We start from the raw sequence: 288,358 nt of genomic DNA on the forward strand, positions 1-288,358 counted from the left end.
TATGTATATATGTTTATCAATAATGGATCATTTTAAGGAAACCTAAGGGAATGTTTCTCAGAGACTGAAGTTACATGTATCCAATATGTGACTCATGGGGCAGAAATTGATTTGAACAGAAGAGAATGCCCTCCAAATTGTTCTTCTGTTGCACCAGATAAGTGGAAATCACCTTGATCAAGACCTTTGTGGGAGAGTTTTGAGGGTTATAGAATACCCTGATACTTCATTCTGCCTTAGTTATGAGTAAGAAACAACAATCTGGAGGACCAGAGTGGTGGACCAGTGAGGGATAAGGAGCTATGGAGAAGATGATGAGTGGCAATGCTTCTGTTCCACTCAGAGACCCAACAGTGAGATTTTCAGGGTTGGGGAAAGCACCAGCCACTTCCAGAAGGTCCAGCCCCAAATATTTATATTCTGTTCATTTATTATACAAATAATTCATCGAGTATCTTTTTAAGTAGGCATTGGGCTCGGTGCTGGGGGTTTAATGGAAAATAAGACAGTCCTTGTCTTTGGGAAGCTCCTGGACAAAATGACAAAGGCAGCTATGCATGCAGACAACTTTACTTGGTTCCGTTTATTGGGTTATTTCAGTCATATATTCTAGGTGTGCTAATGGTGAGCATGGGGCTTGTGTGGAAGAGGGGTTATCAGGAAGTGTCCACATTGATAGGTGTCAGGGTTTCAGTTAATGAAGGAGGAAGAGGGCATAAGCCCATACTGAGTCATGAAATAGTAATAAATTCCACCATCGACACTGTATTCCATGTGTTATATATATCCTTACAGTCTTTACAAGAGCCAGGCGAGGAGGATCATGTTTCACATCCTTTCCTACATTTTATAGTTGAGTTCTCTGAGGCGTGGGAAGGTGAAGTGCCCTGTCCAAAGTTGCACAGTAAGTGGCAGAGTTGGCATGTCAGGCTTGGGGTGGGGGGGAAGTGTATATTCTTTTTGGCCAATTATACTGCCTTCCTATTGCCCCCAGAAACACCCAGCTCTGAGAATCAGGGGTCAAGAAGGTGACATGGGAGACACATTGTCAGGTTGCATAGAGAAGTGCTATATCTCACTGCTTGGTATTTCTTACAACGTAAGCTTTCTGCAGAGTGATATTGCAAGCTGGTAGCCCTCACATTCCTCATTGGGGAGGGCACCCCAAGAGCTTCACTTGAAAGGAAGGGTTGGAGAAAGAATATAGACCCTGAAAATCTTACATGAAGAGTCCAGAGAAACCCCCTTTAGCCTAGCATTTTGTCTAGCATTTATATTTGATCATGGTATGAATCAATTCAGAATCCTGTGTATTGTGATACTCTTTGTATTAGAACACTGGCTTGTCTCACTGATATTCCACTGCATACCTCTATTTTTTTTTTTTTCATTTTTGTATCACTCAGTTTCTGTATTTAGCAAATAAGTTTTTTGATTCAGGCCTTTATTTTATTTATTTTAGATTTTTTAAATGTGTATTTAATTTTGAGAGAGAGAGAGCAGAGAGAGACAGAGGGTGAGCAGGGGAGGGGCAAAGAGAGAGGGAGACACAGAATCTGAAGCAGGCTCCAAGCTCTGGGCTGTCAGCACAGAGCCTGATATGGGGCTTGAACTCATGAGCTGCAAGATCATGACCCAAGCTGAAGTCCGTCGCTTAACTGACTGAGCCACCCAGGCGCCTCTCGATTCAGTAAATTCCTGGTGCCACAACTTGCTGATTTTGGAATTGCTAATTTGGAATCCTGTCTATGTTAAACTCTCAAAGCCTCAATTTTTATTATTGGTTAAAGGGTTCTACAGATAGCATGTTCTCAGGGTTATTCATGGAGTCTAATGAGCTAACATTTGTAATGTGTTTGGCACAGCCATCTACCTTTCTTCCTTCTTTATACCTTTAAGCCACTTGCAAATTTTCAGCCAGGGAAGCTTGACATTTCTGAGTCTGTTGGTTTGGCCAGGGCATTAGGCTGCAACCCAAGCTACATATTAGAATTATCTGGGGAAATTTAAAAAATACTAGTGCCCAGGACTCACTGTGGACTAGTTAAATAAGAATTTTTGGGCCACATTAGTGCTTTTTTTTTTTTTAATGTGCGTAAAGTTTTTATTTTTTTAAAGTTTTTTTATATTAAATATAATTTATTGTCAAATTGGTTTCCACACAACACCCAGTGCTCATACCAACAGGTGCCCTCCTCAATGCCCATCACCCACCATTAGTGCTTTTATAATTTCTTTTTTAACCTTTATTTATTGTTGAGAGACAGAGACAGGCAGAGCATAAGCAGGGGAGGAACAGAGAGAGAGGGAGGCACAGAATCCGAAGCAGGCTCCAGGCTCTGAGCTGTCAGCACAGAGCCCAACGTGGGGCTTAAACCCACAAAGTGTGAGATCCTGACCTCAGCCGAAGTTGGACACTCAACCGACTAAGCCACCCAGGTGCCTCTCATTAGTGCTTTTATAATACTTTCCCAGGTGCCTCTAACATGCAGTCTGGACTGATACCAACCAAACTATAGATAATGCTTCTCGAACTTTAATGAACATACAGATCTCCTGGGTTCTAGATTTTGATTCAGGAGGTCTGGGGTGAAGCCTGAGATTGCATTTCTAACAAGTTTCCAGGTGATGCTGATACTGCTGGCCCATGGACTGCACTTTGAGTAGCAGGAGGAGCTAGGTAACAAGATTACCCTGCAGACAGGAATCCTGTTTGCAGTCAAACAGGGGCCGCTAATGTCCCAAGCTCATGGGCCACCTCTTTTCTGGAATAAACATTTAGGCAAGTGGACTGCATTCAAATGGCCCATGTATTTTGCCTCCTCTGTTTCTTCATATCACAGAGCCATAGCAGTGAGAAGCCTCAGAGAGAGAATTTAGAATTGCAAGCATGGAAGATCCTCGAGACTGTTGGATGAACTGAGATTCTTGCTGGAGGACTAATGTGAACCTCCTGAGGTGCTGCTGTAGGCTCAGGAAGCAGAGGATGTTGAGGCTTATATCTGGAGGATACCTTCAACCTTTAGTGGGGCTCAATACAGAGGGACCACTTAAGTTTCTAAAGACAATGCATCTCTTACTTAACATGCATGGATTAGGAGTAGGGGTGGGTGGTTGTTCAGATTCCTACTCCTCACTTTTCTGATCGATGGATTTGAGTGGGGTCCTGAAAATTTGCATCCTAACCTGCCCCCAGGTGATGCTGCTGGTTTTGACCACACTTTCGGAAGAACTTTTTTAAAAGCCAGCAAGGGAACATTTGACTGGGAACGTCTCCATAGATTGCATAGATTCCTTCACAACAAAAATTCTTATAGATCATTTCTCTGGGCCAGAAACAATCTTCTGGGAAAAAGTGCAAGGATGGAACAGTCATAGGGAGGAGGGCGTCATTTCTTCCCCATTCAGCCCCTAGAGATGAAATGAAGAGCCAGAATTCAGGGTGATGCTACAGGTATTGGGGTGCAGGTGTGAGTCCAGAGAAGGGCTTTCTGAACATCTTCTGCCATGTGAAGGATGGAGGGTTTCTAAGCTGCAAGGCTATTCCCTGTTCATATCAGTACTGCCTCATACCCCCTTGCTGGAGGGCTGATTAGACTACCCTGATGGCACAGTTACCAACACTGAGCATTCTTGCCTCAAAAGGGGATGCCTTTACTAGAAAGTAGAGATATGAAAAAACAGCAATTTCTAAGGAGGAAATCTTGGAGGCTCTTGAAGCTGTTGTGATCTGTGATGTGGACACATAGGACAGATATGCAGGAGCACTAATCCTGATTTTATCCTGAGCTAGGTTCAGAGGATACACATCTAGAATGAGAGGAAGGGATCTAGTACATGCTATTTTAGTCATCACTGCCTTTTCTAGGGGACTGCCTCCACCTCCATGTCACATCAACTCTGGCTACTGGATGTGCTCTGCTATCCACTGCTCCTGTCTGTGGTCCTGGGCCATGGCTTCCAGTTGGAATGTCTACCTTCTTTGCTGGTTGGGGTTCCAGTTCATTCTCTCAGAGCTTTCTGGATCTCCCTGTGCTGTGGGTAGGGAGAGTGGAGGTAGGTCCACTCTCATGGTCTTTTTGCCTAAACAGGGCCTGCCTGCCACCCACGAGGCTGCCCTACAAACTGTGGGGTCTCCTGGGAGATTCTCCTCCCAGAGTTCCAAAAGGGAACCCAGGCACCTCTCTTCTGCTGACAGATTCCCTCTGGGTCCTCCCAACTAGCTCCAGCCCAGGAAGGCTTATTTCAGCTTTTGTGGTTCAGGAAATGCCCTAAGTCACACCCTGTCCTGAATCCTCCCTCCTTTTTGGCTTTTGGTTAGCAAAACAAACAAAAGTAAAAATACTCCTTTTTCTCCTTTGAACCCTCCAGATTTGTTTTTTCTTTTCTTTTTCTTTTTCTTTTTTTTTTTTTAAGTTTATTTATTTTTGAGAGACAGAGAGAGACCGAGCATGAGCAGGGGCCGGACAGAGAGAGACGGAGACACATAATCTGAAGCAGGCTGCAGGCTCTGAACAAGCTGCCAGCACAGAGCCTGATGTAAGGCTTGAACCCACAAAACGTAAGATCATGACCTGAGCCGAAGTCGGATGCTCAACCAACTGAGCCAACCAGGTGCCCCCCCTTTTTTTTTCTTTTACGTTTCTCCTTTTGCAATGGAAGCTTTGGATTGAACACTTACTCCTTTCTCTCCCTGAAATGGGCTTCCAGAGGCAAATTTGGAATTAAGATCCAGCTCTGAATGTTTTCTTCTCACCAAGCTCCACCCCCAAGCATCGGATGCCTCAGCTTGAGTGGGAGGGAGGTGGGTGGGAAGGGCAGTGAGAATCACCAGGAATGAAAACATATTGGGTAATATTTCAGACTGTCACACCACTGTGCTCTCAGGGGCTAAGAAGCTTCGAACTAGCCCCTACACAGGCCTCCTTTGCTCTCTTCCTCCAGTTATTCGCCTTTTTTCTCCCCTCTTTCTCCTCTTCTTCCTTACCTTCCTCTGTTTTCGGTTCCCTGAGGTATTACAGGTCAGACTGCAGGGGCAATGGGATTGAGCAAGATAAATAAAGTCAAAGATATTTCACCTTTTCTTGCCTGAATTCAAAGAAATTGCCTTCTCAGAGAATCCATATGCCTTTTATTCTCAATAGCATTAAAAAGTTTCTCTTCTTTTCCTTTTAATTTTTTTTTTTGTAAGCTACAGCAAAAGTAAAATGTAAGAGAGTTTGCATTTCCTGCAAAATATTTCTCTTATACATGGTTTGAATGTCAAGCTTGGGAGAATATTATTGTGACTTTAATGGAGTCTTTTTATGTTTAAAGCTACTGTGTGATAGTAAGGAAGGTGTACATACATTGAGAACCATTCTCTGGAACTCAGCATATAGGTATGTTTAAAAGATAATGATGCGACCAGAAAGGAAGCTCTATTTCAGTGAACTGGATGCCATTTCCAAATGCACGCAGGCCTGTCTGCATTGAAAATCCTTTTACCACCAGCCAGGGGAAAGTGCTGCAAATCTGAGAAGCAAACTGTAAAAATGAAAGCAGCACAGTAAGGCTCAGGACAGGGACCTCCTGAAGCCAACAGTGGTAGTGGGCTTATAAAGAAATGAGTTTTATTTTGAAGTAGATAGCATTTGGATTTCTTCTCGGTGGCTGAGTTAGTGTGGACATAATAGTTTCCTAAAAATTAGCTTTGTGGAATGTTTTAATGTTGAGATTATTTATCTCGATCCATATTTTTATTTTTCCCATCCAGAAGGCTTTTTATTCAATTGGCTTCTTTTTTTCTAATTTAGTTCTTATTGTTGTTTTAATTAGAAGCAAAACCTCTATGTTAACAGTTTCCTGTATGTACTTATCTGGTAATACTCTCTAAGTGTATAAAAGAAAACATAATGATCTGAGACTCAGGTGGTAAAGTTCTAGTCCTTGATTTGGATGCTGATTGCACAGGTTACCATCCAACCTGGAATTTTAATTTGTCATTTTTCTATTTGAATATCTTTTTTTTTTCAATAAAGAGCTTATCTTGGAAATTCAGAAAAATAGAGACACATCTACAAAATCCCTTTTATATAGTTCGCACATAAAAGTTCATTTTATAATTAATTTAAGGATAGGAAAGTCTCAGGGCAATTGATAAAGGTATATGGTGTATAAAATATTTAAGATAAAAGGGATTTAAGAATATTATAACTCATCCCCTCCATTTTACCAGTGGAGAGGAAAACCAGAGTCAAGTGACTTAATAAATGCTAGCTATGGAACGCCTGGGTGGCTCAGTCGGTTGAGCTTCCATCTTTTGATTTTGGCTCAGGTCATGATCCAGAGTCGTGGGATGGAGCCCAGCATCAGGCTCCATGCTGAGTGTGGAGCCTGCTTAAGATTCTCTCTCTCTCTTTCTCTCTCTCTCTCTCTCTCTCTGCTCCTCTCCCATTCTCATGCTCACTCTCTCTCTCTCTCTCTCAAAGAAAAGGAAAAAAAATGCTAGCTAATAAGCAGTAAAGGCAGAATTTGAATCTGGGGCTGTATTTTCCACTATGTGTCTGTATAGCAACATATGGAACCTGTACTAGATAGTAACAAGGGTTTCTTGTTCATTGAAAACTAAACACTATGTATACATCATCTCGTTTAAACCATAAAACACCTCTGTTGGGAGATAGGATCTCAACTCTCATTTTTTAGATCAGGAGACTGAGGCTTCTCAAGATAAGTGACTTAGTCAAAGTCACATAGCGAGTGTCAGAGTTGGGATTGGAACCCAGGTCTCTCTGACTCCTGACCTCAACTTCCTAACAGCCTGCTTTTGTCATTTTCCACACCTAAATTTTTTTGCTTTGATTTTGATCATTTCTGGACCTTTTGAAAATTTCTGGACATGTTACCTTTTCTTTTTGGTGTGGAACATTGAATAGGGTAGGATAAAGGACAAGGTTCTGTGGCAAAGAAAGTAATGGCCAAAGTTTGTCTACTAGTATGTATAAATTTTTGTATACATTAAACACATATAGTTCAACTATTTATTTCCCTAGGTATTAGAGCCAGCATTCTATCTACTTAAATGAGAATGTTGCCAACCTTGATGTGTTTGACTATGATATTAAGCCAGTGAGGGCAGAGGCTGCTAGAAAGAATCTATTCACTGAACAAAGACCACTTCAGCCCTTGAAATGGAACTGCAAGTTTCTGTGGTGAAACAAAAATAAACTGGGGGTGGCTTCTTACCCCAAGGATATGTCCTTTATCCACATCAGTTGAGGGAAGCAGATAGTCTGCCCGAGGATGCCAGCCCCTGCATTGCATATAAGCCAGACACCTTCACTCGAGAATTATGAGCCCAGCTCAGTGCTCTGTGAAAATAGGTACTTTTCTGGATGATTTTGTGATTGCTTTGATGATGGGGTAACACTAAATGCTGTCATTACTGAGCTATAATGGCCGGAAGTAATTTTCTCCCAGCATCAGGGACCATAGAGAACTTGTTCTGTGCTTGTTATTAGTCTACGTTGGAGAGAAATTCATTTGCTGGAGGAAAGTTATTAAAACACTCTAATTCAATATTTGTGTGAGAAATAATAAAATTGATAAATTACAGGTGAGCAAGAACAGTGAGCTACGTTGTTTCTTTCTTCTGGGACCCACTGCAAATTTCTGATGTTTCCTGTGTTGTAGCTTCTTAGACAAATGATTTGTCTTTTTGAGCATGAGATTAAAGACACATGTTCTTGCTTTAAGAGCCAAATGCAGCGAAAAGACCTGCCACTCTGCTAGAATATTGTCATCCATAGTTCTACCATTATCCAGAGGAGACCAAAGCCCTATTTTGTATAGAACAGTCTTGGTTTGTCCATGATGAATAGATTATTCTTGGAGCCACTGACACTAACTTTTACCTTATCCCTAACAGGTCCCATCACTCAGAGTTTAACAATTTGTCAGGGAGCCTAAAATGAGTGCACAAGTAATTTTATTTTACCTTGATTTTCACATTAAAATGCATCATAGTTTTTCTCACGCTCCTTTGAGAGTCCCTCTATGGTGGATGTTTTGTTTTGTTTTCCCTGCTTTTCAGCTCCTTCAGCTCCTCACTTCTTTTCTTTGAGGTGTATACTTTCTCCTTCCCTCATCTCATCTACTCTCTATCCCAGTGCTTCTCAAGTTTGGGGCACATAGAATCATCTGGAGAGTTTGCTAAAATACAGAAGACTGTCAGCCCCATTTCAGAGATCCTGACTAAAAAGGGCTAGGGTGGAGCTCAACATGGTGCATTTCTAATCTTTTCCCAGATGATGCTACTGTTATCTAGGTCATATCTGAAGTGGCACTGCTCTGGAAGTCAGATGATTGTATCTAATAGATGACACTGTGTTCTAGGTCTTTCTTAAGAACTTGAAACTGATTTTTCAAACTTCCTGCTGGAGGGCTTTCCTGGCTCATATGTAGACTGCCCTCAGCATTACCACACCATCTTCTTACCTTCCTGTGTGTACTAACGATGTCTCCTGTTGAAGCACTGTACTGTACACATGAAACTAATATAACATCGTATGCTAACTATACTGGAATTAAAATAAAATTAAATAAAATTAACAACAACCACCCGTCTCTTCTTTACTCCAGGTGGCCAAGCTTGAGGGCTCAAAGTGCATTTGTTCAACTTTCTCATCTTTTTAACTTTTGTTCCATTGGGTACCAAGTGCAGCATTTAATCAATGATCCTCCTGGTTACTCCAGGCCACACACCCTTCTGTATCTCTGGAAGTCTTTCCCACAGTGACCCCACTTATGCCTCTGATTCAGCTATAGCCATACCAAGCACTTAAATGCTTTTCTGTCTTTAACAGCACTGAGTCCTCAGCCTATAATAACTGTTTCCTTCTATTTCACTTACAACCTGGCTTCAACTCATGGGCCATGAGTGGATGAAGAACAGGTTTACCTTACTTTAAAGACTTGGACAATTTAGATTCACAAGGGAGACCTGAAATAATCCAGTTCAATCTAGATAGGAGATTCTTGGGATAAAGTGGAGTAAGGATGTATTTCTTCCTCTGTTTTGTTGTTGTTGTTGTTGTTGTTGTTGTTGTTTTGTTTTGTTTTTGGCTCTACCCAACTGCCTTTGAGATCTGTGTGTCATCCACATAGACGGAGTGAAAATGGAACCACATCCTACTTGATGATCTCAGTCTATCTTATGTGCACCCCTTGCTCTCCTCCCCACCTCCCTTGAGTAATAAGCTAGTCATAATAATTATGGTCACCCTATCTTCCAAGTAAAAATATTAAGGTCTAATCGGAAGTCTGGGACGTTTGAGGAACATTCCTTTAGTTTATGAGGACCTGGGTCAGAGTACCTGAAGTGGAAACAGACCCATGGAATCAAGGCAATTAAGCATCCATGAATATTGTAGGTTTTCAAAGCTTTTTCCTTTTAAAACATGACCAATTTAAAAGAGGTTAGAGTGGGAGAGAGCCAAAGCATAAGAGACTCTTAAAAACTAAGAACAAACTGAGGGTTGATGGGGGGTGGGAGGGAGGGGAGGGTGGGTGATGGGTATTGAGGAGGGCACCTTTTGGGATGAGCACTGGGTGTTGTATGGAAACCAATTTGACTATAAATTTCATATATTGAAAAAAATAAAAAATAAAAAAAATAAAACATGACCAATTTTTGGAATGTTTGCCGGAAGTCTTTCAGAAACACATTACACATTTCTCTGCCTTATTGAACAAAGATTCACAACCAGACTTGTCTTTTCTTGGTTCACAATAGTCATAGCAAATGCCACTTTTTGTGTCATGCAGTGTTTTCTGTCTTTTCTCCAGTTTCAAGTTGTGGCTTCATAGGTGGCTAGCTGACCTCCTGCAGTTCTCCTGCCATAACAAAATGCTGATTTTAATCTGCTGGAGCTGGCAAGTTAGGTAACCAAGTATGCAACAAGTATTTGCAAAGTACCTCAAAAGGCTCAGGAGCTGAACTGAGGGCCTATTTGTTAAACCATGACCCTCAGCTTTTGTGCTTTATCACAGCCATTTCAACAAACCAGACTGACTCTTTCTCTCCTTCCTCTGTTCCCTCCCTTTTTCCATCCTTGCCTCCCTCTTTCCTTTCTTTTCTCCCTACCTTCCCTCCCTCCCTCCCTCCCTCCTTCCTTCTTTCCTTCCTTCCTTTCCTCTTTCCTTCCTTCCTCCCTCCCTCCCTCTCTCTCTCCTTCTCTCTCTTTCTTTCTTCCTGCCATTCCTTTCTTTCCTTTCTCTTTCTCCTCTTTCTTCCTTTCTTTTATTTCCATCCTCTCTTTCATTCTTTTCTCCATCCCTTCCTTTCTTCCTTCTTTTCTTTTTCTTTCTTTCTGCTCTTTTCTCTTTCTCTCTTTCTCCCCCCTTTCTTCCTTCCTTCTTTCCTTCTCTCTCCTTCTCCCTTCTTCCTCCTCCTCTCTCTCTCTTTTTGGCAAACTGACTTTGGATTGCTCAGCTCTGTCTGCTGTTTTCTTGAGTAGGGTTTCCTAGTAGAAGACTGCCCTTCAGATAAGTACAACTCAGTTACACTTTACTCTGTCGCTAGTGTAACATGTCTTCATTTCTGAGAAATACATTTAAGTCCAAGGTAAGGATGCTTATTGGAAGTTAATCTTCATAATTTAAAATTTGTGGCATGAAAATTCTGGGAGAGAATTTAAAGCCTCCTTTATATACATTGACTACATCTGTATATTTTGTGTCTTGCAACATATAAGTTGAAATTGTAGATCATCTTGCATAATGTGCCCTTAGAGAAATGGTTTTTATGGTAGTGGTATAAATTGTGCTAATTACAAAAGATTTTTTAATTTAATTGGAAAAGAGAAAGGAGAGGTATTATAATATAGGAATAAAACTGTACTATTAATTACCAATCTCTATTGCTGTTTACATGCTGTATTGACACACTTAACTTGCTGAGGGCTAAAAATTGATCTGTCCAGACTCATTTCCATTATAGTTAAAGTCATTATGTGAAACAACAGTAGCATTTGCAAAGGGGAAACAATGTATCTATCTTCACAATTAACTAGGAAACTTGTCAACTGGGCATTTCAGTCTATTGGGTCCTTCTTGTATGGAATATAATTGTTAAAGATGTGATATTCTGAGCTGGCAAGTCCCAAGCACTTAGTTACCTGTGTGCTCTGACAGTAAGGTTAGATCTTGTGTACCCCTGCACTATGAGACCTAAGTGTAACTCTAGCCTTTTTCTTTTTAGCTCAGCAGATAGTATGTATCTTAGAACCAGGCACTAAATTATAAGAAAGGTACAGTCCCTAATGAGGACCTACTATTTTGTTAGAGAGACAAGACAAATGAGTAAAACACGTAGTGAAGGCAAGTGTGGTGCATAAAGACAACACATAGGGATTTCTTTCAGGGCTAAATTGCATGGGTAGATGCTAAGTGAAGAAGGAGGTTAAAGAGATCAGTGTGGGTTGGAGTTGGGGGAGGCAGTAAGGCTGGATTGTGACCTTGAGTACTTTCTTAAAAGGAGTGGAGCCAGAGGCAGGGACAGTTCCTTGGAGCCCTGGCCGAGATGGAGGCCATGCGGGATACATGAAGTCAGAGTGAAGGTTGGTAGAAAAAGACCTGGAAGGATGCAAAGGGTACTGGTGGAGCAGCAACAATACCCGTGATCGGAGAAGATGGCAAAGAGTGAGCATCTGTGGGTAACATCTCACGGGAAGAGGGACGGCTCTTCCTCAGAGCCAGCCGAAGGGAGGAAGGGACAGACAGAGATGTTGACAGGACTTGAGCTAGAGACCTTCAGGAAAGCAGATATTCTTAGGCTGGGTTCCCTGGAAGCAGAGCCTGAGATAGGGATTCTGGTGCAGCTGATTTATGGAGGGAGAACTCTTTGGAAAAGGAGGGAGGGAAGCAGGAGAGGGCAAGGGAAGAAGTCATCAAAAACAGGCTTTCTGCTAAAGTTGAGGCTCAGCTTTATCCTATGGGGAGTTCTAGAGTGTCAGAGGCACCAGAGGGCTGTTCTGCCTGAAGAAAAGAGCCCAGGGTTTCCTACTGTGTGCCCATCGGTCATCAGCCAGTGGCAAGTTGCCTCCAGGTCAGGTGTGGGAGGGCACAACCTCCCAGGGATTTCCAGGCAGGTAGCTTCTGTCTGCTACAGACCATTTTCTGGCAAAGGGACCAGGTAGTGGGCCATTGGCAGGCGACATCTATACACCTGGGAAAGAGTTACACCTGCCCAGGAAAGAGGATTTGGACAGGGCACCAAGGAATCTACCACAAAGATCTTCTTACTGTCCAATAAAAGTTCTTTTTCAAGTTTCTCCTCCCAGTGGATCACTTACTCTCACAAACCCACCCTCTGACAGATAATTAGAATATAAAAGCAGTGTAACCCCCTGTGAAAATCCCTCCCCCAATCCCCACTCCCTACTGCTGTCTGATCCCTTTTGTGTCTGGTTGTGCCCGATTCCTAGCCTAAATTAAATATTAAATTGCAAAGGGGTTTAGGTCTGTTATAGCCAGCATCCACAGGGATGGAGGTGCCTTTGGGACCCTGAATATTTACTTTTGGGACAGAAATCACTTCTTATTGCCTGGACAAACTGGTGGACATTTAGAGGATCACTTTGCATGTAGGAAAATAGATTCATGTGCATCTTCTCAGTGATGCAAGTGCAAAAGCAAACACATTTTAGTGTTATCCAGACCTAAAACAACAAATGCCTCACCCACCTAGAATTTTAATATTTGGAGAGATGGGGGCAAGGAGGTAGGAGATTTTTCTAGTCAGGAAGTTTTAACACTGGTTACACATTAGAAATCTGGGGAACTTAAAAAAAATACAACAGTATCTTTGTGGATTAAACAAAATCTTGGTGTGGGGAGAAAATTGGTAGGCATTGCTATATTTTACAATTCCCAAGAGACTATAATGTACAGCCAGGATCTGTTCTCTGTCAGATAGCTGTTATTATTCAACAATCTGCCCAAAGCTCAGTGGATTAAAATAACAAGCATTTGTCCTTATTCTTGAGTCTGAGGGCCAGCTGACAGTATTTCTGGTCTAGGCTGGGCATACTCATGCATCTGGGGTCAGCTGTGTCTGGGATAGATGGTTCTGCCAATCTTGGTCAGGGTCTCACATTGTTGGGGATCATCTGGCTGGTAACTGGTTTAAGGTGGCCATAACTGGGACAACTGGGTTCTGCTCCCTGTGGTCTCTCATCCTGCAGGGTAGCCCAGCATGTTCAGATGGTGGCCTGGCTGGACTCCAAGATTTAGAGCAGAAACACAGAGAATTTCTTATGTTCTAGGCTCAGAGATGGTATGTCTTCCCTCTATTCCATCTTGTTGGCCAGAGCAAGTCCCAAGGCTGGCTCAGAGTCAGAGCAGGAAGGGATTCCAAAGTTAGAGGGCATGTGTATGGACAGAGGCAGGTCAATAGCTGAGGCCAACAATATGTTGAATCTACCACCTAGACCTAAATCCCTAACTTTACAGTGGTACAACTGACTTCTCAGAGCAGTTAATTTAAGGCTTAGTTCGGTATTTCATTCACACATCTGTTCATTGTCTCTACCTTCATCCCTCCCCATTCACACCGCTTCATTATGGGCAATATTTGAACTTTGACCTATAGCTATGGCATTGACATTTTGGCATACAATATGCACCTATTCTCTACTTGTAAAAGCCTAATTTGCTTTAATTCTATTTGTGCTCTGGACTCCATTTACAGAGAGTAGATCCACAGATAGACGGACAAGTGAAAGCACATAGTTAAAATTCATCTTCTAAAGTATTAACTATGGAGCATTCATTGTAAAGTATTAACAACTGGAGTGTAAGCTAAGAAAGTAATCATGGAATTTAATCTCTCACATTTTGACAGTTCATAGCCTTGTGGGTTTCCTTACCTGAAGAACTATTGTTTTGAAGGGAGCGGAAGGTTCATGGAAGAATGAGTCTTGAGGTATACCTTCACTCTGGTCAGAAACATGTCGAAATAGATTATACACCTGCAGATGATCTGTCATTCACTTTCCAGCCATTGTTCAAAGTGAATATTAAATATATTGTTTTATCTTTGGGTTTTTCCATAATTGGTGCCTTTGCCATCTGGTCCTACCTTTCCTACTTAAACTCACACCCTTGGGCCTAAAATCTGACTGGACTGAAATAATTCCTGGCCCCTTATTCATGCTCATGTTGTTTCTCCCACTTACTCCACCTCCCTGGGATGCTATCCTCCTTCTCTCCTCCCTGCTCTTTCAAATCTTACCATATTCTCAAGAAGCTACTCACACTGTCTTTGGGGGTTTCTGGAGACTATTTTGGCCACACCGATCCTTTAATCCATTGACTAGCCATGTAACTTATTACCTGAAACTACTGACACCATTCTGTCTTGAATAGCTTTGTGACTGGTTTAATATGTAATCACATCTCATCTGATTGGCCTGCCAGCCCTGGTCAAGCCAGGTCAACTTCTTTTTTTTTTTTTTTTTTATTTATTTTTGGGACAGAGAGAGACAGAGCATGAACGGGGGAGGGGCAGAGAGAGAGGGAGACACAGAATCGGAAACAGGCTCCAGGCTCCGAGCCATCAGCCCAGAGCCTGACGCGGGGCTCGAACTCACGGACCGCGAGATCGTGACCTGGCTGAAGTCGGACGCTTAACCGACTGCGCCACCCAGGCGCCCCCAGGTCAACTTCTTTGACTGCTTAGTGATAGCTGGGCAGTCATAGGAATGTCAGCTCCATGAGACCAGATCTGTCCATCTGCTGTGCTCATTACTATATCCATGGCATTTAGCACATAGAAGATACTCAATCACATCTATTGAATGAGTGAAGAAGAAGAAGAGGCTTAATATATTGGTATTTAAGCAACAAGAAACAACAAAAATGTTAACATTTTGAGTGTGTGTGGTATCCAGCATTTGTCCATTTATCTATTGAAAATGAGCCCCTCTTATGAGAGGCAATTTGCTAGATCCTGAGGGTGGAGGGGTCAGGCATAAACAAGACCCACCCGTGAAAGATCTTACAGGCTTGTAGGGGGAGGCCATCATTATTAAGTGATTTTTTTTAAGTTTATTTATTTTTAGGGCAGTGGGGAGAGCAAGTGGGGGAGGGGCAGAGAGAGAGAGCAGGAGAGAGAGAATCCCAAGCAGGCTCAGCACTGTCAGAGCAGAGCCTGATGTGGGGCTTGAACTCACAAACTGTGAGATCATGACCTGAGCTGAAATCAAGAGTTGGACGCTTAACCAACCAAGCCATCCAGGCGCCCCAATTGAGTGACTTTTGTATATGCCAGGTGCTAATGCTGGTGATGTTGGAATGACTGACTTATGTATCGGCCACTGAAGTAAATAGTGTTAAGGGTCCTAAACTCTAGGATGTATGATTATTGGTCCTCAAACAGCTAAGAACTTTGCAAAAGAATCTTAACTGTTCTGGGCCTTAGGGTTCTCATCTTTGAGATGAGAAGAACATCTTGAAGAAACCCTTTAGTTCTCACTTTCTTTGACCAAATTCTCTTAAGAAATGCTTAACATCCCTCTGATGGAATGACATGATTTTAAATCTATGTGAACAAATTAAAAATCAAAAAGTGTGCCATGAGGGCACCTGGGTGGCTCAGTCGGTTTAGCATCTGACTTCGGCTCAGGTCATGATCTTGCAGTTTGTGAGTTTGAGCCCCACATTAGACTCATTGCTGTCAGTGTGGAGCCTGCTTCTGATCCTCTGTCTCCCTTTCTCTGCCCCTCCCCCACTGGCGCTCTCACAAAAGTAAATAAGCACTTAAAAAAAAAACTGTGCCGGTGTTCTTCTATTTGCTTGGTCTACCCCTCATTGCAAGTACCACCCTCCTCTATCTCTCCATGAGAACATTAAGGTTCTCAAAGCAGCCGTGGAAGACATTTACCCGAACATTATTCAGCATAGCGCCATCCTATCTATGATCCTGTTTGTTAACGCAAAACAAAACAGCAAGAACAGAAGTGTTTATTTCTTCCTGACTGGGTGTAATCTAATGGGTATTTTGCTGGATCCTATTGCTCATCCACCTACCCAAATGTTCCCTTTGAATCTGCCCAGGAACATAATGTAACATTTAGAAATTTGTCACTGTTACTAGTTCCCTCAAACTGAGCGAATGACTAATAGAATGTTTGCTCCCTCTAGTCCTAGACCTCAGTCCAGAATCCTTGTCCCCAGAGGCAGTCAGACATGACCCTAATCCATTTGTGACTCAGGAGCAGTGACCTGTTTCCCTCCAGACTCATCTTAGGTGCCATTATCCTGGGGCTTCACCTCACCCCATTTTTCGTCTAGCTTTACAAATGCCCAGATTGAGGAAATTTTATAAATATGGCCCCAAATGGGGACAGATACTGCACGTCATCACATTGGTGCATTAGCCTGTTTAAAACCTTAGCAAGGACGGATTATTTTAATGCTTGTCTTCCTGAGCCTCCCTTGAAAAACACTTTGTTTCCAGGATTGCGTTTGCCTGTCCTCCCACACGACCAAGCAAATGTCTCCATGACAGACGGGCCACACTGCAGCCCTCAAAGTCAGCAAACTAGAGGCTTATTAAGCCAGAGGGAAAACAAAGTCTAGAAGCCTCTGTGGAAAGTACCCTTTTCTTACCCCATTTGGGCATTTGTGGGTCTAAGTTGGCTGAAACCTATATAAGCATGGATATTGAAGTCTCCCTGTAACTGGAGGCAGTGGCTGGGCCAACATTCCTTGGGGCTTCCTTGGGGGATATTCTCTTGGCAAATATTAAAATTTTGGTGTCAGGAAACAGGCTGGTCAGATTAGCCTGTGTGAGTTTGTCATCATAAATGTAAAACTGTGGGAAGTAGAAGGAGATCTCCCTCTCTTGGAAAAAGATCTCTGCTCAAGGGGGGTTAAGGAGATGTGTGCCTGTTAGAAGCTGTCTTCTTGATGACACCCAGGACCCAGAGAGGGACCAGCATTTACTTGTTAGTTCAGTAGCTTGCTGAATGGAGTGAAAGGCAAAGGATATGCAATAATCTGTAAACCTTGGAGGGTCTGGCTTGCCTCCTCTCCTCCAACTGCCTCCTAATCCAACTGCAATGCCATCCTCACTTGCTTTGGTTACCTGGCCCTCTTCCTTCTCCAAAATAGAGTGGTTAGAAACAACAGAAACAATTTATTTTGCTCACAACTCTGCACTTTGACCAGGGATCAGCGGAGAAGGCTCATTGCTGCTGCACATAGTATCAGCTGACAGAGGACAACAAGGGGCTGGAGAAACTGCTTCCAAGACCAGTCATTCATGTGGCTGCTGGCCATCATTGGAAGCTCAGCTTTAGTCCCTCATAATGTGGGCTTCTGTATGGCCTGTGCTTCTTCACAACGTGGTGGTTGAGTTCCCAGGGTAAGCATCCCAAGAAATAGAGCCAAGCAGAAGCTGTACTCCCTTTCATGAACTTGCCTGGAAGTTACCCTGTGTCATTTCTATCATACTTGACAGACTCTACAAGTCAGGGCAGTCACAAAGCCCTGTCAAGTTTCAGGGGGAGGAGGTATAGACTCCACCTCTTGACAGAGAGCAGGATGGCAAGGCTCTGGAAGGTCATATGGGATGGGAAATATTGTGGTGGCCATGTTTGGGGAATATAAAATCAGGAACCATCCCTTCATTACACCAGGCATGCTCTCTTTCAGGGCTTGGCCTTTGCTTTCTCTTTGTTTAGAAAGCTCTTCTCTTAAATATGCATGTGGCTCACTTCCTTGATAACTTTGGTTGTTTACCGAAACATTTTCTTCTCTTCAAAGTTTTCCCTGGGTGGCCTGTGCAAAATGAAAACCCACCCCACTTCCTAATTCCCTCCCTGCTTGCTTTTTCTCCATAGAACTTGGCACAATCTCCATACTGTATATTTTACTTACTTATTCTGCTTTTTTTAATTTTACAATTCCCTTCATTAAATTGTAAGCTTCCATTAAGGAAAGGGATTTTAGTGTTTTATTCATTGCTGTTTCCCCAGAGCTAGAAGAGTGCCTGGCACATAGTTGTGGACTCAATAAATATTTGTTTGAGTAAATTAATGAACATCTGCCATCATAGGACACAAGAAATGGCAGTGACCATTTGTTCTCATTTACTTTGATCTGTAGGTCCCGAGTGCAGTGCCAGGCCTATAGACACTCTCTGATGATTTCATTAATGAACTAGTTAAATAAATATAGTGGTTTTAAACTGTTTCTCAGTTTGAAAAAATATCAACGATAAACCATCAGCTTCCCATCTACAGTCATGTCTTCACGATGCATACCCCCTTCTCATCTGCAAAGTCATGGCACCAGCAAATGTGGATATTAAATTCTGCTCTAACAGTGCCACTCCAGCTTCCAGTTAGAGCCAGGAAGTTATAAGAATGGCAAGAGAGAAAATCACAGGGGATGACCAGAAGAATAGACACAGCTCTGGCAGTGAACCTCTAGGTGTCTGCTTGATATTGCCTCCATTGTCTGTTATCTAAGGGGTTGACCTGTAAGTCAGTCAGAAGGTGGCTTTCCCCCAATCTGGTCCAATGTCCACAGTTTAGATGTCCTAGAAAATGGGACATCTAAATTTGAAGTCATTGTTCAAATGTTATCACAGTTGTCATCACACAGTTTGCCATCCTTGAGGAATGGCCTCTCTTGTTTCTGCGTGGCTCTTTAAACAGTTATTCCCTGCTTGTGCTTATTAGCATGTTCTCCGGATGTGTTTGGAGTAAAGGAATGACATTTCAAAATGGATTAATAAAGAATCCTTTAAATTACATGTGCTCTTGAGTTTCTCTTAAGTAGTAGTCAGTAAAGTTGGAATCAGACTGGAATGCCCTGGACCCACTGTCAGGTATATTTTCCAGAAGTTGAAAAAGACTCTGTTATGAGATAGGCTTACAATGACGTTTCAGTGTATGTAGCATTGGACAATTGTTCCCCTTGCCAAAGTAGAAAGAAACAAGAGTCATGGGCCCAGACATCTTCAATATGGTGGACAGGACCGTAATGGTGACCTAAGTGTGCCACCTGAGTCAGCTCAGCAGCATACAGGGTCTCCATTACTCCCTGTTGCATCAAGACCCTGAATCTGGGAGTGTCTAGAAGAGAGGCAAATGGTAGCCTGTTCTCCATGTCTTGTGGGTGGTGTGGGGCAAGGGGGTTCCCAGGGCTCTTCTAGGGCTTCTTCCTCCTCAAGCAGAGGTTACAAGAAAGAAGGAACAGACATGCTTTGAGTTCTTTCTGAGACTAGGTAAGGAGAATATAAACTATTAATGTAATTTATGGACAGAAGCATTTTGAATATAAATGAAGCAACCAATGGTCCTTTTGATTGGCATTTATATCTCCTTTTATAGAGATCACATAGAGTAGTGTTATAATTCTTGACAGTTTTGATTGTAAAATATATAGGACTTTAAGCTCTCTGGAAGAAAGCAAAGATGATTAATATTAATAATGGACAACTAAATACATAACAGACATGAGTAATATGTTTTCTAGTTATAGAGATATTGTTTTAACTCATTGGAAAACACTGTATGCTTTATTGTCAGGAATGCAGTAATAATAAGACACTATATTATTTAGGTCACATAAAAGAAGACATTCAAGCTAATCCCTAAATCCTTTTAATTTCCTTACTCACGTTACAGAAAAAAACAATAGCCATTTGACTCTACTACTATTCAAACTAATGCATTCAAGGCAAGGTGCCTGATTAAAGATGTAGATCAAAATTCAAATAAGTTTCTTCGAATGCAGTCAGTCTCAGAGTCATTTGGAAGTGTCAAGGAAGACTGTGGATCTCTAAAAAAAATAAATAAGAGAGACTGGGCAAATCAAAGTATATTAATATCACAGTGATGAGCATGTTTTGTGTTTGCTTTTTTTTTTTTCTTTCCTTCTTCTACTACATGCAGAATGCTGAATGAAGTAACTTGGCTTTGTCAGCAAAAATACGGTTCTAATAAGAGTGTGTATTGTTATGGGGGAAACTATTTCAATAGAAAATGCACATCTCTTAGATTATATCTAGCACTGGGTAAATTGCAAAATGTTTTACCACTTTTATTTCCCACTTCCTCCTCCCTTCCCATGACTCTGGGTGGCCATGTGGAAAAAGGTAGAAGGTGATAACAAGGAAGAATGGACATTGTGACTTGCCTATAGGTCAAAATAGAACAAATGAACAAGTGAATGTTGCATATATCATATATTCATTCAAAAACTATTTAGAATGCTATCAGGACAAATATAATAGGTAAAAGGTGAAAAAGCAGTAGAATAGAAGTAAAAATTTGTATATTATGTGGAAAATGTGATCCCCCAATAAATAAATGACCAGTACATGCATTGCATCTGAAAAATCCTAGTCACATGTTAGAGGCAGGATGTAAATATGGATCTGAATTAAAAAAAAAAAATTTAATGTTTATTTTGGAGAGAGAGAGAGAGAGAGAGAGAGCGAGCAGGGGAGGGGCAGAGAGAGAGGGAGACAGAATCTGAAGTAAGATCCAGGCTCTTAGCTATCAGCACAGAGGCCGATGCAGGGCTCGAACTCAGGAACTGTGAGAGCATGACCTGAGCCAAAGTTGGACTCTAAACCAACTGAGCCACCCAGATGCCCCTGAATTTGTTTAAACCAAAGAAGACAACATGGACAATTACATAATTTATGTACATATAACTACTCTTCTTAGACAAATACACCCGTTTTTTTTTCCCCTAAGATTTGAAAGAAGCTATTATTTGGATTTTATCTTATATTGTTTTTTGTTGTTTATTTTGTCTTCTCTCCTATATAGGCTTTAAAATAAGATCCTGATAATAGAGACAGAAATAAATTCTCCCATCCTATTCCCTTTGCAATTAGCTGTGGTGTAGAAAGCCCATCTTATACAAGGTATTGTTATGACTCCCCACTGCACTATTTTCCTCTGACATTGGGTACCTTCTTTTTAGTGATGCACCCATTAGCCTTTGCTGCATAGACAAGCTATCCCAAAATTTTGTGGCTTGCACTAACATTTATTTGCTCACCATTATGTAAGTTGGCAATTTGGACTGGGATAGGGGGGCCAGTCCTTAGCTGGTTTTGCCTAAGCTCACTCTTGTAACAGCTGCATCTGACAACTCAGCTGGAACTAGATAGGAGAGGATGACCTCGTTTACATGTTTGGTGGTTGGACAGCTGGAGTGCTTTATCTTTCCTCCACGTGGCCTTTCCAGTAGGCTAGCTTGGGCTCCTTCAAATTACTACTTCAGAGTTCCAAGTACAGCAGAAAAAGAGCAAGCCTTAATTGAGTGCAAGCACGGTTCAACCCCCTCTTGGCATTACATTTGCTGATGTCCTATTGGCCAAAGCAAGTCACATGGTCAAGCCCAGATTCAGTGAGTGGAGAAATAGATTTCACTCTTAAAGGCAAGACCTGCAATGAATTTAAATTTTGAATTTTAAATTTGTGGACTTTTTTTTTCTTTTCTTTTCTCTTCTTTTCTTTTCTTTCTATTTTTTTTTTTTTTTTTTTTTTGGTGCATATTCTACTGCAAGTTCAATTTTGCTGCTGCCACTTGAGGGAAGGGACCACCTTTCCCCTTGCTTACACTGTAGCTTAAAGAAAAGAACTATAGCTTCTACTCCTTGTTTAAAATCCTGTGTTCCATAGGGAGGTCAATTGTGGGGCCTCTGAGATGCTCTTTCAGAAAGAGGAATTCACCTCGGCCATTGATACAGCAGGAAATGAGAAACCACATGATGTCAGAGTTGTGGGGAGAGCAAAGATAGAAATGAGTAGAAAAAATGCAGGTGAAAATTGTGTGTGTGAATGTGTGGGCATGCATACATGGGAGGTGAGGGATGAATGAACTTGTATTTCAACATTAACCAGCTTTATTCTTTTGAGGGCAAAGGAGAATCATTGAACAATTTTAGACTTTTGTAAATCATTTCCCAAGTGCATACCAGGTTGTGGGGTAAGATAGAGTCAAAAACATTATCACAAAGCATTCTTTCTTTGGCAGGACCTTTCAAGGTGCCTTCTTTTATATCTGGAAGTCCCCAGAGGCATCTCAAATGTTCTCACAAATATAATCTTCTTAGCTGCCATGTGGTGTCTACCATTTTTCTCTGCTTCAGTCCCCTGTAGGGATGTCAGCTGCTAAGGCCGCTGATGCTGGCAAATGCCCTTTGAAGATTCTGGGGATACTTAGGTGCTGATGCAGGCTTTGTCTCCCACCAGGGATGAAAGTGCTAGCATCAGCATTGTTGGGTCTGCAGGTGCCCCATTGTATTCTTATAGCCTTATAAAGGTTGTCCTACAATGGCCACCTATGGATTTTACTGGTTGTTATAGTTGGGTTTTTGAATCAGTTGGATGAATTCTCTTGGAGTAGTGTTTTAGTTCCTCATGCAAATAGAGCTATGATGGGTCTGCTTCACAGGTCCTTCATATAACCCTTGCATCAGTTACCTGTGGCCATGAGATGCAGTGTAGCAAACAACCAGAAAGCCTCAGAAGTCTATGGGTCATCTAAGTGGCCATGGCTTGCGCATCAAACTGTGGTCAGCTGTGGGTAGTCAGGAGGTTTTGTTGATCTTGACCATGCTCTCTGACCTATCTGGGAGGGCATTTAGCTTAGGAGATGAGGCTCCATGCCACATCATCTCTCATCTCCCAGCAGGCTAACCCAAGTTTGTTCTCATGGCAGAGGCAAGCTTCTAAGAAAGAGAGGAAGCACTCAAAATCTCTTGAGGATTAGGTTCAGAATCTCCACAATGTGACTTCTACTCAGAGCAAGTAACTCACTAGACCAGATTGAAGGGGTAGAGAAATAGACTTTATCTCTTGGTGGGAGGAGCTGCAAAATTACATTACAAGGTACATTGACATGGGAAAGGGCAGAGAATTGGAGCTATCTTTGCTACCAATCTGCCACACACCCAAATCACCTCTGAGTCCTGAGGTGAGCACAGGTTGGCAACCCAGACAATGTTAAATGCATTTGAGAAAGATTAATTTGGTAATCCTTCTAAAAAGGTAGAAGATAAATTGATTTAGGTAGTGGTAGGGGAGGTTGGTGTAACCAGCAAAATGGCTTTTGCCTTAATAAAAGTGATAAATCAGGAGTGTCTAGAACAGGGATAGCAAATAGGTTGCATGCTGTGTGATTGATTTATAGTAAATGCCTGGAGTGGGGTGTTGAGGAGAATTATGTGGGCACTTTCCTGGGTGAGCTGAACACAGAGCCTTGATGAATTGGCTATGTTTGCCATGGTCATTGATGGGACGAATGACAGCACAGTACCAGGTACTTGCCATTTTTGTTCTACCAAGAGCAGTGAAGTGAGGTTAAAGAGTCTTTTGAAATTAATTAGGAGGCAGAATTAAAAAGTGTTGCCGATCTACTGCCAATGAAGGAAAACTATCTTTCTAGGATAATCCTAGATTTTGGATTTGGGTACTAGATAAATGATAATGTCATTTCTTGAAGTGGGTCATATTATGCAAGGTGTATATTTGAGTCTGTATTATATAAGCCAATCTTATATCATATTGCATAAGGAGTATTTTTTTTTTCTCTCTCTCATGTCTCAGTACATAACCAACCCAAAGCTTACAAGTTGTGATGGTTAGTTTTATATGTCAACTTGACTGGTTAGGTCAATATTAAGTCAAACATTATTCCAGGTGTTTCTGTGAGGGTATTTTGGATGAGATTAACATCTTTGCTGATAGTCTGAGTTAAGAAGATTGCCCTCCCTAATGTGAATGAGACTCATCCCATCCCATCAACTGAAAGCCTTAAAGGAACAAACAGGCTGACTCTCCTTGAGTCAGAGAGAATTCCTTCTGCCTGACAGCCTTTGAACTGAGATGTCAGCTTTTTATTGGCTTCATACTCAAACTGAAGCATCAGCTGTTTCTGGGTCTTGCGTTTTCTCATTTTAGACTAGAACTACATCATCTGTTTTGTTGGTTCTCAGGCCTTTGGACATAGACTAGAACTACACCATTGGCCTTCCTGGGTCTCCAACTTGCCAGCTTACCTTGCAGATCTTGGGATGTGTAGGTGTCTATAATCACATAAGCCAATTCCTTACAGCAAGCAAACAAACATATACATATAAATACACACACACATACACATCTGACTGCTTCTGTTTCTCTGGAGAACCTTGCCTAATGGAGAAGCTTAAACAACAATTATTTTAAATCTCAGAATCTGTAGGTCAGACATTTGACAGGATGGAGTGGGGATGCTCTGTGATATTTGGGGCCTCAATGCTCCTACCCTTGGCCTCTCCTTCTCAATGTGGTCTCATCACAAAGAAATCAAGTCTGAGCTACTTTAGAGTTTGGCTGATGTCCCCTGGAGCAAGCATTCCAAATAGACAAGCACTTCTTAAGCCTCTGCTTCCATTAGGTTTGATATTGTCCCATTGGCCAAAGCAAGAGTCAGTGTGACAAGGGACTACACAAGGGCATGAATGCCTGGAGATGTAGTTCATTGGAGCTATCAAAGTTAGTCTGTCACTCTGGGAGGTTTGATGTTCCATCTTAGGCATATTGATTCTGATGTGTCTATGTGATACCTAAGTGGGAAAAGTCAGGTGCAATATGGGTCTGAGGCTAGGAAAAGGTGATTTAGCTGGACAGATTCATATGGAAATCATGGATACATAGGGGTAATATGAAAATTTTCCATACTCAGTATAACATGGATGCTAACCAGTCAGAACAGTTACTGGCTGTAGCCTTGAAGCAGGATTCAGAGAGTCCTTGGTTATGCCGGGCATTTTCCCTTTTTGGATCACTGGGAGGTTGCAGGAGTCCCAGGAAAAGAGGTAGGATAGACAGGGTCATGAGATGGCACTGGTCAGAGGAGGGCACTGGTTGCAACCATTTACCAACTGGTGGGAAATATTACAATATTTTGACAACTGAGTATCAGTTACTGTATACAGGTGATGGCTGAAGCCATGGGTAGTGTGGTCCACAGTGTACTGAGATAGGGCATTAGATTAAACAGGATGATGTGACCAATATTTAACCACTTTTGGCCTGCAGAAAGCACAATTTCATATGCTTCAACCTAAGCCACAATGAGACAAAAATAATTCTAAAATGGATACCAAAATTTAACAGGCAGATGAACAAGAGGAGCCCCCGAAGGAAAGTGAAAGGGAAGATTCCATGGAAGGAAAGGAGGAGCACATGAAGAAACGGAGCCAACGGAGGTCTTGAAAACCACATAGCACAGTTCAGGTAAGATGAGGACTGCCTATCTTTTGTATTTGGCCTCTGAGAGCAGACTTTGGTGAGTTCCATTTCAGGGAAATGATCAGGGCAGAACTCATGTTTCAGAAGCTTATGAAGTACATGGAAAGTGAGAAGTTAATCAAGACGAGTTTGGAGTATCTCCCTTTGCCTGATAGTGAGGGGAGAAAAGGTAATTGATTGAAAGTAGAGTTAGGGGAAGGTTATATTTTTTAAGATGACAAAGGCCTGCCCAAGTTTACATGAGAAATGGAAAGATAATATTTAAAGATCCTTCAGTGTGATGTTGTAAGATGATCTGTTGAAAAGGTAAGGTGGTAAGTGGAAAGAACAAAGTCTACAGTTAGAAGCATGGGGTTCCTGTCCAGGCTTTTCTGGTCTTGAGGGCCAGGCTGGCCACTTTGTAGCAAATCTGTCTCAGTAAACAGGGGTTCTCATCTTGATTGTATAGCAGGATGACCTGGAGGAACTTACAATTTTCCATGCTCAGGTCTCACCTCAGACTCATGACATCAGAATCTCTGGGGTATGCCCAGGCTGCAGTGTCTTTTTAAAGCTCCTAATTTATTCCATATGCACTTCGGATTGAGCAAAAACTGCTTTAGAATATTAGTTATTTATCTCCCCTTGCCTCAGTTTTGGTGCTTAGTGACCAAAACATTCACTACTCTCAGTACCAGTGGCTTCCCATGACAATGTGGCTGTTGTAGACCTTCTCCCAGGGAAGAGCTGTTCAGCCTCAGCTGTGTATTATAACCTCCTGGGGGCAGTTACAAAATGCTGATGTCTGGGCCTCACTGAAGAGATTCTGATGTAATTGGTCTGGGATGTTGTTATGAGTTGAACTGTGCCCCTCCCTGCCCCCATCCCCGCCCCTGTCCCCTGCAAAGATTTGTAGAAGTCACAACCCCCAGTACCTCAGAATGTGACCTTATTTGTTTTTTTTTTTTATTTTTTTTATTTGTTTTTTTTTTTTAATATATGAAATTTATTGTCAAATTGGTTTCCATACAACACCCAGTGCTCATCCCAAAAGGTGCCCTCCTCAATACCCATCACCCACCCTCCCCTCCCTCCCACCCCCCATCAACCCTCAGTTTGTTCTCAGTTTTTAACAGTCTCTTATGCTTTGGCTCTCTCCCACTCTAACCTCTTTTTTTTTTTTTTTTTTCCTTCCCCTCCCCCATGGGTTTCTGTTAAGTTTCTCAGGATCCACATAAGAGTGAAACCATATGGTATCTGTCTTTCTCTGTATGGTTTATTTCACTTAGCATCCCACTCTCCAGTTCCATCCACGTTGCTACAAAAGGCCATATTTCATTCTTTCTCATTGCCACGTAGTATTCCATTGTGTATATAAACCACAATTTCTTTATCCATTCATCAGTTGATGGACATTTAGGCTCTTTCCATAATTTGGCTATTGTTGAGAGTGCTGCTATAAACATTGGGGTACAAGTGCCCCTATGCATCAGTACTCCTGTATCCCTTGGATAAATTCCTAGCAGTGCTATTGCTGGGTCATAGGGTAGGTCTATTTTTAATTTTCTGAGGAACCTCCACACTGCTTTCCAGAGCGGCTGCACCAATTTGCATTCCCAGCAACAGTGCAAGAGGGTTCCTGTTTCTCCACATCCTCTCCAGCATCTATAGTCTCCTGATTTGTTCATTTTGGCCAGAATGTGACCTTATTTGGAAGTAGGATCTGTAAAGAGGTGATCAAGTTAAATTAAAGCCATTATCATGAATCCCAATCTAATCGACTAGTGTTCTTATAAAAAGGGGAAATTCAAATACAAAGAATCGCACAGAGAGATGACGTGGGGAGAAATAAAGGAAACGCCATGGTAAGATTAGATTAAAGTTATGCTGCCTTAAGATGAGCTCCAGGCGACCAGCAGCTGGAGGAGGCATGGAGGGATCCTTTTATCCAGGTTTCGGGGGGAGCATGGCTGATCCCCAGATTTTGGACTTCTAGTTTCTGGAACTGTGAGACAATACATTTCTGTTGTGATAAGCCATCCAGGCTGTGGTACTTTGTTACAGCACCTCTAGGAGATTAACATAGATGGTCTTGGATAGCAGTTTTAAAAGTGGCCCAGATGATTCTAATGTGCCAGGATTGGTATTCATAACTATTAAGGGAAATAAATGTATCGCAGGTATAACCTGAGTAGAAAATGTCAAAACCAGTTTAGAAGCCATGCAAACATAAGTATCACAAGTATAATATTTAAAATATAGTAATCTGAAGAGTAATTTTAATGCTTAGTTATATATTTCTTCCTAACTTGGGGCTTTGCATTATAAAAGAGACATTTGCTGCCTTGCTCCTCCGCAATTTCTTGCCTGGATGCTCATTTTTAGTATATCTCACCTTGAGTGATGAGATTCTGGATTTCCACTTCATGTGTGCTTTACAGGTCTCCTCATGGCACATCTTTTATTTTTCATGCCTAAGGGCACTGACTTGTACCTATCCCTACTGGACTTTATTCTGTTCATTTATAATGTAGCATTTCTTCAATTTGTCACAGTTACTTAGAATTCTGATCCTGCAGTCCAACATTCTAATTTCTATTACTCAAGGAGAGTCCCCAGGACAATTGAATTAAGAATTATATGAACAGTAGGAGGAATCAATTTCGAGAAGATCAGATAATGGAAGGTTTATTATATTATGTACTGCATTAAAGCGTAAAGATGTATGAAAGATAAATGGTCAATGCACGAATTATACAAAGAGTTTCTTAAACGAGCCTGTGAGATCAGTCCCTGTCCAGGCATAGTGTGAGATGTAGAATCTTGTCACTGTCATTCAAAATGTACACAGACCAGCAGCATCAGCATCATGTGGAGCTGGTTAGCAATGCAGCACTCTCAGACTCCATCCCAGAACTACTGAATTTGAATCTGCATTTTTACCTGGTCTCCAGGTGAAGCACATGCATATTAAACTTTCAGTCACACTGGCATAGACATGTTTCCTGTCTTAAAGAACTCCCACCAACTAGGCTGGTTGAGGAGCTAAGATACAAACATGGTAGATCAGTGCTTCCCAAAGCTTGGTCTGGAGGATCATCTGTATCTGAGTGACCTTTGATGCTTGCTAAAAGGAAAGATACATTTGGCCCTTTCATAGACCCACTCAGTATTCAAGCCTTTGGAGGTGGGACTCAGGAATTTGAAATTTTGTAAGCTCCCTAGATGAATTGGATGCACATTAAAGTTGCAGAGAAACTGTCTGAGAACAATAGAAATTAATTTGGCTTCAACACATCTGAGGAATAGGGCACCTTTCCATTAATAACAGCTGTGCATAATGGCAGGGTCACAGAGATGGCAGCTGTTCTTTCCTAGAGCAGTGTTTTCAAAGGATGGTCCACAGATCAATAGCACAGATATCCCATGGGAGCTTGTTAGAAATGCAGAATTTCAGACTTAACCCTGTATCTACTATTATGGGCTGAATTGTGTTTCCCCCAAATTCATATTTGAAGTGCTAATCCCCAGTGCCTCAGGAATGTAACCATATTTGAAAATAAGGAATTTAAAGAGGTAATGAAGTTAAAATGAGATTTTTAGGGCGGGCCCTAATCCAACATGACTGGCGTCCTTATGGGAAGAGGAAATTTGGACACATGTGTGTGTGCATAGAGGAAAGGCCATGTGAAAATGGAGGGATATGACATCCATAAGCCAAGGAGAGAGGCCTCATACACCTTGATCTTGGACTTTTAGCTTCTGTAACAGTGAGAAAATAAATTTCTGTTGTCTGAGTCGTTCAGTCTGTGGTACTTTGTATGACAGTCCTAGCAGACTAACAGGCCAATTAAATGAGAATCTGATTTTTTTTTTAAAAAAGATTTTATTTTTTAGGGGCACCTGGGTGGCTCAGTCGGTTGAGCATCCGACTTCAGCTCAGGTCATGGTCTTGTAGTTCGTGAGTTCAAGCCCCGTGTCGGGCTCTGTGCTAACAAACAGCTCAGAGCCTGGAGCCTGCTTCAGATTCTGTATCTCTCTCTCTCCCCCTCCCCTGCTCATGCTCTGCCTCTCTCTGTCTCTCAAATAAATGTTAAAAAAAAAATTACTATAAGATTTTATTTTTTTTATTAAAAAAATTTTTTAAATGTTTATTTATTTTTGAGACAGAGACAGAGCATGAATGGGGGAGGGTCAGAGAGAGAGAGAGACACAGAATCCGAAGCTGGCTCCAGGCTCTGAGCTGTCAGCACAGAGCCCGACGCGGGGCTCAAACTCATGAACTGTGAGATCATGACCTGAGCCGAAGTTGGAGTCTCAACCAACTGAGCCACCCAGGTGCCTCAAAAAGATTTTTATTTTTTAAGTAATCTCTATACCTAATGTGGAGCTCAAACTCATGACCTTGAGATCAAGAGTGTCATGCTCTACTAAGCCAGCCAAGTGTCCCTAGAATCTGAATTTTTAACAAGTGTATAAGGAGATTTGAGAAAGTACTAGTCTAGGAGAGGGGTTCTCAAACTTTACGGTGCATCAGAGTTACCTTGAGAGCTTGTTAAAATACAGATTGCTGTGACCTATTATAGAGACTGATCTGGTTGTCCTGGGGTGGGGCCAGAACAGTCTGCTTCTCTAAAAAGCTCACAGGTGATGCCAAGGCTATTGGTTTGCTGGCTACACTTGAGTGGTACCATTGGGACCAGCAGGATCAGCTTCACCTCGTAATTATTAGGAAAGCAAATTTGGAGGCCCCACCCAAGACTCAAATTAGAGATTTGAGGGCTGGGACCAGCAGGGTGACTTTAAAGCTTAGGTTTGAGAATTGGTGGTTGAGAGCTCAACAAAATCTGGACAAAAGGGCCATGGGTAGTTTGAAACACTTCTTACCTCCAGGTGATTATTTTGATGTTTTTCTAGAAGGCATGCTTTCATTCTTCCAATTAAGAATCATTGCCAGGAAATGATTCTCTCAATAGCCAAGGCAGTGGTTCTTGAACTTGAAAGTGCATCAAATCACCTCATTATTGGGCCCAACCTCCAATTTATGATTCACTTGGTTTAGGGTAGTGTCCCAGAACTTGTGTTTCTTAACAAATGCCCCCTTGATGCTTATGCTGCTTATTCAGGGACCACATTTTGACAAACATTAAACTAAGGGCTTGCAAAATACTGTGATGTGGGTCAGATCTTGGTATCACTCATATGGTAGACACTATTGTTTGGCCAACCAAATACTCATTCAGGACCCATTTTTCCCATGGCTTTATTCAATACAGAATCTAAGAAAAGGTAAGTTCACTTTGTCAGACTAGTCTACGGCTAGGAGTGAGCATGTGATATTCTGACAAAATTCTAGCCATTGGGACCTAAGCAGAAGTCTGCAAGGGGTGTGGGACAATTCTGGAAGAGTTACTGCTCTACTCTAATGGCACTGCATTTTCCCTTGTCTGGCTTGGAACACAGATAGGATGCCTGGAAATGAAGAAGCCTTGTTGAGACCACAAGCATACATACAAAAAGGCCATGGGCTGACAAAATAAAGATGGCAAAGTAGCCAGTTAGAAACACAGAACCAGTGCTAAAAACCTCTACCTTCAAAGGCTGCATTATGTGGGACAATAGTCGATTGTTTAAGCCACAGAGAATTGAATTTTCTGTTACTTATAGCCAAAACCACTTCTAATTGATAAGAAACCATCTGTGTAATTAAAAAAAATTAACAAGTGGCCTAAGCTTTTCAGACTTTATTCTCTTAAGAACATAAAAACAAAACAAAAGAAAACAAAAAAGCCCCAGGAACATAAGAAAACTACAAAACTGCCATTTAACACCATCATCATGGTGAATAATAAAGGGCATTTTAACCTACCCAAAAAAGGTAGAAAAATTTAATTGACTAAATCTAGCTTTTGAAAACATCGTTATTCTTCATTTTGATGAAGATAAGTGAAAAGTTGCCAGCGATCTCCAGACATCTCCAGACCAACATTTGGTAGCTGCTAGCAGATACCTTAGTTGTCTCCTTGATGAACTATAGTCCAAGCAACTGAAGATACTCATTTGTTGAATAGTCTCTGTTTAGCTTATATCAGTAATCATTAACAAATGAAGCTCATTTAGCATTTCATGAGTATGTTTGAACTTGACTATCTTTCTGGCTCACACAAGGACTCTCAGTCAACACCTTCCTATAGAAGTTCCTTTGATCTGTTCATAAATTGCTCTCACCTGCTGCATCCTGATACATGTGTCTGTATAGAAGCACACATATGCACATTTAACCATCAGCAATAAAAAATTAAACAAAGGTAGAGTCAACCGAAAGACTCAAAAATGGCATGTGTATCTTACAATAATCCTTTACAGATGTGCTCATTGCTGAGAAACTGCTTTGCTCAAACCTAAATACAGCCTGTTTTTGTTGTTGTTGTTGTTGTTGTTGTTGTTGTTGTTTTAACAAAATAATTAGTCTCTGAGTCAGCTTTTAATCTTATGTTAATGAGACCCCCTACAGTCTTGGCTCATACCTTCAAATTAGAGATTGATCTATAATTAATAAGGTTTATAATGCCAGTACCTGAGACGGAAGAGATCTCTGGGCGGCTGGGAAGAGAGAGCAGAGAAGCGTATAAGGGCATTTATGGTTGTGTTCCTACCGCATACCAACTTGGCTCCCGGTGACAGAAAGAAGCAGGTGTCTCTGGGTAAGAAGTCTGATGGCTCAAGCTCCTCCCACAAGAGAAGCAGCTAACTTGCCCCTAGGTGGGACCATAGGTGGGAGGACTATGGGTGCTGCATCTAGTTTCCATCCTTAGCAAGAGCATTCCTGCTCAAGTGCCCCGGTCCACCCCCCATGGGGTTTCCACCCTTGTTTGAGAAACATGCTTTGGACTATCTACAACTTCTGAGAAAAGCACCAGGGCAAGGACCCATTTGTTTTTTCCAGCTATTTTTGGAGCCATGTGACTTCTCTACACTGTAGCTTGCAGCCTCAAAAGTCCCAGTGATTGGAGGAGAGGAACACTTGCTGATTAATTAAAATCTAATTTTCTATTCTATCATAATTGCAGCAGCAGAGAAAAAAAAAAGTAAGACTTATTATTCCAAAAATGAAAATGATCCCTGGATAGTTTGGGCTTATTATGAGCTCCATGTTACAATTTGTTTTAAATTGAATCAATAGAATAAACATGGAAATGAGCTCTGTGAAATCATTTATTTTTAAAGGATTTAAATGAAAGCTTGCATCATTTTAGTTAAAATTTTTTGGACTCCACTGGGATAGACTTCTTGATAAAGACAAAGGAAAGAAGAGGGCTTTAGGTTTTGTGGTAGATCTGGGACAACCCTCTGAGACTGGCTGTACATGGTTTTATGACCATGATTTCTAACCGTGTTTAAGACACTACAGTGGATCCCTTGTTAACTCCAGAGATGATGTGAAATTGTCCCCTGACACACAGAAATCTCAAAAACCAATTGATTTCAGTTCACTTCTAATTTTTAGACTCCATGTAACACTGGAGAGTTGAGGCAGCTGCCTGAAACGTACAGAAAAGTGTGAGAGAGGCTGGCTGGGTGGCTCTGTCCCCTGACTTGGTTCTGTCATGTGGGCTGGGGTGTGAAGGGCATCAATGCGAGAGGTGGTGACCTGGTGCCTGGGGATTAGAGCTGGCTCTCCCAATGTAATTACCTGGTTCACTGGTTCTAATGGGAAGGAGGAGCTGATTTTTACCTCTTCACTTTCTGCTGAGTCTTCACGTAATCTGCAAAGTTGTATTGCTTCTAGCTTGGGGTGGGGGCTGGAAAGGGGAGTGATTAGTGGACACTTGGAGAATTTAAAATTTGCACCCCATAAATGTCCTGTATATCTGGGTGAAGTACAATATAGTGCCAAATGTAAAAAAGTAGGTGACACAATTGTGTATATATGCTTATATTTATATAAAATTTGGTTATACTTATATTATATATTTATATATTCTGTGTATTTATATCTTAATAGTATATATTTGTACTTGTATGTATATATTCATATTTTTTATATAAAATATCATTTATCTATAATATAAACATACTTTTATGTATGTGTAATATGTGCATATATGTACATTTGTGTTCTGAAAGGTTTTAAAAATATATGTATATGGGCAGTCAGTTAAGAGTCCAACTTCAGCTCGGGTCATGAGCTCACAGTTCGTGAGTTCAAGTCCCATGTCAGCCTCTGTGCTGACAGCTCAGAGCCTGGAGCCTGCATCAGATTCTGTGTCTCCCTCTCTCTCTGCCCCTCCCCTGCTCGCTCTCTCTCTCTCTCTCTCTCAAAAATAAATAAACATTAAATATATATATGTATACATTGCATATATGCATGTCATATATGGTATCAGTATATATGCATCTGTAATATATATGATAAATGTCTATGCATATTTATATTTTATATAAGCATGTATAAATATGGGTATATATGTATATTGATATTTATAAAAGATGTGTCACAAACACAGCAGTGTGTGTATGTCCCTATCTAGACAGGATACAGAATATACACCAAAATATCAAATGGATAAAATGGCATATCCAGTAAGTAGGATTGTGGGTAACTTTTATTTTCTTTGTGTCTGTCTATACTTTCTAAATACTCTATGACTATAAAGTATTGCTTTTGGAATCACAGGAAAGTCAATAAAAGGAGAGAGAGAGAGAAGCTTTCCTGCATGTTGTATAAATCCTCAAGATAAGTATTTACTGCTGTGATGAGTGAAGGTTCCTGGTTCCCCTAATCATGGGTCCCTTTGTTTATCTCAGATTGTTCTCTGTGTCCTCTGGGACCAAGGAGCATAGTCTTGGGTTTGGATGGCTCTAGGTTTTGGCCCTCTCCTCCTTCCCTTCCCCCTGGCATGCATAAGCTCACTCATCTGATATGATCACAGAGAATTTCCGGGGTCCCTCAAACATTCCTGTTCTTTGTGTTCACTGATGCTAGAATGATTTATCATATACATGTCTTTCTTCCCTCCATCTTTCATGGCAGGCAAGGGGGAAATGAAGCTGTACCAAGTGTACACATGCTAGCACAAGCTTTAGACCAGTATTCTCATGAGTATGAGAGCTAGGAGGGCTTGTTAAAACACTGTATTCTGATTCAGTAGGTCTTGGGTCTGAGGGACTGCATTTCTAGCAAACCCCTATCAATGCCCAGGCTGCTGGGCCCAGGTCCAGTCCCTGGACCACACCTCAAGGTGTAGACCCCACACCAGCAGCATCAGCAGCACCAGTGAATTTGTTAGAATCACAGGCTTTCAGAATCCATCCCAGAGGTGTTGAGTCAAGATTTGCGTTTTTTTTTAATGTTTTTATTTATTTCTGGGAGACAGAGAGACAGAGCATGAGTTGGGGAGGGGCAGAGAGAGAGGGAGACACAGAATCTGAAGCAGGCTCCAGGCTCTGAGCTGTCAGTACAGAGCCCAATGCAGGGCTTGAACTCACAAACCGCAAATTAATGGCCTGAGCCAAAGTAGGATGCTTAACTGACTGAGCCACCCAGGTGCTCCAGGATTTGCATTTTTAAAAAGGTTCCTGGGTTATTCAAGTGTTCATGAGAGGGAGACACCAGGATAGACACCAACAAGAAAGACAGGTGCTTTTGAAGGCAATTAAGAGGCACATTGAGCTGAGAGGGCCTGGCTATTGTCCTCTCCAGGGTACCTGGCCAAAGTTACCATGTCCTAAGCACCAGAGGGAAAGGATGCATTTCTCAGGAGTGCAGAAGCAAGTTGCTAGGTCTGAGGCATAAAATCAGAAAAATAAAAAATGGTGAGAGATGTGGCACAGGGACACCTCCCTAAGATGGCAGGTGACATGGGAAATCCAGTCAGATTCAGCAGATGCACAGGTGAGCAAAAGCCAGGCCCAGTAATTAGGGACAAGGTTCTGGGGTTCAAGGGCTCCAGTAATGATGACCTTTGGCATGCAGGGAAAGTTCCAGGGCATCCTCTTTCCTGCTGTTTGCCAGAATAGGAACAGGCATGTCTTTGCTCTCTGACTCTGTTATTCTTATTTCCGGGACTGAATAAACCCACTTCCAATCAAAACATTCTTTAGACAGGTGGATACTTCAGTTAGGTCACCCATTATGCCTTTTTAAAAATGACTTTATATATTTCTGCTCTGACTCCTTGTTTGTTTCAATATTGAACTATTACTGGACAATCCTATTTCCTTTAATCCAAAGTTCCTTGGATTTACCACAGGGCAGGCTTTGTGTGATCCTCACAGATTGCTCAGTGATGTTTGATGCGATTCAGGTTGTTTTTTTCCCCTCACTGAAAACAAACCTATAAAATATAAATTATTATCCCCACTTTTCAAAAAAAATTGAAGCCAGAGGAGTCGTTGTGGGATGAATTGTGTCCCCTAAAATGATATTTTGACATTGACATTCTAAACCTCGAGTACTTGTGCATGTGACCTTATTTGGGACTCGGGTCTTTGCAGATATAAGAAAGTTATAATGAGGTCACTAGAGTGGGCCCTTACTTCAATATGACTGCTGTCCTCATAAACAGGAAAATGCCAGGTGAAGACAGAGACATATAGGGAGGAGCCCATGTGAGGACAGTGGCAGAGACTGGGGTGGTACTGTAAGCCAAAGGATGTCAAGGATTGAAGTCCACACCAAAAGTTAAGATGTGTCAGGGAAGGATTCTACCCAGAGGCATAGAGGGAGCATGGCCCTGCTGACACTTGGATTTTCGTGACACATTGATGACTCCAGAACTGTGAGAGAGTTTGTTTTTGTAAAAGCCATCTGGTGTGTGGTATTTTGTTAGGTCAGCTATAGGAAAATAATACAGAGGATTTTTTTTTTTTTTTGTATTGTACTCAAAGTTATCCAAGTTGGTGGTACAGGCAGACACTGGCAGGACCCCTGCCAGATCCCCTCAGTCGTTGCCATTTTAGCATGCACTGTTCACAGGTCATGTCAGTCAGCAGACACCTGCACCGCTCCACCTAAGCGCCTTCTCTGGCCCATGAAGCAGGCAGGTTGGATATGCTAAGAAGTTAACACCTCCAGAAGCTGCCTTTGGCCAACAGTGGAGGGGAACTGGAAGATCAATGCACAGCTTCTCCCCTAGGCAGGGCTACCGTGAGGTATTCTACACTCTGTCCCAGAGGTCCCCAGTGGAGCTGAGCCCCTGTTACCCACAGTGGTGACCTGCTTATCCACTCACTCTGCTTCAGTCCCCTCCCCTTGCTATTCTCACCCTCCCTTCCTTAAAAGTGCTTCCCAGGCTCACCTGCAAATACCTGTACCTTCCATCAAGGAAGCCTCTGGTGAAGGCCAACCTCAAGCAGATTTAGACTGAATCCTTCCTGTCTGTGTTCCTTAGAGTCCAGCACTTTTAAGAAACAGGCAATGATATTTTTCTTCTTTGGTTTTCCCCAAACACTGAGCATAAAATTGGCAAAATACTTAAGATATTTTAAAATGCATTAGTCCGTGCTCTCTTAGATTTTGTCATAATACCCTCCAGGAGCTGGGAGAGGCATGGGTAATGCTGTGAATCACAGGGTGAAGTTACACGGATGGTGTCTGATACCTGTCAGGCCCATGCTGAGTGCCTTACACACATTATGTTGTGAAATTTCTACTTTGGCTTTGTGTGAGATTTATTCTTGCACAGGTTGGCCTTTGACATGCAGCCAAAGCTCTTTGAGGTCAAGCACCATGTCTAACAAACTAAAAAGACTGAGGAAATTCCCACCCACAGGATATTCTTCAGGGAAGAAGCAAGGGGCAGGAGGATGGCAGTGCCTTCAAGATGCTGTCTGCTTTCCTTAAACGCTCATGATGCTTTGTGCTTCCTAAGTGCTCAAAGAATGTGTGATAGAAGGACTGAGTGATTGGCAAATAGGAAAAAGTCAATCTTGTGAGGCCTAAATGTAATAAATGTGGAGGATCCTTGTTATTGCAGTAAAATATACATAAGATAAAATTTACTATTTTAGCCATTTAAATGTACAATTCATTGGCATTGAAAACATTCACAATACTGAGTAACCATGGCTACCTGTGATGGTTCATTTTCTGTGTCAGCTAGATTGGGCTAAGGGATGCCCAGACAGGTGGTACAGCATTATTTCTAGGTGTGTCTGTGAGAGTGTTTCTGGAAGAGATTAGCCTTTGATTTGGTAGACTGAGATCTGCTGTCACCAATGTGGGTGGGCGTTATCCAATTCTTTTGGGTCTGAATGGAACAAAAAGGCAAAGGAAGGGGAAATTCTTTCTTATTGAGCTGGGACATCCATCTTCTGCTGCCTTCAGACATCAGAGCTCCTGGTTGTTGAGCCTTCAGACTCTGGACTTCCACCAGTGGCTGCCTGGCTCTTGGGCCCCTTCGGACTTGAACTAATTATACCACCAGCTTTCCTGGTTCTCCAGCTTGTAGACAGCAGATTGTGGGACTTGGCCTTCATGACTGTGTGAGCCAATTCCTATAATAAATCTTCTCTTATATATATCTATATATATCCTATTGGTTCTGTTTCTCTGGAGAACTTTATACACTATCTATTTCCAGAAATTTTTCATCACACCAGACATTCCTTTTAAAGTTAAGAATTTCAAAAATTTTACCTTTACATATTTTACAAGTAAAACATTCTGCTACCTTCAGTATATGGTGATGTCTGCCCTCTTGTTCACAAGATGGCGACATCAGCATCTATCGTGTGAGCATATTGCCAAGCCTTCTTTCTCAGAACCTTTGCAGTGAGGAGTCTTGGAGCTTAAGGTTCATTAGCTTCATGATAAACCCATCTCTGTGTTTACATCTAAAAACAGCTACTTTTTTTATTTGCTGAAAATTGCTGAAGTTTTGATCTTACAAATAAAGTTAAAGAAATGGAAGTTATTTTTGGTATTCCTGGGACAAACATATTGGTTGGGTCTTTGCATTTCAGCCCATCCTCCTGTCATGTTTGGGTTAACATCATCTATTAATAGACTTAAACCCAGTCAGGAGGGGCCCTTGCTCTAAGCCCTGTACTTTGGAAGGGCCCATGCCTGCTGTGATCCAGAGAGTAACCAACCAAGCCTTTTTGTCTAGATTACTCTTCAGGTACCTAGAGCCCTAAAATTTCTTTCCAAAGGGCCATGAAAATTTGCTTTCAGGGCTCCCATGTGCCTCTTCCTGAGGTCCACCTTTCCAAAAGTGCACATACTGTCAGGCCCAAGGTATGGCCAAGATGGCTGTTTGAAGTGTGGGAGAATGTGGATGAAAATTAAACTTGCAAGCAAGTGTCCAAAGATGTTCTCTCAAGACACCTTACAGGTAGGATAGGGCTAGAGAAAGAGAAAGGAAGAGGGCTGACCCATGGGTCTGGGACTGGAGTTGGCTCTCTTTGCACCACTATGTCCCAAGATGATGCTCCAAAAGGAGTCTAAATACTCAAAATTACAATTTGGCTTTTCATATTATTATGGTGTAATATTTTCCAAGGTATAAGGACAGAACATACTTTATGTAGTAGCAGTTTGTAGCTTAACTTACTATTTTTAAGTACTTGGACATATGGGCCATTGTTACTATCCTGCCCTAGTCTCATAAGTGATAGGAATGGTCCTGCTCTTTTCTCAGTTTGCTAAACACCGACTCATTAGGCTAAATACCTGGATAAATATGAATTAAACTCATGAAGAGACTATTGCTTACTTAATAAGAATCTTGTTGTCAGGCAGTCTCAGGGTTGGTTGAGCAACTTGGACAGCATCAAAGACTCAGGCCATTTCCTTCCTCAGAACAGAGATGTCTGTCCTCATATTCACAGGATGGCTGCCTCAGCTCTAAATATCACATTGTCCCATGACAGTGCCCTGAGTGAGAAGCAAGGAGGCATCAAGCAGGTTTTCTTCTCCTAATATCTCCTATTCAGTATGAAAAGTCTTACCCACATGCCCCAGCAGAATGCTCCATCTGTCATATTGACTAAAACTTGTTACATCATCTACTTCTAGACAAATTATAGATGAAGCAGAATGGGTTCTTTGATTGGCTTAGACCAAATCAGATTTGTCCTCTGGGGGTTTGGCACATTACTACCTGAAAACAAAAATTCAGGTTACTCTCAGCAAAAAGGAAGACAGAACTTGCTTTAGGCTGGTAAACCATAACAACGGATAGAGAGAATAGTTACTTTTCACAGAATTAGAAAGGGAGATTAGTGACTCGGAAGTCAAGAAGGAAAGGAGATTTGTCCCAGGATAGAAAAGGCAGCCACAGTTGAGCTTGTAATAAGCAGATTGGGAGAAGAGAATGTTCAGATGAAGTTCTGTGGGCCTTCCTTATAAATGGTGAATGATTAATGACATTGAATTTCCTTAAATTTATGGCTTGTATTTGTTACATAACACATTGCTAATAAATAACATCTGATGGATTAATATTGCTGTTCTCCATCAATATTTTCATGATGTTGTTTTACCAGAATTAACTGTTGCCAGGAGAAAAATCAACTCTAAACCCTTCATTGCTCACGAAATAAAATGACTTAATCAGCTCCTCCTAGAATAAATGAAAAAGAATCTCGAGTCACCATTTAAAATCCTGATGAAGCATTCAACCGCTGACATTCCAAGAAGAAGAGGCATCTGGCTTTGACTTCCCTTTGTCTTATCTGGGGGCCAAAGCACAGATGTATGTAGGGAAAGTGTATAGAAGCCAATGAAGTGCCATATATTCAAAGGCTGGTCAAGTGCTTGTCTGACCCCAAGTTATGTCTTATGTTGACCTGTCACTTGTCTGCCATTTAAAGTTTACATCCCAGTGGTGGCAGTCTTATGGTGTCCTTTTCCTATGCAAAGAATAAGGCATGTATATGGATCATAAATATTTTGACTTATAGATACCACATATATAGCAAATGGCCTGGGAGGTTAGAATTACATCTCAGTAGCTACATTTCTACACTGTCATGCTAAGTGGCATTTTGGGTTAGAAAGGGGCTATAGATCAATGATAGACGTCATCTCTGGTTTTGGAAGTGATATGTGGCAGGAGACTGCAATGTGGGGCTGACCTCTATGTGGTAGAACATTCACTGTGTGCTGATTAGGCTTTTTCACAGAATGGTGGCCCAGTTCCAAGAGTAAGCATGCCCCCTCAGACACAGAAGTAGAAGCTGCCAGTTCCTTAAGACCAGGGCTGGGGAATTGGCATCGTGTTCCCTCTGCTTTATTCTGTTTGTCCAGCAGAGAGCCTGGATTCAAGGGAAAGGGATAGGGACATGGAAGGACTCCACTTCTCAATGGAAGGAGTACCAAGAATTAGGGGGACACATTTTAAAATGACCACATCATCTTGAATGTCATCTCCTCCAAGAGGTCCTTCCTGGGCCTCCTCTCCCCAGAATCACTGTTTGTCACAACACCTCTCGGATTTTTTTCATAGGACAATTATCTAGACTTTCTCTGTGAATGCATGAATTTAATTGCATAATTAGTCACTCCCTGCCAAATATGCACTTTCCAGGAGAGCAAGAATATTAGGCATGGTGTTCACAGCTACATTCCCCCTACATAGCATAGTAGGTGCTCCATAAACAGAGTTGGTACACAATAAGTATTTGTTGAGTATATGAAATTTTTATCACCTGATTCTGCCAACAGGTCAGAACAGGCATCTATATAACACCTGCCATTAATACTTGTCCCCTGGCTTTCTTTTAGAATCTGGGGCTCTTATGAATATGGCCACTCCCAGATCTGAGGATCCAGCTAATCATCACAGACTTAACCTGTGAAGCTGTAACTGGAAGCTGCCGAGAATCAGCATGAGTGTGGCTAATTGTAGCCTTATGGAAATGCACTAGAAACCCTGTCACACAAATTCCCAGCTCTGACATGAAAAAATTGGATTAGAAAATAGCTAAAGAAGAGATATTCATGAAGGGGTAGCTTTCTGAGGTGCAGACAAGAAAATGTCTCTGCATATTTGTTACTGTCCGTGATTATAGTTACTGGGAAGCAAACAGTAACGGCACAGCCATAATTCTCAGAAAATGGGCTGAGTGACTTATTGCCTGTTGGTTCAGAGCCTGCAATTCTGTTTTCCAAAGTGCAGGCAGGATAAAGCTACAGAATAACATGTAGCTTTTTACCTTCTCCCAGGGCCTTTATTCCGTTATTGCCTGTTGGTTCAGAGCCTGCAATTCTGTTTTCCAAAGTGCAGGCAGGATAAAGCTACAGAATAACATGTAGCTTTTTACCTTCTCCCAGGGCCTTTATTCCGTCCCGGGAGGAGGAAGCTGAGTGGGGAGGGGAGTAAGAGAAGCTCACGCACCAGATTCTGTGTATTGCAGGCTCCGGGAGCTGAAAGATGGATATTCACCAGCCTTCAGTTTTAATCTTAAATTAGTGGTGCATCTCCATTAATGAGGGCAGACCTCACATGATTGTGCATCTCTGTTTCTTTTTGGAAGAAAATAAAGTCAATTAAAATCATTGCCTTTCGAGGGGAAGCAATTCACACAGTCTTTTATTAGTAGCACAATGCTGTTGTTTTCCTTTGTTACCAAGACAGCAATTAACAGGTTTCTAATGGCACAAAGGTGAGTGACAAGTAAAACAGGCTATTAGGAAGGTGGCTGCTTTCAGACCTCAAAAACAGAGTGAAGGGCTTGAAGGATTTAAAAATAAAATAAAATAGATGCTCTATGCGTTGGTTCTCTTCACATGAATTTGTAGACCTGCTTCCAGTCACAGGCCTTCTGTTGTTTGGTTGAGTGGTATTTTCCTGGTGCATCTCAAGTATTAAAATAATATGAAGTAAACCTTTTAAGTCATTTCTGGAAAGTAAGGAATGGTTTTAGAAGATTTGATAGCTGTAGGATTCCAAGTGGGAGTTTTGGTGGTGATGTTTATACATTGTATGTTTTAATTCTTATTGTTTTTATTTTTGATTCTATGCATGTATTATAATTTTGTTTTGTTTTGTTTATAAAGTAGCAAGTTTGGCTTCAGGAGAAAATTAAAAGAAATACCCTGTTGGAAGTTGGTGACATTTTCCTCAAGAAGTCCCCTTGAGACTAAAGAAAGTAGAAATCAAAGAGGTGACATAGCATGTGACCAAGATCAGTGAGAAAAATGGAAAAGGATCCCAGGTCTTCTGATATATATGCAACATAGCAGGGAGAAAAGTCAGGACAGACACCTAATATGATCAACACAGAACTCATCTTTCTTTTCACCCTAAAATTGCTTTTCTTTCAACTCCCTCCAGCCTGCTCCCAAAATGTCACCATTCTTCTGGTTTACCAGGCTGGAATATTCTACTTTTGATTCTTTCTATTTCTTTGTATTTTATCTTCTCATCCTTCCCTAAGATGAGACCTCCAGATGTGCAATTTCTTTCTTTCTTGTTTTCCTCATATTCATTCTTTTCTGTTGTTGCTTTAAATGTTTGCATTTCCAGTTTGGAGGGAATGTTTGATTTAGTTGTGGATATACTGAGCTTGTATATAACATCCTGAATGGAATTCAAAGTATGGGGTTGGAATTCAGGAGAAATCTCAGAGAAATCCAAATTTGAAACCCACTATGAAAAAACATAGTGGTGAGTTTCAAGACACTGAACTGGATGGAGATAGAGACAGATTAGGTTCAAGAGCCTGTTCTTGAGGCTAATGGGAGCAGGAAAGAGAGCCAGAGGAGGAATGCTTGGAAAGGAAGGGAAAGAACATGGTCAGTGCAGTACTCTGGGGAGCTAAGGAGACCTGAGCTTAAAGCATTTACCAAGTCATCACTGTCAAATATTGTAAAGAGGTTCCAGAAGGATTGAAAGTGAGAGCAGCTAGTTGAGTGTGACATCCAGGAGGGGACTTTCCAGTATTAATAAAGTCTTACAAAACCAATTGGAATAGGAGCAAAGAGTGATTTGTAGTGATGCAGTTTAAATGGGGACCAACATCTTCAAAATGGGTCTGAAAGCTTCTCAAGTCATACTCACCTCTTCTGTTGTCTTGGCTTGGGTTTCCCTGTCCTCTTCCCTAGATAGAGCCCAAGGGAAGGGCTTGAGTGCAGGGAATTTATTGTGGAAAGTGATCCCAAGGAACAGGAGTAGGGTCTGGGAAAGAGGGAGACAGAAGGTAAGAAGGTGGTAAGAGGCTGTGTTACAGCACCCATCAACCCACAGTTGGACCTCAGGGCCAGAAGGTGGAGTAAATGTTAGACTGTAGCAGGATTCTCACACAGAGTCATGACACTGAGGCTTTTCTTTCCTGGAAGCAAACTTATTCCTGCCAACTCCACTCATTTGGGTTTGTACCTGAAGAGCTGAGCCCCGAATGTCCTGTGACAGTTTTTTTTTAATACATTTTCTATTTCTTTGTCTCCCATATGTGGTAACACACACAAACATGTAGTCTGATTAAGTAGTCTCAGTTTACAAGGTCATGAGGGATGTTGTCACATAGGTACATAGCCAGGTTACCTTGAAGTTTCTTTTCTCTCTTTTTTTCTCTCCTTAGGGAGGGGACCCTACCACAAGGCTAGCTCTATACTTCTCCTTATCTCTTCCAAAACCAAACATTTTTGGAGCTCTTGCTTCAGTGTTGTTGGAGAAACATCTGAATCCCCTCTACTCACCCTGATAACCTGATAGGAAATCCCCACCCAACTCTAATCAAGATTTCAGCTCCCAAATGCTTGCTCACCCACTCACCTCTCTACTCTCCAGATCTTACAGAGTATCTTTCATTTGCCTCATCAGGAAAGGAAGGCTCCCTGCCTCTTGAGGTCACTTGGTTTATTACTTCCAACACCCTCCCCCTCATTAGATTTAGGTCTTTGGAAACAAAAGCCAAGATGTCTTTCAAACAATATTTTTATATTTTTCACCTAAAACAGTGCCCCCCCCCCCACCAAATGCAGACACACATGCGCATACTCACACACACACACACACACACACACACACACACACACACTAACCTATGAAGCTGGTGGATAAACACTCCCCTGTTCCCTGTTTCTGAGGACAGTCAGAGATGTTTCTGTGTCTCATGAGGTCCCTAGCAGGATAGAGATATACACCTTGATAACATGTCCTTGGACTGGCCTCCCCTCCTTCTCTATCTTACTCTGGGAGTGCTTGAATGAAGAACAGAGGGGAAACATAAATTGGAGAAAACCATAAATGAGGATCTCCAAGTAATTATATTCAACTCTTAATATCTTCAAATGAATACATGCTTGAATGGGAGAAAGGAGGACATAAAATGAGAGAAAACTGTAAGCTAATATTTTCAAATACCACCCAGCTACAAGTTTTTTTCTTGGCTTGACTGTAATGAGCTATACATTCATTGAGATTAGGCACTATATACTACCTATATTTTATCCCCTTTTATTGCCTAATATGATGCTGGGCATATGGTCACAGCTGTAGTTTTTACACTTTGGTTATATCTTTGACTGAAACATTGCTAAATCTGAGGAATATAGAGGTCTTGCATGTTAAAATATCTACTAAAGCAGGTGAGTATCTTTATTCTGGTTGGGGAGAGACACTGCATCTGTAAGGATTCATTAGGCAATCACCAGCCACAAGATCAAAATGGAGTAATTGCCTGGGTGTGGGACAAATTGCCTGGGTGTGGGACAATTGCCTGTCCTGCCACTGGGCTTAAACACAGTTCTTTGTGTGACCTCTGAGGTGCAAGGAGGTCATTGGTGTTTGTGCTCTGGTCTTGTTTTTGTTTTCCAACCCCCTAAGTCTACCAACTTTAATTTTTCCATCTCAGCCTAATGATGAAATTTCTCATCTCAGCCTAATCTCGCTATTGCTCTACCAGAGTAAAACCTTTGTTTTGATCTTTGTTTCCTTCGTAGCCTTTGCATGATAGATACTCCTAGTCTGATCAGTTTTTGCTGTTTGTGCTATAAATTCTTTCCTGCTGTCCTCATGGGATTCATTTAATGTGTAGGAAATACCAGGACACACACACACACACACACACACACACACACACACACACACACACTTCTCAATGCCTTCTTTTTATTCTCCCAAAGTTAGGATCACTCGTTAGTATTCTCAGAAAGTCTTTCTGATTTAACCTGTGTTATTCACCATTTCATAGATTTGTGTGAAATGAACAATTCTCTGTTACATTCTAACTGGGGCAGACTGAACACTCTTGGTTATTTCCGCTTTGTCTTCATTTCCAGAGATTAATGTCACTGAACTGGACATTGAGCAATGGTTTAGTCCAACCCTCTGTTCCTATTTGGACAGTAGGTAAAGCACTCACACTTAACAGTTTTCATTTTTAGTAGCAGGGAAATAGTTCAGCTATGTAGTTCATGTATAGTATAAGAAAAAAAGTGTTCCCAACTAATCTCAAATCTGGACAGACATTGAAAGAGGACTCTATGTAGTGGAGATCTTTCATGACATATTTTTAAAATTAATTAATTAATTTATTTATTTATTTTTAATTTACATCCAAGTTAGCATATAGTGCAATAATGTTTTCAGGAGTAGATTCCAGTGATTCATCCCCTACATATAACACCCAGTGCTCATGCCAACAAGTGTCCTCCCTAATGCCCCTTACCCATTTAGCCCATCACCCCACTGACAGACAGCCCCTCCAGCAACCCTCAGTTTGTTCTCTGTGTTTAAGAGTCTCTTATGTTTTTTCACCCTCCCTGTTTTTATATTCTTTTTGCCTCCCTTCCCTTATGTTCATCTGTTTTGTTTCTTAAATTCCTCATATGAGTGAAGTCATATGATATTTGTCTTTCTCTGACTAACTTATTTTTCTTAGTATAATACCTTCTAGTTCCATCCACATTGTTGCAAATGGCAAGATTTTATTCTTTTTGATTGCTGGGTAATACTCCATTGTATATACATATACCACATCTTCTTTATCCATTCATCTGTCGATGGACATTTGGGCTCTTTCAATACTTTGACTAATGTCGATAGCATTGATACAAACTTTGGGGTGCATGTGCCCATTCAAAACAGCACAGCTGTATTCCTTGGATAAATACCTAATAGTTCAGTTGCTAGGTCATAGGGTATTTCTATTTTTAACTTTTTGAGGAAACTCCCCACTGTTTTCCAGAGTGGCTGCACCAGCTTGCATTCCCCCCAGCAGTGCAAAAGAGATTCTCTCTCTCTGCATCCTTGCCAACATCTGTTGTTGCCTGAGTTGTTAATTTTAGCCATTCTGACAGGTGTGAAGTGGTATCTCATTGTCATTCAAATTTGTGTTTCCCTGATGATGAATGATGTTGAGCATCTTTTCATGTGTCCATTAGCCATCTGATGTCTTCTTTGGAAAAGTGTCTATTCATGTCTTTTGCTCATTTCTTCACTGAATTATTTGTTTTTTGGATGTTGAGTTTGATAAGTTCTTTACAGATTTTGGATGCTAACCCTTTTCTGATATGTCACTTTTTCATGCCATATTTTTGACAGAACCTACTAGTAGCCCCACATAAAAGTTCTACAGGCTGTTCTTGGGAATGAAAGAAGGAGGAAGAAAATGTAGTCCATTTCCCCCACCCTGTGTTTGCTGAAGATGCAGGAGAGATTTAGAAGTAACTGGACATTTTACTTCCTAAGAAAGGGCACAGCTACTCCTCAATGCATTATCTAGGAGCTTTGTATCAAGATGTGATATGAATGAAAATTTGTTAAACTGTTATTCTCTTGGTTCTGCTAGTAACAAATTCCCTGGCTCAAGGTCTCAGATAGACTTATCTTTTGCCCACTTTTCCCTAAGGGCAGGGGGGTCTTATTTATGGCATGACCTCTGAGTATTTACTGGGAAACTGTTTCTTGTAAGATGATACTCAACCTCATTGAGCTGATGGGAATTGTCTAGGCAAAAATATCTTTCCCTGAAAATCTCTGGTGTTCCCAAAGAATATTCTCACGTAATATATGACATAACAAAGAACATTCCCACATAATATATGATAAAACAACTTCTGATATAGCCATGGAAATGGTCCCTATCACTGTAAGCAAACATTAATTAATAATGCATCTTTGTAGTATGGTTTTATGTTTCCTTCTCAGACTCCTAACAGTAGGCTAGATCATATTGTGGGTGTTAGGACAAGGGAGCCATGATGTTGCTGGAGTTCTCCATCCAAGCCACTGAGAGAGACTTTGTCCTGGCTGATGATATCAACAGGTTCTAGAATCCCTTGAGGAAAAAAAAAATTAATGTTAAAAATTATATCCTTTTGTAATTCCTAGAATGATATTTTTCATGTAGATACCTATTAAGTATCTCTAGGAATGATAGGGTGAATTCAGAAGAATAATAAAATATACAAGGGTTGCTGGCCATATTAATTAGAAACTTCTTATGTTAGTCAAGACTTTGTGGCTGGAAGTGATAGAAAGTGAACTCAAGTTAGGAATTTATTAGTTCACTCACATAGGAAATCAAGGGGAAGGACTGGCCTTAAGAACTTCTGGATAGACCCAACAGAGATTCTCATGCACTGCAGGGAGAGATGCAAAATGGTACGGCCATTTTGGAAAACAGCTTTACAGTTTCTTATGCAGTTAAATATATCTTTACCATATGAACAAGAAATCCAACTCCTAAATATTTACCCAAACTGGATGAAATCCTATGTATGCAGACATTTTTAGAAGCTTTTTCATAATTGCCCCAAACTGGAAACAAATGTTTCTCAAATGGGGAAAGGTTTATCCATGCAATGGAATACTAGTCAGCAATAGAAATGAACTGACTACTGATAAGATTAGTGTCAGTATTTGTATGGACACTTGAATGGAAAAATCTCAAATGCATTGTACTAAGTGAAGGAAATGAGACCCCAAGTACCACATACTATATGATTCCATTTATATGACAGTTTTGCAAAGGGCAAACTACAGGGCCAAAGGAACATCCATGGCTGCCAGGATGTAGGAGGAGTGATGACTGCAGACAGACACATGGGAAGTTTTTTAGGTGGTGAACTATTCCACGTACTGACTGTGATGGACACATAGAACTGCATACACTTGCCAACTCACAGAACTCTCCACTACAATAAAAGTAAACTAAATAAAATTAATTTTTAAAAAAGTCCTCTGCCACCTTCTCTCTCTCTTTCTTTCTCGCCCAGGATGTGAATAATCTGCTAGCTCTCTCTGTCTCTCTTTCTTATGATTCCTAGTGCGTTCATTCTCCTGACACATATGGTTTCCTCTATGTGTAGGTGCATTACACTCAGGTACAGGCTCATGTCCATTTAGCTTAGAAACTTCAGAGAAAAAGGGCCACTTCTTGTCTCTAAGTATATGCATATAAAATCCCAGGAAAGGACTCCTTTGGCCCATTTTGGGTCAAGTGAACATTTCTTGGCTAATCAGTTTAACCAGACTGATGGGTGCTATTTTTGGAAACCATGTATTCATTCCTGTGGCCATGGAGATGGGATGCAGTGATGAACAGATCCCTTACTTAGTATCACACGGAATGGAGGGTGGGCCTGTCCCCCACATTGGGAGGTGGTCTCACTAGAAAGGGGAGGGAAATGCTGGGCATACCAAAAAAGTAGAGACCACTCTTTTACAGGTCATCCATTTGCAGGGTGCGGGGAGGCCAATAATTGGGGACTTTAATGCAGTCAGTCACCACGGGCTTTATAGTGAGGCATCAAAATCTATCATGTTAACCACATAAAGTCACTGAGGACCTTGAGACAGAGAGGTTTCTGATTGCTCAGAACCGTTATGTTCTTGTTTTTCCTGGTGCTATTATTGTACCTGTGATATATATATATTTTCATTTTATGGATCACAAATTCTTCTGAGAATCTAATGAGAGCTTTATATCAACTCCCTTGGAAAATGTAGGGGCATGAGGTCACATACACACTCCCCCCACATGCCCCCCAGTTCATGGATTTCAAGAAAGGATCATTGATGTAGAGCAGTGATTCTCTAACATTAGCCTCTACAATATTCCCCCAGAGGGCTTGTAAAAGATTACTGTGTCCTGCCCCAGAGTTTCTGATTCAGTAGAGCTGGGATGGGACCTGAGATTCTGAATTTTTAACAAGATAACATGTTCCCAAGTAATGTGGACACTGCTGGTGCAGGGACCAGACATGGAAAGCCACTGTTCTCAACCTTAGACTGATGGTTCTGTCACTAGTTCTGCTATATCACGCGTCTCCAACTCTACAGTATTTTCCAGAGTGAGACTTAACCACTTAAAGAGTCTCAATTTGTGTTTATTATAAGAGCTACACTCTTGATGCCTCTGTTAGGACACCATTGGGATCAAAACAGCAATGTTAAATAGTTCTTCATGTATTGATTCATATCTTGCAACTGAACTATTTAAAATATGAACAATGTTCTTTCAGGGAATTGAAGGATATAAGAAATTGGCCTTTAAAATTACTTTAAAATGTTAACATTTATTGTAAAAAGAGGCTGCCTTTTTAAAAGAGTCATTTGCATGCTTTTAGTTCTCCCACTGAAAAACCAAAACTTAATAATGCATATTCATATATTTTTACATGGTAAAGACCAGACTGTATAAATAATTTTATTCCTGTTTTTGCTTAGTATCATATTCTTTATACCACTCCAAGTCCTTTAAAAACAGGATTTCTTATTGGAGGCACAACTCTGTCACATGGATATGTCAGAAGTTGCAAAAATTGTGCATGTTTTTCTGTGATCACTGAAATTTCTGATTTCCTAAGTTGAGCATTATAAATAATGGTTTGCTCATGCCTTCAGAAATAAACTGATGGTTACTCTCAAGTATATACTGCTATTCCTGCCATTCCTGCTATTGCAATGAATGGGTCAAGTGTTCTGAATTGTTAAGGCTTTTCTTCATTCTTCACAAATGCCAAGCCAAGTTAGACTGATTATCCAGGCAACCTGGCCCATTCTTAGGACATTCGTGTAGGGTTTTATGTTCTGAATGAATGTAGACAGTACAGGCAAATTGTCGATATGTGGTCACTCCTCAGCCTCTTTAACCATATCTTGCCCTGCCTTCCAGTTTCTAGACATTTTGCTTTTTAATTAAAACCTAAAAGGCAACTCATTAGTCAAGCACACAGAAATGTAGAGGACCTGGAAATTATTGGGTGACCTGAGGATGAAAATTCCCTAATGCCGTTTCCTGTGCAGCCTGGGTAGGCCACATATGGATTTACAAGGCATTTGTGGCTCCTGGTGAGAGGCTGGAAGGTGTTCTGGTCCTTAAGGATCTAACTTACTGCAATTCTGCTGTCTGTTACAATCCAGACTTCACTCTAACGGAGAGCCATTCTCCCCCAACTTTCTGCTTCTGCTTCTTCTTCTTCTCCTTCTTCTCCTCCTCCTTCTTCTATTTGAGAGAGACAGAGACAGAGACAGAGACAGAGACAGAGATAGTAGGGGCAAGAGGCAGTGGGAAAGAGAGAGAGAATCTTAAGCAGGCTCCACACTCAGGGCAGAGCCCGATGTGAGGCTCAATCCCATGACCCTGGGATCATGACTTGAGCAAAAATCAAGAGTTGCACACTCAATGGAGTGAGCCACCCAGGTGCCCCTCCCCAATTTTCTTCTAATTCCATGGCCCTAGAGGTCATTTTTCTGTCTTTTTCACCCCTATCATAGATCCATTTCTGAAGGAAGCTGATTTTGAGACTCCGAGATTTCCATGTAGGAATTCTTTTGGGAAGTTCTCTTGGGATCCCAGGTGGGAGGGTGAAAGAGGCAGGTTGGACCCCGGGGAGAATTTAGCTGTGATTTAGTTGTCATAGAATATTCATCTGACCTAAGGGGTGCTCTGGAGCTGGGGTAGCCCTGTGTCTCAAATTGCGTTTGAGCCTTCATACTCTGAATGGCATTCATTGCATGCAGGCTGTTCCCTGGGTGGGATGTGACCTTGGCAAGGACATTTCTCAGGGAAAGGCTCAGTTCTGCACCAATAGCAGCTGACAATGTTGAAAGCTAAGAGCATGAGAGCCTGGCTCCTGAGAGGCTTTGTGTGATCTGCTTTGGCATCCATTGTAGCCCATGTTGTTGCAGGCACAAAGCTCCATTGCTTGGCCAGTTTCCATAAGAAATCTATCCAAACAAAGTATTTAGTAAGTATAATTTAACTAGGCTTTGGAGATTGTGGGGAGTGGTCTTCACACCATTTCCTTGGCTCAGTTCCTTCTTTCTCCACTTCCTCTGTTCTGTCCTCATTTTTCTGCTCAGAATCCCCTTCTTCCCTCCTTCCATTATGCAAAGCAGAATGTGGCCCTTTCTAACCCAGAGGCCAAACACTAGTCTGAAAGGGGATATAGCATGAGGGCTTGTCCCCTTCCGGTAAACTGGTCTACCTCATCCCTCCAAGTTGCCTGGTAAATTCAGGTCCCCCCATTGTCATTGTTCAGTAAGGCTTTCTTCTTTGCTTGCATCATTTTCCTGTTACATTGAAGCACCTACCTCCTTTTGACCCAAGCATTCAAGCCCTTGCCCTCTGAAGGATCTCCTTTAGCTCATTTCTAGCCACACTTTCCCCCAAGGACAGGGGTCTACAGGGTTAAGGAGTGTGCCTACTCAGAGCCCTTACACCTCCTTTGAAACCAAGCAGCAGGTACCCAGATGTATTCATTGCCTATTGTTACTGTGCCAAATTACAACAAACTTAGTGGTTTTAAACCAACTCAAATTTATTGTCTCACAGCCTGAGAATCAGAAGTCTGAGATGGGTCTCACTGGACCCAAACCAGTGTGTTGGCAGGGCTGGGTTCCTTTCTAGGGACTCTAGTGGAGAATGTATTTCCTTGCTTTTTTCCAGCTTCTAGAGGCCACATGTATTCTTCATATCCCTTCTATTTTCAAAGCCAGAGTGGCTAGTCCAGGCTTTCTCACGTTGAAATACTCTGACTCTTACACTTTTCCCTCCCTTGTGATTATATTGGGCCCACCTAGATAATCCAGGCTAGTCTTAGTTTAAGGTTGGTTGATTAACAACCTTAATTCCATCTGCAACCTTACTTCTCCCTTGTCAGGTAACGTAACATATTCACAGGTTCTGGGTATTTGAATGCGGGCATCTTTGAGAGGCCATTATTCTGCCCACCACACCAGGACTCCAGGATCTTTCTCTTAAGCAGACCTAAGCCTATCTCATCCATCCTATGAATGCAGACCCATTACCAGTGAAAGCTCCCCAGGGCTGAGGAGGAAGAGAGATCATGCTGTGGTTACCTTGGTGTCCTGAAAATTTGAATCATTATGAAAAACAAACCCATTAGGTTTATTCTGATGTTGCTTTTCCAGGGTAATAAGAACATATCTGTGGTAAGCCAGGTACTTGTTCTGAGTTATAAAACCTTGTAGCAAACCTCAGTGATTCTCAATCTTGCCAACCTGAAGAGCCACACAATGAATTTCTCTAAACTGACAAGCATTCAGGTAGCCAAAGCATGACACAAATTGATTTTGGTGTTAAATGATTGGAAGAAGGGGGGACTCCAGGCAATCTCCAGAGTCTCAGCATCTACATTGTGTGGCTTTAAGAATTTGGCACCTTTCTTATTCTGAAGATTAGTTACAAGTTTGTTTCTTGGGTCTTCCCTTTTCTATCCTCGAAACTGTCCTGCTGTGCCTCTTGTAACTTTGCAAGGCTAACTGAGATATGGGTGAAGCCGCTAAGCCCGGGTATTCACCATCCCGTCTTTACTTCATTTCATTAGCTTTTCTCTCCTGTGATTCTTTATGATTGGGCCAAATAGCTCCCAGAGTGAAATCTTAACCTTTTTGACCCTTAATCCCCTCTCTTCCCCTGAGGAAGCACTTGTTCCTTGTACTTCAATATTCGTGGGATGCTTAAAATAAAACACTCTTGGCAGCTGACTTTGTACGAGGGAAAGAGCCGCGGTCTCAGAGCATTTTGCTGGGAGTGCTGCTGAGGTACCTCTCATGCAACACTCTCAAGGGTAGCAATTGGTTGATTAATTGGGAAAAAAATTACTGAAAGCAAGGGGTCATAAAAAATGATTCATACAGGCCTTAAACATTTTTATTTTAACTTAAAACATATAAGTTGACATTCATTTGCCAATCTTTGATGTAAAGCTAAGGCCTTTTCTCTTAATTGGCATGATGTGTGGTCTCTCATCATAAATCACGCTCTTAATGCATCCCCTAAGATCCTCAACTTTGGTTTCTTTACATTCAAGCGAGAACTGAAGTGACTTGCAAAGCAATCTGATTGAATAATCTTCCTCGATTGTTATAATCGCTCCCTGAGCCCTTCTCAGATTTCTCAGCCCCACCTAATTCAACAGTTTGTATAAATTTTTATTGGCTTGCTTGCATCAAACTATTCTGAAGAACTCAACTGATTTTTCATGAAAACATCTCTTCTTGTGCACTCATATTTCATGGATTCTATACACTTAATTTACGTAAAATTAATTTGCTTACATAAAACAATACAATTAGAACTCTAAAATCTTTGGTAATAAACTCAGCTGACTCTTGGAAAGCACTGGTAAGTTTTCAAGTCAGAGTAGAAGGGCAATGGTTTAGTAGGGAGAAGTCTTTGAGTGAAGGGTGTGGATGTTCAGGGCTCTGTGGCAGGTGTTGGCTGTCCCCTTCTTTGGTGCCTTGACCCACTTTGGATGTCACCTGTAGCTTTGGGGACTTCCTCCCTCTAGTGACTAAGGAGAGTCTGGAAGTGCTGGGGAGCTAGCATCTCAAGGAGCCACCCTCAATGAATGCGATTCATGATAGATAGAAATTGATGGATGAACACTCTGGCTGTCTTGTGCTTTGGTGGGTTCTGAGACAGATTCTACTCTGTCCCCAGGTGCAGATGGAGATCACCTGCTCATTGATATCCCCTTTATTGGCTTCTGTTCCTTCAGGGGTCTTTCCCATATCACCTCCCAAATTTGCACCCAAATTCTCAACTCCAGGTGTTCTTTGGAGGGAACCTACATTAAGAAGCACCTGGTGATATGCTGTGTCAAGAGAACTGAGGGTATGGATATGTCCAGTGGATTGAATGCCACAGAAGAAACCTTCCACTATTCTAGGAAACCTCCTTTGGTCTCTGCCTCTTCAGACCTGTAAGCAATTTCCATCTTCATTTTCTACACACATGGTGCCAGCCAACATTTCGCTTTTCTTGTTGCAAACCCTAGGAAGACACATTTTGGGGAATATGTTACAAGCTTCTGGCTGGGGTAAGAGTTTGGTGTCTTATCGCAAGCCTCCTCCCTGAATTAATAATTCTCTATGACTGTCAGTTTGCCTTGAACATTACCACCTGGCTGTTCTGGGCCTACAGCCTCATCTGTGTCCCAGTATCTGTTTCCCACCCTGATTCTTGCCTCTGCTTCACCCAGCCTTCAATGTGCCTGTGGTTCTAGGCCCCTGACTATAGAAATCCATCACTTAATTGAGACTCCTGTCTTGGTTTTATGCTTTGAAACTTCCAGTCCCACTTCCAATTCTCTCTCTCTCTTTTACTCTACTCTTCCTCTTACCTGTACCATGGTCATGGCCTCAGGCCCTTCTTTCACCGGTGAACTCTAGGCAGTATTTCTAGTGCATGTCGTTATAAGTATTTTCCTGTAAAACTTACCTTCCCATCACTTAAAGCCATCTAAATGTTTTTCTTCAAAGATACACAATATTGAATTAATGCTCTTTCAGAAACAGAACAAAACCATTGTATTCTGTCTCCCCCATTCTTAAGAACAAATGTTTAGATTGTAAAGTGATTGAACCACACTCCATTCTCTCTTATTAATGGAAAATTGGCCATAAATTGCCGAGGCGTGACTAGCTCATTTCCCAACACAGCCGCAAATGCTTTCTGCTGGGATCACTTTCGATTTCTCAGAATGAAAGGAGAAACCTCTGTAGAACTGACACCTCTCTAAACGGTACCCCGTGTCACTCCCTACTGGGAATAACTGTTCTGAAGGGAGAACTGACTGAAGGTAGCGCCACCTTCAGCTAAGGCTGTTTTCCTGGACCTCTTGTCTGTTTTCGTGCCATGTGGTGGATTCAGCTGCAAACTGAGAGAAGGTAGGCATTAAAACATTTTCTCTTTCTCTCTCTCTCTCTTTTTTTGTTTTTCATTTAAAAAACTAATCGAAAATGCATATATGCCTGAGAAGTGCTGTGTATTTAATGCACAATAATTCATAATAACACCTTAATATAAATTTTGAAAGCACATTACATTTTTCAAAGCGTCCTTACCCATAAATTATCTATTTTAATCCTCAAACATCCTGGTGAAATATATTTTAGTGTTCCCATTTTGTAGATGAAGAAGATGTTCAGAGAGATTTATTGATGTACTCAAGGACAGGATACATTAAAAAAAAAAAAAAAGACACTTGAGCTTCAATCTTCTGACACCACATCTAGCATCCCTGTGGATAGCCATCTTTTCTCTCCCCACCCCCAAATCTTTGCTCCTGGGGCCAGCCTTTGCTTTGGGAAACTATTGCTTCCCCAATTTCACAGGTCAGAGAGTGGCTGCCAAACACTGTGCCCTGCTGACATCTCTTTCACAGGGGTTGCAATCAGTGCAATCAAGAGAGCAATTTTTTTTCTAGTAAGAACCAGGGAAGAAGGTTCCTCCCTCTCATATGATAAAGCTTAAGGCTGTTCACTGTCATGTATCCAGTCTCATGAGAAAGGCAGCCCAATCCATGAGAATGAAGTTGACACTGGAATAGAAAGAGACATGAGAGATGGTGGCAGGGAACTGTCATGCCACTCCATGTGGCCACCTGATCCCTGGCCCTATACATCATTTTTACCCTGGGCCCGTGGACTTGGGGTCTTTCACTTGCATTGAAAAGACACAGGTTTCCTTCCCAGTGCATTAACTCACTTGAGCCTCAGATAAACCCCATGATTTAGGCATCTTAGTTATTATAATTCCCATAATGGAATTTAACTACCTGAGACTCTTCATTTGATGTTGATTTATAGACATACAAATTAGTAAGTGACCAGGCTGTGATTAGAACTTCCCTCTCTCTCTCTTTTTTTAATTTTTATATCAAGTCCAACACTTTTCTTCCTCACACACAGTTAACCTGCTGCTGACAGACATGAAGGTAAAATCAGACAGAATCTTGAGACTTGATTTTCCATTTTCTTGAAATAAACTCCATGTTCTATTAACTCAGATGTCCCTGCTTGGAGAATAATAACTATTTCCTCTTCCCATTCTTTCCATCTCAAATAAATTGCTATTTTGTTTCATATTCAGTTTAGTCATTGATTACCTAACATTGAGTATTTCACCTATGGACTGATATTAGTGCTGGAGATTTTAACCCATGTAACAGATATCATCCCTAAATCATCCCTGCCATGAGTATTGGCTGTTACTGGCTCACAGCAGCCCCCTTCTCCTGAGAGGATTGCTGTAGGCTTCCAGGAGCCATACCATCCAGAAACGCATGTAGGTTGTGCCCTTTATTGAGGCAGCCTTCAGACAATGACAGACTGATCCCGGTGCCATTCACATCTTCCAACTCCCTGGGGGGTCAAACTGAGACTAGACTTCACCGGAAGCTTTATATTTGCTTACCTTCTCTCTTTGTACTACCCTGCTTTTCTCGCTCCCTGACAGGTGTCTCCCGAGAACACTCCATCACTTGTCAAGGATCTCCATCTCAGATTCTGCTTCTAGGGAAACTGGCCTAAAACATTATCTTTCTGGGGTTTTCATTCTTTCACTTACATCTTTACATTTGTCCATTCTAACAGCTCTTGTGCCCACCTGATCACACTCTTGCTATGTTGGTAAACTGAGGTAGAAAGAGCAGCCTGGTGTTGTAGGGTTTGCTGCCTAACCTACATACTACATATTGAGTAATTGCTACTCAACTGGTTAAGCTGGTGGGTCTGAGGAGCAAGGGGTGTCCTGCATTTCCTAAAATAGTAGAGCAGCAACTATACTAATTTTAGCTGAGGACATAAAGTGCCTGGGGATGTAAAGATGTGATATATTTTTTTCCCCTTAAAAGATCAGATTGTGTAGAAAAGCTTGCAGGAAACACAGGATAAGTTGAGAATGTTGTGATTTTCACTGGAAGGGAAGTAAAGCCAGGAGCTGGGGGATTGATGTCAGGCACTCTTCTCCAATGTTGATATCCCTGGCTAATGGCATCCAGAGACTACAGACTAGTGGAATGTGGGGTCTCTCATATCTATGGTTACCATGTATTGAGTTAGGAGTGAATGCCAGAATCTGTGCTCTGAGGAAATGTATAAAGGATAAACTAGAAAAACATGTCAATAATTGGTATTTTATCAAGGAGGTGGGATTACCACTGAGTAGTAAGGACAGAGTCAGTCATGGGACGAGAACAGAGAAAGTAGGGGTGTCTGGGTTGTTCAGTCGGTTAAGCATCTGAGTCTTGGCTTCGACTCAGGTCATGATCTCATGGTTTCATGGGTTCAAGCCCCACATCAGGCTCTGTGCTGACAGTGTGGAGCCTGCTTAGGATTCTCCGTCTCCCTCTCTCTGGCCCTCTCCACTCGTGCGGGCTCTGTCTCTCTCAAAATAAATAAATAAACTTGAAAAAAGAAAAAAATAACAGAGAAAGTATAGTTGGGGTGGAAAGAGCTGAGTGAGCACTGGATATGGTGCTTATTGACATCACTTATGTATTCCAGAAAAACTTTACTTAGCAAATGTGACCAGAGGGCAGATCATATTATGAGACAGGCAAAAGTGCCTCACATTTAGCAATTCCATAAAGTGTGTACAATGATGGTCACATATTATAGACTTGAAGTTAGGTGACTTGTCTGAGATCACACAGCTATCAAGGGATTGGGTGAGGGGTAGCGAGGACTCAGACGCATCTAATTCTGAAGCATCCATTACAAGCTGTGGTGCCTCCCATGTCAACTATTTCTCTGCTCTATAACCTCAAAATGCCCCTTTGAAGTGCAGGCATTTTCTCCATTTTACAGAGCAGGAAATCTGAGACACAGTAGTGTCAGTGACATCACACAGCTAATTTTAGATCTATTTTTTCTACCACAATGGTTGTTAAGGTAATGTTAAATAATGCATTCTGAACACCTTTTTCCTTTGCATGATGTAAAGTTGAGCTTCTCTTTGCTTGTTCTCTATTATTCCCCCCCTCCTTTTGTAAGATTTGGAGGTTACTTTTTAGCCACAATGAGCAGGAATTAGAGGACATGTCCAGGTCCAGTGACTCGGGAGCAATCATGATTTGGCAGGTTTTGTCATGATTCTTATCAGTTTCCACTTTCCCCCTGAGAGTGCAGACATTTCTTACGTGTGTTCTTATTTGGCTCCTTTTTCTTTCCTTTCATTGAGTAGGTTGCCCATCTTTCAATCTTACTTAGGTCTAAGGTAAAAGCACAATTACACCAAAACCCTCCTGACCTCCTTTGATCATTGTTCTTGGCCTTAACCAACTGCTCCTCATTACCTCTCATAGCAGTAACCGAGTAAAGATCACTTACTGACTTACTGGAACACTCACTCACTGATCTCTCCATATCCTGTTGGGTGTAACACCATTATCTCTCTAGATGTGTGCAGCATATGTGACTGTGTATCAATATATCATCTTTACCCATGTGTATACATAGCATATGATTTTAAGTTTGTTTCTTGATAGATAGATAGATAGATAGATAGAACAGGGGATCAGCAGAGAGAGAGGGAGAGAGAGAATCCCAAGTAGGCTCCACATTGTCAGTACAGAGCCCTATGTGGGGCTCAAGCTCATGAACTCTGAGCTGATGACCTGAGCCAAAATTAAGAGTCAGACACTTAACAGACTGAGTCACCCAAGTGCCCCAAGCCTATTATTTTCTAATAGGAAAACTAGGAAACATTCCCTGGAGGTCATCAATCCCCCCACACTCCAGTTTGCAGATGAAGCACTGAAGTCCACAGCTGTGACTTTGCCTAGGTTCACAAAATTACATGCTAGAAAAGCTGGAACCAGAACCCATCATCATCATTACCAACAAAGTTTCTTCCCCAAACTCCACAATTATCAGAAATACTAGGATAATTCAAATCATGCACCATGACATATTTTCAGTCATTCATGTTGGCATGGAGGTTGAAGCAGATCCTACAATGAGAATTGGAATGAAAGTGATTCATTTAAAATGTGTTCCCAGGAGAAACCAATGAGGGTACAGAAGAAGCAGGTCAAGGAAGAAGAGAAAGCCAAGCAAGGATGTGATTTCAAGGCAAAGGTTCAGCCTCAGCCAGATCCCATGAGGGTCTCAGGGGTGAAAATTACACTGCAGAGACTTCCCATCCCTCACTCAGGGCCACAGAACTAAGCTTTCATGCCTGTATCCTTCTTCAGCTCCGCTCAGGAAACACAGACTTTTGATTTTTTTGTTTAAAGTGGCTCAAAAGTTGCCCAAGAGAAGGCCTCTGAACAAAGCTGCAGGTACACAATATTAGACGTAAAGCATGCAGGAAACTGGTGTTGGCATCTGGGCAGATTACCAATAATGTGCACTACAGAGATAAGGTTATGGAAGCAGTGTAGCTTCACAAACCTTCCACAACCATCTTGGTCTTCTATGTCTGTGTGACGCTCCTCCCCTGTATCTACACATGGCTGCCTCCTTCATCCTTCATGCCTTTGTATGCCCTCAAAGAGGCCTTCTATGACCACCCTATCTAATGTAGGTCCCAACTCTTCCCAATGTTCTCTATCTCATTGCCCTCCATTATTTTCTTTTGTACTCTTATTACTCCCCAGATGTACTTGTTTCAAAGTTTAATATCTCTCTGCCCAACATAAGTCCCAGGAGGCCTGAGATTTAATCTTTCTTTTTAGCATTTTTGTTTTTAATCATGGAAGAAGACTTGGCACACAGTAGGTATTTAATGTATTTTTGTTGAATAGTAATGAGTGGATGGATGTAAAAAAAAAAACTCATCACAAAGTATCTGTAGAGAAATGTGGAACTGTTTGGAAGTTCTGGCAGTATGCATTATGGAACACAGAATTTGCTTTCTTTCTCACCCTATCAGTATGCAAGGGAATATATATGAGGGATTATACTGAAGTTCAATCTATAGTTTTCCAAATTATTGTAGATAGCTTTGGTCTTAATGGGTATATTTTAAAGTGGTGAAATGCTTCCAGAAATATTTTGGAGAAAATTATGGTATTGAAGGGAGCTTTTAGTTCCTTGATACATTATGTTTCTCAATGGAATATAATAGCTTCTCTTTTTCCCTCAGAAGATGTGTGCATTTCATTATATGTCATTATCTGATATATGTTTGGCATAAAAGGCACTTACCCCTTTTTCTTTTTTTGCATGGGACACATATAGTAGAAAATTTCCATGAGTTGATGTCATATTCTGTTCTACAATGTATCTTATTTGGGATTAGCCCAGGCTCTTTCTTTTCTGTGGTGGTATGGGGAATATATTGATTCATTACATAATTTGTATTCTGTTCTTCAGATCAGACATTGGCCTAGGCATTGAGACTGCACAAATCTCTCCCCCTGCACCAATATTTTTTTTTCCTTTAGCCAAATGCCATTTCCCTGAGCAGCAATTTAGTCATTACCCCATGATATAAAAGAAATGTGAAATCTGTCACAAGGAAGATGATGTTGTGACACAGAGAGGGATCCTCTGGGAGGTTTAACCAGGTTTTCCACAAGATTGAAATGAATGTGACACTATGTTCAGATTCATAATTAAATTTATTCTTTTTTATGTGTGTGTGTGTTCTTCTTTACTATGGAGAAAATGAGAATGGGGCTCTGGCTATAGACTAAGGACAGGAATCAATCTTAACTTAAAAATAGCAGCTTAAATATATGGGTTGTACTTCAAGTTCTAAGGCACTCAATGCAAAAGCATTGAACTATAGCTGTGACTTCAGGTATGGGCTAATAATAGATGGCTAATGTAATCCCTGGGAGAACTGTAATTACCTTTTAAATGCCTTTCTTCTGTGCTAGGCAAGAGAATAGCAGCGTGGCTAGTCTCTACACTGCCATGCTGGCACATGTAGATATGTAATGAATGTTTGTTGAAACTGGAAATAGAAAGAGATGTGGTTAAGAAGAGAAGGGGAGAGAGAGGGATAGGTGGAATGGTTTCATAAGAGCAAGGGATATTCATCCCTTATGAGACATGGTTTAAGATTTATTTAGGAAAGCATCGTTCCACCACATGTATTGAAGAGTCCATTGGCCCTGGGGGCTAATGGTCACCAAATCCTTTGGAGGAGATAGGCATGGTCAACTTTGGAGAACTTCCTGACACAAGGCATGAGGAGGGGTGGTGGGACTATGCTGGGGACCAGCTGCAGGGAGTTCACAGGGTAAAAGAAGGACTCTGCCACACCCATTGCCTTCAGGTGCTATATACCTCCAGAGGTCCCAGGATCAGAATACAAATGGCTGAGTGCTGCTCAAGCCTGAGGGTAGCTGTTCACTTTTGCTAGCCAGGAGCCCTGATCTTGTCCTATGTCTTGTGTGAGTGAGATTCACCCACTGACTTTAGCAAGTCAGCACAGCTTTGGCAGCCCAAATTCATGCAATCACAAATTGCAAATTCATGCAGTTGTTGCTAGTATTCTTTATGGCAAATCCAGCAATGTTACCCTACACTTAAGTTGGATATTATAATGACATCTGTGTTACACACACACATACGCACACACACACACACACACACACACACACACCCTAGTCAGAATAATTGATAATCCAATGAGTCTTTGGTAGAATGATTCCCATTGATCATATTCCCCTAATTTTATCTGAAAGTCTAATTCTGAAGGGGGCACTGCCATTTTATTTTAATTAATTAATTAATTAACTTTTGGAGTCACCCCAATTTAGTCAAGTTTTATTCTGTTTTTCAGAAAGTCTGATTTCTTTCAATGTCTATTTTAATTTTGAGAGAGAGAGAGAGAGAGAGAGAGAGAGAGAGAGAGAATGTGATCAGGGGAGGGGCAGAGAGGAGAGGAAATCCCAAACTGACAGTGCAGAGTGCTATGAGGCGCTCAAACTCACAAACCGTGAGATCATGACCTGAGCTGAAATCAAGAGTCGGATGCTTAACTGACTGAGCTACTCAGGCACCCTCAGAAAGTCTAATTTTTAAAAATCTTAAAATGGTTTCAACTCTTGTTAATTCATGCGGAGGCAATGAAATGTACAACATGCAAAGGAATGGATGGCCAAAAAGCATGTGAAAATACGGTCATGCCCACTAGTAATTATGGAGGTAAACTCTTAGCAAGGTATAGTTACATAATCGTCTTATTGGCAAAAGCATTTAAGTCTTTAATATCAAGTGTTAGGAAGATGTGGGAAACTATCATTGATGGGAATGTAAATTGGTTCAACTACTTTGGGAAAATATTTAGCAATATCAAGTGTATCTGTTATGTTGTACAACAATAATACTGCATATCAAGCCATTTCAGAGCTTATTTCAGCATGTCTTAAAACAAGAACCATTTATTACTGTTGGTGGGCCCACTCATGCATCTGTGGTCAGCTGTAGGTCAGCTAGATACATCAAACAAGTGTAGACAAGTCGCATTGTTGATTTTGGCTGAAGGCTGGTCTAAGATGGCCAATGAGATGCCTGGGCTCTTCTTCATTTTTCTTTAATATATGTGTCTGTTATATTCCTTCAGCAGACTAGGGACAATCTCCTGGCAGTCTCAGAAAAGCAAGTGTGACATGTTTAATCACGCAAGGATGCAAGCAGAAACACACAATCACTTATTAAGCCTGTTTGCATCACATTTGCTACCATCCAATTGACCAAAGCAAATCACAAACCCAAGCTCAAGGTTGCACTATTATAGGAAGCAGTGTGGAGAAAGGGATGCAATTAACTGACACCATTCACCCAATCTATCTAACTCATTTAGTGCCATGAAAGATTCACATATCCTATGTGACCTATGTGACCTAACAATTCCCTTCATAAAATCTCTGACCCATATGTACAAGAAGACATGTATAGGTACATTGATTACGGTAGTGTTTGTAGTTATTTAAAAAAAAATGGAAAGACCCTTCACTAAGAGAAAAGTTAAAGTTTTGATAGAGTCATACGACACATCCCATGACAGAGTGAAAATGAGTAAACTAGATGTAGCTAGCACTTGACATGAATCCTCAAAACAAAATATTAAGTAAAAGAAAGCAAGTTGAGGTAAGAATTATAGAGAATGATATTATTTATGAAAATTAAAACAAAGAAAACACACACACATTTGCACATGCAATTATGTGTGTATGGTTAACTCACTCTTTCTTCGGTGGATCTACTTCATGGGGTTGTTCTGAAATATAGGAATAGGGGAAAGAAATGAAACCCTCAGAACCCAACTGACCAGTGTTATTCCAAGGATGGTCCATGAACCAAGAGCGTCAGCATCACCTGGGAACTTGAGAGAAATACAAATTCTTGGACCCTGCCCCTCAACTTTGAATCAAGATACTCAGGCTGGAGCTCAGCAGTCTGTTTTAACTAGCTGCTGTACACCCAGCTTTGAAAAACTGTCATAACTTCTTTTCAAATGGTGAATGGTTAAATGTATCTAAGCAATGCCCACATTCACCAAATAGCAGTCACATGTGTTTACTCCAATCTCCATGAGAAATGCATATAGGAGGTTTCCAGAAGACTACAATGAGAAATGTGGGTATCTAAAGTAGGGATTTCAGTTCTTGGTGTAACTAAATATATTTATTATTATACTAGCTATCTTAGTACAATACTAAACAAAATTGGGAAGTAAAGAACTAAGAATGGAACTGAAAATATATTTATTCACACTTTTTATTTTCCATGCTTTGAACATTTTTGTACCTTGTATATTGCTTTTTGATTTAAAAAATTATGTAACTTTTTTTGATCTATATATCACTGTCCATTCCACAGAGATTTTTAATAGAAAGATGAGGAACTGTTCAGCTTCAAATTATATTATTTTTATTTGCCTTGATGAAATAAAATGCCTGCAGAATTTAATGGAATATGCTACATAAAAGTAATTTAATTTTTATTCAAGTGGCTCTATCTATAAAAGAGCAATTTTCAATGAAGGTTGACATTCTGTAAAATTTAATCACCAACTATCTAGAAAATAACTATGAAATATGTTATAGTTTTCATTCATGTGTCCATTTGTATCTTAGAGCCTTAACTTTTTTGTAAGAGCATATTCTTTGTTAAAACACTTTTTTGTGGGGTGCCTGATGTGGCTCAGTCGGTTGAGCGTCCGACTTTGGCTCAGATCATGATCTCATGGTTCACGAGTTCGAGCCCCACATCAGGCTCTATGCTGACAGCTCAGAGCCTGGAGCCTGCTTCAGATTCTGTGTCTCCCTCTCTCTGCCGCTCCCCTGCTCCTGCTCTGTCTATCTCTGTCTCTCAAAAATAAATAAATGTTAAAAAAAATGAAAAAAAACCCACTTTTTTTGTTCTTTTATGTTACTATTGGTAGTCATATTTTGGTTTAAAAAGTATATATTGAACACTAAGTATGCACCAGGCACTATTCTAAGTATGTACTATTTTAGTAACCAAATCAGATTATAGCCTGAGTCAGTGTTGAGGAGATAGACAAAAAATAAATAATTTTATAGTATGTCACATGTCAATAAATGGTGAAAGTAAGATTGAAGCAAGGTGGGGGTATAGAGTATCAGAGGAGTGCTTTTAATTAGGTGGTCAAGAAACTCTCTGATAGGATGACTCTGAGGGAAGTGACGAAGTGAATGGTGGGCATACAGGACATCTCAAGAGAGGGAATCCAGAGTGCAAAGGACCTGAGACAGGAGCATGCTGGGCTTTTAGAGAAATAGCAATTAAGCCAATTTGGCTGAAGCTGAGGGAGAGGACAGTGGCTGAGGTAAATTCCATAAGCCTGTTTGATTTGGCAGTTTGAGAGTGATCAGGTCTTTTTATGCCAAAAGAGATTTTTAGATTATTATCCTATGTCAATCAACTTTATTCCCTATGCTATATGCAAATTATATAGCTGATCCCAAAATGCCATTAAGAGAACAATTTGCACTCCTGTCAGTAGCAGTGAACTCTTTACATGCTATCTGGAATATAACTGACTGCACAATTGGGCAGGCCAGAAAGAAAATGCATGGGCTGTTAAATGCTGCCTTCTTTCTCATTTTCAGGAGAGTGCTCTTGTCTCTCTCAACATGTTTCTGCCTGGACCAAAGCTCCGTGGCAGGGAGTGGGGTTGCTTGTTGAAATGAACTATATGCTCCTTTACTTTTTTTTAATGTTTATTTATTTCTAAGAGAGAGAGAGAGAGGGAGAGAGAGAGAGTGCACGTGCCTGAGAGGGGGACGGCCAGAGAGACGGGGGACAGAGGACCCAAAGCGGTCTCTACGCTAACAGAAGTGAGCCCGTTGTGCAGCTCAAACTCAGGTCAGGAACCATGAGAGCATTACCTGAGTTGAAGTCAGCCACTCAACTGATTGAGCCACCCAGGTGCCTGACTCCTTTACGTTTTAACCTGGGGCAATCCTTTGCATTTTGGTGAAATCTCTCTTACTTCATATATTGAACTCCTAGAGAGTGCTTTTCAACACAAGGTAACATGTTAGAAATACTTTGGATAGTAGTAACTCAGAGAAGGCAAGTTTGTGTCACATGTGTCTGTAACGTGCCTATAGTTATCAAAAATCTTGGGAGGGCCGTGACTTCCTTCAGCCCAGCCTTCTTTCAGCCCCTAGAATCTAAGTTCCCTCCTGCCACAAGGCCTTTACACATACTGTGTTGTTGTTTTTTTTTTTCCTGTTTGGATGTACACTGGGGTGACCTGGGGATGCCCAGACCATACCTCCCATACACCGAATCAGGATCTCTGGGGTAAAATTTCCCAGGGTATTTCAATTTGCAACCACTGTGTAAGCAATAATCTGTCAGCCCACCTTTCAATCTTTGGCTTCCTTGCTTAATAGTACGTCCTTGGAGACACATTCCCTGATCTTCCCCTGTCCCAACCTAAGTCATATCCCCCTGTTGAAAGTGCTTCTCCCTCTGGAAACTCTTATCACAGTAGTTATTTTACATTTCTTTGTGACATTATTTGTTTAATGTTTTTCTTCTCCCAACTCTTTTTTAAAGTGATCTGTAAAAGACTTGTTTACTATGACAGCCAACACTTGCAATCTTGGTGTCTTAGTGCCAAGAATGATGACTGGGTCTATGGTGAATTCTTATCCTTTTTTTTTTTCCTGAATTAATCAAATGACCTCTATAAGCACACCATCCTCGTGCTGATCAAGGTCATTTCAGGCAAATTTATCTTCCCACACAGGCCTTTGTGGTTCAAACTAAAGTAACTGAGAGGGCACCCTGAAATATGAGAGGCAGCACAAACATCTAAGTATTAAGAAGTGCTTATTTTCTGCCAATTTTTGTAAAAAGAAACCTAGCTGTATGTGCAGAAAAAACATACGGTGTTCAAAAAAACACGTGTTATCTCCTACTCTTAACTGTGAGCTCCATGAGGGAAGTGACTGTCTGATTTTGTTTACCTTTAAATAAATCCCTAGGGCCAACCACCTGGCACCCAGTAAACATTCAATAACTATTTGTTGAATTGGTGAACTGGAAAGATGAAACTATTGTAGGGGGTTTATTTTTTAGCTAGTTCCAGTTCTGTTATGGGGTGGGGGGAAGCAGTGAGTTTTTAAATTCCTGACTGAATATTAGCATTGCCTAGGATAAGGTATTGAAAAATGCCCATGCCTGGACCCCAACCCAGATCAACCAAAAAAAACCTAGAATTTTGGAGGTTGAAGCATTGATGTATTAGTTTTCTATTACATTTAAGACATTACCTGCTTAATTGCCAGATTACCTTAGCAGCTTAAAACAACACAAATTAATTTTCTCACAGTCTCCATATGTCAGAAGTTCGGGCACATGGTGACTGGATTCTCATCAAGCTGAAATCAATTTTTTGGCTAGTTCCCTCTGGGGTTCTTGATTCTCTTCCAAGTTCACTACTGTTGGCAGAATTCATTTCCTTGTGGTTCTAGGACTGAGGTCCCTGTTGTCTTCCTACCTTTTGGCTGGGGATCACTCTCAGTTTCAGGAGGTCAGTCTGAGGTCCTTGTCACCTGGCCCTCTCCATCTCAGCAGTGGAGAACCTCCGTGGTGTCAAAGCCATGCTTCAAATCTCTGATTTCTCTCCGGTGACCAGCCGGACAAGATTCTTTGCTTCTGAATGGCTGGAGTGATTAGGTCAGGCCTATTCAGATAATCTCCCTTTCTTCCTTCCCTTTTTTTTTTTTTTTGGCTTTTCAATTTTTTTCTTGAGATATAATTGGCATATAACATTGTGTAAGTTTAAGGTATATAACATTGACCTGATACATTTATATTGCAATATGATTGGCATTGTTGTGTTAGCTAACAGATAATCTCCCTTTCTAAAAGTCAGCTACATGGTATACAACAGCACTTAATTACAGAAATGTAAGCTATCAAACCCACAGTCCTGGGTATTAAGCAGGGTGTAGAAACTGGGAATGGGGATGCAGGAAATCTTGGGGCTGTCTTAGAATTCGGCCTACCACAATTGGTATTAAACAACTCCCCTGATGGTGAGAACCACTGGACCGATCGTATCAAATATTTCAAAGGGCAAGTTATGAAGCCATCTTTAAACATGGTAATTTTTTTAAAGAAATACATCTTCTAGTCATCTAAAACAATCTCACCAATCTGAGGACATCAATAGAATTTCTAGCTCTGAGGTGGCAGAGCTTTACTTAGGGCCCAATGTGACTCTCAGTAGAAATACCATCCTTCCTTTGGGGTTTGAAGCACTTCCTTTGGGATTTGAACTATGCCATTTCTGAAATCTAGTGTACGTGTCAGGGTTTCAACCACAAACAGAGCTCACCCTGGTGACAAGAGACTCTGGTGACAAGACTAATTACAGACAAGTGGTCGGGGCTATGGGAACAATCTGGGGATGGAGACCAGCAGTAATGGGAGGTCATTACCACCTTTGGGAGGAATTGTTGTCATTGGAGTCCATGGAGAGCTGGGAGTGTGGAGGAAGCTCTAGATGGGTAGACACACACAGTCAGAGACTAGGGAGGGAAGCAGGGAGCAAGTAGGGAGAAATCCTCTGACTTTTCTCATTTCCCATCCTGTGATCTTCTGTCATTACTGCCTAGTGGCCGGACCCGAGTGGAAGACAGATAGCAAAGGATCTAGTAGAGGCTGTGCAGAAGAACCACATTATCTGGAAAATGATAGACTTTTTTTTCAGATTGAGGAAATATACTTTAAAAATTAACAAGTGGTATAAATGGGAATTCTTTATACCTTATAAAATAATTTACTAGAGTGGTTTCCTATGTAGTAAATTGGGCATTGCCAATTAAATCAATTACCCATCAGTCCTGGGCACTGGGTTGTTCCTTGTTTTATTTTTAACTTTTCTAGGTCCATATAGAGTAGCCAGTGATGTTGGCACTGGGTTAGGAGGCAGGGAAAGGGAAATTGAAGATGTATGTTTTTATTTTCAAGAGCAATAACATACATTCCTTTAAATTAGTATAAGCATGAAGTTATAATGTTAATAGAATGAGTAATTTTATTGATAAGTTAGGACATTCCTTGGTGATATAGGTCACACAAGATATGCATAATCTATTTGATATCTATGAGTAAAATGAATAAAATAGTATTGCTAGCAGTCATGGACCTTTTAAAAGTTTGTTAATTTCTGGGGGCACCTGGGTGGCTCAGTCAGTTAAATGTCCAACTGTTGAGTTTGGATCAGGTTATGATCTTATGGTTCATGAGTTCAACCCCAGAATCGGGCTCTGTGCTAACAGGGTGGAGCCTGCTAGGGATTATGTTTCCCTCTCTCTCTGCCCCTCCCTGCTCATTCTCTATCTCTCTCTCAAAATAAATTAAAAAATAAAATAAAATAAAATAAAATAAAATAAAATAAAATAAAATAAGATAAAATATTTGTTAATTTCTGATTTATGGTAAGATTTATAGCATAGGCAAATTTTAAATCTTATTCCAGCATATTTATGATTCTTTTTCTTTAAAAGCAGAAAACTCCCTAGGCAGCTGTCTGGATATTTTTATACCTTTTCTCTCTTGTTCTCACTCTCCTTTCTCCCTACCTACATGTGTGTTTTTGTGTTTGTATCTCTCAGGTGTTGTAAAAATAATCTTGATTATACTCTACTATCACTTTAAATCCCCTAGTTGCATGTTATTGATATAACATTAATAAGTAATAAACAATATTCAAATTAAAAATGTAATATTTAAATTCAATAACCATGACGGAATAAATCTTTTAGTCCTATCCATTCCTGAAAAAAAAAAAAAAAGGACAAACACCTCATAAAATAAAAATAAAAATAAAAAAAAACAAAGCTACACAAAAAGTAAAACATTGAAAGACAGGAAAGAATTAAAACAGGAGAAGGGACTATCAGTGGAACAAAGATGCTTACAAATTTCTGGAAGGTAGAATCATGCCAATAGGTGGGTGATTTGAATGAGCTCAGGAAAAGTTGGTAGCCCAGTGTGGAGTTCATGCTGTGGCCAGTGAAATCAGCTGATCTGGAGAGCAGAACTGACGGTAGGGACAAAAAGTAGGCGCCTGACTGATTTCTTTGCTAAATGGCTTGTAGAATAGCCTCTTCCACCCTCCTTCATCATCCCTTGAGTGCAGCTGCAGAACTCACTTTCAGTACAAGGCCAGAGAGATTCTTTCAAAAGAGAAAGAAGTTCTGGGCAGAACATGGGCATCCAGAACAGGAGTTAGCGCTCTAGATTAAGACCCCTCTTACTATTATGCCATTTGGAGGAGGGCACAGGTTCTTTTGTGCTCTCTTATCAGGGAGTGAAAGAGAACTGCCAGTTGACACCCTCTCATAAGTCACACAGATCTCATAGCAAGTCTTCTTCTTTAGTGTAGAATTTGGTAAGGGCTGAGCACACCCAAGCCAGCTACTGATGTTATTAATCTCGTCCTTTGACAATAAATCACTGGACAACGAACATTGCCAGGTATTTGAAGACAATTGGCAATGCAAAGGACAAACAACAAGATAAACAAAAAGACAGCAGACTCAAGGGGATGCATAGGTAACTGAGGGGAAGAGGTACTAATTTAAGCTTAAGATCCTCAGAGGTATTTGAAATGGTATTGTACTATAAAGAGAGAAAAATCCTCAAACTGAATCCATAGTTGAGTAAATTAAATCTGTTAGCACAATATGTAAAGAAGAAGAAAAAGCTCTTCAATCAATGATAACTTCTCCAGAAAATTCCTCTCAATATAAAGGAAAGAATACATATTTTATACAAACTCTTCCAAAGAATAGGGCGAGGAAACCTTCTGCAACTCACTTATTAGGGTAGCGTAACTTTGATAACAGAACCTGGTAATTATATTCCAAGCATAATGAGTCAATACCTTACATGGAAATAGATGAAAAAATGTTTTAAAAATTAACAAAAAGTATATATCAATATATAAAATGGGTCATGATCAAGTTAAGTTTATTTCAGGAATACAAGATTGGTTAAACACTTAAAAAATTCAATGTATTTTATCTCATTAACAGAATATAGGAGAAAAATTAATCAATAGATGCAGAAGAGTAGTTTATAAAATTTGTTCATTTTGTCATTTATCATAAAAACATCCTTAGCAAACTAGGAGTGAAAGGATGCTTTTCTCTCTCTCTCTCTCTCTCTCTCTCTCTCTCTCTTTTTTTATTGTAGAGAGAGAGAGAGAATGCGTACATGAGTGGGGGAGGGGCAGAGAGGGAGAGACACAGAATCTCAGGCAGGCTCCGTGCTCAGAGCAGAGCTTGATCCCATGACCCAGGGATCATGACCTGAGTTGAAATCAAGAGTTGGATGCCCAACTGACTGAGCCACCCAGGTGCCCCAAAAGGAAGCTTTCTGAACATCTAGGGAGAAAACCCAAGTTTGGGACTAAGATAAGAATGTCTGTTTAGCATATATTTTCAATTTTGTATGAGGTTCTACCCACTGCAATGAAGCAGAAATAAACAAATATTGTTAATATTGGAAAAGAAAAAATAAAACTCATTACCTAGAGACAACTCAACTTGATTTGTTCATGTATAAAATCTAGAGGAATCTTCAGGAATAACATTTGATCAGTGATATAAGGAGATCATTAAAATCATTATGTCACGTGTAACAGCAGCAAATATTTGCAATTTGTAGAAATTAAAATACATGATACTACCTAACAATAACATCAAAAATATCAAATACATACAATAAGTCTAGTAAAAAATGTATAGGATCTTTACATAGGAAACTATAATGCATTATTGCTAGAAAATAAGAAAATCAAAATACATAATGATATATACCATTTTCATGAACAGGAAAAGATAATATTATTAAGATGTCAATTCTCCTCAAATATATCCATATATTCAATAAATGTTCAGTCAAAATCATAGCAGGTGATTTTGTAGAAATTATCAAATTAATACTAAAATTTATGTGGAAATGTTATGGGCCAAGAATAATGAAAATTATCTCTTTTTTAATGCTTGTTAATTTGTTTTGAGAGACGGGGAGCACGCATGCGCAGAGGGGGGCAGAAGGAGAGGGAGAGAGAGAGAATCCCAAGCAGGCTCTGCGCTGCCGGCACAGAGCCTGACGCAGGGCTTGATCTCACAAATGGTGAGATCATGACCTAAGCTGAAATTAGGAGTTGGATGCTTAACCGTCTGAGCCACCTAGGCACTCCAAGCAAAGCTGTCTTTAAAGATAAGGAGTTAGAGAACATACACTACCAAATCTACCTGCACTTTCAGTGTAAAGCTACCATAAATTAATAATGGGTGGCATGGTGCCAGGATTTACTGATGGAACAATGGAACATACTGGAGTCCAGAAAAGACATTGCTGGTAAGACTGATATTGTTACAAATGCTTTGGAAAGTGTTTTGATAGTATCTTCTAAAGCTTAATATAATCATACTCTATGAGCCCAGATGGCATAAAATAGAACATATTAGAAATGCAAATGTATGTGCACCGAAAAAAATTTTTATAATTTATTTTTAACATCCAAAGACTAGAAACAAATACATATAGACATTTAAAAATATAAGTTTTTATAAATTCATAAAATGGAACAATTCACAAATTGGAATGATTGGATCATTTCTGTAAGCAACAATGTGGATAAATCTCACAAACCTAATGTCAAGGGGGCTTGTCACAAAAGAATATGTAGTATTTTGTTTCTATTTATATAAATTTCAAAAACAGTCAAAACTATTAAGCTATTAGGAATCAGTAAAATGATGTCTTATGGGAAGAAGGGGATAGTACTTGAAAATGGGACTCAAAGAGGGCTTCCGAGGCATAGTGTTTTATCTCTAACTTATGTGATCATTTTTGAGATGATTCATCAAGCTATAATTTGTCCACTTTTATGTATGCACATTATACCTAATTAAAACTTTTAAAATAAACATAACTACATTGCATACTAAGATTAAGAATTGGATTGGCATTAAAATTCTCACATCAGCAACCTTGTATCTTAAAAGATGGTATAATTATGCCTTCAAAATTCTAAGAAGAAAGAAAAACAGGGGCTAGAATTCTAGGAAATAAAAGATATATTCATTCATGTAAGGACTCATTAAATTCACCTCTTATACGCATTTCTAAAAGAATCCAAGAGAAATTCAAAGGCCTTAGGAAACAATAGAACTAACCCAGGAGAACAATAAAAAGAAATAAGAAGAAGACAGCTGTGCTTATGGCCTAGAAGCATTTTATATCATCCAACAAGTAGCATGATAAGGCAAGTTGATGCTTTAAAGAATGTGATAAAATATGAATACTTTCTCGCTGACAGGAAAAACAAAGGGAATGCAATAAAATTCTCCAACAGATTTATAAAAGTTTTATAAGAAAATCATGTTATAAATTTGAAGCAAACTCAAGTGTGTCATAATATCGAACAAGTGATGGAATGTCATAAAATACATTTGACCTTGATGTTTGAAATATTCTCCTTCAAGTGACTCCAGTTAAGAGACACAGGATTACCTTTTTGTGAGTTCAATCACATCCCTGATTTCTGCATAATCATCGTATTTTTAATATTGTTTCTTGGTTCATGATTTTCAGAACCGGACTGTGAATGCAAAACTTTATTATAAATGGAAGTCAGAATATAAATGCTACACAACATTGTCAAAGCAATGCGATGCCTGGCAGATTCTGACAAGTGGTAGAGGGGTGGGCTGTGGGAGCCAAGAGGAAAGATGTCAGAACATTAAGTACCTCATCTGGTACAGTGAGAAATTGAGAGCCAGAGCTTGGAGCTGATGGGTCTAAAATACAGGTCTTAGTATATGATTTAAAACTTAAAAAAAAATGTAATCAACAAACATAGAAGGAGGAAGAGAAAGTAGATGGAAGAGATATAGAGAAAATAAACTAAATATTTCTTGTGTCCACATAAAGCCTGAATAGATACTGCTTAGTATTGATAAATGTAAACATAAAGGCACACACATTTTATTCAGTATTATCTCCAAAGGCCTGAAGGAAGAACTATACAAAATGGTCTATGAGGAGTGAGTGTGGAGAGGGGAGGGAATGAAAAAGATGTGAGGGACAGTCTTTCTTTCCATTTTGTACCTCTTTCTTTTCCTTGTATTTTTTTTTTTTTCTGTGTGCTTGCCTTACATCTATTAAGATAACAACTAATAAAAAATTCTCAATTAAGACAAAAATAATTGTTAGAGAAAGTACCCGGAAGTAGTAGAAAAGTTTAAATAGCAGTACATGTACAAAACTCATGATTGGAAGCCCCATGCTAAAGACCTTATTTTGGTACCACTAAGACATCTTGTCTTTTGCTTTCTGTGGTAGATTGCAAAATTAGCTATGTACGTTGCAACTTCTTCCCTCTGTAGCTGGAGTATTCCCTCCTAGAGAATCTTGCTGGCCCTGTGAATTTCTTTGGCTAATGGAATGGTAGCAAATGTGATATAAAAAGCTTGAAAAGTGTTTGTAATTGGCGCTTACCCTCTCTTGCTACTCTTGAATCCTGAGATTCATTGGTTCCCAACTCTGTGAATATATTTAAGCCCACTGAATTTTGTACTTTAAATGTATGAATTGCATGCTATATAAATTATATCTCAATGAAACTATTATGTTTTTAAAATTATGTTAGAGGACCCATTTGACCTAATGAAGATAAATTACTTAAACTATAAGATCTTTTGCCAAATAAAACTGGATTTGAGGGATTTTGATCTTTTTTTAAAATAATTTTATTTTACTTTTCTAAGTAATCCTCACACCCAACATGGGACTTGAACTTATGACCCCAAGATCAAGAGTCACATGTTCACGGGGCGCCTGGGTGGCTCAGTCGGTTAAGCGTCCGACTTCAGCTCAGGTCACGATCTCACGATCCGGGAGTTCAAGCCCCGCGTCGGGCTCTGGGCTGATGGCTCAGAGCCTGGAGCCTGCTTCCGATTCTGTGTCTCCCTCTCTCTCTGCCCCTCCCCCGTTCATGCTCTGTCTCTCTCTGTCTCAAAAATAAATAAACGTTAAAAACAATTAAAAAAAAAAAAAAAGAGTCACATGTTCTATCAATTGAGCCAGGCAGGTACCCCTTGAGGGATTTTGATCTTTAAGAGACCCTAAAGGGATCCTTAATTTTGAGTCTTGTTTTCAAAAGAGCTAGGTATATGAAGCTCTAATTTGTGAACTCAGGACAAACTTCCTGAATACTAAGAGAAGAAAGTATTTGATATTCCTTCCTTGTCAAAAATACAGTTATACTGTTCTAAGTCGGACTTTTGAAATATTCTGTATCTGTCCAAGCTATTATTTAGAAGAAGCATCAAGATAAGTTTTGAGGGTTTAAAAAATATCAGATAGAAGTGAAAACAAAAGAAAAAGTTGTGTTTTTTTGAAGTCTCCCCTCCACATATTCATGTGAAAATACATGCTAATATTTCATCGTTGTTTCTTCATTCAGCTTGCCAAAGAAACAGGCAAGGTGTGATATTTTAATCATCTATGTTGCTTTAATATTCTAGTGACATTTTTTTTTTGCTCTGAGTTCTGCACAGAGTCATTTCTCAAGCAGACGCTATGAGAAGAAATGAGAAACTTTTATCTTGTTTTGCGTGAGAAACTCATCAGACGAATTGATAAATACTTAATAAAAACAGTTTATGGAAAAGGGGTAGGGAGTGGGTGGTAAGGAGAGAGAATTGAAGTCAAATTACTCATTATTTTTAGAGGAGAATAAGATTGATTTAAAAACATAATCAGTTACCAGATTGGACTCAAACTACTATTATGTATTTAGGTTAACTTCTAATTTATGTTTGTTAACTATTTTCCCCTCCTCTCTTGTAGACTTCCCAAATTCAAGTGAGAAATAACTAGTTTCTTACCCCAATTATGAGCAAAATACACAGAGTGCATAGAAATGGTGTTTGACTCCTGCATTAGATGAAGCACCCTTATTTGGTTTTCAAAGCATTGTCAGGGGTAGGGGTATATTACTATTTTTACCTACAGATGAAAAAATGGAGTCTCCTACAGATCAAATTATTCATTATATTATTATGTATTATATTTTATATATTATATTTTATATATTATAAAAATAATACATTATTTGTGTAATAATAATATTATTATGTATTATATTTTATATATTATATTTTATATATTATAAAAAATAATACATTATTTGTGTAAATTAAATGTATAGTGAGGACTCAAATCTAAGTCACTATACTAGTGACTGGCATATGTCTCCATGGACCTGCTTCCAGCTCTTTCAAAACACTGGAAACTGGTGTTGAACAGATAAAGGTAGTTTTGTGGGGTAACTGAATGTCTCCAATGGATTCTAAGCACATCCAGTCAGGTATGCAAGTTCCAACTGTTACCCTCGTCACCACCCTGGAGCCTTAGCCTTATGATAGAACAGAACATTTCCCTAGAACTTTCCTTCTCCTGGATTCTGCTCCATCCATCTCTACCTTACAGCCAGCCTGTCCTATTTTCTGAAGAAAACACTTTCTTTTTTATGAACCCAAATTTCTCTGTTACTTCCTCTCAGCCCTCCATACAATCTGCAGAGCTCCAAAAACCACATCTGTTCCCTCTCTCTCACAAGTAAATGTTTAAAGAAAATTTTGGGGATGCTCCTTTAGACAGTGTCTTTTTAGCCTAATTAGAGTGTTTGTTTTTTCCCAAGAAGTTTTGAGAAATTGTGCAATAGGCAAGTGCCATCCTTGTGAGTCTTGCACTCATTCTTCTTCCTGATGCGAGACCATACTGGGGTAACTATTCTTGTTCCAGTTTCATCTTATGTATTTGGATGGTATTGACTCTACCACCAGATTCATCTTTCTCAGCCTGGCTGAAGCCATGAATTGCTTCCCCCTAGCTGTAGGGATGGGATTGTAATCCAAGTCAGGCCAATACAAACTAATTCTAGGACTCATGTTGCAATTTCTAGGATAAAAGAAGTTATGTTACAGCTGGTGTTGCCAAGCAAAGATGGTGAGATGTAATTTCAGAGATACTAGGAATTAGCACCTGTAGTGGGACTGTCTGAGTGAAGCCCACACACAGGAAAGGTGTACTGAGAGATAGAGAGACAGAGAGAGATCAAGGACGTCGCATGTATGCCTAGACCATGCCCTACCTAAAGCCAGGAACACCTTGACTTTTCATATATATGGGCCAACAAAGTTCTTTTTCTTAGAATAAAATAATTTTATTTGTATTCTGTGAACTGCCTCAAAATAATCCTTTCTAAAAACCCAAATTTCTAGTTTCTTAACCATCTTTGTCACTTAAACCATCTTTGTCATTAAGACCCTTGGCTAGGGTAATGTGAATGAATGATGTGTCCATCTAATATCCACATTATTAGATGATAATATTAAGTGATTAGAGGTGGGGATTTTGCTAGGGAATGACAATGGATAAGTGTTTTAGAGGAAGTAGACTTTGAAGACCTTGCTAAAGATTTTAGCTTGCTAAAGACCTTGCCATGCTAAAGATTTTAGACTTTATTTTATACACAAAGGATCCCATTAAAGTTTTTTGAAAAGGGAGTGACATGATACAGCTTCTTCTTAAATCAAAGTCTCTGGAAGCAGAGGGGGAGCTGTTCTGAAGAACAACAGGCTTGAAGTCAAGAGAGAAGTTATTCAGATAATGAAGCAGAGGAGCTGAAAAAAGACGAATTGGGTCTGTAGCACTTTAAAGGAAGAAATAATGGAAATACTGGTGAAAGTTGCAGAATTTCACAACTGGTTAGTCATGGGAATAATCAAATAAAAAATATAGCTTTGAGCCGGAGTCTTTTTCAAGATTTCCTTTTGTTTGTATTACATTATTCCACTCATTGGTACTCTCCAAAACTTCAACTTATTCATATTTAAGGAAACTATAGAGCCTAGTCTCATGTTCCTCACTGAATTACTTTTCAAGGCACTATTGTTAAAATAAGTTTAGATTTTGTATTATATCTGTGCTTTAGTTTTTAGCTATATTTATGGGTAATCTGAATTTTTTATTGAATTATATGGTAATTTTCTTTTGGCATGATATTATGATGAATTACCTTCCAGGAACTATTGCTAAATAAAAAACCACCCCAAACAAGGGGTTATTCACCAACTACCATTTTATTATGTTCATGGATTTCCTCAGTCAGGAATTCAAACAGAACATAGCAAGAACGGCTTGTCTATGCTTCATGATGTCTGGGGCCTCAGCTAGGAAGACTGTGGCTTAGATGACTTGAATACCTGGAGATTTATCTTTATCTGGGGGCTTTTGGAGCTTAGGCAGGGATGCGTTGAAGCTAGGATAGGGTGACTTGTAGGCTGGGCTTAGCTTTGATTGTCAGCCTGAGTACTTACACTTAACCTCTCCAAATGGTTTGGACTGCTTCACAACATGGCAGCTGGGTTCTGAGATGTAGTACCCAAAGAGAAGCATTTAGAGAGTGAGCATTCCAATAGACACAGGTGGAAGCTGCATGGCCTTTAATGGCCTACCACCAGAAATTACACAGCATCACTTCTGCTCCCTCTGTTATTTAAAGCAGTCCCAGGGCCACCCAAATTCAAATTGAGTTTACGTAGACTCTACCTCAATGTGAAGAGTACAAATGGATGTGTATCCATTTTTGAAGACTGTCACAACATCCGTAGACTTTCTTTGAGTACTTGCGAATTAGTTGTGCTTTCCAACCATAGTAAGCAAAATCAGCAACCATTTACAATCTCTGTATACAACTTCTTGTGATGATATGCTCCATATTTTCAATTGTAAGATTAATATGATAAAATAAGTCTATTATTATTGCTATAATTTTATAGGTGATTTAAATTCTTTTTAATGTAATTTACTACTCATCTTTGCTATTAAATATTCAGTTATAAATATTGATTATCTTTACATTCATTCATTCAATACCTACTACATGCCAAGAATTCTTTGAGAACAGTAGTCTGTGAACTGTGACCCATAGGCCAAATTTTGCTTGCTCTCTGCTTCTGTTTGGCTTGTGACCTAAAAATGTTTTTGCCATGTTTAAGTGCTTGAAAAAGAAGCTGAGAGAAGAATAATATTCACGATGCTTGAAAGTTATATTAAATGTAATTTGTGTCCATAAATATTTACTAGACTGCAGCCATGCTCGTGTATTTGTTTATGTATTGTCCATGACTATTTTTGTACCTCAGTGACACAACAGAGTCAATGTAACAGAGACCATATGGCCCATAAAGCCTAAAGTATTTACTATTTGGCCCATTACAGAAAACATTTACCAACTATTATAGGGTATACAGTATTGATAAAACATATAGAAATTCTCACTTTGGGGGGTTTATATTTTGGTGAGGAAATTGGACAATACACACATATCATATACAAATAAAATCTATAGTGTGTTAAATAGGGCTAAGAAGGAAAAGGATCAGGGAAGGGGGATATGTAACTTAAGACATGGGCCTGAAATTTTGGCCAACATAGTGTCACTGTGATGATGAATTTTCCATGAAGACTTGAAGGAGGTGATGTGGGAAAGAGCTTTCCAGGCAGATGGAACAGCCAGTGCAAAGGTTTCCTATGTGGCTGAGAGTAAAAGAAAGGGTAAATTATAGGAGATGAAGTCAGACAGATAAAGTCAGGAGATTTAAGCTCTTGTGGGTCATAGAAAATAAACATGCTTTTATTTTTGAGGTCCAGGGTTTTGAGCACAGAAGTGATCTCATCTGAATGATGTTTTAACAGGATCATTCTGTGAGAAAAAATATGAACCCTTTGAACTGCAATGTATTATCATCTCTTTTTGTTTCTTTATATTTGAGGTGGATTGATTCATATTTGCCTATGTCTTTACTTTTAGTATTACTTTATCTTTTCGCTCTAAGTATATCTAAGGATATCTCTTGTAAGCTATTATTGATTTTTAAATAAATTTGAGGCATGTTGGAGGTCAATATAAACTTTACATGTATTGTTATGTTATAATTGTTGCTCTTGGTCTAACTTTTCATCATTTTTCCTTAAAAATAAGTATTCTATTTGTGATTTCTTTTCAAATGTATGTTTATCCAATTCATGGGGAGGAAAAACACTGGCAGGTAAGGATTTTTTTTTTCTTTTGGGGTTTTAAGTATGCTTGAATTCTCTCTTCCCCTTCATCGAAGATTGCATTGTTGTTACCAGTTATTTGGTGTTTTTTCTGGAGAGAGTAGAGAGTGTTGTTCCCTCCCACATTGCTGTAAGGTCAGTCAGGTGATGTTCATCAGTACTGAGTGGAAGATCTAAGAGCCTCTGTCATGGGGCTGGACATTCCAGATTAGAGGGTCTCTTTCAGCTTGGATCCTACAGTGAAGAACCAAGGTTTGACCCACAGTGTTCTTCCTCAGAGCCTCCAAAAGGGAACAGGTATTGTCGATCCCTTGATTTCAAACTTCTAGTCTTCAGAAGTGTGAGATAATAACTTTTTGTTGTTTTACGGCACTGAAATTGTTTTACTTTGTTATAGCAGCCTGAAGAAACTAATACACTTAGGTATCATTTAGATTTTTAAGACCAGAGAAAGGTACATTGGGACTTCAAATTATGTAAATCATTCCCATCTATAACATTAGATTTGGGAAGTCTCTCATCTTCTAGATCATCTACAAAATCTGATATTTAAAAGATAAAGATATGGAGGTACAAAAAGTGGGGTTGGCTTGTGCATATGAAATCTTGTTCCATCTTCCCCAACACAAAGCCTCTAGCCCAGACAATCATCTGTAGAAAGGTAGTGGTAACTATTGCTAAACTGTCAATTTTCACTTGTAATTAGACATGATGAAACAGCATCAAATGAAGATTTGCAGTGAGTTCACATTTTAATGGAGCTTGGCAGGTTACCAAATGCTAAAATAAATATATAAAGTAGCACTGTGAGCATGTAGAGATGAGAATGACAAAAGTAATGACTAATTAAAATCTGCTTCTGTCCACATTTCGTCTGAAATTAAAAAGATATTTATTATAACTTTTTATAATGTTAAATGGATATGGTTCATTCATTTATTTGTACATTGGTAATGACTTCTGAGAAAAATCAAAGTGTGAGAAATAGGAAAAGAATCTGGAAGAAACAAATATGAAGAATAAAAACAATCTTCACATAGACTATCCTCTCCTAATTCATCATCTTGGAGAAATAAAATATTTTTACGCATCTAAATCCAATTTGTCACCCATTCTCCAATGCTTAGAAAGTTATTGCATTTTGTTCTCCTATAAAAGAGGAAATGACACAGAGACAAGAGATATAAGATCTAAGAAGGAGAGGTCATGACACACAAGAGTAGTGAATGGGAGCCCCAGAGTGAAGGAAAGACAAGAGTCAGGATGACAGACCTAGAGAAAAGATATCTGGATTGGAGTAAGAAGACCTGGGACAAAGGTCTCCATGGGGGAAAATATGTAATTATTAAATGATCTATTACAATATGCCATTTAGAGTAAGGAAAACCCAAGTGGTACATGGTAGATCTGATGAAATATTTGAAAAATTAATGAGGATAGATATATAGATAACTATGTGTCCTGCAGAATAATGCCAGTTATTAATTCCAGTAAAAACAAAATGTTGTAGAAGGAAGGACATGTGATTATAATACAATAGCTGGCTTAGTGAATAACATCCATATAACTATAATGAAATAAACAGATGTCATTGATTAACTGAAAATGTCAGGTAGCTATATTGGAAGTATGGGGAAAATGGTTTTTGGTTTTTTTTCAAACTTTTTAGATGTTTATTTAGTTTTGAGAGAAACAGAGAGACAGAGCGTGAGTAGGGGAGGGGCAGAGAGAGAGGGAGACACAGAATCCAAAGCAGGCTCCAGGTTCCAGGCTCCAGGCTGTCAGCACAGAGCCTGATGCAGGGCTCAAACTCATGAACTGTGAGAAGATGACCTGAGCTGAAGTCTGACATTTAACTGACTGAGCCACCCAGATGCCCCAATTTTAAAGTACTTTATAAGTTATTTATTACTTCATAAGAAATTACCCCCAAACTTTGTGGTGTTAAACAGTAAACATTTATTCTTCTCACATTTCCTGTGGATCACGAACTTAGGAGCAGCTTAGTTGGATGGCTCTGGCTCAGGGTGTCTCATGAAGTTATAGTCCAGATGTTGGCTGGGTCTGCAGTCATCAGAAGACTTGGCTGGGGCAGGAAGAGCTGCTTCCAAACTCAGTCAATGGCAGCTGGCAGGAAACCTTGGTTCCTCAACGGACATTGGACAGGTGCCTCAGTTCCTCACAACATGGCAGCTAGCTTCATCCCGTGCAAGTGGTCTGAGAGAAAGAGAGGAGGGACCATGATGGAAGCCACAGTGCTTTCTTATGACCTGATCACCAAAGTCAAACACCATCACTTCTGTTCGATTTGTCAGAAGCAAGTTACAAATTTCAGCCCACACTCAACAAGAGGAGGATTAAGCCCAGCAGAGTATCACGAATCTATGGACATATTTTTTAAATCCACATAAGAATTTTGATCAATTATAAACTGTCAAAAGGTAAACTAAATCTGATTAATCAAAGAAACAGTATAAGCATCTTATTTTTAAATATGAAAGTAAGTACTATTAAAAATAGCTAAAAGAGGCAAAAGTGGTTGTATTTGGGGAGAAGTGAAGAGGTGAGGAGGGAGAGGTAGGGGGCTATTTTTTTGTATTGTTCTTACAGTCCTTTCATAACTATTTTATGAAAACATTTTTTAACTCAAGGCAAAGAAATAAAGAGAGAAAATGGAAAACGGAAAACGTTCTCACTATGTATTTAAGCATTATTTACCATCTAAAGCTTCTTCATAGAACACTAATATTGTTCCATGCTTTGAGAATCACAGACCTGAGGAAAGAAAGAAAAGTATTAATGAGATTCTTCTTATTTTCCTGAAAGGAAGGGAAGGGAATCGAAGGAAGCAATAAATAAGAGAAGAGGAGAAGGGAAGGGACAGGAAAAGGAAAGAAAGTAGTTCCGTTCTGCTTCAAAGTCACCATATCTGACAACCCTTTAGTATCCTAGAAGTACAGGAGCACTAATTAAATTTAAAAAGAATCATTATAGGGGCGCCTGGGTGGCTTGGTCAGTTAAGCGTCCGACTTCGGCTCAGGTCATGATCTCATAGTCCGTGAGTTCGAGCCCCGCGTCGGGCTCTGTGCTGACAGCTCAGAGCCTGGAGCCTGTTTCAGATTCTGTGTCTCCCTCTCTCTCTGCCCCTCCCCTGTTCATGCTCTGTCTCTCTCTGTCTCAAAAATAAATAAATGTTAAAAAAAAAAATTAAAAAAAAAAGAATCATTATAAATCAGTTATCAAGGAGCTTGATTAATATTTCTTGAATGGGTTAATGATTTTCCCAAAGACCTTAACCCATAAATGCTGTCAGTTCTCCAATATATGGATTTTCCCACAATGATACTAGATGAAAGCAGTTCTTATATTCCTAGGGAAAAATCTTAACCTGTAGTCTGTCTCATTTTAATTTCTATTTTGTGTACAATTTTTTTCTTTCTCTCCATGGCACCAAATAGTGCTTTAGGTACATAATTTTTGAGAATGCGTCTATCCATGCTTGGCTGTGCTCTAAAGTAGGCCGCCATCATTCCTGCTCTCAAGTGGATCAGGTGGGCTTATGTCTTCTAGCCTCGGATCCTTGTTCTATTTAGTGCTCTCCCTTCTCTCAGGCACCTAGAGTGACCCAGGGAATACACCTGGAAACATATTTTCCTGTTTCTCTTTCCTATGTGGCTGCACAGTGGTAAATACGTTAATTGAATTTCTCACACCATGACATGTCCCCCCAACACACACACACACACACAAATTTGTATTAGTGAGAATGTACACTCAACACTAAGTGGCAGAAATGACCTACAGTGGGTTAGACAAGTAAGGAGTTTTATTTTTTTTTCATGTAAAAAGTGTTCAGGGAATAGGCTTTATCTGTCTTGTGTTTCCTCTCCATTTAGTCATTTTAGGATGTGGCTTCCAAGCTGGTCATCATTGCCTCAAGGTTTCAGAACGGCGGCTCCACCTCCAGCATTGCTTCGCATTCCTTCCAGGAAATAGGGGAAGATTCAAGGTGAAATATATAAGGCAGCTAAGTCTCTTTACCATCCAGGAGATTTGTTAGAAGTTTCACTTCTCTATCTTGACCCGAATTGTGTTATCTGACCACCCCTCAATGTAAGAAAAGCCAGAAATTATGTCCCTCCTTTTTTCCAGTTACACAATGTGACTTTGAAAGTCCTCCCACTAAGAGGTGAGGTCTCTTTCCCCACTCCTTAAGTCTGGGCTTGCCTTAGAAATTGTTTTGGCTAGGGGAGCCTGGGTGGCTCAGTCTGTTAAGCAGCCACCTCTTGATTTCCGCGCAGGTCATGATATCAGTCCTGGGACTGGATGGGCTCTGCACTCACAGCTTTGAGCCTGCTTAAGATCCTGTCTCTCACTCTCTGCCACCCCCGCCACTCGTGCTTGTGCACTCTCTCACTCAAAAATAAATAGATGTTGCGGCACCTGGGTGGCTCAGTCGGTTAAGCATCTGACTTCACCTCAGGTTATGATCTCACAGTTCGTGTGTTCAAGCCCCACATCAGGCTCTGTGCTGACAGCTCAGAGCCTGGAGCCTGCTTCGGATTCTGTGTCTCCCTCTCTCTTCTTGCTCTTCCCCCACTCATGCTCTGTCTCTTTCTCCTTCAAAACTAATTAAAACATTAAAAATTTTTAATAAAAAATAAATAGATGTCAAAAAAAATTTTTTAAAAAGAAATTGTTTTGGCCAATAGAATGAGTGGAAGGGATGTTGTGCCAGTTCCTAACCCAGGCCGCAAAGCAATATGCATGCTTTGTCTTGCTCTTTCAGAGCTGTATTGATCCACTGTGTGAATAAGCCCTGGCTCTCCTCCTGGATGGTGACATTCACATGGCTCAGTCACCTCTGTCACCCCAGCCAATAGCTAGCCAATCCTTAGATCTCAGACATAGGAATGAAATGCACCAAGACCAAAAGAAACTCCAGCTGAACCAAGCCCATATTGTTGACTGATTGAACCATAAATGGTGATTGTTTTAAGACACTATATTGTGGAATAGATTCTAAGCATCAAAAGCTAACTGATACGGTTGCACGAAATAAAATTATGGCTATATTTGTAAAGGAGAAGGTAAGAAAGGGTAATAATTAGGCAGCTAACTGTGTCTGTCATGGGGTGGACCAGTAACTCCATGGTATTTTGGGGGGCTCAAAGAAACTGATGTGTCTTTTAATTTATTACTTTCAAAAATTCAATACATAGGATAATTATTTAATGATTATTTCTACACAAGGCTGAGAGATTCGGGATGTATATCGAGTAGGCATGTACTACAATTAGTGGGCAGCAGATGAGCACGTGGGGGCCGTGTGACTCCTTCAGTTTCTTACCCAGGGTACCACCACCAGCCATCATTGTGGTTTGGTTCCAGTGTTTTTATTTTGAGTCATATATTGTTTAGTTCATGTCCAGGTGGGACTGATGGTTAGGTGGGAGGGCAAAGAAATGCTGGTGTGGAAAACACATTAAGAGACACATCAAAATCCCATTAAGATTGTCTTCACTGGATCTGCGGGCTACAATCATATTATCTGTTTCTCAAATAGCTTGGAAACTTTCCATGGCACTTCAGGAGCCAGTGCTAAAAAGGAAAAAATAAAGCAATGATTGTTATTTATTTCTAAGTTGGCATATCATTTCTTGAAATAAGGATTAGCCATACTTACACAGTGATGTACAAAGAAATATTTCTAAAATGAGTCAGAATCCTTCTCTCACATTTATTCACTTAGAAACACAACAGAAAAATTATAAAAAGGAACTATTTTTATTTTTTATGAAAAATGCAAGAGTCCCCAATAGCTGTTCATAAAAAAATAGTATTTTGTGGTATTTACATTGAATACTATGGTATGAAATTATGTTTCAAACTATAGTTTTGTATATATTCATTACCAAAAAACTAATCATGACCTATGTTTGATAATTAACCTAAGCCAGTATGTCTCTTACTAAATGAGGATACTTAAAAGTATAACTTTATATGTGGTATGTAATCATTAAATAGTTTATTTTTGTTTTATTTATTTGTTTCGAGAGATAGAGAGAGGTAGAGAGAGAGAGACAGAGAGAGGAAGTGAGTGAGGGGCAGAGAGAGAGGGAGAGAGAGAATCCCAAGCAGGATCTGCACTGACACGTGGAGCTTGATCTCAGGAACTATGAGATCATGACCTGACCCGAAATCAAGATTCGGATGCTTAACTGACTGAGCCACCCAGGCACCCCAATCATTAAATACTTTAAATGAAATATATATGTATATATGTATGTTTATATGTATATTATATATATATATATATATATATATATATATATATATACACACACACACACATATGTATATCATAGTTACTTAATTTGTATTTTACTTAATGTTGCTTCTTTAACATAAATTTCTGAGGATAAATAATGTCTCCATGGGTAACAAAGGGTATTGTTAATGGGATAAAAAAGATGTAACTAATGAAAAGAATCCTGCCATGGAGATGTGTTGTTTCAAGGTCTTGGGTGTTTTCTTTTAAAAAGTTTTTTTAACGTTTTATTTATTTTTGAGACAGGGAGAGACAGAGCATGAACAGGGGAGGGTCAGAGAGAGGGAGACACAGAATCTGAAACAGGCTCCAGGCTCTGAGCTGTCAGCATAGAGCCCGACGCGGGGCTCAAACTCACGGACCACGAGATCATGACCCGAGCTGAAGTCGGCCGCTTAACTGACTGAGCCACCCAGGCACCCTGAGGTCCTGGGTGTTTTCTCAGACTCCGCACTGCTTATCTCATTCATAACTTGTTTCTGCATTAGCCCCTTGCCCTTGACAGAGGATGAGGTATTTGCCGAGTTAAAAACATGGTGGCCTCACCCTCATGTATCTTGGTTTCCTTTGACTGGGAATCCTATTTGCTCCCCATGTTGTACAGCAATGTGTTTCTTCTTTGTTTACAAATGACCTTAAGTGAGCAAATCCTTTTCATCTTAAGGACTCTTTAGGAGTTGAGGGTGAAATTAATTTGGCAGGCATAATTCTTACTAGAATTCAATTCTGAAAAACCAGCATCTGGTGAAGAGGGACCTGTGCACTGGAGAAGTGTTGAAACTTTCAGAGGCTACACAGGATAAAAAGTAATGAAGGCCATTGTCTCGATTTTTCCAAAAGGATGATGGAAATCTGGAGCATGAATCTATTTTGACGTTCTCAGCCAAGGGACCATTTAAAATGAATCAATATAAAACAATGATGCTCTGTACAGATGCAGAAGAGCCTTCAAATAAGGAACTCCACATGTTTCAGAACTCAGTGCTGTCCTAATTCATGATGGCTCTGCCCTGTGAATGTCCCTATGTGTAGCAGGCCTGGTTTCCATTTTTAGTATCAGGGACTAGAACAGAGGGGAGTCACATTGGCTTCCCCAGCTTCCCACAAAGTTGAAAAGAATAATGAATGAAGGGCCAACACTAGAATCTATTTTCAACTCACTTTGACATAACTGTGTTTTCTGGATACATAGCTGAGATTTTTAAATGACAATAAAGGTACATTCTTCAGGTTTTTACTCCGACCTAGTAAACTTCTAAATGAGTACAGGTAAGGCTCTTCTCAGGGAGACCAGGCTTTAATGTATAAAAACAACATTGTACAGTTCTTAATTTTTTATACAATTCTCCTTTCTGAATTGGATTTTATATGTGTCGAAGTCCTAGACTGTATTTTTGTCTTCATTCTGACCTCAAATTTATTAAAAATTGTTTTAATGTTTATTTATTTATTTATTTATTTTTTTTTTGAGAGAGAGAGAGACAGAGCACAAGTTGGTGAGGGGCAGATTGAGAGGGAAACACAGAATCTGAGGCAGGCTTCAGGCTCTGAGCTGTCAGCACAGAGCCCAAAACAGGGCTCAAACTCATGAAACTTGAGATCATGACCGGAGCCGAAGTCAGATGCTTAACCAAATGAGCCACCCAAGTGCCCCATTCTGACCCTAAATTTATATTGGGAACATACATATTTATCTAGATATCAGGGGCATACAAAAATGTATTGATGGGAATATTAGAGGACAGGGCTTCTGATATGTGTGCCTTAGAGGCATCTGGTAAGAATTCCAGAAGAATGCAGACTATAGGTAAAAGTCTTGACAGGTGTATGACTGAGGTTGTTTTAGGTGCCGGTCACAATAGAAGCAGATACTTAGGATTAAGGTGAAGACAAGTATGTGAGAAAATATGAGGGAGACAAGAAGGAATGGCAGAAGGGTTGGAAAATGTTAAAACACAAGTTCTAGGTGTGGTGAGACATCTTCATTGCACTGGCAGTATTTTGGACATTGCATGATGTAATCCATGCAGAGCCCTTAGCACAATGCCCAATGCACAGCAAACACTCAGGAATATTTATTGAGGGTGTCCTTTGGGGCAGGCTTTTTATGAAACTCATTTACTTTTCAGAATAACATTACAAGAGAGATGGTACTATTATCATCATATAGATGAGGCAACTGAAAACTGAAAAATTAAGTTACTTGTTCAAGGTCACATAACAACTAGTCAGAAGCCAATCATTTAGCTGCTAGGCTATTCTGCTTCTTTGTTAGCCATTATCATTAGTTAATGCTAATTGGCTGTTGTTACTATTATTTGTTAATAATAATACTCCATGCTATGAATAATCCACATTATTATTCTTTACCATCTCCAAGTGCTCACTATTATTCTTAATAGTAGAGTCTTAGTATTATTGCATAGTTTTTAAGGGTCTAGGACCTGGAATTCAGCCTGCCAGGATTCAGACACTCTTTTCTTCCACATCCAATGAGTTTAAGCCAGTTTCTAAAGCTTTCTCAACTGGTAATATCATCTAGAAAATGGGTATCACACCTGTATTTTTATCATTAGGGCCTATCACTGACATTTTTAAAAAAGTCTTTCCTTTTGGGCACATTAGAGGATTGCACTTTCCCATGCCATCTGAAGGAAGGTATGGCCATGTGACATGCATTTCACCAAGGAAATATGAGCAGAAGTAACTAGATGTTTTAAAAGCCAGGAAACCACTTGCCATGTCCCCTGTTCCCTGCATTGGCAATCACAATAGCGGACTGTCACTTGAGTCCCTGAGTGACTGTGTGAGTAGACTCCTCAGATAGCCCACGTTGGGCAAATAGCATGAGTGACAAGTAAATCTTAGTTGGTTTAAGCACTTGAGATTTTTAATTATTTGCTTTTACACCATAATTAGCCTATCCTGATCTAGCTGGACACAACTCGGTCACCCAGTCAGGATTAGTTAAATTATGCTTCATATACACCCAGTCTCATAAAGACATTATGTAGCTCATGCTGCATGAACATCATGGGTTGATTGGATACTCTTCTCTATGTCATCCTCATTCAGGCACCCAGGCTGCACACCAGGCATCCTAAAACTTTCTGGTTGTCATGGCATAAGCAAAAGAGAGCATGGCAAACCATGTGTTGGTTCATCAAACTTCTGCCTGCAAACAATTCACAGCACTTTTGCTCATATTTTGAGGGCTCCAGCTAATTGCAACAGTGTAGGGAACAGCAATCCTGCCTCTACTTTAGAAAGCAATAAGTACTATAATATATTAATGAGAAACACTAATCTTACATCATAGAAATCTCCCATATTTTCTCCATGTACACATTGTTTCACATGTATATTGCCAATTTTAAATGTTATGTCTTTATATGTAAGTATGTATTCTGGGTACAGAAAGTGATTCATAAGAAATTGACAGCTTAGTCCTAGGCTTAAAAAAGATATTTGATCAGATCTCTCTAGTGAAATTTTCTTTTGGATCTGCACAACTTTTTTAACTTGTATAGAATGTATTCCTTGGGAAAGAAGAAAGGATGGTGGCCTCTATCTTCTGGTATATTTAGTTATCAGGGCCCTTTTTGAAAATATTAATCAGTGGGCCCTCTTTACTTTAGTTCAGGGGCACTTAAAGGGATCTCAATACAACTTCTCTCCAGATTTCACTTTCCTTTATCCTAGTTTATAAAAAAAATGCACATTGTTTTAATGAAGTTATAATCACGTATATATTGCCTACTATAGGTATCTCATTACCACTCTGCAAAGAAATATCTATAAAAATTATTAAATTTGCAAGACTGACTTAATTGAAGCTTGGCTTGATTTCAAATCTAACCTTTTTTCTGTGTGCTCACACTCATTAGTTGGCTATGTAAGTCACATTGGCTACTAATTTGATTTTTTAAAAGATAGAAGGAAAATAGAGGGAATACTTGTCCCTTATACCATAGCCATGATTTTTCTCATTCTGATGATGAATCCATCCAGTGTTTGAATGAATTCCCATGGGCAGCCATTCATCTGGAACTTTCAATAACGTGAATGTGATGTCTACACACAGACCTCCAAACCAGCTAAAGACCTACCAGCTTGCCTGCATAGAAAATTGAATTCTGCTTCCTCGAAGATAGCAGGGACAAGCAGAATGTAAGGATCGATGAAGATTAATGGCATACTGCTTGATGCAAATTAGAGTGGACAGAGGAAATGTAGTCTCTTGGGGCTAATCAGGGGCTTATCAGGGGCCAGACTTTTTTTCTAAAACCCAACTCCAATACTTTTGCTCTGAGATATGGATGCTGCTTCTGCAGCCCCTGCCACTGGCAGTGAGAATGGCACATTTGAGATGGAGTTATGTGGCTTTGGAGTTCACAAAAGGGAAAATAATCTGTCATACCAGTATTTCTCAAGGTCTCATAATGTTTACCTTACATTAATGACAGGAAAACCTTTGAATATCTCCAAAAAATCTTGTGGCTAGCATTTACAAATGACAGAATGTGTTTCCTTCTTGACTTTGTTGCCGGGAAGCTCAGAATTAAATCTGTAACACAGTTTAAACACTGTTGCAGAAAAGAAAACATTTTGGGGGTACTGCCCAGCCTTTGCTTTGCTTTATCTGACCTCATATACTATCTTCTGTTAATTATTTTAAGACTTTTTATGGAACCATGCAGGAAATGAATGGATGCATGACTTAATTCATTGACATTCTTATGGCTAACTACCAGTGTTTAAAGTTACAAGTGATAAGGAGTGCCTGGGTGGCTCAGTTGGATAAGCGACCGACTCTTGATCTCAGCTCGGGTCTTGATCTCAGGATTGTGAGTTCGAGCCTCACTTGGACTCCATTCTGCATGTGGAGCCTACTTAAAAAAGAAGTTACAGTGATGATACAAAAACTTACCAGAAGCCAGAATATTTCATAAGCCAGAGGATACATAAACCTATAGCTATCGGGGAGGTTGTTGACATATAATCTCTTTGGATTGACTGGTGGTCAATCTCAGGGCTATTTTGAGCCAGAAATGCATTCGTTGCTCAAGGAGATAGTAGGAAATATGGTCAAGCTTTAGAGAGAAAACAAGAGGCCAGGCCACTTACAGGTTGGGATGTAAGTGGGAAAATTTCATGAGCATCAGGATTCAAAGGGGAAGCCAATGCTTCATTTTGAGGAGAAATGGAGAGTTGTTATCAACATTAATCAACTCCTTTTATGTCTTGGGTAGCCCACAACTGCTGGGGTCCTGGTGCAGCATTACTACCTTGCTTACCAAATTCATTGGGACAGAAGACAGAGGTTGTGTTTGGGTGGGGGGAGGGAGGTCTGTTCTCATCTCATATAAGGTGCATTGAGGCAGGAAAACAGGCTGTTATCCACAGCAACTATGGCAGTAGAGTTAAGCTCTTGGGGCTGGTATTCCACTTGCCTATTAGTCTATTGGTGGCTGATGGTGAATCCGTAAAGGTATCCAAAGGCACTTCGTAGACTGCTCCTTAGAGACAGGAAATGGACCAGAGGATATGACTGGGGACCAGTATCTGGGTTTGTTGACAAGGAAAATATTTTTTTTTAATTTTTTTAATGTTTATTTATTTTTGAAGGAGAGAGACAGAGCCTGAGCTGGGGAGGGGCAGAGAGAGAGAGGGAGACACAGAAGCAGAAGCAGGCTCCAGGCTCTGAGCTCTCAGCACAGAGCCCAACACGGGACTTGAACTCACAAGCCGTGAGAGATCATGCCCTGAGCCAAAGTCAGACACTTAACTGACTGAACCACCGAGGCACCCTGACAAGGAAAATATTTTTAATAGACTAAGTGGCCATGGCTGGAACAAAGGGTGTGTGTGTGTGTGTGTGTGTGTGTGTGTGTGTGTAACTCACTTAACTTGTTTTTAGCTCTGCACTAGAGATGCTATTATTTTACCCATTATACAGAAGAAGAAATTGAGACATTGAAACTATATAATTTTCCCACAGTCACTCAACTTCTCAGGCTCGTAACTGGGATTCAGACCCAGGCAATGGGACTTCAGGCTTAGCCACCACACCACTTCTGCTCTGTTACTCTGAATCCCTGCTTGGAATGGCATTGGTGCCCTGTGCCACAGTGACCAGGATGAACTCAGGAGTGGTAGAGTTAGGAGGATCCCTCACCAGCAACCTCACACTCCAATCAGCCCTTCTTCCCCTCTCCATCACCTAACACCATGGCTTCTTTTTTGAGTTTGACTCTCAAACACAGAATGGATTCTCTTTTCTGAAAAACAGATTCATTGGTTGAGACTTGTTGCCCTCAACTTCCAAATAGCTTGTCTATGTGGAACTGATTCCCCTATCTGTCCCTCAAAGAACAGACTGGGTCTTGGCCTTTTCTCTTTTTTAAGTTGATGTATTTCCTCTGCAGTGGCCATCTTGGCAAAAAGCATTGCATCTTTTGCCAAGCTTCTAAAAAAAATAGTAAATTCCCTTTCATCCTGCTTCCAGGAAAAATGAGTCTTGTACTGGTCCTTGAAATATATAATGCAGGAAAGAGCTCAAGAGAACCTCTGCAGGACAAAGTAAGTCTGTCTCTATCAGTTCAAATAAAATTCAACAAAAAGCTGTACCCACTTCATAGTTAGGCTCACAGAAATTGGCCTCATTAGAGTCCCTAAGTACCGACACCACCACCAATTATCTTATGACTCGTAGAGCCTTACTTTTGTCACAGATCATGACCAGACAATGGTCTACTTGGCAGGGGGACAGCCCTCTGTAATAACTGGCCATAAAGACCATTACTGGTGTCACTCCTTCTGCCTGTGATCTGCCATATGCTCCAATTACCATTGACAAGGTATCAGAAGATAATCTACGGTCAGGCAGGAATATTGAGTGCTTCAGCTCTGCTGTTTGACAAGGGTAGAGGACAAGAACAGTTGATTTTACCCAATAAGTTGTTTCTTCTTTCAATTAAACAGTTGAGGTACAAGTGTGAGAAGAGAGTAAAAAAGAAGAAAATAACATGGCAGTGCCCCTAGTCATTGTTTCCCAGATTCTCTCTCCCTTTCTCTCAAAGCACTTGAGATCTCTTTCCCTATGTTTACTTTAAATTGTCTTTATCATTCTGAGGATTCAAGATAACAATTAACACCTATAACAAAAATTTAAGGGTTGCCAGTTACCCAGGAATTCTAATAGCAATTAAAATGTTATCAGGAAAAATTTAAATTCTAGCTGAAGAAAAAGAAAAACAATATCATTAAAAATCTTCAGTGACATTTTAATGCTGGAAACAAAACTCTTCCCAGATCTCATGGGTAATGCTTTGTGTGTAGAGAGACCTTTTAAATAAATGTCACCTAGGACAGGGAGGGCCCACCTGCTTAGAGCTGGTCAGGCAGGTTTTCAGAGGCTCTGGGCCACAGTGCTGGACTGTCAAGAAGGGTGAAGATTTACATATGGTTGGGTCATGCCTGGAGAACTGTATCAGTCAGGGTTTGGCTAAGAAAACAGACCCACTGTGAGTAATACGAAGTGATGGCTTTATTATAGGAATTAGACCTCATGCGACTGTGGCAAGAACTGGGAAAGCGCAGATCCAGAAGAGGAATGTGCGAGTCAGAGAATCAGCTGCTGACTAGTCTGGCTGGAGCTCTGGTGTGGTTGATGTCAGAGCTTGAGGGAACATTCTGGAAACAAGGGCATCAGGCCATCAGGGTGGGATCCCCAAAGGAAGAAGCCAACGAGGGGTCTATGGGAAGCCCTTGCTTCTGTCTAGGGCTTACCTCCCTGGGTCCACTTCAAAACGTTCATGCGTGAACTTCGAAAACATGATACTAAGTGATAAATGCCTAGCACTGTAAGGGTTAAATTGTAGTGTAGGGCTAACCTGTAGCCTTAAGAAATAACAGCTTTGTTTTAACACTATAGGTTAAGAGATGACAGCCTTATCCTATCCACCAAGGGATGTGATTAGTGTTTGATTGGATTGGGGCAAGGGCCTGTTTGAACCGTTTCCACCTGGGAACTATTCCTTTGTTTTGTTCCCAGGTGATGATAAGACGATGTGGTCGGCTGTAAAAACTCTTTATCCCTGCTGTTCGGGACCCCTCTCTGCTCAAGAGTGTCGGTGCTGATCGATCGGTTGGCCTTGCCTCTCATTGCAATAAACTTGGTTGAGACTGTCACTGGTGCCCGTAGCATTCCGTTTCAGGAGTCGTGTGGATGCAACAGCACCTGGGCAGGGCTGCAGCCTCACCTGTGGGGAAGAGGAGCCGACAAAGGGCCAAGGAGATGGGGGTAAGCGGGCCTGCCAGACAAGTCCACCCCAACCTCACACCATGCCTCACCACTAGTACAGTAGAGTGCCTTTGGAGAGTAGAGTAACTTCTGTTCCACTTCCTCCTTCGGAGTCCCACGCAGTTTCTTCCTTTGGTCATCTCTAACAGGGGTCAAACAGAGAAGGGAATTCTTGGAAACACAGTTCCTGACATTAGCCAAGTTGACATAGCTCAGCACTCCATCTACATAATAGCTCCTTCACCTCAAGCTCTCTGGCATTTTGTTATTCCAATAAACACTTACTGAGTACTCATCACTATTCTAAGCATTAACATATCCCCCAAAAATGGCTTTTTTAAATCTTTCAGGAGCTGATAGTCTAGTTAGCAGAGAGAGATGTGAATGAAAACATTCAATGAATTCAATGTGATAAATGCAGTATTTCACGTATGAACAAAAATGATTTAAAAACACCAAAGAAGAGATTCTTTCTAAGGTAACCAAAGAAAGCTTTTGTTAGATATGAAATGGTAGTTAATACAACCCAGCAATTCAGCTCCTATTAGAGAGAAATTAAAACATGTACAAAGACTTACGTATAACAGCATCAATAAAAGTAATACTAAACTGGAAACGTTTCAAATTCCATCATATGCAGCAATCAAAAAGAGCAAACTAGGGGTGCCTGCGTGGCTCAGTCGGTTAAGCGTCTGACTTTTGCTTAGGTCATGATCTCACAGTGCGTGAGTTCGAGTCATGCATCGGGTGAGCTCCAGCCCCACTTTGGGTAAAACACAATCCCTGCTTTGATTGAGCTCTACTTCTCTCTCTCTTTCTCTCTCTGCCCCTCGTGGGACTCTCTCTCTCTCTCTCCCTCTTTCACTTGCACTCTCTTTCTCTCAAAAAAGGAATAAACTACTGATAATGTAATGCGGGTGAACTTCAAAAAACATACTAAGTGATAAATGCCAGAAATACTAAAAGCAGATTTGTACTTGCCTGGTGCTGGGGTTGGGATCGTGGACTGATTGCATATAGGAATGAGAGAATTGGGGGTTTGATAGAATATTCTACATAACTGTATACATTTACTAAAACCCATAGAACTATACACTTAACAATGAGTTAATTATATGATATGTGATTTAAACCTTGATAAAGCTATTAAAAAATATGGCTGCTTTCTTGCTTGATGGGCCATGGCAGTAACCCTAAGATGACAAATACTTTTGTTTATGAATTCTTTGAAAGTCTGGTTTTGTTAGTGAATGCCAGTGGTTGTAACAGATAAATTCCAACATCTCAGCAATTTAAAATGATAGAAATTTATTTTTTGTTCATGTAAGTTCACAAAGGGTATTCCTAATTGGCAGGCAGCTCTCCTTCAGATGCTTTTTTAAGGACCCTAAGCCTTCCCACCTTGTGATTCTTCTATTTCCAGTTGTAGATTTGAAGATGGTGTTATTCATCTGTGTCAAGCCAAGGGAAGATGAAGAGGGCTTGGAGGAACATGTGCAGTGGTAGTGGGGGGGGAGGGGTGGCTTCTGGGCCAGACCCAGATGGGAAACGCTTCAACGTCACTTACTTTCCAATGGCTGAGACTATCATAAAGCCACACCTAAAGGCAAGAAGGTTGGAGAAGTGGTGTAGCTGTGTGCCCAGGACAAAGAGGAAACAGGTTCGATGGAATGTTCGCTGAATTCAACCACATCAGTTAGCCACGCTTCCTTTCTCAGCTCTTTTCACTTGCTCGTTTGAGGTTTGCAACAGATATAGACAAACACACTGGGAAGACTCTAGAATGCTATCCCCAGTGATTGACTAATTCTAAACAGGGAGTCCTTCCTGATACTACCAGCCGTGATCATGGCAATGCTGATCAGACAATATCTTTTCTTGCTGCATCATTAGGCACAGCCCTTACCTTGATCTGGAATTGGCAGCAGAAATTGAGGAGCAAGATTGCACTGATACCTGAACTTCTCTGTATTATAAAATGGGTTGTGGCAGAAATTATGAGCATCATGCCTCTATGACCCTTTTTCTTTCTTTCTTTCTTTTTTTTTTTAGGGACTCAGGATTTAGTGTTAGGCCTGGAACTCTAACAACCAGTGGAAATGAGTTACCTTAGCCTTCAAAGGAGCCTGTTTCCAGTGATGGAGCAGGTTCGATGATGTCAGAACTGAACAAAGTCCCTGTTTGAGCAAAGAGATGGCTGCTATTTAGAGAGCAGATCGATGCAACCACATATGTTATCAATATCCCAGCTAATTAGAGTTTTCCACCCAGGGACCACTGGTAGAAGTCATAAAAACAATGGTGCCCTCTTTGTTGACAGACCCTAACCTATTTCATGCTCAGCTCTACTAATTCCCTGCCTCATAAAGAAATTATCTAAGAGGGTTTATTAAAGCTTTCAGGATCATCATAAAACAGTCTTAGTATGGCAGGAAGAAGATATTGATGGATTGTCCATTATCAGCTGTGCGTGGGATCTTGAAAAAGAGCTGGAAGCTTGTTGTTTCTTCATGATGAGAGAGCAGAGGTGCTTAATTACACCAAAGCACTATTATCCCAGCAGCACTTCTGTTATTTCCATAAACACTTGAAATCTTTAGGATGAACTGCTCTGACTTGATAGTGGTAATTGAGTGGAAAGGAACATTTAAAACTGACTCTGCTTGTACATTTGCATTTATCTTAGGACCTCAAGTGTTCCTGCCTGAAACCTTCTGATACCATCCCTCCACATTTGTAATAACATCCTTCCTCAGCCTTGCGTGATCCAGCCTCGCCTACCTCCCCAGTCTCACCCCCACCTGCCTCTCACTCAACACGTCCCCACTGCCCTGGTCTTTTCTATTTTTCTCCAACAAAACCAAGGGTACTCTGCCCCAGTGCATCCTGTACTTGCTGTTCCTTCAACCTGGCGTCTCTTCCTGAGCAATTCGTGAGTCTGGCTTTTCCTGATCTCTTAGTCTTCAGTTTAAATATCGCCTCCTTGAGGAGGCTGTTCTTCACGTTCTAGTACATTAGCCACCCCCATTTCATCATCCTTATTTCCTCCATAGTAGTTTATCATCATAATGCTTGCTTAATTTCTCTCATCGCTTGTCTCTTCCAAAGGAAAGCTAGTCCCATAAGGGCAGAGATCTTTTCCTGATCTGCTCCCTGTTATTTCCAGTGCCTGTAATAGTGTTGGGTACATGGGGTAGTATGGGGAAAAAGAGATATTTTCTCTTCTACATGAGAATAAGAAAAGGGTATTTATTCAGAGCTTGTTATAGCAAGGGAGTCAGACTCCATCACCTGTATTTGGCAGAGACTCAAAGCTTGGCAGAGGAGTGGGAAAGCTTTATAATGGAAAAAAGCAGAAAGGCTTCACAGATGCCCTCATTGGCATGGGAAACTGGAGGTGGGCTACTGGGAAGCAGAGCATCCTATGTAATTGGTTAGCCAGCCATATTGGCTTTCTCCAGTTGGTCCCAAGCTGGAAGTAGGGACAAAAATTAGAGAAGCTGTCAGTTATTGATCTTGTCCTGGGGGATGTTTGGGGCTGATTGCCACAGAGGTTGTGGTTTGACTTCCTGAGCTAGTTGCTGTGGGTTGTGGGACAGGGTTCTATTTTTATATGCAGTCTGGCATTGTCTCTTGTATATTCTGTCTCTCAGAAGCAACTCAAGGCATATTTATTACTTTCAGGTCTTTCCCTGCATCTTTTGAAGCTTTGATTTTGTATCTAGGATTTTTCTTACTCATTCTCATACCTTTTTTTCCCTTGCTTTTCAAAAAAGCCTTCTGTCCCTACAGAATCACCTCAAGGTTAAGACTGTTTGTTTATCTCAAAGGCAATCTATTTTTTGGGCTCCCACAACCACCATGCTTACACTTCCTGTGAAGATCGTCCTATTATTCTCTGAATGGGGCATATACCCAGGCACTAGTCCATTCCTAGACTTCATATTCCCAGTCCTTCCTGATTGCAAATCCAAGATTTCCTTCTCAAGATCTGTCCTCTTTTTATTGCTTTTCCATTTTATACCACCCTCTCTACCAAATGCTTACCTCCCTACCATGCATGGAACTTCTTTATTTCTTTCTTTGTTTGGACTACACTCCATTTTGGGTCTTTTCTGTAATGTCCAGACCACACCATTGCATTAGTCTCTCCTACAATGCAATCTCTTGACTCCATTTTTTGTTTCCATCTTGGCAATTATGACTGAGAATCTCTAGATCATGGGTAACTCATAGCGCCAATGTGTTTTCTTTCCTGGTCCTCTCTTACAACCAAAAATAAAGCTGTCTCATAAGGGTTAGAGATGGAAGTCTGCATACTTCCCACTAAATTTATTTTAATTCTTGAGATTCTATGATTCTCCATCAGATGTTAGTTAGCACAGCCAAAGGCCTCCTTGCCACTCATCAAAGACTTCCTGACTCAGAGATCTTCCATTTCATAGCTGAGTTGAAGCAGACCTGAGTAAAAGAATCTCTATACTGTAAGAAGGTAAAGGCTTTAAAAAAGAAAGAAAAGAAAAGGAGAAAGGGAAATAAAACCTGTTCAAGGAGAACATAGGGCTCCTCATAGCACTGCTTAGCTCCCAGGTTTGAATGGCTTTTTTGCTGTGTTTGGCCAATTAGCTAGGCTTTGCTTAGCCATAATTATCTTGATGAAAACTGTGTAGATGCTCCCCCTTTTCCTCTGTAGAGTGTGAGAACTTGGAGGACAGGAATGAAGTCTGACATCGTTTATTTATGGAGCCAAGTCAGGGCTGGCTCACCACAGGCACTTAAATGCTATTGATAAATCATGCACACAATGGGGCTCTGGTTTGGAATTGAATTAAACCTTGAGTTCAAACAGGTTCTCCCTCTGGTTATATCTGCTTCATATCTAGCAAAACGCATGAGTGAAGCTGGATGGAAGTGACTAGAGGAAAGGAAAACAAGCCCCAGAGAAATAAAGTTTGTGTATTCTGAGCTATCAAGAGCCCTTGCCCTACAAACATAAGTTTTCAGCTTGATACAAGGCTTTTTGGCAGGTGCAACATTTGTCTTCTTCCAGATGAATTGGAAATGCAAGGAAGGCTTCATAGGACGGGCTGATTATTGCATTCTGGGTGCTGTGTGTGCAATTTTTTAGCTGGCAATTCAGATAGAAAGATGTGTTAGATAGACTCTCTAGAAGATGTGGTAATCCCTACCCTCAATGAGCTTATAGGTTATTACATGCCAGGTTCCAAGAACCTTAAAAAAAGAACTCTATAGCCTGCTTTAACTTGCCTTTTACTGCCTTATCTCGTATCTCTAGCTTACCATAGATGGTCTAACAATGCCACCACATGTGAAATACTACTTCTTGCCTCCCTGTCTTCGTTTATATCATCATTTCTACCAGGCATGCTCTGCCTCTTTTCACTCTTTCTCTGAGTGACTCCTGCTCAGACTTTAAGATCCAGGTTGGATATAGCATCCCCCAGGAAGACCTAGACTGGGTCAGATACATCTCTTTATGTTCCCTTATTGCTCTGCGAATGGGACCAATGTGAGCCTTAGCTCACTGTACTGCATGAAAGAATTTCAATCTGAAATGGAACTGGAGGATGTAAGATGGACAATCTCGCACATGTGTCCTCAGGAAAACAAAACTTCAGGACTGAGGGACTGAGTTCTCATAAATGCCTGATTTACAGAAAACTGATAATATTAGGGTTTTCGTAAGTATTAAGCAGTTGGTCAGGAGTTATCTCATCTCAACCTGGGGAAATTTTTGCTTACGGTTTCCAGAGACACGACCAAGAAATGATCCACATTGGGCTGGTCTCACAAAATAAGCTGAATTGAGCTTCATTTATAGGACTGCACTAGTTTCATCTGCTTGGGGCATTTTCAAAGCTGGTTTCCATTTATTTTTAATTTTAACAGACTTTAACGAAACTCCCCATTCTTTACATTCCCTTCTCAGAAGAAGAGCCCACCCCAAACCCTCAGTGGACCTACCTGGAACTTGCTGCGTGGCCTTAATTGCAATTCCTCTGCTATTCTCAGATAAACTCATCTTTTTGACAATTTTGAGCTTGTCTTAGTCTACCTCTTTTTTTTAGGTCAACATCTGCTACCATTATTTGTTGTTTGTCTTCTCTGGCCTGTGAGATACTCAGGGGCAAGGACTTTGTGTTTTTCATCTTTTGGCACCCAGAACCTGATGAGGTACCTATAGTCATTGGAGGTTTAACAAAACTTTGATGAAAGAATGAACTACTGGTTCTGGTGGTTGCTTTAATAAGGGTCCACATACTCTTGTGGGTCCACATACCTACAAGATATTTTACTTTAATGTCAGAATTACCTGGGATAATACTATATTCATTGTCAATTTGGTTACTATTGGGAGAAGTTAGTCACTGATGGTGTTTAAGAAGATAATCAGAATTTTGCTTTTAGATAATCTTGTGGAATATAACATTGACTTAGGTGAGGAAAGACCGGAATTGGGAGAATCAATGAGAGATGATAGGGTTTTTTGAACATTTTTATCTTCTGCAACATTTGTTTATATCTTCTGCTCACTTTCCTACAAATAGTTTGGTTCTCTATCTATAAAGTATAAGTACTTTTAGTATTTTAGGGATACTCTCTCTCATATATCTGCAAATATTTCCTAAGGTTAGCTGTCTTTTACTTTTGTTTCTGATTTTTAAACATTCATTCAGTTATATGGAGTATTTTGTATTTAACACCCATCTTGCATGAAACTTTAGGATGAGTTCCTCAGTGTCACATGGTCTGAGTTAAAGCTTTTGCTTTAACTTAAAAAAGGGGAAACAGGAAACCAGGATGGGCAAGACTGGAGAAAGCTTGTAAGATGCCTATGATTGTTGGTTACAAGATAGGTATTTTCTCATTTTAGGAAAAGATTTTTCTAACAATAATTCATAGAAGTTTCCATCCTAAATGAGGGCTAAATTTTATTGATTTTTTCCCCAGTGTATGTTAAACTGATCATATATATATATATATATATATATATATATATATGTATATATGTATGTATTTATGTATATATATATTGTATATATGTGTGTATATATATGTATGTATATATATATTGTGTATATATATATATATGTATGTATATATGTATGTATTTATGTATATATATATTGTATATATGTGTGTATATATATGTATGTATATATATATTGTGTATATATATATATATATATATATACTCTCTCTCTCTCTCTCTCTCTATATATATATATAGTATATATATATATTACTTATTTGACCTATTGATGTATTTTATCCTAATAAAAAATCATCCCTGTATTCTTGGGATAAACTCTACTTTGTCAAGATGGGGGATTTTTAAAATATAACATTGAATTTAATTAGCTAGTATTTTATTTGGATATATTGGATCAATATTCATGAATGAAATTAGCTAATGAGTGTTTCCTAAGTAGGTATTATGTACTGAGGTTTCCTAAGTAGGTATTACATAATGAGGTTTAAGAGAATGTTTTTTGAAAACAGTATTTCTGTGGTCAGGTAATATATATCGTGTGTTAGAGATTCAAAATGAACAATTTTATAGGTAAGAGTTCTGTTTAATGTTTTTATAACTTGGAGTTTTCCATAGTTGTTGGAAGATAGTATATATTTTTTTCCTGTAACAGTTTCATTCAAAAAGTGGATATTGATAGAGCTCAGGCTACAATGACAAAAAGACACACATGGTTCTTGCCCCAAGTAATGCAGAACCAAATGGCTAGGGTACAGACAAGTAAACAGGCAAATTGAGTCACATTTTGATAAATGTGATACAATAGAAAAGATACAATAGGGGAGACCAGGATGCTGTAGGAGTACAGAATTTCCTATTCCAATGTGTGTGTCTGTGTATGTAGGGATGTTTTGGGGAAATTTAATATAAGATTCTTAAAAACCAAAATTGAAGCTAAAACTTATTAATATCCATGGTTCTAGCACAACTAGAAAACATGTTTTTGAAATGCTGCCCTATACTGTCGTTGTCTATGTCAGGTTTTGATATAAAAGTTACTTACACTTGTTCATTAAAAAGGAAAGATCTTTGTGGCTTTTTATTTTTTCTGCCAATATAAAAAATAATTATCTGTTTCCTTAAAGTATAAATATATTTGGCCACTTTTTTCGTCAATTCTGGCAATTTTCTTTCCAGAAAATTGTTAGTTTTCCAAAAACATCTCTTTTTATTAACATACCCATTACACAATGTTATCTTGTAGGTACTAATGTCACTCTATTGTTACAATGTTCTTCTTATGCCAAATTCTACATACTGGTATTTTTTCTTGTATTTATTAAGGATTATAGTAAATAGAAGAACCATTATATATTGACTGCTTACAATATGTCAAGCACAGGGTGCTAAGTGGATTTCACAAAATTTATCTTACTATGAAAGAGGTACTATCATTATTGCCATTTCTGAGATAAAGAACCTGAGGATCAGCAAAATTAAGCAACTTATCTGATGTCACACAGCTTTGTAAGTGATGGAGGCAGCATTCACACCTAGAATTGTGTGAACTTAGGGATGGCTCTACTGAATCTTAGATTTGTGAGGTTTCTGTGTATTTTTCACCCCTGGAGGAGGTCATCGAAAGGACGTGACCGCCAATTGACCCCTACGCTGGATCCGGGCAATTGGAGGCTCCTTGCCCCCTCCCCTGGCCTTGGATTGTTTGTTCCACCCACCATCCCTTCGGAGGAGCCATTTTCAAGGACGCAGCTTTGAGAGTAAGGAGTTGCTTAGGACATGGGGACCATATAGATGACTGAACCCAGGTAAGACCTCTATACAGCTTTTAAGATTCTGGCGGCGGCTTGGGAAATCTACTTGTCCTGCAGCTGCCCAAGACAAGCCCTGTAGTTTTAAGCGTGCCACCTAATGATCCGGAGGTCTGCCTCTTTCTTAGGTCTCTCCTTGGCCTCCGTGTACTAGGGACGGTTTGCAAACACACACACACACACACTAGCTCTAGCATGTGTCTGTAAATTCTCTTTTTCTCTTTTCAAATCCATTAGTTTCTCTTTTTCGCTCTATTATCTTTTCTTTCTTCCGTTTTTTAATCACACTTTCATTTTTATTAATCATTTCACTTATTTTACTTGTCCGCTTTTAACGCCAAAACGAGCACAGGGTTTTACTGTAAACTGAGTGCAATTTTGCGGTATTTCATATATTTGCATAAGAAATACCTCATATATGCTATAATCTAAATGTCTACTTGAAATGTTTATTTTCTTTGTGACATCATATTATTGAGAAGCATATAGATCATTATTAATTTTTAAATAACTGGATTTTTTTCTTCTTATCAATATCTAGTTTTATAGAGTAATCCTAAGAGGATGTGGTTTGTACATTTTCTGTTCTTTTGGATGTGTTGATCTTGAATTGCTGTTGTTCTTTTTTTATTTGTTTATTAAATATTTGCTGTAGTCTTGGATATGGTCTTATAGATAGTATGGGGTATGGTCAAATTTTTCACTTAATATAAAAATATTTCCTTTTCAATAGGAGAATTTAGCATCTTTGTGTTTCCGATAAAAATGAATACTTGGCCCTAATTCTTCTTGTGTTGAATTTCCCACTTTCTTTTGAACGTCCTTTTTTCTATGTATAGACTGTATTTTACTTATGCTTATATTCAGTGGCTACTATTAAAATAGACCTACTGTTTTAAAGTATACTTGTGGTTGACTTTATCAAATTTCTTTTTTTTTTTTAAATTTTTAACGTTTTATTTATTTTTGAGACAGAGAGAGACAGAGCATGAACGGGGGAGGGGCAGAGAGAGAGGGAGACACAGAATCCGAAACAGGCTCCAGGCTCTGAGCCATCAGCCCAGAGCCCGACGCGGGGCTCGAACTCACGGACCGCAAGATCGTGACCTGAGCCGAAGTCAGACGCTTAACCGACTGAGCCACCCAGGCGCCCCGGCTTTATCAAATTTCTTATCAAAAAGATGGACTCTTCTTTATCTCCATGTGGAGAAAGGAATAGGATACATGTTTAATTTTTCCCCCTCCACCCAGTATACAGCCTTGAAAAATTGTTAAACACTAAGACTATTATTAAATAATCCCCTTTTATCAAAAAAAAAAAAAAGAAAGAAAGAAAAAAACTATTATTACATTTGTTCTGATGTTCTGTTTTCCGCCTTAGGAGCATCTATAATTCTTTACTTGAATCTGTTTCTTGATATGTCTTCAATTTTTCCCCATATTTTTATCTATTTACTCTTCCTCTTCATTCTTTTTAACTTAGTCTGTTAAAAGCATTTTGACTTTCTGCCATGACCATAATATTCTTTTTTATTGATTTCCGTCTTAATTACTTGAATTTTCTATTTCTGTTTATTTAACTTTTTTTTTTTCAGTGAGCCTTTCTTAAATCTGTTTTGATCTTCATTTTGTACTTATTTTCCTAGCCTTGGTTTATTGATGGTACTTGCCTTTTTCTATGAAAAGAAAGGAAGATACGTATACTCTAAATTTTACTGTAACTTATAGGAACTTTTTTTTAGAGGTATACTTTTCTGAAACATTTTATATCCTATATGGAAAAGGGAAAAAAGCTTACATTGGTGTTTTCAGATTAATTGTTCTTGAATAAAAAGTTCAAGTGTTTATTAATTAAGATGTTACTGTGTTTATGCCTACCCTCCCTCTCCATAGAATAAGCCAGAGAATTCTTTTCCCTCTTCCAAGTTAACTTTTCCCTACCCCCACACCCAACCTGGCTTATCCTGAAGGTCCTCTTGTTTCCACCCTGTCTTACAAAGTTTATCCTTACTTAACTCAACATTTCAGGACGCAACCTTCTTTAAGTCTCCAACTTCCATGTACCCCTAGTGCATGCTGGGAGCTGTAGTCTTCTAAGGATGCAAAAAACCTGAGAAGCTAACAGGAACAAAGGAGGAGGGAGGACCCTTGGGATGGCTCAGGAAGTTACTTTTTAGCTTTTGAGACATGTGTGCCTATCTTTCTGAATAGTGCAGCTCCATCCAGGATGTAGTTCAAAAAATAGGAGAAAATCTTTTTCTATGTCTTCTCAGGGCCTGTTTTCAATTTGTTCTGAATATTAAGTAAGTACAGTAAAACCTTGGATTGTGAGTAACTTGTTCTGCGAGTGTTCTGCAGGATGAGCAAACGTTTCTAATAAATTCTAACTTGATAAAGGAGTGATGTCTTTCAATATGAGTAGTATGTGATGCCAAACGTCACATGATCACAACTGAGCCAATGGTTTTTGAAATTTGCTTTGATATACAAGTGCTTTGGCTTCCAAGTGTGTTTCTGGAATGAATTATGCTCACAAACCAAAGTTTTACTGTATTGTGTAGTCTGGGAATGAAGTCCCTAACCCAACACCCTGTCATTGCAGTTGGGAGAAATTCCTCTCCCACCTGGTGTCTGGTCTAATCAACTTTTGTTTGCATTGCTATTGTTAATTCTTTGTCTTGCCCTTTAACTTGCTTGTATCCTTGGATATGTTTATGAAGGTAGATAGAATGTGTGGCAGAGTCAGTTATGTTGCTACCATTTAACCTAGATATCATGTGTATATATATTTTAAGGACAAACTTTGTAGTGACAAATTTTTAATTAAATGCAAACGGTAGCATTTGGACGGGCCCCTCTTTGATTAAATTTCAACCCGCTGTAAACACTGAGGAAGCCAAACCACTACTCTTTACCCTCCTATGAAAGAACTGTTCTTCCAATCTTCTCTTATGGGCAAGGTATCATTCTGTTCATAGTTTATTTATCCTCGTGAATGTCTGGAGATTTGGGTACCAGTCTTGGTGGGCAGAAATTGTACCTTTGGCACCACAGAGAGAGAGTGCAGTGTGATGCTCAGGCATGTGGATTCTAGAGCCAGTGTGGGTTCAGATCCTGGATCCTTCTCATCCTGAATGTGTTTCTACTGTAGTTTTCTAATCATTCTGTCTTGTTTGCCCAATCATAAAACAGGGCCAGTAAATAGAGTACCTCCAGTGGATGGATATTGTGATGACTTAATAGATTGTAAGTAATCAACACAGTAAAATACTGAGAGGAGTACCTGTCACATTGTAAACATTCAACATATGTTCCCTGCACTTAAGAGAAACACATTTTTTTCTTGAGTTTTTGAAAAATTACATACAACTTAACTTTAAATACCCAATGAAGTGATTTTCCTTTGGAATACCTTCTCCAGGTGTTTTTCTGATTTCTTCATGCACTTCTGGCAAAGTTGTTGCAAAAAGAACTTTTGGTCTTTCTTACTATTTGATGTTTGTAGGGTTGCATTTCTCTCAAGCTCAAGTGACAGTGAGGAGCTGTTCGACTTCTCCTTCCTCCCCTGCCTGCCATGCCATGGGAGTAATGTTACTGACTATAAAGTTTTCATAAGATTGCCCACTATCATTGCCGAGACACCCACGGCAATGACTAACCCAGCATGATGTTGCATTGTCAAATACCCTAATGAGATGTATGCAAAACTTTTAAAATGACTCCATTCCTCTTGTTCCAACTGATGCTCGCATTAGGCAGAGAAGAGCCTAGAGGTTGTTGAGGAGAGCAGGAGTTAGAGGCTGCTCTGATATTTTAAAGTTTATTGTTCTCCTCGCAGATTCGTATTTCAAAGCATAGCCATCCAACTGTGTGGCACTGTAATATACACAGCTGCTGGAGGCTAGTGGGGTGATGAGGGTGGTGACTCATTCTAGAGCTCTACGTTGCAGGTCAATGAGAATGACTTGCCTGAGGGCCTTGAAAAAGAACAAATTGGAGTCCTGCTCTAGCTGTCATTTGATGGCAAGTATCCTAGACATTATATTAAATGGACCGGATATTTTTTTCAATGTTTATTTTTGAGAGACAGAGAGAGAGAGATTGTGAGCAGGGGAGGGGCAGACACAGAGGGAGACACAGAACTTCAAGTGGGCTCCAGGCTCCATGCTGTCAGCACAGAGCCCAACGCGGGCCTGAACTCACAAACTGTGAAATCATGACCTGAGCCAAAGTTGAACGCTTAATCGACTGAGCCATCCAGGCACCCCTGGACCTGGTATTAAGCTTAATGACATCACCTGGTTTTTTTGGGACTGTTCTGGTTTAAGACCTGAAAATTTCACTTCCTGGAAACCCCACTGGTCCTGAGAAAATGAGTACAGTTGGTCACCATAACTGGAATTAACTACAGCTTTGCATTTAGAACAAGCTATATGAACTTGGCCAGGTCACAGGGCCTCCTTAGGTTGGATTCCTCTTTTATAAGTATTTACCTAGCAATATTACAAGAATCACATGCAATAGTGTCCATGAGTGTGCTTTGTGTCTTGTGAGGTACTATGCCAATGTCAGAAAATGTAGTCATTGAAGACATTGTTTCTTTGGGCCATACTGGTCTACCAGAGAATCTCAGAATGGAGGTTGTTAAGCAAAGCTGAAAGCCTGTGTCCTGAAGACTTCTCCAAAGCAACGGTGCACATGACTCCAAAACCCATTGGGTTGGCAGAAAGATTTGAAGGAGGTTTGGGTGTGGGGGAAAAGTGAGGGTTCACAAAGATCCCTGGCATGCCATCCTGATGAATTGATATTTGATATTTGCAATGGCTCTACTTTATATTTACGGTGGCTCTAGACATAGGTGCCTACCCAAACCTTTTCATGGCCTTAGACTAATCTGGCCTTCCTGGCAGAACCTGCTATTTTTATATGTAAAATTAAGATAATTTTATGTAGAATCAATGATTCCTCAACTCCCTTTTGGCTATAAGGTCACATTACACCAGTGCATTTCAGATGTTAGCCATTGTGGGAGACAGGTGGTCTCTTGACCTCAATCTCTCTTAGGCCTTTTTTTGTACCTCATCACCTATTTCTTTCTTTTACTTCTGACATTCTCTAATTATCTCCTTTGTACATTTATTTGCTCTTATTTCCCTTTTGCCTCTAGAATATTAAGTTTGTGAGGAATATAGAATTTACCTATCTTGCACCCAGCATGGCAGGTGCCTGCCTAATATGTGTTAAATGAATGAGTGGACTGGACATTCATGGTTATCTTCTATGGATCACAAGCCATACTAGCTTGATATATTTTGGATGAATAAATAAATGTTGGAAAAAAATTAAATGACCCAAGCATGAATAGAATAACACAAACTTTGTTAACAATATTTTAATTTCTTCTTTTTAAAAAAAAAATTTTTAATGTTTATTCATTTTTGAGAGACAGAGAGAGACAGAGTGTGAGTGGGGAGGGGCAGAGAGAGAGGGAGACACAGAATGCGAAGCAGGCTCCAGGCTCCAACCTGTCAGCACAGAGCCTGATGCAGGGCTTGAACTCACGAACTGCAGATCATGACCTGAGCCTAAGTCGGATGCTTAACTGACTGAGCCAGTCAGGCACCTAGCAATATTTTAATTTCTTTAAAATCAATATTGTTGATAATGAGGAGAGCAAAAGATTGTGAAGTGTACAGTTTTCAGCTACCTTTAATACCAGGATGTTGCAGACTTGCCGATATGAGACCCTGGGTTGTAGTTCAAGCAAGAGTTTGTATTGGAAGTTTCAGGTAATCTGAAATACTTATTGAATATTGACTTCAACTGTTACATAGCATTTACCCCCAAATTCCTTTTTTCTGTATCACAAGATGTTAATACAGTCCAAAGTAAAAGATGGTAATTAATTCAGAGTATGAAAGTGGTGGGGTCTAGTTCTGCAGCGTGAGTAAATTGCCTGCTACAACTCTCTTTTCCCCTCTTCTATCCCAATTCAGCCATGGGATGTTGCCTGACGTGAAACCTGGAGGAATAACAGGGCAATGACCAGCAGGGTAGGGAGAGAAGGGAGGGTGTGTAACTCCCAGATTAGGCCTGTTCCCTCTTATGATTCACAGCAGATGTTATCTGCTAAACTCAAACAGCTGATCCTTGATTTAAAGATAATTTGTTTATTATTATACTAAACAGAGCCCGTAAATCTCTATTATAGCCTGATGAGAACCAAAGAAAATACCGTATGCTGAAAGCACCAACAGCTTACATTTTCCCAGCTTCATTCTACCCTGTAATCTGAACCACTGTTAAAAAATATTGACATTTTCAGAGAGAATTATAAGCAAAGCAATAAACAGTCCACGTTTTGTGGTGCATTAAATGTGTCTTGAGTTACAGTTCCAAGTGGAAATCAGGCTCAACTTTGGTAAACTACCAAGCACTGTGTTTTGGTGCCGGCTGAGTCTTGTCCTGAAGGCCTGTGTTCTTTCAAGCTTCTTGAATGTATCCAGTTCCACCGGGTTCACGTTCTCAGAGAGCACACTGGTTGCACAAAGAACAGAGGTTGCATAATGCCCCTATAAGTCCCATTACAGCTATTTGCACAGCTGTAACCATTATAAATAAATTACTTCATAAATTTCAACAAATGAAATCATGTTATTTTATTTTGTCTGCTTTGTCTCTTCTTTGTGCCACTAAGTCGCCAGTATGTCATTTATTTTGGCTCATTTTTGTGAAAATGAGATTTAAAGGAGAGCCCAATTACAGCATCTGAGAGCACTGTTTTCCTATCCCCCAACCTTTGTGTTTTTTTCCCCGTCAGAGGAAAAAAAATAGCTGAAAATAAGAATAGTTAATGGACTGATATACGAACAAGTATGTAATAAGTTCCTGGATCACATTTCTTTGCTTCTGGCAAGTATATTGAGGTATAATTTACATGTAGTAAAATTTGCATTTTATAGGAATAGAGTTCTTGGAGTTTTGACAAATAAGTTGACTTTTTTAAAAGTTCATTTATTAAATTTATTTTGAGACAGAGAGCACGCACCCGTATGTGCCGGGGGAGGGGCAGAGAGAGAGGGAGAGAGACTCCCCAGCAAGCTCTGCACTGTCAGCGCCCAGACAGATGTGGGGCTCGAACTCATGAACTGTGAGATCATGACTTGAGTCGAAATCAAGAGTTGGATGCTTGGGGCGCCTGGGTGGCTCAGTCGGCTAAGCGTCCGACTTCGGCTCAGGTCACGATCTCGCTGTCCGTGGGTTCGAGCCCCGCGTCGGGCTCTGTGCTGACGGCTCAGAGCCTGGAGCCTGTTTCAGATTCTGTGTCTCCCTCTCTCTGACCCTCCCCCGTTCATGCTCTGTCTCTCTCTGTCTCAAAAATAAATAAACGTTAAAAAAAAAACTAAAAAAAAAAAAAAAAAAAAGAGTTGGATGCTTAACCGACTGAGCCACCCAGGTACCCCTGACAAATAAATCGACTCTTGAACATGAGTTTGAACTTTGCGGGTTCACTTAAACACAATTTTTTTCCCCACAAAATACGTGTATAGTACTATAAATGTATTTTTTCTTCTTTATGTTTTTTTTTTTTAGTAACACTTTTCTCTACCTTAACTTTATTGTAAGAACACAGTCTATGATACATAAAACATACAAATTATGTGTTAATCAGACTGTTTATGTTATCAGTAAGGCTTCTGGTCAACAGTAGGCTATTAGTAGTTTAATTTAGGGGGAGTCAAAAGTTATATGTGGATTTTCAGCTGCATGGGGGTCAGTACCTTTTAATTCATGCCGTTTGAGGGTCATTGGTAGTCAGATGACCACCAGTAATCACCATATGGAATATTTCCATCACCATCACCATAAAGAGTCTTATAGAGTCTTTGCAATCAACCCTGCTCCCCATTATTAACTGTATTTTCTGGCCCAGACTGTCATATAAATGGAATTGGAGAGTATTTAGCCCTTTGAGTCTGGCTTCTTTTACTTAGCTTGATGTTTTTGAGATTCAGCTGTGTTGATTTAAGTATCAGTATTTTATTCTTACTGCTGAGTAGTATCACCGTTTTGCTTCCTTTCTCAAGTGAGGGTCATTGGGTTAATTTCAGTTTTGTATTATGAGTAAAGCTGCTTTAAACATTCTTGTACATTTTTGAGGACATGTTTCATTACTCTTGGATAAATACTTGGGAGTGAGATTGCTGGCTCATATGGCAAGTGTATGTTTAACTTTATGAAAATGCCAAACTGTGCCCAAAGTGTCTGTTTCATGTTACATTCCCACCAGCAGTGGAGGAGAGATCAATTTGCCTCTGCCTTCTTTTCATAATTTGATGTTGTCAGGGTTCTTTTCTTACAACTATTCTAATTGGTATGAAGTGGCACCTCACTGTGGCTTTAATTTACATTTTCCTAATGAGTGATGATGCTGAGAATGTTTTATGTGCTTATTGGCCATTTGTATATCTTCTCTGGAGAAATGTCAGTTCAAATACTATGCCCACGTTCCTCACAGATTTAAACATGGAATCGCCATAAGATCTAGCAATTTCATTCCTATGTATATATTAAAAAAATTTTGAAATCAAGAACTCAAATAGATAACAGTATATAAATGTTCATAGTAACATTATTCACAATAGCCAAAAGGTAGAAACAACCTAAATATCTACTGACAAATGAATGGATAAACAAAACGTGGCATATAAATACAATGGGGTATTATTCAGCCTTAAAAAGGAATGCAATTCTGGGACACCTGGGTGGCTCAGTCTGTTGAGTGTCCGACTTCAGCTCAAGTCATGATATCATGGTTCGTGGGTTCGAGCCCCACGTCGGGCTCTGTGCTGACAGCTAAGAGCCTACAGCCTGCTTCAGATTCTGTCTCTGGCTCTCTCAGCCCCTCCCCGACTTGTGCTCTGTTTCTCTGTCTCTAAAATAAATAAACATTAAAAAAATTTAAAAAGAATGTACTTCTGATACATGCTCTAACATAAATGAAACTTGAAAATGTTATGCTAAATTAAATAAGTCAGACACAAGGATGAATATTGTGTGATTCCTCTATTGATGAGGAAAAGGCAAATTCACAGAGATGGAAAATTTAAAAGTAATGTTGAAAAAGAAAACCAAAGCTGGAGGCATCACAATTCCAGACTTCAAGATGTATTACAAAGCTGTAATCATCAAGATGGTATGGTACTGGCACAGAAACAGACACATAGATCAATGAAACAGAATAAAGAACCCAGAAATGGACCCCAAAATGTATGGTCAACTAATCTTTGACAAAGCAGAAAATAATATCCAGTGGAAAAAAGACAATCTGTTCAGCAAATGGTGCTGGGAAAACTGGACAGCGACATGCAGTAGAATGAACCAGGACCATTGTCTTATACCATACACAAAAATAAGTACAAATGGTTGAAAGACCTAAATGTGAGACAGAAATCATCAAAATCCTAGAAGAGAAAACAGCAACCTCTTTGACCTCAGCCGCAGCAACTTCTTACTAGCCATGTCTCTAGAGGCAAGGGAAACAAAAGCAAAAATGAACTGTTGGGACTTCATCAAGGTAAAAACTTCTGCACAGTGAAAAAAACAATCAACAAAACTAAAAGTCAACCAACAGAATGGGAGAAGATATTTGCAAGTGACATATCAGATAAAGGGTTGGTATCCAAAATCTATAAAGAACTTATCAAACTCAGAACCCATAAAACAAATAATCCAGTGAAGAAATGAGCAGGAGATGAATAGATACTTTTCCAAAGAAGACATCCAGATGGCTAAAGACATGTGAAAAGATGCTCAGCATCACTTATCGTCAGAGAAATACAAATCAAACCACAATGAGATACCACCTCACACCTGTCAGAATGGCTAAAATGAACAACTCAAGAAACAACAGATGTTGGCAAGGATGCAGAGAAAGGGGAACTCTTTTGCACTGTTGGTGGGAATGCAAACTGGTGCAGCCACTCTGGAAAACAGTATGGAGGTTCCTCAAAAAATTAAAAACAAAACTACCTTATGACCCAGCAATTGCACTAGTAGGTATTTACCCAAAGGATATAAAAATGCGGATTCAGAGGGCACATGTACCCCAATGTTTATAGCAGCACTGTCAACAATAATAGCCAAATTATGGAAATACCCCAAATGTCCATCGACTGATGAATGGATAAAGAAGATGCGATATATATATGTATACACACACACACACACACACACACACAATGGAATATTACTTGGCGATCAAAAATAATGAAGTCTTGCCATTTTTAACAACATGGTTGGAACTAGAGTGTATTGTGCTAAGCAAAATAAGTCAGTCATAGAAAGACAAATATCATACGATTTCACTTATATGCAGAATTTAAGAAACCTGAGAATAAGGGAAGGGAAGGGAAGGAAAAATAAGTTACAAACAGAGAGGGAGGCAAACCATAAGAGATTCTTAAATACAGAGAACCAATTGAAGGTTGCTGGAGGGGAGGTGGGTGGAGGGATGGGCTAAATGTGTGATGGGCATTAAGGAGGGCACTTGTTGGGATGAGCATTTGGTGTTATATGTAAGTGATGAATCACTGGGTTCTACTCCTGAAACCAAATACTACACTGAATGTTAACTAACTTGAATTTAACAAACAAATAAGTTACTAGAGGTGGGGGAGAGAAGAAAATGAGAAGTTATTGTTTAATGGATACGGAGTTCCTGTGTGGGATGATGAAAAATCCTGGAAATGGGTAGTAGTAAATATTGTACATCATGAATGTACTTATTGCCACTGAATTGTGCACTTTCAAAAGGTTAAAATGGTAAATTTCATGTTATGTGTATTTTATTACTATAAAACCATTTTATAAATTGATTGTCTTTTTATTTTTGAGTTGTAAAAGTTCTTTACACATTCTAGATACTAAGTCCTTATCAGATATTTGCTACCATTCTGCAAAGGTGTCCTTTGATGCACAAAATGTTTTAATTTTGATGAAGTCCAATTTACATACTTTTTTCTTGGTTGTGTTTTGCGTTTCATAGCTATAAAACCATGCCAAATCCAAGGTCATGAAGATTTATAGTTATGTTTTCCTCTAATGAGTTTTAGTTCTTACAGTTAGATTTTTGATCCATTTTGAGCTGACTTTTGTTTATAGTGTAAGTTAGAAGTCCAAATTCATATTTTGGATATGGCTATCCGGTTGGCCCAGCGCCATTTGTTGGAAAGGCTATTTTTTTCTTTATTGAATTGCCTTAGTACCCTTAGTTAACTTTAATTGACTGTATGTGTGTGGAATTATTTTTGGACCCTCAAGTCTATTCTATTGACCTATTTGCATATCTGTGTGCCAGTATCACATAATCTTAATTACTGTGGCTTTGTAGTAGGTTTTGAAATTGGAAACAGTGAGTCCTCCAACCATGTTTTCTTTCTTTCTTTCTTTTTTTCTAAACAGTTTTGGTTATTCTGGATCCTGTGCATTTCCATACGACTGTTAGGATCAGGTTGCCAACTTCTATAGAAATGACAATTGGAATTTAGATATGGATTGATTGAATCTGTTTATCAATATAGGGAGTATCACCAATAGTAACAATATTAGGCCTTCCAGTTTGTGAATGTGGGATATTGTTCCATTTATTTAGGAATTCTTTTATTTCTTTCAGTGATGATTTATGGCTTTGGTGAACAAATTTATACTTCACTCATTAACTTTATTCCTATGTATTTTATTCTTTTGATACTATTTTAAATGGAATTATTTTCTAATTTTTTTTGGAGTGTTCATTGCTAGTGTATATAAATTAAACTTATGCTGTATATAGACCCTACATCCTGCAAACTTATTAAATTTATTAGCTATAATTATGTATTTGTGAATTACTTAGCATTTCATATATATATGTATACGTATACATATACATATACGTATACGTATACATATATATATATATATATATGTAAAATTCCATCCACAAATAGAAATGGTTTTATTTCTTCCTTTCCAATATGAATGGTTTTTGATTTGTTTCTAGCGTTATTGCCCAGGCTAGTACCTCCAGTACAGTACTGAAAGTAGTGGTGAAATCTAAGGGGACAAGCTTTCAATTCTATCACCATTAAGTATGACATTGGTTGGAGATTTTTGTAGATGTCTTTGTCAGTTTGAGGAAGTTCCCCTCTATTCCTAGCATAGTGAATGTTTTTATCATAAAGGTGTATCAGATTTTGTCAGTTTTTTTCCCCTGGGTCTATTTGTGTAGTTTTTATCCTTTATTAATATGGTTTATTACATTGATTATATTTTTGTATGTTGAACCAGTTTTGCATTCCTAGGACAAATCCCAATTGATTATGGTGTATAATTCTTTTTATATGCTGCTAGATTCTGTTCGTTAATATTTTTGAGGATTTTTATTCTAAGAAATATTGTTCTATAGCTTTCTTTTTGTGAGACATCTTTGTCCATTTTGGTATAAGGATAATGTTAGTTTCATGGAATGGGGTAGGAAGTGCTCCCTCTTCTATTTTTAGAAGGGTTTGTGATGGATTGATGTTCTTATTTAAAATTTGGTAGAATTTAACATTGAAGCAATCTGGTGTCAGGCTTTTTATTTGTGGATTTTTCTTTATTACTAATGCAATTTCTTAACTTGTTATGGATCTATTCATATTTTCTATTTATTCCTGAGCCACTTTGGAAATTTCTGTCTTTCTATGAATTTGTTCATTTTATTTGGTTATCTAATTTGTTGGCATACAATTGACCTTGGTATTCTCTTGTAATACTTTTTATTTTTGTAAGGTTGGTAGTAATGCCCCATCCTTCATTCTTGATTTCAGTCATTTGAATCTTCTCTCTCTTATTCTTTTAAATATTTAACTAGACTTAAACAGTCTGGCTAGCCATTATTAATTTTGTTGATCTTTTAAAAGGACCAACTTTTGATATCTTTGATTTTCTTTATTGTGGTTTCTAATTTCTATTTCCTTTATTTCTATTCATAATCTGTATTACTTCCTTCCCTCTGCTTGTTTTGGATTTGGTTTACTCTTCTTTTTTTCTAGTTTCTTAAGATGCAAGGTTAGGTTGTTGATTGGAGATCATTCTTTTTAATGTAAGAATTTGAAAGTATAAATTTCCCTCTGAGCACTATTGCTGTATCTCATATGTTTTGGTATGTTGTGTTGACATTTTTGTCCATCTCAAAGTATTTTCTAGTCTCCTTTGAGACTTCTCCTTTGGCACATTGTTTATTTAGGAGTGCATTCTGTAACTTATGCTTAATTGTGAATTTCCCAAATTTCCTTCTGTATTGATTTTAGTTAATTTTCAGTGTGGAAGTCACTTTCTATGATTTCAGTCCTTTTAAATTTATTTTATTTTATTTAAAAAATGTTTTAGTGTTTCTTTATTTTTGAGAGCGGGGGCGGGGGGAGGGGCAGAGAGAGAGGGAGACCCAGAATCTGAAGCAGGCTTCAGGCTCTGAGCTGTCAGCACAGAGTCCAAAGCAGGGCTCAAACTCACAAACCATGAGATGATGACCTGAGCCAAAGTCGAACGCTTAACCAACTAAGCCACCAGGTGCCCCATAGTCCTTTTAAGTTTATTGAGACTTGGCTTATAGCCTAACATATAGTGTAGCCTAATGAATACTCCATGTTCATTTGAGAAGAATATCTGTTCCGCTGCTGTTGGGTGAAGTACTCTGGATGTTTGTTAGGGCTGGTTGGTCAATTTTGTATTGCTCCAGTCATCAGTTTCCTTGCTGAACTTCCGGATAGTTTTTCTGTCCCTTATTGTAAGTGGCATATCAAAATATCCAACTTTTATTGTTGAATTGTCTACTATTCCTTCAATTCTATCAGTTTTTATCTAATGTATTTTGGAGCTCTATTGTTAGATGTCCATTTTTGCTTTAAATGTTTTTTTTCTTTCTCTTTCTCTCCTTTTAATGCTCTCAGTATGCCTGTGTTGATATACTCAACAGTTTACACAGGTCTCTGATGCTCTGCTCATTTCTCCATCTCCTTTTTCTCTTCCTATTTGTCAGATTGAATCATCTCCTTAGCCTATCTTTGAGTGCACAAGTGCATTGGTTCCTTCCTTTTTTTTTTGCCTGCTAAAATCTTCTGGCAAAGCCCTTTGGATGAATTTTTGAATTTTAATTCTTGTAGTTTTCAACTCCAGATTTTTTATTTGGGGTTTATGTAATTTTTATCTCTTTATTTCTATTCTCTATTTAGTGAGCCATATTTCTCATACTATACTTTAGTTGTTTAGATGTAGTTTCCTTTTACTCTTTCAACATATTTAAAATAGCTGGTTTAAAATAACTGTCTAGTAAGACCAACTTCTGGACTTCCTCAGGGAGCTTCTCTTTTTTGTTTTTGATTTTTCTTTTCAAATTTTTATTTAAATTCTAGTCAATTAACATACAGTGCAATACTGGTTTCAGGAGTAGAATTCAGTGATTCATACATACAACACCCAGTGCTTATCATGACAAGTGTTTTCCTTAGAACCAACCACCCATCTAGCCCATCCTGCGCTCAGCTCCCTCCATCTGCCCACAGTGTTCTCTATTGTTAAGAGTCTCCTGGGGCACCTGGATGGCTCAGTCAGTTAAGTGTCCAACTTCAGTTCAGGTCATGATCTTGTGGTTCATGCATTCGATCCCATTGTTGGGCTCTCAGCTCGGATCCTGGAGCCTGCTTTGGACTCTGTGTCTCCCTCTCTCTCTGACCCTCCCCTGCTCTGCTATGTCTCTCTCTCTCTCTCTCTCTCTCTCTCTCTCAAAGATAAATAAACATTAAAAAAACCTCTCTTATGGTTTCTTTCCCTCTCTCTCTTTTTGTTTCCCCTTCCCGTATGTTTATCTGTTTTTTTTCTTGCATTCCACATATGAATGAAATCATATGCTATTTCTCTTTCTATGACTGACTTATTTCGCTTAGCATAATACACTTAGATTCATCCACGTCATTGAAAATGGCAAGATTTCATTCTTTTTGATAGCTGAGTAATATACCATTATGTACACACACACACACACACACACACACACACACACACCTTCTTTACCCATTCGTTAGTCAATGGACTCTTTCTGTAGTTTGGCTATTGTTGATAATGTTGCTATAAACATTGGGGTGCATGTACCCCTTTGAATCTGTATTTTTGTATCCTTTGGGTAAATACCTAGTAGTGCAATTGCTGGATTGTAGGGTAGTTCTGTTTTTAACTTTTTGAGGAAGCCCCATACTGTTCTCCAGAGTGGTTGCACCAGTTTGCATTCCTATCAATAGTGCAAGAGTGTTCCCCTTTAGGGAGTTTCTGCTTATTTTTATTGTGCGTAAGCCATACTTTGTTCCTTTTTGCATGTTTAATAATTTTTGTTGGGACACTAGATGTTTTAAATAACATGTAATAACTTTGGCAGTTATTTTCTCACCCCTCCCCAGCATTTGTTGTCATTGCTGCTTTTTGTAATTATTCTTTGTTTAGTGACTTCTCTGAACTAATTGTGTAAGGTCTGTATTCTTTAGTGTGTAACCACAGAAGGTTCTACTGAATTAGCTTAGTGGTTACCTAATGTTTGGACATAGATTTCCTTAAATGCCTGGAACAAATAAATCTCTTAGTCTTTGCTTAGGGGCATGCCTTCAACACTCATCCAGGTGATTGATAACTCTTCCTTAGCTTTTACTTCCTACTTGTGCAAAGTCTCAAAATCAGTTGGTGTGCACACACAGCCTTATGCATGTGTGTGACTTTCTACTTTCATAGGAATATGATGGAGCTTTCCAAAGTCCCCATCGACTTCTTTATCTTCATATTTTCTTTTTCAGTTTTGTTTTTAGTCTGTTGTTTGCCCTAATTGTATCTGTCATCTCAGGCAGTCACAACTTTATAACTATAGCTTTTTATTGTTTTTGGTAAATGCCCCACAAGGAGAAGCTTTTTGCATAGGATTAGCTCCAACTTAGGTCAAATAAAAACAAACTTTTCAAGTGGGATCCTCCAGGGACCCAACAGACAGGCTAAAATTATGACAAAATAATGGGAGTGAGGCTTTGAGAGAGCTTCAGCTCGTTCTGTTCCTTCCGCACTGGAATGTTGCCTATTATTTTCAAGAGTACTGCTGAGCTGGAGTGAGGAGCCCTGAAGTTCATGTTCTTACTGAGATTCAAACATATTACCAACCAAACACTCCATGGTTTGAAAAGCTTTAGGTTAATTCCTAGAGTTCTAAAAAAGTTGGTGCTGACATTTTTTGCAAGTTTTCTCTTTTTTTGTAGTATGTTTTTATTCAAATATTTTTTTATTCAAGTATAATTAACATACAGTGTTATATTAGTTTCAGGTGTACAATATAATGATTCAACAGTTCCATACATTACTCAGTGCTCACCATAATAAGTATGCTCTTTTTTTTTTAGTTTTTTTTTTTAAGTTTATTCTTTTTGAGAGAGAGAAAGCACAAGTAGGGGAGGGACAAAGAGGAAGGGAGAGAGAGAATCTCAAGCAGGCTCTGCACCATCAGCATGGAGCCTGATGCTGGGCTCGAACCCAGGAACCGTGAGATCATGACCTGAGCTGAAGTTGGAAGCTTAACTGACTGAGCCACCCAGACACTCCATAAGTGTACTCTTAATCTCCTTCACGTATTTCATCCATTCCCCCCCTCCCCTCTGGCAACCACCAGTCTGTTGTCTATATTTAAGAGTCTGTTTTTTTTGTTTGTCTATTTTTTTCTTTGTCTGTTTTGTTAACGTCCACATATGAGTGAAATTATATGGTGTTTGTCTTTCTCTGACTTACTTCACTCAGCATTAAACCCTCTAGATCCATCTATGTTGTTGCAGATGGCAAGATTTCATTGTGTTTTTATGGATGAGTACTATTCCACATATATATCACACATCTTCTTTATCCATTCATCTGTTGACACTTGGGTTGTTTCCATATCTTGGATTATTGTAAATAATGCTGTAATAGACATAGGGGTGCATATATCTTTCTGAATTAGTGTTTTTATTTTCTTTGGGTAAATTTTTCCACAGAAGACAAACAGATGCCCAACAGACACATAAAAAGAAGCTCAATATCACTAATCATCCCAGAAGAGCAAATCAAAACACAGTGAGATATCACCTCACACCTGTTAGAATGACTAAAATCAAAAACACAAGAAATAACAAGTTTTATTGAGGATGTGGAGAAAAAGGAGCCTTTGTACACAGTTGGTGGGAATGAAAACTTGTACAGATACTGTGGAAAACAGTATGGAGGTTTCTCAAAAAGTTAAAAATAGAAATACCATATGATCTAGTAATTTTTGTGAGGTTTCATTGCTTTTAAAGAGGAAAAATTTTAGAGGTCCTCACTCTGCCATTTTTGCTTACAAGAAAGATTTTATTTATGTGTATTGTTCTTACATGCTAGTGCCAAAATACACGTAATGAGTATTATATCCTTTTCTCAAATGTAGTTGAGGTTGGTATTTGCTTTTAATTTGAGCACTAGGCAACATAGAAGGAAACCTGTTTTACCCACTGACCAGTACAGAATTGGAAAAACTATGAGGACAAAAATTCATTGTTATTTTGTAGGCCCCTGGCTCAGTCCTCTTGCAGGACGTGAGCCTCCCCAAATAATTTGTGTTTTCTAATAAATACTTCTTTCTTTGATCACTAGATTAAATTAAATTAGCTGAAGTTTTTAGGTCTCAAAAATAAGACTTCCTAATTCAACTTGATTATGATGAAACCATTTGAATTTGGGTACAAATGCAAAGTTGAGACCTACAAATATGATTAAATTTCATCGGTTAATTTTAGAAGATGGGAAGATTACTCTTACCCGAGCAGGGCACTATCCAGATGCCTGACCACTCTCACCAAGACTGAGAACTCGGTTGGCTCCTGAAAGAAAGACAGCCCCATGCTCATTTCTTCAGGAAGGACAAGCCTTATACATGTTACACCTGCTGAGACCCTTTGGGTAAAGAAGTTCTTTTCCACTTCCAAATCCTCAAGAAGAATTCAGTTCCATTTGGTCCTCGTTCTCTCCATCTTCTCACCACCTCCTTAGATCCTTCTCATTTCTTTCTCCATTCCATGCTCCACCCATTGTGGTGAGAAACTGTAGCCTTTATTTGACTCTTTGGGTAAGGGCCCTTCTTTTCTTCCACGCTGGGTCTAGGGGACATGGGATGTAGCATGGGAGCTTGTTTTTAATTATATTTGCAAATATGTATTTTTGTCTAAGCCCTATCAATTTAGAGAAGGGAAAAAACCTGCTTCTAGCTCCACCTCCATAACTAGGATTTTATTCCTAAATCAGACTGTCTAAGCAAGGATGACTTATTTCATGATGTTCAGCAAATACATAAAAATCAGGCAAGCACTGGAGGCTCTACTCTAGAGATAAGTGGAGCTAAGCATAAAATACGTGTGCTAATAGCTCTGCGTCTGACTTGGCCCACATTTATGAAATGATGACTCTTGGTATCTGGTAGGTCAATTGACTGAGTTTAAACTCTGATTAACCCAGACATGGATAAATTACATTCATCTTGAATCCAGATGGCAAATGTGCTTATGACTTCTGGTACTTGACTGCACTGCCATTCCAGTAAAGTTGCATACAGCTGTTAACTGAATACTGTTGTGTTGTGTATATGGAAGAGATGCAAAATATCTGAAATGTGAAGAATTTATTTGGAGTGTAAGTCCTTTGTATGCCCTGACTCAGTAGCCACAAGACACTACTGCCATGATATATTTGGTCCAACAATTGTCCCCATCTAAAAAATTAAATCACATCAATGCCTAATTCATATGAATTATTATTTCACTGTTGGTAGCTTGCATTGCAGAATGTTCTGAACTAGGAGCCAGGTCAAAACGTGGTTTATATGGCAGATTCAGCTCAACTGAGCAAAGCATGCACCATTCAATCGTTTATTTACATAAGCAAATGTTTACTACAAGCCTACTATGTGCTGACAACTCTGCCTGATGCTGAAAGATAGCAGCAAAGATAGTGCACTTTGAAGAAACAAAGCTTTGCCTTCTGTTTGGATCAGAAACCATTAGAAGAACCATCAGTGCAAATTTGGTAAAAACAGTTGCAGTCAGATAAACAAACGAACTGTTTTCTTTCACACCAGAATTTTTATATATTATATAGAGCTGCTTTGCCCAATATGATAGCCACTACCCACTGACAGTACTTTAAATTTAAGTGAATTAAAATTGAATAAATTTGAAATTTCAGTTTGTTAGTCATTCTAGCCTCATTTTAAGTATGTGACAGTCACATTTGTCCATTGGTTACTGAATCGGATGGCACAAATGTAGAACATCTCTATCATCACAGAACATTCTACTGAGCAGCTTAGATATAGATGGAATGAAGAAAAAAACCTGGCGACTTCATTTACAACTTAATGATTAATATCAGGCACAAGTTATGAGTTGACATTACTTCCTACAACAGACACATTTATGAGGACAAGAAATTTTCTAAAACAGGTTTTACAAGCGTTGAAGTTACAAAAAGACAGACTTGGCAGTTAATTATTTAAAGAGTTGTTACCTCATGTGTTCTCATTTTCTTTATACTGAATGTTAGAAAAAATAGTGTGAGCCAATGCAAAACTAATAATAAGGATTATGGCAGGGATTGCTGACTCTTTGTCAAAATCCATTCTTTTCTTTTTTTTCTCTGCAACGATATAATGCTTCTTGGCTGACTATCTACACTGCAGTGCCCACCCTCATGTACAGGTGTGGTGACTTGGTTCTCACCAACAGAATGTGCAGAGAAGTGACAGAGCCCTTAAACAGGCTGGTGTGCTTCCTTCATACCCTTTTTTCCTTTGCTACAAGTCAGCTGCTGTACCACAGCTTCCAACATGCAGAAGAGAACACCACCCTATGTAGGGCATGGTGGAAAAACATGAGAAAAATCCTAGTCTTTAAGACTGTAGAGTCAAGTGGCCCAATAACCTGAAAGTCCATTTGATATATAAAGAGAAAAGAACTTCCGTCTTACTTGACCCTTTACATTTCAAGGTCTGTTTGTCACAGCAGCTAATATTACCCTAGCTTACATAAGAGCTGATACTAATTTTAATTTTGTTCAGAAATTTTTTTCAGCCTTAAGTGCCAGAAACAACCACATTATCAAGAAAAAAATTTATAAAACCTTTTTCTGAATAAACACCTCTTTTATCCATGATAAAATTGTCTCCTATCTTTATAAGGCTCTTATTTTGGGTTGGATTCCCTAGAAGCAGAGCCTCCTATGGGGATTCTCTTGCTTTTATTGCATGAGGACTCTCAAGAGAAACACCCTGAGTGAGGGGAGCAAAATGAGTAAGGGGAAAGAGCCAAGAAAAGATGTGCATTCAGCTGGGTACTAGCTTCAGCTTGATTTCACCAAGAGCTCTAGAGTATAAATCTTACCACCAAGTTGTTTCTGCTTGAGACAGGGCACAGGGTTTTGAACTTCCAAATTAGTCATTCTTTCACTGGTAGAACATCCCCAGCAATTTTAGGATGAGGGGCTCTTATTGAGTGAGGGAAATCCTGAGAAGAAGAAGGGAGCTGTGAACTGCTTCCAGCCAATGCTCTCATAGCTGGGGCATGGGTGTGCCAGTCACCAGTGGAGTTACAACAATTTCTTATCTCTCAATATGTGAATGTATGATTTATGGTTCCCTGTTAGACAAGACCAATGGGAAGATTCTCTTCCCAAAGGGAAACCCGTATTTTTTTATGGCTCTACATGCGGTCTCAAATTTTGCAGAGCAAATTTCTTTCATGGGAAGATGGGCAGGCAAAAGTTAACTTTTGGCATAAATACAGAAGTTGGGACAGTGGTCTGCATATGAAGATATGGGCAAACAAGAGAAGGAAGGAACAACACTCTTCAGGGTTCCCCGAAGCTAGCAGGTATGGGAGAGCACTAGTGTGTGGTGCTACAGAACCTGAATTCTGGAGTCAGATGGCCTCTGCTTGAATCAAGTTTCTGTCACTGACATGCGTGTGACACTGAACAAGTCACTTGACCTGTCTTTGCCTCAGTTTCTTCCTCTTTAAAATAGGGATACTGATGAATGCTAATAACTACAGTCTGTTGCATCAACTTATACTCAAGGATACGAAGGCCTTTGAATGCTGCCTGGAGCACAGTGAGTGGCATATGGAAGGGTAGCTCTGTTAGGGAAGCTAGATCTTAAAGTGAGAAGCTGAGTGTGCCAGAGATTCTTCTGAGAGACTGAGAGATTCTTCATCCACAGAATAGGGGAGGGCAATGATTAAACAAGTCCTTGGCCTCTGGAAGCAGATATTCTAGGATCTGATACTACAGCATGACCTTAGGCAAATTATTTAAATTCTTAAAATGCTTTTTTTTTTAACGTTTTTTATTTATTTTTGGGACAGAGAGAGACAGAGCATGAACGGGGGAGGGGCAGAGAGAGAGGGAGACACAGAATCGGAAACAGGCTCCAGGCTCCAAGCCATCAGCCCAGAGCCTGACGCGGGGCTCGAACTCACGGACCGCGAGATCGTGACCTGGCTGAAGTCGGACGCTTAACCGACTGCGCCACCCAGGCGCCCCAAATTATTTAAATTCTTTATGTCTTGGTTTCCTCATATGTAAACTTGGAATAATGGTAGCACTTTTCTCAGAGAAGTAGTGAAAACTAAATGAAATAATAATTGTAATGCTCTTAAACACTATCTAGTACATACTATACCTTAATTAAAAGCTGTTATTATTCTACAAGAAAAGGCAGGGGGATTTTTGCAGAATTCGTTGCTTGGGGCAGGTTCATTGCTTATATGCAGGGGTTTATGAGACCAGTGTGAGACCATAAAGATAAGCAGAAACTGAGGTGAAAAATCCCACTGTACAAAGCAAAGGTGCTTTGACTTGGTCCTGTGGGCACCATAAACCCATTGAGTGTCATATATGTTTTCTCAGGTTTCTTTCAGAGTAAGAAAGTGGTACAAGTTGGTTATTGGTGCACAGCAAGTGATCCCATAACTTGGTGTCTTAAGACAACAACTATTCATTTAACTCAGGATTGTGTAGGTTGGCAGTTTGTACTGGGATCAATTTGCACTGAGAGATTCTTCAGGTCTCAGGTGGGTTTCTTTGTGGTTCTGTGTTTGTTTCCTGGTCACATAGTCTGCCGTGGTCCAGAGGCTTGGCTGGGTGTTGGTTTGGGGCACCTTGGTTCCCCTCCAGGTGGCCTCTCGCAGAGAGACCCTGTTCTCACATCAGAGGCAGGGTTCCAGTGAAGAGTGCACGATAGTTCTTGAGGCCTAGGCTCTCAACTGCACAACATCACTTCTCATGAATTTTCTTAGCTAAAGTGAATCATACGGTGGAGCCCAGAGTCAAAGTAGTTGGGCTTACAAAGTTATAGGGGAATGAGCATGGATACAGGGAAGTCACTAATTGGGGCCACCAGTATAAAAACAATCTAGCACATTCTCCATGGATTACTTCTTTAATTCATGAGAATGGGCAGAGGCAGAAACTATCACACTGCTATCCTCTTCAAAGTTAGAGAATTAATATAATTGCCCAATTTATATAACTAAAGAAATAAGGAAGATAATTTTGACAAAATGTCATATGTATGATAAAGAAAAGTACAAAGGTTTAATATCTGAACTCTATATTAAGCCATGTGTATTGTTTTAAGGTTACTTTAATGTTTATTTTTGAGAGAGAGAGTGAGGAAGGGAGCAAGCATGAGTGGGGGAGGGGCAGAGAGAGAGGGAGACAGAATCCGAAGCAGGCTCCAGGCTCTGAGATGTCAGCACAGGGCTTGCTGTGGGGCTCGAACTCATCAACCGAGAGATCATGACCTGAGCCAAAGTTGGACGCTTAACTGACTGAGCCACTCCTGAGTTCCTTAAGCCATATATATTTGATATAATTTATACACATTGTTAATTTTCATGTAAGCTCTGAGCAGTTATAGGGAATAGATATTTTATTGAGGATGGCTACCCTGTGAGAAGAGAACCAGATGAAGATCATAGATTAATAAGATTAATGGCTGTGTTGTACTGATATTGAATTAAGGAACCAAAATTAAGTTTTGAACCCAGACCATCCAAGCTTTGCCTACGTCCCTTGAGTCACTCACCTAAAGTCTTTGAATAATAATTTGCACTTTTGTTACATGGTGGTGTTTCTATCACTGTGCTTTTAGCACATTGCCTAGAGTTTTCTAGGCCCTCAGTAAGAAATCATCCCTTCATCATTAAATCATTAAAAATAATTTAGTTTAATTTTCTCTATAAAAGGTAAGGAAAAATGTAAAATTTACATAAAAAAGGTATAAATCTTTTTCTTTTGAATATCCAGTTTTCATCTGTGCCTTGAACAAAACTGGGCTATGTTTTTTTGTTTTTTTTGTTTTTAATTTTTTTTTAATGTTTATTTTTGACACACAGAGAGAGAGACAGAGCATGAGTGGGGGAGGGGACAGAGAAAGAGGGCGACACAGAATCAGAAGCAGGCTCCAGGCTCTGCACTGTCAGCACAGAGCCCAATGCGGGGCTCGAACTCACAGACGGCGAGATCATGACTGAGCCGAAGTTGGACGCTCAACTGACTGAGCCACCCAGGCGCCCCTGGGCTATGTTTTTGTTTGGGTTGCCCCAAAAGCTGGCCCTGAGATAAGGATTTGAATGCAAGTAGTTTATCTAGGAAGGGAGCCCAGGAAACATTGGTGGGGAAGTGAGGCAGGGAAGGGAAAGCAGATAGTAGATGTGTTCTGATGCTGGTTACCACTGTGGGCACTGGGAGCTCAATGTCTTTGTGGAAGCCTGGAGACAGAATAGACCATATGCCTCATAGATGTCTCACCTGAGAAGTGAGGGAGCTGGGACAGTGATACATCCACTGACATCAGTCTGTGACTAAGGGCTGCTCCCAGGAGGTAATATTTGCCTGGCAGGTCCAGCCAGTTTGTGTGGCAGAGAAGGCTCCTGCCACCAGAGAAAGTCTTCAGGTAAAGATACACAGGTGATGTGCATGGAAGTGATGAGTGCTCAGGGGATATGGCTTGTGACCTGAAGTGTCTGTTCCAGGCTAAGTTCTGGTTTTCAACCTTTGTTTTTTAACCAGCTTCTCAAATCCTCTTATGGACTATAAAAACAGCATGTAAAACCAAACAACAACAACAACAGAGCTACTGTGATTTCTGTGGTGGTTAGTGTGGGCTTGGACCCAGTGTTTTCTCTTTCCCTATGGCTCTGAAAACCAACCCAGAGCCACCTCTGAGGAATGCGAGGGCTCCTCAGAAAATAGTTTGAAAACACATAATTTCGGTCTTTAAGGATGTTTCCAGTTCTAGCTCTTTGGTCGACACCTTTGCACTGAACTGCTTGCTGCTAATACCTTGTCTGCCTCCTCTCCTCCTTAAAACAAAATGAACACAACAAGATACTTCCAGTTAGATATTGTGGTAATAATAGTCAAAAATATATTAAAAAGAGTTAAGGGGGAACCCACCCAACAAAATGTAAAAATTCAGCTTATTGGATGGCTATTTAAAACCCCCAGAAACTACAGAGAATGGGGTAGTCATAGAAACACACCCAGGCACATCATCTCCGGGGTGCGACTGCAGGCTGGAGAAGGAGGGATGGGGGTGTGGAGGGCAGGGGGCTGATGGGCAGGGGGCTCTCCTGCCATGGATTCACCGAGGCTGGAAAGGAACAGCCTTAACAGAAGCTGTGAATCTCCTCAACGAACTTAGAGGTTTATCTGTATTTTTGGCAACTTCCTTTTGGAATCGAAAGTTGGCTTCTTTATAGATAACTTAAGTGAAAGCATATTAAGAAGAAAATCTTTGACGAAACTCACACTATGGGAAAAAGAAACCCAGAAGACCAAATGGAAATTGTGGGCGGTAGTTGCGATTATGCCTTTTCAAGCAGTTCCTCAGACACTGCTCTGGGTTTGGGCTTTTATTGTGCTGACGATCACATTAAGTGACTGAAATGGCAAGGGAGCCTGTGAGCTATTGTAGTAAAAGTTACTGGTGCCTGCCCAGTGCCCCTCTGTTCAGGCCCTCCACCAGCTGCCGTGAATATTGAAAGCGAATGACTCACAGCTGCCTCCTGTTCAGAGAACTGCCCTTGGCCAACAGGCACTGCCTCTCCAGGAAATGGCTGGGAAGCTATGCCTTCCCTACGGCCCCAAACCAATGACTGATTGATACTAGGGTATAAAATCTTGACTCCTTGCCTCAACTGAGGACGTAACTGGGTTACCCTTCAAGCTTCCCCATGGGATCTGCCTTAAGCCAGCCACCAAAGGAGACCATTTCCTGCCTATTTCCCTCATTTCCTTGAAGGTTTCTTCTGAGATCACTTCATCAATACATCACTTGCAAGAACTCCAACACGAGGCTTTGTTTCTAAGGACTCTGACCTAATACATGCTAATATTTGGGGCATGAGGAATGCATCCCTTGTAGCCTAAGGGGATCCTCCAAAGTTTGTCAGAGATTGACATCCATCCTCACCCCTCCAACCAGCATGACTTTCCTTTCATTGGATTTCCACAAGATTTCTGGAGAATGAGAACTCTTGGATACCAGTGTCTCAAAGCTGTTGGACCAGAAGATCTCTAAGGTTAGGTCTAGCTTAACAGTTTTAGGAGAGCTTTTTCTACCTCTGACTGAATAATAATGCTCTAGATTTATTGGAATCTAAGGATGAATGGGGGAAAGACCACCTAATAGAGAAAAACATGGTTAGCTGGAGGAGGCCTTGGCATTGCTAGGAAATTCTTCAGGCCATTTCTCTAGAAGGCATATTTTCATCCTTTTAGCTTTTCAAAATCCGCCACTCTGTGGCTGCTTCCCTGAAAAACCCAGATCTGTGATGACAGAGTAGGTTCTATTCTTCCCCTACCTGGAACTTCTTTACCGTCCTTGGGCATCCATCTTCCAGGTGTCCTTAGCTAATGAGAGCCACATCACCTGGAGATGCCTGGGAGTTTATCCCTTAGGCTCCATAATGCACCAACTATAGGTCAGAGGTAGCCATGGCCAGGTGTTTCCAGGTGAGACCATTCTGGTGTAATTCACACTCCAGAGCCCCACACAGGGTCACCTGAGACCACATTGTTGTCAGCTCCTTTTCCCGCTCCATCCTGTGTCGCTTTCTCCCTTACTAGATTCTCTTGACAGCACTACCTCTACAAATCATTCGCAAAACAACTCCTAGATAAGGCTTTGTTGCTAGAGATTTGACATACTAATAATTCAGATGGCTCAGGGCCACAGAGAATGAGATTTGGCTGGGGATTAAGTACCAACTGATAAAATTGAGGTCTGCAGTAAACAATTTGGGGGCCCTTGATTTAGAAAAGCTTGTGTTTTATTCCCTTTTCTGATTTCCTGAATTCAGTGTGGGAAAATAGAGAAAGCAAGGTTTGTAGCTTGTTTTCATATTCAAGAAATTGGAGCTTGTTTCTGTTTTTTTCCCCCCCACAGTTCTCTCCTCCGTGTTTGCAACAAACGGTGCTTAAATACTTGTTGAAGGTATTTTAACAGATATTGCAAAATACCTTGCTTATGGACTTTTCTATTTCTTGGTGCATTTGGAATACAATAAAGACATAAGAAATGGCAGGCTTAAGGGACAAGATAGAAGATTAACCTACTTTTAGGTTTATTACCTTAGCTTCTTTGCAACGAAGTGGAACAAGTCTTATTAAATACTAATTATCTTCCCCATTCTTTTGCATTCTGATTGTTTTGTTCTTTTAGAGAGTATGCTTCTTCTAGAGAAAATAACTGTTTTCAGAATCCTGTATTCAAATACCTATCATATCTGGGCTCTAAGCAACAATTTCTTATGGACTGCGCTATTATTCAACTCTAAATGCCATTTTAAAAGCCAGTTTTGACATTTATTTAAACCATCTGAGGTCTCCAGTCCTCTGGGGAGACAGTGTCTGATGCTGAATGACTAACATGAATTTTTGTAGCCTTTGAATGGTTTATGGAGCAGGATGTGATATCAGGCTATTTGAGACATTCAGTGGGGGTAAATCTAGCAACATCTTTGCTGGTATCTTTCTTTATCACGGATCAAGTACACACATATCTTGATGGATAGAGAGATGAAAGGAATTTGGCCCCTTTAACCCACTCCGCAGGATATGTTTATTTTAATTTCCTTCCTACCACTTCAATTATAATACTTGGCTGGTAGGAGAATACAGAGTTGGGACTGGGGTGATGCATCTAACTAAGTGCAAAATTTGAGTGGGTCCCAAAAAACTCAGTAATAAAGGTACATAATTTTTTTAAGTGGGCTTCACACCCAACATGGGACTTGAACTCACTCACAACCCTGAGATCAAGAGTCAGATGCTCTATGGACTGAGCCACCCAGGGGCCCCTAATGTACATAATATTTTAATGCAGTAATTTGTATGGTGCTAAAATTTATCATCATAACCATTTTATTTAAACATCAAAATGTTTTTAATGTTTATTTTTTAGAAAGAGAGAGAGAGAGAGACAGAGCACAAGCAGGGAAGGGGAAGAGAGAAAGGGAGACTTGGAATCTGAAGCAGGCTCCAGGCTCTGAGCTGTCAGCACAGAGCCTGACGCAGGGCTCAAACCCATGAACTCTGAGATCATGAGCTGAGCCAAAGTCGGATACTTAACCAACTGAGCCACCCAGGCACCCCTCATCATAGCCATTTTTAAGTCTACCAGTCAGTAGTGTTAAGTTTATTCTAATTACTGTGAAACATATCTCTAAAATTCTTTCATCTTGCAAATCGGAAACACTATACCCACTGAATAACTCCCCTTTTCCCCTACTCCTGGTCTGTGGTAACTGAAATTCTACTTTCTGTTTCTGTGAATTTGATTACTTTTGGTACCTCATGTAAGTGGAATCCTGTAGTGTTTGTACTTTTGTGACTAGGTTATTTCACTTAGCATAATGTCTTCACAGTTTACCCGTGTCATGGAATGTGACAGGATTTCCTTCTTTTTATAAGGCTGAATAATATTCCACTGCCTGCCTGTACCACATGTCCTTTATCCATTCATCCATTGATAGACATTTGGGTTGTTTCTACCTCTAGGCTATTGTGAGTAGTGCTGCTATGAACATAGGTGTGCAGATATCTCTTTGAAACCTTGTTATCAGTTATTTTGGATGTATAGCCAGAAGTGGGATTGCTGGATTGTATGGTAATTCTACTTCTAATTTTTTGAGGAACCTTCATATTTTGTTGATAGAGGCTTTAAATCCCACCAACAATGCACAAGTGTTCCAATTTCTTCATACCCTTGCCAACACTTATTATTTGTTTTGTTTCATTTTGCGTTGTTGTTATTTGGTTGTTTGGTTGGTTGCTTTTGTTTGCTTGTTTTTGTACAGTAGCAATAGCACTAATGGGAGTGAGGAGATTTACATTTCCTTGATGATTTGTGATTTTGAGCATGTTTTCATATGCTCATTGATGACCATTTGTCGGTCATTCTTGGAGAAATGCCTATTTAAGTTCTTTTCCCATTTTAAAAGTCAGGTTATTTGATTTATTTTCTTATTGTTGGAGTTCTTTATCTATTTTTTATGTTAGTCCCTCATCTGATCTATGATTTGCAAATATTTTCTGTCATTCCATACATTGTGTTTTCATTCTGCTGATTGTGTATTTTGATGCACAAAATTGTTTAAGTTTGATGTAGTCCCATTTGTCTATTTTTGCTTTTGTTGCCTGTTATTTTGGTGTCATAGCCCAGAAATCATGCCCAGTCTAATGTCATGAAACTTTTCCCATGTATTTTCTTCTAGGAGTGTTATATTTTTAGGTCTTATGTTTAGGTTTTTAATTTATCTTGAGCTCATTTCTATACACGTTGAAAGATAAGGGTCCAACTTCATTCGTGTGCATGTGGACATCTTGTTTTCCCCACATCATTTGAAAAGACTATCATTTCTCCATTGAGTGGTCTTGACCCCTCATCAAAGATCATTGACTATATATGTGAGTGTTTATTTCTGGACTGTCTATTGTATTCCATTGATCAACGTGTCTTTACACCAGTACCACACTATTTTGATTACTGCAGCTTTACAATATGTTTTGAAATCAGAAAATGCGAGTTTCCTAACTTTGTTCTTCTTTTTCAAAATTGTTTTAGCTATTTGGTGTCCCTTGAAATTCCATATGAGTTTTAGGATGAATGTTTCAATTTCTGCAAAAAAAAAAATGCCATTGGGATTTTGATAAGGATTGCATTGAATCTGTAGATCACTTTGGGTAAAATCTTAACAATGTTATGCTTTGCAGTCTACGAACACAGGATGTATTTCCATTTATTTATTTGTACCTTTTGTAATTGCTTTCACCAATGGTTTGTAGTTTTCAGTGTAGTTTTCTTCGGTCAGGTATATTTTTACATATTTTATAATATCCAAGTCTGTTTTATTTTTAAAATTTTTAACGCTTATTTATTTTTGACAGAGAGAGAGAGACAGAGTGTGAGTGGGGGAGGGGCAGAGAGAGGGGGAGATACAGAACCCGAAATGGGCTCCAGGCTCTGAGCTGTCAGCACAGAGCCCAATGCAGGGCTCAAACCTGCAAACTGTGAAATCATGACCTGAGCTGAAACCGGATGCTTAACTGACAGAACCACCCAGGTGCCCTAATCCAAGGCTGTTTTAAATGAAATTGTTTTCTTAATTTCCTTTGCAGATTGATTGTTTGTTGTTCACATATAGAGATACAACTAATTTTTGTTATCAATTTTGCGTCCTGCAGTTTTGCTGAATTCAGTCATTAGTTTTAACAGTTTTCTTTTCTTTGTATGTGGAATCTTTAGGGTTTTCTACGTGTGAGACAATTTTGTGTGTGAATAGAATAATTTTACTTCCTCCTATCTGATTTGGTTGACTTTTATTTCTTTTTCTTGTGCAATTGCTCTGGCTAGAACTTCCAATACTGTGTTGAATAGCAGTGGCAAAAGTGGGCTTTCTTGGCTTATTCCTAATGGTCTTTCACCATTGAGTATGCTGTTGTGGGATTTTATGCCTATTCATCTCCTCCTTAGCCCAACTCCTGGAAAACATTTATGTGTTGAGTTTGAAGAATTCATAGCATTTTCTTATTATCTTTTTTATTTCTGTGACATTGGTCATAATGTCCCCTCTTTCATTTCTGATCTTAGTTATTTGAGACTTCTCTTTCTTTTTCTTAATCTAGTTAAGGACTTGGCAGTTTTGTTGATATTTTCAAAGAAATTTTTTTAGTTTCATTCACTTTTTTTTCTGTTGTTTTCTATTTTCTATTTCATTTATCTTTGCTCTAATCTTTATTATTTACTTCCTTTTACTAGATTTGGGTTAATTTGTTCTTTTTTTTAGTTTCTTGAGGTATAAAGTTACATTGTTGATTTGACATCTTTTCCTTTTTAACATGGACATTTACTGCTATCAAGATCCCTCTTAGCACTACTTTTGCTGCTATGTTGTTTTTATTTTTATTTACCTCAAGATATTTTCTAATTTCTCTTGTTACTTCTTTGCTTTGACCCATTTGTTTAAGACTGTTGTTTAATTTCCACATATTTGTGGATTTTCCAGTTTTCCTTGTATAGTTGGTTTCTGGTTTCATTCCATTGTGATCAGAAAAGATACTTTGTATGATTTCAGTCTTCTTGAATTTGTTTAGGCTTACTTTTTAGCATACTATCTGATCTATCCTGGAAGATGTTATCTGTGCATTTGAGGAGAATGTGTATTCTGCTGTTTTTGGGCTGAGTGTTCTGTGTCTATTAGGTAGAATTAATATATAGTGTTGTTCACATCCTGTTTCTTTATTGATCTTCTATCTCATTCTGTTCATTATTCAAAGTCGGGTATTGAAATCTCTTATTGTGTTACTGTCTATTTTCCCTTCTATTTTGCCAAAGTTTGTTTATATACTTAGGAGCTCTGAAGTTTGGTTGAGTATTTATAATTGTTTTCTTGTAGAATTGAACTTTTATCATTATATAATATTCTTTGTTGCTTGTAATATATTTGACTTAAAATCTATTTTATTAGAAGAACCACTCTTGCTTTGTTTTGGTTACCGTTTGCATGGAATATCTTTTTTTTTTTAAAGAATTAGAAATTAAAAAAAATTAATATTTATTTTTGAGGGACAGAACACGTGCCGGGAGGGGCAGAGAGAGAGGGAGACACAGAATCTAAAGCAGGCTCCAGACTCTGAGCTGTCAGCACATAGCCCAATGTGGGGTTTGAACTCACAGACCATGAGATCATGACCTGAGCTGAAGTCAGACAAGCCACCCCGGCGCCCCTACATAAAATATCTTTTTCCATCTTTTCTGTTTCAGTCTGTATGTGTCCTTAAAAGTGAGTCTCTTGTATACATCATTTATTTGGGTCCTGTTTTTTAATCCATTCCATCTATGTATTTTGATTAGGGAATTTAATCCATTTAAACTAGAAGTAATTGCTGCTAGGGAAGGACTTACTATTGTCATTTTATTGTTTTCTATGTATCCTGTAGTTTTTTTGTCCCTCTTTTCCTCTCCTCCTGCCTTTCTTTCTTGCTGTTTTGTAGTGAGATGCTTTGATTCTTTTACCATTTTCCTTTTGTGTAAATTCTACAGATATTTTCTTTGTAGTTACCATTGCAATTACATACAACATCTTAGAGTTGTAGCATTCTATTTTAAACTGATAAGAACTTCACTAACATATATAAGTTCTAGTTTATGATATTATCCCATAAACTATGTCTTTATATATGGGATACCTATAATATAGATTTATAATTTTGAGATGTTTTGTCATGTAAATTATATGTACCAAAATTACAATAGTAGACAGTGCTATATTTGTCCACATATTTACCTTTACTGGAGAACCTTATGTTTTAGCATGGTTTTGTGTTGCTTCATAATTGAATACTCGTAGAGGTATTCCTATATTGTGTCAACTTGGTGTCTCTGTGGGAGTGAACAGGGGCTGTAAATTTTTAGTATGCCATCTTGCTGATGGCTGACTCACCTTCATCTTTGCTCAGATCTACTCTTAGAAAGATTCCACCTTAGTAGGAATGTAAGAAGTTGTTCTCCTCTGCCTGGGGCCTTGCATTTAAACCTTATTTTGGTGTAAGAGTGAAAGAATGAACAATATATGTATTTTTAAATTTTATTTCCAGGGTAGTTAACATATAGTGTGACGTTAGTTTCAGGTGTACAATACAATGATTCAACAATTCTATACATTACTCAGTGCTCATCGTGGTAAGTGTATTCTTAATCCCCTTCACCTATTTCATCCACCCCCCCACCCACCTCCCCTCTGGTACCCATCAGTTTGTTATCTGTAGTTAAGAGTCTGTTTTTTTGTTTGTCTCTTTTTTCTTTCTTTCTTTCTTTCTTTCTTTCTTTCTTTCTTTCTTTCTTTCTTTCTTTCTTTTTCTTTTTTTTTTTGTTAAATTCCACACGAGTGAAATCAGATGGTGTTTATCTTTCTCTGACTGACTTATTTCACTCAGCATTATACCCTCTAGCTCCATCCATGTTGTTGTAAATGGCAGGATTTCATTCTTCTTTGTGGCTGAGTAACATTCCACTGTGTGTGTGTGTCATGTCTTTATCCGTTCATCTATGGATGGATACTTGGGAAAGAGTGACCAATATTTAAACATTGAAAATAATGCAGAAAAATCCTTAAACTTTTAAATAAAGACCATATCAGAGTGTTCATTTTATTTTCAAGGTAAAATTCTGAGACTCCTGATGGGTTATAGGGAATGAGTGCTCAGTGCAAGGGGGGAAGTTATGTGGGACTTAATTGTCACTATTTGAGTCCTCCAAGCTAAGATGACCACAACTACTTGAAACTAGAACAGATTAATCATCATGTTTAAAACAAGTGTGATGGGAGCGGGAGTGCAAAGGCAGAGAAGGTAGAGAGAAAAAAGATGCATTTGCTGAAATACCTGAGGTACACTTTGTCTTGCTTAATATGTGCAGACAGCCTATGGTCAAGAGATATGCAAGAATGAAGGGACATCTCAGACAAAAAAGTTAGAGATCCAAGGTATGAAATGTGTTCCCAAATTTAATGGAGAATTTTTTTTTGTCTTTGAACTTTTTTACTCAAAAGGGAGAATGCAGATTTTGAAACCAAAAGCATCTTTTCTTTTGCAAAAAGCATCTACCATTTTGCAAGACAGTTTGGAGACAGGTGGTAACTGAAGATTTAAAGAGCAAAATTTCAACCATGTGTAAAAGCTATTGTGTGTTTAAATTGTCCCTAAATGGGGAGATAAGCCTGAATTTTCTGTCTCTAATCCTCCTCCAGCCCTTAGGCCTCTAGGCCCCCTCTCTCTTTAGATGTCTTTGTGTCTACCTGCACAGTATTCATATATTGTTGTTAAGTTGGTGTCTCTGTGGGAGAGGAAGGGCCTGTAACTTCCTCGTGTACCATCCTGCTGATGTCTGAATCACCTTCATCTTTGCTCAGATCTGCTCTCAGAAATATTCTGCCTTCGTAAGAATGTAAGCCATTGCGCTCCTCTGCCTGGGGCCTTGCATTTAAACCTTATTTTGCTGTGGGAACTAAAAAATGAACAGCATTTTTCTCTGACAAATGGATTTCAGGCCTCTCTGAGGAGGCTGCAACTACTGAGTGTGGGGGGGGGGCAGGTGGGACATGTCACGTGACCAACTTTGCTCTTGGGAAAGCTGCCCTTGGTAGCATTGATCAAGCAGAAAGGACTACGTAAATGAGATAATATTTAATACTGAGATAATTCTTCATAAAGTGACCCTTTGCAGAGAGGAAATGTGGTCATTCTATCATTTCTGAGGTTTGTTTTCTAAACAGTCTGAGGACAATGAGCAATGGGTATTTTCTAAGAACCTGCAGGATAGTTCAGTAGGAATGGAAGCATGCAAAATTTGAGGGTCTCTTAGGTAGAGTTAATCATTCTGCCTGGAGTGAAATGGATGCCTCAAAAAACATTTTATTAACATATCCATTCATTCCTTTACTTAACAAAAACTATTGAGCTTGTAATGTTTAATATGGTATTGTTCCAGGCTATTAGTTTACAGAAGAAAACAAAACTTTGTAGATACCTATGTCACCTGGGAATATGGAAGGAAGACATGTCGCTTTAGAATGTGGTCTTTAAATTGTTGAGAATATGAAAAATTTCTGAAAAGAATGGAGCTTAGTATATTAGATTTTAAAAACTGTTTTGTCTGCGTGTATCAGTTGGAAATTTTGCCTAACTGGCAAGTCATTTTCCTAATAATAATGATTAAGTAACATAAGAATAAAAGTGACCTCTGAATCATCAAAGAAAATTAGATTCTGTTTAACACAGAACCTGTGTTAGATGTATTTCTTAATTATTTGAAAATCTGTGTGTCTCAATTAATCAGGCAACGTGATTAACTAGAGAAGGTTGTTCTTTGGCCTAATGGGATAACCCTGAGTTTACTGTAATGTGATTTTTCAAAGCCATCAAGTCTGTAAAAATGTCTAGGAGAGAGTAAGAGGCAAATATATTTTAACTATTCATAGATTGATAGAAAAACCAATTGTATGGAAAAGTGAGACCAAAAAAACAAAACAAAACAAAGCAAAACAAAAATAGCAGATTGGTCCCTAATTGTTAAAAGCAGTTATGTTATCCAGTACAAGTTTGCAGAATTGCAGATAACACTCAGTGATCTCCTACCAAGTATCACTTCTACCTGGGTTTTCTTTTTTTAATTCGTCAAAAGACCCTTACCTTGGAAGAAGAGAGGTTTGGAGGAAGAGAACAGATTGATGTTGCTCCAGACTGTCCAGAAATAACCAAATGGAGCATCTAGCTCATTGGGTGTCAATCCAGTCAATATCTTTTTTTAGTTCAAAGTCCTAAAAGTTAGGAAACAAATTCATAAACATGTGCTATGAGAGATGGGCCAGCTAGGGACACATCCACAGAAGGTATTGGGGTTGGAATGGCCATGGCAACGTGCACCTTGCTTTTTTGTCCCATAATTACAACATATGCCTCCTAGGTCTGGGAAATGATACTATGTGGTGTATCACTGTAGAGAGAAAGAATTTCTAGTGACTGAGTCACTGGGACAGATTTCTTTATAAATAAAGAGAACACTTGAGATGTAATAATGAATTTTAGGCCAATGCATTTGGGGTACAGGAAGTTAATAACCACAGGGAAGAAAACATTAGTGAAAGAACTTGCCACTTTCAATCAGAACAATAAAGAGGGCTTCAGCTCAGAAAGTCTAGAGTGGGAAAGAAAAGGAAAGGGGAAGCAGGGAAAAAGGAACAGCCCATCTACCCCACTGTAGAAACATACAACTAGTTAAAAAAAAAAAAAAATAGAGTGCCGTCTTGGTGCCTGGTCCATGGTCCAGCATGTCAGGAGCTTGGAAGTGATCCCTCCATCCTAATCATAGGTAAATATCTGACCAAACTGAAAATCAGCAACCCTTCTTTGATCTGTCAGAAAATTGAGGTCACAGGGCAAACCACTGGCCCCAAAAGTGGAGATACAGTAGGATAGGCAGATACAGAGGATCACAACTTACCAGACCATTAAACCCATGAGCAAAATCCTCTGCAAGAACCAGGGTTGGGATAGAAAAAACAAAACTATAATTGATGAATTGCTGGAGGCTAAGCGTGGACAAGTCTGTGAGTTAGAAACTCCGGGGGGACCCAGTCATCGGCTGGTGAGTTTTATCTCCAGGAGCACTAAGGTTTCCACAATGAAGAGAAGAGAAAAATCCCCTTGTGCTTCTGGCAAGGGGAGGGAAAAAAGTAGCTATTTTGAAATGTGCCAGTGCATTCTGTTCCTCTTAACAAGGTCTGCTCTCAGGAGAAACTATTTTTATCAGAGCCCCTATTTGATGGAGGTAGCCTGAATTGCATAGAGCATAGTGGATGGCTGTCCTGGAGGATTGCCTGACTTAGTGATTTTCATGGTTCATATTTTACTGCAGCATAGCTTAGCATTACTCTGGCTACTACATTTGCCAATTCTAAGCGTTTTTAAATGACAGTCTGGAGTTTTGTTTTTGGAAAAGACTGAAACCAAGCTCCAAGGAGAAAGCACATAATCAGTTTGCTTGTCTACATTGAACAAGAGAGAGGAGTGTCCTCTGTGTATCTTCCAAACTTGAGATCCTAGCCTAGTCCTATCCCATAGAACTTTTAGCAAGGATGGAAATGTTCTGTATCTATATTGTCCAATATGGTAACTGCTAGCCACACGTGCTGTTCAGCACTTGAAGGGTGGCTAGTGCAACTAGGGAACTGAGGTTTTCATTTTTAAAAAAATGTTTATTTATTTTTGAGAGAGAGAGAGATAGAGAGTGAGCAGGGGAGGGGCAGAGAGGGAGGGACACAGATCCCAAACAGGCTCCACATTGTCAGCACGGAGCCTGATTCAGGGCTCAAACTCATGAACCATGAGATTATGACCTGAGCCAAAAGCAAGAGTCAGATGCTCAACTGACTGAATCACCCAGGTGCCTCTCATTTTATGTAATCTTAACTTAACCATGTGGGTAGTGGCTACCTTTTGGAAAGCACAATTGTGGTACATACTCCATTTGCATACATACTCTGGACTTCGACTAGAGAAAGAATCCCTAGGACCTAAAGAGTTGGTTTAGCTGGTGCTTCCATCCTTTAAAATTTATTATTTAAAATTAAATATAACATGATCCTTTTGAGGACATGGCCTATCTCTTGAATTTCTTGAGGCAGTACGGTGAGGAAAATTTGATTAGTAATTTTATGCTTCAAAAGATAATTTAGCATAAATTAGTGAAAATCATGATTATTAAATATATATTCTATTATATTAAGACATCATCCCCTATACAAAGTGTCTTGATTTAGGGCTCCTGGGTGGCTCAGCTGATTGAGCATCTGGCTCTTGATTTCAGCTTAGGTCATGATCCTAAGGTTGAGGGATCAAGCCTCTCATTGGGCTCTGTGCTGAGCATGGAGCCTGCTTAGGATTCTGTCCCTCTCTCCCTCTGCCCCTCTTCCTCACTTGGGCACTCTCTCTCTCTCTCTCTGTCTCTGTCTCTGTCTCTAAAAACAACAACAACAAAGTGTCTTGAAGATTTACCTAAAAGCAAACACTAAGGCAAGCATTTGAGTGGAGAGGCCTTATTTGGTGTGTGATCCCAGAAGCACAGTGGAGGAGCAGAGAAGTGAGACAGGGAAGGAAGAAAAGCCAATGAAGAGTATGTTAATTAGTGAGCCATTTCTGTGGTCAGCTGGGGTTAATCCTGCTGAGACCTTGTATACTTTATAATTGTTCACCAAGAGGTAAGGAAGAGGGAGTATTTATTCACATACTCTCATTCCTGATTAATTGAGGGTTGGTCCTGTGGAGGGTTGTGAATATCCTAGCACTTCCAGTTGGCTGGAGTTACTCTTATCCCAGAAAAAAACCTTAGGGCAAGGTAGACATAGAGGCTTGAGTTAGAAGTTGCCTGCGTGGTCAAGTCCTGTCCTTCAGAGCTGGAGTTGACCTCTAGGATGGGCTAGAGAATATCATCAGTGCACCAAGAGTATCTGCTTAAATGTTCAAGAATCTGATAAAATTCTTCCTTGGACCTATTATAGAGTCTGGTCTGCATTATGCACAAATATTTAACCAGAATCAAAGCAAAGCATGAGATGGAAAGCTTTGTTCCCCTCATTACTTCAGAGTCTCAATGTCCAGTTGCTGTCATAGGCCCCTATTCTCCTCCCAACAAGAACCCAGTGTCTTTAGGCTGCCCTGAAATTTTTTTAGTCACCTCAGCTCCCATGGCCTGATTCTTCCCTTCCTGAATGGTTTGTGCTCAGTCTCCCTTGTGCAACCAAAATGCTTGTTTTCTGGGTCTCATTATTGTGGGATTCTGATCTTAGATGTGAGAAAAGTCATAATTTTACTAAAATCATCCATAGCCAATTATATGCTTCAAAAAAGATGAACTTTAAATCAGATAATTCAACCATGGAAAGATTTGTAAATGCTAGGATTCCAACCACTGGGACAGGTCAATGGAGACATTAGTTAGGGCCTGGAATAGACATTGTTTCCTTCCTACCCATTATCCATCTCTCCTTGTCTTCCATGTTAACAATATCCAGATTTCTTCAGATAGAAACAGAGATAACAGGATCTCAGGGAAGACAGGTTCCTACCCCAGCTTCCAGAGACAAATCATGATTGGTTTAGACTTGGGCTAGTCCGGTATGTAGCCACTCATCTTATATGGCTCTAGAGCACTTGAAATGGGACAAGTCCAAATTGAGTTGTGCCATAAGTGTAATATACACACTGAATTTCAAATATTTAATTAAAAAATGTAAAATGGCTTATTTTATGTTGGTTATATACTTAATATTTTGGATATATTGGATTAAATAAAATGTATTATTATTAAAATTCATTTCACATCTTTTTGCTTTTTAAATATGGTTACAAGCAATTTAAAATTGTATATGTAGCTTATATGACATTTTTGTCAAATAATGTTGACATTATTTTTGTCAAATGTTTGTCATTATTGTCATTATTGATGTCAAATAATGTTGACATCAAATTTTGTTGATCTAAATAAATTATGATTATCTCCCATGGCTGGTGACTGGCCTACTGGTAGCAATATGACCCAACTTTATTAATAAGTTCTAAGAATAAGTGTGTCGTGTGTAGCTGCTGAGAAAGTGTTTGCTTTCCTGATAGAAGAAATAGTCTTGGCTAGCATGTTCTTTGCTCTTTTAATCTCTTCTCTACCTTTTTTCTGCAACACAAATGAGATGCCTGGTAGTCTGGTAGCTCCATTGTGACTGTGAGACCACAAATAAGCCACCAAATTTAAGGGATAAATATAAGTAACTCAGTGTGAAAGATACAAAATTTTGGATGCTATTGTAGATTATGTTAGACTGTGATTCTCCTGCCTTCTTAGTAAGGTTCTGTTTAACTCTACATTCAGGGTTTTGGTTACATGCAGATAAATGTCTTCTGAAGGGTGAGAGCCAGTCCGGCATTCTCTAGTCACACACATCATCCTTCAGTTCCAAGCCTGGGTTTGAATGTGGGTTTAAATAAAACATATAATCTTGTAAAAGGGTCTTTATTCACCACTAGAGAGGCAGTTTGCTGATTACCTCAACTCAAGTATATTATTTCACTTTTCTATGAATAATTGATTCTGCATTTGTGTTTACTCAGTGTGTAAAATAATACCAGGATTAGGCTAGTCCTGAAACCGTTTGTAATAGAAACTAACAGTTTGCTATCCTGTCCAAATCTATATTTATAGGAGTAGTGCATCCACCTACCAGATTCTGCAAACAGAAACTTTTAATAGCTTAGAGCTCCTCCCTTCTTCAGAGAATTTCCCTCAGCCCATGAGAGTGACCTCACACAGAAATGCCTAGGAGATTCGATGCCCTCCTCCTGGGGGGTGGCCCACAGCTAATACTGAAAAGAGGGACAGAAACATTAGTTCTCTTGCCTTAAGGTGGACCTTCTCGGTGGTACCGTGTGTGATCCAGAACTCCTGTGAGATCAGACAGCTGTGGGGCTAGACTACAGCTAAGACCACATCATCGGTTGTCTCCTTCCCGTACCATTGTCCTTCCTTCATTCCTTTTCTCCATAGAGCCCTCACTCATTAAGTCACTTGCACAAGAACCCTATCTCAAGCTCTTCTTCTAGTCAATGTTGACTTAAGACACATTTTAAAGGAAATTAACACTGGGGTCAAGTTTCTTAATCTGTGGAGAAAAGTTAGAAGAGTGAGTGGTGGTATCACATCAATATTTTTACCAGTATCTCTGAATAGTTTGAAATTCTTTAAATGAACTGATAAAACAGGTGTTTTCTCCTGGAGAATTCATAAAGCTAATCTTTATACAAGGAGGAAGCTATTCATTGTGTGAAATTAGACGTGTGCCAAATCCTATAGACTCTTGAGTTGCTCTGAATATCCCTACCACTTAAACATTCAGACCACCTAGAAATAGAATACTCAAGCTAAATAGAATATCTTTGCCCTAAGACTAATTTTACTGCTACCCCAATGAATAGAATTGAGGAGCCATAGATGGAAAAGTGGTTTGGGATTGTCATAAAATTGATTTTAGGCTCGACAGGGGCATGAACTAGCAGGGAAAGTTCTCTGTAATATCAGCCAGGTGCCCAGAGGAAATTAATATGTAGATATTGAAAGCATAACTAGACCCCTAATACTGAGTCAGACAAGAATTCTGGTGGCAGAGTGACTGGGTAAGGGATTCTAATTAGGAAATGAGGAGAAAGGAAATGAATATGCTCCCCTAAGGATCTGATTGAAGGGTTAAGTTTCCATTCATTTGCATTGGGCATTGTAGTCAAAGTTGGTTTTGTTCCATCAGCCAGGGGAGAACTATGGATATGAGTTGAGTTTAAGTGTGTTTTGTGTGGCATTACCTGTGCCCTCTCTTCTTTACATTGTCTAATTCATGGGGATATAGATATGTGGAGAAAATTGGTTGTAGGCATTAAGTTCTTTTGAAAAATAAATTGCATCTGTCTGGAATAAGGCCATTTTAATGGCTTTCATCATTAATATTGTCAATATTAATCATTATAATATTATCATTAATAGCAAATGAATCTATATGTTATCTTGTGACTATGAGGGATGTATTATCCAGAGTACTTCGCTGATTTATTTTCACACAGGCACCTTGTGGCCATTTTCATTCATTTAGCAAATATTTTAAAACTCCTACTATACCCAAGACTCAGTGCTAGACTTTGGTGGGATCTTATGATCTGGTAAGGGAACAAATGTAAAAACAGAACTCCAAATGAGGATGCAAAGATATGTGTTAAATGACAAACATGAAATGCCACGAGGATTTAGAGACAAAAAAATTCTCTTCAGCTACGGCAACCACAGGAGGAAAAAGTGGCAGATATCTGAAATAATTATCAGCGTTATTGCAAACAGGGCTATGATTCCATGAGTTAATCCCTTTATATACTAAATCCCTTTTCTAGTAAATTTAAGCACTAGAAACTTTACACAAATACTTTGAGAATCCAAGAGCTTTTATTCTAGAAAACTTCTAAGAATTTTAGGAAATGACTTACTAAATGGAAAGCTCTCTTCAAAAAAATCTCTGGAGACAAAGTCCAAGGGAAGAGTAATTTTGATGACATCCATCTATTAAAAGAATGCCTTTTCCAGCATCTCTTGAAAATGAAGAATCTCTTTTTGAGAAGTTAAGGTTTTCAGGGTCGCAGGTTTTCAAAAGTCATCAAAAATGAAAAGAGAGAAAGAGGGGAAAAAATATAAAATTACATCTAATCTCCAGATCTCTGAAATGTGGAAGGAGGGTGGGAGAGAGAGAGAGGGAGGGAATGTGAGGAGAGAGAGGGAGAGGAAACACAGATTTACTACTGAGTTTAAAGAAGACCTTGTGCTCATACATGTTTGACCATTTTTTTCAAGCAAAAAGGAAAACTTTCATTAGCTTGAGAGAGAGAGCATGGTGGATATTGGAGAAAATAGAAAATACAACAAATACCAGAATGTTTGCTTTTAATTTATGCTGTTTGAGTTTTGAAATGGGTTCCCACAGTTTGTTTCTTGGTTGTGTGTGTAGAAGAGCTATATACTAAAACAGAAAAAAAGAGTAGAAACAAGTTTTAGTTCTCAGTGGCTACATATCATTTATTTATTCATCAGCTATTTATTGGATATGTATTATGCCATGCACTGTGTGAGAATTAGGAGTACAGAGATAAACAAGATATAGTATTCACAACTTTGAAATCTGGTTAAGTTATAGAGAAACCAATCTCTCTCTCTCATTAGTGTTAATAAAACTACCACATAATATGTTCTAAATATTCTGGTAAGCACCTTACGTGCATTTATGAAGGATGTGGAATCTTACCATCCTCATATGTGAATAAACAGGAGCCCACAGAGGGTAAATAACTTGCCTTTGGTCCCTCTGCTGAGGCTAGGCTCTAAATCATCTTACTATTTGTATAGTTTTAAAAAGCTATGTTATTTAAAAAAATTTTTTTTAACGTTTATTTATTTTTGAGACAGAGAGAGACAGAGCATCAATGGGGGAGGGTCAGAGAGAGGGAGACACAGAATCTGAAACAGGATCCAGGCTCTGAGCTGTCAGCACAGAGCCCGACGCGGGGCTTGAACTCACGTACTGCGAGATCATGACCTGAGCTGAAGTTGGCCGCTTAACCGACTGAGCCACCCAGGCGCCCTTAAAAGCTATGTTATTTTAAAGGCTCTGTTATTTTTTTTTTCACAAAAGAAGTGAGAAATTGCCTAGAGTAAGGGGGAAAAAGAATTTGTCAGGGCTCCGCAGCATTGGTAATCTTAGATGAGACTTAAAGGCTGAGTGGATGGGAGCCATGAGAACACATGCAAAAACACATGAGCAAATAGCAGCTCAGAATGGACCACTGAGTAACCTAGGAAGAGAGACAAGAGATAAGGCTAAAAGTGTAAGCAAGATACTAATGGACCTGACATGTCTTGTTAAGTGTTTGACAAGACATCAAAGTTATTAGGGAAGGCGGTATCTTAGGACAACCACAGAAGCAGAGCCTGAGACGAGGATTCAGGTGTAAATGATTTGTTAAGAAAATATTCCCAGGAGAAACTGGATGGATAAAAAAGGACAGAGGAGGGAAGAGGCCAATTGAAGATGCTATAGGAATTAGGAGCAGTAATGGAGATTTTTGGTTGCTTTAATCATGGAAATATTCATAGTAAAGCTGGTAGCTCACTTGAAACCTTGAAGGATTGATCAGGATTTAATATGAGGGTGCTCCATAGAGATAAGATAAAAATAGTGCCTGAGATAAGACAGAGTCAAAGACAGGATATGAGATAAAATCTAGGAGAGTGGCAAGACATAGGCAACAATTTTTTGAAGACTGAATTTTTTAGCAGCTGCTAATTGTCTTCATTTCAAGGAAAAGTAAACCTTCTTTTTTCATGACAGATGATAGCTTTACAATGGGGAAGTTAAGCTTCTGCCTTCACACAGAAACTGGGAGATAGGGGTTCTATCTTCTTTGATGATTACATTTCAATGAGATGGTTCCTGGATCCTTGAGACAGGCATTCTTGGGTTGGAAAACTAGAAAGAGGCTTTTAAAAGTATTTACATATCAAAGGGGGCAGAGAAAGGATGTACTGTTACAAATTCTGTAAAGTAAATGTTCTAAGAAAAGTGAGGTCAGTGGACTAGAGTCAGGAAGAAACCTGTCTAAGTTTTGGTCAAACTAAGGGGAATATTCAGGCCATTGTGGTAAAGACCATCCGTTAGAGTTTCCAAGTGCTTTATCACTTCCACCTTAAACATGGGAATTAAAGCTCAAGTTCAGGAGTTAGTCAGCCAGTAACTTTTTATTTAATAATATTTCTCATAGAATTTTAAGCCTGTGATGAGTTACTACTTTAGACACTAAACAGGGCCCTAGTGAGTATTTAAAATGCCTACTTCCTGGCTATAGGTGCCTAAAAAAAAGTTTTACATTAGTCAAGAGATGGGCATTTAACACTTTTAGAGAAAATGGCATTAATCAAAACAGTGAGCCAAGGAAAGAAGATATGCATTTTAAATTTCTATAACATATTTTTATGTTTAGTTTTTAATGTATCTATTCATTTCTTTCTCAGAATAGTATGTTTCTTGGAGCATAGTTTTATTTGGATCTGGTAGTGCAGATGGTGGAGGGAAGTGTGAGTCCCTTGGGGTGCTGTGAAAATGAGAGTGTTGGGGCTGGAATATAAAATGAAGAGGAAAGACCTATGTAGGAAGTAAAGGAAAAACGAAGAGAAAAAATAATATTGATAATGAGATCTGAAGAGTGAAAGAACAAGATTCTTTAAAGAGTAGAGTGGACATCAGTGTCTATATCTCTATGTGTATCTGGATCTATATATGTCTATGTATATGTATCTCTATCTCAATCCAAGCCTCCCCCCACCACTTCTTTTGGCAAACTCAATACCCTCTCCTTTTGGATAACTCTTCTTTCCCTGGAATCCCGTGGAGTGGTTCCAGTGGAGATGGGCAATTATAGGATCTGAATCTCCTGGAAAGGTTGGATGTACTACCCAAGATAAGAGGGGTGGTTAAATGATACAGATAAAGATGGGTGGGACTTGGCGTTGACCAGCTGTTCTGGTTTGCCTGTGACTAAGGGATTTCCCAGGATTTTCAATGCTAAATCCAAGATGGCCCCAGAGAAAAATGAGACAGTTGGTCATCTTAGGACTTCAGATGAGGGTTTCTGTAATTCACAGCTAAAACTATCCTTACTGGTAAGACAGGCAACTATTTTGATCAGCTTCCAAGTGAACATCACCTAATGAGAAATTTGGTAGAGATTTTTGTCTTAATACTTCACCCTCAAACCATTTTATTATGACAAAGATATGACTTGAAGTACTAACTGAAGAATCATAATTTTATAAAACATGAAGAGCATGTGTCCAATAGTCTCTATTAAAAAAAAATGCTTTGGAGCACCTGGGTGGCTCAGTCAGTTAAGCGTCTGACTTCAGCTCAGGTCATGATCTCACGGTTCCATGAATTTGAGCCCCGCGTTGGGCTCTCTGCTGTTAGCACAGAGCCTGTTTCAGATCCTCTGTTCCCCTTTCCCTCTGCCTCTCCCCTGCTTGTGCTCTCTCTAGAAATAAATACATAAACTTAAAAAAAAGCTTCCTGGAGATTCTCCTCTTTGTATTTGTTTAAGTTTATTTATTTTTGGGAGAGAGAGACAGAGAGAGAGAGAAAGAGAAAACGAACAAGCAGGGGATGGGCAGAGAGAAACGAGGACAGAGGTTCTGAAACAGGCTCTATGCTGACAGCAGAGAGCTCAATGTGGGGCTCAAACTTGTGAACCACGAGATCATGACCTGAACCTAAGTTGGACGCTTAACCGACTGAGCCACCCAGGCGTCCCCATGGAGATTCTCTTATTTAGAAAAGGCCATATCAGGTACTAATTATGCCACGTCCTCATCTCTCTATCTAAACTTTTCAGGTACATGTAAAGAACTGTTTGGAAAGCATCACAGTAAATTTTAAAGAAACAGCTTGAAGGGGTAAATTGCATTGCGTTAATTGGTAATGTGTCGTGTAACACTCAATTCTGTATTCAGACAGTAACAATTCTCTAAAGCCCAAGTCTTGCTTTAGGTTCTGCAAAAAGCTGCACCTGTGACAAGGCTGTCAGTGCAGGTAGATTATTTGGAAGTGCACCCAGGAAGCACAGGTAGGGGATGTGGGACATGAAATGGAGAGGAGAGAAAAGCCAATAGGAGTGTATCATGAGCTGGTTACTCCTGTGGATTGGAATGGGCTCAATCCCACTGAGATTCTCAGGAAAAATGTAGAAGTTGCCCAGACTTGTCCTACAGATGGATGGGGACTCTGGTATATTTATCCCATGACTCCTTCCAACTGCTGGCTGAGAGCTGTGCTTTGGGATTTTGCAGTTCAGCAGTCTTTCATAGCTGAGGTGCTGGAGGTCACCACCCACCTTCTACACCGAGGCAGGGAGAAATCCAGTGGGCTGTGGCGATGGGGTCCAGTGTAGCAGAAGCATTCACTGTGGCATCCTAGCATTGCTACATGTAAATGTTCCTGCGGTCCCCCTAAAAAACCTACCTTAAGCTGAAGAAGACCCTTAAAGATGGTGTAGGGTCAGTAGGCTTATTTACTGATGATTAATAAAGGCTGAGAGAGGTTAAGGAGTGATTCAAAACTGCGCATGCATTCTTGGTCCAGCAGGATTAGATGAGGAGATTCCTGAAGTCCACTCCCGGACACACGTGTCCACACTGAATGTGTGAGCAAAATGTGAAATTGTTGTAGATATGATTTTGTTGAAAATGTGAATAAGAAGCAAAACTACTGTTCCGTCATGCTTTGAAAATTATTCTTTTTTAAAAAATATTTACTTGGGGCTCCTTGGTGGCTCAGTTGGTTACTCGTCTGACTCTTGATGCCAGCTCAGATCAGGTCATGATCTTTCACATTCGTGAGATTGAGCCCTGCATTGGGTTCTGCTCTGACAGTGAAGAGCCTGCTTGGGATCCTCTCTCTTTCTCTCTGCCCCTCCCCTTCTTGTGCTCTCTCTCTCTCTCTCTCTCTCAAAAATAAATAAACTTCAAAAAATTTTTTTTTAAAAATTACTCTTCCTTTTCTGCCTTAAAAAATTCAGCTTTATCGAGGTATCATTTGCACACACATCATAGTGATTTGGTATACATATGCAATGTGAAAGGATCCCCCCTCATCTAATTAATTAACACATCCATCACCTCACATATTTATCTTTTTTGTTTTGTTTTCTTCTCTCCTTCTTCTTCCCCTCACCCCCTCCTCCTCCTTTTTCTTCCTCTTCTTTGGTAAAGGTATTAAATTTCTACTCTCTTGGCAAATTTCAATCACACAACACAGTATTATCAACTATCTAATGTTTTCCATTAGATTCTAAGACCTTATTCAGAAAGTTTGTGACCTTTTACCAACCTCTCCCTATTTCTCCCAGCCCCAACCCCTTACAACCTACTTTTTTACTGCTTCTATCAGTTTTGACTTTTATTTGACTTAATCTTAACAGAAGCATCTCATTGTAGAAAAATAAGGCAACTAACATGATTTGGAGCTAGAAGTCATGAATTTGGATACTGGACATTGTACCTGTTTACTAAGACATGTCAGTCCATGAAAGTGCTTAAACTTAGTTTCTTTGTCTATGGAATGAGTTTAGCATTTTCTATCTCTCAAGGATTCTGATGTGGTGCACATAAAATCCATTAGGTGAAGAGCTGTGTACGTCATAGCTACTAATGTCAGTTGTCAATATCATTAAAAGTACTAATAAAACATTTCCCAAGTGGGACTTTTTGGAGGATCTGTGAACCTATGAGTCTGTATGCATGTTTTCCTAGGCACATACATAGCTGAGAAGAAGACCATGGATATGGTGAGATGTGCAATAAAGCTAAGGGGCAACAATTGGAAACCCACAGAAATTGATTACCAATATAATGACATGTTGATTGACTTGTTTTATTTATTCATTGGAATTCAGCACATGGAAATTGCTTTATTAGCAAATGAGTGCAGAATAAATAACCCATGGAAGGGAAACCGTGTTTTTTCATAAAGATCTCTGAAACAGTATTTTGGATTAATATTCACTTGTTCAGAGTACTCAGTAGAGCACAGTGGTTTTGCTGTGATGCCTGTGTATGGTTTTGTGGTCGGCTGCACAGTAGACCACAGAGAGTAGGGAAGAGTTTGTGTGGTTTTGTTGAAGTTTGTATTTCCTGGAACCCCTGAGAGTGGCTTTGATAATCAACTTTGACATTATGCTTGAAATGAAATAAGCACTGTTCTTGTTTGGTTCATCATTTTTCTTTTTTCTTTATCCTCTCTGGTTAAAAAATGCTCTATGCTCTATCAAATCATATGCAAAAAAAAAAAAAAAAAAAGTCTTTACCCAGGGGGGCAGACAGATGTCAATGAAGGGGGAAAAAGAGCTAAGTTAAACTCAGTTTCATCAAAATCAGATCTCCTAGGTGATAATCCCTGAAGTCAAATTTCAAAACCTTTAGCTTTTGTTAAGCAGTCTGTGGGCAACTCCATTAATGAAAGCCCCTTTTCTACATTCTCTGTAAAGTTCACAGGAATCATTCTCAAACATGAGCATATGTACAAATCAAGAAGAATGTTTTGACAAAAATGTGGTTTTCTTGGAGGTGATGGTGGTATGGAGCTTGCATTCTGATTCCCTCCCAGAGGTTCAGACTGGGGCCAACCATAAAGTATGCCATTTTTTTCTTGTGGCACAGTTTACCCTACTGGAGCAGTAATATCTATGGAATTCCCCATCATTGACTTGTCATTCTGTCCCTGTACTTGTATAATTATTTAGTCTACACATAGACAATCTGAACTTGATCATTTAGAGCTTGTGCTAAGAACTGAAAGAGCAGCAATAAAGAGACCATGCTACTGGTACATCCATCAGTACGGAAGAATCTCACAGATAATTTGTTGAGTGAAAGAAGATAGGCACAAAAGAGCTCATGCTACATGATTCCATTTACATGAAGTTCAAGAACAGGTGGAATTAACTGGTGGTGAAGAAAGTCTTAAGAGTGGCTACCTCTGGCTGGGTGACTGTGGAAGCAGAAAGAGTTTGGGGTCCCCAGAAAAATAGGTCATTTAGGCCTTCTAGCTATTTTCTGTGATCTATGTCTTAATAGCTCTTCTAAAAGCACACTTCTTTTTTTTTTAGGGTTTTTTTTGTTGTTGTTTTTTGAGAGGGAGAAGGACAGGATGGGGGGGAGGAGAGGAAGAGGGACAGGGGGAGGGGGACGGGGGAGAGGGAAGAGGGGAGAGCACTCCAGAGAGCGTGAGCAGGGGAGGGGCAGAGGGCGAGGTTGAGAGAGAATTCCAGGCAGACTCTGCACTGTAAGCATGGAGCCCATTTCAGGGCTTGATCCCAGGAACCCTGAGATCCTGACCCAAGCTGAAATCAAGAATCAGAGGCTTAAGGGACTGAGCCACCTGGGTGCCCCCTAGCACACTTCTAGTAGAACTTCCTAGGAGGTGCCAGAATTACAAAGAAATGTAAAAACCTCAGTAGTTAGGGATTTTAAGGGAACAAGAGGAATGCAAAAACTATGCCAGGAGATAGCCTAACCAGAGACTATAAATCAGTGGCAAAACTCCCACTGCTCTTTCAAAAGTAAGCAAGGCCCAGAATTCCTTACCTGGATAAGGAGCCCAAGACTTACTCTTGGTGATATCTGCTCTCAGCTCTTGGAGCATGTCGATAACCCTTCCCCCTTGTGCCACAGTTACCTCTGCCTCATTATAATATTATGGTTAAACTCCCCTTTGTTCAGACTAATCCGAACCCTAAATAAAATAAATGCACTTACCCCTGCTCAGGGGGTCCTGGCTTTGGAGGTTATGCCCCATGAGCTCATTTGCTGCAAATAAAGTTTCCTTAGTGTGACAACTCCACCTGGTGCAATCTCTTATCTGTAACTCACCAAGGAGCAAACTCACGCTAGTTTGGTTATAACTATACTGGGAAGTTAGTTAACTATAACACCTTACAGGGTGTTAGAAATTATATCTTGATCTGGATGATGATTGTGTGGGCTGTATATATACGCAAAAAATCAAGGCACTGTGTGCTATACGCTTATGATTTCCACCTTACACACTTTTTTTGTGTATATGGTATATTACACTTGAAGTACACACACACACACACACACACACACACACACACACACACACACACTGAGGGACTACAGGTAAATGAAGACTAAACAGCTGTGACCTTTTCATGCTACTTTGAAGGCCTTCCCTGCTGAGTTGAATTTACAAATAGGCAGAACAGATTATGACTAACAACTTTAGTTCACCCACACTACCCACAGGCTGACTGATACCTAGAATTATGCTCTTACTGCAAAGTTTAAATCTTTTTCAAAGAGTGTCACATATCTGGAAAAAATAATCCTGTGTCATTAACATTTGATCATAAAATAAGAAGAGGTTTTAGAATTCACCTAGGTTAGTGCTTCTCAAATTCGGCTGTGTATCAGAATCACCTGGGAAGCTTAAAAATATGGATTTGTATGTTGTATCTTAGAGCTGCTGAGTCAGAACCTCTGGGAGTAGCGTGCCCAGGGAACAGTGTACATATGTGACATTTGTAATCAGAATTGGTCCAAGTGATCTCCCAGGCCGGAATATCTCCATGTGTTACAATGATAGCAACCTCCAAATTTCCTTGTATCTAGATTATGATATTTCCAGAGATCCTTCCCATGGATCATGTCATCTGAGTCTTAACTCTATGGGGTAGATAAAAGTGGTATCACTTCTGTTTTGCAGATGAGGAGATTGAAGCTCAGTGAAATTAAGTGACTTCCTCTTACCAGTAAAGATAGTCAGGTCTTCTATTCCAGACCTTTTACTCTCCCACTGCAAATGGAAAGTGTTGCCCAGGCTCTTCCAAGAGACTTTTAAAAGGAAAATTGTTTTAGAACAGTTTTAGATTTACAGAAAAATTGCATAGTATAAAGTGCTATATAACCCACACCCAGTTACTTTTACCATTAACATTTTACATTAATATGATATATTTATCACAGTTAATGAATATTGATACATTACTATTAACTAAAGATCATACTTTATTCAAATTTCCTTAGCATTTGCCTAATATCATTTTTCTGTTCCAGGATAACATACATGTCTCCTTAAGCTCTTTTTGATTGTAACTGTTTCTCAGATTTTCCTTTTTTGATGACCTTGACAGTTTTGAGGAGTATTGTTCAGGTTTTTGCAGAATGTCCTTCAGCTGGGATTTGTCAGATGTTTTTTTTTTATTATCGTCAGACTGAGGTAATATGCTGAGGAAGACCACAGAGGTGAAGTGCCACATCATATCAGTATGAATATCAATACTATCAATATGAATTATCACTGTTGATGTTTACCTTGATTATCTGGCTTAAAGTTTCTCCACTGTAAAGTTACTTTTTCCCCCATTCCATGCTCTGCTCTTTGGAAAAAAGTCACTACTGGCAGCCCACACTTAAGCAGTGGGGATTATTCGCCATCTCCTTAAAGACAGAGTATCTACATGAATTATTTTGAATTTTTCTTCAGTAGATAGTTTTCTGTTCTTGCTCATTTATTTATGGGACTGTTTATTTATATCAGTATGAGTATTTATTTATACTCATGGATATTTGTTTGATACTTTGGGTTATAATCCAATGCTACTTTATTTATGCTGTTGCTCAAATTGTTCCCACTTTGGCCATTGGGATCTCTTTCAGTTGTTTCCTGTGTCTTTTTGACCTATCCAGGTGTGTGTGTGTGTGTGTGTGTGTGTGTGTGTGTGTGTGTGTGTGTGTGTGAGAGAGAGAGAGAGAGAGAGAGAGAGAGAGAGAGAGAGAAAAGAACACTTGCTTATTTTCTGGCACTACAAGATACTTCAGGTTAATCTTGTTTATTTCCTAACTCAGTCTTAATATCAGCCATTTCTCTAAGGAGCCCTGATTCCTTTTATTGGAGAATAGTATTAGAAATCAAGATCTGAGTGCTGAGTGGACAGTTAAATGACTCCTGTGATACCCTAGGTTAGTTCAAGCTCTTTAGCTAGTTATGGTGATAAACCTACTTTTTAAAAAATTTCCCTATCCATCAAGGACCAACATTTTAATAAAATATAATATAACTAAAATACTAGAAGAATTAAATAAAACATTTGAAACACAAATCCACATTTTTCTATTTGGGTAAGCAAACCTAAATTTGTATTTCAAAAAATGAGTAAACATTGTAGGGAAATTGCTAACAATGGTTTCTAAGTTCTTGCTCTCGAGTTTTATACTTCCCTTATGGTAACAAATAGTTTGTTGATCGGCATTGGTCTTTGGACAACACTTTTTAGTAGCTGTCCTTTGGTCCATCACTGGAGGACTCAGCTTTTGGAACAAGTATTTCTTTCCCCCATAACTTCTAGCCAACAATAAGTTCTGGGTTTTTTGGAACCATAAGGCACAAGGAAGACCCTCTTTTACATGAAATGCTCCCAATACTTGAAGACAGTTGTCATGTCTTCCAAAGACCCAGAAAATCCTTCTCAGTTTCTTCTATTGATTTTCCTAAGATTTCCTCTATATTCTCCTTATTTTGAGCCTGTGCATCTCAGTGGCCTCCACTTCATTTATATCCTCTTAAAACAGCATTACAAGTTGAACACAGAGCCTCAAATGTGGAAGTCTGCACCTTCCTTGCACGAACTCTCAGCTGCTCCTCCCTCCAACCTTCAGTTTGGAGACCACTCTATGTCTTGGATTTATGAGGACTAATTTCACTATATGCTTTATCCCCTGTATATATCAGTCACCTTAAGAAGCCCAAGTCTCACATGACCCTGTCCATCACCTTTTCTGAATATATAGCTCACCCTCTCTATATCTTAAAAACCTTCCATGGTGCCCCCAGGACTCACAGTCACGAGTAAAATACCCCAGAATCTCACCATCTCTTGGAACTATTGCCTTCACTTGTTCTAATTAGAAACATTAACACTCTGCTCCCCTTGTAATTCAACTGATGGTTGTTTCCTTTTTCACAGTGTTGGTGCCACTGGGTTTGATGATGTATGGATATCCTGTTTGATCCTCATTGTCATTCCAAATCATCTCCCTAATTCTTCTCTAAACACTACCCCTCAACTTGACTCTCATGTCATTACCTTATTCCACTTGCTACCCCTTCTTTGTTGTAATTATCTGTATACTTCTCAGGTCACTGCCCATATTCCTGGAACATTTTAGTTCTTGGATAATTGTTAGGTTCTCTAGCATCAATTCATTGGTAGCTTAGTTCCTTGTTCTGTCTTGCCATGCTCTTATCCTGCACCCTCCCTCATTCACTGAGCCTTCATACCCTAGACATTGTCATTGCCATTAACTGCACCTACTTTATTATCTCAGTGCCAAACATATCACATTACCACTACCATCCCCTAACCTTTCATCTCACTCCCTCTAGTATACACCTGCTGTAGTTCCTAGTTCTGAGAACTACAAACAGTGGATACAAGTACCTCCTCTTAGTCCATCAAAGCCAACTAAAATCCTCACTTTTCTCCTCATCCAGTTCAAATCCAGTGGCTAGCCATCATGATGACTTCCTTGTCTGCAAACCCAACAACCTTATTGAAATACTTGCTCAACTAGGCCACAGTCTTTGCCAAATCTTTCTGCCTACTCTGTACCTGCTCACCTGTCACTACAAGTGGATGGAGAAGAACATATAGCCTTGCTGATGGGTCTCACATTCATTCACAGTTATCAGCCTCGAGGGTGTCTTGTTCTACATGGCACTCATATTTCCTCCACTCATTCATTCTCCCAGTTGCCTACAAAACTATTTCAGACCCTCTCATCTGTGCTCTAATCTTCCACACCTCCCTCTTCATCCTGAAGCTCACAAGATGGCCTTGCTTTCCATTTCATAAAGAGAATGGAAACATTCATAGGAATACTCCTAAGTCTCCCACCACCACTTTTGCTCACCTATCTACATCTGCGCCCATATGTTTGGCTTCTTTCCTACTAGTAAGGCTAAATTACTCCTACTTCTAGCTAAGGGCAATCCCGCCATTTGCCCACTAGGTTCCATCCTTTTCTCACTTTCTCAGAGTTATCAATTCAGTAATTCTTTCCCTTACCTAATACATGTTTCCTTTCCTAGAATCTCCAACAACAGCATGGAAGCATGCTGTCATTTTTCCTTTCTTTACAATAGTTCTATCTAGCCATTACCTCACGTGACCTTCCCGTTACAGCAAAACTCAAAGAGTTATCAATTGTCCAGTCTTCTATTTTCCTCCTTCCATTCTCTCTTGAACTCACTCTAATCAAGTTTTGCCCCCATTACACCATTAAAACTGCTTCTATCAAGGTCACCAGAGAATTCTGCATTGAAAAATCTTGTCCTAAATTCATTCTGATTCTTTATTCATTTGATCTTTCAGTAGCAGATGATAAGCAACTCTGTTACTTGAAATGCCTTCTCTATTTGGCTTTCTGGGTGCCATATTTGCCTGGCTTTTCTACTTCTGGGACCATTCTTTTAGTCCACTGTGCTGGTTCCTCCTCATCTTCCCAGTCTCTAATATTTAAAGAGGCTTAGTTCTTGGAACTTTTTATTCTCACTTTCTTGCTTATTTCAATCAAACTTATGGATTTAAATATCTGTTTATGGATACTGGCCAAATTTATATTATCTACGTGGACTCCTTCCCTGAACTAAAGATTCTTATATCCATCTGCCTGATTGATATATCCAATTGGTTGTTTCATAGGTCTTCAAAGATAAATATATCCCAAGCTGGACTCCCATTATTTGACCCAAAACTTGCTGATGTGCAGTCTTTATCTCAGCGAATGCTCAGGGCCCAAACCATCATATTATCTTTGACTCCTCTGTTTCCTAAGCTGTGTCTGATAAATAAGAAAATGCGATTGCTCTTTTTTCAAAACACATCTGTAAGTTGACCACCTCTTAGCCCCTTCAATGTTACTATCTTGGTTTAAGACACCATCATCTTTTGCCTCGGTTATTGACAATATCTTCTAACTAGTCTCATAGCATGCTTCAATACAGTGGCTGCTCTTGCTCATCTGGTGAAATCCCAGTCCTTTCATGTCCCTTCCCTGTTCAGACCTTCCTCTGGCTTCTTTCTTTACTCAGAGCGAGATCCAGTAGTCTTGAGAGTGACCCACAAGGGCCTAGAGAATCAACTGTACATCACCTCTCTGACTGTGTTTCTTACTACTCTCAGACTTGCTCACTTGGCTCCATTCACGGTGGGCTCTTCACTGCCAGGCCTCCTCAGCACCCTTGTTGCACATATTCCTTCCCTCTGCCCTGAGACTTGCATGGTTTCCTCACTTTTGTCCTTTATATCTTTTCTCAAATAGCCCCTCTCAGTGAAGAGTTGCCTATCTACATTATCTAAAACTGTAATCCTTTCATTCCAACATTTATTCCCCCTCTTGCTTTCTTTTTCATCATTTTTGTTCTCTAGCATGTTTGCCTGGTTCATTATTCATTTTTCCACTAGAATACAGGTTTTAGGAGGGTAGGGTTTTGTGTGTGTATTGTTCACTGGTATATTGCCAGCACCTACAACAGTGCCTAGCATGTAGTAGTAACTCAATAAACATTTACTGAGTGAATGAATGGTTAATTGAATGCTGGGGATGTCGGGCTTTTACTTCCCATAATATGAACACTATCTACCATAAATACAACCTAAATGTGGATCAGCTTCTCATTTGTTTAAGTAATCACATCCCACTCGATACATTTCATGCTTACAATCAACCACAGTTCCCAGCTCTTTTTCATATGAACTCCTGCCAAGCCAGGAGTTCCCTATTGTGCATTCATAGAATTATTTTTAAATTCCCACACATGGCCCTTTATAAAATTCATCTTGTTATTTTAAACTCAGCAGTCCAAGTCTGCCAAGAGATAATTCTGGATATTGATTTTGATATATCTTACATTAACATTCTCTTCTAGCTTTGATAAACTCTTTTGTTTGAATTCATTTATGATCATTATAATGTTTAATCAGAAAGGAGAAATTGAAGAGACATGTGGGCTACCAAAAGAGAAATTGTAACACACTGAGTTTTCCAAAAACCACTGTACCATTACACGTACATGCTTTTCTTATACGATGATGCTGACACTCCTCCATGGAGAGATTGGCTCTAAGTTCCCTTCCCTTGAACCTGGACAGATCTTGCAATGGCCTCAATCAATAAAGTATGATAAAAGTAACTCTATGTGACTTCTAAAGCTAAACTAGAGATGGTAACACTGCTATTGCCTGGTTCTTTCTTTCTTAAGACATGCATTTTGGGACCCTGAACTGACATGTAAGATGTTTGGTTATAATGAAGTCACCATTCTGGAGAAACTACATAAAAAGACCACATACAGATAGAGAATGAAATCTGAGGGGCCCTAGGTATTCAGGACACTCATTTAAGTCTCTGAAGCCCTGTCACAAGACATATGAGTGAAGAAGGATTGAAGATGACATTAGTCTCAGCCTCATCTGACTAAGAAAAATCGTAACACCCTAAGTCAGGACTGCCTAGCTGAGCCAATCCCAAATTTCTCACCCATAGGAACCATGAGAGGTAATAAATGGATGATTTTGTGGGGTTTTTAAATGCTTGTTTATTTTTGAGAGAGAGAGAGAGAGAGAATGAATGAATGAGAATGCAAGTGGGGGAGGGACAGAGAGAGAGGGAGACCCAGAATCCAAAGCAGATTCCAGGCTCTGAGCTCCGAGCTGTCAGCCCAGACCCTGACATGGGACCCAAACTCATGAACCATGAGATCGTGACCTTAGCTGAAGTTGCCCGCTTAACCACCCAGGCACCCAATGATGATTGTGTTTTAAGCCACTAACTTTTAGATTGATCTGTTACACAGCATATCCTAACACCTGCCGTATTGTTGAGTGTGTATGGTGAAACTCCTGGGCTGGGGAACAGTCTGAGTCTGTTGCTCCAGGTCTTGGGTGTTACATAGGAGAAGCACTCAAGGTCAGGAGAGATGCTAACAAATTCTGTGGGAAGATTCAACTGCTTTACTTTAAATTTATGCTTAGTAATAAACCATCAAAACAGAGGACTGTTTAGTCTAAACTAGAATGATGGCAAAAGTGAGTGATGGTGAATTGAGATAGACTAAAGATGACCAGAAAGCAAACTTTGGGAGTTTGGTGCAAGAATAGAGATGGGTTCTGATTCACAATTTTACTTGACTTGCCATTCTTTTCAGTTATTTCACGGAAATTTGAAGAAATAATTTCTTTTGCACAGTGTTGAATCTCTGCTAATACAAGCTCCATCTCTACATCCATCCATCCATCCAATCTCTCAATGCCCCTGGTGTCCCTGCTCCCCACTTAGTTCTCATTTGCAAATAAGAAGACCATATTCTTTTTTTTTTCATTTTTTTTAATGTTTATTTATTTTTGACACAGATAGAGACAGAGCATCAGCAGGGGAGGGGCAGAGAGAGAGAGTGAGACACAGAATCGGAAGCAGGCTCCAGGCTCTGTGCTGTCAGCATAGAGCCCGACACGGGGCTCAAACCCACAGACCATGAGATCATGACCTGAGCCGAAGTCGGGTGCTCAACCTACTGAGCCACCCAGGCGCCCCCCATATTCTTTTTTTTAAATGAAATTTATTGTCAAATTGGCTTCCATACAACACCCAGTGCTCATCCCAACAGGTGCCCTCCTCAATGCCCATCACCCACTTTCCCCTCCCCTCCACCCCCCATCAACCCTCAGTTTATTCTCAGTATTTAAGAGTCTCTTATGGTTTGCCTCCTTCCCTCTCTGTAAGTTTCTCCTCCCCCTTGGTCTTCTGTTGAGTTTCTCAGGATCCACGTATGAGTGAAGACATATGGTATCTGTCTTTCTCTGCCTGACTTATGTCACTTAGCATAACACTCTCCAGTTCCATCCACATTGCTACAAAAAGCCAGATTTCATTCTTTCTCATTGCCAAGTAGTATTCCATTGTATATATAAACCACAACTTCTTTATCCATTCATCAGTTGATGGACATTTAGGCTCTTTCCATAATTTGGCTGTTGTTGAAAGTGCTGCTATAAACATTGGGGTACAAGTGCCCCTATGCATCAGCACTCCTGTATCCCTTGGGTAAATTCCTAGCAGTGCTATTTCTCGGTCATAGGATAGATCTATTTTTAATTATTTGAGGAACCTCCACACTGTTTCCAGAGCGGCTGCACCAGTTTGCATTCCCACCAACAGTGCAAGAGGGTTCCCATTTCTCCACATTATCTCCAGCATCTATAGTCTCCTGATTTGTTCAGGAGTGACCGTCGTGAGGTGGTATCTCAGTGTGGTTTTGATTTGTATTTCCCTGATGAGGAGTGACATTGAGCATCTTTTCATGTGCCTGTTGGCCATCTGGGTGTCTTCTTTAGAGAAGTATCTATTCATGTCTTCTGCCCATTTCTTCACTGGATTATTTGTTTTTTGGGTATGGAGTTTGGTGAGTTCTTTATAGATTTTGGATACTAGCCCTTTATCTGATATGTCATTTTCAAATATCTTTTCCCATTCCGTCGGTTGCCTTTTAGTTTTGTTGATTATTTCCTTTGCTGTGCAGAAGCTTTTTCTCTTCATGAGGTCCCAATAGTTCATTTTTGCTTTTAATTCCCTTGCCTTTGGAGATGTGTCAAGTAAGAAATTGCTGCAGCTGAGGTCAGAGAGGTTTTTTCCTGCTTTCTCCTCTAGGGTTTTGATGGTTTCCTGTCTCACATTCAGTTCTTTCATCCATTTTGAGTTTATTTTTGTGAATGGTGTAAGAAAGTGGTCTAGTTTCATTCTTCTGCATGTTGCTGTCCAATTCTCCCAGCACCATATGTTGAAGAGACAGTCTTTTCTCCATTGGATATTCTTTCCTGCTTTGTCAAAAATTAGTTGGCCATACATTTGTGGGTCCAATTCTGGAGTCTCTATTCTATTCCATTGGTGTATGTGTCTGTTTTTGTGCCAATACCATGCTGTCTTGATGATTACAGCTTTGTAGTAGAGGCTAATGTCTGGGATTGTGATGCTTCCCGCTTTGGTTTTCTTCTTCGATATTACTTTGGCTATTCGGGGTCTTTTGTGGTTCCATACAAATGTTAGGATTGCTGGGGCGCCTGGGTGGCTCAGTTGGTTGAGCGCCGACTTCGGCTCAGGTCATGATCTCGCGGTCCGTGAGTTCGAGCCCCGCATCGGGCCCCTGTGCTGACAGCTCAGAGCCCGGAGCCTGTTTCGGATTCTGTGTCTCCCTCTCTCTGACCCTCCCCCATTCATGCTCTGTCTCTCTCTGTCTCAAAAATGAATAAAAAAAGTTTAAAAAAAATGTTAGGATTGCTTGTTCTAGCTTCGAGAAGAATGCTCGTGCGATTTTGATTGGGATTGCACTGAATGTGTAATAGCTTTGGGTAGTATTGACATTTTAACAATATTTATTCTTCCAATCCATGAGCACGGAATGTTTTTCCATTTCTTTGTATGTTCTTCAATTTTCTTCATAAGCTTTCTATAGTTTTCAGCATACAGATCTTTCACATCTTTGGTTAGGTTTATTCTAAGGTATTTTATAATTCTTAGTGCAATTGTGAAGGGGATCAGTTTATTTGTCTTTCTGTTGCTTCATTATTAGTGTAAGAATGCAACTGACTTCTGTATATTGATTTTGTATCCTGCGACTTTGCTGAATTCATGTATCAGTTCTGGCAGACTTTTGGTGGAGTCTGTCAGGTTTTCCATGTATAGTATCATGTCATCTGCAAAAAGTGAAAGCTTGACTTCCTCTTTGCTAATTTTGATGCCTTCAATTTCATTTTGTTGTCTAATTGCTGATGTTACAACTTCCAACACTATGTTAAACAACAGTGGTGAGAGTGGACATCCCTGTCATGTTCCTTATCTCAGGGGGAAAGCTCTCAGTTTTTCCCCATTGAGGATGATATTAGCTGTGGGCTTTTCATAAATGGCTTTTATGGTGTTTATGTATGTTTCTTCTATCCTAACTTTCTCGACGGTTTTTATTAAGAAAGGATGCTGAATTTTGTCAAATGCTTTTTCTGCATTGATTGACAGGATCATATGGTTCTTATCTTTTCTTTTATTAATGTGATGTATCACATTGATTGATTTTGAATATTGAACCAACCCTGCAGCCCAGGAATGAATCCCACTTGATCATGGTGAATAATTCTTTCTATATGCTGTTGAATTCAATTTGCTAGTATCTTGTTGAGAATTTTACATCAGTTTTCATCAGGGATATTGGCCTGTGGTTCTCTTTTTTTACTGGGTCTCTGTCTGGTTTGGGAATCAAAGTAATGCTGGCTTCATAGAATGAGTCTGGAAGTTTTCCTTCCCTTTCTATTTTTTGGAACAGCTTGAGAAGGATAGGTATTATCTCTGCTTTAAAAGGCTGGTAGAATTCCCCAGGGAAGCCATCTGGTCCTGGACTCTTATTTGTTGGAAGATTTTTGATAACTGATTCAATTTCTTCACTAGTTATGAGTCTGTTCAAAATTTCTATTTTTTCCTGTTTGAGTTTTGGAAGTGTGTGGGTGTTTAGGAATTTGTCCATTTCTTCCAGGTTGTCCAGGTTGTTGGCAAATTATTTTTCATAGTATTATAATTGTTTGTATTTCTGAGGGATTGGTTATAATAATTCCAATTTAATTCATGATTTTATCTGTTTGAGTCATTTCCCTTTTTATTTTCGAGCAGCCTGACTAGAGGTTTATCAATTTTGTTTATTTTTTCGAAAAACCAACTCTTGGTTTCATTGATCTGCTGTTTTTTGATTCTATATTGTTTATGCTCTGATGTTTATTATTTCTCTTCTTCTGCTGGGTTTGGGGCGTCTTTGCTGTTCTGCTTCTAGTTCCTTTAGGTGTGCTGTTAGATTTTGTATTTGGGATTTTTCTTCTTTCTGGAGATAGGCCTGGATTGCAATGTATTTTCCTCTCACGATTGCCTTCGCTGCATCCCAAAGCATTTGGATTGTTGGATTTTCATTTTAATTTGTTTCCATATATTTTTAAATTTCTTCTGTAATTGCCTGGTTGACCCATTCGTTCTTTAGTAGGCTGTTCTTTAACCTCCATGCTTTTGGAGGTTTTCCAGACTTTTTCCCGTGGTTGATTTCAAGTTTCATAGCATTGTGGTCTGAAAGTGTGCATGGTATGATCTCAGTTCTTTTATACTTATGAAGAACTGTTTTGTGACCCACTATGTGATCTATCTTGGAGAATGTTCCATGTGTACTTGAGAAGAAAGTATATTCTGTTGCTTTGGGATGCAGAGTTCTAAATATATCTGTCAAGTCCATCTGATCCAATGTATCATTCGGGGCCTTGTTTCTTTATTGACCCTGTGTCTAGATGATCTATCCAGTGTTGTAAGTGGGGTATTAAAGTCTCCTGCAGTTATCACATTCTTATCAATAAGGTTGTTTATGTTTGTAATTAATTATTTTATATATTTGGGGGCTCCTGAATTTGGTACATAGACATTTATAATTTTTAGCTCTTCCTAATGGATAGACCCTGTAATTATTATATAACATCCTTCTTCATCTCTTGTTACAGCCTTTAATTTAAATTCTAGTGTGTCTGACATAAATATGGCTACTCCAGCTTTCTTTTGATTTCCAGTAGCATGATAGATAGTTCTCCATCCCCTCAATTTCAATCTGACGGTGTCCTCAGGTCCAAAATGAGTCTATTGTAGAGAGCAAATAGATGGGTCTTGTTTTTTTAATCCATTCTGATACTCTATGTCTTTTGGTTGGAGCATTTAGTCCATTTACATTCAGTATTATTATTGAAAGATATGGGTTTAGAGTCATTGTGATATCTGTAGGCTTCATGCTTGTAGTGGTGTCCCTGATACTTTGTGGTCCTTGCAACATTTCAGTCACAGAATCTCTTGTAGAGCTGGTTTAGTGGTAATGAATTCCTTCAGTTTTTGTTTGTTTGGGAAAACCTTTATCTCTCCTTCTATTCTGAATGACAGACTTGCTGGATAAAGAATTCTTGGCTGCATATTTTTTTCTGTTCATCACATTGAAGATTTCCTGCCATTCCTTTCTGGCCTGCCAAGTTTCAGTAGATAGGTCTGCTACTACCCTTATGTGTCTACCTTTGTATGTTAAAGCCCATTTATCCCTAGCTGCTTTCAGAATTCTCTCTTTATCCTGTGTCTTGCCGGTTTCACTATGATATGTCATGCAGAAGATTGATTCAAGTTACATCTGAAGGGAGTTCTCTGTGCCTCTTGGATTTCAATGCCTGTTTCTTTCCCTAGATCAGGGAAGTTCTCAGCTATGATTTGTTCAAGTATACCTTTAGCCCCTTTCTCTTCTTCTTCTTCTGGAATTCCTATGATATGGATATTGTTCCAGTTGATTGCATCACTTACTTCTCTAATTCTCCCCTTGTACTCCTGGATTTTTTTAATTTTTCTTTTTTTCAGCTTCCTCTTTTACCATAACTTTATCTTCTAATTCACCTATTCTCTCCTCTGCCTCTTCAGTCCGCACTGTGGCTGCCTCCATTTTATTTTGCACCTTATTTATAGCATTTTTCAATTCATCATGACTATTTTTTAGTCCCTTGATCTCTGTAGCAATAGATTCCCTGTTGTCCTCTATGCTTTTTTCAAGCCCAGTGATTAATTTTATGACTATTATTCTAAATTCTTGTTCCATTATATTGCTTATATCGGTTTTGATCAATTCATTAGCTGTCACTACTTCCTGGAATTTATTTTGAGGATAATTCTTCTGTTTTGTCATTTTGGCTAGTTTTCTGTCCCTTATGCATTTTAAAAGCTTGCTGTGTGCTCTGCACCTGCGAGCACTGCTATATTAAAGGAGGAGTCATACACTGTCCACGGCCTGGCCCTTCAGGAGGTGTTTTTTCGGGGATTGTTACTTGCTCTCTGTTGTTGTGACTTTGGTTATTTTATTACTCTACTTGTAGTAATACTTTGTACCCTCCATCAGGTGTGCTTTGATTTATTCCTTGGAGGAGTCCTGTCCTTTTTCCAGCCTTCCAATTTTCTTCCTAATAGATTTAATCTCTTTTCCTTCCTCTGGTGTTCAAAGTCCTTTGGCTTCTACACTTGTTTGTTTGAGAGACGCGGGAAGTATGGATTCCCCCTACTTCTCTGTCATGTTGGCCCCTCCTTCAGGAAGACCATATTCTAATAGCATATGAGCTCTAGGGAAGAGTGTTACTCTCAATATCTTTGCTCCAAATTTACATTCTCACATTGGAGTGAGAAAAAACCCAAACCCAAACTCTTTCATTTACTCCAAAAATGTCTGATATATCGCACCCTTTGGATCTCCAACATTTTATATGGGATTTCAATTGATTTCTTTTTGCCTTTTTTTTTTTGATTGTAGGCAGCCTGAGTGTATTTAAAGGTATAAACTCTATCTCAAGTTTCTCATTTAAGAAGATATTTTCTCCACCTCTGTGCCTTTGCTCCTCTTGCTGTCATAACACCAATATTTTAAAGTGATTTTGCTCATATTAATCACTTTCGCAACCTGAACTAGAAGTCGTATAAGTGTGTACTCTCCAAGAATAGACAATTTATTAATGTCTTCTTTTCCCAACACCTCTCTTTATAACAATTTTCTAAACGTATTTAATTATGGTGTCTAAAATTTTGCCTGTTAGATACTTATTAAGGAGTGTGGTGTATAGAATAAGGGAAATAGCCACAATTGACTTTAAATTAACTCGTTATTTTTTTTTAAGTTTATTTTTTTTTTATAGAGATAGAGACAGAGCATGAGTTGGGGAGGGGCAGAGAGAGGGAGACAGAATCTGAAGCAGGCTCCAGGCTCTGAGCTGTCAGCATAGAGGCCGATGCAGGGCTCAAACTCATGGACTGTGAGATCATGATCTGAGCCGAAGTCGGATGCTCAACTGACTGAGCCACCCAGGGCCCCAGCTCAAGTTATTTTTTAATAAGCTATGAGGGGTTGACTTTCTCTTATTCTTTTTTTTTTTCCCCCTCTTATTCTTCCTCTCTGTATGGCATCTAAACAGGCAAAAAATGCATACAAGGATCAGAAGCCATAAGAGAAACAAAGAACAATGTTGTTAATATATGTCATTCAAGTGTCAGATAGCTTAATCTTATATTCAGTTAAGAGCTGTGCTGGTTTTAGTTTTGGGCTTAGAATGTGTTGGTACCTGATTATGTTCAGAATCTAAATAATGTTTTGGAAATTTTGAGATATATTTGCAATGAAGTGATTCTGATACCTCCTTTCTTGTCAGTCACATGGGCAAGGATGGTGCTTACCTCTGGAAAGTAGGCCTACCTACTTACTCTATATCCTTTTTCATGGTATGCTTATAGTATGGTGACAGGTAGAGAAGACAAGTAAAGTGAACTTCTTGGTGGAGAATAGGAAGGAAAAGAGAATGAGTGGGACCTTTATAGGTACAATTCCTGTGCTTACAATACCTGATCCAGTAAATATTTTATGCTTTGATACGCCTGATTATCAGCTCCTCCTGTGAAAGTAATAAGTAATTGGGTTGGGAGGGATCAGAAACTCCTTTGTAGGTATCCCTCTAAATGTAGAGAAGAAGAAGAAATTACCTTGGTTGAGACAATGTACCTACCTGACGAATAAAGCATACCATCTAAGTTGGTTCTGGCTACTATAACAAAATACCACAGACTGAGTGGCTGGAAAAATAACCATTGATTTCTCACAGCTCTGGAGTGTGTTAAGTCTGAGATCAGGGTGCCAGGATGGTTGAGTTCTTGGTCAGTGCTATCTTCCTGATTTCCTCACATGGTGGGAGTTAAGAGGGGTAAGGGGAGGAGAGAGAGAGAGAAAGGAAGCTCTCTTGTGTCTCTGAATATAAGGGCACTGATCTCATCATGAAAGCTCCACCCTCATAACCAAATCACCTTCCAAAGGCCCCACCAACAAATACCATCATCACATTGTGGATTAGTTTCAAGATACAAATTTGAGGGGGACATGAACATGTAGTCCACAACACCATCCTTCATCTGCCTAATCTTTCCCAGACATTTATTTCTTTTCAACCAAGTGAGTTTAACAGCTGGGTCAACAGTTGAGCTTGCTTGTGACTAATACTTCAGGACATTTATAGTAAGCCATGCCGAGACTTAGTAGTTTAAAACCATAACCATTTCTTGTCTCTTCTCAAGTCTCTTCCACAGACTAGTGTGGGCATGCTCTCATGATGATTGCACAAAAGAAAGGGCAAGAAAGTCTGCTTGTATTACATTTTCTCTTGTTTCATTGACCAAAGCAAGTCATATAACCAAATCCAGAATCAGAGTGAGAAGGGAATACACAGTTACAGAACAAGGAGAATTCAGAGATCCTAATATTGGGGTTATGAATTAAGAGAAACAGTGTATCAGGACGTCATGTTATCACCTTATTGATTGTGATGTCACCCCCACAGAACGTTCTGTGATAATGGGAATGTTCTATATCTATGATGCCCAGTATGGTAGCCAGTAACCATATGTGGCTATTTAAATTTGTTTAATTTAAATGAAATAAAATTAGAAAATGTGTTCCTTAATCATAATAGCTGCATTTCTTATCCTGATAGCTATCAGTATACTAATCACTGTTCCTAATAGTTCACCCTGAATCAGTGAGGTGAGAAATTGTGCTATTGTACTTAGAAGTCCCTATATTAGGTCAAAATGGGCCATTAACTTGGTATAATGGAGGCATTGCTGTGCCCTGTTGGGAACTGATTTAAATTGATTAGGTCAAACTCAGGCAGTTTATTCTTTGAGACAGATTTCAGCAGCCCACCCTAATGGAGAAGGTGATAAGTTTCCTTTCTACAGACCTGCTAAAAAGTTGCAATGAAGCCAAATCTCAGATCTAGCTATCTCTGCCTCCCTTATACACATTTATTAGCAAGTAAAATTGGGAGTCCACATACTCTATTCTGCAGGCTCAATAAAGATTCCATCTCTATTTTTAGGTGATTTAATAGTACCTTCCATAAATGTTGGAATACTGGAATATTCCATAAAATATCCACCCACGATAAAGTCAGCAAGTTGCAGCTAAAGCATACAAGGACTCTGACAACCAAGAAGCCTTTTCATTATCTACTGAATGTTGAATTGTTTTATGAATCAAGCTTAGGGTACCATTCCTAACTGAGTAGAATCTAGGATACCTTGAATGCTATACCCAGTGCACACACAGGGCTGGATGGCTTTTGTATATGTCTAACCAACCCAAATACCCTGAGCACTGTTAATGTCACCAGTATAAACTCATTTCTAAAATCCATTGTGATGGTTAAAGAAACTGTTCGACTTGCTAAACAAAATTCATTTCTGACATAAATTACACTAATTCACAAAACCTTAGATTTTGTTCTGAGATCAACATTGCTGCAGAACTTGAGTAATTATCCTTAAAGTGTGGTCTTTGATGGAGTGCTAACAAATCACCTTAGAGGATTTGGGGCACCTGAATATCCAGTGGTCTACATTAAGATGAACATACACATATATATTTTCTATTTATACTGATGTATTGTAAAATAAACTTGAGACCACATAGTTTAAGGTAAAAACTCCCACTCTTATATCCGGTTCTCAATGAAAGTTATGACAAAATTCATGTTTTTCAAAGGGCTGGTTTATTTTTGTCTTATTTAAACTTTTACCAGCAATTTCTAGTTTTAAAACATCTGTGCTAGAAAATGTGGCAAATGTAATTTTTGTTAATTACAAGTTCCAAAGTTTTGTTGATGTTGTTTAGTACATGATCAGTTTTTATAAGGATTTTAAAGAAACTTGAAAAAGAGGTACATTTTTTTGTTTATAGATTTTGTATTTCAGTACTTCCCTACAATTTTTATTTAAGTTCTTTTTGCACTTATTTACCTCTTGTGTTCTTCATCTATCAAAACTTTAAAACTCTTGTTCAAAATCTTCTCCATTGGTTGTAATTCTGACCATTTCATCTTAAGGTTTTTAATTTATGCAGTTGGTGAGCTGGTATTTTATGCATACCATTTTATGACTGCTAAATTTACATTGCAAGTGTATATTTGAACAATAAAACATGACACTTTAATTTGAATCATCTTTCATGCAGCAGGATGTAAACTTTTGGTAATTTATTATTAATATTATTCAGAAGGGGTACAGGATTGATATAATTTCTGAAGCCTTGCATGCTTAAGACCTTATTTTTCTTCCTTCTCACGAATAATGACTGGGTATAAAATTACTGATTTCGCAAGACTTGTCTTTTCTAGTCTTTCCTCCCTTTTTTGCTGGCACTTATTTTTCTTTACTTTGAGGTAACTTGTGTTTCTCACTTGTTTTCTTGGACTTTTTGTTTTTGGTTTTGTATTCTAGTCATGCAAAAATGCCTCCAGCAGGCACCTAGTTGTAGGTTTCTTTCTTTCTGTTTTTTGTCTGTTTTTATTGGAATGTGTGAGTTTTTTAAACCATCACACTTGGGTACCTTCTTGAACTCTTTCTTTCTCTTTTAAATTTGGTCTTTATTGCATTTGGTTCTGATGCTCCTTTGTTTTATATCAGTAGATATGCCTATAACTCTTAAACTAGATTTCTTAGGCTCTAGCTCCTTATATATAAATTTCCTACCATGTTGTTTTCATCTTTTTCTTTTAAATCCTGAGAAAAATCTCTCAATTCTGTCCTTCCCAGCTCTGCCCCATTACAGATTAAATATTCAGTCATGTTGAATCTGCTTTCTTACTTCTAGTGAGGATTTTAACTAGATTTTCCAACGTCAGTGTCCTTAAAATCCTTTCCTATCTCCTCACTCACCTTGTCTCAACTCACTTCCTTGTACCTTACTCTGAGGTTCTATATTCATCTCCATCTTTTGTTGTCATTATTATGGCTTTCGGTTTCTATTTTATATAGACTAAGGCACAGCCTCTATGTCAACAGAGATTCAGTCATTCATTCAGCAATTATTTGCTGAACACCTTTTTCATGCTCAGTAGCACGTTTATTAGTCACAGACATTAAACGAAATAATTACACAAATAATTATATACTGACAAAATCACAGGGTGCTCCAAGAGTATATAATAGAGGCCTACTTTAATCTGGGGTGGGGGTGGGGGTTAAAGAAAGGACTCCTTAACAAGGTAAAACCAGAATAAAGAGTGGGCACAGAAGGTCAAAAATTCTTTTTTTTTTTTTGTTTTTTTTGTTTTTATGGTGCTCTTCCTCTGAGCTTTTAGGTTAAAATCCTCTTTCCTTTGACCTCCAGAATTTCTTAAGAGATCATATGTTGGCATATTGTGTTTATTCTTGATTGAGGGAGGTTTTTCTCTGGACCCTGGTCAGGGACCAGAGCCTGCAGGTTGGCCTAAGTTCAGCATCCTGCCCACTTTGTTGGCAGTGGATACCCTTTCTCATGACAAAGCTGAATCCTGAGCTAATGCTAATGTGTGTCTCTCTGAGTCCAGTTGACCTATCTTGGATGACTTATCTGGACTAGATGATGTCTCCTACTCAAATTGTGGGATGTGGCTGTCTCACTAAATGGGCTGCCAGCTTTGTTTGGGAGTTAGATGCCAAGGCTCTATGAGTCAGGGTCAGCTGGGTGGGAGGCATTTTCCTCCTCTTTTTTCCCAGCAAGTAGAGCTGCTCTGTGTCATGTAGAAAACAATCTACTTTCAATGACTTTACAGACAGGACATTCCTTCCAAATTCTGGAGCTAGGTCACTCAGCACTCTTCATTTTGGGGTCATCTGATCATTTTGTTTTGTTTTGGTTATTTTATCTTCTGTGTATTTATATGTGTTTTAGTGGTATGTAAGAAGTTGTGACAGATGCTATTTTAAACTAAAAGTCTTTGCATATATTTTTAGTCTGCCAGATTTCTTGGAGCTAGTTGATTTTAAAATCAGAGATCCTTTTGGTGAGTTAAAACATTTTAGCAGAAAGAAAAAGCATGTATGTCTAGTTCAGCATTTTTATTAACTAGTACTTTTATTGTGTGATAGAGACCTGTGGGGACCTGGGGTCATATAGAGAGATGGGAAAGAGAAAACACTGATCTGTGTGTGAGGAATGTCAGCCTTGACATTAAATGTGACCTTCCTAGAGTCCTATTCCCTCTCTGCAAAAGGAAGTGCTCAGAAAGTCAGTGTTTTCTGAGTTGTTCTGCAGTGTTCTAGGACCTTGCCACTCTGAGTGTGCTCCTGTGTCTGCTGATTACATCACGACTCAGAGCTTGTGAGAAATTCAGAATCTTGGGCCCCAATCCAGAGATACTGAATCTGAATTTGAACAAGACTCCAGGGTATGCCTGTACTTGTTAAAGTTTGAGAAGCTCTAATCCAGGGGTGTCTGTGGTGCCATAAGGCTCCTCTGGGGATGTGAGGGAAGGAAAGAGAAGAACTTTGAGAGAGGTTTTCTTCACTCTGCTCCCCTTAACCAGCCTCAAACAGGGAAGCTCTGCTTTTTGCCTTTAAAGGAAATGAATTACCAGTGCCCAGGTATTTTCTTTTGGGAAAGATCCTTCTGCAAGTAAGAAAATTGTTTGATTGGATGATCAACGTTCTTTCAGCTTAAAAGCTTCACAGCTGCACTTTATTTCAAAGACAAGAGAAAGGCAAATTTATTATAGCTTTAGAGGAAAACAATTAATACAATATCAAGCATACAAACTTGATTTCTTGCAGCCCGCGTGGGATTAGCTTGAGATGGGGCTGTCAGAAATCCAAGAGAGGAGACCCTGCTTTCTGCAGGAGGGAAGAAATTGATCCTGCCATACTCCAAGGCCCAGGAGACAGCCTCCTGCCTGGACACCTACAGATCTCAGGGGAGGGGTGGGACAGTTCCCCTCAATATTCCCAGCCTCCAAGCCAAGTTTTAGGGAATGTCAGATTTTGGCACAAGGCATAGAATTGTCAAATGGTAAATTATTTCTGCAATAGCAAGAGGTATTTGTTCTCATTTAGCAAAATGTATTATTAATTCTTATTTGGCAAAATAAAACAAATCAAATATTCATTTATCACCTTTCCTTTCTCTTACCTATGTTACGATAATGCTGCATTATAATCACCCCAAACTCAGTGTCTTAAAGCATTAATCTTTTTTTTTTTTTTAAATTCTCACAAATTGGTGGGTTGACTGGGAGATTTGCTGTCTTTGAGTTGGGCTTGCTCATTTTCTGAGGTGTACTGGCAGGTTGATGGGGGGCCTTTGCTAACATGAGTCAAGTCTCTTCCCCAAATGTGACCAGGGTCTCTCACCTCTGTCTGCCAGGCCAACCTGTATGTGTGCCTGTTATCACAGGAAACTACAGAGAAGCAGGGAGGAAGCAGAAATGGGCAAGCACTTCGCTAACTTCCCATTGGCCTGTGTAAGTCATGTAGCCAAACCCAGGGAGAGAGTGGGAGGGGCTAGAAAGCTACAAGATAAATGGTGTAGATGCACAGAGGTCATTAATTAAATTTGATTTATCAATTAAATGAAATATGAAGCTACCACATGTGATCCTAAACAGGAATTGGCAGGAATCCAACTGTAAAAAGTACAGTTCTCACTTACAAAGGAGGCCTGGAACAAGGATAGGTTAGCAAGATAGATCTCAATGAACTACAGCAAGAAATGATCAGCAGTAGTACAAAGTGGCTAGATTGATGGCTTTTCAGTATGCCAGTTACATTATGATAATACAGGGAAAAGCCTAAGGCAGTCATTCTGTTTTTTCCTGTTTCTGGTTTGGGAGATAGTATGTCCTTTCTCTGATATTAATTCACCATGCACAAGGTAAATATATTATTGCCCAAATGATTTATGGCTAATTCAGCTTTACTAGGTACCACACACTAGGTGTGGCATTTGCGTGTGACCATCTATCTCTGCCGAGTCCTTCTTCCATGGTCTACTTAGGACCTCTGGTTGTGGTCTACCTTTACAATGCTTTCATGTAAGCATTTGAGAAAGTCATGTGGCGGACAGTTACTGCAAGATACATTTGTCTCCTTTATCTTAGATAGTCTGAAATAATCTACATGACCTACCTGCCCCTTTGTCCCAGAGAAAGTTTTTCTGGAGATGTCCAAACCTGGGAGAGGAGAATCAGACTGAAATCTGTGAGACACCCTAAGTATGTCAGTAATAACCCAAATTAATTTGAGTCTTGTTTTCCCTCCTCTTGGAGCTGGGAGCATATTGGGTGGGAAGGTTAATGCAATACAGTCTTATCTCCTCCAGGCAATTCTGCCGACTTGGAATAGTTTTGCCTCTCGTCCCTAGGAAGGAAATGTGCTCTGCCATAGTGATAAGGAGAATGGTAAAGAGGTCAATCCAGTGAGATTAGGATGCCTACCAACGTCTCCCTTTGCTGCACAGGGTTATTATGAATCTAGGAAGCGAGGGGCTGCAGTTAATTTTAGTTCTGAGTAACTCAGTCTCCAAGGGGTTCTTTTAGGAAATGCAAACAACTCAACAGAACCTTGTTAAAAAGACTTCATTCTGTGCATCCAGGGAAAGAGCCCACATGTGATTTTTGCACAGGAGACAACTTATCGTCAATTCAGGCACAAAGAAAATCAGACATCCTTACTTTCAAGAATCTATTGGAGGGGAGGAAAAAGTTTTCCTTAACCCTCTGAGGGTTCCTGGCTAGGTGAGAAAATTAAACTGACAAAGACAGATTAGCAGAAGAAAAGCATACAAACTTATTTAAGTTTTATGTGACACGAGAACTTAAGTGACAAGATAAAGAAATGAAGACCTGAAGAAACAGTAAAACTGGAGCATTTTTGTGTTAGGTCTGATGAAGAGTAGATAGTCCTATAGAAATAGCATAGTAAACTGAGGGAGATTTAGCAAGGCTGGTCTGTTTAGATTCTTCTTTGTGTCTCTTTGTCTTAGGAGATAAGGATGTTCCTTTCCTCTGGGCATAGGGAGAGCACCTTTCACATGAAGGTTTTATGACCAGTTTCAGGACAGAAGTTGGGATGAAGAGTCACAGTGACCTTCCTGCTTCTGCTATTTTCTCAAACTCCTTCAGCTAAAAATATTCAGTGTGCCAAGGTGCCATATTTTGGGGTAGCATGTCCTGAATCCCATCACTATCATGCCTGGCTCCCAGTCCTTTGTGAAATTAGAATAATTTTGCTCCCTGACTTGGTGAAAAAGAACAGGAATTGGTAACAGCTCCCTCCTAACCAGTAATTCAATGCTGTTATTTTTTTCTTTTCCTTTTCACTGGTTGCAAAGCAAAAATTCCCACAGGCCTTGAATGCTAATGAGGTGCCAAGAAGTGCTGACAGGAACAATGCATAGTGAGAAGAGTTCACATCTAACTTCTGGGCAGACTTTCCTCAAAAAAATATCTAACCGTTTCATAAGAAATAGGAGGAGGAAACTTTTGGATAGAACCTGATTATTGGTCTCTCTCTCTTCCTCTCATACATCCCTACATTTCCTGACCTCCTTTTTTTTTAATCTTTCCACTGCTCAAATTGCTGTCTACCTTCCTATTTAAAATCTGTCTTCCTCAGGGGTGCCTGGGTGGCTCAGTTGGTTGGGCATCCGACTTCAGCTCACATCATGATCTCGCCATTCCTGAGTTCAAGCCCCACGTTGGGCTCTGACAGCTCAGAGCCTGGAGCCTGTTTCCCAGATTCTGTGTCTCCCTCTCTCTCTCTCTCTGCCCCTCCCCACTCACACTCTGTCTCTTTCTCAAAAATAAATAAACATTAAAAAAAATTTAAAATCTATCTTCCTCAGCTGCCGTGACCGAACTGTACTTTAGTCAAGAAGATATTTAAGATATTCCGGAAGCACCAACTGTGGGCCTCCGAAAGAATGAAATGTAATATGAATAAGGGAATGGGTGACTAAATGGAAAGATAGATGGGTGAGTGAACCAATGGATAAATGAATGAAGTGAGCTCCACTCTCTGTAGCCAACTCCAACAGAATAAAAGTAATAAACTGCTGTTAATTCTCAGTGTGATGGCATTCCAATGTCACCTTTGATTCAGACTTCTCACAGAATTCTGGTAACCATGATCCGGTCATTCAGTAGGGTGGTAAGCTTTCAGATGATTTGCATCTCAGGAAAGCTCATAATTGCCTTTCCTCCACAGTTTCTCTCTGCCACCAGACTGGGGGGGGGGGGTGGGGGGGGTGGGGGGGTGGGAAGAGAAGTAATTCCAGAGCAGTGCTGTCCACTAGAAAAATAATGGGGCCACATATGTAATTTTACATTTTCTAAAAGCTACTTTTTAACAAAAGGAAGAATAAACAGTGTGTTATGGGTTGAATTATGTCTTCTCCAAAAAAGGTATATTGGAGTCCTAACCCCAGTACCTCAGAATGTGACTTTATTTGGAGATAGGTTATTTAAAGAGGTTATCAAATTAGAATGAGGTCATTAGAGTGGGCACTGATCCAATATGACAGTTGTCCTTACAAAAATTAGAAGTTTTGACACAGGCATTGAAGGAAGATGACATGAAGGGACCTCAGCGAAAAGTCAGCTGTTTGCAAGTCAAAGAGGAAGGCTTGGACAGACCATTCTTCCTTCACAGCCCCCTAAAGGAACCAATGTAGCCAACGCCTTGATCTTGGAATTCTAACCTCTACAACTATGAAACAGTGAATCTTAATTGTTTAAACTGCTCAGTTAGTGGTAGTTTGTTAACAGCAGCTCTAGTAAACTAACACACAGTGACAAGATTTTTAACAATTATATATTTTATTCAATCCCACATGTCAAAAACATTCTTCCTAATTCAGTGTGTATTTGACACTTACATCACCTCTTAATTTGGACTCCCCACACTTCAGGTATTCAGTAAGCATATGTGGCTTGTGGGCTGCATAGTAGACAGCCTGGGTTTAAAATGAGCTGAGTCATGATGGAAGGGATCCTGTTTCCCACTCTCCCAAGCTGAGTGCATATAGACCCACTACCCCAGGGTAGTTGTGAGGTAAGTGGAATTTGGGGACTTTAATTACGAGGCAAGTAGAATTTGGGGACTTTCACTTCATGTCTGAAAATGGTAAATTAAAAAAAAAAAAAAGCGTCTTCCATTTTGTTCTATTAGTGTGGTTATGCTTGTAAAAAGGTGCATGTATTTTAAATCCTGGCAATTCGGTGCATTTCCTACTTGGGTAAATTGGCCAATTCAACATTATTACTTTAATCATACAAATGCAGACTTTACAAGTGATTTACCATAGAAACTGAGAAAAAACCCACCTCCCTCCAACTAAAAATATAACAGTCTCTCTATAAATATGCACAACCATATGACAAACAGTTTCTGGGGCACAGTGCTACATTTTATTTCCTTTAAAGAAATCAATATGGTGGATCTTGAGCACCATTTGCAAGTGTGAATTCTCCATTTGCATGCCTGGTTTGGGCTTGCTGGGCAGTGTCTTCATCCTTGGGTCAGTCTATCATCTGTCACTTTTCAGTTTGTTTACTGATGCTAGACGGAAGGAATGAGGGGAGAAGTCATTTCTGATATTTGTCATTTGCTTTCTTTCTTTATCTTAAAAACAAACACTGACAAATTAATGTGGTTGATTATGTCAAATACTTTCTCCAAGAAAAAGAAACACTAGATGGGATGTGATATTATGACTTACCATAAAAAAAATATGGTCTTTGTTCCCATTTCTGGCACAGAGCTCCTAAAACCTTTGGAATTTCCTAAATGAAGAGAGCAATAAATGTGTCTTTTGTCATGTTAAAATGGTGACTTTGGGAAAGCACCTAAGGATGGGAGCTGGTTGTCAGTGGAGCCATCCATGTGATTAGAGGGTTGCAACTTTCAGTCCCACCCCGTGACATCTTGGGAAAGGAGAGAGTCTGGAGGTTGAATCAATCACCAGTGGTCAGTGATTTAGCCATCTTGTCTATGTAATGAAGCCAGTATAAAAACCCAAAAGGAGGGGGTTTGGAGACCTTCCAGGGTGGGTAACTGGAACACTTCCACGTGCCACTGAACCAGGCCCCAGACTCCACAAGGACAGAAGCTCCTTTGTTTGGGACCTTGCCCTTTGTATCTCTTGACCTGGCTAGTTAGTGATTCATTTAATATCCTTTGTAGTAAACTTGTAATCTTGTGAGTAAACCGGTTTCCTGAATTTTGTGAGCTACTCTAGCATGTTAATCAAACCCAAGAAGGTGTTCGTGGGAACCTCTGATTTCTACCCAGTTTGTCAGAAGTCCAGGTAACAACTGGGACTTGCAGTTGGTATCTGAAGTTAGGGGAGGTGGCAGTCTTGTGGCACTGAGCCCTTACACTGTGGAATCTGACGCTATCTCTGGGTAGATGGGTCAGAATTGAGTTGAATGGGAGGATATACAGCTGGTGTCAGAGAATTGGTTGGTGGTATGGGGACCCCCCCCACACCCCCCGTGTCCACATGCACACACATTGGAATTGACATCAGAATCCTTGTGGGACATCTGGCAAAACTAATGCATAGCAGTGTTCTCCAGTTGTAGTCTAGTGGAGGAAAGGCAGTTGCGTCCCATGTAACTGTGAGAGGAGTATGAGCATTAGAAGACTGTTGAGGAAGGACTGAGACAAGCACTGGTGGGAACCCTGGAGGACTGGCTGTAAGGTTAGGCTTCTGTCTGCCTGCTTTTCCCTAGGGTTCCATCCATGCTTTTTCTTCTTACTCTGTGTCCTCTCTTTGACCAGATTTTGACACTCTCTCCAGTTGCATAGTGGACAGCTTCACAACAGGTCTCTCCAACAGACTGAACTCCAGATGACAACAGCCTCAGCTTTCCCTTCCAAGCTTTCTTTTCTTAGTAATGGGGTCCCATTTACTGTTGCAAAGCCAGGGACCATGAGGGATTCCCTTCTCTCCTCATTGGCCCAAATACCACTTGACTTTGCTTCTCTCCAGTCATTAGCTCTCCACCACACCTCAGCCCAGGCCACCATCCCTTCTCACCAGGATCATGCAGCAGCTTCTTCAGAGGCCTGCTGCTCTGGTTCTCACCCCTTCCAATTTGTTCTTCCAGCTTCAGACAGAGGATTTTCCAAAGAGGCAGGTGTGATTAGGTGTCTTCCTGTTTCCATCCTTCAACAGTGCCTGACCTCAAAGTGTGAACTCTGTGGTCCTTCATGTTGTGGCCTCTACCGAATTCTCTGGTGACAGTGTCCCTTGCCTCTCCCTGTCTGGTTCTATATCAGTGGTTCTTAAAGCGAGGTGCTGGGTGAGCAGCATCAGCATCCCCTAGAGGCTTGTTAGAAACGCAAATTCTAGGGCCCACCCAGGACCTACTGAATCAGAAGCTATGGCCCAGCATCCTGTGTTATAAGAAGGCTTGCTTCCAGGGGATTCTAATTCAACTCAAGTTTAAGAACTGCTGTCAGTATTAAGAACCACTAGTACAGATGCTCATTTGTGTCAAATAGAAAACAAATCAGGACTTAGCAAGGGGAGGCTTTATTCTAAAGGATAATTTCAAGGTAGGGGGAGAAGGGCTGTTGCAGTGGGGAGAAGGTTCTGTCCATAAAATCTGCCAGCATCTCAAGAGTTAAGCAGAAAAGGCCTTTTCTTGTATAGAGAAGAGTGAACAAGGCTAGGAAGAGCTGGGTGTGAGGGACATGGGATGAAGGGCAGGGGCAGGACACGACAATAGATCAGAGGGTGTTTTACCTTGAAGACAGCTATTTTCAGGAGGGGAAGTTTGGAGGGTTGTAATGCCTGAAGTCCCTAAACCTCCCACAAAAGACCACCAGAGTCGTAAGTCAAAGCCAAGCGGCAAGGGTCATTTATTGCAGGTTCGAACCTGGTCCTCTGCACACTCGTCGCCGGTGATGCAAGAGGCCACGATCAGGGTTGGTATAGCGTTTTTATAGACAGAGACAAATAGCACAGGGGAGGTTTCAAATTATGAGGGGCCTGATTAGTTGATTTTAAAGTAAGGACATTTGTTGTTCTCTGATTGGGCGTCCTTTGTCTGTCCTTTGGCGGGAAGGCTTTGTCCGCTACTTGTGGCGGGAGGAAGAAAGGGGGAAGGGGGTAGGTGAGGAATGTGCTAAGCAAGCAGGTTTACAGAAGCGAGAAATGCCGGTTAGTTTATGTACAATCACTCATTCCATTACATATCAGACTACATTTAGGAAGTTTTACAGCCCATTCTACTACACAGTGGGTTACAATCAGGAAAGGTCTCACAATGCTCATAGCAAACAGCAAGCAAAACAGTCTTCTCAGCAATTGTATTTTTTATCAAAGATCTATAATAAGCAGAAAAGAGAACCTAGCTTTAAACTAAGGCAGGGCTGTCATTTGGATTCAAAGCTGTTCCTTTCAGGGTCTGTGTCTGGCCTGGTCTAGGCAAACAAGGAGGTCATCTTGAGTTTTCTCTAAGTTTTATGGAGGAAGTGCTTCTTTGCAGGAGGCTGTTCTGGAAGACAGAAGTGTGGTGGGGGGGATTGCTTCCCTGTTTTCCAGGAGCTCATTCCTGCTGTGTCCATTCTGAATGTAGCCCTTCTCCCTTGTTCTTCCCACTGCCTGGAGCACACCAACTTGGTTCTCTGCACACACACCTTCTCACCAACCTTAAGCAATCGTTGGGTCCTGGTGTCTTCTTAACCAAACCTTCTCTCCTATGCTGGGCTCTACATATGTCATCTGCACTCCGTATCTCCACTCCTAACACAGTGCACCTGCCTGGAGTCCGTGCATACTGAACAAATGAAGGAAAGTAGAGAAGTTTCTTGGAAGGTACGTTAATTTAAGAAGCTCTCTTAGTGCTTGATAATAATCCCTAAAGAACTTTTTTTTTCCTTCTCTGCAGTTAGAAGGCAGTCAGAAGTGTCACAGTCCCCCCTGAGAGCTCTTTGCAACTGCTTCTAAAATGGCTGCCATTTTATTGACCTCAACAGAACTTTCTTTTTCCAAGCTCAGCTGCTTAGTGTTTTGTTTTTTTTTTTTTTACATTTCTATTGTGCTCTTCCGGGTAGGACAGAGGTGTTAACAGCATTCTAATGTGCTACCGGGCTGCAGATAAGAATTTAACAGCCCGTGGGAGGGCCAATTAGAGTCAATTATAATGTAATTGAACTGCCTTGTATTCCTTGTCTGTATAGAACTTCTTTCTGGAAAGAAGATTATGCTTCTCTTTACACCATGATTGGGGCAAATCTCCCCGACACGGATTCACAGGAAATGGTTCTGACTCTAGATCCTGAAGTAGAGATTTTTCATGGAGACTAAAATGTCCTGGAAGATCACAGGGCCAGAGAAGCTCAGCTCAGCTCTGTTATTTGGAAAAGGCAAGGGAAATGCTGACTTTCCTCATTTTTCCCCTTTTCTTTCTTTTTAAGATAAGAGTGCTGCTTAATTCTTACAAAGAATTAGGGCATAGATGAAATAACAGTCAGTCTCTGGGAAGTTAGGACACTCAACCTGTTGAAAAAGGCAGAAAGGAGAAAGCATGAGAGTCACATTCTCTCCAGTTTCTCCACTGTTGGCTGTTGGAAGTGGTGCCACCGTGGGAGGACTGACACTGTCCTTCCCCACCAGCCTTCCTCTGGAAGCAGGCCTTTGGACTATTGGGGAAGGGAGCCACTGGTTCCATGAATTGTCCTTTCTCACTGCACCCAGCCACCATCACATTCCAGCTCTGGGATGTAACCAGTATGGATTTCAAAGGTGCAGGTCCAAGACTGGGTACGTAGTTTCCCTACTGGCAGTGACTTCTTATCAGATCTCCTTCTTTCATTCTCAACTCTTTCTGCTTCTTTCTCCTCTTCCCTGGTGTTATATGCCCTAATAGAATAAAGTAACACACACCTTAGCCTCACCCTCAGCCTTCTGATAAACCTGGGGTAACACTGATTACATTTGTGAAAATGAGAAAAGGAATCAGGTTTTGATTGATTTGCATGTTTTCCCATTTTCTAGGAAACCGTTTAATGGCCTGAGAGCCCAGGTCATGGCGGAGGGCTTCCAAAATGACAGGAAGAAAGTTACATCATGGTCCCAGACGTAATGCTATTTAAATACTCACCAGTTCCCTTGACTAGTGACAAGTCTGCTGCATTCATGTCTTCTAGAATATAAGAGGAAACAGCTTATGTGACAGACTCAGTCTCCCTTTTAAGGACTTTGATTAAATCAGGCTCAACTGATTAATTGAGGCCCATCCTAGAAAACTTCTCTTTAGTCAGAATCAGTTGGCTTGTAAGCTTATTTGTATCTGCAGAATCACTTCACTTTTGCAATATTCTGTTGGCTAGAGTCAAGGTATGGATTCTACCCACACTCAAGGGGAAATTATACGAAGGCAGGGGTACCAGAAGGTGGTTGTCATTGGGGATTATCCTAGGGTCTGTCCCTCATATGAGGCAGTCCAAGGCAGAGGCCTGAAAACAAGATTAGGTCACAGAAGGACACTGGTAAAGATGATATCCCAGTGGGACAAAGGCCTGTCCTTTTCTCTGTTTCCTGGCTTCTAAAAGACCCATGATTTTTGCATGAGTCAATCAGCAGAGAGAGAGAGACTCAGTAATGATGATTATTAATAAAAATTACTCAAAATTTGGATATAATTTGAAAGGCTTGCTTTTTCAGTGTCATACAGAGGCACAGGCCCATCCAGGGGTTAGGCAAATGCATATTCTTTAACCTGCAGTTTGCTACTGATAAGAGGTCCCAGACTCAGTGAAGCTACATGCTGTCTCACAAATATTTTTCAGTAGAAATGCAAATTATTTCCATTCAGTGGAACAGATCACCTCAAAGGTGATGGCTTATCACCCCGTTGGACATTCACCTTTTTTGTGTCTATGCCAGGTAGCCTATCCTAACCCGCCTTTATTAACTGGGGTATTAATACCTATCTTTTCAAATGCTCTTTGGGTTGGTTTTAACACCTTACTGTTTCTCTCAGTAATTAATGACTTGAATAAATCTTCAATGTGTATTCATTTTATATTTGCCTAAGCATTATTCTGTCATCTTTTGAAAACTAAACTTTAACAATAGATGGACTTTTTCATCAGTCAGGCAGCAGAATGGAGTTTATTTAATTCTGACAAATAAAGAAAAGTGAATTTTTTTAGCCCAATATTATGTGGTACAATTCACAGCCCTGGTAATTCTCTCAAATTCTAAGAATAAATAAACTTCCTTGCCATGCTCTTTGGGGAAAGAGAGGGAATAAATCCATCAGTAGCCACCTAACTTTCTGTGCACTTATAGAAACCTGATCTGTGGTCTGCTGATTTGAAAGCACAGTATTTAACTACCAGGTGTGGATGGTGGTGGTAGCAGTGATGAGACACTGAGACCGGAGTCCAAGATCCATTGTGAAGGCAAACCGTATAGGTCAGAGCCTCTGTCACAAAAGCTCTGCTTCGAGGTGTCTTGGATTGGGCACTCATAGATATGATGAATTCCAACAAAACTCTGTGTGGCATAAGATACTTCACATGGAACTTATGGGAAGAAGTGTTGTTTCAGGCTGAGCCCTTCCTAGGCTTCTTAGCACACACTGGTGCCCCACCCTAAAATTTTCTCCATAACTCAGGGTTCAGCTACTACAGGTATTGTTTGTTAAGAGTACTTAGTTGCTCCCAGGCTTCTTTTCAAGAGAATAGGCTCAGTTGAGAGGAGCTGCTTTGCCCAGAAATGCTTGGAGGTTTTGTCCCTTAACCCAGCATGGGGACAGCCCAGAGCCAATGACTGGCTGGTATCAGGGCACAAAACTGGTTCCCCTTGCCTCAGTGGGGGACAGGTAACTCTGGTGCCATTTTTGCTCCAGACTCCTAGTGGTATCAGGCTGAGGCCAGACACCCGCTGACATCACATCCTTCCTTGGCTCCTTCTCTGACCCTATCCTGCATCCCTCTCTAGCTAGCCTTTTTATGTAAGCTTACCTGCACTAAGTCACTTGCACAAGAATCCTCATCTTGGGATCTGCATTCAAGCAACCCAACCTAAAACTTTCTGAGCCTGTTTTCCTACTGTGAGTCATCCCTGAATGTTGCCGAGGTGCCAAAGACTGTGCAGCCTCTCAAATACTCTCCCTGGTAGTGATGCTTCCGTTCCCCACTGAGAATGGGAAATGATGCATTCCACAGAACTGAATTTCTACCTCTTTAATCCCTGAAAATATTTAATCAATAGAGGTTTGTAGAAAATAATTTTGTGACATGAGTAAAATGGGGAATTTCCTGGACTAAAAAGTCAGAGAACCTCACTTTTCAGCCAGGCTCCACATCTGACTTGCTGTGTAGATGATGCAAGGTCATCCACGGGAGGTGCATTTTCATTACTGATAAAGTGGGGGATCATCCAACTGCCCTGATCACTTTGCAGATTACCATTAGGGACCAATGGGTGATAAACGTGAAAGCATTTTAGAAACTGTCAAATGGGTTTATTATTCCAGAGTCTCTTGTGTCCAAGAGAAAATTGCAATCGACTTAAGCAAAAAGGTGACTTGTAAAAGCTCATCTCTCTAGGATGCTCACAGCATGAGGCAGGAGTTAGATTTAGGAGCTCAGTCATCACTGAGCTTTCCTCTAATTTCTTGGCAATTCTTACTTCTTTTTAGCTTTGTTCTAAGAAAGGCTCTCTGCATGTGGAAGAGAGTTGGCTTTAGTGAGCACACCTCCATTCCTACCACCTACCAGGGCTCAGGGCTTCGTTAGAGCTTAAGATCCAGGGGAAAGGGACAGTTTTCTGTATAACTCTGGGAAAAAATCATGGGGAAAACTAAAGAAGCAGGCTTGGGAACATGCCCATCCCTGAACCAGTTGCTGTGGCCTATGGAAGGAAATACACTATTTGTACAGAAATGGGTTTAGGACTTTTTTTCTAAGGGTCATGGAGTTCAGCTCCACCAGAACCATATGGAACAAATAGAAATGCTGTGGAATGTAGAAGTGATAATTTTCCCAAAAAGACAGATAGCAGATTGACAACCATATGTACAGTACAGTATTGTGCAAGTTGGAAGGTATACTAATTATCAAGCAGAATATATTAAACCTTTATTGATATCTCAAGACCATTGATACCTAATTAGTCCTTCTGGCATATTACACGATTGTGATACTTCATATGGTGAGTAGGGTTGTTAATATCTACAGCAAATAGCCCCAGACTCTTAAAATATTGTTGAATACTTTTATCTGTATTTTTAAGGAGTTTTCCTATTTTCTTCTTATCTGTTATTGAAGTTTTAATATACTTGCTTCAAATCAATTATGGGTCAGAATTTCAGAAAACCACATTAAAAGAGAACTTTATCTAAAATAAGAGCATGTAAGTTTTGAGAGAGGCTCTCTCCTTTAAGACAAGTCCATGGACATTGTGGTATCTTATTTCCTTGTTTAGAAGCATCCTGTTCTTAGCTGCTGTGAATTGAGACTTCGGTCTTAGGGACCAAAATAGCACTTTCTACCTCAAAATATAGTGAATGTTAAGGAATTTAGATTGGGTATCTAGAGTTTAGGGGTTCTGTTCCGCTGATACGGGATCAGGTAAATTAGACAGGTTTTGAGTTCAGAATGAAAAACTTTGATTATATTTATGGTTATTCTACTTGCTGGTTAATCAGGTTAGTTCAGTATTTATTATTAAAGCACTTTTTTAATGCAAGGCACAAGGATAGATGATACCGATATAATAGGGGCTCTAGCAAATAACTTTTCAGTTGCCTGTTGCTATGTAGCCATTCACCCTAAAACTTAGTGGTTAAACGCAACAATCGTTTTATCTCCTTGTGATTCTATAATCTGGGCTTGGGTTGGTGGTTCAATTGCTGGTCTCACTCGGAATTTCTCATGAGACTGCATTTGTTTAGAGGTTACATTGGGGCTGCAAGATCCAGAGGACTTCACTCATATATCTGGTTAATGCTCTTCTTCATGGTCTCTCTTTTCACATAGTCTCATGTAGTAGACTAGCTCAAGCTTTACTGCAGCCTGGCAACTGGTTCAAAGAGTGAGTACACCATGAAGCAGGACCATATCTGCTTGCATCATGCTTGCTAATGTCTTGCTGGTCATGGCTAGTCACATGGCCAAGTCCATACTCAATGCTGGAAGAGAATACACAAGAGCGAAAACACCAAGAGGGGAGTTGTGCTGAATGCTATCAAAGTAACAGTCTACCATAATTGCTTGCAAGTCAGTCAGTGAATTTCAAAGTGTATTCTTTGGAATCACTAGAACTCCAAACAACCCTTCGGGGTGAAGTAGGTAAGCCTCACTTTAACAGAATTTTACTCACAAATATTGGACATTAACAGTTAAGATTTCCATTGAGGAAAGTGTTCTGCTGCTAAGAGTATATATATTTTAAAGTCATTGGACTATATAATCTCTTCCAAGTTAAACATTTTATGATTTTATGACTCCAGGAGTTCTTGGGCCACTTAGTTGATCTGTCCTTGGATGATAGCACATATTCTTATCTACTCCACTGGATACCTGCCAAGATGGATACAATAATGTCTCCACATCGCTTAGAGGTCTTCAGCAGACACAATGAATGCATCCACTGAATTTCAATTCCCTTTCTGCATCACATCCTGCATAGGAAATACCTCCTCCATTTAGAACACTGATATCTATAATCATGAGTACTTATGAATTTAAAGACAGGTGTTAACATTAAATAAATCAGTAGTGTGAACATATATTCTTTTCAAATGTGCTATCCTGTGTATGTGACAATGGTATTACTGTCCCCCTGTCAGTAACACATGCTTTTATTTCTAAAATTTCACGTTATTTAGCAAATAATGACTACAACATGTATTAATTATTGAACACATATCATATTCCAGGCATCGTGCTAGCACTTTTCATCTCATCCCTTTAATCTTTACAAAACCTTTACAAAATTAATATTATGATTCCCACTGAATGGACAAAGGATAATGAGGCTTGGTAACTTATCGAAACCTACATAGGTGAGTTAGTGACAGAGCTGGGACAGAGCATGGCCAGAACCTTCAGGCCATGAAACCAGTTCTGCAATCCTCCCATATCTCACTGATTCCTCTTGTGATCAAGGGCCTAATCTAAGATCTAGGGTTTCGGTACACAGAAAACAATGCACTGGTCTGGACAGAGCTAGACTCTTTAGCTATAGCCAACTGCATGGGTTCTCAACCTTGGTTGCTAATTGAAATAAGCCAGGGAGCTTTTAACAAATGCTGATGCCTGGGTCTCGCCTTCTCTATTCCTGATTGAAATGGGTTTTGGTGAAGCCTGGGCGTTGGGCTTTTTAAAAGCTTCCTGGGTAGTTTTCACTATGCAGCCAAGATAGAGAACCACTAACTTAGAGGGACCACCTGCATGTCGGTGTCTCCAGGAGCCACTTGCAGGACCCTGGCTGTTCTAAGTCAATGTGGATGATAGTCTGTGGAATGCTCTTAAAAACAGTCCTTAAAAACTTCTAATCATGTTTCAAAAGCCAAACCCAGTGAACAGAAGGAAATAACCAAGGGAAAGAAAAAACATGCAAATGCTCAGACCAACATTATAGAAACATCCAGGCTCATGATCATTAACTGAGTCTCAGGGTCTCCTGATACATCCCCCCGCCCCCCTCTGCACCACATCCTGCCAGCTGATACCTGAAGAATTCTCACTTCTTAATTCTTAGCCTCTACTGCCTGCCCCAGTCCTTCTTGGGCCTCTCGGCTTTAGAAGAGATGTTCCAATCACACCAGTCTCTGGGGATCCACTCCACTGGCAGGTGATTAGGGAGGAGGGGATGATGCTGGTTTTTCAGGCTCACCCTTTTTTTCTGCTGCTCCGATCAGAGACGAGTTTAGCGAGAGTGTGCGTGGACTGCAGTGCTGGTAGCACCAATGAGGTTCATGTGTAGCTTCTCTTCTCTGAGGGTTAGTTTATTAGGACAAGGGCAATTTACTGTCATCTAGTTAGATTTTAGGGGACATGAAGAAGACCCAGAAAACCCCTGATAAATGGAAAACCACTGCAAGGAAAAATAACATATATATATCAAACATCAGACTCAAATGAATTTAAATCCTACTAAGTTCCACCTTGTTTATTAAAACCTATTGTGACTTTTTAAAAGAATTAAGACAATAGATTAGCGCTCAACGGGGATACTCATTTCATCTCACTAATTAGGAGCTTCCGAGAACTGTGTTTCCCACTGTGTAATTATGTCGGCATCAGCATCATCATCCTTGTCTTAATAGCTAACAGTTATAGAGAACTTTACATTTCCTGGACACTCTTCAAACAATATTAAACAGACACGATCATTTATATATTTTATGCGTCACAACTACCAATGAAAATGAGGACAGTTACTATAACAGTCCCCACTCTTACAGATCAGAAAATGGATTAAATTAATCAGTTTTATTTTAATTAATCAAATTAATGTTTATAAAATGTACAATGGAATGTGTGATTAAAAAATAATCATCTCTATTGTGCATCTTAGGTTGGAAAGATCATCCTGGGTCCCTCAGCTAATAAGTAATAAGCATTTCATTTAAGTCTAAGCTTTTCTAACTTTTTTAAGTTCTTGCATTTAATTAGTCTGGTATACTACCTGTTCTATATACATAGAAACATTAATTGATTTCATTTACTGAATGGTACTCTGTTACTAAGTTGGGGAAGGTGGGGGGGGATATTTGTAATGACCCCAAGGAGTCTAGCTCTGAGGTCTAGGCCCTTAACCTGTCCACATGACCGCTTGTGGAAGGCAAAGATGTTACACTAGTTATCAACAGGTGATTTATGATTTCTTTGTACTTATCACACTCAAGAATCTTAGGACAGAGAAAGATCATTGCTAAGATTTCAAAAAGACCATCTAGAGAAAGTATCTTCTTTAAACATACACATGCAACGTGTAAACCTATGGACGAAGGAGAAGTAATGATGTACACCAAAATGTGGACAGAGGTCATTTGGGGTGGTGGAATTATGGATGGCTGTTATTTCTTCTGTGTGCTGTTTTAAATTTTAAAAAATACTAGTGAAATCTAATATTACATATTTCTATATTATATATTGTTATGTAATATAATGATGATTATTTTATGTAATATATACAGTATGCATTGCTCTTGTTTATTGGAAAATACAAAGGCAGCTTACAAGGGTTTCAGTCTAGTATAAACTTCCCATGTCCTAATTCTAGAAAAGTAAGACATCAAGCTTAGAGAGCTGTAGAAGGAGGAGCTGGACAGGAAAAGAAACTTCTGAATATCTCCCCTCCTTTCTACATGTAGGCCTTTGCAGTTACAGGGATTGGACATTTTAATTACTATTATGATTTAAAGTGATGAGGAATTTTGATGATATAATTGTGACCAGACACGTCATGGGGCTTGCTAAGTGTGTTATACAGGGGCAAGGGAAGAACTACCATAGAACAGATGGGGGTGGGTGGGAACTATATGATAAATTTAAGATATTTTGCCTTGGCGTTAGGTTTAATGAATGTAACCTAACTTTGGTATCTTTTTAAGAGCCTGCAAAAAGGTTTTTCCTTCTTTTCTACAATTTCTTGATATGGGACTAATATTTCATCTGATTTTGGCACTATTTTGAAATAGGCCTTGATGAGACTCAGATTTACTGTTATATATTTAAAAGTGTGATAGGGAGGGTAGAAAAGCCACTCGCCTTTGTTGCCACCAAAAAGGCTCTTCATGTAGAGGGTAATATTTGAACATGGTCTTGAAGGATGAACAGACAGGTAGTATATCAGACTAGTTAAATGCAAGAACTTAAAAAAGTTAGAAAAGCTTAGACTTAAATGAAATGCTTATTACTTATTAGCTGAGGGACCCAGGATGATCTTTCCAACCTAAGATGCACAATAGAGATGATTATTTTTTAATCACACATTCCATTGTACATTTTATAAACATTAATTTGATTATGTATAATGACATATAATATTACCGGTTATATATTTACAATAATAATACAGGTGCCTCTCTCAGGATTTAAGAGTATTAAAAGCTATAACTCACAGTAATGTTCCAAGCACAGGGCCCGTCTCTTAGAAAGTGTTCAAGAAGTATCAGCTACCGCCACCACCAGAAATTGGCCCAATTATAAAGTAGGGGAGTGAACAGGCAGAAGGGAGAGCATGTGGAGGTGTGTTTATAACACTCTGATCATGGCACAGAGAATGAGAAAGCCTCTTTGAGATGGTCTGGTAAGTGGAAGTGAAAACCAATTAATGGAAATAGGAATGTCAGAGCTGAGGGCAGAACTTTGGTATCTCAATCTAGGTCTGCACAACCTCTTCCTTGGTTTCATTTGCATTCCTCCATCTCTGGAATGACGCCCCCGACAGCACATTATACAGCTTTCCAGAACAGGTCAGAGACGGCACAGGGAAATGGAACGGCCCTGCCAGCAAGTAATGATGGTCCCCATGCAGCCTTTTACATGGGAATTAATCTTTTATTAAGAGAGAAAATTATGCCCCAATGCTTCGGGGGCTCTTTGCTCACGGTTGCATGTGCCACGGGAAGCACTAGCTCCTCTCCAGGGTCTCAGTCAAGGGCAATCTTCTAATAACAACTCTTTTGGAAGCTGAGACACTCCAGGGGCTAGTATGGATTTTTGTTTTTGTTTTTGTTTTTCTTCTCTGGTCTTGTGTGAATGAGGAATTTGAGCACAAAATATACTGTTGGCAGCTTACGAAATCCCTCTTTCTATGCAGGCTACTGGAAGAAACTCAAAGTTTGGGTGATGCTGTAAAGCAGACGAGCAACCAAGGATTTTGGGACTTGAGGTGTGCTCATGCTCCTTTGAGAAATTGGAGCTGTGTGTGTAGCTCAGGAGAGAAAGGGCACCTTAGCCTTCAGTGGAGATGCTAGGGAAGGAGATGCATTGATCAACGTGTCCAGCATGCATGAGCTGAGGGCCTATTGTGTGCCTGGATTCTGCCCTGGCAGCTCTCATAATCTGGTGGAGGTGAGAAGTCTCCCACATAAGAACCTCAAACAGAGCCAGGGTGTTTCTTGAGCTGAGTGAGAGGCAAGGGCGGGCAGGAAGTGATCTCCAGGGTGTGATGATGGGGCAGGCTGGACGCGCACAGGTCTGCCTGAAAGGCGGGGTGCTGACATGGCATGGAGAGAGGCGTGAGGAGGGTGATCCAGGACAAGGGAGCAGCCTTGACTAGGGTGAGGTAGCAAGACATAGCCCGGTGGGTTTTGTGGCTGCTGAGTATCTCTGTCTAAGGCATGCAGAGCTCACAAGTGGGAACAGGGCTTCTGGCACTCCTGGGGATGCTAACTATAAAATTGGGAAAAATTAGAAGTTGGCTTTAATGCCTTTTTGGAAACTAAATACTGCACACATGTGAAGTCAGGACTGTGTAGGGGTTGAGAGCACTAGGTTAGGAGATTAATAGAGGCTCAATAACCCACACTGTCATTTCTTAGCTGGCTCACCCTGGGCATGTTTCTCTGTACAAAAAGGCTGATAAATAGCTTTCTTGCAGGAGGAGAGAATTCTGTAAGATAGTCCCTGTAAATACATTGTACATTATCTGGGCACATGGTAAATGTGCAATAATTTTGACTACTGTATTATTATTACCTGGCTAGTTCTCCTGACATCCTGAAAGTAAAGTAACAAAATCATAAAAACGTAGCTAATATATAAGCATTAACAATTTTGTTCCTTCCCTAACTGGTTTCCAGTTCATAAACCATACAGTGAATTTTGTAGAGATTTGGAACCTGGGAAAGGAGAAGCATGGGTTTTTTTTTTTTTTTTTTGTAGAATTTGGAAAGAAAGGGTCCTGTAGGCCCAACAGAGTCACTGTGTTGGGTTCTGAGGCTGAGAACTGTACACAAATGAGGACATCGAGAAAGAATGGATTTTTAGCACGACAGAAGGTAAAACTTCTCAAAATCAGGGCTGTTTCTTAAAAAGGAAGAAAGGGAGATGGGGATAGAAGGAAGGGAAAAGGATAAAGAGGGGTGATGGAAAGGAGAGAAAGAAGGAGGGAAAAGAAAATGGTGAAGGAAGGAAAGAGGAAGGGAGGTGGAAGAGGTAAGAGGAGGGAGGGAATGAGGAAAGAGAGTGGGGTTGGAGGGAGGGAGTAAGGAAGAAAAGAAGGAAGGGAGGAGGGAGAGAGGAGAGAGAGAGGGAAAGAAAGAAGAGAGGAGGGAAGGAGGCACAGAAGAAAGAAGGAAGAAAGAAAGAGAGGCAGGGAAGGGAGGGAAGAGAGAGGGAAGGAAGGAAGGAAGGAAGAAGAAAAGCAAGGAGATAAGCAGTCATGGCTTTGCAGGGCAGTGAGATGTGAACAAAGACCCCATCTGCCTCCCTGCTTGAAGTGTCCAAGCTGAGAATAAACACCCATCAGATATTCCCGCATAGATGGCGACTTGAACTAAATGGCCTTTAAAGTTTCTATCAAGGCAATCTTTTTATGAAACTTAGGATTTTAAATAATGTGGCTGCTAGAGAGTTCAGATATGTAAAATGGATCGTCCCTTTGTTGTTTTTGTTTTCTTGCAGTTATTCCTTCAAGTCCCAAAGGGCAAAACGAAAATGTTTTCCAGAGTTGTTATATGCACAATATTTAAGGCATCACGGCTGCATATCCAAGGCTGACAGATACATTCTTTCCTTCTCTTAAGTTCTTATAAACACATGACATTTCTGATCTGATCCCTCTGGAGTCCAGCCCTTGCTGAACATTCACAGTTTCTTTATCAAAAATAGCAACCAAATGAAATTTTTCACTTGGTGCAACTTAGTGCGGCAACATTAGCCATGAACACTTATTTTCTTAGTGGAATAAAAAAAATGCCCCTTGTCCTTGGGAATCTAGACCTTTCTAGCGTGTGTGACTAATGTGATGCCTCTTTTCTACACAGTTTGATTTTTTTTTTTCCATTTAAAAGAGCAGTTTTAATTCCCACTTAGGTTTTAGGTCTTGCATGTCCTATTAATTTGGCTGTAGAAATTTATTATTATTACACTTGGAACACTTGTTACATTATTGCCTTTGATTGAACTTGCATTTGCCAACTTACTCCAGAATTCAAGGACAGCATGTGCTCTTGATGCTCTCAGATGGGTTTATTCAGAGAAGCACAGCTTAGATCTCTGTCTGGACTTGGAGGTGGAACACCTGGCATGTTGAGATTCTGCGGCTGACTATGCGGATTTGGGAATACTTATGAGCACTGACACTTATTGTCATTTTATAGATCTGGGATGGTGTTTTATTTATTCCTGGATCCTTATGGCTAAGGTTTATGTAAGCCACCACCTCCCTGGCTTTGTAGTGGTTCTATATTGTGAGTAGAAAGGCTTTCCATAGGCATGGTCTATTCTGTTATCAATCAGCACATCTCACAAGTGTTTCTTTTCTTTTTTTTCTTTAAAAATATTATATAGTGGAAAATAATAAATGTTGTAGAACTTTATTTAGAGATATTTGTTCATGTAGAAAAAAACCCAAAACACATCACAGAAGAGCTTTTCTGCACAAAAGGAACGCATGCCTGAGTTTGCTCCTGAGTTATGAAAATTGATGAGGTGAAGAATTTCCACTAGATTTTTATTTAAGGGAAATACAAGGTGGCTAATTTCAAACAAATAAAAAAGAATGTTGTTGCTTTATGAACCTTGCAAATGGGCAAATGACCTTTAATATGAGGAATGACTTTGCCATGCTAGTTTAAAGGCAGAACCAAAAGCGTTGCTGGACCTTTCTGGAAGAACATGTTGCAGGTGTGGCAGGATTTTGAGGAGGTGGCAAATCAGCCAGGTACTCATTCCATAAAACGAGGGTTGAGGTTTCATCAGAGCAGAATTTTATAGGAGAAGGCTGCAGACATCCCCAAGTCGGGTTGCTTTATTTTTAGAGAAAAAGAAATGGAGTCCCAGACAGGGGTAAAGCTTGTGAAGCTCATTGGCAGAGCATGACCTAGAACCTTGGCCTCCTGAGCTTTGGGTTAGCAACCAACCCGCCCACCATATGTAGGAGAAATTCCCTCAGATGTGCCCAGGACCCCACAGGCTCAATCAACCTGAGTCAGCTGGGCGGTCTCCCTGAACCTTGGGAGAGGGCAACTTGGTACCACATTTGAGGGCTGATATTTGCTTTTGGAGGAATGCTGCTTAGTCTTGACTTAACTCAGGCTGGAGGACCACACTGGATGAGTTCTAGGGCGCTGTCTCTCTGATCCTGATGCTGTGAAGGTTGTGCATACAGTTGGTGCTAAATGCATATTTGTTGGATGACTGCATGCTTGCTAATCTTGCTACAGTCTTCTGCCACAATGATCATGAGAAATCAGTGCTTTTATTGTCTACTGTGCCCATATTAATCTTCATAACACCTCATTCTCTGCAGGTCAAGTTCAAACTCCCTTTCTTCTACTTGTATTGTATTCCTTAGCCTTTCATCTGCCTCAGTTGGAGCATTCTTACTTCGTGTATGAAAACTTTGATTAGTCTAAACTGATCCCTTTTTTTCTTTCCAGTCATGTTATATACAGCCTAAAGTCATGGTAGCCAGGCTGTGCTGTGGAGATCACACCTCCAGAAACAATCCTTTTAAAACAAGGGATGGGAATTGGTGGCACAATTCTGAGTCATTCCTCAAAAAGTCACCAATGGGACTGAACCCCATTTGCCCAAGGTGGTGATATGCTATACAAGAGCTTTTTACTACAAACAGTTCACAATCTATTTTGGAGTGAACCTTTTCTTCATTCCCTCTCTCATTTTTCCTAACCCTCTTTTGTGCTTCCTGAAGTTACTTTCCAGACATATTACCTGTACCCAAGTCTTGTTTCAGGGTTTGCATTTAAAGTAGAACCCAAAATAAGACACCATATATTGAAAACTTAAAAAAAAACATACAGGGCCCAGCTTAGCACTATGCACACCATACATGCTAAAATTATACAGATTAAATAAATATGGATGAATGGAAAATATGCCCTATATCAAGATCTGTTTTTTGTCTCCTCTGAGGCTGTGAGATCATACTGAGCTTTGTATTCATGGGTAATAATATGGATGTTTTAGAGTCACGGTTCATTCCCAGTATGATTCCTTTGAAGCCCTGGTGATGCGCCTCCAAGCTGTCCTCAAGATAGGAGCCACTATCTCTGTTGGCTGTCATGAGGACTCCTGCTCTGGGGACTTGCCCTTAGCCAAGGAGGTCATGTCTATCCTCAAGAGGCAGTCAATGACTGACTGACTTAGGGACAGGCTAGTTCCCTGGCCTTAGAGGGGGTTCTGTGGTGAAATTCATACTCCAGAGCTCCTTGTGGGATCAGGTTGAAGTTAGATACCACATCAGCTCATACCACATTGCTCATGTGCTTTCCCTGCCCATCCTGCTTCCCCTACTCCCCTTCACCGGAGAAGCCTCCTGCAATACATCCCATACATCTGAATCCCCATTTCAGGCTCTGCTTTTAGCGAACTTGATTTAAGATGCTCCTGATTTCCATTGATCTTCCTTATCTTACAGGGCTTTTCCTCCCAAGACGCCTGGACAACCTACTACTGAATTTCTCATATAATGTGACAATTCATATATTCAATAAATTTTGGAAAGTTCAGCTCTGCAACAAGGTAGGACTGTTCCTTATCATCATTTTCACCTCTGCCCATTAAATATGTAAGAATGGTATTTGGCAGTTCTTTCAAGAAGTAGCTTTCTTGGTGTAGACCCTGTTCAGTACATAAAATGACTTAACTATGGAATTTCTCTAGGATTCATAAATCAACTTTCTTGGGGGGAAAAAAGCATGACTTTTCTCTGTTTCTCACCATAGAAATTTTACTGCAACGTTATATAGAATGATATTTAATATAACTCAGCTAATAACTTATAAGAGGCCACATTGAGGTTAAAATATTTTAGCTGCCCTGTTGCTTTTGCAATTGGAAGGAGCAGAGTAGCTAGAAAGATCAAAAACAACCTTTTAAATTCCCCAAGGCCTTGTTTAATGGAGTGTATACAATCAAATTTCAACAATCCATGGCTAGATTATCTATGGCAGTACTTCTCAGACTTTAATGTGCACATGAATCACCAGGAGATCTTGTTTAAATGTATATTCTGGTTCAGTAGGTCTAGTGTGATGCCTTAAATTCTATGTATGTGAAAATCTCTCATAAGATGGTGATGCTAATTGTCCACAGACTGCACTTTAAGCAATAATATCTTATATATTTCTTCACTCCTGTAGTGCTTATCCTCTGACCCAGTGACCATATAGATAATATAATCTAAAGGTAAGATTGAAAGTCTGACATTGAAACCTTTCATGACTATGCAGCCTAAGCAAAATTATGCCTGTGGCCTCTGATGATAAGCTTTGACTCTAAGGACGTTTAATGATGTTGCACATGATCCGAAATACAAAAAATGCTGATTTGGGTCCATTTTTTTTTTTTTTTTAAGATGAGATCAGGTTAAGTCTAGATTTCTCCTGAATACACATTCTTATCTAGCTTTCAGAAAAGGATCTCACCTTCAATGGTAATACAAGGAAAATAAACACAGTCAATATTGGTATCACAAGTAGTCTGGTTAATAACAAAAAGTACTGATTTCACCCTGGCTGGCTTGCTCCTTGGGGCTACCACTCCACAATGGGAAATTCTACTCTTACCTCCTGCAATAGTTCACCAAATTCCAGGCCCTGTCTTAAACATGAAACACCTAAGTCAAGGCTTATTTTACCACATTTCTTGAATTCTAAGTCTAGGCCTGAAGTAATTTATTTATCCTAAATAGCTGGTCCCTGTCTCCAAGGTACAGCTGCCATTCTGAGAAATAGGCATCTTCAGAAAACATCTTCCTGTTTATGTTTAATATAATATAGACCATTTTATGCCTTCACAAAATTCTCAGGAAAATGAATATGCACAGTGTTCACAAAGTTATAGTATTACACAGATAACATATTGTTTCTCATGGGAGGTATTGAACAATAAAACAAGATGAAATTTTAAGACTTTCTAATTTCCCCTCAGACCAATATTTTACATTTTATGCATTTTTACTCTAAAATTATTAATGTCATTGGTGTCAGCAAATATGGCAGGATCTCTGAAAATTCTGTCTTCCATAAAATCTACAAAAATATTGGTAATAAATAGAATCAACATTTTTATAACTCTGAAAATTAACAAAAGGCTTTTAGTTATATGGGAAGTATTTATTCAGTAACAATGGTTGGATCTCAGTAAAAACAGTGAGCCTTATTCTTAGGGCATTTTAACTTGTCCTGTTGCTCTCTTCCCACCCGTAAACTATGTGGTAGCTGGTTGCCTTGAAAACCTAGAGCCCTTGGGGCGCCTGGGTGGCTCAGTCGGTTAAGCGTCCGACTTCAGCTCAGGTCACGATCTCGCGGTCCGTGAGTTCGAGCCCCGCGTCAGGCTCTGGGCTGATGGCTCAGAGCCTGGAGCCTGCTTCCGATTCTGTGTCTCCCTCTCTCTCTGCCCCTCCCCCGTTCATGCTATGTCTCTCTCTGTCTCAAAAATAAATAAACGTTAAAAAAAAAAAATTAAAAAAAAAAAAAGAAAACCTAGAGCCCATGCCCATAGTTAAATATGGCAGCCTGGTAGCAACTAGAAGAGAAACAGAGTTGAAGCTCCTTTAAACTTCATTCCCATAGATTATCATTATTTGACCTATCTAGTCGTTCCCTGAAAGACCCTGCTTGCAAGACAGTCTTAATTTGCCTTGACTTGGACCTCCTATAATGGAAAAAAATCCTTTAACCTGGCAGAATTTGTCAAAAACAATTAGAATTAAACTGCTTACCTTTGTGTCTGTCTGAAGCAGTAAATAACAGACTATGGAGAAAACCACAGGCTAACCAAAAAGTTTTAAAGGAAAAGCTGGGAAAGGAGATATCTATAGGGGTTTTAAAAAGCTCACATACACAATCACAAGGATATAAAGTTTATGTGCATGCACAGGGATGCGTGTATGTTCAGGAAATATCTGAGAAGGCGTTAAGTTCTCAACTGTGGCCTACCTTGAGGTTTGTTGGCAGCAGGAAGTGAAACATAAGGTAGAATTGTCAAATACTGGCTAAGTACTAACGGTGTTCCCCAGCAGATACACAGAGCCCCTCAACAAAGCTTGGTAGACTTATTGGTTTTATATACTTATAAAAATCTGTCCAGTAATTAGCTGACCATGATGTTAACTAGGCAGAGACTTCAGTGACCACAAGTATAAAAGAATAGGGACTTAACAGAGTTAATTCAGGAAAGCCATTAAACCAACAAAACCATTACCACAGGCATCACCACCACCACCAACCACACACCCAGTCACAAAACAAAACTCAGTAGCAATAGCAAAACATAGGGTGTGATGAAAGCCTAATTTCCAGAGTTTCCATGTTATTTTTTTTTTTAATTTTTTTTTTTTAACGTTTATTTATTTTTCAGACAGAGAGAGACAGAGCATGAACGGGGGAGGGTCAGAGAGAGGGAGACAAAGAATCTGAAGCAGGCTCCAGGCTCTGAGCTGTCAGCACAGAGCCCGACGCGGGGCTTGAACTCACAGACTGTGAGATCATGACCTGAGCCAAAGTCGGACGCTTAACCGACCAAGCCACCCAGGCGCCCCTCCATGTTATTCTTTAAATGTTCAATTTCCGATAAATAATGAGGCTTACAAGAAAAAAAAAAAAAAAACCCAAGAAAGTACAGTACATTAACAGGAAAAAGAGCTGTCAATAGAGACTGTCTCTGAGGAAGCTCATGTATTGGATTTACTAGACAAAGACTTGAAATCATTTATTTTAATTATAGTCAAAGAAAATATAATCTATTGGAGTGCATAAGAATGATGTCTCACCAGGTAGCCAATAGCAATAAAGACAGAAATTAACTAGAAGGACTAAGTAGCAATTCTAGAATTGAAAAGTACACTAACTGAAATTAAAATTTACTAGAGGAACATAATAGTAGATTTGAGCAGGCAGAAAATTCAGCACAATTGAACATAAAGTAATTGAGGTTATATACACTGAGGAACAGATAAAAATGAAGAAAAATGAACAGAGACTTATACGCATGTCAACATAGTCATAATTGAAGTTCCACAAGGAGAAGAGAGAGCTAACAGGGAAGACTATTAAATATATAATGGTCCCAATTTTCCTAAATTTGATGAAAAATATTATTCTGAATATACAAGAAACTCAACAAACTTCAAGTAGAATAAACTCATATTCACACCTAGACGCACCATAAACAAACTGTTGAAAGACAAAAACAAAGTCTTGAAAGCAGCAAGAGAAAATAAATTCATTCCATATAAGGGATCATCAATAAGATTGACAGTTGATTTCCCATCAGAAGCCATGGAAACCAGATGGCAGCAAGATGGTATATGTAATGTCCCAAAAGTCTTTTCAACCAGTTGAGCCAAGAATTCTGTATTTAGCCTAAGCATTTTTCAAAAAGAAGGTGGAAAAAGAGATATTACAGGATAAATAAAAACAGAGAATTTGTCATTAGGAGACCAACAGGAAATTACTAAAGAAAATATTTTAAGTGGAAATAAAAGAACATTAAACCGTAAACCAAATCCACATTAAAAATAGTAACTACCAGTAAAGGTGACTATATAAGTAAATACATAAGACAGTAAAAATGTATTTTGGTTTATAACTCTTTTTCTCCTCTCTGATTTAAAGGATATCTGCATACATGAACAACCATAAATCTGTGTTGATGAGCACATGGAACATAAAGTTGTAATTTATATGTTAGTAATGACACAGAGGAACAAGAGGAGAATCAAGCAGTATAGGAACAAAGTTTCAGCATAGTATTGAAATTAAACTCATGTTAAAGTAACTAGATTGTTATCAGTTAAGATGTTATTTATAATCCCCTGGGCAACCATAGGAAAACTTAAAAGCATCATTGAAGGAAATGAAAGAATACTTACATAAATATAACAATGATTCATGTTCATGAATAGGAAGACTTCTCATGTCAAGACGGCAGTATTTCCCAAGCTGATCCTAAAAGTCATATGGGAATTCAAGGGATCCAGCAGAGCCAAAACTCTCTTGAAAAAGAACAAAGTTGGAGGACTCACACTTTCCAATTCAAAATTTAATACAAAGTATAATAATCAAGACTGTGTGGTAATGGCATAAAGGTAGACATATAGATAAGTGGAATGGAATTAAGAGTCTAGAAATAAAACACATTTTACATACATTTACAGTCAACTGATTTTTGTTAAAGGTGCCAAAGCAATTCAAAAATTGATGTTTTTAAAAAGTGGTGCTAGTGCAGCTTGACCCCTACTTCATACCGTAAACTAAACTTAACTCAAAATGTGTTGAAGACCTTAAATAAGAACTAAGATTTCAAAACTCTTAAAGGACAATATAAGTGTAAATCTTCATGATCTTGGATAAGGCACCAGTTTCTTAGATACGACACTTTTGAAACCCAACCAGCCAGGGGCGCCTGGGTGGCTCAGTCGGTTGAGCGTCCGACTTCGGCTCAGGTCATGATCTCGTGGTCCATGAGTTCGAGCCCCGCGTCGGGCTCTGTGCTGACAGCTCAGAGCCTGGAGCCTGCTTCCGATTCTGTGTCTCCCTCTCTCTCTGCCCCTCCCCCATTCATGCTCTGTCTCTCTCTGTCTCAAAAATAAATAAATGTTAAATTAAAAAAAAAAAATAAATAAATAAATAAATAAATAAACATTAAAAAAAAAAAATTTGAAACCCAACCAGCCAAAGAAAAGATAGATGAACTAGACTACATTAAAACAAACAAGGAAACAAACAAAAAAACCTGTGCTCCACAGGGCATCATCAGTAGAGTGACAAAGTATCCCATGGAATGGCAGAAAATATTGACAAATAATTTGTAAAGGGTCTGGTAGCTAGAATATATCAAGAATTCTGCAAAACAACAACAAAAAGCCCAATATGGGCAAACGGTTTGAGTAGACATTTTCTCCTAAGAAGATTTGCACTTGGCCACTGAACACATGAAGAGATTTTCAACATCATTAGTCATTAAGGAAATGCAAATGAAGACCACAATGAAATACCATTTCACAGCAAACAGCATGTCTATAATAAAAAAAAACACAGACAAGAACAAGTGTTGGCAAGGATGTGGAGAAATTAGAGCCATCACTCACTGCTGCTGGGAAGCTAAAGTGGTGTAGCTGCTGTGGAAAACAGTTTGGCAGTTCCTCAAAATGGTACACATAGAGTTACCATATGGCCCAGCAATTTCATTCCTAGGTACATGCAGAAGAGAATTGATGACATCAGTTCACACAAATACTAGTAAATGAATGTGCATAGCAGCTTTCCTCATAGTAGCCAAAAAGCAGATGCAACTAAATATCTATAAATGAATGGATAAACAAGTTTAGGACATCTACACAATGCAATGTTACTCAACCGTACAAAGGAATAAAGAATTGAGACATGGGACAAAATGGATGAACCTTGAAAACATGAGTGAAAGAAACCAGACACTTTAGGCCATATGAAATGTCCAAAATGGGGAGATCCATAAAGACAGAAAATAAATTAGTGGTGAACAGGAGCAGTGGGAAAGAAAAATGGATAGTGACTGTTAATGGGTATAGGGTTTCTTTATGGGGAGATGAAAATGTTCCAGAAATGAAGTGATGGTTGTACAGCCTCATGAATATGCTTGAAACCACTGAATTGTATTTAAATGGGTTATAATTGGGGCACCTGGGTGGCTCAGTCAGCTAACCACCTGAATCTTGATTTTGGCTCAGGTCATGATCTTGTGGTTGGTGAGATTGAGCCCTGCATCAGGCTCACACTGACAGTGTGGAACCTGCTTGGGAGTCTCTCTCCTTCTCTCTCTGCCCCTCCCCTGCTTGCGCGTGCGCACACATGTGTGCTCTCTCAAAATAAATAAACATTTAAAAATAAATAAAAGGGGGGGCGCCTGGGTGGCTCAGTCGGTTAAGCGTCCGACTTCAGCTCAGGTCACGATCTCGCGGTCCGTGAGTTCGAGCGCCGTGTCGGCTCTGGGCTGATGGCTCAGAGCCTGGAGCCTGCTTCCGATTCTGTGTCTCCCTCTCTCTCTGCCCCTCCCCAGTTCATGCTCTGTCTCTGTCTGTCCCAAAAATAAATAAACGTTAAAAAAAAAAAATTAAAAATAAATAAATAAATAAATAAATAAAAGGGTTATAATTTTTTGTATGAGCATTGTGTTTCAATTTACAAAAAATCAATGTACATTCACAGAGAAGGAGATATACTAAACTTTACTGCGGATATAAAAAATACTGCAAACCTGGATATAATTGATTTTGGAGTCATTTTTTTACCTGTTATGTTAATCTGATACCAACTATTGGCATGAATATTTGAAGCTAATGGCAAAAAGCATTCACGTATTAGTGAGGCTGCATTATTCAAAAACAAGATGAATAGAGAATTTGCATACCCAAAGTTAAGAATTCACAAGGAAGAAATGAAACCCAGGAAATAAATACATACAGACAGGAATAATATAGTTTCGAATCCGTTTACCACTGTTGTTTGTGGTAAAAGAAAAAAAAAAAGTTTGAAATGACATGTGAGAAAAAAGAAAGAGAACGGCATTGCAGGAGATTTGGATTTTAATTTGAGAAAAATCATACAGCTATTCCCATCATTTCTTTTTCTTTTTTAAATGTTTATTTTTGAGAGAGAGAGAGAGCAAGCAGGGGAAGGGCAGAGAGAGAGAGACGGAGACAGAGAATCCCAAGCAGGCTCTGTGCTATCAGCTTGAACTCATGAACCGTGAAATCATGACCTGAGCTGAAATCAAGAGTTAGAAGCTTAACTGACTAAGACTGACTCCCTATTTCTTGATATTGTATATAAATTCTGTCTCTCTAGCAGCATCCTCTCTGGGTCATCATGATGGTATCATACATCAGGGTTTCTCAAAATATAATGTACATTTGAATCACCCTGGGACCTTGTTAAATGTAGATGCTAGTTCAGTAGGTCTGGGTAGAACCCAAGATCCTGCCTTTCTGAAGAACTCATAGCTGGTGATGCTAATTGTTCACAGATTGATCACACTTTCAGTAGCAAGGCCTTACATGACTTCTCTTCTCTTCTCTTCTCTTCTCTTCTCTTCTCTTCTCTTCTCTTCTCTTCTCTTCTCTTCTCTTCTCAGTACTATGCTTAATAAAGGCCATCCAGTGGATAGTTGTTGAATAAATAGATGACTTTCTATGCTGTGATAAATGTCTTTCCTATTTATACTTTCCTAGGCACACATACAGATTAGGGAAATTATATTTCACAACATGAAAAAAAATACTGTGGATTCCATCAGATATTTCTTTCTTACATAATCTCAGAGCACAGTTGCTGCTGCCAGATTTTTGCATATAAGCAGTGTGAACTGCAGTCAGCTTTGAAAACTGAAGGTTACCTCCATTGTGCATGGAAATTACTTTAATAAATGTTACTTGAATACATGAAATTGAATGTAAATACATAGATGCCTATGACTCCTGCTTGTCCCCATCTCCATATGGGTTACCAAAGCTGCGAAAGTTGCAACATCCCCCGCATGGGCCTTCTGACTTACAGGCAAACCCAGCATAGGATCCACTGTACTTCTTCCTGTCATGAACTGCTTCTTGGAAACTTCTCTCACAGAGGAAGTACAGAACCTAATGAAATCTGTTCTCTGACACCCTGTGCTACTCAGGATTAAAATAGTTTTTCCCAAATAGCATTTCCTAAGCCTTTGAGCAAACAAGGCAGGCAAGGCTAACCTGTTTACTTGAGAGTAAGCCTCTTGAGGATAAGGTGTTAAGTTATCGTAAATCAAAGCAGTCATTCCATAACATTTGTTGAACACTGACTGTGTGCTTCAGTGCCGGGATAGTTTCTTTAATCATTATATAACCAAAGGAATATAAGTTTCTTGAGAACAAGGACTTTGGCCTGTTCGACATAGTATCTCTAGCAGCTAGAATGAGGCTTGACACATAGCAGGTAAATATTAGTTGTTTGATCAAGAATAAATATTAGTTGGTGGATCAAATGACCTAGAAATTATATAATGTTCTAATTTTATAGGAAAAGAACCCCCAAAGTTCAGAGAAGACATAACTTCCCTTAAGTCACACAGTTAGTGAATGACAGGGCAAAATTTAAAAGATAGTCTATGAGTCCTTGTAATACACACTGGATCAGTCATGTTCTTCCCTTATTTTCTACCTTTCAAAAAGCATGGCAGCTTTCATCTCCCAGGGGGTGCCAAAGTGTTGTGTGCATTGCCTTCTTTTTATTCTGACAAAAAGTCCACTCTTCTCTCTGGCACGAGGCAGCATGCCAGAATAAATTCAGTTAGAATCAGGTTCTAAGTTTTTATAAGCACAGGTCATTCACAAAGTGCGGCCACAAATTATTGGAAATCTGGCTGAGAACTGCTAACCTCAGGATTGTATAGATTTAGCAAATAAAGATACAGGACATCCAGGTAAAGTTGAATTTCAAGTAAACATCAAACAATATTATAATATTAATATTAATATATTAATTTCTATATGTATATTATCATTTGTTTTTCTGAAATAAGTTTAACTGCGTTTTATCTGGAAATCCTAACTATACTAGATCACACCTCTGCCCAACATAATAGCAGGAGCCAAATGGTGTTGGTTGAGTGGATAAATAAATGGATGAATAGAAGAATAGATTTAAAAAGGTGAACAAATGATTCTTCAAAATCCCTAATTCTCTGTGTTGGGCATCATATTTAGGCAGATGTTAGCCTGTGTCCTATTTGATGTCATCTGCAGCATTATCATATGTCCTTGGAGCCAGTGCTGGTACTGGGGCCAAGAGAGTCATATGACTTGGACTGCACAGTCACAAAGGGCTCCAGTTTTAGGCTTTCATTCTTATCTTTAGGTTACATTATCCACAGGGATGGTGGGTATGGGAGTGAAAGAAATGTTTACCACAAAACCTTAAAGTGTGTATCATGACTAGCTCACACCAGCAGCCCTGTGTTAGTTTCCTGCTGCTAGTGCAACCATTTACTACACACCTAGTGGCTTAAAACAGCACAAATTTATTATCATGGTTCTGGAGGTTGGAGTCTGAAAATGGATCTTAGATGGGCTTATATCAAGGTGTTGGCAGGGATGTTTCTCTTCTGGGATCTCTGGGGGAGAATCTGTCACTTGTCTTCTTCAGCTTCTAGAGGTCACCTTCATTCCTTGGTGCCTGGCCCCCTTCCAGCCACTGCCAATTACTCCAGCCTCTGCTTCTAGCCTCGCTTCTTCTCGGACTCTGACCGTCTTGCCTCCCTTTCGTAAGGACTATTGTGATTACATTGGGCTTACCTGGGTAATCCAAGATAATCTCCCCATTTATGGAACCTTAACTTAATCATATTTTTGAAATCTCAGTTATCAGTAAGGCAGCATATTCACAGGTCCTGGGGATTTTGATGCAGACATCTTTGGGGCCATTATTTGCCCTACAACAGGCACTGTAGTTTATATGTAGTTGTACTGCACAGTACTCTCTATAAATGTTAGCTGATTAAATGCAAACCTTTAAAATACATGTGTAAAATATTTTTACACCTTCTTTTGTTAATTCTTCATTTTTTTATATCCTTGGAGCCTCTTTTGACTGCTGAGAGTCCCTACCTAAAGCAATATGATTTCTTATTTCAGTGATGGAAGAATTTTGGTATGCCAGACCAGTGGTTCTCCATCTTGGCTGCACAGTAGAGTCAACTGAGCATTGCTTTTTTAAAGTCCCAGTGCCAAAGGTGCACACCAAATCAGTTAAATCAGGATCTCTGGGGGAATGGATCCAGGCCTCCACATTTTTAAGAGCACCTCAAGTAATTCCAATGTCTGTTCAAAACTGAGAGCCACTGCACTCTATTTAACCTTTCATTGCTAGGCTAACCTGTTTTTTCTTTCTTTACTCTTTCCCTATTTTTAAAAATTTATTTAAAAAACTTTTTTTTTTAACCATTAATCATTTTTGAGAGAGAGAGAGAGAGAGAGAGAGAGAGAGAGAGAAAGAGAGAGAAAGAGTACAAGCAGGGGAGGGGCAGAGAGAGGGAGACACAAAATCAGAAGCAAGCTCCAGGCTCTGAGCTGTCAGCACAGAGCCCGACACAGGTCTCCAACTCACAAACCAGGAGATCATGACCTGAGCTGAAGTCAGATGCCTAACTGCCTGAGCTACCCAGGCACCCCCTAAAATTTATTTTTATTTATTATTTATTTTTTATAGGAGTATGGTTGACATACAATATTACAGCAGGTTTGGGTGTACAACATAGTGATTTGACAAGTCTAGATGTTATGCTGTGCTCACCACAAGTGTTGCTACCATCTGTTACCATACAAGGCTATCACAGTTCCATTGATTATATTCCTTATGCTGTATCATTTGTCCAATGACTTATTCATTCCATAACTCAAAGCCTATATTTCCAGTTTTGCTCCCTATTTCTTATTCTAGCCTTTTTTTTTTTTTATTGTGCTATCTGCAAGTTTGCTCTCTACCTTACTGGACTATATTATTTCGATTGCATCATATTCAGTAAGGAAAGATAGATGCTCTCAGAACAACCAATGTGGGGTGGTTTAGTATGGACAGTGCTGTTCTGGGAATGAAAGATGCTCTGCTTTACCCCAAGAAGCAAGTTCTTCACCTCTCTGACCTCCAGTTTCCTCATATGTAGAATGAGGAGTTTGGAATAAAATGTCCTGTGGTCTTTTCTTCTAATTTATAAACCTCACAATTCTTTTTTTTTTTTCTTTTTGAGAGAGAGAGCACAAGTGGAGGAGGGGGGAGAGAGAGAGACAGAGAGGGAGAGAAAATATCCCAAGCAGGCTCCATGCTCATGGAGTCCAATTCAGGGCTTGGCCCCATGACCCTGAGATCATGACCTGAGCTGAAATAAAGAGTCTGATGCCCAGCCAACTGAGTCACTCAGGTGCCTCTCACAATTCTAAATATAGAAAGAAGAGGAAGGTCTTATGGAAGCAATTCTAGATCCCAGACCTGAAGATTAGATCTGATTTAATTAAAAGCAAACAGTTTTACTCTATGCATCACTGTTTGTCTTGGTTTGTTTCCCCCAGAAGCAGAACATGAGACAAAGATTGGAGTTTAAGTGATTTAGTTAGAAGGCAACTCCAGGAAGCACCAGGACAGCAAGGCAGACAACTCAAGGGAGATGCTCAATTTTAGTGTCGCTGTTGGTAACTGGAGCTCCATCCCACTGGGTACCCTGAAGCCATTGTAGAACATGGAGCTCAGAGTCATCTCACCAGAGGGTAGAGGTTGTTGTAGAGGGATGGTACTGCATACCGATTTTTAATTTTTGTCAGGCATTAGTTGATGGCTGCTCCTGGGGACTGTTAATTCTCCAGTTGTTTCAGCCTGCTGTGCATAAGGCCAGAGAAATGTGGTGTCAAAAGAAGCCCTTGGGCAAAGAGATGCAAATGGTGACATTTGGATGTCAGGTCAATGTGCACCACAGGGTTAGGGACAACGGGGATATGGACAGATGCTAATGTGGCTCTTTTTTAAAAAAAAATGGTAATAAATTCTTGCTCTTTATATATTAATTAGGGATGTTTGAGGAATAAATGCATTAACATTTCTGAAGTACTTTGAGAACCTTGGCTACCCTTTGGGACAGCTGCTGTAGGCAGAGTATTGCAACAAATGTATTCTCCCTGTATAAAAGCCTCTCTGGGATATTTTTAGAAAGAAGATGAAATTTTCCATCTTTTTGGACACCATTTAGTTAGATGCTGTTTCAGGCCACTAAATGATATTTTTTTCTCAAATATCAGAAGGTTAAGGAGCTGGATTTTCAATACCAAAAGTAAATGAAAATAAATATTACTTGCAGGTATGACAAATCCGTATGCAGCTGTTAAGGAGAAAAGGAGTTGCTAGTTGCTATGTGTCTTGTGTTTTAGACCAAAGGGAGAAATATTTCCTTTCCAGATCTATGCCAGAGCCTGCAGACATATACTAGGAGTACACAGATTTGTTTTCTCCCCACCGAGTAAAGAATGTCACCACTCAGGCTCATCATAGCTATGTTTTCCTGACACCATAGACTCCTTCCATGTCTTATTGTAGAGCACTGAACAAGATGGGTTTACCATCTCTCTATCTAACCATTCCAGAATGTTCATGGTAGTGGGTGATTTTTTTTTAGTTGGATAAATATCATAGATTTACCTCCAAATTTGAAATACTGCTCAGAATTCCTTCCCTATGGTAAAAGAATGGTAAATGTTTTGGCTTCAGATCCATAACCCTTAGCTCTCTCAATATCATTTATCAGAATCTTCACTGTGACCCTGATGGAAGGGCAGAGTCCATGAGCCAGATTCCACCTAGTGCAGAGTCTGGGGGGATGCAGAGAGTGCGGTAGGTGGAGTTCATGCCCTCAGCATGAATGAATCCATGGTTTAAGATGGTCTCCAAAATAGGAACATATATTCAAAGCCATCAAGACCACTTAACCCCAGATGAGCTGCCAGAATGACAAAAGTTGTATGAGTGACCTCACACTAGACCAACAGAAGACCACTCGTTTGAGTCCAGCCCAAATTGCTTATCCCCTGAATTATGAGTAAACAAAATGGTTGTTGTCATAAATCACTGGGTCTGTGGTGGTTTGTTATACAGAACTAGATTAGTACTATAGTTTGTCAAGCAATAATCAGTGGATTTTTAATAAGGGAAGCATTTGACATTACAGAAATATTTGGAAGGCAGTTTAGCCTAGTTCGAATATTTCAAATTTTTGTTTCAAACCATTTATTGCATGTGGATCCATTATGTATCTGATATGTCTTCTAAATTTTTTCTGTCACACCTTTGCTCATGCAGACTCTGAGCCTGGGATGCCTTTTCTAGTCCTCTTAGCCTTCCCACAGCTAACTGCTGTTCAAAATGAACCTCCTTCCCAATGTTTGCCTTGATCAGCCTGGCTCTAAATGATTTCTTCATCTACTAAACCCACACAATCATGAATAGAATCTACTTATTTCATGCTGTATCAATCAATTCAAAAGTGTTAGCCTCCAGTCTAGACTCTAAGCTTCTTGTAGGAGAGAAGATGCTGGCACCTTATATGGTATCTTTCACATGGTTCAAGATGTTTGGGGACCCACCTCAACATGTAGGTGTCCCATGATCTACTATCTGCTGCTGTTTAGGTTAATACATGGCAGGAGGGAAAGAGCAAGGAAATAATGAAATGTCCTAAGTCCCTGGCTCTTTTCCCTTTGGCTATGCATCTGTGTCGCTACTCTTTATGACCATTAGCTTTAAAGTTTCCACATAGATTTTATTAGTGGTAGAGAAATACCAAGGGACTATTATCCTTAGAATTGCTGTGAAGTATTGTTGCTGTGCTGAATGTGGTTGTAGGAGTTATGGCAGAGTTTGAAAAGGAGACGGCAGGGGTGCTGCCCCAGTATAATGAAGTAAGTGAGGGCAGAAGACCTTCAATACATTTGTTGTACTGAATTCCACTGAATTAGCTTCATCTCCACTTCTTTGTTTTTCTTTCTTTCCTTCCTTATTGCCACACACTTGGGGAGCAGATTGAAACTCTGGTCCTCATTATAGTCTGTAAGATCAACCCTACATTGAAGGTTTCTTTTCAATTTAGTGGTACTATCTTTTGAACTTCAAGAAGGTCAGATTTCAGGGATATTACATTTCTAGTGGATGAGCCTTTGTTGTCAGTGATAATTTTAAACCCCACTCCCTGATGGAGAAATCACTGGCACTGGCAGCTAGCACTGGGACTCAACGGGGTCTCTAAGAAGATCTAAGTAACACAAGCATAAAAATGCAAGTGAAATATCAGTCCACACTTTCCTCCATGGAATATGATGCAAAATCCAGAAACATTCACAAAGCTGACCTAGCTGAGAATCTGAAAACAAAGACAATTTCCTTGGTTGATTAATCCAGACGTTGAAATGGATGCCTCTTGGAATAAGAGCTAAAGGATCTTCTTTCACATTTTCTCCATTTCAAGTTCAAGGGTTCAAAGGTGGTGAGTGGTTAAGAGCCTAGGCTTTATTATCAATCAGTTTGAATGAAGATGTACTTGGTCACTAACTAGCTGTGTGGTTATAAACATATTACTTAACTTTTATCTTTTATTAGTACTTATTTTATAATTTATTCTTTATCTGCAAACATAGCCCATAGATACTGTAACCCATAGATTGCTTTACACATTTCCTGATAAATGAGTCATGCAGTAAATGTTAATTTTTATTATGCCATGTTGCTAGTTTGCTTTGGCCTTATGTTCGTTAAGAAAATCTTTTTGTTATTGTTTATTTATTTTTTTTTGAGAGAGAGAGAGACGAAGTGTGAGTGGGGGAGGGGCAGAGAGAGAGGGAGACACAGAATCCAAAGCAGGCTCCAGGCTCCGAGCTTTCAGCACAGAGCCTCACACGGGGCTCGGACCCACAATCTATGAGATCATGACCTGAGCCGAAGTCAGACACTTAACCAACTGAGCCACCCAGGTGCCCCAATAAAATCCTTTTTGTTATCAGTGTCTTAGGTTAGGACCCCAGAAGCTGACTGTTAGACAAAGATTCGCTTCAGAGTGATTTGTTAAGGAATTGCTCCCAGAAAAGCCTGGTGAAAGAGTGAGGGAAGCTTGATAGGAAACACTAAGAAGCCAAATGGAGATGGAGAAACTTCATGTGAATCCCCAGCTCAGCCTAACCCCAAAGGGAGCTCCATAGTTTGTCCTACATCATGACAAGGGAGCTGGGGTTTCACAGTTCAGCATGTTCAAAAGGCATCAGTAAGAGGTTCTTTCTGGGAGATATAAACTCTCAGCTCTTCTGGCCATGGCATGCAGACAGAATGACCTGAAGAGCTTGAGAATATTATTTCAGTAAGAGGCACATGGGTATTCTTTATTTGAAGCATAGTACCCAGAATGAGGATTAAGAAAGATGAAAAAGTGCTTAATAGTTTCAGGAAAGAATGTGGATTTTTTCACATGATATATATTCTTTTTACCATGTACTAGGCATGTTTTAGAGACTTAATGAGAGATGACAAGGCTCTGCTTCCAAATGAACATCTGACACTGGTCAAGGTGAAACGTTTCCAGTTAAACTTTGCTTCCATGTGAATGCACCCACATGAACAAATACATTTTGAATTGTCTGACCTTTTCTGTTCAGATTTTCAGAACAGCACTAACAAACACATGACAGAATCACTTTCATTTCTAACTCTTCACTTTAATTCTAATTGACTTGAGAGTAGAACCACCCAGAAGAAGATACTTGGGTACCAAGTGATCCGGAGTGTAAGCATGCAGCTTAGAGTTTCTGTGACTCCTCGGAGAGTCAGAAGGAAAGAACCAAACACATGTCCTCTCTCAAGGCTCTGCTCTGGCTAGATGTGTGATGCTTTAGCAACTTGCTCAATTTCTTCAATAATGACAATCACTGGGGCCCCTGGGGGGCTCAGTCAGTTAAGTGTTCAACTCTTGATCTCCACTCAGGTCATGATTTCACAGTTTGTGAGTTTAAGCCCCACATTGGGCTCTGTGCTCGTGGCACAGAGCCTGCTTGGGATTCTGCCTCTCCTTCACTCCGCCCCTCATCTGCTTGTGCTCTCTCTCTTAAAATAAATACACTTAAAAAAATAATGACAATCATTATTAGAAACAACCCACTACATGTCATGTTCTCATCTCGCACTAGGCATATTGCTAAGAGTTCTTATACATGTAGAATTTGGAATGCAATTAGCCCAGTAACATAGATATGATTCCCATTTTATGAATGAGGAGGTGGGTCTTACTGATTGGTACTAAAATATGGAAGCTCAGCTCATTTGCTCTGAAGTAGCACAAACTCTGGGGTACATTTTATACTCCAGAGCTCCCCTTGGGATCAGGCTGAAGTTGGGAATTTACCTGAACATTCTCCCTCCTCACCTGGCTTCTCCCTTTTGGACCAGCTTCCCTCATTCCTTCATCAGCCTTTTCTGAGAGCAATTCCTTAAAAAATACCTTGCATATGAGTTCTCATATCAGGGTTAACTCACCTAAGACACTAGTTTAAAAGGATGTTATTACCAACTCTAAGACCAAAAAAAGAAAGATCAATGACACAACTTGTTTAACCTTGCCAGAAGGTCGATGAGGATGGCAACCCACATTTGAACTCAGATTTGACTCCTCAAAGTCGTGTTCTGAACACCATCTCACAGTTTCTCCCAGTAAACTGAGGAGGTCATGCCAACTAAAGTATAATTTAACAGACAACTTTACAGTATCATGACTCTGATAATGTCCACCCCACCCCGGCCCCTTCAATTTAAGAAGAACTGTCTCTTATCAGATATCTAAGATATTGATGCTCTCTGAATATCTCTTACAAGAATCTGTAGAACCTGGGGATAGCGGCAGGAGAGAGCCTCCTTCCTCTGTTAGTTCATTTCTGTAGTCTGAGAAGGTTTGTTTTTCTTATTTTTTTTTTTTTATCTCTCCATTTGAGGAAATTCTTTAGACATTCTGTCCCAATGTAGGGAAGGAAGGAGAATGCATTAAAGGAAGGGATGGAAGGAGAATAATTGGGTCCTATTTGGGAAATGCAGACTCTTATAAGATAAAGCCCTTGGTTCTCTGGATTCTGGGTTTTGTGTGGGAGTAGTCCACAGATTTCTTGGCCAGTCCTTTCACTCGTTCCACCCATCCAACCTGCTCTGTAAAACACCTCCAGCAACATAACTTATATCCAATTTAAAACTAATACTAACTGTGACACTAAAGCAATTTTTTCCCTCCAAATCCTTACTTTAATGTCTGCTTTCCAAGCTGTTCACAGCAACCTTATTATTTAATCACAAAAAGGATCTGAGTTCTCCTCATGAGTGGACTGAACACATGTTACTTGTAACATGTGTTACAAGTTATGCCTTTATGCTTTATTTCTATAGGCTTTCATCATTAGACAAATATTGGTACATTATTATTTATCCTTAAACCTTTTATAACATATAAATGTAATACATGCACAAGATATATGATAAATGTACTTATCTTAGAGTTGCATGGAAACAGAGCCTGAGGCAAGGATTAAGTGCCAGTGCTTTATTTGGGAGATGCAGACACAAGACTGGAGGGTGAAGACAAAATAAAGTGAGGCAGGGAAGTGTGGAGAACAAGATAATAGGATGCTTTACTAGTCACTGCTTCATGATGATCTATCTGTGAGTAGATACAGTGTGTTGTCTGGCAGGTATGTTTGCTCAACCCCACACAATGTCTCTGGACAGGATTTGTAAAGATTCTGCTCATGGAACAGTCCATGAGAGGATAAGGAGAGGACATTTATTTGTTTGCTCCTTCCAGTGTCCTATTTTCCACTGGTCAAAGGTGACCCCATAGAGGACTGGCTCTTCCACACCACAGTTTGTTCATCCAGCTGCTTTACCAGCTCCTCAGGGTGACAGACCCCATGCCTCACAGTGTGACATTTTACTTTAGTCCAGATGTCATGAGACAAACCAAACTTTCAGCTGTATAGAGGGCCTGATGACTTTCCTATGGAAAGCAACTTGCAGTCAGGCCACTAAGGTCCAAGCAGAATTGATGGTTTGTGCACTAATTAAGACCAGAGCAATTGCTTATGAATCTGGAAGAGGTTGGCATGAAGAGAATGTGAAGAGATGCATAGAATGTGTCAGATAAAATACTGTATCATTAATAACTAGGAATTATAGTATGGTTATAATGGTTTTAACAATTGATGTATTTTATTAAGCAATTTGCTGTGTGGTAGTGTTGTGCTAAGCCCTTTACAAGTTCATTTAGCTTTGTGGAAGACTGACTGGAAAATGACCACAGTCATCTATTCTTCTTTTACCACACCCTTTGCAAAATGACATCATAGCAATGCCTATCAAGAGATAGAATCTATTTCCTCACTCCTTGAGTTTGAGTTTGAACATGTGACTTACTTGGACTAATAAGGTGCAGTGGAAGTGATTGTGTAACAATTCCAAGCCTTAGGAGGCCATGTTCACTGCCACCCTCTCTCTTTGACCCCTGCCAGCAGGAGAACAGGTGTAGGGTATAGCTGGACAATGAGAGACCACATGAAGCACAGATGAGCCATCCAAACTAAGGTCATCCTTGACTAGGCAGACCTGACTAAACAACCAATTAATCAAAGATGCATAAGCAAGTAAGCCCAAATCAGCCAAACCCAAGGCAGATCTGCAGAGCCTCCCAGCCAACCCATAGATTATTAAGCAAAAGTACATGTTTATTTTAAGTCACTGAGGTTTTGTGCATATTATTTTATGCGGCATTATTATGGCCATAGATTACTGATCCAAAGCTTACCAACAATCCTATGAAGTAGACATGTTTTGTTTTGTTTTGTTTTGTTTTAACAGATGTGAAAACAGGAGAGATTAAATGACTTGGTCAAGATTACACATTAAACATTTGATTGGAACTCAGGAATGTCTAACTCTAAGGTTTTAATTGCTACACTTTACTGTTTTGCTTTTTCTGGATACTTGATATTTATTTCTCACTAACTAATGGATCTTAGTGAATAATTTGACCATATTGTCACCTTCCTTAAGATGATATACCTCCACACAATTTTATGTTTTGAAGGGTCTAGGATTTTGTAATGAAGCAAATGTTGTATATACAAAACACTCAATGGGGAGAGAGTGTCAGTAAGTATGACAGAGAGAAGACATCAAAGGAAAGGCAAGTGCAAATATTACCCTAAAAGAGAGAAGGCATACAAGGCTTGGAGTGGAATGATGTGGAAAGTGAGTCCATCAGGGAGTACCTGGTCCTGTTGGTAGTTTGAGTCTGCAGCAGGTGTAGGTCTTTGAGGTTCAGGATTTTGCATCTCCCTTCTAGAGTTAAATAGCAAAAATTCAATTCTAAATATCTGATTGGCTTTATTGAATGATTCATGAATCAGGCAGCATCCCATCTAGCAATAGAAAGGAGTTCCAAAGAGCTAAAGAAAGGGAAAGGTGTTTAAAGGCAGGGACAGAGTGGGAAAGGAAATTATTAGTGAAGAATGCTTTGTTTTTGGCAAGGTTGCCCTCCTACTGGGAATGGAAGGAGTCTATCAGTGGATTACATCTTAGTGTTGACAAAGAAATTCCAGGTTGGCTGGTTAAAGATCATATTTCTGGGAGAAGCTGAAGCTGTAGTTAGGTTTTAAGTCTTGGTGGGGTTTAGCATAAGTGACTCCATTTTGGGCCTGCTGTCTCCTTTTCTAACACTAGGAAAACATATATCCTTAATTTGCTTTGTCTGTTCTTTGAATAATGTGAACATAAATGACTGATGTTTATGTGGCTTATAGAGTCCGTCTCATGCGTTCCTTTAAAGCCATACCTCATAGACTGCCTGCTGCCAGGGTGAGGACCTGGTATCTATATTCAATCAGAGGCCTCTGCTGTATTTATCCAGCTGGTTTTGAAAACAAAGGAAACTACATGCAAGGGTGAGGTCAGTCATCAAGCCTGGGCCTCCTGAGGCGCCAGCTCTTCTATATCTGTCCCGTCAGTGTGGCAGGGAGACATGGGCCTCATTCCCATTAGTGTTAATGGAGCCAATCGTATGAATCCACCACATATCTATGTGTATTCTCTCATGTTTTGATATCTTAATGCATGAAATTACATCTCTAGGGAAAGGCTTGCCTCTTAAGTGCTCCCAATTCCCATTAATGATAATGGAAAAGAGACACACACGCACACCCACTATTGCTCAGAAAAGTAGGCAAAATATGGAAGATGATTAGGTTTCAGGATTGTCACAGGAGACTTGAAGAAGCTGTAGGGAGGGTCTAAAGTGATCCTTTTTTTGCAGGCTTATTTAAGCATTATTAAACATAGACAGTTTCTCAGAACTGTCAACAGATAATTGACTACAGTCTCTTCTCCAGGAGGAAGGTGCTGATGTCTGTACATATTTGGGGGTACCCTTTGGGTTGTGGGGTGTGTTTTTGAGGAACTGGAGGGGAGAGGGTGCTAGAGGAGCTCCAGATTCTCCCATGAGCATGCTGGGATGGATCAGCGGGAGGATAATGTGGGGGCTTCTTCCTCTTCCCAGGGGGTGGGAAGAAGGGACTTGGAGGCTACAGACTGCTCTGTCCTGGAGTGAGGGAGATCCATGCCTGGACTTTCTTTTGGAAGATGCTGTTCTACATTTTAGGAAAAGCAAGATAAGGGATTCTGGCCATGCTCTGCCCTTTTCTCTTTGTAGACAGGACATTGATATAGGTTCTTTGAGGTTACTAAAGAGGTGTAATTGTACAATTTAGAGATAAGGCCACATGATCAAATTACAAATTAACATGAAAATCAGCCAACTCTTATTTACTCTGTCAGCAAGTTTGGCTGCTACTTCTTCTGTTGCACCAGAATTGTGTCCTTTTGCTGACTTCCTGTAGTTTAGGAAATGACTTGTCTGGAATCAGTCACACAGGGAAGCAGCACAGTATTGTCACTTGCTGGTGGGATTGGAAAGGTGCTGGGAAGGATCCTTAAGTAATTTCAGTCTAGAGACCACAGTGTCTGAAATTCTGTTACATGCATTCCTTTGGTGTGAACTCTCACTCTTTTTTTTTTTTTTTTCTTTTTTTTAAACATAGAGCAAAGGAGTGTGGGAGACATAATATGTTCTGCAGTTAACACCCATAAGGGAATAATTTCGTCAGAGAGCAACCAGATGTGATTCACTGGGGGCTAAGGATGCTTCAAGGGGGAGGAGAAAATGTGAAGGAAAGAGAAGAAACAGAGGGGAATGTGGAATGGGACCAAGATGAGCCTGTATCCTCACAGAGACTTTGAGAGGACAGAAAGGGTAAATGTGTTGTTGAGCTGGGTATACACTATAGAATACATTCCTTCTGTGGCCAGTGTTTCTCTCCTTTCTTTGGAGTGAGCATTACAGAACTACTCTAAGACACAGTTGGAAGCTACGGACCTTCTTGTAAGAAACATGCGCGTGCGCACACACACACACACACACACACACACACACAAAAGCTCACACACATTTTCATGGAGTTTTCAGTGTTCACAGATTCCCTGACGTCCACCCATGGGCCCCAAGTTCAGGGAGATGGCCAAGCTAGAACAGTGAAAGGTCAGAGCTCCAGTATGATGAGGACATTAGATCATGGACAGTAGTGGTCTAGAGCCTCTCATTTCTGACAGTCCCATATAGAAGGTGAGTTTTTGCTAACAATGAGACTGTAAATAGACCTATTGAGACTAGTGGAAATACTCAAATATTCTGATATGAGTTACAGTGCTGCCAGGTGTGTGGGTAAGGATGAGCTTTAGGTTGATAGATGTACATAGTCACGCAGAATGATTTCAGGAAGTATTCCAACACTTCCACCGTCCATCTTATACACAAACTTAACATTCACACTCACTCTACCTGTCTTCTTCCATGAGTGTTATATCAGAGTCCCTCAAACAGGGAAGAAACAGTAGGTCTTTAACAACATTCCATTAGTGAAATACCAACTAATCCTCTTTGTGCTTACCTGTCCCTCAATTGCTCTAGTTTTCTGAAAGAAAAGTACCATGTTGAAATAGTACCCACTGCCCCCAGATCATTCTTCTTTCCAACCTTTTTACCAGCAAATGACAGGCCTCCGTATTGTACCTTTAGGAGCAGAAATAGGAGATAATTCTACTTTTAAAGCTTTGAGAGGACAAAAATACAGTTATTAAATCCTTCATTTCATGGCTCCTCAGAAATAAGCAAAATCTCTGCCATATGAGACTAAAGTGGCTAATTTTTAATGGTTAACTGTCACGTATTAGGAGGAAGTTCCTTGAAAGTGAGCAAATGCAGTTTCCTTGATCAAATTATATGCATTCTTAAGTTTGCAACGCACAGATGACTGTGACCTCAGTTACTACAGTAAGAACTTATCTGGTTTTAGCTCCATGTCTCTAAAATAATAATAATAATAATAATAATAATAATAATAATAATAAATTCCCTTGTAAAGTGGGTAGATCAGAGAGACTAGCATCTTAACTGCTTTATTTTCTAAATTTTGCAAGTCATTATTTAATTCTAGATCATGACAAGCCCTAAACTATCCATATATTTGTCATTAGTATAATCACACCCTGGAACATCAGACCGTAGTTGCTAGTGTCCTCCTCTCACGATTTAGTCCCACCATTTCAGCCTGACCATTTGCTCTGAGTGATAGAGAAGGGTACAGCTGAGATAAGGACCCCTGTCCACAAATTCATTGCTCTTAACTGTGCGCACAAAGGACTGTGTCTGACAACCCACTTTGTAAATGACCACTGCAGAGCTCTGATTATTCCTGTGGCAGTGATAGGTAGAATGAGAGGCTTTTGACTTCACCCAATTTGTGAAAGAATTGGTCACCATTGAATTCTTGCTTTGTGAATGTTTCCTAACTCAATAGGGACTCTACTGAGGATGCTTCATCATGTGCCACTGAGGTGGGGGCCTCCTGCAGGTAATTCTTGGTTACCTGGCATAGATCACCCTCAGGTATCCTCCTTTGAACATCACTCCAAACTCCTGGTTACTAAACATAAATGCCAGAAAGTGCTCATGGGCTAGATGCAATTCTGGAAGATAGGCTGGCCAAGAATATAGGGCACCTCTCTTCTTAAAGTTCAAGGCATTTTCATAAGAAAGGTATCTATTCAGGGAGCTCACTGGTTAGAAAATTAAATTCAGCAGTTTCTCTGCCAGTCACCCCCTCCTTGCTTGGCTTCAGATGTGGAGAAATGCCCCATGGTGCATAGTAAACCATAGGATTTGGATGGCCTTAGAGGTAGGTTATGAACATCTATATGTTCTAGATATAAACATCTAATGGTTATAGCACAAATGTGATCTGTTAGCTTCCAGCAAATCTCCCTCAGGCACCACCTGTCAACTTTGCTCTCCGTGAACAGTGGTCAAGTGTGCAGGAGAAAATGGCAATCAAAGATCTATAGTTCTGTACACCTGGTATTACTAGTTGTAGGTCAACTTAACCTTGGAAAAGCGTCCTCAAGAGACCATGTCCAATACAAGTGAAGCTTGCAATACTAGACAGGGTTGCAAAATGTCCATATTTTTATAACGAGTTTGCTTCTGCAAATCACACTGCTCTTTGATAATAAGAACCTGATGCCTTATAGTTCCTTATGCATTTTGTGTCTACACTCAGATCCAGTGATGTGGGCCAGTGGTGAGAAGCCAGAGTATGTGTCCAAGTTAATGAGCTTGCACTGGCTTCTCCTCAACAACATCGTGCTCATGATATTTCCCACTGTATCCTCCTTAGGTAAAGTTTGGCACCACAGGGTGGTGGGTCACAGAGAAGATATTAAACAATCTGCCAAGATACAAACTAAATGACATTTCAGAAAGTCCCAGGAAAATTTATGGGAACTTGTAAATTCACCTAATTTGGGACCAAGAGTGCCACAGAAATACCCAAGCTGATAAACTGTCAGCTTTCTCTGTTTGTTGCTGTAAGTCCAACTCTGAACACCCTCCCTTCTGACTTTGTGCTTTAAGCTAGAAAGAAGAAGCTGTGTTAGAATTGTATCTAAACTAAGACCTATTAGGTTCTAAATGAGATTGTGAGGGATTCACCTAGGACTAAAAACACACACTGGAGCTTGGGGGTTACTTTATGCTGCCCAGATACCGCTGCACTGGGCTCTATTTTGCCTCGTCTTAAATCTTCTAGCCTAAGTCAAGGTCACTGTCTTTTAGACCCTTGTAGATACGGGTTAGCATTTATCAGTCAGCAGAGGTAGGTGAAACTGTGATAACAGATAATTCTGGAATTTTAGTGCCTAAATACAGCAAAGGTGGTGTATTTCTTGCTTAGGCAATGCCCTCTGAGTGTCCCAGAAATCCTTCAGGACCACTGTTCTCCAGACAGTAACGTGGCAGTCCAGGCTGATGGGGCACCACTAACTATTAGCTGCAGTGTCAGGAGCAAGCAGCCTCCTTGCTCAACAGTCATGGGAAGAGACACTAGAGAAATGTGAGGTCTTTCACTGCTCCACACGCATCTCTGTCCACTGGCCAGAAACAGCCAAATATCACCACCCACAGCAACAGAGTAGGGATATTTCATCTTCCCATGCTCCTACAACCAGATCTGGGTGAGCACTAGAAGTCTCTGTAATGACATTTATAATCCCAAAGTAGCATTTTAACTCAAGGTAGAAAAATATCTAGCTTTCAGCTTTTAATTCTTCCTCCTCCTGTTATAACCCCTGGGGTGCTGCATTGGCACAGAGGAAGAAAGAAAAGGCGCTGCATTTCCTTTTGTTGGTGATAAACAGGAGGGCCCAATGGCTGGTGTGTCCGGGTCATGATTTATTGGTTTAGCTAGATCTGCTGCAATGCTGCATTCTTCCAGGACACTCAGCAACACAGCGGGTCTTTTAAAGAATCCCAACTGGCTCCCACACTGAATAGGAGAGAAGGGAAACGCAGCACCCCAAGGAGCTCTGGTTGAAATGGAAATCTGCTCCGGCTGAAAATAGAACCCTCATGGGGGTTGTCTTTAAAAAAGAACGGCAGGGCCCAGTAGTTCTGGGTGACATATGTTGAATCATTTAAATTTTGTTTCTTTCCACACAGTTTAGTTAGAAAGTGAACGGGCTTGAAATAGTAAAAAATAACACAGAAAATAGAACTTGAACTCAAAAAGACAGCTCAGGAATTTCTTTCAGACCAAGGCAGCCACAGGATTTGTCAGTTCAGGCCATTTTCCTTTATCCCTCTCTTGCTCCTGGAATATGATTTTCTAAAACTCTTTTAAATGACAGTCCTATAATATCCCACACTATTATTGTCCCCCGTCTCTCCTGACTCATCCAGTTATCCTCTCTGGAAATGCATATCTAACATTTTCTATCTGTTCTTTCTATCTATAGGACATTCAAGGTCCTCTTTCAAAGCTCTCAACTCCCCAAGGCTTTCTCTGCGTGTGCTTTGTGCTGTGCAATTATCACTTGTAAAATACTGTCCTTTTCTCTAGGAGCTCCTCTATGTGGTTGAGAACTTAATCACACACTGGCTCCTTCAGTATGTGTTGCAAGTGTTTTAGTCCTGTCTTCCTAGAGAGGTCAATTGGCCCTTGATGTACCATTTCTCTTTGAGACTCAAAACACCACCTTAGTGTAATTCCATGCTCAGTAGCTATTTGTTGGTTGACTGCATAATCATACCCCACTCATTCAGATTGGGGCAGTGTGATTTTTCTGAGGCAGGTGCATTATGCATGAGTATGCTCTCTGGCCATCCTTCATGGTGTGGTCTCATCCATCCACTTCCAAATGACTGCTGGGGCTGAGTCCACATCAGAGCCCAAGGGTAAGCCATGCTTTGTGCTGTTCCTACTGCTCTCTGTGTGGGGAAATCCCTGCCTTGCTGTCTCTGGGACATTGGAGAGTTCTGTAGATAGGATTATTATTCTTACTTTTTCATTCCTTCCTAAAACATAGTTATATTTCCATGCTCCTTTGCCATGTGATTTTGCCTCCCTGCCCTGTTCATTTTGGGTTCAGACAGCTTGTTTTGGCCAATGGAGATTAGCAGGTGTATCATGTGCACAGGACTTAAATATGCTCTGTAGTTAGTTTAGCCTCTTTTGCTCTACTGTTTCTCTTATGAAGAACTTGTCTTTGTGTTAATCTGGTTTCAAAATTATGAAAACACATGGAGCTGAGTTCAGCCCAGCCCACCCAAACCAGGTAAGCCCAACCAAGAGTAGCCAAACCACAGCTGACCTTTAGAGAAGAATAAGAAGAGTAGGGATTGGTTGTTGTAAACCACTGAGATTTAGGGGGTTGTTGTTACAAATCATCGTCACAGTAAAAATTTAATGAAGAGGCTGGGTGGTAAGGCATCCAGGATGTGGAGCCCACAAAGGTAAACTGATAGTAAAAGAGTGGCTGCTGGCCTGGGGGAAGGAAAAAGGAAGACACTAGAAGAAAGCAGGGTATTATTGCTGAAAAGGCACCAGATAAAAGAGCATGTCCTCCTGAGAATGACCAGGTGGGATGGCTGCCCTACGGCATTGTATCTTCTAGTGACAGTCTTCCCTGTTTACAGACATTCTCCTTGCTGTCATAGTGGCAACCTGCTGTCCTTCAGATCCCAATATATTCCGAGGATAAATGGTGCAGAGTAATGGTTAAGGGAATGAGTTTTGTAGCCCAGCTCTCTAGGCTTCATTCTTGGCTCCACTGCTTTACTGGCTGTGGCAGGTTATTTAGCCTCTTTGGGGCTCAGTTTCCCTATCTAGAAAATGAGACTAGTACTAAAGTGTATGTATCTCATGAAATCATTGTGAGGATTAAATGTTTTAATATGTATGGAGTGCCCAAGATAGGACCAGGAGCTTAGTAAATGCTCAATAAGTATTAGCTATTATTATCACTATCATTATTATTATTTCAATGAAAGTGAGGGCACAGAACCCCATTCCACTCTGCTGAGTACCCTGTGGGGAATTCAGATGGATACATGAAGACATGGCCACCACTCTAAATGAATTTGTGTAATCCAAAATGGGAGATAATAATATATGTGTATTTACTATTCTTTATAGTATTATCCCCCAGTACTCCATAAGGCACACATGCTTTGAGCCCACACTTATTGAGAGCTCCTTTGGTCCAATACTGAGACAAAGATGGAAAATAAAACATGAATTTAAAATAGAGATATGAACAAAGGGCTATGAGAATGCAGAAGGGAGAGCAATTGCAAATGTGTGGGGAAGATGGAAGGCCTCCACAGGAGATACGAGACTGAGATTAGATCAAAGAATGCTCTCACAGAGGAAAACAGTCAAGGACGAGGACTTCCAGTCAGAAGAAGCTTCTGTAATGACTTGAGGAATGGTAATTATTATAGACTTGGGGGACTGTGATGAAGCATGGTGATATAATCATCCTTATCATCATCCTATATATTCTGCATTATAATTTCCTTTTAGGGGCGGGGGGGGGGGGGTGTGCAAATGAAGAAATTGCACCTGAGAGAGGTCAGCAAATTTTCCTGATCTCACACAATGCATTTTGGAGTTAGGTGAGAACTTGGGGTCTTTCTGACCCTAAGCCTCATATTCTATTACACCACATTTTGTTACAGATAGTAGAAAATATGGAAGGAATACCAATTTAGGGTCATATTTGGAGGGTTTTGAAGGTCAAAAATGAGTTTGATCTGTAATTGGTAGTCAACAGGGGACCTTAAAACAAGAGGGGCAGCACTTAACTGTGCTTCTTTTAGGCATATCATTTTATGTGCGGTGGGCCAAGTGATCAGAGAGGGAGCATTTGAGAAGGAGGAAGCCACTTTAGAAGTATCAGTAGTGGTCTAGGGGCCAGGTCATTGATGGTGTGCTGGAATGGATTCCATTTTGTTCAGCTGGCAGGGAATCATTTTGGTATTGATATATTTGTACTGAGGTACCAATATATTTGCCCCTATTTTTTTAAAAAAACATCTTAATTGTAAATAACTTTTTATCTGGAAACCTACAGAAAAGATGCAGGAATACCCAGATGTATCTTTTGTTGACATTTTGACTTAATTTGTTTGTTTGTCATTTTTCCTCTTTCTAAATATGCATATGCATACATACACATATACATAAATCGATTTTTTGTAAATCATTAGGGAGTACATTACATATATTATGCCTCTTTACCCCTAAATTCTTAAGTATGGATTTCATAAGGATAAAGACATTCTTTAATTTTTTTTTTTTTACATTTATTTATTTTTGAGAGACAGAGTGAGACAGAGTGCAAGCAGGGGAGGGGCAGAGAGAGAAGGAAACACAGATTCTGAATCAGGTTCCAGGCTCTGAGCTGTCAGCACAGAGCCCAATGCAGGGCTCGAACTCACGAACCATGAGATCATGACCTGAGCCGAAGTCAGATGCTCAACTGACTGTCATATCTCTTTAGTTTTCCTTAATCTGGAACTGTTCCTCAGCCTGTCTTTTCAGTTATGAAATTGACAGTTTTGAGTAACTCAAGTGCCTCCTTTTAATGGAATAGTCTTTATTTGGGGATTTCTGAGAGTTCTTTGTCCCTAGATTGAGGTTATACATTCTCAGCTGGAATACTGCGTGGAGGATGTTGTGTGCTTGTCAAGACATCACATTCAGAGGCATACTATGTCCTTTAGCCCCTCATTAGTCATGTTGATTTTGATGAACCAAAGTATCGTCCAAGCTTTTCTTCATCAAGGGGTTTCCCAGTTTCCTTACAGTATAGTCAATATACTTCATTTGCAACTAGTAAAACAGTTTGTCAAAGACGCTTAAGACCATGCAACCATCTTGCTCCTTATCAAAATTTCTCCATGAATTTAGCATCCTTTGATAAGTCTTGCCTGATCCTGTCTTTGTTATGATAATTGCAAAATAATGATATTCCAACTATAGTTCATACGCTGTATCTGCAGCCAGTAATCAGCATTCTTTTTGAGCAAGAGCCTCCCTTTCCCCTTGTTTATTTATTGATTTGTCTAGCTATTTTTGGTATAGACTCAAAGATTACCTTCCTTAAATATTTTGGTGCTCAAATTGTCCTAGATTTGGCCAGCAAGTGCTCCTTCAAACTAGCTCCTGTGTCCTTGTGATATAACTCCATTTTTTTCCTTTGGAATACTTTTTAAAACTTTCTTGTTTAACGAACAATCCTTGCATAGACTATTTTCTATGGTCATGTTCCAAAAACCTCACAAATTCGTGAAGTAATCAAATCCAACTACTGCCTTCATTGATTCTTTGTTACAAGCAAGGAAGCTATGACCCTGACTTTTCCTGAAAATCATTCACTCTTGCTTATCAACCACACAGAGCTCATCTAAAAGTTCTTCTTACAGATAGTCTGGGTTGATTCAGAATTTCAGCACCAAAGCCTAGGCACTTATTCAATTCTTATTCTATGTCTGGGCTCAGATGCTTCCTGTTATTTGAGATCAATGGATGGTTAAGCTAAAATGTTATCAGGCAACAAAGATCATGACTCAGATTCAGACAAGAGTATATTCTGACCATGACACTCTGTGGAGAAGACAGAAGTTGGGTTAAAAACAGAGGAAGTTTCAGAGAGCTTGACACTCTCTTGGCAGTATTCTTGCTATCTCAAAGACCTTGGTCCAAGATGTCCCCCTTAGAGATGTGAGTTGGAACATATTCTCTTTTAGCTCATCCTCATTAGGGGAGACAAGGGAAATTTAAAGAAATAATGAGTTATCAAAATATACTTTATTTGTAATACCCTAGAATATATTTAGTTATCTATGGTGGACAACCAAACTTGTAGGCAGTGGGCAGTGATGGTACCCCACGTAGGTTCCTTGTATTAGGATGGTACACACATGCCCAGCTGCTGTGAATGTTAACTAAAGGCTCACACCTGCTCCCTACTCTAGAGAATTGCTTTAAGCTACTAGGAGCCAAGATATTAGGCTTATCTCACTGGCCCAGGAGTGCCTGAAGCCGAGGACTGATGAATTCAGGGGTACAAAAATTTGATCCCTTTGCTTAATATTGGGACCAACTCTGTGATGCAATTCATGTTCAAAAGATTCCCATGGGATCAAGCCTGAGGTTGAACTCCAGAAGAACCCACAGTCTTGCTTAGCTAGTTTCCTTATCCCACTGATTCCTTCTTTTACTCACAGATTTCTCCCAAGAGCACTCTCAGTAAATCATGTGCTTGGGACCCAAATTCTTGTCTCAGTTTCTGCTTTTATTGAATTCAATGTAAAGAACTCAGCTAAATTAATATGAGAAATGTTTTAAAGTTACAATCTCATACATGATTTTCAAAGTAGGCAGAAATGTATATTTTTGACATGAATCATTTGACAAAAAGAAAAAAAATATTTAAAACCATCTCATAATATCCTAGTACCAATATTTTTTTTTAACAACATTACCATCTTCCAGTAATACCGGTTTGAAATCTCAAAACTATCTTTGACTCTTTTCCCACTGACTTGCCTCCAGTCATCCTCCACTTCTTCAGGTTCTTAATTACCTCTAGTCAAGAACCTCATAATGTCTCTCTGACACGTTCTGCTCACTGACATTTTTGCCTGCTCCATTCTGCTTCCCCATTTCCCACAATATCCACCATGTAGGTAACTTTCTGTATCAGGCAAGGCCCAAAGTGGTCTAAGTTGGTCTCCCCTTCATCTTTCTGGGCCCACTGGTCTATGAGGTCAGTTGCTCTCTTTATATTCAAATAATACATTGCAAAGATACTTCATATATTCTTACCTTCCTTGTTTTTGAACTTGCTTTTCTCTTTCTCAGGATTTTTCTCCCCATCTCTGCTTCTTAAAATGCTACCTATAAAAATCCAGTTTAAATGCTTCTTCCCTAGCAAAGCCTTCTAAGATTCCCCGAATCAAAACCAACTTTTCTTTTTCCCATATTCCCATGGGCCACTATTTATTTCTCTAGTAAGGAAACTTCCCATATGCCCATATGCTTGTCTTTTAATTACTGATGAATACATCTAACTTTTCCACTGTACTATATAAGGTGCCTGAGGAAAATAACTACCTTATTTCCTTCCCTCTACTCACATCTCTCCAGTCTGCCCTCCTTCTGATCTTTTTAGCTTATCCAGCTTGCCTGCATTCTGCATGGTCCACAAAAGACAGCTGCAAGAAACAATATCTGCTCTAGGTAATGCCCCAATCATTCCTGGTGGACACACCTGCACCTTGATGCTTGATTTTGGGGCTATGTGCCCCAGTCTTGCTTTTTTTCTGCTTCTTGCCCCTTCTCATTTAGTGACACTACCGCTTGTCCTTTTGAATTTTGTATTTGGGTTCTAGTTTGGCTCTGGACTCATTTCAATATTCCTTGCTGCAGCCTTGAATAAGTGTTGCTTTTCCCAAAGCACATACCTGTTGAGGATTCTGGAGCCCTTGGAACTACTCTGCCCTGTTTGATTTCCATAAGCACTCAGTTTATCAACTAGGAGTCACAAAGAACCAAGAGGCTGGTCCATGGGTAGGTCTTGCATCCAATTAATGTGACACCCTCCCCCACTGGGTAGACTCTGGCTCAAATTCAAGCCATTACCTTTTACAATTGTTTGGTAGATTCAAGTCCTAGTTCGTACCTTTAACTCTCTTTCCTTTCCCCAAGCTCAGGACACATACAAGTTCTTTTGGAGGGTGATGGTGGCCATGGTCAGGAGTTCAAAAACATCAGCACGAGAGATTTTAGCAAGGGGTGGAGTGTCCCAGTTCTCCTTGGAATCAGTGTACTCAGTTGTACTTAGGCTTTTGCTGATTCATTGGAAAATGTACATGCAGTTCTCTGTTCCTACTTTAGTAGTTTTTAACACCATTTTCCATATTGTCTGAGTTGGCCCCTAAATGGATATTTCTAAGTGAAAGTGTGTTATCAGTTGCACTATGAAAATGTTAGCTGTAGCTGTTTTAGCAATTGGTATTTGAAGGCAGGAAAAGGAGTTCATCTTGACTGTTCCTCTCTTCTTAAAATTGAGCAGCTCTGACCTCTGACACTTAATTGTGTTCATAATTACAGCAAGAGAGAGGGAGAATTAAAACTAAAATTCAAGCAATTACATGTGCGGGGGCAAAAGTGGCTATTATGTTCAACTGCACAGTCCATTTTCATTTTAGCTAAGATGGCTGTTAAGAAGAAAATCTGAGATCCAGGAGGTGGGGGCAGGGCCTACATATGAAAATATTGACCTCATAGTCCCATGAATGTGTTGTTAATTCTTTCAGCCCCAAATAAATGTCTTCGATAGGAGTATAATGTGTGAGGCATGATGTATTTCTGTGCCTTTACAGAAAGACAAGATTTATCCTTAATAAATGTTTCTAGATTTTTGACTTTTGATTTATTATATAATCATATCTTAGGTACAGTTATCAGAAGGCTAAAAATGTCTCCTCATTATCCAAATGCAAAGACTATGTCTAGTTAGAACCAGCCAAATTAGAGGACAGAATTTATAACTGATGGAGTCTTAGTAACATGTTGTAATAATAATAATAATAATAAAAAAGAAAACATTCCAAATTGAAAGGGACCTGCCTCTCTCACTCCTATTGTGGATAATGTTCTGTTTTGTTGATTTGCTCATTCATTCATCTGTTTGTTAATGCATTTTTGAAATTATCCCTTTTCAAGCTAATTTTATTGTGGAATAATCACAGATTCACAGGAAGTTGCTAAGAAATGTACAGGAAGATTCTGTGCACTCTTCATCCAGCCTTCCCCAGCATTTGCATCTTGCATAACTGTTGTGTGATATCAAAATCTGGAGATCAATATTGGTATAATTCACAAAGCTTATTCAGAGTTCATCAACAGTGCTTGTTCTTGTGTGTGTGTGCACACGCATACGTGTGTTTAACTCTGTGCAGTTTCTCACTAGTGTAGCTCTATGTAACCACCACCATAATCAAAATACAGAAAAACTCTTATCCCCTTATGACTCCCTCATGTTATCCTTTTATAGCCATACCCACCCTCTCCCTCGTACCCAGTCCCTATCACCCACTAACCTGTTCTCCATTGCTCTAATTAAGGTATTTCAGGAATATCATATAAATTGAATCATGAAGTTATATATCTTTTTGAGATTGGCTGTTTTCATTCAGCATGACTTGCTTGAGGTTTATCCAAGGTTTTCTGTATATTAATAATTTGTGCCTTTTTATTATTGAGTGGTTTGATTAGTATGGATGGACCATGATTTGTTCAACCGTCCACCCTTTGAAGGACATTGAAAGACAGACATTTATTTAAGAATTTATGTGTATGTATTTTAGCTGAATGGTTTACTAACATTAGACATGAAGAGATTAAGCTCAGAGCTAGCTGATTATGGACTAGCATTTGATCACCAGGAGTACTGGTTTTAAATAAAGAGAGAGAATCAGGATGAGGCAGCCTTCTGGGTTACTTCATGCTGAAAGGCATGATCACGACTTCTCCTGGGTATTTGTGGGTGCTACTTAGAAGAGCAAAAGAGAACCAGATATAAGATTTGAGGCACTAAATTTAAACCTGAGGCCCCCAATTTATAGGATGGTTGTAGATTTAGCTGTATACTTTTCCACTTTTGCCATGCGTATGAATCACCTAGAGATCCTGTGGAAATGCTGATTCTAATTCAGAAGGTCTGATTGAGCCTGAGATCCTGCAGTTTTAACAAGCTCTCAGGTGATTCTGATATTGCTGGTCCACGGACCTCTCTTTGAGCAGCACTGGACAAGATGATTCCTGAGATTACCTTATAACTTAACATACTTTTCCTTGCTTCCTTTAGACAAGTTTATAGGCCAAAGAGTGAAAAGGCTGGGGACAGAAGGCTAAATGGTAGGGATTCAGTTACTCAAGATGTGCCATTGGGAGAATTAGGGGGCCAGGTTCACAGCCAGACTGCTCCACAGGGGCTAACCTGATATTGACAAAAAAGAAATTCATTTAGCTCCTTCAGGACCACAGCTTTGGCCCCTGTGAGCAGCCAAGGCCAGGAGCATGCTTGGTGGGACTTGGTGAGTCTCTGAGGTAACTGGCTCCTTCCCTCCCTTACTCTTCTGCTGTTGAGCAGCTGACAACACCTTAACAAGGAAGAATTTTCTTCTCATTTCATTTTGTCATCATGCATGAAGGGAGTAGACTTATTGTAGGTCATTTTAATAGAGCACAATTAGGTCCAGAGGGTTGGAGATTTGAGTTCAAAATAATGATAATTTTAATGATTGTTGCTGTCAAAGTTACAGGCTGGCTTGTGAAGTGATGAGCTCCCTGCCATGACAGGCATGAAGCACAGAGCAAGATGATGGTTTATTGGGTCTATATAAGGATTGTGTGGGAGGATGGCCCAGATCAGGGGTCAGCCAACTTTTTTTTTTTCCTGTTTAGGGCCAGATAGTAAGTATTTGAGACTTTTGGGCCAAATGGTCTTTGTTACAACTACTTGACTTTGCTGTTGTAACCCCCAAAGCAGCCACAGGCAACATTTAAATGAATAAGAATGCCTGCAACCTAATAAAACATTATTAATGGACACTGAAATTTGAATTTCATATAATTTTCATGTGTCACAGAATATTGTTCATCCTTTGATTTTTTTCCCTACCATTTAAAGATGTGAAAGACATTCTCAGCTTACAGGCTATACAAAAACATCATGGTAGGCTGCTTTTGGCTTGTGGACCTTAGTTTGCTAACTTCTGGCCTACATGAGCCTTAAAATGTCAGGAGCCTGGAGGTGTGAGGATTCTGGGCTTGCTTAGAATACTCTGGAAGATGGCTTCCGCTAGCCGAGAAAAAGGACTTGTCTTCCATGGGTAAATTCTTGCCTTCCACAAGTAAATGTGTTTCAGAGGGATGGATGTTTCACTGAATCTCACCCTGCTGGAAGTGTTTGCTTCTTCCTGAGAGAATGGGGGTCTTTCCTGACAACATTTTCCTTTCTCTGACTCCAAACGGTAGATTCAGTGCACAGCCCCAACCTTAGATGGTTTCACCTTTGTAAGTCGACAGGAGTTCTTTCATCTGGTTTCATCTAGAGAGCAAGCTGATTTTGTGTATGGACAGCAACCCTTTGGAATAATCTCAGGCTTTGTTAAGACTTCTGAGGCTGACCTTCGTGGTGTTTTGAGTTATTGTAATTGGCTGTTAATGCGTACCATGGTTCTTGGGTGGGCCTCCTGCAGCACCAGCCTCCTGTGCTTTCTGCTTCAGATATCGACATCTGCCCCTCCCATCTGATACTACAGTATTTCCTGGGTGGATAATTTAAATGACCATCTTCCTGACTGAAGGCTGTCTTTTGTCTTGACCTTTCCACTGCCTTTATCTCATCAGTGAATTTTCTTGGATCAGACCCAGAGGGAAGAAAATGATGTGATCCCTTATTACAGAAGAAGAAATGGAAAAGGCACAGAGAAGGCCTTCTCTGAGGTCAATGAGAAGTCCATGGCTGAACCAGAATGAACACACACAGGTACACAGTTTTCAAGCTCTGTTGGTCCTTTGACTTTATGTATAATCCCTATTCTCTTCAGAAATCTATGTACATTTTGTGGATTTAAATGGCTGCATTTCCAAGTATGACACTTGCATTACAATACCATGAAATGGACTCAGGACTATAAAATACTAAACAGGAAAAAGGAGAAGGAGAAAAAGAGAAGAAGAAGGAGAGGAAGAAGAAAACAACTGGTTTTAGAGAGAGCTGATAACCCATTGGTATCAAATAATGTGTTAGTGTCAGTGAATAATACACCAAGCGTATTACTAATAGAAATTGAGTAAATTTATGCATAATATGCAGGGAAGATTCTATTCAAAATAATAAAAGGCTTCAATTCAATTCAATTCAGTTTAATCAACTGACCTGACTGAGATTTGAAGCAGACTTAGAAACCATCTTTTGGGAATATAGTGGTCATTATGGTTTGGGAATACATTTTGTAAAAAAAACTAAAACACTTCCTCAAGTAATTTCAGTGAAATCAGGAAAATAATTTTAAAATGGAGGGTTCATATGATTAGTATACAAATACATAAAATAAATTTAAAAAAGCACATGAACTATATAGTTTATAGAAAAAACAAAAGTGGTCAAAAAGTTTGAGAAGATGGGAAAAAAAGGAACTCCAAATTACAATGAGAAGTCGCATTTTTGTATTATGTTAGTAAAGATTAGAAATCACATGACTTATTTATCCAAAGATACAAAAATGCTGTTTCAAAGAGGCACATGTACCCCAATGGTTATAGCAGCACTATCAACAATAGCAAAGTTATGGAAAGAGCCCAAATGTCCATCGACTGATGAATGGATAAAGAAAATGTGGTATGTATGTGTGGAATGGAATGGAATGGAATGGAATATTTTTTGGTGATCAAAAAGAATGAAATCTTGCCATTTGTAACAACGTTGGTGGAATGAGAGTGTATTATATACTAAGTGAAATAAGTCAGTCAGAGAAATACAAATATAATAGGATTTCACTCATATGTGGAATTTAGGAAACACAACGGATGAAAATAGGGGAAGGGAAGGAAAAATAATTCACAAACAGAGAGGGAGCAAACCATAAGAGACTCTTAAATATAGAGAACAAACTGAGGGTTGCTGGAGGGTGTTCGATGGGGGATGGGCTAAATGGGTGATGAGCATTAAGGAGGGCACTTGTTGGGATGAGCACCTGGTGTTATATGTAAGTGATGAATCACTAAATTCTACCTGTGAAAGCAATACTACACTGTATGTTAACTAACTTAAATTTAAAAAAATCACATGATTTACTAATACCACAATGAGTAAACAAACCTATCAGAATGGCTAAAATAAAAAGTACTTAGTTTAAGAAATGCTGGTGAGGATGAGGAGAAACTGGATGACTCATACATTGTCGATAAGCATGTAAAGTGGTACAGCCACTCTGGAAAACTGGCAGTTTCTTATAAAAATACATGTATAACTACTGTATGACCCAATAGTTGCTCTCTCGGGGGCATTTATCCCAGAGAAATGAAAATGCATATTTACACGAAAACATGAATACAAATGTTTTTAGTAGTTTTATTCATGATACTCCCAAACCGGAAGCAGCCCCGATTCCCTTCAGGGCATGAATGGTTAAACAAACCACAGTACGTTGTTACTATGGATTATTAGCAGCAATACAAATGAACAAACTATTGATACATGCAACAAACTGGATACCTCCGAAGAATTATGTTCATTGAAAAGAGGTAAGTCTAAAAGGTTACATACTGTATGATTCCATTTAAATAACATTCTTGAAATGACAAAGTTATAGAAGTGGAGAAGTTAGTCGTATCTGGAAATGAGGAGGCTGGAACAAAGGAAAGTGTGTGTGGCTATAAAGGGGCAACACGAGGCACCCTTTGGTGATAGAAACATTCTGTATCTTGACTCTATCAATGTAATGTCCTGGTTGTGACATCGTGCTAAAGTTTTGCAAGATGTCACTGGAGTAAAATTGGGGAAAATGTACATGGAATTTTTCTGTATTATTTCTTATAACTGCATGTAAATCTACAACTATCTCAAAATGAAAAGTTTAAACATACAATTCTGACAGATAGAAAAGATATAAAGAAGTCTCTTCTTGCTTACATATTGGGAGTGGCACCAGTAACATAGATGGGTATTTTTGGGAATATTTTAGCAACACAAAAGCCTCAACTTTTTTCTATGTCTGCCTTAGCAGTTTGGCTTATAATAATGTATCTTGGGGAGATAATTGAACACTCCTGTAAACATTTATGTGTAGAAATATTCAATGTTGCATTATTTACAAGAGGAAAATATTTCAGCTAGACACAGTGTCTTATATTAAGGAAATATTTAAAGATTCTTGATATGTATATATCATGGATTCTAACACAGAAATCAAACTCATAATTTTTGGAAGAGAGATAGGCAGTGGAGCCCAGTGGAATGGTACATGGCCTCTGACACTATAATTCATGAGGTCAAGTTGTGACAGCACTGTATATGTACTGGGTGATCTTAGACTACTTATTTAACATCTCTGTGCTATATTAGTCCCTTTGTAAATTACAGATACTGAGGTTGTTGCAAGGCTCACATGAGTTAAAAATGTAAATGTTGATGATCCATAAATATCAACTGGTATTTCCCACATTTTTTGGTCATTTTTGCAAACTTCCTAGAATGAGCATGCATTATTTTTATACTTTCAAAAAAATGGAAAGGAAACAGATATTGTGAAATAAAAAGACAGGCAATAAAATATTAATACTAGTTCATGATGAAGATAATAAATGGAGAAAGATCTTATTTTTCTGCATGATTTCCCAGATTTTTTGTGAAGTGGGTTAAGTACACTTAAAAATGAAATCTTTATTAATCAGGGAACATATGATGTTCTGTACATCAAGTCTGTGCACCTCTTAAATTTCTCAGAGCTCCATAACTGGAGTCTACTTTCTCTCCCACACCTTAACAATCTTTGCTATTCATTGCCCCCTGCTGACCTTACAGCCTTCTTCCCTCAGCCACACTATTCTCCTGCTTCCCCCACTATTCCTACTGCCCAGTTTTCTTCAATTCTGTCTAACTTCTACACCTCATTTCTTTCACAGAACCTTCCTGCCAATACCTTCCACCATTGCCTGACTTCTCTTAAAATTCCTTGTCTGTTCAGTATCATCCCAAATGATTTAGCACTTTATGGTTGCTATATAGAATGCTATTTTTCGTTGTTGTTTTTGTACACAATGCTGCAAATGGATACTTCTTACATCCTTGACTGGAATTTAAGCCTTTGTGGTCAAGGGCTGTTTTTATAGTTTTGTGCTACACCGAGAGAGTCACTGTTGAATGAAAGAGAGCCAAAGGTAGCCTGGCTCTATGGGCTTAGCCTCCATTACTGATGAGTGAAGTAGATTTCATCCTAAGCTTAGTTATTTGGGCAAATATCTTCTAAGTGATAGGAAGTGGCTTTTCTTTTTTCAGAAACATCATGTAGCAGAAGATAACATTAAGGGAGACATCCTAAAATCTGAATTGTGAGACTTGAAAAATCCTCAGTAAGAGTAGCTGGGAAATCTGGAAGTACTGAGTAGCACTGTATCTATCTTCTGGGGTTGAAGGGCAGCCCTCCCAGGAGGAAAAAAGAGAAGTAAAACTGTCTCACAAAGCAAAGCATTGTAAAAACAATGAGAAGCCTTGCTTATACTAGTCTTCCATAATCCCAATATAAAAACAAATACAAGTAACATTTTGTTTCAAATAAGTGTATTTTCTAATTTTCTTTTTTAACTTTTCTTACATCAATGATAGCAATGTTCTGATCACATTAAAGAGCTAAAATAGAGATTATATAGACGCCAGTTATAATTTAGTATCCACTCTGCTTTCTGATTTATTTCTCTACATTGTTTTGAGCGCAGAATCACGAAAAGTTTGATACAGTAAATTTAACAAGTGTAAATGATTACAAAATCATGGGTTCTTTTGTTTTGTTTTTAAAAGATTTTGCCTTGCAATCTCAAGGTATTCTTAATTAAATGTGAAGACAGAGAAAGAACTAAGATGTTTCGGTTAACACATTAAATCCCTGCACTATTCAGTAACCACAAACCCTGTGCTCTCTGTAGCTCCTTTTTATTTTGAAAAGTTCAAAAAAATCAGAAGGATGCAGAATAACTTAACAAAGACCCTCATACGCACCACTAATAAGTAACAGATGTTAGTGTTTCATGCTTCTTGCTTCAGATTTATTTTTATATTTATAGACATGACATTACAGATATTTGAGCAACTCCAAAGACAACCATTGGCAGGATATTTTTATTTCCTCTGGCTATCTATACTATTTTTAGTAAATAGGTATCTATGTAAAATATAGGTTTGTGGCACCTGGGTGGCTCGGTCAGTTAAATGTCTGACTTCAGCTCAGGTCATGATCTCATAGTCCATAGGTTCGAGTTCCACATTGGACTCTGTGCTGACAGCTCAGAGCCTGGAGCCTGCTTTGGATTCTGTGTTTCCCTCTCGCTGCCCCTTCCCCACTCATCCTCTGTCTTTCTCTGTCTCTCAAAAATGAATAAATGTTAAAAAAAAAAATAGGTCCATGTGCACCTGGGTGGCTCAGTCAAGCTTCCAACTCATGATTTTGGCTCAGGTCAGGATCTCCTGGTTTGTTGGGTCAAGCCCTGCATTGGGCTCTGCACTGGCAGTACAGAGCCTACTTGGGATTCCTTCTCTCTCTCTCTCTCTCTCTCTCTCTCTCTCTCTCTCTCTCTCTGTCTCTCTCTGTCTCTCTGCCCCTCCCCTGTTCATATGCTGTCTCTCTCTCTCAGAAGAAGTAAACTTAAAAACATTGAAAATAAAATAAAATGTAGGTCTATAATCTATATTTCCCAAGCTTTAGCAAGCCTCAGAATCTACTTCAGGGCTTGTTAAAACAGATTGCTGGCCCCCCCCACAAGAGATACTGATTCAGTAGGTCTGAGGGTGGTCCCAATAATTTACATGTCTAATTTTAAGTAATCTCCATACCCAATGTGGGGCTCGAACTCACAGCCCCAAGATCAAGAGTTGCATGCTTTCCTGGCTGGGCCAGCCAGGCACCCCAAGAATTTACATTTCTAACATGTTTCAGGAAATGCTGATGTTGCTAGTATAGGCACCAGATTTTTTAGAACAATATGTATATCTTATTTCTCACTTTTAAACAATACTATGTAATTTATCATGCTTTCAAAAAGCTCTCTGTGGGGCACCTGGGCGGCTCAGTTGGTTAAACTTCCGACTTGATTTTGGCTCAGGTTGTGATCTCACAGTTTGTGGGATCAAGCCCTGTTTCGGGCTCCACGCTGAGTGAGCCTACTTGGGATTCTCTTTCTCCCTCTGTCCCTCTCCCTGCTTGCATGTGCTCACACTCTCTCTCTCTCCTCTTCCCTCTCTCCCTCTCCCTCTCAAAATAAAATAAAATAAAATAAAATAAAATAAAATAAAATGAAATAAAATGAAATAAAACAAAATAAAAGCACTCTGTAAATGATCATGTATCACTTGTCTTCATTCAAAATCACATTCCCATGGTTTGTCCATGTGAAACATATCTATGTGTAGTTTACCCCACTGCTCTAGAACAATTCTGTGTTCCTTTTTCTATTGTTGATTATTCACGTTTTCCCAAATTCTCGCTGTATAAACAAGGCTACACTGAGCACTTTTCTACATGTGTTGTAGTGTATATATACCATGAAGCAAAATGGCCAAATATTAATGATGTGCATGTTCATGTTTTCTAGATACTGTCCAGTGCATCTTCAAGGCTTTGGTTCCAATTTATAATTTATAAAGGTTCCCAATTTTCACTATCCTAACTAACCCTCAGTTCTCTCACACTTTTGGTTTTTGCCCAATTGATTAAAGTTCCTGATGGTTCATGAATGTTTTAATTTGCATTTTCTAACTTTTCAATAAGGTGGAACATCTTTTCATGTTTATGGGTTATTCAGATTTCTATTATAAATTGCATGTTAAAAAATTTCCCCTTTTATTTTGCATGGAATCATTTTATTACTGATTTTAAATGAGTTCCTTTTGTATCCTCTTTACTCATTCTTAGAGATATACATCCTATGAATATTTTATCCTCATAAAGTCCCAGTAAGACAGAAACACTAATTTTTAAAAATGACAAAAGAGTTGAATGTGTGTCATAAAAGAACATACGGTGTTCATCATCACTAGTGTCAGGAAAATTCAAATTAAAACACAGTGAGATGTCACTATAAACTTATGGGGATGCCCAAAATTAAAGAGACCATCAATAGCAAGTGTTGGAATAGATTAAGAATTATGGAAATTCTCATATATTACTAATCAGCATGCAAATTGGTAAAACTACTTTGGAAAAATCTTTTGACAGTTGTGTTGTTGTTTTTAAGAGAGAGAGCGCATTTGTGAGCAGGGGAGGGGCAGAGGGAGAGGGAGAGAGAGAATCCCAAGCTGGCGGGACTGGATCTCACGACCATGAGATCATGAGCTGAGTGGAAAACAAGAGTCTGATGCTTAACCCACTGAACCATCCAGGTACCCCTTGGCAGATTTTTTAAAATTGAGGTATAAATGACATAGTATATATTAGTTTCAGGTAAACAGTGTAATGCATTAATATTTGTATATATTGAAAACTGATGAGCACAGTAAGTCCACACCATACATAGTTACCATTTTTTTTTTTCTCACAATGAGAACTTTCAGGATATACTCTCCTGGGTACTTTCAAATAAGCATATAGTATTATTAACTATAATATTTGGCACTTTTTAATAAAGTTAAATATGCACTATTACCCAGCAATCCCACACCTAGATATATGCCTAAGAAAAATGAGGGCATGTGTCTACCTAAACCACATATGTGAATGTTCGTGACAGTGTCATTAATAATAACTTCAAACTGGAAACAACCCAAATGTCCATCAGTGAGAGAAGGATAAATGAATTGTGGTTTATTCATATAATGAAATATGCTCAATAGTAAAAAGAGTGATTTCCTGACAGATGTTTTTATGAATCTCAAAATCATAATGCTGAATAAAAGAAGCCAGGCACAAAGGAACACAGTATAGGATTGCTTTTATTAAAAGCTCAAGAATCATCAGGACAGTGACTGCATTGGTAGGGATATGGTGGGTGTTGATTCAGAAGGGGCCTGAAGGAATTTCAGGGCTGCTGAAATATGGAAATATCTTGACCTGGTGGTGGTTCCCAGACCACATACGGATGCAAAATTCCTGCAACTGTATACCAAAGAGCTATGTGTTTTCCTACATGTGAAACATTCCATCTAAAATAGGTTTTAAAAAATAAAATGTCTGAAGCTCTCATTTTATTGGAATGGCAAGAAGAGAATGTTTTGGGAAGGGAAATAAGTGGTAAGTCGCTTTCCTATAATAGAGAAATGTGTGTCTGTTAATGACTGCTGGCATTTTGAAGATAATCACTGTAGGAAGTAGAAAGTACACTTCAATGTCCAAAGAAACAAAGATTGCAAGTTGAGAAAGTGAAGTTAAAAGAAAAAAGGAAAATGTAAAGAAAGGTGAACAGAATAAAATCAATGCTTAATTGTTATTTTAAATGAGAACAGGCTGAATTCTCTTATGAAAAACAGAAATGATTAAATTCATTTACAGAAGATGACATTATTCGCAGGCTATAAAAATGAGGGCAGAAACATAACTACAAGATTTAAAAAAAATTTTAAATTTAAAAAAGGGGTGAAAGAGGACAGAAAAAGATAGTGTTCCAAGTGTAAAAGGTACACTTTATGAAGAAAATGCTGGTTTTAACACTTGTATTTCCTAAAGAGGAAAGAAAATTACATACATATGTACACATCTATCTATCTATCTATCTATCTATCTATCTATCTATCTATCTATCTATATCATTCTGTGTAAGTTACTGCCTTTCAATTTTTCTATTTTTTCATATATCTAAAAAATATGGGGTAGTTGGTTAAGTGTCCAACTTGATTTTAGCTCAGGTCATGATCTCATGGTTCTTGAGTTGAGCCCTGTGTCAGGGTCTGCAATGAAAGTGGCACCTGCTTGGGATTCTGTCTCTCCCTCTCTCTCTCTGCCCCTCCCCTGCTCATGCACTGGCTCACTTTCTCTCTCTCTCAAGAATTAATATATTAAAAAAAACTTACAAAAATAGATATACACAATTTTTAAATGCATGAAAATGTAGAAAAATGGAAAAGCAGTCATTTACATTGAATGAAGACCATTTTATTGTCTTTTTTCATAAAATTTCTGACAAGGGTTAGTGGTTTGATTTATGGTGAGTAAAGGTTAAATAATTATTTTTAGGCTGAGACGATTTTGCTTAAAAATTCCATTTTTACTGGATAGGAATGGCTATAGGGTTATTTTGCAAAAATTCTAAAGGTGAGCCCTGATAACAAATAACTATCATCCGAGAATGACATGGAGGATGGAAAAATCATCTGGCTTTTTCCCATAGGCATCTGAAAAAGAATGAAAGGTAGTGTCTCCTCCCATTCTGGTCACTGCAGCCCCTCCAGACTCCCTCAGCAAACCCAGGCATCACATGGAACATGGAAGACTTGGGCCCTGGTAGCAGCTAGGAAGACTTTGTGTGGTGCTGTCTGAGTTTCTCTGGCCCCAAGGGAGAACTAGCAGTTGTCTTTGAAAGTTTGGCTCTAAGTGGGTTCTAGAGTAGACTGTATTAGGAGAAGAGGAACTGTAGGAGGGGGAAGGATGTGGCTGGCATCATGACGGGAACTTGCTTCCCGCTGCCATTCAGTGCTCTGTGAGGTGGCGGGATCTCTGGTTCTGCCAAGAACATGCCTGCGCCATTATCAGGAAGCTTCAGATTCTGGGAGCAGAATCTAGGAGTCCCCTTTGGTCAAGGCCATATGCAGATGAGCTGGGACACAGCTCAACTTCTTAGTATGAGTGCCCAGACCTCGAGAGATATCAGCACTTAGGGCAACAGAATGTGGCCAAAGAAGCAATAGGGAAAATGGCAGATTTCACTCTGCATGGCTTGGAGTCAGATGAAATTTAGTTTAGAAAAATGAAAAAATAATGGTTCCTTCCCTGCAATGTTTAGGAATAAATTCATACTGCCTATACTATGGTTTTATTATTTTTTATTTACAAGTAACTATGAGAGCATTTTTTTTTTGCACCTGTTTGTTTTCACATACTGTTTTCAGTGTGATTCACATCAGCTTAAGAATCCACCTGGTGCTAACAGAACATGATTTGTTCCAAGTTTCATCTTGAGCATTTTTGATCTTGTCATTTGCATCATCAGATTTTCATTCAAATAGTCCGTTTACAATCAGCAATCCATTTCTCACTTAAATAACCATCATTTGACCTGAACAGTAAAAAGTATTAAAAATAAAATAGATAAGAACCACATTAAAATATAATGAATATAAAATTTTGCGTAATATATTTTTACCCTGATGAAGCATATTATACATTCTCTTGTTGCACAACCAGCTGGGATTTCACAACAGGAAGGTATGCTAAACTGATTTGCCTGGGTCTCACTAGTATTTAATAGAGCACAGTGTCCTTGTTCTGTAGGTTTGAACTTACTTGTACATTTTTAAGTAGATGGACGTGCACAGGCCTGAAGTCACAAAAGGTCAGTGCGGAACAGCAACCTTTCATTTCCACAACACATTTACACCAAGTTCAAGTACACGGGGAGCCTCTGCACACCCAGGACACACTTTAATTAAACTGAGGCAGCAGGAGGGCTTTTATTTAGAGAATTGCCCAAAAATGAGTTGCCCACAAGCATAAATTAAAACATTTGTAATCCTCAGTATATTCAGCCTATTTTAATAGATGTGGTTTTTAAAAACCGTTATAAAAGGACTTGAAAATATTCATAAAGGAACATTTGAAGGAGGGAATTGGGAAGCCCAGAAATACCTCTGTAGGATTCTGAGATGTTTAGAGAAGTTGAAACTTAAAATTCTTTGGTGCTTTGAATCTGTATTTTCATTGAGTAGTGGTTTATTCATATTATTATTTAGGGCCTCACGAAATAGGTTGGTCTAGTCCAGACTCCAGCAACACAGAGAGTAGAAGTCCGTGTAATCCGTGTAATCTGCAGTTGAATGTAATGACAAGAACATTTAGAAAACATAGTACACTGGTGAAATTGGGTGAATCTTTATGGATTCTCTTAGACAAACACATTTGTGAGCAATCACAATAAGAGAGTAGGACTTCCTTATCTACTATGGATAAGCGATTATTTTCCTCATAGAAAATTACCCTTAAAAAGGGGCACTTGGATGGCTCAGTTGGTTGAGCATCTGACTTCGGCTCAGGTCATGATCTCATGGTTTACGAGTTCGCATTGTGCTCTGTGCTAACAGCTCAGAGCCTGGATCCTGCTTTGGATTCTGTATTTCCCTCTCCCTGACCCTCCCCTGCTTGCACTCCGTGTCTCTCTCTCTTTCAAAAATAAATAAACGTTAAAAAAAATTAAAACAAAAAGAATTAGCCTTGGTGTTTCTCTGAATTATAAAATATTGAATATACTGTTTCTATATTCAGAGTATAACCTCTTGTTTCATATAGATGTTGTTTGGCAGTGAGTTTGAAGACAAAATTCCCAAAGAAGATGGAAAATATCTCAAGGGAACATTATTTTTTTAAAAAAACAACTTTATTGAGGTATGATTGACATATGATAAATTGCATATACTGAAATTCAATGTTTTGACAAATGTATAAATCCATGAATCCAGCACCAGCATCAAGATAATGAACACCTTCTTCACTTCCAAAAGTTTTGCCATGTCTCTTGGTAATTCCTTCTTTCTAATCTTCCTTTTCAGGCATGGATTTGGTATTCTAAAGTCTTTGTAAACTTACTTATTAGTTTTAGTAGATTTTTAAAAGATTTCATCAGATTTTCTAAATGCAATATTGAATAGAAATGATGAGTACATGTCCTTGCCTTTTTTCATATCTAAGTGGAAAGAATTTAGTCTTTAAATACGAAGTATGACATTAGCTATAGGTTTTGGATAAATGCCTTTTATTAGGTTAAGGACATCCCCTTCTATTCCTGCTACATTGGGAGTTTTTAGTGGGACAGATGTTGGATTTTGTCAGATGTTTTCCTCTGCACCTATTAAGATGATCATATGGTTTTTCTTAGTTTTCTAATATAGTGACATACATTGACTTTTCAATGTTAAACCAACCTTGTATTCCTGAGCAAACCTTACTTGGTCAGGCTGTGCCATCTTTTTTGTACATTTACATCATCCTTATCTTTGTCCCTCTGTATATATCTTTTCTTTTTTTTCTCATGCCTTTAACATTTTCTCTTTCTCAGTGATTTTGAGTAATTTGATTATAATATACTGTGATGTCATCTGCCTTTTGTTTGTTGGGGTTGAGTTCTTTGAACTGCTCAGATCTGACATTTTTCATCAAACTTAGGAGACTTTCAGCTTTACCATTTGAATATTTTTTTTCTGTATCCCCTTATCTCCTTTCCCTGGGCATTTGCCTCACACATACATGAGGCCATTTGAAGATGTTGCACAGCTCACTGATGTTCTGCTTTACTGTCATTGTTCTTTTTTTTAAGTTTATTTATTTGAAAGAGTGAGAGTGAGCAGGGGAGGGCCAGAGAGACAGAAGGAGAGACAGAAGCCCAAGCAGCCTTTGCACTGTCAGCACAGAGGCTGATGCGGGGCTTGTACTCACGAACTGTGCGATCATGACCTGAGCCAAGATCAAGAGTCGGATGCTTAACCAACTGAGCGACCCAGGTGTCCTCATTGTTCTCTTTTTATTTCTATTTCATTTTGCATCACTTCTTTTGCTGTGTCCAAGTTTACTATTTTTTTCTTCATATCTAATCTGCTGTTAATCCCATCCAGTGTTATTTTCTTCTCAGACATTGTAGCTTTCATCTCTAGGTGTTTCTTCACACATATGTACTGATCAGTACTCAACTGAAAACTCAAGTGGAACCTTCTGCCTCTATCTTGGGCTCCCTCTGTATTCAGTTCTGCCTTCTCTGATCATCTGTTCAGTGGACTTTAATTGCATTGGTCTCTAAGACTCTCATCTCTGTCTTTTCAACTCAGAGAATCTGCTGGTCTCATCCTGTGTTCTCAAGAGAGATATGTGCCATGGACTGAAAACTCTCCAGGCAGTTAGCTGAGACAATCATAGGGCTGACCTTGTTTGTTTCCTGTCTCTTGGGGTTCACTGTCCTTTATACTCAATTTCTTGAAATAAGTTTTGTATATCTTATCTGTTTTCTGGTTGTTTCAGGTGGTAGCATAAATCTGATCCCTATACTCCATCTTGGTCAGAAATGGGAGTTCAAACCATTTAGTTTTAATTTACTTTTAGACAGGCCAGGTTTTGTCTGCCCAGGTAATTAGCCACATTAACTCTTTTGGTTAAATTCTCAATATTTAATAGAGTGGTTAAATTTCACCACCTTGAGTAAAATTTCAAGTGCTTCTCCCAACACACACTCCTGGCCTTTTAAAGGGATGTGTTGGGATTCTGAACATGATTTATTACCATCCACACTATAGGTGCAGCTTGCTTAAAAATAAATTGGATATATGAGGATATTGATAGTTAAAGAGTAACTTTAAAATTTCCTCATTTTTCATAAAAATTTGCTATTAAATTCTTGCCTTCCAACTGCAGTCTCCTTTTAAAAAATTTACATTCAGGGTTTGTTAAAATACTGCATTTTAAGAAGATAACGAAATTTAATTTGCACAAATTGCTCAGTAACATATCTTTTAAGAAGCTGCAGCAGTTCAAGGGCAAAATTGGGGAACTTTTGGCAAAAAAATGTGAAATTGCTGGGCTGATGACATGTGCTGGATTGTGAACTGGAGTTCTGCCAACATGTCTTCCAAACATGAGAAGTCTTTCCAAGGAAAATGACCCTGGCAGCCATAGAGAGCGATTCTTGTTTGCACACCTGGTAAGTTGGTGGGTTTTCTGCAGAAGAGGTTAGTTTATCAAATGTTTCATTGCACAGAACATTTGGAGGTAAGACAAAATGAGAGAAAACTAGGTCTGATCAATTTAGTCCTTTTAGAAAATAAAAGGGAGAGAGTTTGGTAGTCTGGGTTACTTGGAGCTTTAAAAATCTGTAAAAGAGTGATGTTACCCTTCAGGTTATACTTATGTAGAGGGGTACAAGGAGACTTCTGGAGAGCTGGAAATACTCTAGATTTTGTTCTGGGGAGTTATAAAGGTGTATGCATATGTACAAGTTAATTGAGATTTAAGATTCATTGACTTTACTATATCCCTGTCTTTTCTACAAAAATATTTAAAAATTAAAAATTTTTTTAATGTTTATTTTTGAAAGAGAGAGACAGAACTCAAGTGGGGAGGGGCAGAGAGAGGGGAGTCACAGAATCTGAAGCAGGCTCCAGGATTTGAGCTGTCAGCACAGAGCTTGACATGGGGCTTAAACTCACAAGCCTTGAGATGACCTGAGCTGAACTTGGACACACAACTGACTGAGCCACCCAAGCACCCCTAAAAATTTTTTTTTAATTTTTATTTATTTTTGAGGGAGGGAGGGAGGGAGAGAGAGAGAGAGAGAGAATGAGGAAGAGAGAGAGAGAGAGAGAGAGAGAGAGACAGAGACCACGGCAGACACAGAATCCGAAGCAGGCTCCAGGCTCTTGAGCTGTCATCACAGAGCCTGATATGGGGCTCGAACCCACGGTCCATGAGATCATGACCTGAGCCAAAGTCAGATGCTTAACTGACTGAGCCATCAAAGAACCCCAAAAAATGTTTTTTAAAAGGGTGGTGAATTCAGGAATATATAGAGTGTGTTGATCCTGGAAAGGTATTTGAATATTCACAAGGTGCCTATCATTTTACATTTTTTAAAAGGCTATCATTTAGAAAGATAATATCAAATTAATTATGTTTGTAATTAATGAGAATACTAAAATCAAGCAAAGTTCTTTAAAAGTCGAAAAATATTGGGACACCTGGGTGACTCAGTTAAGTGTTCGACTTTGGCCCAAGTCATGGTCTCACGGTTTATGACTTCTAGCCCCACATCAGGGTCCATGCTGACAGTACAGAGCCTGCTTGGGATTCTCTCTCTCTCCCTCTCTCTGCCCTTTTCCTGCACGTGTGCTTCCTCTCTCTCAAAATAAATAAACTTTAAAAAAATAAAAGTTGAAAAATACGGTTTTAGTAACAAATGGGAGAGTTAATAATTTATGTATTAAATGGTAAAAGTCTAACTTTTATCTTTAGGTAATACCAGCAAGTACTACCAGCTAAGTTATGAGTACATTCATTCTGATAAGGAATCATTAGGTGGGATTTTGGATTCAGGAATTCTTGCTTAATGTTTGAGGTTGACATCATATGGGACAGTTAGGTTTTCCAATGACGATCAGAGAGGCTCTATAGCTAGGGCCAGCAAACTATGCCCCACAGCAAGTCTGGGATGCCACTTGTTTGTATCCTCCCAAAATTCATGAGTTAAATCCTAAATCCCAGAGGTAATGGTATTAAGAGGGTGGGGCCTTTGTGAAGCGATTAGGTCATAAGAGCAGAGCCCTCATGAATGGTGTTCATACTCTTATAAAAGGGGATCTAGGGAAGTCCTTTATCCCACCACGTGAAGACACAGCAAGAGTTGCCCAATATGAACTAAGAAGAAAGCCCTCACCAGAATGCAACCATAAGGGCACTTTGATCTCGGACTTCCAACCTCCATAAATAAATACGTGTGAGGAATAAATGTTTATTTAGTTAGCTTGTTTATAAGCTACTCAGTCTGTGATATTTTGTTATAGCACCTAAATAGACTGAAATATCACTGTTTTTTTTAACTAAGTTTTATAATAGCATGGCCACATTCCTTTTATTTATTACTGCCTTTGGCCGCTTTCACATTACAAGAACCATGTTGAATGGTCAGGCAGGGACCACATGGCCTCAAAGCTTAAAATAGTCACTATATGGTCCTTTGTTGAAACTATGCTAACCCCAGGTCTACAAGAAGCATCACCCATAATTACCACCCTCTATAATTCTTATTTTGTGTACACAGCAAAATGTAGTGTATTATGCTCATACCAGGATGTAGGCACCTGTAGGGGGCAAAGCAGCCTCACAAATATCCTTGTATTTATTTCTTATAGAAGTTCTGTAATATAAATGTGTTTCCTGTCTTAGCCAGTTGAGCAAATATATATTAGAGAAGGTAAATAACCAGTAACTTTCATAAGCCCTCATGTCTACGAAGTGGCTAAATCTAAATTTGAACTCAGATCTGACTCACCCAACCCCTTTCCAGGACAACATGGAATTTCCAGTTCAGATTTGCCAACTATAAAACCTTAGACCAACAGTGGGGTGAGTATGGAAATTCTAAGTGCTAATACCAGGGAATGTGTAATAAAGTGGCAACAGATAAGATTGTGACACCAAGACTTGAGAAAATAAAGCACAGGTAAGCTCCTTTCCAAGCTTCTTATCAGAGACACTGAAGTTGGGTTTCTTCTGAAGGGAACTGATATTTTTTTAGTCAATTATCTTGGCAATCAATCACCCACTAAAGCCTTCGCTTCTGTCTTTCCACTTAGTTCTGTAAGAACTAAGATCAAACTCTTTTTTAGTCATAGATTCGTGAGTAGATTATGCATGGGCCTTTGTTTTTGCTTTCTGTAAATTTCTTCTTTTCTGCATGCAAGTCCACCATTTTGTTTTGCATAACATTCATATCTCTGATCTTTTCTTCCTCTGAGTTAAAGGTTGGGACAGCTCTAGTGATGTTGGAATCATGAAAAGAATGGGATGAGAAGCGAATTTCACTTAAAACAATACTAACCCCTGGCTCTTGGAAGGATGGAAGGGCAGACAGAGTTCTAGAAAGCTCCCCAGGTCTTCTTCCCTTTTGCAGAAGTTGGCTTTTAGTTTCTCTGCAGGTACTAGGTACAGTAAGCATCAACAAAATGCTGGTGGCCCAGTGCATGGTTCTTACAGATGGTTGAGGCCGAGAAACACTGATCACTGCCTACACAAACCTGATTTTATTGTTTTCCAAATAAAGGAAACAATGCCCAAGTTTTTACTATTTTGAAACACTCTGATGACCTGGGCCGTAGCCATACCAATTCAGGGCCCAATGAAATAATCTCAGTTCACAAGAAGAGCCCAGTCCCTTATCCAGAGTGTGTTGGGTTCTGCTTCTGAAACGAAAGGGGTTAATCTGGAGGAAAGAATAAAAATTTGGAGCGGTAGATTGTACTCATTTCTGAGGACTACTGTAATAAATTACCATAACCTTGGTAGCTTAACACAACAGAAATGTATTCTCACAGTTCTAGAAGCCAAAAGTACGAGATGGAAGTTTTGCCAGGGCCATCTCAGATCCTCCAAAGGTTTTAGGGAGATTCCATTTATTGCCTCTTCCAGCTTCAGGTGGTGTTGGCATGCCTTGGTTTAAGGCCGCATCACTCTAATCTCTGCCTCTGGGGTCACATTGCCTCCTTTTGTGTGTCTCCTCTGTATACCTGCCTCAAAATTCCTTCTGCTTCTCTCTTATAAGGATATATGCAATTACATTAGGGTCCATCCAGATAATGTAGGATAAGCTCCTACTCTCAAGATCCATAGGATAATCATACCTTCTGCCACATAATCACAGGAGTTAAGGTATAGACATGTCTTTTTTTGGTATGTCTTTCAGCCCATTACACAGACTTTAAGGAAGAGTATATAAGAATCTTCCTGTCTCTGAAAATCAAAATTTCTTTGTTTAGCTCTGACTCCAGAGCCTAGAGAAGCCTGAAATGGACCTGGTGAGTGTAGGCTTTAATAAGCCAGTGGCTGGCCGAGTTGAGATTTTATTTTAGATGGAGCTGGGCTTGTGTTGTTGTTGCCAAATAGTCTGTGATCATACTCCTCCTCCATTCAAACTTCCAGGACACCTTCTTAAAAGTTACAGCCTGGGGGCGCCTGGGTGGCTCAGTCGGTGAAGCGTCCGACTTCGGTTCAGGTCATGGTCTCGCGGTTCATGGGTTCAAGCCCTGTGTCCGGCTCCGTGCTGACAGCTCAGAGCCTGGAGCCTGCTTCAGATTCTGTGTTTCCCTCTTTCCCTGCCCCTCCCCCACTTATGCTCTGTCTCTCTCTTAAAAAAAAAAAGTTACAGCCTGGCCTCTGGTGTGTTCGAGGAATCAGGATCGGGCTTGTGCCCACACATGGGACAGAGAGATAGTGATGGCAGTGTCTCAGACTTCCATCCTGATGCAACTCAGCCATCAGAGGTGGCTGATATTAGAGCATGGGGTTACCCTAAGAGAAGTCCTGGGAAAAGGGAAAGCCACTGGATGGCTGAATGATAAAGGCAGGGTACAGTAACATGAAGGCTTTGAGTGCCCATGAGGCAGTGTCAGGGAATAACTCCACAAACCAACTAAGAGGCATTTTGAGGTGGAAGTAGAGTGTCATCACTTCCTGACAACGTCCCAGTGGACCGGTGGGCTCAGGCTGTGAAATCCTCTTGGCACTACTCATAGGCCATTGAATCATGGTTTATAAAGTAAGCATAAGAAATATTGCTATTTGGGGATAGAGTGGTAATTTCCTATACAAGGGAAATTTTTCCTCTGGTTCACTTCAACTAAGGTACACTGAATACATCAAAGTATCCATACTATTACCATGGAGTGGATGCTTATGATTTGAAATAATTTAGCTTAATTTTGTGTTTATGTGATTTTGTTATGTGTCACCATATTAACTATACACATTCTACTTACTTTGTGTGTGTGTGCGTGTGTGTGTGTATAACCTTGGATTGTGAATAACTTGTCCTGCAAGACAAATATTTCTAATAAATTTTAACTTGATAAACAAGCGAGGTCTTGCAGTATGAGTAGTATGTGATGCCAAATGTCACATGATCACAACTGAGCCAACAGTTCTTGAAATTCACTTTGATATATAAGTGCTTTGGATTACAAGCATGTTTCTGGAGCAAATTGTGCTTGCAAACCAAGGGTTTACCGTATATATGATTTCACAATTGAGAGCAGTAGTCTTACAGAGCATGGACGCATCATGCTGGCTGTTAATCCAGACCTCCTGCAGGGTTGTCAAATGCAAACATTGAACGGTGATGCTATAGGGAAAATTGAAATAAAAAGAAGCCAAACTCCTTTTGTAATTTTTAAGATGAAAAGGTAATGTAAATGCAGAATTGACCCTGGTGAATAATTTGGCAAGATGTATTGGCTTCTTCTAGGTGTGGAGTTTATAAACAGATTAAATGTAACAGGTAGAAATGGACAGACAGTGGATGTGAAGCACAAGACAATGGGGTCCTTTGTTCAAATATTGCCATCCTGTGATTTTTTGGGTTTTTATGTCATATTGGAAGAAACACTGATGCAAGTTGGTGGTAGGATAGGTCAATATTTTCCATCTCCAAAATGTCACCAGCAGTTAGGAAATCTCAGTCACTGATCTCATGGTCATTATTTATTAAATGTTTTTTGAACGTTTATTCATTTTTGACAGAGAGAGACAGAGTGCAAGCAGGGGAGTGGCAGAGAGAGAGGGAGACACAGAATCTGAAACGGGCTCCAGGCTCTGAGCTGTCAGCACAGAGCCTGACACAGGGCTCGAACTCATAACCTGAGTTCTGTGAGATCATAACCTGAGCCAAAGTCAGTTGCTTAACCTATTGAGCCACCCAGGCGCCCCTTATGGTCACTATTTATATTGTAGATAGGGGGAAATTTGAAAGCACATTGCATATTATAAATCTGTATTGCTGAGTTAAAAGTATGAGAATACTAGAACTGGTACTTATTTCAAAAGGTGTCCAAGTCAACGTGTGCCACAGTATGTATATATACACATATATAGTACATATTATATAAATATTTAATTGTTTATAATTGATATATAAATATCTATATCTATATGTATATCTATATCTGTATCTATATCACATCTTTTTTATCCATTCATCAGTCAATCAACATTTGAGTTGCTTCAATATCTTGGCTATTGTAAATAATGCTGAAATAAACATAGGGGTACAAACCTCTTTCTGAATTAGTGTTTTCATTTTCTATGGGTAAATACCCAATAGTGGAATTACTGGATCATATAGTATTTCTATTTTTAATTTTTTGAGGAACTTTCATACTGGTTTTCACTATGGTTGCACCAATTTACATTTAAAAAATTATTTATTGTTGATTTACATCCAAGTTAGTGAGCATATGGTGCAACAATGATTTCAGGAGTAGATTCCTTAATGTCTCTTACCCATTTAGACCATTCCCCCTCCCACAACCCTTCCAGCAACCCTCTGTTCTCTATATTTCACATTATTTTATACTTTGTCCCCCTCTCTGTTTTTATATTATTTTTGCTTCCCTTCCCTTATGATCATCTGTTCCCTTATGGTCATGAGTCAAGTCATATGATATTTGTCTTTCTTTGGCTAATTTCGCTTAGCATAATACCCTCCAGTTCCATCCATGTGGTTGCAAATGGCAAGATTTCATTCTTTTTGATTGCTGAGTAATACTCCATTGTGTATATATATATATTCATCTGTTGATGGACATTTGGGCTCTTTCCATACTTTGGCTGATGTTGATAGTGCTGCTATAAACATTGGACACCAATTTACATTTTTGAATACTTTTTGAAGTATACCATACATTGAGGAATGTGAACAAATCATATATGTCTAATTTGATGAATTACCACAAAGTGAATATACCCAGGCCAGAAAAGTAAAGCAATTCTGTATTCTATCCCATAAGCTACTTTTGTGACCCTTAGAGTAACTGTGTCCTTAGTCTCTCCTAAAGGGATATCTTCTAATAATGTTTCAACCTTTATGTAAAGGGATATTATAGTATGTTCTCTTTCATGAGTGGTTTCTTTTGTTCAGGTCATTCAAAGTAATGAAAGTTCATTCATTTTCATTGATAGGCAGTGATTATTTGTGTGGATACAACTCAAATTATTTATTCATTTTAATACCACTGATAGGCATTCGGCTTGCTTCAAATTTATGGATATTACAAATACTGTTACTATAATCACTTTTTTATATATCCTTTGTTGCACATATATCTGCATTTCTATTGAGTTCTAGGAGTATGATTGCTAGGTGATATGGTAAATAAATGTTTGGTTTTATGAGAACCTGCCAGAAAGGTTTCCACAGTGGTTGTACCATTTTATATTTCCACCAGCAATGTGTGAGAGATCTGATTATTCCATACATATACCAACTGTTGATATTGTCATTCTGGATAATCGTTGCAAATCTGGTGGGTATGTAATAATATGTATCTCAGTATGGTTTTAATTTATATTTCCACAATAATTAATGCAGTCGTGTGCATTTTAATATGTTTAATGGCCCTTTGGATGGTCTCTTTTTTAAAAATAGCCATGCAGGAACTTTCCCCATTTTTCCATCGGACTATTTGCCCCTTTTTTTTCTTTAATATTGGTTTGCAAGAATGTTTATATTCTCTAAATACAAATCCTTTGTGTTTACAAGTTATGTATTCTACAAATATCTTTACCCGTTCTCTGGCTTGCTTCTTCATTCCCTTAATTGTGTGTTGTGATGAACAGATGAACAGAATTAGTTAATTAATTCTCATTTTGCCCATGTATTTCTTGGTAGTTAGTGATAATCAAGTGTTATTTATCTATCTATTTCTTTATGGGTAGTGCTTTTTGCTTAAGTAACTTTTTCTTATACCAGTCACATGAAAGTGTTTTCCTATATTATGTCCCAGAAGCTTCTTGTTAACCATTTATATTTTGTCCTACCATTGTGCTCAGCCTGAAATTGATTTTCTGTAGATGATAATATGGGCAAGTTTATTTTTATATATGGATATACATTTGACCCAGAACCACTAATTGAAAAAACAGCCTTTAGCTATCACTCTGTAGTATCACTTCTGTCATAAATCAACTGTCATGCTTGGATCTGTTTTTGGACTCTATATTCTGTTCCATTGATCTGTTTATCTGTCCTTCAGACAATCCTACTCTGATTTATTTACTGAGGTTTTATCTTGAAAAAAGGTAGTTTAAGTCATCATACCTGGGAGTTTGATCTTCCAGATTGGTAGTGTTTCTTTTCCCTATTACTTGGCCCTATTCACATATAAATTTTAGTATTAGCTTGTTAATTTCCACTAAAAAGGTGGCAGTTTTTAAAGGGGTTTCATTGGACCTATAGATTACTTTGAGGATTATTAACATCTTAAACATGTTGAGTCTTTCGATATAGGAAAATAGTAAATCGATTTTTAAAGGATTTTCTTTAGATTTTTTTCTCTGTAGAGGTTTCAAATTCTTCATTAGATTTTTTAATAGATGTTTGACTTTTGTTATGCTGTTATAAATGGTATCCTTGTTTTAACTGATTAAATTTCAGCATTTATTAGCACTTTGGTAAAAACACCTGTACTTTTGAATAGCAAGAACATAAACTATATGTTACTTGAATAAAACCTTAAATATACCAAGGAGTGTGAACAGCATTCACAGCATCAATCTTAAGATTTCCTCCAACATAGAGAGGAAGCTAATCTAGCAGGAGTTATGCAGGAAATTCAGTGTCTAAGTAAAAGATATCAATTTTAAAGAGAGCATTTTCTAATTGTTTCTTTTTTTTTTAATGTTTATTTATTTTTGAGAGAGAGAAAGAGACAGAGCGCAAGTGGGGGAGGGGCAGAGAGAGAGGGAGACAACAGAATCCAAAGTAGGCTTCAGGCTCTAAGCTGTCAGCACAGAGCCCCAGGCGGGGCTTGAACTCAGGAACTGTGAGATCATGACCTGAGCCGAAGTCAGATATTTAACCAACTGAGCCACTCAGGTGCCCCTCTAATTGTTTCTTGATAGAATATAGGATTGAGATGATTCTTCAATATTTCTTGTATCCAGTGCCCTTGTTTTTATTCATTAATACGAATATTTTTATTTTTGGATTCTCTATATGCACAATTATTTCATCTGCATATCATGAAAATTTTGTTCCTTCATTTTATATTTTTTCACTTGTCATTTTTTATTCTTCCTTTACTGCACTGGCTATGCCTCCGGTACAATAATGACTGGAAAGTATGATAGCAGATCTTTGTCTTCTTTGCAATATCAGAGGAAAAGCTTGTTTACATGTTCTTTATCAAGGGAAGTTACCTTCTCTGAGTTTTTATTGTGAATATTGAGTTTTATCAAATGCTTTATCCTTTATTCTCTCCATGTGGTGAATGATACTGAATGGGATGTGAATGTATACCACCCATGCATTCTTGGACCAACCTCCACTTTGTCATGATGTATTATTACTGTAGGTATATTTTGCTGGGCTTTGGTCGTTTCTATTTTGTTTAGATTGCATTAGTGTTCACCAGGGAAATAAGCTTATAACTTTTCGTTCTTATAACGTCCTTATAGGTTTTGGCTGTTTTAAAAGAAGCTAGGTGACTTTCCTCTTTTTCTGTTATCTAGAGTAATCTGTGTATTGGGATTGCTTTTTCCTTAAACATTTGGTAGAATTCATGGGTCAAGTAATCTGGAGTCTAAAGTTTGTTGTTGTTTTTGTTATTCTTTGGGTGTGGAAAGGTTCTTAATTACATATTTAGATTTTAAATAACTATCAGATTCATTGAGTTTTCTATTTTTTCTTGTTAATACAGACTTAGTAAGATTTGTTATTCCAACTGTATCTAAATTTTCAAATATTTTTGCCACAACATTTTTCACAATATTCTTCTATTATTATTATTATTTTTCTGTTTTTTACTGATAGTATTGTCTTCACTCTGTATATTGGTGGTTTAAGCTTCTTTTTGAATTTCTTGATCTGTCTTGCCAGGGGTTTATTAATTTCATGTTCTTTCGAAAAACCACAATTTTTGGCTTGGTTGGGCCCTTCTATATTATATTTACTTTTAATTTCATTAATTTCTTCCTCAACCTTTTTACTTCCTTCTCTTTTTTCAGGTTTAATTTTCTATTTTTTAAATGTTTTATTTTTACTGAAGCATAATTAGCACACAATGTTATACTCATGTCAGGTATACAACATAATGAATAATTCAACAATTCTGTACATTACTCAGTGGTCATCAAGATAAGTGTATTCTTAATCCCTTTATTTCACCATCTCCCCACTTAGCTCCCCTTTGGTGACCACCAAAGAGTCTGTTTGGTTTTTATTGTCTGTATTTAAGAGTCTGTTTTATTTTTATCTGTCTTTTTTCTTTATTTATTCATTTGTTTTGTTTCTTAAATTCCACATATGAGTGAAATCATATGGCATTTGTCTTTCTTTGTCTGATTTATTTCACTTAGCATTATACTCTCTAGATCCATCCATGTTGTTACAAATGGTAAGATTCATTACTTTTTATGGCAGAGTAATATTCCATTGTATATATACATCAATTTCTTTTGTCCATTCATCTATAGGTGGACACTTGGGTTGCTTCCATATTTTGCTATTGTAAGTAATAGTGCAATAAACATGGGGGTATGTATATCTTTTTTTTTAATTAGCGTTCCCCATACCCAGTAGTGGAATTACTGGGTCATATGGTAATTCTATTTTTAATTTTTTGATGAACCTCCATACTGTTTTCCATAGTGGCTTAACCAATTAGCATCCCCACTGAATTCTTTTTTAACTTCTTCATAATTGATAATCAGTTTTTCTTCTCTGTATATATGGCTGTAAAGTTCCCTCTTTTCATAGTTTGGGCTATGTTCCACAAGTTTTGATTTGTCTTATTTTTTTAAAATTTTTTTTAATGTTTATTTATTTTTGAGAGAGAGACAGAGCATGAACGGGGGAGGGTCAGAGAGAGAGGAAGACACAGACTCTGAAACAGGTTCCAGGCTCTGAGCCATCAGCACAGAGCCTGACGCAGGGCTTGAACTCACAAACGGCGAGATCATGACCTGAGCCAAAGTCAGACGCTTAACCGACTGAGCCATCCAGGTCCCCCTTGTTTTATTTTTATCATACATTTCAAAATACTTTGTTTTTAATTTGCCTATTAATGACTTAGGAGTCCGGTATTTATTTTCCATGGCATTAATATCAACAGCAGACTAGATGAAGCAAAAAAGATATCAGTCTACCACAAGACAAGGTAATGGAACTCAGTCAATCACAGTACAAAGAAAGAGAATGAAAAGTGAGGATACCTTAAGGGACTTATAGGAGAGCATCAAACAGACTAACTGCATCATAGAACTCCCAGAAGGAGATGAGAGAGAGAAAGGAGCAGGAAGCTTATTTGAAGAAATAATAGCTGAAAACTTCCCTAACCTGGGCAAGGAAACGGACATTCAGACCCAGGAAGCCCAGAGAGTTCCAAATAAGAGAAACCCAGGGGTACTTGGGTGGCTTAGTTGGTTAAGCATCTGACTTAGGCTCAGGTCATGAACTTCTGGTTTGTGAGTTTGAGCTCTGCGTCGGGGCTGTAGGTGCAGAGCCTGCTTCGGATCCTCTGTCTCCTTTCTCTCTGTGTCTACCCTGCACTCCTGCTTTCACTCTCAAAAATAAACAAACATTAAAAAAGAAAACTGGACCCCAAAGAGACCCACCACAAGGCACATTATAATTAAAATGTCAAAACTTAAAGACGAGGAGAGGAGAGAATATAAAAAGTAACAAGAGAAAAACAATTTGTTATGTATGAAGGAACCCCCATAAGACTAGCAGCAGATTTTTCAGCAGAAACTTTGCAGGTCAGAAGGGTGTAGCAAGATGTATTCAAAGTGCTGAAAGAAAAAAAAAACCCAAAAGCTTCCAACCAAGAACATTGTACTCCACAACATTATCATTCACATTCAGGAAGAGATAGAGTTTTCCAGATAGGGGCACCTGGGTGGCTCAATTGAGCATCCATTGACTCTTGATTTCAGCTCAGGTCAGGATCCTAGGGTTTGGGGATTGAGGCCAGCATTGGGCTGCATGCTGAGCGTAGATTCTGCTTAAGATTCTCTTTGTTCCTCCCCAACTCACACACGTATGGACACACTCTCTCTCTAAAAATAAAAAATTTAAAAGAAAAGAATTTTCCTGATAAACAAAAGCTAAATGAGTTCATCATCACTAAACTGCCTTACAAGAAATGTTAAAGGGACTTTTTTAAGCTGAAAAGAAAGGGTGCTAATTAGTAATAAGAATGTATAATAAAGAGTAAATCTCGCTGGAAAGGTAAGTATGTAGTAAATGTAGTGGGTTAATTGCTTATAAAGCTAGTATGAAAGCTCACATTTATAAATTATGAGATATTGTAGAAAAATCCAAAATACTATTACTACTTGAAAAAGAAAAGGAGAAAGAAATCCTGACAGCAGTGGACCAGCATTCCTACACAGAAACAATGGCTGTGCTGTTTAATAAAGCTGGTTTCCCCATTTTTAGATCTGACCTGCGATCAGCACATTGCCACCTGGCCCAATTCTTTCATAAAGCTGACCTGAATGTTTTGGAGTTTGAGATCCTTGAAAAAATCTGACAATAAACCCTCACTCCTCTGAGAACAAGTATTTTATCTGAATTACGGTTAAATTGGTTAAATTACAGCATCTACAGAATATTGAGACCACATTTGGTGGCCAGATTGATGTCAGTGAAATAGTTAAAGCCTTAAAATTTACCAAAGTTGATTGTTAGTAATAAAGCTGATGTATTTTAATTAATGCCTGAAATCCACAGATGCTCAAATACAATTAATCCAATAATTTCTTCTTAATCAAACTTTTGAAAAAAATAATTAGAGGTGCTAACAAGTAGCAAAATTGACTGTGAATAGAACTGCTTTCTTTTGTTTGGTGGAGGAAGGTAATTAGCAGGAAATGGCCAACAAATGAGATGCAGAAAGAGGAAGCTGGGAGCAGGAAGAATCTCTCACAGAGAAGCAAAGACACTGGGATCACTGAGAATGGATTTCATTACAAATCTCAGCAATTGCTGGGAAGAGTTTCCTGGGATAAGCAGTTAAAGCAGGTCATGCATATAAAAAGGAAATGCTTTGTTTAGTAAAATTGGAAGAATTGAAAACCATAGAGATTTTTATGGGTCAGTATCTTGCTAATCAGTGAACACCTCACAATTTAATGTAAGGCTTTTTAAAAGTCCTTGAACTTGTTATTTATTGAGAAGTGATTGAAAACTCCTGGGACTCTCACAGGCTGCAGGCACCGATGCCTCAGCCCCATAACTTCGCCGGACAGAAATAAACAAGACATTTGTGTCCAGAAGTTTGACTTTCACACTCTGAATTGGATGAACCTGAGAGTAAGTGCTCCTTTAGAAGAGTCTGACCTCAGAAGACTCTGCAACATCTGGAGTCTGGGGAGGACTAACAGGATTTATATGTACTGATAGGAAAGGGCCTCTCAGCACGTGGTGATAACACCACATTCAATCAAGGGAAATTAAATTCTAACAGGATTAAAGGAGTCAGCAGTTAATACATAGGAGCAAGATTTCCCCCAAGCCGACATGCACATTGAAAGCCTATCTTCTATGGGAGAAACTGCTAAGAACATGACACAATGCATTAAGGAAGGAGGCAGCTTAAAATATGTGCAGAAATTCTAGCTTTTCATTCCAGTATGGCAAGAGAGATTAGGTCTGAATCTCCTAAGATTTATTGCCCTGTTTTCTAGCAGCGGAATGCAAAAACATGCATTAATATAACACTGTGGAATCCACCCAAATAAACTAAAATTATATGTCAAATTTGTAGTGTGACTATCACACATGCACACACACACACACACACACACACACACACACAGAAACTGAAACAATAAAGGGAATGTCCTAAAATATAAAATAAGAAAATCATGAATACTTTTCATTATCCCAAGTCAAGGCTCTTTAGTACTTTGGTGTTGTGCCTCAGAAATCTAGCTGTTCCTGCTTGATGTATCTGTACTTCCCAATTTGCAATTTTTCTACAATTCAAAGGAGATGCCCACAGCTTATGCAAATCACGGATCAACACTTCCCTAACAGCAGTTACAAGAGGTTTGTCTTTTCCCAAAAGTTCTCTATAACCCTGAGAAGAAATATACCATTCCTTAATGGGTACTGTCACTTTATCATCTTGCTTCCTGCCATAACTCAGTGTTAGACAAAGGATCCTGCTTCTTCGTGGTTTCTTCCTTCTCCTTGTAAAAATTGATTCAATGCAATTATATGCCCCAGCTATTCAAAGAGCAAGCAAAGATTGGTGAGGGGCCTAGGCTAAAGGACAAGCTTGTCCTTTAGAGAGGTCATGTCTCACCCAAAACTTGCCTTTCCCTGAGGACAATGGTTCCCTGTCAGTCCTTTCTGAAACAGGCTCATTGTTTTGCTCCTATCCTCCATTTCTGAGTTTCTGAGTCAGGGAGAGAAATTAGCTTCTGTGGTAGATTGATTACATTAATGTCCCTCCCCCCCCCCCCCCCCCCACTTCACCCCTACCAATATCTTCACCCTCTGCTTTATAGCATTATGATGCCTTCCTAGTCTGACTCCAAGCTCATTTAGATTGTAGGACATTTTAAAAGGCCAATGGGTTGTTAATAAGGGTGATACAAGAAGGGGCTTTAAAGTGTGATAAACAAGGGTGATAAAGAGGCTGTCTCTAATGTCTATGTGAACAAGGCTGCTGGAGGATAAAAGACATGTAGAGTAGAGCCAGGTCAACCCAGCTAAGCCAGTGACACCCACTTATGTGATGAGCCCAACCAAGACCAGAAGACTTCTTTTACAACCTGTAAGTATGACGTCTTTGTCTCCCTATGGATAATCTCTTACCTTCCTCAGCTGGTCCAGACCTTGGGAACTGTTAACAATGGTTTGAATAATGAATAATCTTCCTAACAAGAGGGAATGCTCCCTGGTGAGGGTGGAGGGCAGAAGGAACATCTTTCAAAGTCCTCTTTAGGTATACCTGGGCAGTTTCGTTACTACATTGCTAAATGCAATAAAAAAATCTGATTAAGTAATTAGGTACTCGCCCTGCTTATATTAGTCTCCACTGGGACATATTGTTAAATGTGTTATTGTCACATTTGATAAAGCCACTTTTGTTTCTCATTGGAGGATTTTTCTTCATAAGAGTTGAGATGATCCAAGAAATACAGTGTATATTTAGGGCTGTGTCCACACATATTGTTCTAAAAGAATTGGGTTGGAGATAAAATTAAGTTCTTTTAAAGCTACTAATTTATCTTTACAGTAATAATTAATTGTGTGGTAGAATCCAGCCTATTATTTTTATATGAAAGCACCCTCTGTGTCTTTACTTGTATTAAATAAAAAGAGAGTTCTATCTGGAAGGTTAAATTTCATTGATAATTTCCAGTTTTTGCAATATGGTTAGATTACTAAAAAAATAATAAGAAGAAAATCTATCTACATACTTTTTGTAAAAGATGCACCCAAAACACAAGGGCATGAAAATTTGAATGTAAAAATGTGGGGAAAATATACAAGGCAAATATGAAGCCAAAGAAGTGTAGTATAATTAAAATAATTTAAAAAAAAAGTCTTTAAGACAAAAAACAGGGTTGAGGTACAAAGGGTCTTTATAATGATAAAAAAGTTAAAAAATTTTTTTTAATGTTTATTTGTTTTTGAGAGAGAGACAGAACATGAACAGGAGAGGGGCAGAGAGAGAGGGAGACACAGAATCCAAAGCAGGCTCCAGGCTCTGAGTTGTCAGCACAGAATCTGATGTGGGGCTTGAACTCCTGAACTGTGAGATCATGACCTGAGCTGAAGTCAGTTGTTTAACCAACTGAGCCACCCAGGCACCCCATGATAAAAATGTTTTTAAACAAGAAAATATAAACTTTTAAACTTGTTCCCACCTAATAAAATAGCCGCCACAAAAATGTATTCCTAATAGTTTGAAGACTTAAAAGTCAAACTAAAATATTTAGAACAGATCTGTAACTTTGGAGAAGGAAGCCTTTCTTAAATATGACAAAAATGCTAGATATAAAAAACCCAGATGAATACATTTGACCAGAAACAAATTAAGAACTCAAAGTTCTCAAAGATAACATAGGAAAAATGAAGACTCCTGACAAACTAGAAGGAGATATTTCCAACATAGATCAAATCTAGTCCATCAATCAAAGGACAGCACAATGAGTTGTAATACAGGTGACCCCCCCAAACAACATGGGGGTTAGGGGCATTGACCCCTATGCAGTAAAATATCTGCATATAATGGTTGACTCCCCCAAATCCTAACTACTAATAGCCTATTGTCTACTAGAAGCCTTACCCATAACATAAAGTCAGTTGACACATATTTTGTATATTACATATATTACATACTGTATTCTTACCGTAAAGTAAGCTAGAGAAAAGAAAATGTTAATAAGAAAAATCATAAGGTGGGGGTGGTGGTGCCTGGGTGGCTCAGTTGGTTAAGCGTCCGACTCTTGATTTTGGCTCAGGTCATGATCTCACAGTTCAGTTCCTGAGATCGAGCTTGGCATCAGGCTCCATGCTGACAGTGCGGAGCCTGTTTGGGGTTCTCTCTGCTTCTCTCTCTCTGCCCCTCCCATGCTAGCTTGCACACACTCTTTTTTTTTTTTTTTTAATTTTTTTTTAACGTTTATTTATTTTTGAGACAGAGAGAGACAGAGCATGAACGGGGGAGGAGCAGAGAGAGAGGGAGACACAGAATCGGAAGCAGGCCCCAGGCTCCGGGCCATCAGCCCAGAGCCCAACGCGGGGCTCGAACTCACGGACCGTGAGATCGTGACCTGAGCTGAAGTCGGACGCTTAACCGACTGAGCCACTCAGGCGCCCCTACACTCTCTCTTAATAAATAAATAAACTTAAAAGAATCATAAGGAAGATAAGATATATTTACAGTACTATACTATATTTATTGAAAAATATCTGCATGTAAGTGGACCTGTGCAGTACAAACTTGTGTTGTTCAGCAGTCAGCTTATTTGCACAATCGAGTATTAGACTGTAGTGAAAATAATGAAGTCCAGCTCTTGTGACAAATGAATGAATTTAAAAATAGGAAGAATATTGAGTTTAAAAAGCCAGTACCACAAAAACTAGATACAATATGATGCCTTTTTAATAAAATAAAAACTAAACAAATATTGTTTATAACTCTTAAACACAAGATACAAAGGAGTCATGCAAATAGCAGAAGGCAATAAAAACAAAATTTAGGATAATAGTTACTTCAGGGTTGAGGGGAGACAGGTTATAGAGTAGAGAAAGAGCAAACAAGTGAATGTATCAATATTAATAATAGTGAGGGATGTTCCAGGGGTTGTTAGTGCTATGCTACATATTTTACACATGTTACATATATTCTTTTGAATGCATCAAGCCTTAAATATTAAAAAACTAAAACGAATCCAGTTGTCAGTTATTCAAAAATTAATTTACATTAAATTCAAAACAATAAAAAAGACAAAATGTCTCCAGGACTTTACATTTAGAAAGAAAATCAGTCTATTGAAAAATGAATGCAGTTAATAGTTTTGGGTGGGAACCCTATATATAAAGAAAAGCATTTGAAAAATTGAGAGAGAAAGAGAGAGGAGAGAGTATAGAACACTTAACAAACAATAAAATTTTGATATGGTAAATAATGCTTTTTGGCATTATTTTTATCCCACCTGCTTTTCTTAAATGATAAGGGAGAGACTCTAGTTGGATTAGAAGCATTCTTGGCATTTTGCTATTCTGAATGTATTTTCCATCTTGAAGTTACTGTGCGTGAAGCCAGGAGCAATTACTTTTCAAGTGGATACACTGTCACCACCTTTCAAGGTGTCATTGTCCTGCATTTCATCAGAACTACTTGAGCCAGCTAGAGGTTCGCATGCCAGGCATTACAAAATAAATAGAGAATTGGAATTCTTTCCATCTATAAATCAAGGAAATGCAAAATTGAGTTCTGACTAAAGAGGCAGTCCCCCTCTTTCTGAGAAAGGCTTGTATTCCAACTTTTCTGTTCTGGTGCAAAGACTCATTTTAATGAGGGTCTTTTACTTCTTATTATAAGATATTGGAAGTTCAAATATTTTCTTTTCAAAAATGTCTTCTACTTTTCCAACTAAGGTTCTTTCTATAATAGGAACAATGGATCTATCATTTTCCAAAGAACTTTTTTTTCTTTCCAGCAGTCCTGATGAATCGCCCATTGTCTTAAATAGGTCTGCTTTAATAGGTCTTAAAGCAGATCAGTTGTGCTTATGAGAACAACCAGTAGGGGCCGATGGCTTGTCAGCCAGGTGATTTTCAGGAAGGTGGGTGCCTGAGTGCTGACATGCAGAACTGCTTTGATTCATTTGCCCAAGAAAATTCAAATGACTTTTGGGTAATTTACTTATTTAGAAACGTTGTTTCCTTCCCCCACCCCCCACTTCTATCTTGACCCAAGTAAGTTTTGGCTCCAGGGTATTTTATTTATTATATATATTTAAAGTATACAACTTGATGATTTGATATATGTATACATTGTGAAATAACCACCACAATTCAGCTAGTTAGCGTATCTATCACCTCACATAATTATAGCTGGGTTTGGTTGGTTTTGTTTTGTTTTGTTTTATGGTGGTGAGGATACTTAGATCACTGTCTTAGCAAATTTCAAGTACACAGTACAGTGTTGTTATCCACAGTCACCATGCCGTACATTAGATCTTCAGAACTCACTGATTTTGCAAAACTGAGACTTCACCAACTTCTTTCCATTCCCCCCATTAGCCCCTGGTAATCACCATTCTCCTTTCTGCTTCTATGGGTTTGACTAGTTTCAATGCCCCATGTAAGTAAGAGCATAAGTATTTGTCTTTGTCTGTCTGATTTCAATTAGCATGATGTCTTCTAGGTCTATGTTGTCACAAATGGCGGAATGCCTTTCTTTCTCAATATTTTGTTGTGAGTATATACCATGTTTTCTGTATTCATTCATCCATCAATGGACATTAAGTTGTTTCCCTATCTTGGCTGTTGTGAATAATGCTTCAGTGAACAAAGGCGTGCAAGTGTCTCTTTGAGATCCTGATTTCAGTTTCTTTAGATGTGTACTCAGAAGTGGGATTACTGGGGTTGTATGGTAGTTCCATTTTTAATGTTCTGAGGAAACTCCATACTATTTTTCATAATGGCTGTACCAATTTATATTTCTGCTAACACTGTAGCAGGATTCCCTTTTTTCCACATCCTGGCCAAAATTTATCTTTTTTTTTTTTTTTAAGTAATAAGTATCCTAACAGATGTGAGGTAATATTTCATTGTGGATTTGATTGGTATTTCTCTGGCGGTTAGTGATGTTGAACACTTTTTCATATACTTCTTGGACATTTTTTTAAAAAACGTTCATTCATTTTTGAGAGAGAGAGAGAGTGTGTGCACGTGTGCGCACATGAGTGGGGAGGGGCAGAGAGAGAGGGAGAGAGAGAGAATCCCAAACAGGCTCCTCATGGCACTGCCAGTGCAGAGCCTGACAAACCATAAGATCATGACCTAAGCTGAAGTCAGACACTCAACCACCTGATCCACCCAGGTGCCCCTCTCTTGGCCATGTATGTGTCTTCTTCAGAAAAATGTCCACTCAGGTCTTTGGCCCATTTTAAAATCAGGTTTATTTATTTATTTATTATTATTATTATATTATTATTATTATTTTGCTATTGAGTTATATGAGCTCTTTATCTATTTTGGAAACCAGCCCCTTAACCCACTGTGCCACCCAGATGCCCCAGAAGATTTTTCATTTGATGTCCCAGTATTTATCTTTGCTTCGGTTGCCTGTATTTTTGGTGTCATGTCTAAAAATTCATTGCCAAAACCACTGTCAAGGAGCTTTTTCAAGGGTATTTTTGAATGTATGCCACTAGAAAGGATCTTAAGTTTCCCTGAGAATGCCAAACTCCCTCCCAATGAGTCTCAAATTGAAACTGGCTTCCATTTATCAGTCATTTTCTGTAGGTGTTTACTAGCTTCAAGGAATTATGGTTCCATCTCCTTTGTGGGTTTTAGCTGGGGTGCAGTGTTCACAGTTGAATGCATAAAGGAGACAATTCTTGAACCACACATATACACACTGTATATGTGAAAGTTAAGAATACACACCTGGCCTACTTACACACACACATAACCCCCCCCCCCCCCCACACACACACACGCACACAGACACACCACTTAATCTCTTTAAAATCTGTTCCTGGCCTCTAAATTCCTCAGACCTTAGGGAAATAAAACCAGGGTCATAGCTATATAATTGCAAAGATCCAACTGTGTCTTATTAACCCAGTCACTTCATGAGCTAATTCAGGGGCCGTGTGTCCACAAAACCACAGTGTGTTTAAGATTTATAATTAAATTAAAAAAAAAATGAAAGCTCATCTTGCCTGTCTTGTGTAAGGATCCTTGAAGTGTATAGCTATCATACAGAATCTAATGGACAGCCTAACTCTTTTATACCAAACATTTTCTTTTTATTGTGATGCCAGTTTGTGGTAAAGGATGTGGCATTGCTTTCTAAAAAGTCATTCCAGCTTAAAATTTGAGAGATTAAAAAACAATGCTGAGAGTGCATTTGAAGAAGTTCCCTGAATTTCTCTGGATTCCTAGAAAAATCAATATAAAAATACAGACAATTTTTGTCTATGAATATATGTGATTTAAAAATGCCCACCAGGGAACAGTGTCTGTGTCAGTGAAGCAGTGAAGGGATGAGAGACTGTCCAGGTTCTCTGAGAAACAAATGCCAAGCAAGGATTAAATACAAAAGACTTTATTTTTAGGGGAAACACCTATAATGAAAAATGAAAAATGAGGAGGGAGCTAGGAAAAGCTGGGTGAGCTGTCAGATCACAAAGCACATCTGACCTGGTGAGAGTGAGTGAAAGTGGATGAAAGCTTTTAGACCATGTTGCAGTCTTAAGTTCCAGCAAGGCCGCTGGGCATCCTTGAACCAAACCCGCCACCAGAGGAGTCCTGTGACTTCCAGAAATGGACCTGCCTTAGCATGAACTGTGATACACTCAGTTGTTGGCCTCAGTGCCAACTCAGAGCTCAGGGACTGGAGCCCTGGGATTTCAACCTCATGCCATAGATTTCTCCACATGCTGTAAACAAGACACGGAGTAATTTAGATGATATTATAGAAGATGATTTCTTTATTAGTCAACTTGGTACTATAAAATGCTGTGTGACAAACAACCCCCAGATCTGTGTATTGCCTGTTTGGTGTACCTTGTGGTTTCTGTTGAAAGATTGACATCAAGGATATATTGGGTAATAAGGAACTGAAGTAAGTAGGCATTTAGTTTAAGGTTTCACATTAGTCTGGCAAAGCGTTGGGCTGTGTTTAATGTTTGCTCTAGCTATACATACTAAAGATCCTAAATTCCTCTAGTGTCCTTGTTTTTTGTCTCCCCTTGTTGACTTTGGGTTTCTCTGAGTACTCCTCTCCAGAGAGAGACTGTGCCTGCTATTTAAGCTGTAAACCAGTGTGTTACTCTGGAGCCATGTTGTTGTGATAGTAAAGTGTGACAGAGAGGAAGTATTTTATAATACTATAATTAAATCAGTCTTTAAGAGGCTGTGACCTTCACAAGTGTTTCTCCAGTGGAATAGTTTCTCCCTTCCCCAGCCCATATTCCCTTACCTGGCTCCAACATCCCCAGCTGATTTTCCAGAAGCTCTGTCCCTTGTTGATATGTTTTTCCTCTTTTAGGTAATATAGGAAAACTAGTGGGGCCTGGGGTGGGAGGAATACCCTTCTCCCAGATGGGATAATGCTCTGGCAAAGTCCTCTACTCTGGAGCATAGGCCCTCATTATGGAATAGGTTCTGAGCGTATCTCAGAATGACTATTTTTCTTCTTCCTACGAGAGCTCTTCACTGTGAGAACCAGGAGGAGCTCCTGGAAGTAAAGCCCACAGAGGTATGGGGGCTGCCAAACACTGTAGCCTCCATAGTTTCTCACTGCCATGCTTGTCTACACTCAGCCTTCAGGAATTCATGAAAATTCACATTTAACAGTTCTTACCAGTGTATGGCTCCAGTGGCTTTATGCCAGGTAAGCGGATCTCAGCTGGGACTCTCTGGGCTTGCCTGTTTCCCCATCCATACTGCAGGGTGGTTTATTCTGCAACCTCAGTTTTCTCATGGATCTCAGTCATCAATATTCAGTTTTTCCAGTGTTTTCTTGTAAGAATGAGAATGACAATTTCCAGCTCTTTGCAATATGTAGTCTTTAAGTCATATTATTCACAACAGAATAATGAGATCAATATTTTTACACTGTTTATTTTGAAATAGTCATAGATTCATGAGGATTTTTAAAAATGTACGGGAAGGTTACATGTTCCCTTCAGCCATTTCCCTAATGGGAACATCTTGCATAACTATAATAAAACATGAAATCCAGGAAGTTGGCATTGTTATAATTCACAGAGCCTACTCAAATTTTGCCAGTTTTCTGTGAATTTGTGTGTGTCTGTGTGTGGGGGGGGTGTACAGTTCCATGCAATCAGATTGATTTTTTAGGAAGAAAGAAGACAATATCTACATAACCACAGAACATGTTAAAAATAGGAAATTGAAATTGATGCAGTATTATTAAAATCTGGTACTAACCTTATTTGGAATTCATCAGTTTTTACATTCAATCTTTTGTGTATAGTTCTATGAAAATTTGTCACATGTTTTGAGTAACCCTCACAGAATTAGGATGCAGAACTGTTCAATCACTTAAAGAAACTCTCTCTTGTTACCTCTTAACCAATCACTGATTTATTCTTCATTACTATAATTTTGCTACTTTGAGAGCATTGTGTATATATTATATATGTAGTATATTATTTAATTGAGTGTAACTTACTTTTATATATAATCACATAGCATATTACTCTTTGAGATTAGTTAAAAAAAACAACCCAGTATAATATAGTGTCTTTGAGATCGATCCTGAGGTGGTTGCATACATGAATAGTTCATTCCTTTTTATTGCTGATTGAAGTATTCTACTCTATGGATGTACCACTTGTTTGTTTGTCCATTCAACTGTTAAAGGACATTTGGGTTGGCTCCAATTTTTTGTGATTACAAATAAAGCTGCTATGAACATCATGGACAGGTTTCGTGTGAACATACATTTTCAAGATTCTAGAATAAATACCCCGGACTGTGATTGATGGGTCAGATGATAAGTGTATGCGTAAATGTTCAAGAAACTGTCAAACAATTTTCCAGAGCAGTGGTACCATTTTATATTTTCACTGGCAGTGGATGAGAGACTCAGTTGTTTCACATCTTGCTAGCACTGGAATGAACAATATTTTCAAATTTTAGTCATTCTAATTGGTGTGTAGTGGTATCTTATCATCGTCTTAGCATTTCACTATGGCCTGTGAGGTTGAACACATTTTCCTGTGCATATTTTTCTTCTGTATATTCTCTTTGGGAAAATGTCCAAGCTTTTGCCCATTTTCTTACTGGACTGTTTACTTTCTTACTCTTGAGTTTATAAAATTCTTAATATATTTCTTTTCCAAATTCTTTGTGAGATATGTGATTTGCAAATTCTTTCAGTATGGCTTGTCTTATTTTTTGTTAATCATTTTAACAGGGTAATTTGCAAAGCAAGATTTAAAAATTTTAATAAAGTTTAGCTTATTATTTTTTAATAGATCATGCTTTTGATAACATGTCTGAGAACCCAGCAGTTAATGTTTTTAATAGCTTTAAAAATTCTTTAAAAAATTCCTTTCCTATCATTTAAAATTTTTAATAGATTAAAAAATAGTAATAGGAAAATTATAAAACAAAGTTACAATGAAAGGTATTTTTTGATAGGTGAATGAAACATATAGTGCTAGAATATACCTGTATAATATATAAATATATATATACATATATAATTATAATGCTCATTTATGTACATATCTGTTTTGTAGCCACAAAATGTGTGCAAAATAGATTTGTACATATGTACAAGTCTATTGTACATAGATTGTACATATTATACATATTTTGTACATTTGTTGTTTTGTAGCCACAAAATAAATTTACCAAATAAATCATGATTAAAGGAAAATATTAAGTTGTAGAGGAAATTTAAAGAATTATGAGAGTATTTACATGGCTTTATGCTACAAACTTTGAAAACTTGGTTAAAGTGGGTAATTTTCTAAGAAAATTTAAAGTACCAAATTTGTAAGTCTAAACAATATGTTTTTTAAAAAGTTTTTTTTTAATCTCTATTTATTTTTGAGAGAGTGAGAGAGAGACAGAGTGAGAGCAGGGGAGGAACAGAGAGAGAGGGAGACAGAATCCAAAGCAGGCTCCAGGATCTGAGCTGCTAGCACAGAGCCCGACGCAGGGCTTGAATCCATGAACCTTGAGATCATGACCTGAGCCGAAGTCGGACACTTAACCGACTGAGCCACCCAGGTGCCCCTAAACAATATGTTAATCGTGGAGAAAATGCAGTAAACAGATAAACATCTAGTTACACACAAGGAAAACAATACATGTATTCATCATTAATACTTTCAAACAGAAAAAAATCCATAAAGATCTGCATTTTATGCAATTTTAGAATAAAGAGTAAAAAATTTTCCAGTGAACTGTATAAATTCAGTTATTACTGAAACCAAACTACGACAGAGTAGCAGAAGGAAATAATAAAAGACCAATTTAATTACACTCAGTAAAAGTATGAAATATAGGTAAGAGATATTATCAATTAAAGTGATCAAGTGAGGGTAATGCTAAAAATGCAGAAAGTCTCAATTTCCAGAAATGTACTGAGTTACTATACTAATAAGTCAATGAAAGGATAAGAAAGTTATTTCAACACATTCAAAAAAGGCATAGAATACAATTCAAATTATATCTAAGGCACATAATAATTTTAATAATGTAGTAATAGCATAATATTTATTAAAATGTCATTTCCATATATTTATGTGTGTATATATCGATAGATTTATATATGTATTTATAGCACACAGTAATAGCCAACATCATGATTAATCGTGAAAAACTAGGCACTTTCTCATTTAAACTAGGAACAAAAGAAGGACAATTGCAATCATCACTATTCTTTATAATTGTTCTGAAAATATAAGCGATATAAATACTAGAAGTAGAAAAGAAATAATTATTATTATTTGCAAATTATGTGATTATATATTCAAGAAACCTTAAGAAAAGCAAAAACAATTAGAATTAGTGGGAGAATTCAGTAGTGTGGCCAATCACAAAACAAATAATCAAATATAGTTTTCTTGTATAATAACTGTTTAGAAGTTTTAATAAAGAAAATGATTACATTTATAATAGTAATATTATAAACAATATTATTTCACAAATATGAAATAATAAAGAACAAATATCACATTAAATGGACAGGTACTGTATAAAACATAAAACTCTGTAAAAGGGTTAGAAGATTAGAATAAATGGAGAACTATATCTTATGTGTAAAGAGATATAACATTTGAAATAAGTCAATTTTCTAAAATTAACTAAAAAATCAATTTACAGAGAAAATCCAAATATGATTTTGTTTTTCATTTTTTTTTAAGAAATGACAAAAATTATCCTAATATTTATCTGAAAAAATAAATGTGCAAAAGTAGTAAGGAAAAAAAAACCTGACAAGAGAAGAAGCATACAGAATTTAATTTACCAGATATTAAAATATTTTGAGTGAGATCACAAAAAAAATGACAGAATAGAAAGCTTCAGAAATATGTCTTTCCGTCAAAACAACTACTGAACTGTCAAGAACTGCCAGAATCAACTATTTCAGAATTCTAGGTTCTATTCAGACACTAATAGTGTCCGAGGGTGCACTTGGTGAAGAAAGAGGCTGGTAAATTTCAGGTTTGCATAGCAGTTAATTCTCCTGCGTCTCCTAGGCCTGGCCAGCAGCCATGGGATAACCCCCGGGATGGCTTGCTGGTGCCAGGATGGGGAATAATTGAGGTTGTGTGTTTTGATCTGCCTGGTGGATCACCAGTATCATCTAAAGCACACAAGTCCTTTTTTTTATTCTTCTTTGTGACTAGGTCTTGCTTGCTCCTCTTTTTCAAGGGTTTTGGGGGTCAAGGATCATAGACAAGCTAAACCTGACCCAACCTTTGCAACAGCTATGCCCTTTGACTAGAATGCTCTTCCCTCCAGGCTAATTTCTGCTAAGCTGAATTTCTTACCTCCCTCAGGCCTTTGCTCAGATTTTTACCTGCTCAATGAAGCCTACACTTTCCTATTTAATTCTGCCCCTCACATTCATTTCTGGTACTTATTGCCTCTCCATCAAGCTGTACTGTGGGACTTTACCACTTTCTAATATATGCTGTCTAGATTATTTACTTTATTGTTGATTGCCTGTTTTCTCCCACACTGGAATGTAAACTCCTTAAAGACAGGTTCTTTGTTTATTTTGTTACCTGTAGTAGATGACAGTGTTTGTTGCCCTAGCAGCCCCTCCCCCTACACCACAGACATGCGTGCGTGCCCACACACGCACACACAGACACACACACACACACACTCACGACTAAAGCACTCATTCCCCTAGATCCTGAGAACGATGGAGGCTCACAGCTCAAGAGATTACTTCTCTTGGAATTGTTCTCTTCTGAAGACCTCCATCTTATCCAATGTCATGTTCTCCAGGGACAGCCTGTGTCCAATGACTGTGGATGCAAAAGTATCCTTACCTCAAATCCTTGCCTCAATTTGGGACAACTCGGAGGACATCCAATGTCCACAACTCCAAGAGGGATGGGCTTAGGCCCCTGCTGCAACTCCTCCATGGGTCAGCTTTTCTCTTCCCATTTTTCTCTAACCATCACAGGTATCAACCCTAAGAACAGGTCCCCAAAATTTTCTTCACCAGTGATCTCCATCTCAGAGTCTATTTGCCATGGAACTCAACCTACAGCATTCACTGATGTACCTGAGATTCTAGAAGAGTGTCTGACAGGTAGAAGTTTCTTTAAAAATGTTGGATGCATGAATAAATGTAAATACACTGACAACCTCTGCATGCAACACCTAAATATTGACAGTCAACACACGTACAGGTACCTTCCTACATGTTAGATAGGAATTCATGGTGCAGCAATTTTTTTCATTTATCCACTCAACAATGTTTATTAAGAATCTATCATATGTCAGCTGAGGGCACATAAATGAATTACTGGGACAAAATCCATTCTTCATGAATCTTAGAGTCTCGTGGTAGAGTCATAAAAGGTGAAAACAAAAGTGTATATAATATAGTGTCAGTGATGAGGGCCATGAGGACAAATAAAGCAGGATAAGGGGGGCAGAGTAATATGGTGGGGGTTAGAGTGATAGTTGAAATTGGTTAGTCAGGTAGGCCTCTTTAATGAGGGAGGATTAACTAAAACCAAAATGATAGGACATCTATTAGTAATGAACCATATAGATGCCTAGATGAAGAGTGTTTCATGATGAGAAACAGCATGTGCAAACAGCATGTGTTTTGAGAGGCAGAGGCTGGGATGGAGTGAGCAAAGTGGAGAGTGGCCAAGATGACGGCATGCCTTTGGAGCAATAGTCAGTTGCTGGACCATATAAGGCTTGTTGAGAATTTGGGGTTTTATTTTATTTTTTCCTTTTTTTATTTTTATTTTTATTTTTATTGATTGATTGATTATTTTATTTTTTTAATTTACATCCAAATTAGTTAGCATCTAGTGCAACAATCACTTCAGGAGCAGATTCCTTAATGCCCCTTACCCATTTAGCCCATGCCCCCTCCCACAACCCTTCCAGTAACCCTCTGTTTGTTCTCCATATTTAAGAGTCTCTTATGTTTTGTCCCTCTCCCTGTTTTTATATTATTTTTGTTTCCCTTCCCTGATGTTCATCTGTTTTGTCTCTTAAAGTCCTCATATGAGTGAAGTCATATGATATTTGTCTTTTTCTGACTAATTTCGCTTAGCATAATACCCTCCAGTTCCATCCATGTAGTTGCAAATGGCAAGATTTCATTCTTTTTGATTGCTGAGTAATACTCCATTGTATATATATATACCACATCTTCTTTATCCATTTATCCATCAATGGACATTTGGACTCTTTCCATACTTTGGCTATTGTTGATAGTGCTGCTATAAACATTGGAGTGCATGTGTCCCTTCAAAACAGCACACCTGTATCCCTTGGATAAATACCTAGTAGTGCAGTTGCTAGGTCATAGGGTAGTTCTATTTTTAATTTTTTTAGGAACCTCCATACTGTTTTCCAGAGTGGCTGCACCAGCTTACATTCCCATGGGATTTTATTTTAAGTGTACCAGGATGACTTAAAGGTTTTTTCAACAGGGAGGTGGCATGACTTCCTGTTTTTAAAGGAATTTGTGTTTTTAAAGGAATCCCATGCCCTGCCTGCATGGGACACATACAAATATCCTGTCAAGTTGCTCTGTGGCATGTAGTAGTTGCTTAGTGGTTGCTCACAGGACAATCTCTCTTGGTGTTTGCAGTTTGGCACCTTTGAATGGTGTGGAGCCCTCAGATATACTTAATGAACTCATTACTTAATGAGCCACATTTAGATTCAACAAACAAATTTCAAGAGCCTACCATGTGCCTGGAACAGACCTTATTTGATATTCATATTCTTGACAGGTAGACATCATTACTCCTTTTGTGGATGAGAACACTAGGATTCACAGAAGTTAAACAGCCTCCCCAAGTTTGCACAGTTGCAAGTGACTACAGTGTTATTGAAGTCAAATCTTCTTATTCTTCATCCTACATTTTTTGCACAAAACTTAGGCACATGTGTTTGCTCTCCTCTTTCATGGTTTGAGATAGGATAGGAAGTATAAATACAAATGACCATTCATTGTGCATAGTGCTAGGTGATGTAGACACACAATTTGTATTGGCCCCCAAACAACGCTATGAGTAGATAATATGGTTTCTATTTTCTAAATGATGAAGACATTGAGGTGTGACTGCCTGTATCCAACCTGTGGCCCATTGACTGGCAACATCAACACCACCTGGGAGCTTGTTAAAAGTGAAGAATCTGAAGTCTCAATCTATGAAATGGATATGATAATAGCTTCCTTAAGTATTTAATGCCCTTCCACTTGTCATTGTTTATATCACTGTTTGGACAAGCAACTCAAGTTCTCTGTACAAATGTGGATTTTGATTTAGTATGTCTGCTAACATTCCATTGTCTAAAGCAGGTCAAGTGGCCAAGTTTACCCTCAGTGGATCTGGATACATTCTCTGTCCACAGAGAAACGTAGGGAAAGAGAATGCTGAATTCATTGCTGAATGACCAACCAAATTGCCACAGAATCATTAAACAATTGTGGTCATTTTATTCAACCAAGTACTTTTCTGAAGTTATGACAGATTTTTGCAACTGTTTTTTGGGGTATCCTATCAAATTTACCTGACTGCCAGAGGATCCTTTTTTAAACACATGCAGTGCCATCTCTGGAAGGAATTCTGGCAGGTACAATTTTATCTATCTTCTTTCCCTTGTCAGGTATTAGCATTCCTTACAAAATGGCAGCCCAGACAATTATCTGGATGGAACTCCTATTAAGCCACCTCTGTTCCTATTCTAAGGAAAGAAAAAGTCTCCTTGTCAATAGATTAGTGATTCTTCATTAAATTAGTTGGACTCCCGGTCATCCTTTATTTCGATGAGATGTGTAAATTTTGGAAAAAATTATTGAATTGTAAACTTAGTCAAGAAACAGATTATTACCAGCGTGGTGGATGCTGCCTTCACACTCCCTTCTAGTTGCTATGCTCCCAAGGGTAGCCACTATCCTTACTTTGATGACCATAGATTGGTTTTGCCTATTTCTGTCCTTTAGATAAATGGAGTCATGTAGCAGGTACTCTTATGTCTTGCTTCATTCTCTTAACACTATGCTTGTGCGATGCATCCATAGTTTTATGTAAAGTTGTAGATTGTTACTCTTTATTGCTGTGCATTGTTTATGTATTTATCTATTCTACTCTTAACAATTTGGAAGCATCTATATTTTATATATCAGGAATACTGCTGCTATGAATATTCTGCTATATGACTTTTGTGGAACTTATATATATATATATATATAGCCTATATATAGGCTATATATAGGTATATATATATAGCCTATATATATATGTATATATATATACCTATATATAGCCTATATATAACCTGTATATACATATACCTCTGAGTGGGATTGCTGGGTCATAGGGTTTGTATATGTTCATATTTAGCAGACACTTGTAGCTTCTATTTTAAGAGTTTGGAGGGTGCTGTAGACCTGGTCGAAGGTCCATGTAGCTACATTTCATTTATAACCTAGGGATTTTCCACTTCAAACTTAGTAAGACTATTTCTCTCTGGGCCTAAGCTGTTTTTTGGTTGCAAATGAGGCAGTGTCGAAAGCTGAACTAACTTCTTTAACTTCCTGGAGCTGTATCCACAGTATTATTCATAGATTGGTAGGAGATGGAGGTTCTTGCCACCAATGCCATATGCACAGGGAAAATGTCCTAGCACACCATCACCCAGTATTGTCCTGGGAGTGGATGATAGGTCTGGAAAATGATGATTATCCCTTCAGAGCCCGAATGACAGAGTCATTTATCATTTCAAGTCCCACAGAGAGGGACAGGCCTTGTTCAAGGGCTATGCTAGCGAGCTGAGTGTTCTGCCAGGGTGAGAGGTGGTACTGCCTCCATCCTGATATTTGCATGCCTGCCTCTCTATAGAGGGAGGCTGAGTCTTAAGATTTGAGGGAGGTCAGAGCCCTGGGGGAAAGAGAAAGACAGAGAAAGACCTAGGAAAAGAGAAAGAGCTACTTCAAAGCTATACCTCATGGGGTGCCTGGGTGGTTCAGTCAGTTGAGCATCCAGCTCTAGATTTCAGCTCAGGTCATGATCTCAGTTCATGAGTTCAAGCCCTGCATTGTGCTCCATGATAGCAGTATGGAGTCTGCTTGGGATTCTCTCTCTCTCTCACTGTCTCTTTTACACTCTCTCTTTGTCTCTCTCCCCTTCCCTCCCTCCCTCTGTCTACCCCTCCCTAGCTCACTCTCCTTCTCTCTCAAAGTAAATAAAAAAAAAATAAAAAGTAATTTTTAAAAAGCTATATCTCAGCCTTTTGTATGGCTCCCAGATAAGGTACCTGCCCACTATGAGATTGGAAGAGATTTTTGCTCAATGTCTGCAGTCACAACTGATAAATTTATCCAAGAGACTTGTGTAGAGAGAAAAAATGTTGAGTTGGAGGTCTCCCTCCAAAGGGCATACTTATGAGATGGAAGTGACCAGTGAGAGTAAAAGGCAAAATGTACAGAGGAAAGCTTCTTCCAGCCCCTTCCTTAATGCTGGGTTGAGTTTTCATGCTCTTTCCTGGCTTATCTTTTTCCTTTGATGAGTACAAAAGCCACCAAGAAAGCTTCTTTCACAAAGTTTCCACTCTGGTGGAGAATCACATGGAAAATGTGAAGGAAAAAATATGTAAATAAGGTACAAATTATGAATCAAAGTGATTCAGCAGAATATGGGAAAGAGGATATTTTTGACTTTACTAATTATATCAATGGAGAGGTGGCTCATTTGGCATTGAAATAGCCCAATGGTGTAGTTCTGTCTTAAAATATATGCTTAAAAATATCTGTTTAAATAAAAATTTAGTTATATTTTGTAATATATTTATTTTCTCATCCTAATGAGATATGGACCCTGTGAGAGTAGTAGGCAGGGCCCCAGAAAGAACCAGATACACAGTCAGATGGAGAATTTGAGGAGACTTAAGGGAGTATGTTTATACAATTGCTGGCAGGATGAAATGGAACTAACATAGAAGTTTGAAGCCCCTGGAGCTAGCAATAGTTAGGGGCCCTTTATCATGCCTAGGGTAGAATGAGCTAGGGGAGAAAAGAACAACCAATACCCAGGAGCTGTGTCTATAGGAGAATCTCAGCCAGCTTATATCAATGGGCAGGAGGGAGCCAAACCCTCTTTCCCACCTCCCTCCTATCTCCTGATGGTGTCTCACCATTGGGTGAATCCAACTAGAGGCCCAGCTGCAAGGAGCCTATTCATTGGTTGATGAAGATAAGTGTCCTTTGCCTTCAGATGGAACAGGGCCAGAAGGACAAGGTGGGGAGGTTTGGGAACCATCCAGTATATGAATAGTTAGGTTTCTCAAGAACCAAAACAAAGCATTTTGTTTAGATAAAAGTCTTTTTTAAAAAAAATACACACCTATGGTACTGTTATTTAATGTTCATTAAACATTTCTAGCTCATTAAGCATTCATTAATTAGGGTCTAATTCTGCAAAAGCTTCTTTTCCCAGCCATGAAAACCAGCAGTTTTTTTTTTTTCCTCAGCTGCCTTTATCTGGATGAAAGAAAAAAACATTGTTTTAAACAAGTGTTACAGGGTTATGTAAAAACTCTGAAAAAAAATATCAATAATCAGCTTCAAACGGTGAACACAAAATTTCCTGAAGCATCTATAATTATATTGGGATTTTACAGAGAAAACACTGTCTTCTAGCTCTAAGTCTATATTTAGGGGCTAAAATACCTGGTTATATCCTGTTCAGCCCTGGCTATTGATTTAGGAATTCATAGAACTATTTATTCTTCTGCTCAATAGAAAAGATTGCTTACCATAGCAACCCCTGCATTAGCATTCAGCTTCCTGGTTGCAAAGCACCTTCCTAAGGAGGACGTACATCAATGTGCAAAGTGAGCCCAATTTTTTAAATACAATTGTAAGGGGGGAGGCTGTGATATTAAAACTCACAACAAAGAAGACAACCCAAGCTAGAGACTAGCAATTGTCTCAGGCTTGTTTGCAATGATTTAATCTGCATATTTTCCCTGATTCCAAGCATTCGATTCCTCTTGTACTTCTGTACACCAAGAAGGGTGGGAAATAATAAAATATTATGCAGAACCCACACCTAGCATAAGAAGCTTGCTGCTCTCTATAGGGAGTTTTGACTTAGGTCAGCTTCACCCCACTGTTCTTAGATTTATCTTTCTTCTGCTGGAAAAAGGCAAATACCTGGTTCCGCCACTCAAAAATCTCAAAGAGAAAATATTTAGTCTAATATTCTAGTGTGTTTTCCTGATGTCAATCAGGCATCTGAAACACTAGGGATTGTTTTTTAACCTCCCACTGTGAAGTGAGGTAGCATTTTAATTAGAGGGAAAAACTGACTTGTGCTCATAAGTGATAGTCACAGCTTTTGTCAATGAACTCAAAATGGATCAAGACCAACAAGGCATGATTTGTATATCAATGATCCGGACGATCAGGACATTCAAACCCTTGTTTGGAGTTTCAGTGGTTAAGAGGGGCTAGCTCACAGTTGCATTATAACACTGTTAACGGTCAAAGATAATACCGAAATAAAACCCTGGCATGGTTAGTGATTTTGACATTCTATTTCAGCTTCAGGACAACTTTTACCTGATTGAAGACAATGGCTGAACAGAAAAAAAAATGTGGGGGCTCAGGTAACTCAGAGGACTGGCAGATAGATAATAGGGGTCAAGAGAGGTGAACAAGGTGTTCTATACAGGGAAGTGTGTTGGAGAAAGAGGGACTGGAGAATGGGATTGCACTTCGGGTCCAGATAGAAGCTCTTTCTTCTGTATGCTTTATGTCTGAGCCCTGTCTGAGCCCCACAAAGCAGGCTAGAGGCTTGAATGAGAACAGCATTCCTGATTGAAGCAGGAAGCAAAAATGCTAGGTTTCTTGCATATTTTTTTTTTTATCCTGGACTCTTCCCTCAGAGATGTCATGGGCTTTGCTCTCAAGTTAAACTGCCCTTCTGCAGGCTTGAGGGAAAATGAGACTCTTGGTCCTTGCAGACCTATCTAGCTCTAATTTTCATGGAGACTTGGTTTAGCAATAAGGGGTTCTTTTGTTTCGAGCTGACCTCTGCATCGATGGGTACTGTCTGTGAGAAGATAAGGAAGATTCATCCAAATCGACAAGGTAGGATGAAGAATTATCTCAGAAGTGGATTTGGCTAGGTCTTCTACAGTTATCACAGTTTTGTGGAATCAATTGATAAACCAGGCAGTTAATGAGAGATTGAAATATTAGCATTGCCTGAAATATTATTGCTAAAATATTATTTTTAGCTGTTACCATTGCTGTAACACTCTTACTTACCAGCTTCTTTAGACCAATGGTACTCACACTTTAGAACATCAGTAGCACTTGGAGATTTAGTAAGCCTGAAGATTCAGAAGCTCCACCTAGAGTGACTCAGTCATAGGTGGGACCTGAGAATCTGCATTTCTAAAAAGCTCCTGGGTGATGCCATTGTGCTGGCTGAGGGCCACATTATAAGTAGCACCAAGTTAGTCATCACTAATCAGTTGTTGGGCCCAGGAGTTTGTGTTTTAACAAGCCTCCAGGTGATACAGATGCTCACTAAAGTCTGAGAAGAATAACTTTAAACCACATGTTCTTAACCTTAGCTAAACATTGGACTTACCTGATGAGTTCCTTACAGAAGGCTAATGCCTGGTCTCACCCAGCTGGTTCTCTTGAAATTGGACTGGGTAATAGCCTGACATGGGGATTAGTTGTAGCTCCCCAGATGGTTCTAATGTGTAGACAAGTTGAAAACCATTTCTTAGACCGTACCCTCAATTCTAGGTTGCAAGACTAGAATTGCAAGACTAGAAATTGCAAATCTGCAATTTGTTCTTTTCAGTGTGTTGCTATGGAAGGGAAGAGATGGATAAAACTTCTAACATCTGAAAGGAAGTAAGTTTTGCTAGCCTTGTGTGACGTCAATTCCAGCTTACCTTACATGCTGTAGGGAGTGAGTAATGAAGGGCTCAATTCACTCTGGGAGTGAGTCAGCCAGAAGAGGTAGAAATTTGGGCAGAAGAGCAAGTTCTATAAATCTGTAGAAGTGAAACCCATTTAGTTACCTCCAAAGGGCCAAATGTGCTATTTAAAATGCTCCAATAGAGCATTCGATTTCACAGCTGTCTGTAGCTTTGAGGCCAAATTATCCTTCCCTAAAGTTAGGAAGCAGAAGTAGGAACACTACCCAAAGCCACATGTACCACTGAGATATTAATTAAGCCCCAAAGACTTCCAGGAGCCCTGTCCAGTTCTTCTAAATGCTTTATTCTTTGCCCACTGATGCAAACAGATTTCTCTTGACTGTCCTCACACTTGACCCAGATCTCTAAGGCTGGATATTATTAACATAAAGGGATGTCGACATTTTAAATTCCAGAGAATAGATTCCTCCAAAGCAAACCTATATCCTTTTGTTACTTCCCCAGAATCTTGAGATTTTTTTTTTATTTTTTTTTATTAAACAGTCTCTTATAGGAATGGGTTAAACAAAAACAAGCAAGATTCCTTCCATTTGGGAAATTCAACTTAAAGTTTAGGCAGCAAGTGTGGGTATTATGCCAAAATTTGTGCACTGAACTGAGTATCAGAGACACATGATCTTCATCCTGGTTTTCACGTTATCAAATGACCTTGAGAATGTTGTTTAACTCTTCTGAGCCTCAGCTGCTTAACTGTCAAATGGCAATGACTTCTTATGTTCCCTTTTGACTTTAGCCATGTAAAGGTCCTTAAGAAATGGGAATGTGGCAAATTCTGTGTGATCAAAGTCAACTGCAAATCTGTTGTGTTAGTTTTCAAACTTTCAACTGAAACACTAAGGGGATTGTTGCATGTTTTGTAATAACACAGCTTCGGCTTTAGTTCCATCTCCTCCCTCCCTGCTTTCCTGCTGTGTAATGGCTGTTGTTTTTCATTGATATGATTTAAGAGACTGGAGAAATCAAGCCATATTTTCCAACTCATTCCTCTTAGGGTAATAGAAAATAAACTATTTTTCCTATGATCTGCTTCCAAATCACTCTTACCAGCTGTGAATCTCCTGTTTGCTGAAAGTTATCAGTTGAAGCTTTTTCCTTCTGTTGGTCTGTTCTTAGCCATCCTTCTGAAAGGAAGTTCCATTTACTTTGTTGGTTCTCGGAAAATTTGGCTATGTCAGGGCTTTGTTCTGCTTCTTCCTCATTGGAATAGTGGGGGCGGGGGTATGAGCTTCTCTGATCTGCTGGTAAATTGTCAAATAGTCTAAAAAACCCTCCTACAGTCCCCCTGAGTAGATTTATCTTTGCCAGCAGATACAAATACATCCCTCTTGACTTTGCAACCATTGTACTCATGCCAAAGTTGGGACTATATTAACATAAAGGGATGTCAAAACTTAAATCATGGCAAAGCATAGATCCAGTCAAACCTGGCACTGGCAGTGATGGACATTAATAGTGATTGAACTAGTATTAAGTGGTTGTGTTGGAAGATCTGCCCATTTTGCCTAAAAATGTATCAAGAGGAAGAAAGGAAAGCAGGGGAAGGGCATAGTTCTGGAATTTGAGAGCCCTGGGCTTGAGGTTTGATCATTAGTTAACCAACTATGAGATCTTGAAACAATTTTTCAGTTGCTCCAGATGTCGAATGGGTCTAAATCAGTACATCTTAAACTTTAATGTGCATTTGAATCCTCCAAGATATTGGTAAAACGCAGACTCTGATTCAGTAAGTTTAGGATCCTGCACTTCTGATGTCTCCGAGGTCATGGCAATGGTGTGAATCTGAGACCACACTCTGGCAAGTGGCCAGTCAATTCTCCCAAAGTATGTGCTAGCTCTGAAAGTAAATAAATAAGTAATCAAGTGAGTAAATAAATAACTCTTCAGCCATCTTGAAGAATTCTATTAAGTAGAATGCTGAAGTCCAAATTCCAGAAATCATTGTGAATGTGTATAATCCTTGAGTATTTTACAATTTCACATCCTCATTGCAGGAAAAGATGTTAATCACAGAAGTTAGAGTTTTTGGAGTAGTGGTCCTCCTGTTTTCCCAAAATATTATTCTCTGCCTATTGGATACCTTCTGATTTCCCTCCAAATAACCCAGAAGAAACTTATAGTGAGTATTGGAAACTTACTGATTTTTGTCTATCAACCCAAGAATTATGCTGTTTAAGGTTTTTGTGAAATTTATGAAACATAAGCAGAAGATTATGTTGATGTTTTTCAATTGCCAAACCAGTTATTTTCTTTTAAAATAACTTGTATAGTAGTGTGAGTTTCTAATTTTTATCCTGAGATTCCATGTATGTTTCAGCTAGTGACAGAGAGTATTAAGAATATTTGCATGCCACTAATTAGAAATGCTCCATTGACATTGTAACTTGAATTATATGGACAAATCAAGAAATCTCTGTAGTGTGTCTGATATGCATGGTTAGGTTTGCACGCCCCAAGACATGCTCATAAAATTAAGAAATATGATGGTGAGAATATAAGCATGGATATGAATTTGGTTTTCCACTATTGTTTTTTTTTCTTTTTTTTTTTTTATTAAACTGGTAGTTTAACAAGGTTTCAGAATGTTCAGGCTTTCACTCAGAAATTTAGTCACTTGTGACAAGATGCAGCCTACTGGCAGTAACAGCAAAAACAAGCTGCTCATTCTCCTGACGATGTCATTTCCAAATTTCATTCTCAAAGACTAACATCAACAGTAAAGTCAAAGATGTGACTTATTTGCAGTATGTGCATGGGGCACACTCCCTTTGATGAAATGGAAAGAGGTGAACTGGGGGCAGCCTTGCTTCTATTTTGCATCAGGGAACAAAAAAGTGTGGGAGAGAGTTTTATTTGAAAATGAACATCAATGCCTTTCTGTTAGGTGTTGAAAAATTTCTCTGCTTAAAATATAAACTTGCTGAAGAGATTTTAAAAACTTCACCTCAATGGGGAAAATATAAAAAAATATTTAGTCTTTATTGTCTTGAAATATTATAAGAATTCTCTAAAGTTTGAGCTCACGTGAATTTTTATATGGTGCCAAATTAATGACAAAAGCAACGTATTTGAAATCAGAATGCACTGATTTGAAATCTGACTTTGAATCAGTCACTTAAACTCTCTGGGCTTCAGTTTTATTTTCTAGATGATGAACTATTAATTTAGATATTCACAAAGGTCCCTACTAGACCTGCAGTTCCTTGATCAATTTTCCAGTAACATTTTGGGTTTTCTCATGTTTACTTACAAATCCAAATTATGCTACTAGTCTTCTTTACTCACTTTTTTTTTTACATTTAACATTTTCCATAATTTCGCCATTTCCCTTAAGAAAGTTTCACTAGGGGTGCCTGGGTGGCTCAGTTAAGCATTGGACTCTTGATTTTGACTCAGGTCATGGTCTCACAGTCGTGGGATCAATTCCTGCACGGGGCTTGTGCTGATGTTATGGAGCCTCCCTCTCTCTTGCCCTCCCTCTCTCTTCTCAAAATAAATAAATAAACGTTAAAAAAAGAAAAAGCTTCCTTTAAAAAGAGTTTCCTGTCTGATGTTTGGGCTCTAAAACCCCAATAAAGCTCCAGTGGTCCTGGAGACAGAGGGACTTGAGGAGAGTGGACAGATTGGTGAAAGCAGTGTTCATCTGCTCCTTCTGTCTTCTATTTTGGTGGGTTTGTCTTCTCAGGGGGCTGTGAAATTTGGAGAGGAGCTTCAGACTACCACAGGTAATTGTTTTCAAGGAGCCACATTTAGGTGGTTATCCTTATGCTCAGGGAAGCACTCAGTGGGAAAATGAAGTCCAGTGGTGTGCTGGGCTTGCTGGGCTCCTACAGCCTTATGAGATCAGTTGTGTGCATCTCTGCCCAACTCTTGACTCCAAAGAGAATATTTGTAGTGCAAAAGTAAGCAAATGCTACAAACTGGGATATTTGTTAGAGTGCATTGTTAAACATTTATGAGTATTACAACTGGATGTTACACATACACATACACACAAAAATGCACATATCAGCACCACTAACATTTAGAATTTGTGAATGTCTTTGTCAAAGCAAAGAATTGGACTAGAATTTCCCTCTTCCAAATGCCCTTCTTTTATGATTTTTCCCTAATTCCATTGTCCATGCAATTAATCTTTTAAAAATGTGTACAATGTGTCATTACTTCATATATGTTAAAGGACTATATATTCATAATGCATTAAAATGGATTATGAGTAGAAGGGAGAAAAAAATCACCCATGTTTGTATAATCTAAATTATTACAATTAATATTTTTAGTAGTTTATTACTATTATTATAATTTTTTCTATATATAGTTCTGTGAAAAGGGAACAATTTCCTTATTAATTACTCTATGATTTAGGTTTTGTCTCAGTTCTCCCCTATGATAAATAATACTATGATGAACAACTTGATATGGTTGAGATGATAGAGAAAGGCTATGGGGTGGAAATATGGAGTGTTATTTTGTTTGGGCCCTCCCCCGATTTGTTGGCAAGGTAGGGGAGGAGGTGGCGTAAACAGTTTAATCTTGGCCAAGGAAAATTCAGCTGTCTGTAGAGCAGTTTGGAGAAGCTGGAGATTTATGGAAGTCCTATAAAATGCTAACTGAATGGCATGTGTGGGTGTGTTGAGATTCAATGCCAGGTGGTTTTGAGAAGAGTTTGCCAGAGCTTAAATCAACCCTATCATCAGGATCAGAGCAGATGCCAACTATTTTTTTCTCATGCCCCAATTCTGGACATGATTGAGGACACCTGTTAGGAATATTTGTCACCTGATGCATATCGAGGCTAGCACCGAGAGTTTGGTAACAGTAAAGGTAGAACTTTTAGTTGTTGGGTGAAGCTGAGAACTTCTGCATACTGTTGCTTGCCAAATTTACCTTCAGCTTGCTGGGCGGGCGTGTTCCTAAACCTACCAATCAGGCAGCCTATCAAGCCAACTAATCTGGTACACTGGGTTCCCAGATAGCTGTGCTATGAATATATTTGTGTATATCTCCGCCTGCTCTGTTCACTCAAGTGGCAGTTCTGTTGTTGAATGCATTTGGTTTTGAATTTATTGAATTCTTCAATTAATTCAATCCACCAGACATTTAGGGTATATAATAGGCCACTGCAAGGCAGGGTACAGTGGTTATGTCTCCATTTTTCAGACTGACAGTATAATAAATAGATAAAACATATTAAAATACCCAAGATATAAGCCCCTTATAACAATGTAAGGGTCTATCACATGGGTTACCACTAAGATCGTGGGACAAAACAAAAAAGGATAAAACTGAATGAGGAGATGTGGGAACAGTGACTTCATGGGGGTAATGGTGTGACTAATTTTTCAGCTGGTGAACACAGAATAAAGGAATTCTAGGGAGAGGGAGTTTTGTGGACAATCAAGAAGCTCATAAAAATTTTCACAATTATATAGTGCTTTTTGATAAAAGACTTTCATGTATTTTGTTACATTTAATCAAGGCAGGAGTAGAAAACACCCTGAACTGACTGAGCATAAGTTTGAGGGTTGGTGGTGGAAGCGTTTCTACGACAGTCAGTTGTTGCTAGACCACAGAGGATGTCTTCTTCTGGATTCCTCCAAGTGTGGGCCCTAAAATGAAGATTTCAGGTACTTTATTTGGAAAATAATCCCAGGAATCAGGATGAAAGGAGAGGCAGGGGAGGCCGGAAGGGAGGAAAGCCAGTAACAGGGAACATGTGGATTACGACCAGGGCTAGGACAGGGTGAAGTGGGAAAGCACTTACTTCAGACATAGAATTTAAGAAGTGCCAGCAGACAGTAATTAAAAGTGAGCAATGAAAAAAATTAAAATATCAAAATTAGCAGTAAAAATTATCTTGGTAAAATATTGTCAAAAAATTTTTTGAATTTATTTATTATTTTGAGAGAAAGTGAGAGAGAGGCAGAGGGGCAGAGAGAGAGGGAGAGAGAGAAAATCCCAAGCAGGCTTTGCTGTCAGCGCAGGGCCCAATGCAAGGCTCACTCACAAACCTGTGAGATCATGACCTGAGCTGAAACCAAGAGTCAGACGCTTAACTGACTCAGTCACCCACGTGCCCTCCCAAAATTATCAAAATTTAAATAAAGACAGGATCTGACAATACTGTGTTGAGCCATATTGCAACCTGAGGCAAAAGGGGAAACTATGTAAAAATACATTTTTACGTGTTTTTAAAACAGTGAGTTTTCTTCAGAGCATTACCTGAAAAGTATATTGAAAAATTGAAAAGTAGGTATATTATAACTCACACCATTATTTTATATTTAAACAATGTTTTACATCAAAAACAAATTTTAATTTTATTTTACTGTTTTTAATAGAAATAAACTCATCAGCAATATTGTCTTAAAACCCATTAACCATTTAAAAATACATTTGAAAATTGTAGAGAGGAGAATACATATTTCATTTGCCTCAGGCTCTAGTATGGCTCCACATGGCACTGGTTACCACTGTGGCTCAGTCCCCCTGGGGGTCCTCTGCTATTTGCCCTACCTAGGAGGTAGAAGGCTGAGGTATTAGTCCACCAACTCCTGGCCCCATTGGTTGGCATCTGTTTTTGTGGGTGCTAATTCTCTGGCACTCCCAACGTGTTCCAAGATCTGTGGGAAAGACACTGCCATCATTAGCTATGGAGGGCTTTGATGTGTGTCCAAGGACCACAGGCTTCTGTAGTGTGAGCACTATGATAGTACTAAAGGCTTCTGAGAAGATGTTGGATGATTATCGGAGCTGTAGTTTAGAAGTATGTTTCTAGACCCACCATATATAGTGGGTTGGAAATGAGAGATGTGGGAAGCAGGAAGTCCAATTTAGAGGCAACTACAATAATTTGGTTGGGAGATAACATGGGCCCGAGCTAGGAATATGCCTGTGGGGTGAGAAAGAAAATAGAAGAGGCAAGAAAATATTGCAGAACATGAATCCTTGGGTCCTGACCAGCAGATGGATGTGTTGGGGAAAAAAAGAAGTGACGATGTGTAGGTGAGGCTGTGGTTTCTCATTAGTGTTGGAGATAATGGTGATTCTGTTTACAGAGTTGATAGTTTGAGAGAAAGAGCAAACTTGGTGAGGAGAGATCTAGATTTGAACATGTTTGGGGGACAAAGATCCAAGGTGGACTTACGTGTCTGTGAGCACAAATGATGATTTGGAGGGCCAGGAAATTGCAAGACTCTTTTTACCTGACTTGATGTTCATGGAAGAAAAAGCCTTTGAGGGGGAACACTTAGGGGACAGGGGCTGGGGGAAGGAAGAAGAAGGTCAACCAAGGCTTCTCAATGTGTGCTGTGTGCACTGGTGCTGACCCAGGAATTGCTGGTTACCTACCCACAAGGTAAATACAGGCCACAAATGTAATGCATGGGAAACTTCATAGCAATTTGATACTGCTGTGGAATCGAAGAGACATTTCGTTTTTCTAGTAATTCATTTTTATTATGTTTTACGACAGTATCAGACAGTGATTGATTGGAATTAAAAATTAAAATAATAAACAGACAAAAACAATTCCCAGGTCCTACATCTAACATAATTGAGAAGTTCTGATTCAAGACAGCATGGTAACTGCCCAGGCTTTGACTTATGGAGAAGAGCCACAAAAGAGGCATTTTAAAGAATGTGCGGTGCATGAAATGCTGTTTGGAGGCTTTGATGAGAAAACAGAGTTGAGGAGAGATATCCTCACTATGGAAGGCCTTCCATACCATGCTGTCTTCCCATGCATTACATTTGTGGCCTGTATTTACCTTGTAGGTAGGTAGCCAGCAATTCCTGGGTCAGCACCAGTGCACAGAGCACACATTGAGAAGCCTTGGTTGACCTTCTTCCTTCCCCCAGCCCCTGTCCCCTAAGTGTTCCCCCTCAAAGAAGCAAAGATACCCTGAGAGATGGTGTTGTAGGAGGCCCTTGTAGACAGTTTTTGCAGAACTGAAGTGCTCAGAGAGGGCACTGGCAGTCCCAGCACAGGAGTGATGGTGTACAACCACAGGAAGACTATCTGTGCTACATATGAGCAAACCAAATAGCTAGGATGGTGAAGGAAGCAACTTCAAAAAGAGGCTGCATGGTGAATGTGGGAGCAATAAAATGAACTTGATTTTCCTTACTTGTTAACTACTTTCTTCAACACATCTGCCAAGCACTTACCGTATGCCAAACACACTTCTAGCTACTGGTGATACTACTATGAGGGGGATGAGTGGAGCTCCTGAGAGTGAGACACAAGGGGCATAATATAAACAGAAGTTTCAGAAGAACATGCACTTTAAGGAGCTTTATTTCTCTCCCCTAGGTATAGCTGGAAGCCACAGAGTTTTGGAGAGTGAAATGCTATGCTTTCTGCCTTTAAGGGTTTACTCTTGGCTACCATGAGAAATGGAGGCAGAGGCAGAACAGCAGCAGGGAGATTAGATGGGAGGCTGGCGTAGGGGTCCAGGTGAGTAAGGATGGTGGTTTGGTGGTTATGGTTAATGGAGGTAAGTTGTCTCACATTAACTTTTGGCCTTTGGGAATAATTGAATTATTGTGCTCATGAGACAGTCAAACTGTGATATCTTTTAGGCATTTGGAGCTTCTTGTTTTGGTCTAAGAGAACACTGGTGCAAAATAACAAAATTTGGGGAGAATTGCATAATTGGGGAACTGTCTACATGGAGATGCTGGTTCAAACTGGGACTCAGGGACAAGAGTAGGTATACTACTCTTAGAGTATACTTACTATAGAGTATACTTACTAGTATAGAATCCCAAAGAAGACTGTCATGGGTTGAATTCTGTCCCTTCCAAAATATACATTGAAGTCCTAACCCCCAGGATCCCAGAATGTGACATTATTTGTAAATAAGTTCATTGCAGATGTAATTAGTTAAAGTGAGGTCATACTGGAGTGAGGTAGGGTCTTACTCATATATGAATGGTGACTTTATAAGAAGAACATGTGGACACAGACACACAAAGGGAGAACACTATGTGATGACAGAGGCAGAGACTGGAGTGATGTAGCTGTGAGGCAAGGAACTCCAAGGGTTAATAGCCACCACCAAAGGCTAGGAATAGGTGAGGAAGGGTCTCAGAGGGAGCAGAGTCCTATTGACACCTTGAATCCAGGCTTCCAACTTCCAGAAATGTGAGAGAAATAAATTTCTGTTGTTTTCAGCCACTTGGTCTATGGTACTTCACTATGGCAGCCC

The sequence above is a fragment of the Panthera pardus genome, unplaced genomic scaffold (genome assembly GCF_024362965.1).
Source record: "Panthera pardus isolate Hobbes unplaced genomic scaffold, ASM2436296v1 HiC_scaffold_25, whole genome shotgun sequence".
Lineage (NCBI taxonomy): Eukaryota > Metazoa > Chordata > Mammalia > Carnivora > Felidae > Panthera > Panthera pardus.